General features: G+C 45.1%; 7 protein-coding genes, 1 long non-coding RNA gene, 1 other non-coding gene and 1 pseudogene across 30 annotated transcripts; 6 read left to right on the top strand and 4 right to left on the bottom strand.

Annotated features, from left to right (window-relative positions):
• The first annotated feature begins 17,475 nt into the window (after positions 1–17,475).
• On the top strand, positions 17,476–28,505 carry PRDX1 (peroxiredoxin 1). The gene is made up of 6 exons (XM_002715138.5): positions 17,476–17,966; positions 19,461–19,570; positions 22,971–23,124; positions 23,416–23,538; positions 23,647–23,777; positions 28,122–28,505. The coding sequence occupies exons 2-6, from the start codon at positions 19,465–19,467 to the stop codon at positions 28,205–28,207; spliced, it is 600 nt and encodes a 199-aa protein (XP_002715184.1). The 5' UTR covers positions 17,476–17,966; positions 19,461–19,464; the 3' UTR covers positions 28,208–28,505.
• Positions 28,506–29,384: 879 nt separating this feature from the next.
• On the bottom strand, positions 29,385–34,554 carry MMACHC (metabolism of cobalamin associated C). Its single transcript, XM_002715139.5, has 4 exons — positions 34,358–34,554; positions 32,046–32,240; positions 30,872–31,024; positions 29,385–30,186 (listed from the first exon to the last, which is right to left on the bottom strand). Exons 1-4 carry the CDS (start codon positions 34,436–34,438, stop codon positions 29,770–29,772), a joined length of 846 nt encoding a protein of 281 aa, XP_002715185.1. The 5' UTR covers positions 34,439–34,554; the 3' UTR covers positions 29,385–29,769.
• Positions 34,555–34,588: 34 nt separating this feature from the next.
• CCDC163 (CCDC163 homolog) lies at positions 34,589–38,644 on the top strand. 15 transcript variants are annotated; one of them, XM_051856543.2, is made up of 11 exons: positions 34,589–35,034; positions 35,686–35,810; positions 35,902–35,932; positions 36,049–36,242; positions 36,352–36,433; positions 36,581–36,681; positions 36,824–36,948; positions 37,171–37,273; positions 37,605–37,699; positions 38,005–38,027; positions 38,368–38,644. In XM_051856543.2, the coding sequence occupies exons 2-11, from the start codon at positions 35,733–35,735 to the stop codon at positions 38,484–38,486; spliced, it is 951 nt and encodes a 316-aa protein (XP_051712503.1). In that variant the 5' UTR covers positions 34,589–35,034; positions 35,686–35,732; the 3' UTR covers positions 38,487–38,644. The 15 variants fall into 15 exon arrangements, 13 of the variants coding, with proteins under 13 accessions (XP_051712503.1, XP_051712501.1, XP_051712499.1 ...); XM_051856541.2 differs by having other exon boundaries at positions 34,592–35,034; positions 37,171–37,312; XM_051856539.2 differs by having other exon boundaries at positions 34,597–35,034; positions 38,005–38,105.
• Positions 38,645–42,398: 3,754 nt separating this feature from the next.
• Positions 42,399–205,468, top strand: TESK2 (testis associated actin remodelling kinase 2). Of its 5 annotated transcripts, none has more exons than XM_070078581.1 (12): positions 42,521–42,743; positions 70,645–70,742; positions 73,846–74,157; positions 106,309–106,430; positions 147,085–147,133; positions 188,722–188,868; positions 201,348–201,430; positions 201,653–201,737; positions 201,966–202,049; positions 202,261–202,347; positions 203,050–203,164; positions 203,798–205,468. In XM_070078581.1, the coding sequence occupies exons 3-12, from the start codon at positions 73,936–73,938 to the stop codon at positions 204,523–204,525; spliced, it is 1,722 nt and encodes a 573-aa protein (XP_069934682.1). In that variant the 5' UTR covers positions 42,521–42,743; positions 70,645–70,742; positions 73,846–73,935; the 3' UTR covers positions 204,526–205,468. The 5 variants fall into 5 exon arrangements, with proteins under 5 accessions (XP_051713814.1, XP_051713812.1, XP_051713816.1 ...); XM_051857853.2 differs by having other exon boundaries at positions 42,614–42,743; positions 188,701–188,868; XM_051857854.2 differs by lacking the exon at positions 70,645–70,742 and having other exon boundaries at positions 42,399–42,743.
• On the bottom strand, positions 57,360–57,718 carry LOC103350285 (histone H2A.V-like; annotated as a pseudogene).
• TOE1 (target of EGR1, exonuclease) lies at positions 205,380–208,817 on the bottom strand. The gene is made up of 8 exons (XM_002715140.5): positions 208,688–208,817; positions 207,828–207,970; positions 207,701–207,741; positions 207,444–207,540; positions 207,156–207,314; positions 206,663–206,922; positions 206,329–206,488; positions 205,380–206,251 (listed from the first exon to the last, which is right to left on the bottom strand). The coding sequence occupies exons 1-8, from the start codon at positions 208,737–208,739 to the stop codon at positions 205,631–205,633; spliced, it is 1,533 nt and encodes a 510-aa protein (XP_002715186.2). The 5' UTR covers positions 208,740–208,817; the 3' UTR covers positions 205,380–205,630.
• Positions 208,818–208,876: 59 nt separating this feature from the next.
• MUTYH (mutY DNA glycosylase) lies at positions 208,877–217,675 on the top strand. Of its 4 annotated transcripts, none has more exons than XM_070078582.1 (17): positions 208,894–209,016; positions 211,127–211,266; positions 213,104–213,224; positions 214,068–214,258; positions 214,350–214,389; positions 214,500–214,573; positions 214,711–214,752; positions 214,836–214,907; positions 214,984–215,097; positions 215,183–215,280; positions 215,363–215,507; positions 215,588–215,651; positions 215,834–216,025; positions 216,130–216,266; positions 216,351–216,500; positions 216,719–216,760; positions 217,479–217,675. In XM_070078582.1, exons 3-17 carry the CDS (start codon positions 213,110–213,112, stop codon positions 217,608–217,610), a joined length of 1,608 nt encoding a protein of 535 aa, XP_069934683.1. In that variant the 5' UTR covers positions 208,894–209,016; positions 211,127–211,266; positions 213,104–213,109; the 3' UTR covers positions 217,611–217,675. The 4 variants fall into 4 exon arrangements, with proteins under 4 accessions (XP_051713817.2, XP_069934683.1, XP_069934684.1 ...); XM_070078583.1 differs by lacking the exon at positions 211,127–211,266 and adding an exon at positions 209,749–209,784 and having other exon boundaries at positions 208,943–209,016; XM_051857857.2 differs by lacking the exon at positions 211,127–211,266 and having other exon boundaries at positions 208,877–209,016.
• A 569-nt stretch (positions 217,676–218,244) lies between these two features.
• Positions 218,245–220,137, bottom strand: HPDL (4-hydroxyphenylpyruvate dioxygenase like). Its single transcript, XM_008265349.4, has one exon. The coding sequence runs from the start codon at positions 219,871–219,873 to the stop codon at positions 218,758–218,760; it is 1,116 nt and encodes a 371-aa protein (XP_008263571.2). The 5' UTR covers positions 219,874–220,137; the 3' UTR covers positions 218,245–218,757.
• A 3,051-nt stretch (positions 220,138–223,188) lies between these two features.
• On the top strand, positions 223,189–230,368 carry LOC127493622 (uncharacterized). The gene is made up of 2 exons (XR_007924084.2): positions 223,189–223,322; positions 229,707–230,368. It is a non-coding gene; the product is annotated as an uncharacterized lncRNA (long non-coding RNA).
• Positions 230,358–230,487, top strand: LOC127493841 (small nucleolar RNA SNORA20). The gene has a single exon (XR_007924379.1). It is a non-coding gene; the product is annotated as a small nucleolar RNA SNORA20 (small nucleolar RNA).
• Positions 230,488–285,195: the final 54,708 nt, after the last annotated feature.

Consider the following 285,195-nt stretch of genomic DNA (forward strand, 5'->3'; position numbering starts at 1 on the left):
GTAGATGATGGCTAAAGTGCTTGGGTTCCCATCACTCACATAAGAAATCTGGATGAATTTCCAGGCTCCTGGTTTTGGCCTGGCCCAGCCCTGGCCATTGCTGGTATTTGGGAAGTGAAAGAGTAGATGGATTAAGGCCGGCGCCGCGGCTCACTAGGCTAATCCTCCGCCTTGCGGCGCCGGCACACCGGGTTCTAGTCCCAGTCGGGGCGCCGGATTCTGTCCCGGTTGCACCTCTTCCAGGCCAGCTCTCTGCTGTGGCCAGGGAGTGCAGTGGAGGATGGCCCAAGTGCTTGGGCCCTGCACCCACATGGGAGACCAGGAGGAAGTACCTGGCTCCTGCCTTCGGATCAGTGCGGTGCGCTGGCCGCAGTGCACCAGCCACGGTGGCCATTGGAGGGTGAACCAACGGCAAAGGAAGACCTTTCTCTTTCTGTCTCTCTCTCTCACTGTCCACTCTGCCTGTCAAAAAAGAAAAAAAAAAGAGTAGATGGATGAAAGAAAGAAAGAAAGAGTAGATGGAAGATTCTCTGCCTTTCAAATACATAAAACTTTAAAGAATATGAAGAGTTAAAAATTGTATATGTGTGGGTGTCAAAAGTTAAGCTTAAGCTTACAGGTTTAAACCTTCCTGGTACAGCTGTGAAAATAAGACAGAGTAAAATAGCACCTTGACAGTAGGGACTCCATTTTGGAGCACTTGAGACTGCATTCTGGGAAAGCACCCCCCCCCCCCCCCCCCGTGAGACTCTGGTCTGAAACTATGATCTCAAATAGTCGGACAATAGCAGTGCACTACATCACCCTTGGCAACGCACAAAACCCCCCTAGCATAATTGCTCAAGCTTAAAAGTAGAAAGGTTGCACCTGGGTTACCTGGGCTAATAATGAAGATGTGATTTGTCTATGTCTTAAAATCATAATTGCTGATTGTAAGATTTTAGCAACCACTTAGCAACCGTGTATTCTCTCCCCCCTCCCGATTTTGCGGTTTTTGCCTTTATAAACCCTATGCTGTAGTTCCTCACTGCTCCTCTGTCCTTGTCAGAGGGCCCCAACATGTTGGATCAATAAATTTAACCCTTTGCTGGTTGCATGAGAGAAAAAGTCTCTTGGAGTCGTTCCTCGGGCGGTGGGCTTTTTTTTAGACCCTAACAAATAAATAAAATCACCAAATGTGTGGCTAGGTACCTGAGAGCAACCTCCTCTGCCTGAAGCATTCATGCATTAATCCCACATTCACTGAGCAAGAACTGTTTACAAGCCATGGGCTGCAGAGACTAAGATATGGCCCTGCCCTCAAGGAATGGACAGTTCAATAGATGGATTCTCAATATGCTTTTCCTCTGTGTGCTGAGTTACTCATAACTGAGGTAACAACTCAACTAACATCATGATCTGTTGGGGGAAGAGATAAAGAATCAACAATTGCATATACATTCTATCTATAAGAATATGAACAAAAGTGTCATTGTTCTGATGCAGCAGGTTAAGCCACCACTTGTGACATCAGCATCCCATATTGGAGTGCTGATTTGATTCTGGCTGCTCTACTTCCAATCCAGCTTCCTACCAATGTACCCGGGGAAGGCAATGAATCCAAGTGCTTGGATCCCTGCCATCCACGTTGGAGACCTCTAGGGAGTTTCTGGCTCCTGGCTTCAGCCTGGCCCCAGTCTGGCCCAGCTCTAACTATTGCAGTTGGTGGGGACAGCAAGGAAACGCAGCTACAGCCGAGAGCATGTCATTTCCGCTTCTGCAGTGACATATAACATTTCAGGTCTCCAAGCTTTATGCCCTCTTATCTGTGCCTCCGTGGCAACTAGAATGCTGGTAACCGGGCAGGTCTGCTGGTCAGAGGCCCCAGAAACTGATTAACTTCTGCTGTGTAACTCCTTGGCTTCTTGCCATCATTATCTGTTAAACACATAAAAGAAACTGCAGACAGAGCTGGGTGCCAACCTCTTTGCTGTGGTTCATCTGCCTCTGTGAGCTAGCGGATGCTTCCTGTGTGCTCTCATTGTTGCAGTGAGAAGGAGAAACAAACCCCCAAAAGGCTCAGAAGCTGTTCTTCAGCCTGTCCAAGGCACCGCATGGGCCGTCGAGGTGCTGGCTGAGTAAAGCATCTCCCATTACGTATAGTCTCACGAGTGTTCTTCCAGCTTCCTGCCCTGCGTGCCCTCCAGCATGAGAGCTGAGTTAGGACCCAACAGCAGCCATCTGGGGAATAAACCAGTGGATGGAAGATTTCAGTCTCTCCCTCTCTCTCTCTGCTGCTCTGCCTGATAGATGGATAGATAGATAGATTTTTTTTTTTTAACAGGCAAAGTGGACAGTGAGAGAGAGAGACAGAGAGAAAGGTCTTCCTTTGCTGTTAGTTCACCCTCCAATGGCCGCCGCCACCGGCGCACCGCGCTGATCCGATGGCAGGAGCCAGGTGCTTCTCCTGGTCTCCCATGGGGCGCAGGGCCCAAGCACTTGGGCCATCCTCCACTGCCCTCCCGGGCCACAGCAGAGAGCTGGCCTGGAAGAGGGGCAACCAGGACAGAATCCGGCACCCCAACCGGGACTAGAACCCGGTGTGCCGGCGCCGCAAGGTGGAGGATTAGCCTAGTGAGCCGCGGCGCCGGCCTGATAGATATTTTTAAAAGAAAAATATAGGTCAGAGTACAGTGGAAATACAGAGGAAAAGACACTGAAAGCCAGATGGGCTGTCAGGGAAAGTGTCCCGAAAGTGCTAACATTTAATCCCAGTTGTGAGAGCCGAGCAAAGGTTAGGCAGTCAGCTGACAGACGTGGGGGAGCACAGAGACTGCAACACTGGGATGTGCTCAGGAGATGGCAAACAGTGCTTTGCAGCTTGAGCTGAGGAGGTGTACAGGAGGAGGAGAGACAAGGGGCCACATGGCAGAGGGCCTTGTGTGTCAGGCTAAGGACTGTGCTGAACTTCACGCTCCACTAATTGATATGGGGTGGTATCAGCAGGGGTTTGGAAACCTTGTCTCATTAAGGAGCAGTTGGGAAATGAGAATGTTTACGTGGAAGAGAAGAGTTAGGAGGCATTAGACAAATATTCCAGTGGAAGAGAATTAAAGATGAGATGAATCTTCCGGTGTCAACCACAACCAGAGTTCTTTATTCGGTTTTAGTTCAGAATTAGCGCTAGCTTTCCTCCTAGCTCGGCACAGCGTACCTGATGAGCACATTAGGGCCAGGTTACCAGGCCTCCCACTGCCCTCTTGTCAAATGCCCGAACTGTTCAAGCGTAAGCATGGCCCTGCTTCCGCTCACTCTCCAGGCTAAGAGGCCTCAGATCAGGTCCTGTCTGTCAGCCCTGATGATGCGGTGGGGAAGGTGGAAGCGGAGGATGTAGAGAGGCTTCTTGTTGTGGAGTCGTGGCCTGCAGTGGACCAATGGAGCATGACTGAGGGGCTCCTGACAGATGAGAGCCCAGAGGTGTGGTTGGGCTAAGGTGAAGCCGGGTGAAGTATTCTTGCCCAGAGGCAAGACTCTCCTTTTCCATCTGTATGCTTTCTCAGAGACTTTTTGTTTTTAAATATTTATTTAATTTATTTTAAAGGTAGCATGAGAGAGAGAGAGAAAGAGAGCGCGCACAAGCGCAGTCTTCCATCCATGGGTTCACTCCCCAAATGGCCACAACAGCCAGGACTGGACCAGGCTGAACTCAGGGGTCAAGAACTCCATCCGGGTCTCCCACATGGGTAGCAGGAGACCAAGTACTTGGGCCATCTGCTGCTTCTTTCCCAGGTGCGTTAGCAGAGAGCTGAACTACAATGGAGCATCTGTAACCTGAACTAGCACTCTAATATAGGATGCTGGCATTGCAGGCAGTGGCTTAACCCGCTGTGCCACAATACCAGCCATTCTGGTCCCTTAAATAAACTTTTAGTTCTATTTTCCATGAACTTTTAGTAATCATATTTATTTGTTTGATGGGCAGAGAGAGAAAGAGAGAGTTCTAATCTACTTGTTCATCCCTTAAATGGCCAGGGATCTGTCTGGGTCACAGCCAAAGCTTGGAGCCAGGAATGAAATCCAAGTCTCCCTGTTAGTGGCAGGAGCCAAATTTTTGAGCTATCACTGCTGCCTCCCAGCGTCTGCATTGGCAGGAAACTGGAGCTGAGGCAGGAGGATTTGGAGGTGAGAATCAAACCCAGCTATTCTGATAGAGGATGCAAGCATCTTAACACTAGGCTAAATAGCCTACTTCTTACATTGATTTTTTTGTGGACTTAAATGGTGGGTTGAAGCCAAACCAATAATTTTTTTAAAGATTTATTTATTTACCTGAAAGAGTTACATAGAGAGAGAAGGAGAGGCAGAGAGAGAGAGAGAGAGGTCTTCCATCTGCTGGTTCACTCCCCAACTGGCTGTAATGGCTGGAGCTGTGCCAATCCAAAGCCAAGAGCCAGGAGCTTCTTCTGGAACTCCCACACTGGTGCAGGGGCCCAAGGACTTGGCCATCTTCCACTACTTTCTCAGGCCATTGCAGAGAGCTGGATCAGAAGTGGAGCAGCCGGGACTTGAACCGGTGCCCATATGGGATGCCGGCACTGCGGGCAGCAGCTTTATCTGCTATGCCACAGCGCCAGCCCACCAATACATTTTTTAAAAAAGATTATTTATTTATTTGAAAGGCAGAATTACAGAAAGAGAGGGAGAGACACAGAGAGAGAGATCTTCCACTCACTGATTCACTCCCCAAATGACCACAATGGCCAGGGCTGGGCCATATGGGATGCTGGCATGGCAGGCAGCAGCTTTACTGCTACACCACAATAGTGCCCCAAATCAACAAATTTTAATACAGATAATGGATGCCGGTTGGCATCCCAGCTGCTCCACTTCTAATACAGCTCCCTGCTAATGTGCCTTCAAAAATAGTGGAAGATGGCCCAAGTCCCAGGGCCCCTGCCACCCAAGTGGGAGACCCAGATAAAGTTCCTGGCTCCTGTATTTGGACTGGCCCAGCCCTAGTTGTTGCAACCATTTGGGGAGTGAGCTAGTGGATGAAAAATCTCTCTCTCTCTCTCTCTCTCTCTCTCTCTCTGTAAATCTTTCAAATAAATAAAATAAACTTTAAAAATTATAATGATGATGATAGCATCATCAGAGTACGTACTGTGTGCCAGAGATAACTGTCACACTATTTTTTAAAGATTTATGTATTTGTTAAATGGAAAAACTAATTACATATTTGTCATTTGAGTTTGTTACTTTCAACTATATTCAATTCTAATGTCTATATGAGGGTTATTCTCTTTCTCTGCCTTTCAAATAAAATGAAATTTTTTAAAAATTTAAGTGTTGCTGTAGTAATAAGAGATAATAATAAGTTTTATAGCTTGGATTTTTCTTTTCTTTTTTTTTAACAGCCAGACCAAATTTATTCAGAGAAAATAAATCCACAGAGGTGAGTGACCAACTGCCTGTACGTATATGATGGAGCATGTGGCAGAAGGCTAAAGGTTTACTTGCTTTTTTTTTTTTTTAATTTGAGAGGCAGAGTGACAGAGAGGGAGAGAGAAAGACAAATGGAGGGAGAGAGAGAAAGAGAGAGAGAGAGAGACCTCCTATCTGCTGGGTCACTCCCCAAATGTCCCCAACAGCCAGGGCTGGGTTAGGCTGAAGCCAGAAGCCAGGACCCGTCCAGGTCTCCCATGCGGGTGCAGGGGCCCAAGCACTTGGGCCATATTCCACTGCTTTCCCAGGGCATAGCAGAGAGCTGGATTGGAAGTGGAGCAGCCAGGACTCAAACCTGTACCCATATGGGATGCCGGCACTGCAGGCCAGGGCATTAGCCCGCTATGCCACATTGCCGGCCCTTATAGCTTAGATTTTTCAACAAAGTAACTTTGAGTGTGATCATATTTTTTTAAAGATTTATTTAATTATTTGAAAGGCAGAGTTACAGAGAGAGAAGGAGAAATACACAGAGAAAGATAGTCTATTTTCTGGTTTACTCCTCAAATGGATGCAATGGCCAGGGCTGGGCAAGGCTGAAGCCAGGAGCTAGGAGCTTTATCTGGATCTCCCACAGGGATGCAGGGGCCCAGCGATTTGGGCCATCTTCCACTGCTTTCTCAGGTGCATTAGCAGGGAGCTGGATCAGAAGCAGAGCAATCGGGATTTGAACCCATCCATATGGGATGTTGGTGCTGCAGGTCATGGCTTAACATACTGTGCCACAGTGCTGTCCCCAGTGTGATTCTATTTTATGGCGTCTTTTTCTCACGTAGGCAAGATTTCAACCTATATCACACTGTCATACATACCAGCCTTTGTTGTTGTTGTTGTTAAAGGACATGAGGATCGAATCAGGGAGCTAAAGTACACATCAGTTCATGGGAAGAGGCAGCCTACAAAAACACACCTGGCCTAATTTTAAAACTCATTGATAGGATTCCACGCTTTGTCCAGCCAGCCAACAGATTTGTCAGTTTCGTCTCGACTTGAAGAACTGCCTTGTACATACCTCTTAAGAAGTAATTACCAGGGTCCAGAGTTGACGCAGCAGACTAAGCTGCTGCATATATAGTGGAGCACTGGTTTGAATCCCCACTCCTCTGTTCCTGTCCAACTTGCAGCTAATGTGCTTCACAAGGAAGCAGTTCCCTCTCTCTGTCACTTTGCTTTTCAAATAAATGAACAAATAAATCTTTTTTAAAAAGAACTTGTAGTGCATTCATCCATTTCCCTACATTTTGGAATTCATATTCTAGCTTTTAAATCTATCGATTCTGTTCTCTTATTTAGCCTCCCTCATTAAGTACATTTCTCCAGGTTTAAATACTTGGAGAAGGCTTTCATCTGTGGGCCAGCAGCCACCAGCATAACAATCTATCACAGTAGGATTCACTTGTCCGTGATGGCACTGTGCTTGGTACTGGCAATAGTGGTGAACAAGAGACTGGACCTTACGTTAGCTGAATCTACTGGTGAATACAGTTCACTGATAACCAGGAAAAGTGCTCAAAAGGAGCATCTGGCTGGATTAGCATGATACTGAGGGCAGAGAAGCGGGACAAGAGTCTTGTCCATGGCTTGAGATGAAGGCCAGGCCGCTGACTTTGGATGGGCCATGTCTCTGTACAGTTTTTAGCTCATCTCCTTGGTGACCAGGATGGATCAAGTGAAGACATCAGGATTTTTAATCTGTAACCTTGGGCAAGCCACTTCTCTCCCTTGAGTCTCGCCCTGAAAATGGAGATCACAGAAATAGCACAGGGGACTGGCACTATGGCATAGTGGGCTAAGCCACCGCCTGCGGTGCTGGCATCCCATATGGGTGCCCATTCGTTTCCCAGCTGCTCCGCTTCCGATCCAGTTCTCTCCTATGGCTTGAGAAAGCAGTGGAAGATGGCCCAAGGCCTTGAGCCCCTGCGTCTACATGGGTGACCCAGATGAAGCTGCTGGCTCCTGGCTTTGGATCAGCCCTGCTCTGGCTGATGCGGCCATTTGCGGAGTGAACCAAATGGATGGAAGAACTTTCTGTCTCTCCCTCTCTCTGTCTATAACTATCTCTCAAAATAAATAAAATCTTGAAGGAAGGAGGGAGGGAGGGAAGGAAGGAAGGAAGGAAGGAGGGAGGGAGGGAGGGAAGGAAGGAGGGAGGAAGGGAGGGAGGGAGGAACAGCACAGAGAGCTACAGCAAGGATTAAGACAGTAGACGTTAGAGGACCAAGCACAGTGCTGGGAGAGCCTTATAGCTGCTTCTTTTCCTCTGATGTAGCCTACCTTTCCACTTACTCTAATTATTTGTACAAATTTATGCAGATTAAAAAATAAAAATAGGAAATAAGAAAAAGTGTGCTTATTCTTTTAAAATGCATATTCCATAGTTTTCTCATGGATATTATTTTCTAGATATTATATAATACCCCAATAAAGTAATATTGAAAATTTAAACTAAAGCAAATAAAAAAAAACTGCATTGATATCTGTAGGCCTCTGTGTATTCAAATATAATTTTATAAATTGAATCCTTATAAACTTAGTAATCTGATTGTTCTCGCTCTCTTTTTAAAAGATTTACTTCATTTATTTGAGTTATAGAGAGAGAGGGAAGGACAAAGAGATCTTTTTGCTACTTCACTCCCCAAGTGGCCACAGCAGCTGGACCTGGGCCAGACTGAAGCCAAGAGCCTAGAACTCCACCTGGGTCTCCCATGTGGGTGGCAGGGGCCCAAGATTTGAGCCATCTTCCACTGCTTTCCCAGGTGCAGGGAGCTGGATGGGAAGTAGAGCAGCCAGGATTGGAATCAGTGTTCAAATGGAATGCCAATGATATTGTAGGCACCAGCTTAACCTGATTTGCTGCAATACTGGCCCTATCCAGCTGTTCTCTAAGAACTGTTAAATGTAATGTTTTTCTTTCAGTGATGTTATTAAAAAAAAAGTAACATGAACATTCTGAATCATCTGGATGACCTCATAAATGAGTGCTGTTCTGATTTTGATTTCCATGATTTTATTGTGCATTTCTTATCATTATAGGACAACATTTAGTTTAGTTTTCTTTTTTATTTGTTTTTAGATTTATTTATTTGTTTGAAAGGCAGAGAGAGAAGGAGAGAGAGAACTGTTCCATCTGCTGCTTCGGGCCCAGCTGAAGCCAGGAGCTTCTTATGGGTCTCCCATGTGAGTGCAGAGGCCCAAACATTTAGGCCATTCTGCACTGCTTTCCCAGGTACATTAGCAGGGAGCTGCATTGGAAGTAGAGCGTCGGGGACTTGAACTGGCGCCCATATGGGATGCTGTCATCAGAGGTGGTGGTTTTACCTGATACACCACAAAGCTGGTCCCAACATTTAGTTTAATGGTTTACAGGTTTAACCTTAATGGCTTATAAGCTTATGATAAGGTGCCATTAGGTTAGGAAGTCCTAATGTTGAAACGATTATCGCTGTCCTAGGACATCTGCTTTATACTTCTTTGTTGAATTGCCTTACCTCTTCATTTCAGTTTAGGAAGAAGCGCTTAACCTGCTATGCTACAGCTCTAGCCCCAAGAAAAACATTTTAATGGAACACTATTTAAGATTATTTTCAGAGGCTGGTGTTGTGGCACAGCAGGTTAAGCTCCCACCTGCGACACCTGCATCCCACATGAGTGCTCCTTTGAGTCCCTGCTGCTCCACTTCCGACCTAGCTCCCTGCTAAAGCACCTGGGTAAGCAGCAGAAGATGGCCCAAGTGCTTGGGGCTGTACACCCAGTGGAAAACCTGCATGGAATTCTAGGCTCCCAGCTTTGATCTGGCCTAGCCCTGAACTTGTGGCCATTTGGGGAGTGAACCAACAGATGGAAGATCTCTTTCTCCCTCTCCTGCTCTGAAACACTGCCTTTCAGAAAAATAAATAAATCTTTAAAAATATTGTTTTTAATATTGCATTCTGAAGTAACTGATCAGCATTAATTTTAATAAAGAGTATAACTAATAAAGTAGAAATAATTAAATTTTAATAAAGCAACACTGAGGAATCATCAAAGAATGTTCTTCCTGTCATAAAGGAACACAGGTTACTCATGTTTGAAAATATTAAAGATAATAGCTAACGGGAGCTGAGCCCTCTGAAGTCCTGCACTGGGAACCAGTGCTTTGCCCAGCAAAGAAGTGCCATATTTACTCAAATTGTGCAGAAAAAAAAATTTAAGGCCCTCACTTCTAAGAAACAGAGCAAAATTTGATTCATGAAATCATTTTCTCAGTGACTGCCCTAATCCCAAGAAATTCTTCCTGACAAAGCCCCACTGAAGCCCTCAGCAACTAAAAAATTTAGTAACAGACTTTTTTTTTTAATTTAAAGGATTTTAGAGATAACTTACTAAAGTGGCAGCAGGTATATCTATTTCATGTCTTTTTAAAAAAATTTATTTGACAGGTAGAGTTATAGACAGAGAGAGAGAGACAGAGAAAGGTCCTCCATCTGATGGTTCACCCCACAAATGGCCGCTACGGCCGGAGCTACACCGATTTGAAGCCAGGAGCCAGATGCTTTTTCCTGGTCTTCCATGCGGGTGCAGGGCCCAAGCACTTGGACCATCCTCCACTGCCTTCCTGGGCCACAGCAGAGAGCTGGATTGGAAGAAGAGCAGCTGGGACTCGAACCAGCACCCATACATCAAGCTGGCTCCACAGGCAGGAGGCTTAGCCTACTACGCCACAGCGCTGACCCAATAAATCTTTTTTTAAAAAATTATTTTATTTAAAAGGCAATATCTTCCATTCTCTGATTCACTCTCCAAATGCTCACAAAAGCCAGGGCTGGGCTAGGTCAAAGCCAAGAGTCAGGAACTCAATCATAGTCTCCCATATGGGTGGCAGGGACCAAATTACTTGAATCATTACCTGTTGCCCTCCAAGGTCTGCATTAGCAGGAAGTTGCATTCAGGAACCTGAGCCCAAGTCTGGCATCAAATCCAGTCCTTCTAAGTGGGATACGCAGGTATCTTATCCAGGCTAAATGCCTGGCCTTAGGCTGTTTTTTTTTTTTTTTTTTTCAGATTTATTTATTTATTTGAAGGTCAGAGTTACACAGAGAGAGGAGAAGAGAGAGAGAGAGACAGAGAGAGAGACAGAGAGAGAGAGACAGAGACAGAGACAAAGAGGTCTTCCATTCGCTGGTTCACTCCCCAATTGGCCGCAATAGTCAGAGCTGGGCCGACCTGAAGCCAGGAGCCAGGAGCTTCTTCCGTGTCTCCCATGTGGGTGCAGGGACCCAAGGACTTGAGCCATCTTCCACTGCTTTCCCAAGCCATAGCAGAGAGCTGGATTGGAAGTAGAGCAGCCAGGACTTTAACCAGTGTCCAAATGGGATGCCTACACTGCAGGCGGCAGCTTTACCTGCTATGCCACAGCACTGGCCCTGGCTGGTTTTTTAAGTATATCATAATTCATCTTCATCTACATTGTTCCTCTTAACATTCTAGTTTTTAGCACTTACATTCTAGCAATATTCATCTGTTTGTCGTTTCCCAAATTACTGTTTCCTGTGTTTGCTGTTTTCTCTGCTTGGAACTCTTCCCCACTCTCTTAGAGATCTTTCAGAACACTCAGGAAATGGAGTCTTACTCATCTTTGCAGGCCTGGTACCTAGCAAAGGGTCAGCCTAATATAAATAGAAGCACAATAAATATGTAACTGAACTCCTGTGCTGATAATTCTCAAATCTACAACTCTAAAGGTGACCTTCTTGGATATCTTCATATGCATGTGAGCAGTGTTCCTGTAACACTATGTAACCCAGAGTTACACAGCCTGGTCAGACTACCCTGAGGCACAACTCCAGGGGGCACCATTCACATTAAATGATCATTTTTGCATATTGTACGACTCCCTGGTGCTGCTGCCTGGGATGGAATCTGTCTTTAACATCTATAACCTTGGGTGACTTGCTTAAATTCTCTGAGCATTAGGTACTTCATCTATAAAACAAACTCAATAATCATTTGTCATTATTATTAACTGTTACTTTTAAAAATCTATTGAAGGGCCGCCCTGCTTTGGTTTAGTGAGTTAAACCACTGCCTGCATCACAGGCATCCCATTTGGGCCCTGGTTTGAGTCCCGGCTGCTTCTCTTCCCATCCAGTTCCCTGCTAATGCACCTGGGAAAGCAGTAGAAAATGGCCCAAGTGCTTGGGCTCTTGTACCCACATGGGAGACCTGGATGAAGCTCCTAGCTCCTTGCTTCAATGTGGCCCAGTCCTAGCCGTTGTGCCTTTGAGGAGTGAAACAGCAGATAGAAGGCTTCTATCTCTTTGCCTCTGCCTTTCTCTCTCTCTATCTCCATCTTTCAAATTGAAAACAAACAAACAAACAACAACAACAAAAAAAACAAAACAAACAAAAAAAAACTTAAAATTATTGAGGTTGGCCAGTGCTGTGGCACAGCAGGTTAAGCCACTGCTTGCAGTTTCAGTGTGCCACATGGGCACCGGTTCAATGCTCTACTTCTGATCCAGCTGCCTGCTGGTAGGCCTGGGAAAGCAAGGAAGATGGCCCAAGTGTTTGGACCCTTGTCACTCATGTGGGAGACCCAAATGAGGCTCTTGGCTTCTGGATTCAGACTGGCTCAGCTTTGGTGGTTGTGTCCATCTGGGGAGTAAATCAGCATGTGGAAGATCTCCTTCTCTCTTTTTATGTGACTCTTTCAGGTGAATGAATAAATATTTTTTTAAAAAAAAATTTGTTGAGAGGCAGGAACACACACACCCAACCCACACCCACACCCACAGTGAAAGAGTGCAAGAGCAAGCTTCCATCTGCTGGTTTACTTCCAGATGCTTTCAATAGTCATAGCTGTTGGGGTAGGCATAGCTGGGAGCTGGGAACTCCGTCCATTTCCCATGTGAGTGGCAGGAGGCTAGAACCTGGAGTGCAGCCAGGACTCAAACCCAGGCACTCTCATATGGGACGAGGATATCTCAAGAGTTTATCTTTCCAAGCCATGATTCACATAACTTACTTCTACATCTTTTTTTTGAATAAAGGATTTTATTTATGTTTTTGTTTCTTTCTTTCTTTTTTTTCTTTTCTTTTTTTTTTTTTTTTTTTTTGACAGGCAGAGTGGACAGTGAGAGAGAGAGAGACAGACAGAAAGGTCTTCCTTTGCCGTTGGTTCACCCTCCAATGGCCGCCGCGGCCGGCGCGCTGCATCCGGCGCACCACACTGATCCGATGGCAGGAGCCAGGAGCCAGGTACTTTTCCTGGTCTCCCATGGGGTGCAGGGCCCAAGCACCTGGGCCATCCTCCACTGCACTCCCTGGCCACAGCAGAAGGCTGGCCTGGAAGAGGGGCAACCGGGACAGAATCCGGCGCCCCGACCGGGACTAGAACCCGGTGTGCCGGCGCCGCTAGGCGGAGGATTAGCCTAGTGAGCCGCGGCGCCGGCCTTATTTATGTTTTTGAAAGGCAGAGTTATAGAGAGAAAAGCACAGAGAGAGAGAGAGAGAGAAATTCCATCCTCTGATTTACTCCCCAAAAGGCCAAAATGTCCAGGGATGCATCAGGCTGAAGCCAGAAGCCGGGAGCTTCTTCACCAAGTGGGTGACAGGGACTTGGCCCATCTTCCACTGCTTTCCTAGGCACATTAGCAGGGAACTGGATCAAGTAGAGTAGCTGGGATTTGAACATAGCGCCGTCCCCATACTTGTATATCTTAAAAAGTCTTCAGTACATCCTAATATTATTAAGCACCCAAATTCCAGTTTCTGTGTTAGATTTTGTACTCCAAAGATAAACAAAATAGGAAAAATTCTTTCCAGAGTACTGGTGAATGAGGAGAATGTGTGTATATGCATAGAAAAAATAGAACTAGAGGCATATACCAGGCCCTTTGAGAAAGCCTCCTCCACAATTCGAAAATCTTTTCTCTGGGGACATTCCACTTATGCAAGTGTTCGACAGACTTCTTCCTTTTTCAGAACTCTGTCTTGCTAGCTCAGTTTTTATATTCCCAAAGGTTTCCTGAAAAACTTTTGGTTTTTAAATGAGACAAATAAGCTCATATCTATATGCCAAAGCTGGCATATAGTAGATACAACAGATAGTAATCTTTTGGTTGAAGTGTCACTGTGTGTTGTTGGCTTAGCCTGACTACAGCAATAACCACCTGTTATTAAGTTCTGATATTTTTCTTCCAGCCCCCTTAAGAAATGAATAATGCCAAATGATGGTTCAGTCTCTGACAAAGAGGGAAAAAGCACATAAAAATCACTACTGTTGCCAAGTGGCATGATAAATACCAAAAAATTGACATGCTTAGCCAGCATGACACAGCACTTCCTCATTCCTTATCCTTTTTTTTTTTTTTACATTTTTAAAAAGATTTATTTTATTTATTTGAAAAACAGAGATAGAGAGAGAGAGAGAGAGAGAGAGAGGTCCTCCATCTTCTGGTTCACTCCCTAAATGGCTGCAATGGCTGGAGCTGAACTGATCCAAAGCCAGGAGCCAGGAGCCAGGAGCATCCTCCACTGCTTTCCCAGGCACATTAGCAGGGAGCTGGATTGGAAGTGGAGCAGCCAGGACTCAAACCAGCATCCATATGAGATGCTAGTGTCATAGACCAGGGCTTTAACCCGCTGTGCCACAGCGCCTTCCTTATCCTTTTATAAGGGCCAAGAGAATTACTGGGGGCAGAGAGAGGGATATAATTTATTGAATGCTTACTAATTGAGCTACTTTATATTAGATGCTGGGATACAGAGATAGACATGGTCCAACCATCCTACCCTCCAGAAAGTCAGTCTTGAAGGGAGTGGCTGATGTGTAACAAAAGTATTCTGAAAAGGTCTTTTTTCCCCTTTGCTATATGGACTATTGTTTGTATATATAGGAGGGCTGAGCAAAGGTTAGGAACAACTTCAGAGGAATTCTGGGATAAGCCACGGTCATGAACAGCTTTAAAGGAAGTAACTTCACTTTATTACTCAAAATGTTTTCCCCAGCCAACGAGGAAGGAATGGGTAGGTTCCTGGTCTTGAGACAGTTAGGCTCTATTCCAGGTGTTTAAAATAAAGAGGATGGAAATGTTAATAGTGATCATAGCTAACATGTCTAATGTATACTAAGAACTGGGTACTGTGCTGAATGAACCAACCATAGATGAACTCAATTGTGCTTTTTAAAAATTTTTATTTGCATTTACTTTTTGCTGAATTTATTCCTGAATCTTAACTTTTTTATTTGTTTAAGATTTATATATTTGACAGAGTTATGGTGGTGGTGGGGGGAGAATCTTCCATCTACTGGCTGTCTCCCCCAGATGGCTGCAACAGTCAGCACCAGAGAGGGGGAGACAGAGGTCACTCCTCAGAAGGCTGCAATGACCAGGCCTGGGCTAGGCTGAAGTCAGGAGCCAAGAGCTTCTTCTGGGTCTCCTGTGTGGGGCCCAAACACTTGGGCCATCTTCTGCTGCTTTTCCCAGGCCATTAGCAGGGAGCTGGAGTGGAAATGGAGTAGCCGGGACATGAACCCTGTGCCCATATGGGATGCTGGCATTGCTGGTGGCAACTTTACCTGCTACACCACAATGCTGGCCCCATTAAATTTTTGTTTCTTCTGGGATTTTTTTTTTTTTTTTTGACAGGCAGAGTGGACAGTGAGAGAGAGAGACAGAGAGAAAGGTCTTCCTTTGCCGCTGGTTCACCCTCCAATGGCTGCCGCTGCCGGCACGCTGCAGCCGACGCACCGCGCTGATCCGATGGCAGGAGCCAGGTGCTTCTCCTGGTCTCCCATGGGGTGCAGGGCCCAAGCACTTGGGCCTTCCTCCACTGCACTCCCTGGCCACAGCAGAGAGCTGGCCTGGAAGAGGGACAACCAGGACAGAATCCGGCACCCTGACCGGGACTAGAACCCGGTGTGCTGGCGCCGCAAGGCGGAGGTCTTCCGGGATATTAATTTTTTTTCTTCTGTGCCACCTCCTACTTTGGTTTAATATCAATCTGTTCCTTTTCAGTGAGGATCATCTCAGTGTGGCAGGGGGAATTCATGTATGAGTTAATTAGATCATGATCATAATCAGATATATGTACAGTGGTCCATCTTGGGTACTTTCTTCTGCTAGATAGGTTTTCTTTCTTTGTAGTAATTATTTTATTATTATTTTTTGCCAGGCAGAGTTAGTGAGAGAGAGAGAGACGAGAGAAAGGTCTTCCTTCCGTTGGTTCACTCCCCTAATGGCCGCCACAGCCGGCAATGTGCCAATCCAAAGCCAGGAGCCGGTACTTCCACCCGGTCTCCCATGTGGGTGCAGGGAACCAAGCACCTGGGCCATCCTCCACTGCCCTCCCGGGCCACAGCAGAGAGCTGGACTGGAAGAGGAGCAACCAGGACTAGTACCTGGCGCCCCAACCGGCACTAGAACCTGGGGTGCCGGTGCCGCAGGCAGAGGATTAGCCAAGTGAGCCGGCCTATTTTATTGTTTATTTGAAAGAGTAATGGAGAAAAAGAGATAATTTAGAAAGAAATGTTCCATCTGCTGGTTCATTTCTCAAATGGCCACAATGCTCTGGACTGGTCCAGGCTAGAGCCAGAAGCTTGGAACTCCATCTGGGTCTCCCCATCTTCCACTGATTTCCCAGTTGCAATAGCAGGGATCTGGATCAACAGCAAAGCAGCTGGGATTCAAACTGGGGCTCTGATACAGGATGCAGGCATTGCAGGTGGCAGCTTATCTACTGTGCCACAATGCTGGCCCCTCACCTGGATATGTTCAATGACGAATCTACATCTAAACCCTTAAGTTCAGCAGTATTCTGAATTTTTAAGCATGTGCAACAAAAATTCAGCAATTCAGCACCTTTTTGGCTACTGATCCTGTGTCAAACCCCACTGTTTGGCCTGGGCACTCCTACCCATTCCACCATTGTAAGTACACAATGGCACACCCTACTTTTTAATGTGGTATTGTTTAGATACCTGCTGACTTTTCAGATATGCACATAGCCTTGATGACCTGGGTAGTTTTGTTAGCAGAGATAGCTGCTCAGGGGTTCTTGTCTTTATGCAAGACAAGAGTTTCAGACTTGAGATAGTAGCAGTAAGCAAGGTAGCAAGGTTGAATGAGGTAGGGCATCCGTCAGAGCGGTGGGCACCTCTCCAGTGGATCTGAGTGTGCCGTCACTGACTGGGGCGAGCCAGGTAACAAGGCAAATGAAGAGAAAACCTGACAGACCAGGCGGGCATCTCAGCAAAGAACTGAGAGCTGAGTGTCCTGCGCATTTAGACGTGGGCGTGTAAGGGTCTGGGGTCTGGGTCCCCCCCCCCCTTCCCCTGGACAGAGGGTTTGCTGGGTGTGAAGTAGGTAAAATTTCTCTCTAGGTCTTATTACCCAATGATGTTAGCAGACTGAATTCTCCTGGGTGTGCTTTCCTTGGGGAGAAGGCTGGGACCACCTATAAAGTAATGGGGTGCGGGAAGGACTTTGTAGTGGAAAACTATGGGCTACTTCCAGGCTGACGGGGCTGCTACATTCCTTTCCACATTCCTCCTGCAGGTGCTTTGTTTTCCTTAGGCCCCTTCCGCACCCAGAGGCTAATTTCTGTCTTCCGAGCAGTTTTACAGATGTTCTTAAAATGAACAAAGACAGTTCAAACCTCTTGATTTGCATGAGTTTGCGAGGTTTTCCTGGTCTAAAGAATAGCAACCATTTTCCCAAAACACCCGAGGCTGCTTATAGGGAGAGCTCAATTAAGTGTTAATGTTCCCATTTTACAGGTGAAGAAAATTAAGGCTCAACAGCGTTGACACCGCCTAAGGTTACATATAAAACGATAGCGAGGCATTTTACCCCAAGACATTGTCTACAGAGCTCCAGCTTTTAATCTACAAATTTGAGGAATCACATCATCTGCTTTCAGAAATATTCCCTTCAGCAGCTGTGGGAGGGACCACCGGAACAAGGAACCCTTAAGAGAACAATTTAAGGGTCTAAGGGCCGAGGGCAAAGGCTGTGGGGACCTAGGCAGACTTGAGAACTGCTTGGAAAGACAGCTCTTAGGGCTGGCTGTAGTTAGACGGGTCCTCCGCGCGCAGCAGCGAGGGTCCTCAACCCGGTTTGGAACTTGAGGGTACAGAGCACAGGGGTCCTGGAAGTGGGGCATCTCGGTCTCTTTCATAAAGGAAGCGTTGAGTTTGGGGACGGTCAAGAGGAACCCTCGCTCTCCGACCGCAGCCACGGAGGCAGGGCGGTGGGCTCCACCTTTTGAGCCTTTGCCCACCGCAACTCGGGAAAACGCTGAGTCATTCCCGCGGAGCGCGATGGGCGGGGCGGGCTCGGCCCGGATCCCCCTCCTCTCCGCTCCTCCCACACCCCCCGGCCCGCTCCGACTCTCGCGAGAACGCTACAAGTTATAAAAGCAGCGCCCCGCGCGGACTGCGGGCTTCGTCTTCCTGGCTCTCGACGATTCTCTGTGTCTCTCAGACTTCTGTGTTGGAACTGGTGAGTGCGTGGGCCTCGCGGTCTGGAGGAGCTAGGTGCAGCGCCCCGTAACACACCTGCTGGACTTTACCAACTCTTGGGCCCTGCCCGTGCTCGCGTGGGGGTGCTGTGAGGCTCCCGGGCCGTGCGCCCGCCCACGTGAGGCCCTCGTGGGCGCGGGACGTGGCTGAGCCCCGGGTTAGCGTAGATACCCTGCACCTCCTCCCACACCCCAGGCGGAGGGCGTTCGTGGGGGTGGGGGGTCTCCGACAGCTGTCCTTCAGGCGGGGCGGTTCGGGAAGCTTCGGTCAAGTACGTGCATCCTGACCTGTGGCTGTAGGAGACAGCGTGTGCCTAGGCCACTGTGCGATGGGGTGAGGGCTGTGCCCGGCCCTGCTAGGAAGGTCTCCTCTCCGGCATTTTCTCGTTTGCGGAATGGAGTTCGTGCTGATTCCGGTGCCCTCGCTGAAGACTGCGCACTCTGTCCGCGGGGATGGGGCGGAGCTGATGGCGGGAGTGGCCGCCGAGCACCTGAAGTGGCAGTGCTGAGCCTGGGCGTCGCCGCGATCTCGGGCACATCAGATCCTTTAAGTCCAGCAGCCTGTTGTGCAGGTTACTTGGGCTTTGAACGTGGGGGGCGTCCGAAAAAGCAGGTTTGGGCAAGAAGGCCCATTTTAGGATCACACCCTATAGTTGATCACCAAGTTTCAGCATGCTATTTTTTTTCTGGTGAAAGATGTTAAAAGATATCTTTAAAAAAAAAAAAAAGCGTACAGTGTTTTCCAGGTGCAATACTTAACGTTTCCTTTGGTTTTGGTAACAAACTCCAGAAACTGTGGGACTTGGAAAATTAGCTGCTTGAGTTTTCAGGCGGATGACTTAGTTAAATCTCAACTCCTTGTCTTGGTGTGAATCCAGGGCAGTGTTTGTTGCTTTTTAGCAGTAAATTGCCTCTTGTTCTTGCTTTTACCCCCAGGATCTTGGCTGGGAAGTGAGAAACTTATTTTGAAAGGACTTGTAGGGCAACACCTAAAGTTGGGTTGGCTTTTCATTTGTGTGCTGTCTTGGACAGACTTAACCTGGAAAAAGGTCAGTGTGCTTCCCACATTGTAAAGGCAGCTGGAGGCACAAAGCCGACTGTTTTTGGGAGACAGGCGTTCAGTCCTTGTGCCACTTTACATTTGGGTTCTAGTTTGAAACTCCATCTCCCTCCCTCTCTGTAAAGTGAATATACAGAGCAAAATGCACTTGCACAAATAGTTCTGAAACAGAGTTGACCTTGGTGTGGTAAAATAACTGCCATGCTGTTTTCAGATTAAACAAAGGTTCAGATTGACACTTGTTTTTTGTTCTAAAAGTTGGAAATTTCAGTTTTTCACCCTTGATTGCTGGCCTGTGCATCTTAGTAGTGTAAAATTTACTCAGGGCTATTGGACAGTTCCTTGATTGATGTACAACTAAGTCTCTTAAGTAGGTGAAGGCTTGCTTATAACTTTCTGTTATTCAAATTGATAGCAAAATGTCTTCAGGAAATGCTAAAATTGGGCACCCAGCCCCCAACTTCAAAGCCACAGCTGTTATGCCAGATGGTCAGTTCAAAGACATCAGCCTATCTGACTACAAAGGTAAGAGTAATGAGTAATTACATTGGGTTTAATAAAATGCAATTATCTTATAATGCAGGGATGGCTTGTTAGATTTGTGCCTCTGTTAAGTTTGACCTTAGGATGTTTTACATAACCTCGGACAAGGTCTATTTTTTTTTTTAAAGATTTTATTTATTTGAGAGGTAGAGTTACAGACAGAAAAAGACACAGAGAGAGGTCTTCCTTCCATTGGTTCACTCCCCAAATGGCTGCAACGGTCAGAGCTGCCCCGATCCAAAGCCAGGAGCTCCTTCCCAGTCTCCAACACGGGTGCAGGGGCCTAAGCAGTTGGTCCACCTTCCACTGCTTTCGGACAAGGTTTTTTGGAAGCTGTTGCCATCATGTTGCAGTAAAGTGATTATCAGTGATCACAGGGTAGCTATCCTAGGTTCAGACTACTTACGCAGAAAGCACATGCTTTATTAATGCCTGGACATAGTAGCTCAATTATCTTTCCAGTATTTCTCCTTAGTTGTATTATTGGCGAAATTCTCATTATTAGACTTTAGTTTAAGAAGCCTCTTCTACTTAAGACCTCTCAGAGCTCAAATTTTTGAGCTGAAACATTGCTTGTTCTTGTTCAGTTTGTGGAATGTGTGTGTCACAGCAGTTAAAATATTGTGGCTGGCACTGTGGCATAATGGATAAAGCTACCACTGGTTTGAGTCCAAGCTGCTCCACTTCCAATCCAGCTTCCTGTTATGGCCTGGGAAACCAGCAGAAGATGACCCAAATCATTGGGCCCCTGCATCTATGTGGGAGACCTGGAAGAAACTCCTGGCTTTTGATTGGCCCAGCTTCGGCTGTTGCTGCCAATTGGGGAGCAAACTAGTGTGTGGAAGATCTCTGTCTCTCTCTGCCCTCAACTCTGCCTTTCAAATAAATAAGTATTTAAAAAAAATAACATATTGTTAGGCAGAGGACATCTTCCCTTGCTTATTTTGCCCTAGAGAAGAATTAAGTTGGAACAACTCCTCCTTCTGTCAGTTTCTTGCAGACTCTTGGCAAGTTCTCTGGAGGATTGCCTTGCCTTGAATTCCCAGAGTAGCTGGGTCTCCTGGGGCGATTGAGGATGTATGTAGATACCTTAGAACAGAATCCTGAAATGCACATGTCAGGAGTGCCCTTCTTAGTAGGGTAGTGTCATCAGTTCCTAGAGTTGGATTTTGGGTAGAACATTTGATGAGGTCCCTTGAACATCATACTTGGTTGTTGGGGTGAGAGCACGTAATGGGGTTTTCTGTGCAGGGGTCAGCAGCTTCTGACCCAGGTGAATAGCACCATAGGGAGGGGACCTTGCTAAGGGTGCAGACAAGTAGCAGGAGCTGCTCTCCAGTTCCCTAGGGCTTGACCTGCTGAGGCGTCAAAGTGCTTGTTAATACAAAGCCCTAGAGAAGGTGTTTAGCTGAGTCAGTTTCTACTCTTTTTCCAGAGTGAATGTCAAGGGCTGCTTGTTAAGACTTTTCAGACTTTGCTGCCACCTGGAAATAACTGAATATTTGAAATTGTTCCAGTAGCTCAGCCCATTAGGCAGTGAGAGGCTGCCTGGCCAGTTGGAATATCTGCTTAAATTGTAATCTGAGTGACTTTCAGTAAAATTGGAGCTAGAAGCCCTGTTCCCTATCAGTGCTCTTGGAACATTTTTTTTTTTTTTTTAAGATTGATTTATTTAGAAGGCAGAATGACAGAAATCAAGAGAGACGAATCTGGGCCTAGTGCTGTGGTGTAGTGAGTTAAGCCTGTGGAACTCTTAACCCATCTGGGTGCTGGTTTGATTCCCAACTGCTTTAGTTTCCATCCAGCTCCCTGCTAATGGGCCTGGGAAAGCAGTGGAAGATGGCCCAAATAGTTGGGCCCTTGCACCCACTTGGGAGACCTGGAAAAAGCTGTTGGCTTTGGTCTGGCCCAGCTTCAGCTGTTGGGACCATTTGGAGAGTGAACCAGTGGATGGAAGATACCTCTTCTCTCTGTAACTCTGCCTTTCAAATAAAAGAGAGATATATCTCTGGTTCACTCCCCAAATAACCACAACAGCAAAGGCTGGGCCAGACTGAAGCCAGGAGCCAGGAGCTTCATCTGCATCTCCTGGGTGTAGCAGGAACTCAAGTATCTGAGCTGGCATCTGCCTCGCAGTCTTCAGTCCTCTGATAGGATTTATGAATTTCTCAAGTGAGAGGGCAAGTGATCCACTGTACCACTCCACTTTTGGAACTTCCTTCTTAGGAAATATTTTTTAAGATTGATTTATTTGAAAGGCAGAATTAGAGGGAGAATTTTGGGGAGTGCTGGCTCACTCCCCAAATGGCTGCAATGGCCAGGGGTGGGCCAGGCTGAAGCCAGGAGCCAGTAGTCTCTCCTGGGTCTCCCACTTGGGTGCAGGGGCCCAAGTACCCTGGGCCACCCTCTGCTGTCCTCTCCAGCGCACCAGCAGAGAGCAGGACCAGAAGCAGAGCAGCTAGGACCTGAACTGGCACACATACAGGATGCCAGTGCTGCAGGCTGTAGCTCAACCCAGTGTGCCACAACATTGGCCCCTCTATTAGGTTTTTTAAGAAGACATTTCTTGTGATTCGTGTAATCATTTAAAGTTAACCATCCCATTACTGTAGTTTATCCATTGCAGAGAAGTGTAGAGGGCCTGGGTTCTTATAACCACCTTGCAGTAGAGGAGACACCAGCAATTCGCTTGGCACTGTTTGTCAGCACTGGAGTTAGGCCACCCAGTGCTGATAATTGTATCCTTGATTTTCTTTGGAAAATTTGGTGTTAATTTTAACCACTCAGAGAAGATCAAAATTAGTGTTTATATTGTAGTTGGTAGCTGTGAGAACATGGAGGAGACAGAATAAGGTGTGGAACTGGAAGGAGCATTTTTTACTTGGGTCCTCCTGCTGCAGCAGTTCTAGAAGAGCTGCTGAGAGACATCTGTATTGAGCATCTTGTTTTATTTTTTCATATTTTAAAAAGTATTTATTTGAAAGAGTTACATACAGAGAGGGAGAAACAGAAATCTTCCATCTGCTGGTTCACTCCCCAGTGGCTAGAGCTGGGCCAGGAGCTTCTTCTGGGTCTCTCACATGGGTGACAGGAGCCCAGGGACTACCATCTTCTGCTGATTCCCCAGGCACATTAGCAGGGAGCTGGATTGGAAGTGGAGCAGCTGAGACTTGAAACAGCAGCTATGTGGGGTGTTGGCATTGGAGGTGGAAGCTTTACCTGCTGTGCCACGACACCTACCCCAAGCATCTTAGTGTTTTAACAATTATTGTCTTTCATCAACTTAAAAAGCCTTTTTCCATAGGAAAATGTCTGCTTTATTCTCTCTGAATCAAGGAAGAGTGCTTAAAAGGCTAATCTAGGACTTCCTTTCCTTCCCCAGGAAAATATATTGTGTTCTTCTTTTACCCTCTTGATTTCACCTTTGTGTGCCCTACGGAGATCATTGCTTTCAGTGATAGGGCAGAAGAATTCAAGAAACTCAACTGCCAAGTGATTGGTGCTTCCGTGGATTCTCACTTCTGTCACCTGGCTTGGTATGTATATTGGCATGTAGAGTTCACTGACTTCCAGCTCTTCATGGAAGGACTGCAATGGTTCTGCCTTCCTTTGTTGCTCTTTTATTACCTGGCAGCAGAGGAGAAGCAGCTGAGTACACCCGGTGACTAACCTTAAATGTTCTCAGCCATTCACTTTACTGCTACAAAATATTTGAAGTTTTTTAGGAAGTTAGATTAGGAATATGGGAAAGAGGAAGAAATAAGTAGAGTTAATCTTACTATGCAAAAGTTTGCATGAATGGTCATACCTTACGTGTGCCTTTGTAGGATCAACACACCCAAGAAACAAGGAGGACTGGGACCCATGAACATTCCCTTGATATCAGACCCTAAGCGCACCATTGCCCAGGATTATGGGGTCTTAAAGGCTGATGAAGGCATCTCATTCAGGTTTGTGTACCTTCCTGGGGGGCGGGTGATCAGCATTATCCAGTTGGCTGAAAGCCATTTATTCTCTTATTTATTGTAAACCTTTTGTTGCGTCTCTCATTCTTCCAGGGGCCTCTTTATCATCGACGATAAGGGTATCCTTCGACAGATCACTGTAAACGACCTCCCTGTTGGCCGCTCTGTGGATGAGACTCTGAGACTAGTTCAGGCCTTCCAGTTTACTGACAAACATGGGGAAGGTAAGCACAGAGTGGTAATAGGGTGGGAAAGATGATAGGAGCAAAGACTACTAAACACTGTAAGAAGGAAAGGGTGATTATGCCTCTAACAAATTGAAATATCTGGATTACAGTGGATTATGGGGATGGGGAGCAATGGAAAAGCTTGGGGAAGATAAAGGCTTTTTTGTTCAAACTGCTTATTCTCCATTTCTGTCCTCATTTTGAATCACTGAGTGCTACAGATATGACTAGAGTGTAGGAGGATCTCAGAGATGTGATTCTCAACCTTTTGTTTTGCCCTAATGTTTAAAGTATGCCAGCTTTATTGGGAGAACTTAATCCCTGTTTTCCATATCTGTTTTTATTGGGGTTTTAAAAAATAAAGGAGATTTCTTTAAAAATTTTATTTATTTGCAAGATGGAGTGAAGGAGAGACACAGGGAGGGAGGGAGATCTTCCATCTTGCTCACTCCTTCCCCAGACAGCTGCAGCGGCTGGGGCTGAGCCAGGCTGGAGCTCTCACGTTGGTTCTGCTTTTTCAGGTGCAGTAGTAGGAATTGGACTGGAAGTGGAGCAGCTGGCACTTGAATTGGCACTCACTTGGGATGCATGCTGTGCCCAGTGCTGGCTGCAGTGATACAGTTTTGAAATCTGTAAAATAGAAACAAGACTGGTTGTTTATTAAAGACAGATGCAAAAGCTAATAGAAAATATATTTCTGACATCTAAAACTATTCTCTTATGCAGGGACAGTTATATTTAAGAATTATAATTATCAAGTGGATTATAACAAATGTTTAATGAAAAAACCTTAAAGCATGGGAGGAGGATTGAACTATAGGATTTCAGTATAGATATCAAGGTTCTTCAGTGGAAGTCTCAGATAACTGATTCTGATCAGAGATCCGGGTTTTGTCCTTATGATAGCTACACATGAATTGGCAGGCACATTCAACTTTCGGTTTTTATCCAGTACTCACTAGCGTGTAGGCCCTTTACTTATCACTGCAGCATTGGTAGCTCTCTCCTTGTGTGTGCTTGCAGTGTTGTAATAGAAGAGCACTAAAATGTTGATTCTACCACTTCAGTTGTAAGACCATAGCTTTTTGGTTTTTTTTTTTCAACAGTGGTTGTTAAGAGTTAGAAGTTAGAATTTTGCATGTGTGTGTGTGTTTTACATTTACTGGTTTATTCAAAGGATACTAAGAGATTGCACAGTGCAAGGCATATGAGAAAAGGGGTATGGCACCTTCCACAAAACCCCACGTGTCCACCTGTCTGGAAGCTGAGCTTGATTTTTAAGGACTCAGGTCCTGGAGCAAGCAAGTGCTGGTTATATGGAAGAATAGGAATCTTTACCTCAGTGTAATTGAGGGGAAGATAAATTTTGATCAGGTGCTGTGGCATCAGATCAGGAATATAGATGTAGTTTGACAAAGTTCTAACTACATCTCATTTTCTTTCTCTGGAAGCTACGTAGTTTAACTAGCTTCCTAATGACTGGTGTGTGTTTGGGGAACCCAAAAGTGCCGTCCATCTTAGGTAGAATGGAAGAGACTGATTCTAGGGATCAGTGAGCACCATCTGCAGGAAGGCCTATGGACATTATCCTTAAGTAGCTGACAGTTGCTGAGACTGCCCTCTGGTGGACGATGAGGTTTGGCACCAGGATAGAGCACGGAATGACAAAGTAGGACTTTTCCTTGGGCACTGCATATAGGCTACACTCTTGAGTCCAGGCTTTCACAATTCTGAAGCTTCTGTCTTTAGACTATTGGTATTGCTGCTTCCAGTCCCACTAGAACAGATACAGCTCTCTCCCTGGCACTTTGGAAATAGTCTCAATATTTGAGAGCTGTGAATGCTGAACTATCTTGGGTATTTTATGTGGTGTTTTGTTTGGCAAATAATCCTACATTTTTAAAAGAACCAATAAACTAGTACTTTAAATTCAAAGACTACCTTTTTTTCCCCTAAAGGTAATTAAAATGCTGTAAATGACATTGTGTCGGGCCTTCTTTAGTTATTTGAAAGAGGGAGAGAGAAGTCTTGGCTCATTCACTCCCAAGATGGCCACATTGGCCAGTGCTGGGCCAGGTCAGCCAGGAGCTGCTTCTAGGTCTCCCTGATGTGGGTGGCGGGGGCCCAAACACTTGGCCCATCCTCTGCTGGTTTTCCCAGGCCATTATCAGGGAGCTGAATGAGAAGTGGAGCAGCTGAGACACAGCCGGCACTTATGGGGTTGCCAGCATTGCAGGCACCAGTTTTAGCTGCTTTACCTTCTGTGCCTCTCATGCTGAGGTTATGGTGATTGTTGCCATTTTCCCCTTGGAGAGTTGTGGCACGTTAGCTGTGCTGGAAGGCTAGTTTATTTGTGACTCAGCCAGTTTGGCTGGGATCCATATTGATACTGGGAAACACTATTGGGTTTAAACCAAACATCTAAGTGTGTGGGGGGGTGTCTTTTCTATCACCAATATATGAGTGTGGTTAAAAAAACTATGAGGCCTTAGTGCCAAAGAGACTGTTGGCAAGGTCCTTATGGCTGGTTTATTCTTTAGCTGTGTGTCATCCTAGTCAGAGGAATCTTTTGGTCCCATGTTAACCTGCTGGCAAACTCTGGCTGTGGCCTGGTCTTTTGATTTCATGCTGCTGTTTGTTTTTTTTTGCAACTTGTTTATGACCTGTCTTTTAACCCTTTGGTGCCACTAAAGCCAGTAGCTATGTAACCATCAGATGGAGATTCCCTGTTTAGATGGGTTTCCTATTTATCTGTTAATCTATCCCTTGTGTCCAGAGTGCTGGTTGCAGAGTCGGACATCTGAGGTTGTGATGCCCTTGGACCGGAAGGGGCTTTGCTATCTCTCACTTTAGCAAATGACTCTGCTGTGGCAGATGACGACTGCTTGTCTCTGAGAACACAATGGCAAATGCAAGGGGGAAAATCCGAGTTTGGTCTCCTGATTTTACTCAGGCCAGTTAAGGTACATTGCTAACTCGATGTTTTAGGAGGAGGTTGAATGCTATGCAAAAGATCCAAAATTAACTTACCCAAGGGGTAGAATATAATGAAACAAGCAGTGCCTTCTGTAGAGGTCCTGAATCCTTTGTGGTTTCAGCTTTTTGTTTTGTCAGAGATAAAGAACACTGATGAGGCTGCTGAGCTCTGCTGGGCTGCCAGAGGAAGCAGCAGCCTAGTGTTACTGGTTTATACCGTCCTAGCTTTCTTATTATTTAGCTCATCTCATCTTTGGGAAGAGGGAATAATAGCAAATATTTTACCTCCTTTGTGTGTGTGTGTGTATGTGTGTGTGTGTGTTTTGAACAGGTGTAGTTAGCCAGTGAGAGAGAGAGACACAGAAAGGTCTTCCTTCCGCTGGTTCACCCCCCAAATGGCTGCTATGGCTAGCATGCTGCGCCAGTCCGAAGCCAGGAGCCAGGTGCCTCCTCTTGGTCTCCCATGCAGTTGCAGGGGCCCAAGCACTTGGGCCATCCTCCACTGCACTCCCGGGCCACAGCAGAGAGCTGGACTAGAAGAGGAGCAACCAGGACTAGAACCTGGCGCCCATATGGGATGCTGGCGCTGCAGGCGGAGGATTAACCAACATCACCATTATGTTTAGTATTTTCTCATCCCAAAGAGTATAATCATTAAATAGTAACTTTTCTTTCCATGCACTGGGAACCTATTTTAGTTTGGCTCCATCTGTTTGCCTATTCTAGTTAGTTTATAAAGATTGAAACCATACAGTATTCTTGTATGTTTAGGTTCTCATGATCAGTGTTTAAAGGTTTGTCCGTATTGTAGCCTGTATCACAACTTCATTTCTCCTTATGACAGATCATTGTATGTACTGTGCTTTGTTCATCTCTGTGGACACTGGGTTGTTTCTAGTTTTGGCTGTGCCAGCATCAATTGTTGAAGACCATTTAGACTTGCTATTTGAAGCATACACAAAATTATGAAAGTGTGAATACCCATTTACCTGCCACCCACTGTTAACAAATCTTAATATTTTGCTGTATGTACTTGAGATTTACTAAAACAAAGCCATGCTGAAGAAATAGAAAAAAGGGGCCATACTATAGAAGCTGTTTTTTAATTTCTGGAAATTTCAGGAGCTACATGATTAAATTCGGTGTGATGGTGTATTAGTGCTGTGATGAGATTTCAGTTATTTAAGCTTTATAAAGTAGTCTTAACTAAAGGGCTGAATGACAGATTGCAGTGTGGATTTCCTAGCGCCTGAGTGTTGGATCTCTTCATAGCCCATGTCTGCTTTTGAGGCAGCCCTTTGTCTGTGGGAGAGGGAGGTGCAAACCACTGGACAGCTTCTTAATTAGTAATTCCTTTTCTTGCAGTGTGCCCAGCTGGCTGGAAGCCTGGCAGTGATACCATCAAGCCTGATGTCCAGAAGAGCAAAGAATATTTCTCCAAGCAGAAGTGAGCGCTGAGCCAGTTAGTGATAGGCTGCAGCGTGCAACCATGAGAACAAAATCTTTTTGTACTTTTATTTCCCTGGTTAAAGTAGAAGACTATAGATTCAGCCAAGATATGGTGTGCTATAAAGGAAAGGCCTATCCTACAGGGTTGGGGAGTCCAGCCTTTTTTTCCCTTTGTTTGGAATGGCCTGAGCTGTGTTGGGGCACAAGGCCATTTGATGTGTATGATGTACCAGTAGTGGGGCATCAGTCCACTGACCTTTTGTAGTATCTATTAAACTTTAACAGACTTTCTTCATTTTAGGAGGTGTTTGCCTTTTTTTTTTTTTTTTAAGGAGGAAATTATGCTTTGCTTTCCCTCTTGAGGGCAAAATAGAGCTGCTTAGAATAAATAATTGTATTGAAGCAAAATATAGGAATTGGAACTAGGTGTAAAGTTTTACTATATTTGGAGAAAAGCAAGCCCTATTATAGTGTAGGCTAGGATATTACAACTTATGCAATAGGTCAAGTTGCAAGTTATGGTCCCAATACAATTATTTGAACCAGCTATAAAGCTTAGCCTGTAAGAGAACAGAGTTGGATGCTTCTGTCCCTTTGGAACTGAACAAGGAGGGGAAATACAGGGCTAGTGTCATAGTTTAAAGATTTAGTTGAGTTACTGAGGTAGAGACCACATAAGGTCTTCCATCCACTGGTTCACTCCCCAGATGGCTGCAATGGCTTGAGCTGATTTGAAGCCAGGGGCTTCTTCTAGGTCTTCCATGTGGGTGCAGGGGCCATAGCAGAGAGCTGGATTGGAAATGGAGCAAATGGAGCAATGGGGGACTTGAACTGGAGCCTATACAGCAGTGTAGGTGGTGGCTGTACCTGCTATGCGATGGCAGTGGCCCATTTTCCTTCCTTTTTTTTTTTTTTTTTTGTTTGTTTTTTAAAGTACTTTGAAGAACCACAGAAAGAACAGATACTCCATTTTCTGGCTCACTCCAGAAATGGCTGCAATGGCCAGGGTTGGGGCAGGCCAGAGCCAGGAACTCCATTCTGGTCTCTCGCAAGTAGCAGGGGCCTGGAAGCTGGATCTGAAGTGGAGGAACCGGGACACAAACTGGCACTGAGCTAAGAGATGCCAGGGTCAAAAAGCAGCAGTTCAACCTACTCCATCACATCAACCACTTGATAAGCTTTTCTTTTAAAGATTTATTTGAAAGGGAGTTACAGAGAGTGCTTCCATCTGTTTGCTCCCCAAATGGCCACAATGGCCAAGGCTGGGCCAGGAGCTTCAACTGGGTCTCCCACGTGGGTGACAGGGGCCCAAATACTTGTACCATCCTCTGCTGTACCACAAGCATTAGGGAGCTGGATTGGAATTGGTGCAACTGGGACACAACTGGCACCCATTTGGAATGTGGTAGTTTAACCTGCTTGCTGCACCACAATGTCAGCCCTGATCAAGCCTTGGTGACCACATTGAAGACTTAGTACCAGAAGTGGTCATCTCGTACCCAGAATAAACTCTTAAGTCTTGGTAAGTGCCAGTATAAATAAGGATTCTGCAGAGAGTAAGCTGTCAAGGGCCAGGGGATTCAGGTGGTGAGACTCTCGGGCTGAGCCAGCTCCGGGCTCTGCCAGGATTCTGAGGCTTCTTGCAGTTGACTGTAGTAAAGGAAAGCCCAGGGGATGAGGGCCTAGGTTCTGAGGGCTGGGCCAAGCCCAACAGGGCCAAGCGTTGGGCTGGTGGGGTGGAGAAGTAGGCCTTCTGCTCCTCTGAGTAGCGCTCCTGTGGGGTCACAGCATCCCGGTAAGTCCAGTCACGCCAACGGAAATTGAAGCCTTCAAGCAGGGCAATGCGGTCAGCTCTTGTAGGCACACAGTCGGGGGGCTTTCTGGGTGGCAGGTCCGGCACCTCTATCCCTGGCAGCAGCACCACCGCTCGGATAGCAAACCAGCCCCCAAACTGGGGGTGTATGCATACACCCGATATGTGCTGGGAAGAGGATACAGGAAAGGTCAGGGGAGTCACCGTGGCAACACCATCACTTCTACTCAATGGACTGATTCCACACATTAGCCTCTCTCAGGACAACCTCTTCGAAAGGCAGGGAGAGGGATCTCCCATCTGCTAGTTCACTCCCTTAAGTGCCTACAACAGCTGTGGCTGGCTCAGGATGAAGCCAGGAGTTAGAAACTCAATCCAGGTTTCCCACATGGGTATCAGGGACACAAGTAATACTGAGTCATTACTTGCTATCTCCCAGGGAAGCTAACTGGAAGCAAAGCCAGGACTTGAACCCAGGCACTCTGGTATGGGATGTGAGTATCCCAAACAGCATTTTAACCCCTGCACCAGATGCCCACTCTTGAACACTCCTTCTAAGCATGAGGAAAGGTCCCTTAGGCTGAGCCTCAACTTCCAGTCTCATCACAGGTCTCCTGATCACTGCTTTACTCTCTCCAGCCCGAGCCCTGTAAGACAGAATAGACCAGGTTTTCTGACCTGATGTATCCCCAGGAAAATTCCAGAAAGCATATGATGGGGCCAGTCCCCTACCTAGGACATAGCCGTCTGGGTTGTCACCCAGGGAAGCCAAAGGAATGTGAGCCCTAATAGGGACATGTTGGAGGATTTTACCATTTCCCCGCAGCCCCCTCATTCACACTTGCCCTCTGACCTGGTTTCCCCAGGGGTCATCCTCCACATCTTGTCGTTGGTAGTAGTAGGCAGCCCCTGCCACGTGGGCCGCTGTCTGGGCCAGAATCTTGGGACGCCGGTTGGGGTGTACCTCATAGTCAGCAATGACTTCTATCTGCAGCTCTGGGAGGCTCTGGGACAGAGAGAAAGAGGCTCCTGTCAGCATGAGGGGAGTCATGAATTTGTTAAGGTCCTGCCGTCAGAAGTCCTGTTTGAAGGGAAAGCATAACCTGGGTCATTTCTTTCATTGTGAAAGTTACAAGTTCTTTCCAAGAGGGCCTCTGCTTGAAGGGAAATAGGCAGTCTTGCTCAGAAACCTCCAGTATGAGGGGTGGTTTGGCTCTTTCCTCCAGTGTTCTAGTGTGGAGGAAGACAAGGCCTAACTCTCGGGAGACACAACGTGTGGTGCACTTATTTATGTGTATCTGAGTTTGCTGGAGGGAAACACTTCCGTCCGTCCTAAAAGGCTTCCATGGATAGCAGAAAACTAGCAGGTGAGTAATGCCTGGAAGATGTTGGACTCATTCAGCCAGAAGACCAAGAGAAGAATGGTTTGGGTTTCGTAAGTTTGCTCATCTGTGTAGGGTAAGACTGATTTCAGGCCGGCGCCGCGGCTCACTAGGCTAATCCTCCGCCTAGCGGCGCCGGCACACCGGGTTCTAGTCCCGGTCGGGGTGTCGGATTCTGTCCCGGTTGCCCCTCTTCCAGGCCAGCCCTCTGCTGTGGCCAGGGAGTACAGTGGAGGATGGCCCAGGTGCTTGGGCCCTGCACCCCATGGGAGACCAGGAAAAGCACCTGGCTCCTGGCTCCTGCCATCAGATGAGCGCGGTGCGCCGGCCACAGCGCGCCGGCCGCGGAGGCCATTGGAGGGAGAACCAACGGCAAAGGAAGACCTTTCTGTCTCTCACTGTCCACTCTGCCTGTCAAAAAAAAAAAAAAAAAAAAAAAAAAAAAAAAAAAAAGACTGATTTCAGACTGGGGGTCTGCAAAGGAAGCAGAGTTGGGGTAGAGTTCAGAATATCAAGGCTGACATTAGGGTATCTTTTCACCTATGAAGGAGCGGCTCTTAGCTCTAGTTCTAGACCCTGCATTGAGCTTTGATGAACTGAAAGCAACTGGAGATCTGGAAGCTGGGGAAAAGTTGTTTTGCTCACCTGTTTAACACGACTCAGGTGGTAGGCCACACACTGGTCCACGGGGTCTGTCAGTGGTTGGAGGTGGCAGCTCTGCAAAAAGGGCTTGAGGGCCTGGTCAAACATGGCAGGCGTGCTGAGTACTAGGAAGGCCAGAGTAGGTCCTGGCAGGGGCAAGTGGAAGGCTGGAGGCAGTAGTTCATTGTACCACGCCACCTGGAATAGATAGAAAGTTCAGGCCAGGCTGGAGGGTTAGCTTAGGCCTAAGCCAGGCTCATACCTTAGCCTGGTATTCAGGCCACATGTATCTTATCTCAGTTTCCATCTCACTGTTCAATAAATTTTCACTGATGCTTTGTGATGCATGTTTACGGGGAACTCATCTGAATTTGACAGTTTTAGAATAGAGAGGCAGAGTTCCTGCACAACTCATAACAGAAATTGTACTGTGATCAGTGCAGTACACTGCTGGATGAGGGTCTTCTGAAAAGGCTTTCTTGGGAGTTGAGTCCCAAAGGCTGGTAAGGAAAACTGAAGGTTGATGTGGAAAGGGAGAATCTGGTGGGTGTGTTGTAATTTCCATTTTTTTTTTTTTTCTTGAAAGGCTGAGAGAGAGAGAGGGAGAGAGAGAGAGATCCTCCATCCATTGGTTCATTCCCCAAGTGCCTACAACAGTCTGGGTTGGGCGAGGCTGAAGGCAGGAGCCTAGAACTTCATCCAGGTCCCCAACATAGGTGGCACTGGCCCAAGTACTTGAAATGCCTCCAGGGAGCATATTAGAAGAGCTGGGATTTTTTAACCAGGCATTCCAATATGGGATGTAGGCATCCCAAGAGGTGCCTTAACTGCTGCACCAAACGCCCACTCCTGTTATGTGTCTTAAATAGAGGTCATAGCATAAGCAAAGGCATAGGCAGAAAAGCACTGTGCACATTTAGGGAAGGGCAAATTGTCTAGTTTGGTGGGAGTGAAGGTTCTGCATATGGGAGAAGGGAGAAGGCTGGAGAAATAGTAGGAGTGAGACTGTGACTGGCCTTCAGTGCTAGTGGATCTAATTTGGTGACAATGAGGAGCCACTGAAGATTTAACTATCTGGCTGCAGTGTGATGCATGGATTGGAGGTGAGGTAACAGCAAAGTTTATTGGAGTAATCCAAATGAGAAATGGTGGTCTGGACCAGGGCATAGATGAATCAGTGAGATGGAAGGAAGCAGATTTGGGAGATTCAGGCCTTAGCAGGGTTGCAGCGGGCTCCGTTCAGTACAACAGTTCCCATTACCCAGGTCTGCCTGACTTGTCAGTCATTTCCTTCACACCTGTCATGCACCACTTCTTCTTCTTCTTCTTCTTTTTTTTTTTTTTTTTGCTCAGAGGAAAGCTTTATTGACTGACTGTGTGATAAGGGTAGGTGCTGTGGAGGGGTATCCAGGAGAAGCAAGGTGGTGGTCGGGGGATGCGGGGAGGTGGGGGTGGGGGTGCCACCACTTCTCCTAAACATTTTTTCAAGTTGTTCTTGATATTTCAGATGTACATAATCCTCCTTCCTTCCAATCTATCTTTTCATTCATAGCTCAATTTTTTTTTTTTTTTCTGGCAAGTCCTCTCTCAAGGTAGACCCAACCTATTTTTCCCTCTCTACTTCCCAGCACTGCTGTGAGCTACTCAATGGAAAAAGTGGGAAGTGGGCTCTCAGCATCAGACAAACAGTCTCAAGCCCAGTTAATTTAATTTGTGTCTTAAGTACACTTCTCAGTGCAGGGGGCACTGATGTGGGGCAGACGGTCCTAAGTAAAGGCACGGGAGTGGGGAGTGAGGGGGGAGGGAAGCGCGGAGACTTCTGTGCCAGGCGGGTGCAGTTTCTGCAACCAGTCAGCACTGATGATTAGCAACATTGTGAATTATCCTTCTGTTGGTAGATGGAACAAACCAGCCAATTGTTTTCTTGTTTTCTTGCCCTTCCCTTCCCAGCTGAAATAAATCATAGCCACGCAAACCTTCTAAGCCTTGCCCTCTCCTAACTCCTTGGGGAAGCTTCCAAGGTGATTCTCCCCAACGGGTCCCTTTTCCCTGTAAACTATGTAGGTGATAACGTCGCACAGGTTACAGGATTATAAAGCGCCTCTATTCATCAATCTGGCATTCAATGGGGTAAAAGGACAAACATGCGACCGTTTCTCTACATTTTTAACCCAAATACCCATTGACACCCCGTCCCAGCAGCCAGATGGACAGCGGGCCGGAGGATCTCGGTGAGGCTCCCGGGCTCTCACGCCGTTTGCACCAAGCCCAATCATATACACCTCACCCTCTAACTGCAGGAGGGATAAACCAACCTGGAAGGGATAAACCTCGAAGCCAAAAGGACACAACGTGTCCTCAACCTTCTGCTGCAGTTCTGCGACATGCGGCTCCATAACACACGCTGCACGCTGAGATTGCTGGGGAATGGAGTCTCAAGGATAAAGGGGCCGTTGTGTTTCAAGACGGCTTGGACTCCATTTCCCAGGAACCACCAGGCCCAGCAGCGGAAGCCTGTTGGTTCTTCGCAATGCATCTTGGGATACGTAGTTTGTTAGGTCCTTGGAGTCAACCCCTACAGAATCACGAAGACTCGATTTCCCGGCAAGCTTCACGGTGGGGGTGTGCGTGCCATGGTAGCTTCCAGGGAGACGTAGTTCTGCCGCCTCCGTCGCCAGTTGTCACCGCAAGAGACGAACTCAGTTTCCCAGGTGGCTGTGCGGTAGCCAGTCTGAAGTCGAACTTCTGGAGAGTTTGAACCCAGCCGCCGGCAATAGTAGCAGGCATTGATTTGGCACGGTGGGGCGCGTATCCTGGATCAGGGACGGTCTCCACCAAGATTCGGCGCATTCAGATCCCACCTTGCCCCGGCCGGCCGCGGGGTAATCAACTAGGACACGAGGAGGGCAGGCCTGAATGGAGAGACAAACCAGACACAGAAGGGAGACCAAGACAATATTCTGATCAAGGTCTCACTTTATTGGAGAAGGAGGTAGCTTATATAGTATAAGACAAGGATTGTAACAGTCGAGGGTAAGCAGGGGTCATCTTACAACATAGTTCAAAGGAATAATTTCACAGGAATCAGCATCAATTTGACAAAGGGAGTTACAGAGAGGTCTTACAGCTACCAGACGTGCTTATCAAGGTACAAGAAAGAGAGCACTGAAGCCAGATGGCCAAGCGCTAACCATGTCAGTGAGCTGTACAAATGGAATTTTCTAATGAATCCTCCTTATGGGAACACAGTTGAAGATTAATCTAAACAAAGGCCTGCAGGGAGTGCAGTGGAGGATGGCCTAAGTCCTTGGGCCCTGCACCCCATGAGAGACCAGGATAAGTACCTGGCTCCTGCCATCGGATCAGCACGGTGCGCCGGCCGCGGCGGCCATTGGAGGGTGAACCAACGGCAAAGGAAGACCTTTCTCTCTGTCTCTCTCTCTCACTGTCCACTCTGCCTGTAAAAAAAAAAAAATTATATATCAGAGTATCTCACTTTCCTCCAGTTCCTCAGGAGCGCCCCGCCCTTGCTTAGTCCCAGAGACGTAGTTTGGTCTGATATTGCACCCCTACTCCAATACTGCATCCCCACTCCCCTCTTTCGATCTAACGTGGTGGCCTTTCCTGGGTTGTACCTTGGTAGAGCAACGGCACAAGACGCCAAGGGAGCCAGACTCCCGCCACCAGGATATGAGCCAGAGCTTGAGTTGGTCTGAGCAGCTTGATGTGCTTCTCAATGCAACTGATAGAAATGTGGCCCGGATTAAGGTGAGGGGTGCTCTAGGCCCCAGGCTGTGTGTGGCGGGGTGGGGCAGGATACTGCACTCTCAGACTTGGCCGGTGTAACTTTCTTTTGTAGCAGCGGCTGTATCCCCTTGAAGTCACCACTGCAGGGAAGTATTCTCCCAGCCTTTCCAAAATCTGCCTTCTTCCAACTGTTTCCTTTCCTGAACTCTCTCTCCCCGACCCCCCACTGGACTCTGCATTTGTCCCTTTCTTATTCCCCCAGCAGGGGACCTGGCTGGGACCTGGATTTCCCCTCTTCACTTGCCTCCCCAGTCAGAAGTGCTAGCTCGACACCCTTGGGCTCTGGAGACTCCCAGTGTCTCAGAGAGGAGGAGCTGCACTGGGACCTACCGTCCACCCTCTCTCTGGGATGAAATTACTCTTCTTCGATCCCAGCTGCAGTCTCAGGCTCAGGTGAGGCTTGAACTCCTGTGTGCTATATGGTGTTTGTGTGAGACAAGAATAGTAGGGGTTGGGAAGGCCTCTTATACAGGAGCTCGTGTGTTTTTTTCTACCTTTGTAGGTGACCGAAGCACTAAGGCAGTCTGTACAGGGTCTGCTGCAAGAGCGAGAACAGCAGAAATACAAGATCAGTGCCCTGGAAGGTATCTGACAAGCTGTTCACATCATTCACCCAGTTTTGTATGTGTCCACACACTTTTGCTGTGTGTACGCGTGTTTCTTGATTTGTAACTAAAGTGGGCTCATGTGTGAAACTCAGACGGGCTGACCCCCAACTTGTCCCGCTGTAGCATCACTGAAGTTGCTGCAGGGGGGGCCAGAAGACAGGACTCTTTCCCTGGACCAACGCTTGGAGATACTGAGAAGGGACCTGCAGGGCCTTCGGAGCCAGGTACAAGAGCAGGCCCAAGCCCAAGGCCAAGCAGGACCAGGAAAGGGCAGTCAGATCAGAGGGCTTCACCAGGAGCTGCAGTCTGAGTAAGTGATGAGTAAGGTCTCGCTTTCTCCAGGCTTCTGAACTCTTGGCATTCTAGGAGGGCATTTTCTTCCTCACTCTGGGCTTGCTGACCGACTCTACGCTAACACTGCAGGCGGCAACTGTTGTGGGAGGAGTCAGAGATTCTGCGGGAGGAACTGAAGTTACTGCGGGACCAGCTGAGTAAGTAACAGACTGGGGGTGAGTATGTGCTCCCTGTCCTGTTTTCTGGAAAGTCTTCTTGCTCTCCCAGGAAGTTGCCATAGCACTGACTGCTTGAGCTACTGAGAAGTCTGGCCAAGTATTTCGTCTTGCTCTTTGCCTCTCATAGTGTGAATTTAGTCTCTCCAGTCAGCCTGGAAGCTTCCCGCAGCTGGACCAGAATGCTTCTGTCTTTGTCTTCAGCATAAGGTCCTCAGGCAGGAAGGAAGAAGAAAAGAAGTCAGGGAGCAGCCACTTAAGTTTGCTCTCATCTGTAGGCCAGCACCAGGAGCTGCTCCTGAAACAGGTAGCTGAGGGGCGGCAGGCTCAGGCCCGTAGCTGGAAGGTAGGACCAGGACCAGATCTTCTCTATGTACTTCCCCACTGAGGCCCCTTCCCTTCTCTATCTACCCCTTTCTGCGAGCAGGCCAGAACACTCTCTCCCCATCTTTATTTCCCTCTTCCTTGTGTGTACTCTGCTTTTCTTCATATCTCTTTCTAATTACTCCACTTCAGGCCATAAGAAGCTGTCCTTGCCCACTTGAGGGTTCTAGGTGTCCTGGGAGGCCAATCATGGGGAGGGGGTTTCCTCCTGCAGAGGGAGAGGTTTGGTTCAACATGGGCCCATGATCTGGCAGATGTTGGAGCAGCTGCAAAGTGGCCACAAGGGTCACGCCCTGGAGGTTGCCATGACAGAGGTCCAGGATGCCCGGCGGGAGCACAACTTCCTCAGGTCAGGGGATGCGGGTGCTGTGCCAGTGGAGGGGTTTTGACTGACAGAGATGAGGCACTGGCTACCAAAGTTCAGTTAATGCTAAATTTGACCTGGGCTTCCAGGGGTGGGATGAGTGTGTAGATTATAGCTCATAATGGCAGCACTGGGCATTGTTCAGAGTCACTGAGGTATCTTTATAGTTTTAAAGGATTAAAGGAGAAGAGACTGGAGTCCTAGCCTCAGGAAGGAGGACAGTACTGTGCTGGGAGGGCCTCTTGTACCGTCAGCACCACCTGTGACTCTGATTGTGTTCCCTTTTCCAGGACCTCTGATGATGTCCTTCAGTGTAAGCTGCCCTTTGCCACCACCTTCGCCATGTCTCTTTCTTCATATAGCTCTGAAGTCAATCTTCCAGGTGGTAATGGTAGCTGGAAACTTTTAAAGAAGCTAGTTACGGGTAAAGGCAGGGATCCCAGTTCTGGGGGAGGCTGACTCTGAATGGGTGGATGACAACTGGGTAGAATGGAGTCTCTGCCTCCTTCTTTGTGAATCTATCAACCTCTGCTGCTGCTTCTTCCAAGTCAAGGTTTGTGTGTCCTTCCCTACCAGAAAGGCCCAAGGCCTAGCTCTGTACATTTCACAGTGCTCGCTGATGCTTGGTTTTCTTTTCTCTTTCCCTTCTTTAGTTCTCCCAGGGAGCACCCTTCCTAACCTGGAGCCCAGCTGCTTTCAGCACCATGGCCTGAGTCTTGAGCAAGAGGACCCATTCCTTCAGGACCCTAAGATGCTCCTGAGTGACCTGTAAGGATTTAGAAGAGTAGTGGAATGAAGCCTTCCATGTCCACCCTCCCCTCCAAGACCCTGTTTCTGGGCCACCTCTAGCAGGTGCCTGCCTTTTCTATTGGGGCTTTGCACTGTACTGCCTGTCTACTCCCCAGCTGCAATAAAATGGCTTACCCCTCCCTCATGTGTTTTCTGTGACTCAGCCCCCACATGGCATAGACTCAGTTCTGCCTCCTGTTACTTGACTGTTTCCTGTGACATCTACCTCTGAAATTCAAGTTCATGGACATTATAGCTATACTTTCTGAGTACAAGCTCAGTTGTAGTTGGAAAGAGGTGGGAGCTCCTGTTCTGATGAGTAGGTAGGATACTGCTCTCAGGCAGTGGTGCTGTGGGGATGTAGGTGAGGGTGAGACATTCTGGTGGGCTCTGGACCTGACGGTAGGGGGCTTCCTTTCCTCATCTCTAGCTCACATCAGCCTCTCCACAGCTCATCCCTGTCACCCCAGCCTGCTTTTCTGCAACAGCCTTCTCCTTGGTCTCTGCTTTCAGTCTCCACCTCTATTTCTTTTTAAGATTTATTTATTTATTTGAAAGTAAGAGTTACACAGAGAGAGGAGAGGCAGAGAGAGAGAGAGAGAGAGAGAGAGAGAGTCTTCCGTTTAATGGTTCACTCCCCAAATGGCTGCAATGGCCGGAGCTGCACTGATCTGAAGCCAGGAGCCAGGAGCCTCTTCCTGGTCTTATACGCGGGTGCGGGGGCCCAAGGACCTGGGCCATCCTCCACTGCTTTCCCAGCAGAGAGCTGGATGGGAAGTGGAGCAGCCAGGACTTGGACCAGCACTCATATGGGATGCCGGTGCTTCAGGCCAGGGCGTTAACCCACTGTGCCACAGTGCCGGCCCCTCAGTCTCTACCTCTAATCTAGTGTCTATCAGAAGTTTTTGCAACCTAATAACTATATGTATGTATTTTATTAACTGAAACAAAAATTTTATGTCTCAGTACTTATTCTTTCTTGGAATGATACATTCTGATATTTTCTATTGTATTTAATTAAAAAAAAAAAAAACAACCTTGTGGCTAATGGTTCCAATCCTTCCACCACTTGATTTCTCTCCGGAGAGTTTATCTTCCTAGGTGATTAAGGGGAGCTTTACTTTCTCCTTACCCAGGCATATGTTCTAGATAGTCCATCCAGGGTTTTCTTGGAAACATCAGCATCTCATTGAGCCCTCATAGGCCTCTTTTACTGCTGAATACAGTTATAAGATAGCCAAGTGGATGCTTATTAAAAGCAGTTCTGGGGCTATGATGTAGCAGGTAAAGCCGCCGCCTGCAGTGCTGGCATCCAATATGGGTGCTGGTTCAAGTCCTGACTGCTCCACTTCCAATCCAGCTCTCTGCTATGGTCTGGGAAAGCAGTGGAAGATGGCCCAAGGCCTTGGGCCCCTGCACCCACATGGGAAACCCTGAAGAAGCTCCTGACTCCTGGCATCAGATTGGCTATACTCCAGCTGTTGTGGCCATTTGGGGAGTGAACCTGTGGATGGAAGATTCTCTTTCTCTGCCTCTGCCTCTCTGTAACTCTGCCTTTCAAATAAATAAATTAAAAAAAAAAAAAAAAAAAGCAGTCCAAGTATGCATTTGCCCAGCACTAACGCTTGCATTGGGCTCAGGTAAAGGTACCAAATCTGAACTCAGTCTAGCTGGAGAGAGGAGACAGTTATCTGATATAAAAGTGTAGTAAAAGGTTGAGTTGAATGGGCAGTAACTACCTTTAGTTGTGGAGGAGGCCCTGAATTCATTAGTAGAAAGCACATGGGGTGGGGTGGGGGGGCTTTGACACCTGAATAGCTGTATGAAAATCCTCCTGTTCCCTCAGCTTTGGGAAACTGCTGAGAGTAGAGATCAGAAGGCACTTTTTTTTTTTTTTTTAAGTTACTTGGGACCGGCGCTGTGGTGTAGTGGGTAAAGCCAGTGCCTGCAGTGCTGGCATCCCATATGGGCGCCAGTTTGAGTCCTGGCTGCTCCACTTCTGATCCAGCTCTCTGCTGTGGCCTTGGAAAGCAGTAGAAGATGGCCTAAGTTCTTGGGCCCCTGCACCTGTGTGGGAGACCCGGAAGAAGCTCCTGGCTTTGGATCAGCACAGCTCCAGCTGTTGTGGCCAACTGGGGAGTGAACCAGTGGATGGAAGACCTCTCTCTCTCTCTCTCTCTCTCTCTCTCTGCCTCTCCTTCTCTCTCTGTGTAACTCTGCCTTTCACATAAATAAACAAATCTTAAAGAAGATTTACTTGTTATTTATTTGAAAGGGAGAGAGAGAAAGAGATCTTCCATCTGCTGGTCCACTCCACAGATTGCTGCAACAAATGACTAGGGCTGTGCTATACCGAAGCCAGGAGCCTGGAGCTTTTTTTGGGTCTATGTGTGGGTGCAGGGAACCAAGCACTTGGGCCATCCTATGCTGCTCTCCTAGGTGCATTAACAGGGAGCTGGATTGGAAGTGGGGCAGCTGGGGCTCAAACTGGCACTGATATGGGATGATGGTGTCCCAGACAGTGGCTTAACCTGCTGTGTCACAGTGCCGGCCCCTGGCACTCCTGTTTTTATATCTTTCGCTGGACATCTGATACCACTGGCATGGTGGCATCGTCCAATTCTGGTTGCTACCAGTGCTGTATTTATTTATCACCCACTTTATAAGGATTGCCAGGGTTTTCATAACAGCAATATTAAATAGTAATGTGGAACAGTGGTATTTAAACTGTCACCAGGTGGCAGCACATGATTTGTTGCTAGAAAAATGATACCAAAAGGGCTTTGGGTCAGGGGACAGGACTGGGGTGATCTTTTCTCCCTTCAGAAATCCTGTGAACTACTGATTAATCTTCCTGAACCAGTACACTGTTTAGGTTATGCTCCCACTCGAGAATAGCTATCGCAGCATGAAAAAAAAGGGACATGTCTGGCATTTGAGCCCAACCCATGTTTAGCCTCTTCTCTCTGCCTTATCTCCTAACACATATATCTTTCATGCACTTTATTGCCATCAGAAATGTATACCACCTATACTCCGATTGTTTAGATCTCACTCATCTATCGAGACTCCCCTCTTCCAGGAGAAGGGAAGCCTGAAGATGTCTAAAAGGAGGTCTCTAATCTGAGGGAGTGTTGATGCAGTAAGGTGCACAATCCGCCGACCCTGGCTGCTCTTGCCTTCTTGATACTGCAGTCTGCTAAGTGAGGAGATTATGAACGCCCAGACATATGGAAAGCATGAGGAGACATGTGTCTGTCCAACAGTTGGATAGAATTCTATTCCCCCCCCCCCCCAGCTCTTTCAAAATCCTGTTTTCAAGTCAGCTCAAGTGTTCCTTCCTCTGCGTCTTCACCGAATCGAATCTCTTAATCTAGATGAATTGTTCCGCCAGCGTCTTTACTCATCGCTCTTGGTTTTTAAGTCTCACTGAGATCCTGGCGGACGGCGCATAGGACTTTTCCTTAACTTATCAACTCAAGAGCCGCGAAGGGTCTAATCCATTTTCAATCGGCTTTATCAATTACCTATCGCTTCTGTGTTTGACATTTTGATTGATCCACCTTGTGTTTACTGTCCCTCCCTCAGAGAGACTTCAGAACTTGGGTTTCCCCAGGTGTATTCTCTCCTCTGTTCCGCCTTTCCAAGCACACACTGCCTCTTCTGTTTTTACCTCCACTTCCTTCCTATTGGTTCCCTTCGTCCCCCCCCCAGAGTTGGCGCCTAGGGCTGTTGATTGGCTTCTCTGGACGCCCATTGTGCCCACCCTCGTACCACGTGGTATGCCTTACGCTGATTGGGCAACACCAGGAGCCCCTTTATCAAGAATCGACGACTGATTGGCTACTCTGAGCGAGGGCTCGAGGGGGGCGTGCCTCAAGGAGGCCCCGCCCCCAGAACTGCTGCTCCGCGGGGAGGTGTTTCAGTCGTCCCGCGGCCCGGGAGCCTAGCGGAGGTTCCAGCTGCCTCCTTGGGGCTGGCTGGTGGGATCTTCCTCCGGGACCCGCCAGGGAGGCGGGGGAGCGGCCCCGACTGCGGGGCCATGGCAGTTGCCTCCTCCTTCTCTGCCGCTGCTAGTGCCCCCGAGTCGCCGGCTTCTGCGCGAGGTGCCCCGACCGCCTCTGCTGGCTAAGGAGCCGCTGCCGCCACCGAGCTGTGAGGGCTACTATGCGCCCTCCTTGCCGCCGCCTTCCCGTCCCGCCCGCGCCGGCACCCCTCTGGCTGCTCAGTCCCGCCTCAGGTAACGTCCAGAGAGTGCGTGGGGGCACAAACCTGGGGCATCCTGGCCCGCGTGCGCTTGCTGCTACATCCCCTCGGCCCGGAGCTCTGGCGCTCGGGGTCCTTGGCACCCTACCCGAACCTTTGGCTCTTCTCAGCGGCTTGGGGACACTTCCCTTCTCGGCCCCTTTCCCCGGCCCTTCTGGTTTCCCCCAGGGTCCCGGGACAGGGGCCCGGCGTCTGCACCCCTCAGAGGCCGGCGGCCCATCAGAAGTTACCGCGCGCGTGTCGGGGATCTGGTGCTTGACTCCTCGCAGGCACCTTCCTCGCTTCACGAGATTCCGCGGAAAACGCGGGCTGCAAAGCGCTCCACCTCGCCCCCCGGGCGTCTGCCCGCGGCTCAGTGCCGCGCCTCCCTCGGAGACCCGGACCCCTCCCGGGACTTCCCTCCGACCCACTGCCCCTTCGCAGACACTCACTGTGCCCTCCCAGAATCCGTCCTCAGGTACTGCCCCCCGCCCCCAACCCCAACTTCTCTGCCGTTTGCCCTTCACAGTGCTCAGAGTTAGTTGGAAATGAAACTCAGGTTTGTCTAATTCAAAAGCCATGTATACCTCTGAGAAAACCTTGCGAAAGAATGCGGACTTTATTCTGTAGGCCCCAGGAGCGTTGAGAGGTTTGTAAGATGCCCAGGGAGAGTTGAAAGTGGGGACAGTGAGAGGCAGAAGGCCCACGGAGGGAAGTCGGGGGCTGATGAGAGGGAGGAGAGTGAACTGGGATGGTGATCGGTTTGAAAAGGAAGAGAATGAATGGCCTGCGCTTCCAGGAGGTTTCAGAATACACCTGAGAGATTAGTGAGGGGTTTCTGACTCAGCTGAATTTGTGGGGTTAGTGGAATAGAGAACATGAAGAAGGAATGTTGAGGGAAAATAATTAATTTAGTTTTGAATAAGTCAGTTTGAGGTGTTTTCCAGATACCACTGTGGTGGCTCGAAATTGGGGTCTGAAAATTGGGAGAAAAGTTGGAACTGAACCCTAAGTTTGAAGTTCAAGAGAACATAATGGCGCATGTTTGAAGTCTTTGAAGGTAATACTGAAAGAAGAGAAGGGCTATGGACCAGAAGGAGTGCCATTGTTTGAGGGGTAATAGACACTGAAAAAGGGAGGTTAAAGGAATGGGATGAGAACTAGAACAGAATGGCATTGTGACAGAGTCAAAGGAAGACAGTTTCAAGAAGGGAGGGGGGATGACTGTTAGTGTCAGGTGCTCTAGAGGTCAAGCAAAATTAGAGTCAGGAAGAAACCACTGAATTTGGCAATTGGGAGGTCACTTGTTGCTTTTGAAAGGCAGTTTGATACTGTGATGATGGCAGTGGTAGCAGTAGTCAAATCATGATGGATTGAGGAGTAAGTGGGAGGCAGTAAAATTATTTTTTTCAACAGTGTGGTTGTAAAAACCTGGTAGTAGTGAAACTTATTGTATATTGGGAATATACTATATACTAGGTACCCATAAAGATTTTTTTGTAAAAACGGCTGTTTTATTTTCCATTATATTTATATGAAAAAGAGATATGGGGGAGAGAGAGGAGAGAGAGAGAGAGAGAGAGAGAGAGAGAGAGAGAGAGAGGCAGAGAGGCAGAGACAGAGATCTTCAAGCTGCTGGTTTACTCCTAAATACTCGCAGCAGCCAGGCCTGGGCAAGGCTGAAAGTAGGAGCTGGGAACTCAGTCTGAATCTCCCATGTGAGTGTAAGGGACCCGAGTACTTGATCTATCACCTGCTGCCTCCTAAAGTGTGTTCCAGCAGGAAGCTGGAATTGGAAGCAGAGCTGGGACTCAAACCCAGGCACTCTGATTTGGGATATGTTGTCCCAGCCACTGCACCAAATGTACGTCCCCACATGATGCTTTATAGACCACAAAAATCTTATAGCTTATGTGTCAGCATTTCTGTTTTACGGTTGGAGCGACTGTTGGCAGATGGACTGTTTACTTGTGAAACTGTATTCTTTCCACTGTAGCACACATGTATGTTTCTTTTTAGTATGAGTTTTCCAGGTTGAGGGGAAATACGTTGGGCATTTCATTCTTTGACACCAAAAAGATAGAATTCAAGGTGGATAATGACATGATAGAAGGGAAAAAAGGCCAAGTTAGGAAGAGAAAGAGAGAGAGGTCTTCTAATTGCTGGTTCACTTCCCAGAGAGCTGCAACAGCTTGGCTGGGCCAAGCTGAATCTAGGAGACATGAGTTTCTTCTGAGTCTCTACATGGTTGCAGGGGCCCAAGCACTCGGGCCATCCTCTACTACTTTCCCAGGTGCTTTAGCAGGGAGCTGAATCAAAGCGGAGCAGCCTGGAGTCCATCCAATGCCCATATGGGATGCTGGCACTGCAGGTAGTGGTTTAACTTTAAACCCAAGTTTAAAACTTTTTAAAAAATGTATTTGAGAGAGAGAGAGAGAGAGAAGAGGAGAGGAGAGGAGAGGAGAGAACCCATCTGCTGGATTACTCTCTGCTCTCTGCATGTCTGACTGAGACCCAAATTGGAGCTAGAAACTCAATCCAGGTCTTCCATGTGGGTGGTGGGAGTCCAAATAATTGAGCCATCATGGCTGCCTCTGAGGGTCTGCATTAGTAGGAAGTTGGAATCAGTAGCCAGAGCCAGGTATGGAATCCATGTACTGTGATATGGGATATGAGCATCTTAACTGCTGGGCTAAATGCTTGCCCTATACATGGTGAGTTTCTGTCTTGAGTGTTATGACCATGGGAATTTTTAATGTAAAATAAAAGGAATAAATTAAGGATTGAAAAGAAAAATAGATGACCATATGTGGAGCCAGTTATTTAGATACATTTGTGAACGTGGCCCAATAGCATGGATTTTATACTTTCCAACAATCTAAGTGTAGAAAGGCAAAGAAGATGGTTGGGGGAAGGGGGTTGATCCTGAATTAGAATTTACAAGACAGAAGGGTAAAATAGGGAGCAACTGTATACTGCTAGGAATAGTGTGGGAAATGTGCTTGGAGAAGTTCAAGTTGGGGATTATAAGAAGTAAAACCTGTAAGAAGGCTGGGTAATTGGAGAAGGAGACAATCAGAAATGTGATTAAAGACCAGATTTTGTAAAACATATATAATTGAAAAGTTCAGAGTTCAATATTTCAAGGTAAAGACAGAAAAATGGTGTAACTATTTCAAAGTTATTGAAGAGGAATGGAAAAGTATGTTACTGAAGTGGTGGGAGGTTAAGGGACTATGTTGACTTTACCATCAGTGTAGATGTCATAGTTGCTTAGTGTGACAGAAGGAGATGGAGCCACAGTAGATGTTAGGAACTGAGGTGGAGCTGATCACTAAGGAGGGGTCCAGTGTTGGACTGGAGCTTCTTGTCACTTGTTAAAATTTAGTACTAGGTTAAGCCGGCGCCGTGGCTCAATAGGCTAATCCTCCACCTTGCGGCGCCGGCACACCGGGTTCTAGTCCCGGTTGGGGCGCCGGATTCTGTCCCGGTTGCCCCTCTTCCAGGCCAGCTCTCTGCTATGGCCAGGGAGTGCAGTGGAGGATGGCCCAGGTGCTTGGGCCCTGCACCCCATGGGAGACCAGGAAAAGCACCTGGCTCCTGGCTCCTGCCAGGATCAGCGCGGTGCGCCGGCTGCAGCGGCGGCCATTGGAGGGTGAACCAGCGGCAAAGGAAGACCTTTCTCTCTCTGTCTCTCTCTCTGTCCACTCTGCCTGTCAAAAAAAAAAAAAAAAAAAAAAGAATTTAGTACTAGGTAGTACAGATGTTTGTGTGTGTGAATTGACAGTGAGATTTTCACATAGCTGATGCCCTGGATGTATGATAAGTTATTCTGTAATGTTTGGGATGGTGTATCAAATACAAATACTTTGTGATTTGGTAAATTATGGGTCTTCATTTAAAAAATAAACATATTTGAAAGAGGGAGGGAGAAAGAGAGAGATATCTTCTGCTGGTTCACTCATCAGATGTCTGCAGCAGCTGGTGCTGAGCCAGCCAGAAGCCAGGAGGCAGGGACTCCATCCAGATCTCCCACATGGGTGGCAGAAATCTAAGTCCTTCAGCCATCATCTACTGTCTCCCAGCAGGAAGCTGAATGGGGAGTGGGGGTGGGGCTTGATTCTAGGCACTCCGATATAGGATGTAGGTTTCCCAAGTGGTGGCTTAATCCACTGAGCCACACTACTCACCACTACATTTATATTTTTTAATTTACATAGAGTAATTGTACATGTTTTTGTGACATTTCAGTACATCCATACAATGTGTAATGATCAGATCAGAGTAATTGGCATATTTGTCATCTCAGACATTTTTCTTTTTTTTTTTTAAATTTATTTATTTGAAAGTCAAAGTTACATAGAGAGAAGAAGACACACACACACACACACACACACACAGAGAAATCTTCCATCCGCTGGTTCATTCCCTAAATGACCACAACCACCAGGGCTGCTGGATTGGAATTGGAGCAGCTGGGTCTTGAACAGGCTCTCACATAGAATGCTGGCATCACAGGCCGTGGCTTTACCTGCTATGCTACAATGCTGGCCCCTCATTTTACATTTTTGAAAGAGGATTTGTGGGATAAAATTGCAGAAGTAAAGTTTCTAAGTTATTGGATATAAGCATTTATCAATATGAAATATATTGCTAAATTGCTTTATTTGGAGTTTTTTTTCTATTTTTTAAAAAGATTTATTTTATTTATTTGAAAGAGTTACAGAAAGAGGTAAAGACAGAGAGAGAGGTCTTCCATCCGCTGGTTGACCCCCTAGATGGCTGCAATGGCTGGAGCTGCGCCAATCCGAAGCTGGGAGCCAGGAGCCTCCTCCGGGTTTCCCACATGAGTGCAGGGGCCCAAGGACTTGGGCCGTCTTCCACTGCTTTCCCAGGCCACAGCAGAGAGCTGGATTGGAAGAGGATCAGCCAGGACTAGAACTGGTGCCCATATGGGATGCCGGTGCCTCAGGCCAGAGCTTTATCCCGCTGTGCCACAGTGCCGGCCCCTGGAGTTTTATTTCAATGTGTTGCCTGTTTACTCAGTAATACTGGCTGTTTCATAGCTCATACTTACACAGTACTTGCTTTATGCCATGGGTACTTTTTTTTTTTTTTTTTTTAAAGTTTTATTTATTTGAAAGTCAGTTACAAAGAGAGAGAAGGAGAGACAGAGAGAGAGGTCTTCCATTTGCTGGTTCACTCCCCAATTGGCCGTAGCAGCTGGAGCTGCGCCAATCTGAAGCCACGAGCTTCCTCCAGGTCTCCCATGTGCGTGCAGGGGCCCAAGGGCCTAGGCCATCTTCCACTGCTTTCGCAGGCCATAGCAGAGAGCTGGATTGGAAGAGGAGCAGCTGGGACTTAAAACAGTGCCTATATGGGATACTGGCACTGCAGGCTGGGGCTTTAACCCTCTGTGCTACAACATCAGCCCATGGGTACTGTTGTAGATTTTTTATTTATTTTGAAAGTTGGAGTTACAGAGTGTCAGAGAGAGAGATCATTCTACTGTTTCACTCCCCAGATGGCTGCAGTGGCCAGCGCTGGGCTGAAACCAGGAGCTTGGAGCTTCTTCCAGGTCTCCCACATGAGTGGCAGAGGCCCAAACACCTGGGCCATCTTCCACTGCTTTTCCCAAGCCATTAGCAGAGCTGGATCAGAAACGGAGCAGCCAAGACATGAACTGGCACCCATAAATGTTGCTGGTGCTGCAGGTGGCAGCTTTACCTGCTGCACCACAATGCTGACCAACTCTTTTACTCTTAGTAATATTCCTTTGAAATAGGTACTAATATTATCTCTTTTTTTCAGGGATAGAGAATTTAAGTGAGTTACCCAAACCACGCAGCTACTAAGTAGCAGAAATTCAAACCAAGCACTCTGGTTCCAGGATCAGTGTTCATATTAAACCTTGCTGTTATCAAACTTGACTTTCTGCCAATCTGATAGAAATGATGCCTCAGAGTAATTTTAATTTTTTAAATTATGCTAAGGTTAAACATCGTTTCATGTGTTTGAGTCACTCATGTTCTCTGTAAACTACCTAGTTAAATCCTTCATTTGTTTTTCTATTGAGTCATAGATTTCTTTCCTATTGATTTCTAGGACTTTCTAAATATGAAAAAATGTTTTGTGAATATTTGTTTTGCAGGTGTTTGTCCCATTTTAATATTTGTCTTATGAATTTTTATTTTATTACTATCAGAAGTTTTGGATTTTTATGTAGACAAACTTCTCAGTCCTCTTGTTTGGCTTTTGGGTTTTGAGTCGTTCTGCATTTCATTCCTTAGTTTTTTAATGTATCCAAAGGAACAAGAAAACAGAAATATTGTCAAGGTCAGAGTGCTCTGCAAACTATAAACTGTAAATCATTATGCAGATGAAATGTGATATTTATTAATTTGTCTTTTAAACACGTTATATAGAGATTGTTATTATTTCTCCAGCAAGAAACAGAGTAGAATGATATAATTTTCCTTCTGCAATGTGGAAAACTAGAGTGGTATAGATCTTGTGGTCAGTGTTTTCCTTGGACAGTTTCCTGGGATCTTTTTCACAATGATTTCACTGTGGAAATCCTGAAATATTTTTGTATATGTTAGGCTTGTTTTTCCTTGTATTAGGTATAAGAGTTCTCAAAAATGGTTTTGCTCTCATATTAGTGATGCTTTGCAAATTGGCATACTATTTGCTTTGGATATTGTATTCCTACTAATTAGTAGAAATTTGTATGATTTGAAAGGGTTTAACATTTTTTGTGATTATAAAGGTAATGCATATTCATTAAGGAAGAATTGGATAATAGAGAATATTTTAAAGGGGAAGATATAAATTATTCATAGTCTGCCTGAGTCGAAGAATTAATGAACAGTGCTAATATTTTGGACTGTATTTTCTCAGAATACTTTTTCTGTGTTTGTTTACGTTGTCATCATTAACTCTCCAGGGCTTGGCGTAGTGCCTGACCCCTGAGAGGTGCTAAGTAAATATTTGTTGACTATGTGAGTGAAAGAATGAATTTATTTTTTATGTAAAAAGTAGGAAATCTCGATGTCATCTTTCCTTTTTTTTGCTTTATATTGTGACTCATCATAATGTTAAAATTTGTATGCTTGGGGCAGGCGTTTGGTGCAGCAGTTAAACTGCTACTTGGGATGCTTAGATCCTGCATTGGCTCCCTTGGTTTCAGTTCCAGATCCTCTGCTTCTGGTCCAGCTTCCTGCTAATGCACATCCTGGGAGGCAGCAGGTGATGCCTCAAAGGCTTGTGTCTCTGCCACCCATGTGGGAGACCCAGATGAGTTTTGGGCTCCTGGCCCAGCCCTGGCTGTTGCAGGCATTTGGGGAGTGAACCAGTGAGTGGAAGATCTCTTGCCCTTTCTGCCTCTGCCTTTCAAATAAATGAAAAGAACATAAATTATGAAATAAAATTTGAATTTGAAGGTCAGCAAGTTTGAGTCCACGCCTTCATAGAGCTCATAGTCCAGTGAAAGAGACAGATAAACAATAATTAAAATATTGCCTGATAACTCTAATAACAGAGATTTATGCAGGGCATAATCAAAGTGCAGAAAAAGGAGATTGAGGGGTCAGAGAACACTTGCTACATGAGATGATTACTGAGAGAGCCAATTGGAAGAGGTTAGGAAGAACACGTGAGAGAGATGTATTGCATGTATAAGCATTGAAGTGTGAGTGGGGCTCTACAAATCTGAGAGTACATAAAAAATGGAATTAAAAAATAAGTTGATTTTGGAGCAAAAGTTTTTTTTGAAATCCATGCTTAATTTTTTTTTTTGACAGGCAGAGTTAGAGAGAGAGAGAGACAGAGAGAAAGGTCTTCCTTTCTCCGTTGGCTCACCCCCCAAGTGGCTGCTGCGGCCGGCGCGCTGATCTGATCCGAAGCCAGGAGCCAGGTGCTTCTCCTGGTCTCCCATGCGGGTGCAGGTCCCTAAGACTTGGGCCATCCTCCACTGCCCTCCCGGGCCACAGCAGAGAGCTGGACTGGAAGAGGAGCAACCAGAACAGAATCCAGCGTGCACCCGGGACTAGAACCTGGGTGCCGCAGGCGGAGGAGTAGCCTAGTTAATGGCTGCATAATTTTTTTATAACATATATTTTCCATGACATTTTTGAAGACTCCTCATAGTTCTCTGTGTTTAAAATAGATTGTGTCGGCTGGCGCCGCGGCTCACTAGGCTAATCGTCCACCTTGCGGCACCGGCACACTGGGTTCTAGTCCCGGTCGGGGCGCCGGATTCTGTCCCGGTTGCCCCTCTTCCAGGCCAGCTCTCTGCTGTGGCCAAGGAGTGCAGTGGAGAATGGCCCAAGTGCTTGGGCCCTGCACCCCATGGGAGACCAGGATAAGTACCTGGCTCTTGCCATTGGATCAGCACGGTGTGCTGGCCGCAGCGCGCTGGCCGCAGCGGCCATTGGAGGGTGAACCAATGGCAAAGGAAGACCTTTCTCTCTGTCTCTCTCTCTCACTGTCGACTCTGCTTGTCAAACAAAAAAAAAAAAAAAAAAAAAAAGTTGTGATACTTTGTTATTTAAAAAAAAAAATAGATTGTGTCTATAGGTAGAGGAGTAGAGATACATGAGACTGAAGAGATGGGTAGGGGCCAAATGAGGAAAAACCTTTGTATAAGGTATAAAACCTTACTATTTAAATCCTTTATTTAGTTTTGTTTGTATAAAACCTTTATATAACTCTTCTTTGTAAGAAGAGTTCTCAAAAGTTTACTTAGAGTATGTGTGAGGGAAAAAGAAAGAAAGAAAAGTTTATTTAGCTTGGATAATAGATTGGAAGAGATAGGAGAGTGGAGCTAGGAAATCAAAATGACATTAGTTTACAAAGTAAGTAGTGTAGTCAGACCATACTACCAGAGCTGCAAATAGGTGAACATCACTCAAGCTGAGGTAGGAAGGGAGCATGACATTGGAATGATGAGTGGAGTCTAGGAGATAATGATTACACCAATTTTAGTGGAGCCAAGTGTGTGACTGTTAGGCTAGGGAATTTTAGACAAGAGATATCATTGAAGATATTTTTTTTTAAAGATTTATTTATTATTTATTTGAAAGTCAGATTTACACAGAGAGAGAAGGAGAGGCAGAGAGAGAGAGAGAGAGAGAGGTCTTCCATCTGCTGGTTCACTCCTCAATTGGCCGCAATGGCAGGAGCTGCGCCAATCCAAAGCCAGGAGCCAGGAGCTTCTTCGAGGTCTTCCATGCAGGTGCAGGGGCCCAAGGACTTGGGCCATCATCTACTGCTTTCCCAGGCCATAGCAGAGAGCTGGATCAGAAGTAGGGCAGCTGGGACTCAAACTGGCACTCATACATATGGGATGCTGGCACTGCAGGTGGCAGCTTTACCTATTAAGCCACAGTGCCAACCCCTGAAGGTTTTTAACTATGTATATTGCAGGAACTGTTACAAGTTGCAGTTTATTTCCTTCTGGCTAGTTTGAAATGCTATTGAAATCTTTCATGAAATCATAGATTATTACAGATAATTGTATTTAAAAAGGAATGAAATTTTAGACTCAAAAACAGCTATTTGAAAAATATGTATGTATAAAGACCTGTGAAAGTGGGCATTGTGTGAAATACTTTTTGTAATAAAAATGTGTGTTTTATTCCTTTTATTTATTTGAAAGACAGAGTGATGGGCAGGGGGAGAGAGAAAGAGAGAAAAAGTGAACTGTCTGCTGGTTCACTTCCCAAATGCCTGCAACAGCCAAGGCTGAGCCAGGCTGAAGCCAAGAGCCAGGAATTGCATCTGTTTCTCCTCCATGGGTATAGGGGTTCCAAATACTTTAGTCATCACCTGTTGCCTTAGTTTTTAGCTGCTCTATTTTTTCCCTCTATTTTAAAAATATTTATTTTATTTATTTGGAAAAGAGAGAGATGGAGGGAGGGAGGGAAAGAGGTCTTCCATCCACTGGTTCACGCCTCAAATGTCCTGGCTGGAGTTTAGCAGATCCGAAGCCAGGAGCCAGGTGCCAGGAGCTTCTTCCAGGTCTCCCACGCGGGTTCAGGGACCCAAGGACTTGGGCGATCCTCTGTTGCTTTCCCAGGTGCATTAACAGGGAGCTGGGTCAGAAGTGGAGTAGCTGGGACTCGAACCAGTGCCCATGTGGGATGCTGGCACTGTAGGCTGGTGCTTTAACCCTCTGTGCCACAGCACTGGCCCCTCTCTTCATTTTTTAAAAAAGGAAAGTAATATATGGTTATTGTCAAAAGACAACAACACCAGCATCTCATATTGGTGTGCCTGGGTTTGAGTCCTGGCTTTGTTCCTAATTCTAACCTCCTGTTAATGTACACATTTCAAGCACTTGGGTCCTTGTCATCCATGTAGAAGAGTTGGATTGGGTTTCTGGTTTCTGGCTTCAGCCTAGCCCAGCCCTGAATATTGTGAACATTTGGGGAAGAGACCAGTGGATGGGTGCTCTCTCTCTTTCAAATAAATAAAATACTGGGGTCGGCGCTGTGGTGTAGCAGATAAAACTGCTTACTGCAGTGCTGGCATCCCATATGGACGCTGGTTCGAGTCCTGGCTGCTCTACGTCCAATCCAGCTCTCTGCTATGGCCTGGGAAAGCAGTAGAAGATGACTCAAGTCCTTGGGCCCCTGCCCCCACATGGGAGACCCAGAAGCTGCTCCTGGCTTTGGATCAGCTCAGCTCCAGCCATTGAGGTCTTCTGGGGAGTGAACGAGAAGATGGAAGACCTCTCTCTCTCTCTCTAGCTCTGCCTCTGCCTCTTCGTAACTCTGTCTTTCAAATAAATAATCTTTTAAAAAATAAATACAATAGTGATAAAATAACCATAACTAACTTTATAGAAATGCATTGTTTTTGTAAAAGTTTGTTATAATCACCAACTCTATAAGATAACAGTTTAGTACATATGTATTACTCTCAATTGTTTTCTTTTTCTTTCTTTTTTTTTTTTTTAAAGATTTATTTGAGGGCTGGTGCTGTGGTGCAGTGGGCTAAGCCATGGCCTGTGATGCTGGTATCCCATATGGGCTCCAGTTCGAGTCCCAGCTGCTTCATTTCTCATCCAACTTCCTGCTAATGTGCCTGTGAAAGCAACGGAAGATGGCCCAAGTACTTGGGCCCCTGCACCCACCTGGGAGACCCAGAAGAAGCTCCAGGCTCCTGGCTTTGGCCTGGCACAGCCTTGGCCTGGTACAGCCCTGGCTGCTGCAGCCATCTGGGGAGTGAACCAATGGATGGAAGATCTCTCTCTCTCTCTCTCTCTCTCTCTCTCTCTTTCTCTTTCTCTTTCTCTTTCTCTTTCTCTTTCTCTTTCTCTTTCTCTTTCTCTCTGTAACTCTGCCTTTCAAATAAATAGATCTTGAAAAAATGAACAAAGATTTATTTGAAAGGCAGAGTTACAGAGAGGAAATATATTCCATGTACTCATTCACTTCCCAAATGCCTGCAATGGCCAGGGCTGAGCCATGCTGAAACCAGGAGCCTGGAACTCCATCCAGGTCTCCCATGTGGGTAACAGGGGCCAGGTATTTAGGCCATCTGCTGCTGCTTTTCCAGGTGATGTAGCAGGGAGCTGGATGGAAAGTGGAGCAGCAAGGACTCTAATCTGTGCTCATATGTGCTGCTGGCATTGCAGGCAGTAGCTTAACCCACTGTGTCTCAACATGGGCCCATCTAAATTGTTTTCTAAGCATATGCTAATATTTACTAGTATATTAAAAATTAAAATTAGATTGCAGTATCATTTTGTTTTGTAACTTGCTATTGTCACTTAGCTGTGAATCTTGGGCATCCTTCTTTGTTAGTTTATATAGAATTTATTATTTCAATGACTACATAATATCATATGGATGTAATATAATTTATTTAACCTATTCCTGTTGATGGTCATTTGGATTGGTTCATTTTTCTCTGTTAACAACAATAGATAAATTAATATTCTTGTATATATATCTTTATATGCTTATAATGATTGTCATTTTAATGACTATAAAATATTCCCTTTAAGAAAAACAAAATATTCGAGAAAAAAGTTTGAATAAAATTATCAATGGGTGAATTTCAAATAATCCTCTTGTTATTAATTTTGTTTTCCATCTTTTCAGATTCCTTGTTTCCTCTTTATTGCTTTCTTTCCCATAATCCCTGTAACAATCTTATAAAATAAGAAGTGAGTTGCTTAGCTGCCCAAAGTGGTCACATTCAGGTTTTTTTTTTTTTTTTTTAAAGATTTGTTTATAAGGCCAGTGCTGTGGTGTAGTGGGTTAAGCCTCTGTCCATAGTGCCAGCATCCCATATGGGCGCTGGTTTGCATCCCAGCTGCTCCACTTCGGCTCTCTGCTAATGTGCCTGGGAAAGCAATGGAAGATGGTTCAGCTGCTTGGGCTTCTGCACCCATGTGGGAGACCCAGAAGAAGCTTTGGGCTCCTGGCTTCAGATCAGCCCCGCTCCAGCCCTTGTGGCCATTTGGGGAATGAACTTGTGGATGGAAGATCTTTTTCTCTCTGTACCTCTGTCTTTCAAAGAAAATTAAAAAATCCTTAAAAAAAAAGTCAAAGGAAAGCTGATCACAAGGGATATTATCCTGGAAATTCATATATTCCATAGTGCCTTAGCATCTAACGTCATTTGATTGAGGTCCAATATTAGTATAATTTGTATAATTTCATGTTCTAGCATATAAAGTTATAGAAACATTTAGTATACACAGAAGATCTAAAACTGTATTCTTTATCTCTAGACTGTGGAAAACAATAGTCCTATTGAATTCTGTGCTAGTTAGATCGGACATGTAACATTATATACATTGTTTTTGCTATCGTGTTTTAGAGAGAGTTTCCACAAATGGAAGGGTAGTTAAAGCTAAATTTTAATTCATTTGAAAGGCTGAGTGACACACAGAAACAGAGAGATAGACATGGAGATATCTTCTGTCTGCAGGTTCACTCCCCAAAGGCCTGAATCAGGAACTCCCACATGAGTGGTAAGGACCCAAGCATCTGGGCTGGCACCCACTGCCTTTCCAGGTGCATTAGTAGGAAGCTGACTGGAAGTGGAAGTGGCCCTCAGTTATGAGATGTGGACATCTCAAGTAGTGGCTTAATCCGCTGTGCCACAGTATCCATCCCAAGGGTAAATTTTTATTTTATTTAATTTTTTTATTTGACAAAGTTAGACAGTGAGAGAGACAGAGAGAAAGGTCTTCCTTCCGTTGGTTCACCCCCCAAAATGGCCTCTACGGCTGGAACTATACCGATTGGAAGCCAGAAGCCAGGTGCCTCCCCCTGATCTCCCATGCGGGTGCAGGGACCCAAGCACCTGGGCCATCCTCCACTGCACTCCCGGGCCACAGCAGAGAGCTGTACTAGAAGAGAAGCAGCCGGGACTAGAACCCGGCGCCCACATGGGATGCCGGTGTTGCAGGCGAAGGATTAGCCAACTGAGCCATGGCGCCGGCCCCACAAGGCTAAATTTTAAAGTAAGTGATCAGAGAGATCTTGATGCTGTGGTTCTATGAGAAATCTGAAAGACTTGACCATTGAAAAGCTACCCTAAAAAAGACAAGATGGGCCTGTGTTGTGGCATGAAATGTTGGGTCACTGCCTGTGTTGCTGACATCCCATATGAGTGCCAGTTGGAACCTTGACTGCTGCTCTTCTGATCCAGCTCCCTGCTAATGTGCCTGGGAAAGCAGTGGAAGATGACCAAGTGGTTGGGCCCCTGCCACCCATATGGAAGACCTGGATGGAATTCTAGGGTCCCAGCTTCCATACCTGGCTATTGCAGCCATTTGGGGAGTGGACCAATGAATGGCGATCAATTCTCTCTGAGGCTCTGCTTTTGAAATAAATAAATAAATAAATCTTAAATGAAAAAGAAGAAAAGAGTTGGTGTTGTAGTGCAGCAGGTTAAACTACCACTTTCAATGCCAGCATCCCGTATGGGAGCATTGATTTGAGTTCTGGCTACTCCACTGCTGATCCACCTTCCTGCTAATTTGCCTGGGAAAGCAATGGATGATGGCTCAAGTATTTGGGTTCCTGTCACACATGTGGGAGACCCAGATAGCATTCCTGGCTCCTGACTTCAGCCTGGTCTATCCCTGGCTGTGTGTGGGTGGCAGGGACCCACTTGGGACATCTTCCTGTGCTTTCCCAGACCCATTAGCTGGATTGAAAGTGGAGCAGCTGGGACTTGAACTGACATCCATATGGGATGCCAGCATCACAGATGGTGTGTTAACTCACTGTGCTACAATCTGGTTCCAATATTTTATTTTTAAATATTGCTTTTTTATATTATTTGTAAACTTTTTATGTTTACATGTTTTTTAGTCTCTTTTTCCTTTTTTAAAAAATGGTTTATCAGTTCCATTTTTGTATAAAACATGGAGAAACCTAGCCAATCAACATGACTATCACCACATGAAAAGATACTTTTATCAAGCTTCCAAGTCTGAGAATGTACAAATAATGCTTCTTTCATATCTACAGTAATTATGGTTTTACATTTAACTATTTTTAAAAATCCCACATATCCTCATCATTTCTTCTGTCTCAGTAATAGTACAATGATGGGGAGGAAGATGGTTGGGTTAAACAACCCTCTAAGTGGTTTTCTGCTGACACTTCTTTCCAGTCAGAGATTTGTGGATGAGAGGGATCAAACCACCCCCAACTATGGTAGCCTTGATAAGAGAATCCAAGTCTTCATCACCATGAATTGCAAGCTGCAAGTGACATGGAATGATATACTTCGCTTTGAGATTCTTGGAAGCAGTGAGGTGTTCCAGAATTGCAGCACTGTACATGGCAGCAGCAGCACCCACCCTTCCATGGCTTGTGGTGCAAGTCTTCAAGTGCTTGTGGATATGGCCCCAGGAAACTGTAGCCCAGCTCTCTGTGAGCAAGACACTGCCTTAGCCTTGGCCTTCCCACTGTCCTCTCCAGCTTCGCCTCCAATCATGGTCCCTGCCAACTCTGCCTCTGATCAGCCGCACATCCTCCGCTGCTGCCCAGGCTGCTACCACTGCTCTCTCAGCATCCAGTCTCCGTATCTTTGCCATTATTAGATTTTTTTTTTAATTTTCTAGAACAGTTTGCCATGGTATGTTACCTGCTTTTCCATCTAAGTTGTTTAAGATGCAACATTTTAAAATATATGTATACTGCTTCACTAGAATTTTTCCAACTAACCAGTACTCATTCATACAGCATAAAACCAGTTGGGTATTGATTTCTAGCATTGGTATTTGTGATCTCTATGCTGTATTTATTTGCTGTCTTTTATAAATGACACAAAGTTTGTAATCTTTTGTTTCCTCAGCCATTTCCATTTTCATTGTGAAAAAATGTAATAAGCATACATTTATCCATCACCAGACTGAGCAGTTAGAGGGCGGGGGGAGAGGGGGAGAGAGAGAGAGGGGGAGAGAGAGATCCCACATTTACAGATTCACTCTCCAAATGATTGCAACAGCTGCGGCTGGGCCAGGCAAAGCCAGGAGCTGGGAACTCACTGCAGGTTTCCCACGTGAGTGGCGGTAACTGAAACCATTCACCTGTTGCCTCCCAGGGTATACATTAGCAGGAAGCTGGAATCAGAAGTGGAGCTGGAACTTGAACCTAGACATTCTGATGTAGGTTGTGGCCAACTTACTAATGAACCCCAATTATCTTTTAAAGGTGGTTTGTGCAAATCAGGATCTAGGCAAGTATTATTGTATTTTGTTGTTTTGACTCTTAATTCTCTCAGAGTCAGAATTTGAACAAGCCTATGGTTTACTTTCATTGGAAAGAAAAAAAAACTTTTTAACATTCAGTTTTCCAATAATGAAGCAGGGTGCTTGAGGAAATAATGAGCTCTTTGGTACTGGTGTTGTTTCAGAAGGGTAAACTGACTCTGGCTTCTGTAGTGTCCAAACCAGTGGGCACTTTTCATAGCATGTACTGATTTGTGGTATTTGTGATTTCCATCTTTGGTCTGTGTGACATACTTTCTGTTTGCTTTACTTTTATCTCTGCTGTTCCTTTTCAGTCTCATTTGTATACTCTTCGTTTTTTTGTTCTGTATATGTTGATGTTCCTCCTTGGCCTCTTACCTGTTCTCACTTATAGACACAGAGAAGGAGCCTGGGCTCTGTCACATGAGAGGACTTCAAAAAGTTCATTGAAAATGTTTATCATGAAAAAAACTATACGTTTAAAATTTTTTTTCTTTTTAAGATTATTTATTTGAAAGGCAGAGTTACAAAGAGGCAGAGGCAGACAGAGAGAGAAGTCTTTCATCCACTGGTTCCCTCTCCACATGGCCACAATAGTTGGAGCTGGGCTGATCTGAAGCCAGGAACCAGGAGCTTCTTCTGGGTCTGCCACGTGGATGCAGGGGCCCAAGGACTTGGGCCATCTTCTGCTGCTTTCCCAGGCCATAGCAGAGAGCTGGATCAGAAGTGGAGCAGCCAGGATTTGAACCGACGTCCATATGGGATGCCAGAACTTAGGTGACATCTTTACCTGCTATGCCACAGTGCCAGCTCCTCAAATTGTTTTTCCGCCAAAATAAATGTATCTTTTAAAAATATTCGTTTTTATCTGAAAGGTAGAGAAAGAGAAACAGAGAATTTTTCTATCTGCTGTTTCACTCCCCAAATGCCTACAAAAGCTAGGGCAGGGCCAAGCTGAAGCCTGAGGCCGGGAGCCTGGAACTCAAATGGAGTCTACTACATAGGTGGCAAGGACTTAGGTATCTGGGCCATCATCTGCTGCCTCCCAGGGTGCATGTTACCAGAAAACTGGAATCAGAAGCAAAGTGGGACTTGAACCCAGGAACTCTGGTATGGGATGCAGGTGTCCCAAGTGGCATCCTAACCACTGTTCCAAATGTGCTCCTAAACTTATCTATTTTTTAAAGATTTATTTATTCATTTTGAAAGAGTTACACAGAGGGGCCGGCACTGTGGCACAGTGGGTTAAAGCCCCAGCCTGCAGTGACAGCATCCCTTATGGGGGCCGATTCGAGTCCTGGCTGCTCCTCTTCCAATACAGCTCTCTGCGATGGCCTGGGAAAGCAGTAGAAGATGGCCCAAGTCCTTGGGCCCTTGCACCCATGTGGGAGACCTGGAAGAAGCTCTGGCTTTGGATCAGCTCAGCTCTGGACCATTGTGGCCATTTGGGGAGTGAACCAGTGGATGGAAGACCTTTCTCTCTCTCTCTGCCTCTGTCTCTGTAACTCCACCTTTTGAATAACTAAATAAACCCTAAAAAAAAGAAAACAAATAATTTCTTTTTGGTAATTGCCTAGTCATTCTCCCAATCACCCAAACCAGATACACGTGAGGGAATCTAGTTACGCAATACTTGTTCTTCCTACATCAACCTGATCACCTTTGAAGTTACTTTTCTTCTTTTCCATTTCTCTGTCTTCACTGCCAATACCTTATTTTAAAAAAATATTTATTTATTAATTTGAAAGTCAGAGTTAGACAGAGAGAGGAGAGGCAGAGAGAGAGAGGGAGAGAGAGAGAGAGGTCTTCCATCCGATGGTTCACTCCCCAGATGGCTGCAATGGCTAGAGCTGCGCCATTCTGAAGCCAGGAGCCAGGAGCTTCTTCCAGGTCTCCCACGTGGGTGCAGGGGCCCAAGGACTTGGGCCATCTTCCACTGCTTTCCCAGGCCATAGCAGAGAGCTGGATCAGAAGTGGAGCAGCTGGATCTTGAACTGGTGCCCATATGAGATGCTGGCACTTCAGGCCAGGGCATTAACCCGCTGTGCCATAGCACCGGCCCCTACCAATACCTTATGTTTAAAATTAAACAAAAAAATTTTACTTGATTCATACAAATTTCATGTACTTCATATATGTATAGATTTAGGAACATAGTGAAACTTCCCACCCTACCCTTCCTTCCTCCCACGTGCCAACCCTTTTTTCTCCTCTCTTCCATTCATACTCTTAATTTTTAAAAAATATTTATTTATTTATTTGAAAGTCAGAGTTACACAGAGGAGAGGCAGAGGCAGAGAGAGAGAGAGGTCTTCCATCTGCTGGTTCACTCCCCAGTTGGCTGAGCAGTTGGAGCTGCGCTGATCCTAAGCCAAGAGCAAGGAGCCAGGAGCTAGGAGCTTCTTCCATGTCTCTCATGTGGGTATAGGGGCCCAAGGCTTTGGGCCATCCTCTACTGCTTTCCCAGGCCATAGCAGAGAGCTGGATCAGAAGAGGAGCAGCCAGGACTCGAACCAGCGCCCATAAGGGATGCTAGCACTGCATAGCTTTACCTGCTATGCCACAGCTCTGGGCCCTCCCACTCCTATTTTTTACAAAGATCTATTTTCAGTTTATTTAATGATCGTAAAGTTAACCCTACATTAAGTAATAGCGTATGAAGAAAAAAACCAACTATTCCTCAATGGAAGAGACAAGGGCTATAAACAATCATTGAATCTCATAATGTCCATTTCACTCCAATACATTACATTTTAGACATACCTTTTTTTTTTAGAGTTTTATTTATTTATTTGAAAGAGTTACAGAGAGAATGAGGGAGAGAGAGAGATCTTCCATCTGCTGGTTCACTCCCCACAAGGCCACAATGGCCAGGGCTGGGCTTGGCTGAAGCCAGGAACTTTGAGCTCCATCCTGGTCTCCCACATGGATGTTAAGGGCCCAAGCATTTGGACCATCTTCTGTTGCTTTCCCATGTGTATTAGCAGGGGCTGGATCAGTAGTGGACCAGTTGGGACTCCAATATGGGATGATTGGGTTGTACGTTAACAGCTTAACCCACTATGCTGCAATGCAAGCCCCCCTGCCAAGACATTAATTAAGCTCTATGTACTTTTAAAAAACATGTATTTACATAAGTAGCAGAAAGAGAAAGAGAGAGAGAGAGAGAGAGAGAGCTTCCACCTACTAATTCACTCCCCAAATGCATGCAATGGCTGGGGCTGATCCAAATGGTGTCCCATGTGGGTGGTGGGAACCCAATTACTTGAGCCATCACCTGTTGCCTCCTAGGGTGTTAAAGCATTAGTGGAAACCTGGAATGGAGATGGAGAAGCAGAGTCAGAAATGGAACCCAGAAACCTTATGCCAAATACCCATCCCATATCTAATCTGTCTTTAGCAATTGTACCATATTATATTAATTGATTTATGTGTCTCTCCAGGAGACTGAGCTCCTGGAGTTGTGAAGTCATGTTTTATTCCTTTTTGTATGTCTTCCTCCCAGAGAGGCACTATTAAGTGTAGTGATTAAAAGTATAGGTTCTAAGTTTGAATTCTGGTTTGTTGCTTCTTGGGTATGAGATCAAGCAGTTAATTCCTTCATTGTTTCTACATTTGTAAAATGGAAATAATAGTAGTATGTTTTATTTGGGCTGTTAGGAGTATTAAATATGAAGTACTTGAAAAGTATCTGAGTTTTAGTAAATGCCCACCATTATTTAAGCATTATAGCATCTATCATAATGTCTCACATCTATCAGGAATTAACGTTTGAATCAGATAATAGAGGAGATTCCTGAATTGATCAAAATATTGTACTACATCTACAGCTTTGAACCTCAGTTTCTGTCTTACGTCATGCAGCAGAGCCTGGTGAATTCTCGTTACACAGCAAATATGATGCTTATTCAAAAGAGCTAATACACTTTTAGGAACTGGCTTTTGAACTGTCTGGCACTAATGTATGCTATTGTATATATTCGTGGCTAATTAAATAGGGATGCCAGTTTTTAAGCTAGATTGCTTTTGGTTTGAATGGAAACTGCAACTCATTATTTCACAGTGGGATGGCAAGCTCAGCAGTATTGCTTTTATATTTAATTAGGCAATCATCCTGAAATGTGTCTGTATTTGCTGTGTCGTCCACAGAAAGGATAACAGCTGAACAGACCTGTCATGCAGATTTGACATGTGTTTGGTTTCAACACACAGCTAATGTACTCATATTTGTCAGCGTTCTCATTCTGAAAACTGAGTGGCCAGTTTTCTGGGCTACCTATCACATCAAATCCTTGTTTTATTTTGGGTTACTTAGGGGCTTCTTAGGATTGTAGAAAAAAACCAAAAATGTTTTTTATGCTTTATAAAAAGTATAAAAGTCCACGGAAATATCAGAAATCCTTTTTATTCACTTTGTGGGATCTCATGATGATCTTTGTGCATACGTGTTTCCATATTTGGATGAATGAGGAGATTTGGTTACTTGCTGACAATTTGCCATGTCCTGCTATTTGTTGGTTGACAGTTTTTCCATGTACTGCAGGATTTTATTGTATCTATATATCATAAAGTTTCATTTACTTCAGTTTCATGAAATGAAGGGTGAGCAACAAGTACTGTACTTTAAGAGTGGAAAAGAGGGAAGGATTAAGAGTTGATATATTTTTATTGTCAGGCTGGCATCTATTCTTTAGAAAATCTGTTTAAATCAGAACTTTTATGCCTGTAGAATGAGTGTTTTGCATTATAGGATGATAGAGTTATGATCTGTATACTTTTTAGTCTCCCTGTTGAAGGGTGGTGGGGAATAGTAGTAGTTTTCTATGACTAATTCACAAATAATTTTTCCACAGAAATTTAGTTGTGTTTCTGGAGGAAATATATCATACTGGGATGTGTTTATATTAGGAACTACGGATTTGAATACTGAATATGTGACTAATTGTTGGCGTTTGGGCAAGTCATAATCCCTCATGTTCTTAATTGATTTCTCTTTACATTGGAGGTGATAATAACTATTTTGCAGATTAGAGATAACATGCATAAAACACTTGGTAGAATGCATGGCAAATAGTAAATGGTGGCTGCAGTTATGATTATTTTTAAAGATTTATTTTATTTATTTGAAAGAGTTACAGAGAGAGGTGGAGACAGACAGAGAGAGAGAGAGAAAGAGAGAGAGAGGGAGGTCTTCCAACTGCTGGCTCATTCCCCAAATGGCTGCAATGGCCAGAGCTGAGCTGATCAGTAGCCAGGAGCTTCTTCTGGGTCTCCCACGTGGGTGCAGGGGTCCAAGGACTTGGGCTGTCCTCTACTGCTTTCCCAGGCCACAGCAGAGAGCTGGAAAGCAAGTGGAGCATCCAGGACTCAGACTGGTGCCCATATGCGATTCTGGCATCATAGGTGGTGGCTTTACCCACCGTACCACAATGCCAGCCTCGTCACTGTACCTTCTTTGTGGAAAACAAATCAGCCCAAATATAGATGAAAATTAAACTTTGAAAGACAAACCTCTGTAGGAAAGAAAGAAAAAGTTTTGAACTTCTAAGTCTATAAAAAGTGAACGTGAGAACACAGTTACTAAAAATTATTTATGACCTTGTATGTCACATAATTTTGGCATTTCTGAATGGCTGTCAACACACTGCTTCCCAGTTTAAGAACAAAAGTGAGTAAGCTTTTCTGACACAGAGTTTCTCAGCTGGGCACTATTAACATTTAGGGCAGGACAATTCTTTGTTCTGCAAGACTGTTCTGTGCATTATAGGACATTTAGCTTCTCTGGTCCCCGCCCACAAAAATAGTGCCACCTGACACCCTTGCCATTGTGATGATAACTCCAGCCGTCAAGACATTTCCCTCTTGGGGTGGGGATTGTGATGAAGAGGATAAGCCACTGTTTGGGACACCCACCATTCCATATTGGTGTGCCAGTTTGAGTTTAGTCTACTCCACCTTGTGATCCAGCTTCCTGCTAACCAGAGTTAGCAGATGATGGCATAGTGTATGGACCTCCCCCCCTCCCCCTTTTGAAAGATTTATTTATTTGAAAAGCAGAGTTACAGAGAGGTGGGTGGGGGGAGAGATATCTTCCATCCACTGGTTCACTTTCCAAATGGCCACAATGGCTAGAGCCAGTCCTATCCGAAGCCAGGAGCCAGGAGCTTCCTCTGGGTCTTCCCACATGGGTGCAGGAGCCCAAGGACTTGGCCATCTTCTGCTTTCCCAGGCCATAGCAGAGAGCTGGATTGGAAGTGGAGCAGCCAGGACTTGAACCTGTGCCCATATGGGATGCTAGCACTGCAAGCAGTGGCTTTACCTGCTATGCCACAGTGCCAGCCCCACGTGGACCCTTTAAAAAAGTCATTAAAATATGTATTTCTGGTATAGTATAGTAGTTCTCAACTAGTGGTTTGTGAAAATTTAGGAAGGGAGTTTCATTTTATTTTTTTTTAAAGATTTATTTATTTGAAAAAGTTGCAGAGAGAGAAATTTTCCATCCACTATTTCACTGTCCAAGTGGCCACAATGGCTGGGGCTGGGCCAGGCTAAAGCCAGGATCTCAGAACTCCATCTGGGTCTCTCACATGAGTGGCAGGGACTTGGGCCATCTTCTTCTGCCTTCTCAGATGCATTAGCTGGAAGCTGGATTGAAAATAAAGGCGCTGGGACTCAATCTGGCACTCTGATATGGGATGCTGTCCCACAACTGGCAGCTGAAATCTCTGGGAGACATACTGTAAAAACCTATCTCAAAAGAGGCTGGTGCTGTGCTGTAATATGGTTAAACCTCTGCCTGTGTCACCGGCATCCCATACGGTCGCCAGGTTGAGTCCTGGTTGCTTCACTTCCTATCCAGCTCCCTGATAATGACTTGGGAAAGCAGTGGAATATGGCTCAAGTGCTTGGGCTCCTGACTTACCTGAGAGACCTGGAAGAAGCTTCTAGTTCCTGGCTTCAGATGGGCCCAGCTCCAGCCATTATGGCCATTTGGGGAGTGAACCAGCAGATGGAAGACCCCTTTCTCTCTTTCCCTCTCTCTGTAATTCTGCCTCTCAAATAAATAATCTTTTAAAAATGTACCTTTAATAATTATGGGCAGGTGTTTAACATAATGGGTTAAGATACAGCTTGGGACACATGTGTCCTGTATTAGAGTATCTGGGTTTCAGTCTCAGCTTTGCCTCCAGTTCCAGGTTTCTGCTAACGTGCACCTTGGGAGGCAGCAGATGATGGCTCAAGTACTCAGGTCCCTCCCACCCGTGTGAGAAACATAGATTGAGTCCTGGGCTCCTGGCTTTGGCCTGGCCCAGCCCTAGATGTTGCAGTTAATTTAGGAAGGAAGATTTCTTTTCTTTTTTTTTTTTTTTAATTTTTTAAAGATTTATTTATTTATTTGAGAGGCAGAGGCAGAGAGAGAGAGAGAGAGAGAGAGAGAGATAAAGAGAAAGAGAAGTCTTCCATCTGCTGGTTCAGTTCCCAGATGGCTGCAATGGCCAGAGCTGGGCCTATCTGAAGCCAGGAGCCAAGAGCTTCTTACAGGTCTCCCATGTGAGTGTAGGGGACCCAAGGACTTGGGTTATCTTTTGCTTTCCCAGGCCTTAGTAGAGAACTGGATCAGAAGTAGAGCAGGCCGGCGCCGCAGCTCACTAGGCTAATCCTCCACCTTGCGGCGCCGGCACACCGGGTTCTAGTCCCAGTCAGGGCGCTGGATTCTGTCCCGGTTGCCCCTCTTCCAGGCCAGCTCTCTGCTGTGGCCTGGGAAGGCAGTGGAGGATGGCCCAAGTGCTTGGGCCCTGCACCCCATGGGAGACCAGGAGAAGCACCTGGCTCCTGCCATCGGATCAGCGTGGTGGTGTGCCGGCCGCAGCGCGTCGGCTGCGGCGGCCATTGGAGGGTGAACCAATGGCTAAAGGAAGACCTTTCTCTCTGTCTCTCTCTCTCACTGTCCACTCTGCCTGTCAAAAAAAAAAAAAAAAAAAAAAAAAAAAAAAAAAAAAAAGTAGAGCAGGAGCTGGCGCTGTGGTACAGTAGGTTAAAAAAAAACCCAGCCTGCACTGCCAGCATCCCATATGGGTGCTGGTTCCAGTCCTGGCTGCTCCACTTCCTATCCAGCTCTCTGCTATGGCCTGGGAAAGCGGCAGAAGATGGCCCAGGTCCTTGGGCCCCTGTACGCATGTGGGAGACCCAGAAGAAGCTCCTGGCTCCTGGCTTTGGATTGGCCCAGCTCTGGCTGTTGCGGCCATTTGGGGAGTGAGCCAGAAGAAGGAAGACCTCTTTTTCTCAGTCTCCATCTCTCTCTGTAACTCTTTCAAAAAAAAAAAAAAAAAGTGGACTCGAACTGGTGCCCATATGGGATGCTGGCACTGCAGGCAGTGGTTTTACCTGCTATGCCACAGCACTGGCCCCAGATTTCTTTCTGTCATTATCTTTCTTCTTTAAAAAAAAAAAAAAAGAAACAAATAAAACTTTAAAAAAGAAGATGGCAGTTGTTTCAAAAAAATAATAACAGGAGTTGAAAATGCTTATTTTTTCTTAAAGATTTATTTATTTATTTGAAAGTCAGAGTTACGGCCGGCGCCGTGGCTCACTAGGCTAATCCTCCGCCTAGTGGCGCCGGCATACCGGGTTCTAGTCCCGGTTGGGGCACCGGATTCTGTCCTGGTTGCCCCTCTTCCAGGCCAGCTCTCTGCTGTGGCCAGGGAGTGCAGTGGAGGATGGCCCAGGTGCTTGGGCCCTGCACCCCATGGGAGACCAGGAAAAGCACCTGGCTCCTGGCTCCTGCCATCAGATCAGCGCGGTGCGCCGGCCGCAGCGCACTGGCCGCGGCGGCCATTGGAGGGTGAACCAACGGCAAAGGAAGACCTTTCTCTCTGTCTCTCTCTCTCACTGTCCACTCTGCCTGCCAAAAAAAAAAAAAAAAAAAAAAGAAAGTCAGAGTTACGTAGAGAGACAAGGAGATGCAGAGAGGGAGAGAAGTCTTCTATCTGCTAGTTCACTCCCCAGTTGGCCACAACAGCAGGAGCTGCACCAATCCGAAGCCAGGAGCCAGGAGCTTCCTATGGATCTTCCCACATGAGTGCAGGGGATCTAAGGACTTGGGCCATCTTCCACTGCTTTCCCAGGCCATGGCGTAGAGCTAGATCGGAAATGGAGCAGCCAGGACTTGAACCGGTACCCATATGGGATGCTGGCACTGCAGGCTGCGGTTTTACCTGCTATGGCCACAGCTCCGTCCCTGAAATGCTTATTGTTTCTCAGGTACTATTCATTTAATCAATAGCCTATCATTATTATAAGGATGGATTGAGCTACTGTGTATGGGATACTATAATGTAGTTACTTTTTTATTCTATTTTACAGATGGGGAAATAAATTGTAGAGAGGTTAAATAAGATCCCAGGTTTTGCACAGTGGTTAAGATGCTGCTTGGACCAGCCCTCTGCTGTGGCCAGGGAGTGCAGTGGAGGATGGCCCAGGTGCTTGGGCCCTGCACCCCATGGGAGACCAGGATAAGCACCTGGCTCCTGCCATCGGATCAGCGCGGTGCGCCGGCCGCAGCATGCTGGCTGCAGCGGCCATTGGAGGGTGAACCAACGGCAAAGGAAGACCTTTCTCTCTGTCTCTCTCTCTCACTGTCCACTCTGCCTGTCAAAAAAAAAAAAAAAAGATTTACTTATTTATTTGAAATGCAGAATTAAGGCAGGGGGAGAGGTAGAGAGACAGAGGTTTTCCACCTGCTGGCTTATTCCCCAAATGGCCATGATGGAGGGGCTGGGCCAGACTGAAGCCAGGAGCCTAGAAATCTATCTAAGTTTCCCTCATGGGTAGCAGGGGCCGAAGCACTTGGGTCATTTTCCAGTGCTTTCTCAGGTGCATTAGTAGCGAGCTGGATTGGAAGTGGAGCAGCTGGGACTCAAATCAGTGCTCTTATGGGATTCTGGTGTCTCCGGTGGCCTAACCTGTTATGCCATAATGCTGGCCCTTTGTAGTAACAATTAAAAAGTTCTTTATAGGGGCTGATGCTGTGGCATGTTGAACTAAGCCTCCGCCTCTTGCGCTGGAATCCTATATCGGTGCCGGTTCAAGTTTTGCTGCTCCTCTTCTGATCCAGCTCTTTGCCATGCCCTGGGAAAGTGGTGGATGATGGCCCCAGTGCTTGGGCCTCTATATCTGTGTGGGAGGCCCAGAAGAAACTCCTCCTTGCTCCTGGCCTCATTGGCCTAGTTCTGGCTGTTATGGCCATCTGGGGAGTGAACCAGAGGATGGAAGACCTTTCTCTCTGTCTTTCTCTCTCTCTCTGTAATTCTGCCTCTCAAACAAATAAATAAGATCTTTAAAAAAATTCTTTTAAATTTAATTTTGATAACATTAAAACTTGCTTCCCCCCCATTCAACATTGTTTTTTTTTTTTAATATTTATTTTATTTATTTGAAAGATGGAGTTACAGAGAGAGGTAGAGACACAGAGAGAGGTCTTCCATCTGATGGTTCACTCCCCAGATGGCCACAACAGCTGGAGCTGTGCCAATCCGAAGCCAGGAGCCAGGAGCTTCTTCTGGGTCTCTCACTTGAGTGCAGGCACCTAAGGACCTGGGCCATCTTCCACTGCACTCCAAGGCCATAGCAGAGAGCTGGATTGGAAGTGGAGCAACCACGACTAGAACCGGCGCCCACATGGGATGCCGGCGCTTCATGCCAGGGCGTTAACCCGCTGCGCCATAGCACCGGCCCCAACATTGTTTTCGAAATACAATCACAGGGGCTGGCATTGTGGCTCAGGTAAACCTACTGCATGCAGTACTGGCATACCATATGGGCACCAGTTCAAGTCCTGGCTGCTCCACTTCCAGTCTAGCTCTCTGCTATTGCCTGGGAAAGCAGTAGAGGATGGCCCAAGACCTTGGGCCCCTGAACCGGTGTGGGAGACCAGGAAGCAGCTCCTGGCTTCGGATCTGCACAGCTCCATCCGTTGAAGCCATCTGGGGAGTGAACCATCAGATGGAAGATTGCTCTCTTTCTTCCTCTGCTTCTCTAACTCTGCCTTTCAAACAATAAATAAATAAATATTTAAAAAAGAATAAGCACATTGGTAGATATAATTCATTCTGGTAACTGCTGAAGGTTTGCTAAAATTTATCTCTTACTCCTACAGATGAAATTTGGTTTCCTTTTTCTCTTTTACCACATGTTGGTTTAAATGGAATAAACTCGCTGGCGCCGCGGCTCACTAGGCTAATCCTCCGCCTTGCGGCACCGGCACACCGGGTTCTAGTCCCGGTCGGGGTGCCGGATTCTGTCCCAGTTACCCCTCTTCCAGGCCAGCTCTCTGCTGTGGCCAGGGAGTGCAGTGGAGGATGGCCCAAGTACTTGGGCCCTGCACCCCATGGGAGACCAGGAAAAGCACCTGGCTCCTGCCTTCGGATCAGCGCAGTGCGCCGGCCGCAGCGCGCCAGCCGTGGCGGCCATTGGAGGTGAACCAACGGCAAAGGAAGACCTTTCTCTCTGTCTCTCTCTCTCACTGTCCACTCTGCCTGTCAAAAAAAAAAAAAAAAAAAAAGGAATAAACTTGTTCAGGTCTGCTGTACTTGTGTACTTTGGAGTTTGTCTAAGTATATACCCTTAATGTTTGAAGAATACTTTCTCTAGAAAAGAGCTGTGAGCTAAGATGTTATTTATTTTTCAAAATGAAAATATCAAAATTGTCAGTCTTTTCTGCTATTGTAAACTCTGTAATAGGCTCCTACCAAACCAGCTCAGTTACAGTTAGTGATTCCCTACCTCCTCCTACTTAGCTGAGAACGTAAAACAAGACCTGTTGAGCTGCAATGAGCAATTTTGTCTTCCTGTGCTTTAGTATAGAGAACGGAGTTTTGCCACCCCCAGGAAACCCTGAGGGCATGGAGGAGGTTAACATTTCATTTCATTAAAAATTAAATATATCTCAAAAAAAGAAAAAAACAGTACATGGCAAACCTGTTAAATAGTTCAGTTAATTTAGCAGGCAACCATGTTTTATATAATTCAGTTTCACTTTTATATATTTTATTTCTCTAAAGTTAAGTTTCTTTTTTTCTGTCCAAATTACAATCAGCTTAGATTTCTGCTGAAACTCTTTGTTCTAACTTAACTTACCTCTGGCTAACTTAACGCCTTATATCTCTCACAGTGGAAAAACACTGAATTAAGAAATAACAAAACGGAAAAAACTTGAGCTTTTCTGCTGGATTGAACTTGATTCCGATTCTTCCTGCTGTGTGTGCTCAGGCAGGTTACTTAACCTTCCAAGTCTATGGTTTTTTTTTTTGGTTTTTTTTTTTTTTTGACAGGCAGAGTTAGACAATGAGAAAGAGACAGAGAAAGGTCTTCCTTCCATTGGTTCACCCCGCAAATGGCCACTGCGACCAGCATGCTGCCCGATCCGAAGGCAGGAGCCAGGTGCTTCCTCCTGGTCTCCCATACAGGTGGCAGGGGCCCAAGCACTTGGGCCATCCTCCACTGCCTTCCCGGGCCGGGCCACAGCAGAGAGCTGGACAGGAAGAGGAGCAACCGGAACAGAACCAGAGCCCCAACTGGGACTAGAACCTGGAGTGCCGGCGCTGTAGGCAGAGGATTAGCCTAGTGAGCCGCAGTGCCGGCCCACTTTTTCTGTTAAATGGAGATTATACCTACCTTGGTGCTATGTTTTGAGGATTAAATTGGAAAATGCATAACAATCAATGAGGAGCTTGGTTAAATTTCCAGACCTCTGTCCAAGAGATTCTGATTTAGTAGATTAAGGGTGAGAGCCAGAGCCATGTTTTGCAAGGTGATTTTGAAGCAGACATACTTTGAGAAATTCAGTACTCTTGGTTCCTTTTTTCCAAGTCTAGCTTTTCTAGTAAATACTTCACAGCACTTAAACAGCACTTCTCCTTTCTGGGCCTTAGGTTTCTTCAGATATAAAATAAATGAATGAACTTGATGATTTTTACAGGCTATAAAACTCAAAATTTTTAGTCTTATAAACCCTAAATTTTTGTTCTTGTGACCTTAAAATTTTGGTTTGTTAATCCCAATATCACTGTTATGCATAGATTCAATAAAGGTACTTAAATAATTTATTCTTTGGGAATATAATTTTTTCTGTGAAGATTCTGTAGAACTCAATGAAACAACAATAATTTATTCTAAAGATAAAAGGATGTCTCATGGAGCCTAAGCCAGGGAGGGTTAAGTTAGGACTTAGGAATAAGGAACTAGAGTCCAGTAGGGAAATCTAGATGTTCTCTGTCTCTCTCTTTTTTTTTTTCTTTGAAAGTTGGCCTCGAACTCTTGACATTTTCTGCCTTTAAGGCTGTGTGGTAAAATGGCGTAGCCAGCAGCTCTTGAGTTTACATGGCTGCCATTATAGAAAGCAGCTACATTGAGGCTGGAGTATCTTATTTCCAATTCCAAATTTCTAAGAAAAGAACTGTCTGTGATTGGTTCATACTGGGTGGAGTGCTGACTTCTGGCTATGGCTATGGAGGGGTTTGGAGGTAAGCAGGGTAGAAATTCACATTTATCAAAGCCTTTTACTATTTGAATAGTCCACAATGTTATATTTTGTGTAGAATTCTTAGAATATTCTCTTGGGAAAAAAAGTAGGAGTAGAGAAAGAGAGAGCGATGAGCTAAAATAATATGTGGACTTGTATTTTTTTTCTCTTTAATTTGAAAGGCAGAGACAAGAGAGACAGAGATTTCCCATCTGCTGGTTCTCTCCCAAATGCCTGCAACAGCCAGGGATGGGCCAGGCCAAAGTCAGGAGTTGGGAATTCAATCTAGGTTTCCTACATAGGTAGGCACTTTAGCCATCACCCACTGCCTTCCAGGATGCACATTATTGGGAAACTGAAAGAGAGAATGAAGCCAGGACTCAAACCCAGGGATGCACTCATCTCAAGCAGCAACTTAACCATTGTACAACTGCCCATCCAGGCTTGTCCTTTTTTTCTCAATTATATCAGAAGAGGTAGAACCTTCTATAGTTACTTCTAATGGACTGTGCTGTTTAATAAAAGGTGAATATTTAGATTGCTTTTAGATATAATTTTTTAAAAAAATTACATCATGTAATTTTGTAGTCTCTGTCATTTTTATATGTTTAGGCTTAGTTTTTCAAGTTAAGAAAAAATTATGTGAGACCATGAAGGGCACTGGTAGAAGTGTAGGCTTTTGTTTTTTGTTGTTGTTATTATAATTCTAGTTCTACTTATAAAATTTATTATAGTCAAGTATCTACAAATAATTTGTGATATCTAAATCTGATTTTTAATGCTCATTTAGAAATTTATTAAATACATAAGGAATATTACATTCATCATGGAATTTAGTTTTTTCAATTTTTTGAAAAGTTTAATTTTTAATTAGTTTTTATCAGATTCAATGTGATTTGTGGATACGATTTTTAAATAAATTCTCATCTTCTCATCTTTAAAAAGAATTCTCATTTTCTCAGAAGCCTCTTTGTACAATATATTCTTTTTTTTTTTAACAAAATGACAATTTTGGTACTAGCACTGTGGCATAGCAGGTAAAGCCATCGGTTGCAGTGCTGACATCCCATATGGGTCATGGTTCGAGTCCCGGCTGCTTCACTTCCAGTTCAGCTCTCTGCTATGGCCTGAGAAAGCAGTAGAAGATGGCCCAAGGCCTTGGGTCCCTGCACCCACGTGGGAGACCTGGAAGAAGCTCCTAGCTTCTGGCTTTGGATCGGCACAGCTCCAGCCGTTGCAGCCAATTGGGGAGTGAACCAATGGATGGAAGACCTCTCTTTCTTTCACTCTCTCCGCCTCTGTCTCTCTTTAACTCTGCCTTTCAAATAAATAAATCTTTAAAAAATGACAATTTAAAAAGATATTATTTATATTCAGAGGAAGAGAGAAACACAGAGAGAGAGATCTTCCATTCAGCAGCAGTTCACCTCCACAAATGGATGCAACAGCTAGGACTGGGCCAGGAGTCAGGAACTTCTTTCAGGTCTCCCATGTGGGTGCAGGGGCCCAAGCACTTCGCCATCTTCTGCTGCTTTCCCAAATGTGTTAGTAGGTATCTAGACTAGCTTCTGTCTTCTAGCTTTGGCTTGGCCCGTCTCTAGCTATTGTGTCCTTTTGTGGGGGTGAACCAGCGGATAGAAAATCTGTTTCTTCTGTCTTAACTCTGCCTTTTAAATAAATCTTTAAAAAACTGTATCAGTGCTTTTTGAAGGTGAAAGCATAAAAGTTTTTTAGATATAAAAATCAGGAGCTAAAATGTGAAAGGGAATATTTTTGTATCAAGACCTTATTGATTTGCATGTGCTTAGTAACTAGTGGTGTTAATTAAATGCTTTTTCATCTTTCGTTTAGTGTCAAATCAGAAGAGAAGCAAAATTCAACACAAATTTATTATGTCTGGAGTTTCTTTTTAAAAGAAGAAAGAAAGTGATTATTGAGACTATGGATCGGAGCAAACGGAATTCAATTGCAGGATTTCCTCCACGTGTGGAACGTCTTGAAGAGTTTGAAGGAGGTGGAGGAGGGGATGGAAACATGACCCAGGTGGGAAGAGTTTGGCCATCTTCATACCGAGCTCTTATAGGTGCCTTCTCCAGACTGACGCGTTTGGATGATTTTACCTGTGAAAAAATAGGATCTGGCTTCTTCTCTGAAGTTTTCAAGGTAAATGATACTTCAGCTTTTCTCATATTGTCTTGCTGATGGTCAGGTTCACTGCAAAGAACTGATAGTTTTGTTTAACTAGGACATAGGCTTTTCTTAATCAGGTTTTTGTGGATCTTGATCATGATTGTAAACTTTCAAACTATTTAGTTTATAAACTGATAATGTAAATCAAAAATTCAAATAATATAGGATCTCCTCTATTCCCTTCTGCCTCAGTGAGTGTTTATGTGTATGTATTTGTGTGCATGCCTCTGTGTGTGTGTGTTACAATAACAATCATTAATAGTTTGGTATGTTTACTAATGGACCTTCTGTGCTCATATATTATACACACATCTTATATACATATATAAAAACTATATGGAAGGGGCTGGCGCCGTGGCTTACTTGGTTATTCCTCCGCTTGCAGTGCTGGCATCCCATATGGGCGCCGGGTTCTAGTCCCGGTTGCTCCTCTTCCAGTCCAGCTCTCTGTTGTGGCCTGGGAGGGCAGTGGAGGATGGCCCAGGCGCTTGGGCCTCTGCACCTGCATGGTTAGACCAGGAAGAAGCACCTGGCTCCTGGCTTCGGATCAGTGTAGCGCTGGCCATAGTGGCCATTTGGGGAGTGAACCAATGGAAGGAAGACCTTTCTCTGTCTCTCTCTCTCATTGTCTATAACTCTGTCGAATAATAATAATTAAAAAAAACCTATATGGAGACATATATGAGGTACTTCAGAAACTTTATGGAAAATGGAATTAAAATATTTATTTTTGTGGAAAATTGTTGGGTTTAGGAGCCAATTCTGGCGTAGTGGGTAGTGCTAACATCTGCAGTGTTGGCAACCCATATGGGCACTGGTTTGAGTCCCGGCTGCTCCACTTCTGATCCAGCTCTCTGCTACAGCCTGGGAAAGCAATAGAGGATGGCCCAGGTCCTTGGACCCCTGCACCCTCCTGGGAGATCTAGAGGAAGCTCCTGGCTCCTGGCTTCAGATTAGCCCAGCTCCAGCTGTTATGGCCATTTGGGGAGAGTGGATGGAGGATTTCTCTCTCTCTCTCTCTTCCTCTGCCTTTGCCTCTCTGTAACTCTGCCTTTCAAAAAAATAAATAAATCTTTAAAAAAATTTAGGGGGCTGGCATTGTGGCATAGCAGGCTAAGCTGCTGCCTGTGATGCATTCTGTATGGCTGTCCTGGCTACTCCACTTCTGATCCAGCTCCCAGCTAATGCACCTGGGAAAGCAGCAGATGATGGCCCCAAGTACTTGGGTCTCTGCCACCCATGTAGGAGACCAAGATGGAGTTTCTGGATCCTGGCTTTGGCCGGTCCAGCCCAAAGATCTCTTTCTGTCTTTGTCTCTATCTTTCCTTCTCTCTGTAACTCTGCCTTTCAAATAAATAAATAAACTCCTTTTTAAAGATTTATTTATTTATTTGAAAGGCAGAGTTATACAAAGAGAGAAGGAGAGGCAGAGAGAGAGAGGGGGAGAGAGAGAGGTCTTCCATCTGCTGGTTCACTCCTCAATTGGCCGCAATGCCTGGAGCTGCACCAATCCGAAGCCAGGAGCCAAGAGCTTCTTCCTGGTCTCCCACATAGGCACAGGGGCCCAAAGACTTGGGCCATCTTCTACTGCTTTCCCAGGCCATAGCAGGGAGCTGGATTGGAAGTGGAGCAGCCGGGACTCGAACTGATGCCCATATGGGATGCCGGCACTGGAGGTGGCGGCTCTACTGTCTACACCACAGTGCTGGCCCCAATAAATAAACTCTTAAAACAATTTTTTTAAAGGTAGACAGAGAACTGCCATCTGCTGATTCACTAATCAAATGTGTGCAGTGACCTAGCAGTTTAATCCAGGTTTCCTATGTGGGTGGCAGGGACCCAACACTTGGGTCATCACCTGTTGCCTTCTAGAATCTGCATTGTTGGGAAGTTGGAATTGAGAACTGGAGCTAGAAATTGTCTCTGATATGGGACACCTGCCCCTCAAAATGTTTTTGCACCAAAATAAGCTTACTTATTTTTTAAAATCTACTTGAGAGGCAAGACAGACACACACAGAGATAGACAAAGACAGAAAGAACTCCCATTTGATGATTCACTCCCCAGATGTCCACAACACATCTGGAGCCTGAGCAAGAAGCCAAGAACTTAATTCAGATGTCCCACATGAGTGGCAGGACTGAATTACTTGAACCATCTAATGCTGCCCTCCAGGTTCTACATTTAGCAGTAAGTTGGTATCAGGAGCTGGAATGGGGTATCAAACCCATGTACTTCAGTATGGCACATGGGCATCTTAACCACTAGGCCAAATGCACATTCCTTTTATCTTTTATTTATTTATTTATTTATTTATTTTTATTTTTGACAGGCAGAGTGGACAGTGAGAGAGAGAGACAGAGAGAGAAAGGTCTTCCTTTGCCGGTGGTTCACCCTCCAATGGCCGCCGCGGCCGGCGCGCTGCAGCCGGCGCACCGCGCCGATCCGATGGCAGGAGTCAGGAGCCAGGTGCTTTTCCTGGTCTCCCATGGGGTGCAGGGCCCAAGCACCTGGGCCATCCTCCACTGCACTCCCTGGCCATAGCAGAGAGCTGGCCTGGAAGAGGGGCAACCGGGACAGAATCCGGCGCCCCAACCGGGACTAGAACCATTTTCCACAAATGGTTTATAGTGTCCTCTTATATATGTATGTATATATACATGCAGACAGATTTTAATTGTGTGTATCCAGTAGTCATCTTTTTTTTAACAGGCAGAGTGGACAGTGACAGAGAGAGACAGACAGAAAGGTCTTCCTTTGCTGTTGGTTCACCCTCCAATTGCCGCCGCGGCCGGCCTGTTGTGGCCGGCGCACCGCACTGATCCAAAGCCAGGAGCCAGGTGCCTCCCCTGGTCTCCCATGGGGTGCAGGGCCCAAGCACCTGGGCCATCCTCCACTGCACTCCCTGGCCACAGCAGAGAGCTGGCCTGGAAGAGGGGCAACCGGGACAGAATCCGGTGCCCCGACCGGGACTAGAACCTGGTGTGCCAGCGCCACTAGGCGGAGGATTAGCCTATTGAGCCGCAGTGCCGGCCCAGATATGCTTTTTTAAAATTTATCTATTTTACTTGGAAAGTCAGAGTTACATAGAGAAAGAAGGAGAGGCAGAGAGAGAGGTCTTCCATCCGCTGGTTCACTCCCCAAATGGCCACAATGGCCCAGAGCTCAGCTGATCCAAAGTCAGGAGCTTCTTCTGGGTCCCCCACATGGGTGGAGGGGCCCAAGGGTTTGGGCCATCTTCTACTGCTTTCCCAGGCCATAGCAGAGAGCTGGATCAGAAGAGGAGCAGCAGGACTAGAAGCAGCGCCCATATGGGATGTTGGTGTTGCAGGCAGAGAATTAACCTAGTGCGCCATAGCGCTGGCCCCTAGTTATACTAATTAAAAGAATTTTTTTTAGTGGTTACTCTTGAATTTGCAACATACAGATGGCCCCAATTTGTGCTGATTTAACCAACTATTTTTCTACTTTAGAATGGTATAAAGTTGTATGCATTCATTAGAAACTGTACTTTTGATAATCATCAATAATCTTTTCTGACAAAGGCATTCATTAAGGAATAGAAAGAAATCTTTGTTTTTTCTTTCAAATTTATTTGAAAGGCAAAGTTACAGAGAGAGGGAGAAAGAGAGTTCTTCCATCTGGTGGTTTATTCCCCAAATGTCCACAATTCTGGGTCTGGGCCAGGAGTCTGGAACTCCATTGAGGGCTCCCTCCTGGGTAGCAGGGGCCAAGTATTTGGGATATCTTCTGCTGCTTTCCCCAGGTGACTTTTCAGGGAGCTGGATCAGAAGTGGGTAGCCAGGACTCAAACCTGTGATCATATAGGATGCTGGCATTGCAGGTGGCAGCTTGATGTGCAACAGTGATGGCCCCAAAGGAACCTTCTAAAAGAGAAAGTATTTTCTTTTTTTTTAAATTTTTTATTTGACAGAGAGAGTTATAGACAGTGAGAGAGAGAGACAGAGAGAAAGGTCTTCCTTCCGTTGGTTCACTCCCCAAATGGCCACTGCAGCTGGCGTGCTGCCCCGATCCGAAGCCAGGAGCCAGGTGCTTCCTCCTGGTCTCCCATGCGGGTACAGGGCCCAAGCACTTGGGCCACCCTCCACTGCCCTCCCAGGCCACAGCAGAGAGCTGGACTGGAAGAGGAGCAACCAGGACTGGAACCAGTGCCCATATGGGATGCCGGTGCCGCAGGTGGAGGATTAACCAAGTGAGCCACGGTGCCGGCTCCGAGAGAGGTATTTTCCATGTCCCTTTTAGTAAATATGAAGTAAAAGGAGCATTGAAATAAGATGCTTCAAGTTAAACTTGCCTTCAAAACTACTTGTTCATATCCAATATCATATATTAATGCAGTGCCTCAAAGGGGGACAAAAGGTTGTTTTTTTTTATTTTAAAGTTTTTATTTAATGAATAATATTTTATACGTACGACTTTAGGAATATAGTGGTTTTTCCTCCCATACCTACCCTCCCACCCCCATTCCTGTCCCACCACTTACTCCCTCTTCCATCCCATTCTTCATTAAGATTCATTTTTAATTAACTTTATATACAGAAGGCCAACTCTTTACTAAGTAAAGATTTCAACAGTTTGCACACACATACACACACAATGTAAAAACTACTGTTTGGGAACAAGTTTTGCAGTTAATTCTCATAGTACAACTCATTAAGGACAGAGGTCCTATATGGGGATTAAGTGCACAGTGATTTCTGTTGTTAATTTAACAACTAACACTCTTATTATGACATCAGTGATCACCTGAGGCTCTTGTCATGAGCTGCCAAGGCTGTGGAAGTCTTTTTTTTTTTTTTTTAAAGATTTATTTGAAAGTCAGTTACACACACACACATACACACAGAGAGAGAGAGAGAGAGAGAGGGAGAGAGAGAGAGAGAAAGAGAGGTGCTTTCCATCCACTGGTTCACTCCCCAATTGGCCGCAATGGCTGGAGCTGCGCTGATCCGAAGCCAGGAGCCAGGAGCTTCTTCTAGGTCTCCCACACAGGTGCAGGGGCCCAAGGACTTGAGCCATCTTCTACTGTTTTCCCAGGCCATAGCAGAGAGCAGGATTGGAAATGGAGCACCCAGGACTCGAACCGGTGCTCATATGGGATGCCGGCACTGCAGGCAGAGACTTTACCCGCTACACCACAGTGCTGGCCCAATGGAATTGTTTTGTGACCACAAACTCTATCAGTGTTTAGACAAGGTCATAAGCAAAGTAGAAGTTCTCTGCACCCTTCAGAGAACAATACATCCTTCTTTGATGGCCAAAAGGTTTTTTTTTTTTTTTTTTTAAAGGAAGAAAGAGCTGGCATTGTGGCATAGTAGGCTAAGCCTCTGCCTGCCATGCTGGCATTCCGTATGGGTACCAGTTCAAGTCCCAGCTGCTCCTCTTCCAATCCAACTCTCTATCATGGCCTAGGAAATCAGTAGAAGATGGCCCAAGGCCTTGGGCCCCTGCACTCACATGGGAAACCTGGAAGAAGCTCCTGGCTCCTGGCTTTGGCCTGGCCCAGCTCCAGCTGTTGCAGCCATTTGGCGAGTGAACCAAAGAATGGAAGATCTTTCTCTCTGTCTCTCCCTCTTTATGTCTGTAAATAATAAATAAATCCTCTCTGTCAAATAAATAATTATAAAAAACTTTACAAAAAAAGGAAGGCTCAGAGAACTATTGTTGTTTGTAAATGATATCACTGTCTACTGAGAAAATCTTTGGATATCAACTCATCAACCATTGACCAAGTATTAGAATTACAACAAAACTTTGGCAAGGGGGATAGATAGAACAGTAATATATATATACGAATCAGTAACTTTCCTATAAACCATTAATAACCAATTAGAAAAGAATACAGAACATGGCCGGCGCCGCGGCTCACTAGGCTAATCCTCCGCCTAGCGGTGCCGGCACACCGGGTTCTAGTCCCGGTCGGGGCGCCGGATCCTGTCCCGGTTGCCCCTCTTCCAGGCCAGCCCTCTGCTGTGGCCAGGGAGTGCAGTGGAGGATGGCCCAGGTGCTTGGGCCCTGCACCCCATGGGAGACCAGGAAAAGCACCTGGCTCCTGACTCCTGCCATCAGATCGGCGCGGTGCGCCGGCTGCAGCGCGCCGGCCGCGGCGGCCATTGGAGGGTGAACCAACGGCAAAGGAAGATCTTTCTCTCTGTCTCTCTCTCTCACTGTCCACTCTGCCTGTCAAAAAAAAAAAAAAAAAGAATACAGAACACAAGAATCTGTTGTTTATAATAGCAAAAAACAATTCAAACATTTGGGACTAAACATAGGGAGAAAAGTAACTTGACTGAAGTCTACTTGATTAGTTAGGAATGTGTTCAGGAATGTGTTAGGAGACTATCTGACTGGGTAAAGGTTAAATAAAAGTGAGTCATTTTTCTCATAAAATAAAAAGCCTAGAGGTAGACAGTTGCTAGCTTGGTTCAGCTGCTCCATGATGCTGGGATCGGCTTCTTGGCAATCCTTAGACCTTTCTTCGTGCGTGGCAACTTCACAGTCACCTGACAACGGTTTCAGTTCCAAGGTGAAAAGAATGGGAAAGAGAATCACCAATTGCATTTTTCCTTTTGTTTGGAACAGCAAAAATTTTCCCAGAATTCCTACAGATTTCATTTTATATTTCAATAACTAGATCTATGCTCACCTGGCCACTTCTAGCTCAAAGAATCTGCATAAGTAACTTGTCTGTTAGTGGTTATTGCCAAGAACAAAATGAACAGTTTTGAAGGAAGAATGCTTATTGCCAATATCTAGAAGCTATTGATAACATCTACCACAGGCTTAAAAGATCTAAATAAGAAAACATGTTACTGGAAAGTATGTTAAAAATCTCAATTTTTAAAAAAGATTTATCTATTTATTTGAAAGTCAGAGTTACACAGAGAGAAGGAGAGGCAGAGAGAGAGAGAGAGAGAAAGAAGTCTTCCATCTGCTGGTTAACTCTCCAGGTGGCTGCAACAGCAGGAGCTGTGCCAGTCCAAAGCCAGGAGCCAGGAGCTTCCTCCAGGTCTTCCATATGGGTACAGGGGCCCAAGGCCTTGGGCCATCTACTGCTTTCCCAGGCCATAGCAGAGAGCTGGATCATAAGTGGAGCAGCTGGGACCTGAACCAGCACCCATATGGGATGCCAGCACTGCAGGTGTCAGCTTTACGTTCTATGCCATAGCACCAGCCCCAAGATCTCAATTCTTTGCAGATTAAGATTTTTAAAAGATTTATTTATTTGTTCATGTACATATTTGAAAGGCAGAGAGAAAGGGAGAGACACAGAGAGAGATCTTCCATCCAAAAGATCATAGTAACTTTGGATTGGCCATGCCAAAGCCAGAAGCTAGAACTCCATCTGGGTGTCTCATGTGGGTGGCAGGGATTCAAGTAATTGAGCCACCATCTGCTGGCTCCCAGGTACATCAGCAGAGAGTTATATCAGAAGCAGAGTAGCCAAGAATTGTACTGACACTCAAATATGGAATAGGAGAGTCTGAAGCAGTGGTTTAACCTGTTGTGCCATGATGCTTGCCCTGATTAATCTTTTATTACAAGGAAAATCATTTTTGTTTTTTGAGACAGAGACATATAGAGGGAGAGGTCTTCCATACACTGGTTCATTTTCCAAATGCCCACAGAAACCAGGGATGGACAAGGCCAAAGTCAGGAGCTCAAACTGCAATCTGAGTATCCCATGTTGGGATGGTAGGAACTCAATCACTTAAACTATCACTACTGTCTCCCAAAGTCTTAACTGGCAGGAAGCTAGGAAGCTAGAATCAGGAGCTGGAGCTAGGAATAGAATTTAGGCACTCTAATATGATATATTGATGTCTTTTTTTTTTTTTTTTTTTTTTTTTTTTTTTTTTTTTTTTTTTTTGAGAGAGGGAGAGAGAGATGGAGAGAGAGAGAGTATCTTCCATCCTCTAGTTCACTCCCCAGATGCCTCAATGGCCAGGGCTGGGCCAGGCCAAAGCCAGGAGCTTTATCCAGGTCTCCCATGTGAATAGCAGGGGCCCAAACATATGGGCCATTTTTGGCTGCTTTCTTCAGGGCTATAGCAGGGAATTGGATTGGAAGTGGAGTAGCTGGGACACAAACCAGTGCCCATATGGGATGCTGGCATTGCAGGCAGCAGTGGCTTTACTTGCTGTGCCTTAACATTGGCCCTGATCCTACCATCTTAACTGTTAGATCATATGCCCACCCTTATCTCTCTTTTATTTTTTTTTATTTATTTTTTTTTTTTTTGAAAAAGTAAAATGTATCATACACAATACTTTGGTCCTTCCTTTTTCAACTTGTTTTTGGGAGACTTTCCCATACAATACTTAAACTTTTTTATAAACTTTTAAAAACTTTTATAAACTTTATTATTATTATTTTTTTGACAGGCAGAGTGGACAGTGAGAGAGACAGAGAGAAAGGTCTTCCTTTGCCGTTGGTTCACCCTCCAATGGCCACCGCGGCTGGCACGCTGCGGCCGGCGCACCTCGCTGATCCGATGGCAGGAGCCAGGTACTTATCCTGGTCTCCCACACGCATGCAGGGCCCAAGGACTTGGGCCATCCTCCACTGCACTCCCTGGCCACAGCAGAGAGCTGGCCTGGAAGAGGGGCAACCGGGACAGAATCCGGCGCACCGACAGGGACTAGAACCCGGTGTGCCGGCGCCTCAAGGCGGAGGATTAGCCTGCTGAGCCGCGGCGCCGGCCAGACTTTATAAACTTTTATAAACTTTTTTCTTAACCTTTTCTATACTTGAAAAGTACCACATTATATGGGTATTTAATTATTTATCTAACCAGTTCTCCATGAGTATTTGTGCTGTTTCCAAACATATGCCATTATAAACAATGAATAATCTTATAAACATGCCTTTTGGCATGCATGCAGGTAAATCAGGAGGATAAGGTTGGGTTGCTAGCTAGATCAAAGGGAATATATATTTGTAATTTTGATAGCTATCTCCCAGTTATGACCTCCATAGAGATTGGACTAATTTATTTTCCTATCAGCAATATGTAAGAATGTCTATTTTTCCAGAACCTGACCAACAAAATGGATTTTTGACACGTGATGATTAAAATGATATATATTATATTTTGCATCACTATTTGGGAGATTGAACTTTTTTTCATATACTTGACAGTTGTTTGTGTTTCCTGAAAACTTTCTGTGCATAATTGAGCTTAACTTTCTATTGAATTGTTGGTCTTTTGAAAAAAATGTCTTTGTGTTTTCATCTACTTGAAAGGCAGAGCAACAGAGGCTGGCATTGTGGAACAGCAGGTTAAGCCATTGCTTGCCACACTGGCATCCCATATTGGAGTGTCAGTTAGAGTCCTGACTACTTCACTTCCTATCTAGCTTCCTGCTAATGTGCCTGGGAAGGCAGCAGAGGATGGCTCAACTATTTGGGTTCCTGCTACCCTTGTGGGAGACCCGAGAGTTCCTGGCTCTTAGCTTCAGTCTGGCCCAGACCTGGCTGTTGCCAAGTCTCTGTCATTCTGGTTTTCAAGTAAATAAATAAATCTTAAAAAATAAAGAAGACGACAGAGTGATAAAAAGAGGTAGAGACAGAGACTTTCCATCTGCTGGTTCACTCTCCATGTGCTTGCAGTAGCAAGGGCTGGGCCAGGCCAAAACTTGAAGTGACCTTGGAAATAGAACCCACCTGTGGCAGAGCTATAGGATAGAGGGAGTCTGAATCTCCAAGTCTTCATGGAACACAGCTCCTGGTCCTATAGTGCCTCCTCTAGAGATTTGTGAAGGAAAAATATTGTTGAACTATTTTTTTCTTTTTTTTTGACAGGCAGAGTGGACAGTGAGAGAGACAGAGAGAAAGGTCTTCCTTTTCTGTTGGTTCACCCTGCAATGGCCGGTGCGCTGCGGCGGGGGCACCGTGCCAATCCGAAGGCAGGAGCCAGGTGCTTCTCCTGGTCTTCCATGCAGGTGCAGGGCCCAAGGACCTGGGCTATCACCCACTGCACCCCTGGGCCACAGCAGAGAGCTGAACTGCAAGAGGAGCAACCGGGACAGAATCTGGCGCCCCAATTGGGACTAGAACCCGGTGTGCTGGCGCTGCAGGTGGAGGATTAGCCTAGTGAGCCATGGCGCTGGCCTGAACACTTTCAAAAATTTGACCTCAGTTATTTGCTGCCAAACCTGATTGCAACTAATGTAATTACCTATGATTTTATCTGTATGTATGTCTTCTTTCTTTAATGTGTCTTCAGTTTTAAATTCATTCACTTAACAGAAATTTATTTTATTTTTCCTTTCAAAGGATTTACTCTTGTTTCCACCTACATTAAGAGCTTTTTGTTGTTATTGTTTTTTTTTGTTTTGTTTTTTTTTGACAGGCAGTGTGGATAGTGAGAGAGACAGAGAGAAAGGTCTTCCTTTTGCCGTTGGTTCACCTCCAATGGCCGCCACAGCTGGCGTGCTGCGGCCGGCGCACCTCGCTGATCCGAAGGCAGGAGCCAGGTGCTTCTCCTGGTCTCCTTTGGGGTGCAGGGCCTAAGCACCTGGGCCATCCTCCACTGCACTACCGGGCCACAGCAGAGAGCTGGCCTGGAAGAGGGGCAACTGGGACAGAATCCGGCGCCCCAACCAGGACTAGAACCCGGTGTGCTAGGTGGAGGATTAGCCTATTGAGCCGCGGCGCCGGCCTTTTGTTTGTTTTTGATAAAAAAAAATAAAAGCTTAAGAAAGATTCTGTGGACTAGGCAGTATTCTAGGGACTTGGATTTTGGCTATGGAGGTTCATTAGTCCTGCCCACGTACCTGCTCTAAGGAAATTTGACTCTGAATGTTTACCAGACCTGCTGATAACTCCACCCTGGGCAGAACCTGACAGTCAAATAATTACCTTTTGATTCTACTGATTATCTTCTGTTTGTGTGTGCTTTATGGTTCACTGTTTTCTAGCTCTATCTTCATTGCTGATGCCTACTTCCTTAGGTCTATGTTTTTTGTTTGTTTTCTCTAGCTGCTGGAATTTTATTATTTCAGTTAGTTGTGATATTTATGTTTTAATATATGCATTTATGCTTTAAAGTTTCCTCTTGATTTGGCCATATTACATGTTTTTATATGTTGTCATCATTTCTAAATGTAATTTGATTTGACTTCCGTTTTAATCTAACAATTATATAGAATGAAGTTTTAACATTTCTACATGGGGGGGAAGATGTTGTAGTGCTTGAGACACCTATATCTCATATTTGAGGGCCTGTTTTAGTCTTGGCTAATCTGCTTCCAATCCAGCTTCCTGCTAGTGCACTTAGGACACAGGAAATAATGACTCAAATAGTTGCGTCTCTGCTACCCACATGCAAGATCTGGATGGAGTTCTCAACTCCTGGCTTCAGCCTGGCCCAGCCTCTGTGATTGTAGCCATTTGGGGAGTGAGCCAGCAAATGGAAGATATTTTTCTTACTCTCTCTGTTGTTCTGCATTTCAAATAAATAAATAAACATTAAAAAAATTTTAGGGGCCAGCATTGTGGCTTATGCAGTTGCTTATAATGGTGGCATTCTATATCAAAGTACTGGTTCAAGTCTTGGCTACCCGACTTCCGATCCAGGTTCCTGCTGATGCTCCTGGGATGGCCCATGTACTTGGGCCCCTGCCACTTAGTCAGAGACTAGGATGGAGTTCCTGGTCCCTGGCTTTGCCTGGCCCAGAACTGGCTGTTGTAGACATTTAGGGAGTGAACCAGTGAATGAAAGATCTATCTTTCTCTCTGTCTCTCCCTCTGTCACTCTGCCTTTTCAATAATTAAGTATTTAAAATATTTTTCTACATGGTGAATTTTTTGGGAGGAGTTTTTTTTTATATTTAATTTCTAATTTTATTTAATAATGATCAGAGGAATGACCTGCTTGGTATCTTTTTTTAAAAAATATATTTAGGCTGGCGCCGCAGCTCAGTAGGCTAATCCTCCGCCTGCGGCGCCAGTACTCTGGGTTCTAGTCCTGGTTGGGGTGCAGGATTCTGTCCTGGTTGCTCCTCTTCCAGTCCAGCTCTCTGCTGTGGCCCGGGAAGGCAGTGGAGGATGGCCCAAGTGCTTGGGCCCTGCACCCCATGGGAGACCAGGAGGAAGCACCTGGCTCCTGGCTTTGGATCAGCGCAGCACACCGGCTGTAGCAGCCATTTGGGGGGTGAACCAGCAGAAGGAAGACCTTTCCCTCTGTCTCTCTCTCTCTCACTGTCTAATTCTGCCTGTCAAAAAAAAAATTTAGATTTTTTTTTGCATTATGGTCAGATTTGTTGACCACTGCAAATGAGTTTGGAACAAATTCTCTGTTTTTGTTGTATAAGTAGTTTTTTTTATTATTACTCAAATGTTTTGTGTGGCCTTATTTATTTTGATCCAAATGATAATTTCTTAAAAAAAACTTGTATTAAAATTTTCCAGTGTGATTATGGGTTTCTTCTTTTCTCTCAGTATTTTATGTGTTGCTAGGGCATCTTGTGAGATATGTATTAATAGAAGTTCATTATTAGTATTGGGTTGTACACTACAGATAGATTATGTACTTAACACGAGTTGTACACTTTTTGTGTTATTTTATGCTTTTAGCTTTTTATTCCATTTTATCTGCTACTAGTATTTCGTATCTTCTTTATTGTAAGTATTTTCCTATTTTTTTGGTTGTATGTTTTTTCATTACTATTTTTATTCTATATGTGATAATATATTTTATAGTTTCTTATATTTAGAATGTTTAGTCTAAAATTAAATGTTCCCTTAAAGGGACAGAGGTTATCATCTGCTTATGTTTATTGTGGTTACCTCTATCTTTATACTGAATAAACTCTTAAATGTTGATTTAATGAGTATACGATTTGAGACAGCAATTATTTTCCTTGGCATTTTGAATGTACAAAGGTACTTCAGAAAGTCTGTGGAGGGGCTGGCGCTGTGGCACAGTGGGTTAACACCCTAGTCTGGAGCGCTGGCAGCCCATATGGGCACCGGTTCAAGACCTGGTTGCTCCACTTCCGATCCAGCTCTCTGCTATGGCCTGGGAAAACAGTAGAAGATGGCCCAAGTTTTTGGGCCCCTGCACCTGTGTGGGAATCCCAGAGGAAGCTCCTGGCTCCTGGCTTCAGATTGGCACAGCTCTGGCCGTTGTGGCCATCTGGGGAGTGAACCAGAGGATGGAAGACCTCTCTTTCTCTCACTCTCTCTGCTTCTCCTCTCTCTGTGTAACTCTGACTTTCAAAAAATAAATATTTTAAAAAAGTCTGTGGAAAATGAAATGAAAAGATATTTATTTTGGTACAAAAATTTTGAATTCTGGAGCTAACATTTGGCTTAACAGTTAACAATGCTTGTCTAGGATGCCTGCATCCTATATCAGAGTGCCTGGGTTCAAGTCCTGGCTATGATCTTGATTCTAGCTTCCTGCTAAAGGTCATTCTGGGAGGTGGTGAGTGATGGCTTAAGCAGTTGGATCCCTTTACCTGCATGAGAGACTTGGACTGAATTCTCAGTTCCTGCCCTTTGCCTGACTCAAGCTTGGCCATTATGCACATTTGGGGAGTGGGCCAGTAGATGGGAGCTTGCTCTCTTTCTGTCTTTCTCTGTGTGTCTCTGCCTCTCAAAAATAAGTAATTTAAAAAATTTAGCAATTTTTAAAATAACTTATGATTTCCCTTAAAATAACTTATGATTTAAAAATATTTAAATATTTTCTCTATCTAGAATTCATTTTTCTAGATGGTTACTCTGTTATGCCAGCAACATTTATGATCTATGAGGGTACTTCAGAAAGTTTACAGAGGGACAGGTGTTTGCTATAGCAATTAAGACACTGCTTGGAAGGCACACATGCTATAATGGAGTGCATGGGTTCAAGTCCTGGGACTGTTTCCAATTACAACTTATTGTTAGTACACATCCTGAGAGGCAGCAGATGACTCAAGTATTTGGCTCCCTGCCACCCATGAGGGAGACCTAGATTGAGTTTTGGGCTTCTGGCTTCAGCCTAGCCCAGCCCTGGTTGTTACAGTCATTTAGGAAATTAACTAGTAGATGGAACAACGCTATTTGTTTCTCTATTTCTCTCTATCTCTCAAGCACACCCCCCCCCCCCCACTGTGTGTTTGCTTTCTTCCTTTCAAATACATTTTTAAAAATCTAAAGTATTAAAAAATGCATGGAAAATGGAATTAAAAGACAAGTTTATTTTGATGCAAAAATATTTTGAAATCTGCTTTCTGTACTATCCAACAAGGGATCCATATGGCATTGTTACTGATCCCTGATGTAACTTAAAGGGAAGCTGTCACAATGTCTGGAGCCCTTGAGTTCCTGCAAATGAAGGAAGAGGATGTCCTCAAGTTCCTTCTAGCGAGAACTCAGATAGATGGCACTAACCTTGACTTCCAAATGGAACAGGACATCTACAAAAGGAAAAATGTTGGCATCTACATCATAAATTTTAAGAGGACCCTGGAAGTTTCTTTCTTTCTTTCTTTCTTTTTTTTTTTTTTTTTTGACAGGCAGAGTGGACAGTGAGAGAGAGAGACAGAGAGAAAGGTCTTCCTTTGCCGTTGGTTCACCCTCCAATGGTCGCCGTGGCCGGCGCGCTGCAGCTGGTGCACCGCGCTGATCCGATGGCAGGAGCCAGGAGCCAGGTGCTTTTCCTGGTCTCCCATGGGGTGCAGGGCCCAAGCACCTGGGCCATCCTCCACTGCACTCCCTGGCCACAGCAGAGGGCTGGCCTGGAAGAGGGGCAACTGGGACAGAATCCGGCGCCCCGACCAGGACTAGAACCCGGTGTGCCGGCGCCGCTAGGCGGAGGATTAGCCTAGTGAGCCGCGGCGCCGACCTGGAAGTTTCTTTTTTAAAGATTTAAGATTTATTTATTTTATTTGAAAGTCAGAGTTACACAGAGAGAGAAGGAGAGGCAGAGAGAGAGAGAGAGAGAGAGAAAGAGGTCTTCCATCTGATGGTTCACTCCCCAATCGGCCGCAATGGCTGGAGCTGCGCCGATCCAAAGCCAGGAGCCAGGAGCTGCTTCTGGGTCTCCCACATGGGTTCAGGGACCCAAGGACTTGGGCCATCTTCTTCTGTTTTCCCAGGCCATAGCAGAGAGCTGGACAGGAAGTGGAGCAGCTGGGTCTTGAACCGGCGCCCATATGGTAGGTGGTAGCTTAACCCACTAAGCCACAGCGCTGGCCCCTGGAAGTTTCTTTTGATGGCCTGTGCCATTGCTGCTATTGAAGCCCCAGCTGATGCCAGTGTTGCATCCTCCAGGAGCACTGCCAGAGTGCTGTACTGAAGTTTGCTGCTGCCACTGGAGACACAGAAAGAGCCCTTCCTTCATCTGGTTTACTCCGCTAATGGCTGCAACAGCTAGAGGTGGGCCAGGACAAAGCCAGGAGCAAGAAAGTCCACCCTGGTCTGCCACATGGGTGTCAGGGGCCCAAGCACTTGGGCCACATTTCTGCTACTTTCTCAGATGCTAGCAGGGAGTGGCATGGGAAATGGAGTAGCCGGGACTTGAATCAGTGCTTTGATATAGAATGTCAGCATCACAAGTGGGAGGTTAACAGGCTGAGCCATGATGGTGCCCACAGCTGCTCCTGTTGCTGGCCACCTCATGGCTGAGACTTTCACCAGCTGGATGCAGGCACCCTTCTGGGAGCCATGTCTTCTGCTAGTTACTAATTGTAGTGCTGACCACCAGCCTCTCACAGAGGCATCTTATTGAACTGGTCTACCAGTGCTCTATGTGACAAAGACTCTTCTCTGCACTCTGTGGACATTGCCATCCCATGTAACAACAAGGGAGCTTACTCTGTGGGTCTGATGTGGTAGATGCTGGCCCAGAATGTTCTGCGCATGTATGGTACTGTCTCCCAGCAACACCCATGGGAGTGGGTCATGCCTGACCTCTACCTCTACAGAGATCCTGAAGACATTGAAAAGGAACAGGCCACCACTGAAAAAACTGTGGACAAGGAGAACTTTCAGGGTGAATGGGCTGCCCCAGCTCCTGAGCTTACTGCTACTTATCCTGAGGTCACAGATTGCTCTAAAGGCATGCAGATATCCTCTGTGCCTATTCAGCAACCCACCACTGAAGATGGTCTGCTCAGTCTATCTAACGGGTAGGAACGACCATTGAGTGGTCTTTTTTTTTCCTTAAAGATTTATTTTATTTTATTTTATTTTATTTTGACAGGCAGAGTTAGACAATGAGAGAAAGAGAGACAGAGAGAAAGGTCCTCCCTCCGCTGGTTCACTCCCCAAATGGCCGCCACGGCTGGTGCACTGTGGCTGGCGCGCTGTGTCAATTTGAAGCCAGGAGCCAGGTGCCTCCTCCTGGTCTCCCATGGGGTGCAGGGCCCAGGCACTTGGGCCATCCTCCACTGCCTTCCCAGGCCACAGCAGAGAGCTGGACTGGAAGAGGAGCAACCAGGACAGAATCCAGAGCCCCAGCCGGGACTAAAACCCAGGGTACTAGCGCTACAGGCGTAGAACCAGCCAAGTGAGCCACAGCGCCGGCCTAGATTTATTTTATTTATTTGAAAGAGAGTTACAGAGAGAAGTAGAGCCAGAGAGGGAGATCTTCCATCTGCTGGTTCACTCCCCAAATGACTGCAATGGTCAGAACGGAGCTGATCCGACTGATCCAAAGCCAAGAGCCAGGAGCTTCTTCTGGGTCTCCCACGGGGGTGCAAGGGCCCAAGATTTGGACCATCTTCTACTTTCCCAGGCCATAGCAGAGAGCTGGATAGGAAGTGGTGCAGCCGGGACTTGAATTGATACCCATATGGGATGCCGGTGCCACAGACTGGGGCTTTAACCTGCTGCACTACAGCGCTGGCCCCATTGAGTGGTCTTAAGCTGCTCTTCACAGTCTGTAAAGTAAAATAGAAATGAGATTTATGGAAAATAAACATTAGTTTCTAAAAAAAATTTAATCTATTAAAAAATTTATGCACATTATCCATGTGATTTTTGAAGAAATCCTCATATTCCCTTATTTCAAAATTTTTTTTATCAAAATAAACATTTTTCAAGTCCATTTTCTGCAAACCTTTTGAAGTACACTTACATTGATATGTTTTTCACACTGATCTGAAATACCATTTTTATTCTATACTAAATTTCATTATTTTTTAAAAAATATTTATTTATTTGAAAGGCAAAGTTTCAAAGAAGGAGGAAGAGAAAGAGAGAGAGAAAGATCTAACGTCCTCTGGTTCACTCACCAAACGGCTGCCGAGGCTGGGCCAGGCTGAAGCCAGGAATCTGGAACTCCCCATCTGGATCTCTTACCTGGTTGGCAGGGGACCAGGCACTTGGGGCACCTTGCACTGTTTTCCCCGCACATTAGCATGGAGATGGATTGGAAGTGGAGCATCCAGGAGTCAAATCAGTACATTGATAGGAGATGCTGGCATTGTAGGTGGTGATTTAACTTGCTGGGCCACAGTGCCAGCCATTTCCAATGTATTTTTGACCACTTTTGGACTTTATTTCATCCATTGACTTGTCTATTTATATCCCCGTACACACTGCTATTATAATTGAATCATTGCAGCTTCATTTTATTCTTCCTCTTAAGAATTTTGTTGGGTTATTGCTTATTTTTAAAAAATTATTGAGAGCTAGAGAGAAAGGGAGAGAGATAAAAGAGAGAGAATGCGCTCCTATCTGCTAGTTCACATCCCAAATTTCTACAATGGGTCTATTTTAAAATTTTATTTATTTATTTATTTATTTTGACAGGCAGAGTGGACAGTGAGAGAGAGAGACAGAGAGAAAGGTCTTCCTTTTGCCGTTGGTTCACCCTCCAATGGCTGCCGTGGCCGGCGCGCTGCGGCCACCACACTGTGCTGATCCGATGGCAGGAGCCAGGTACTTATCCTGGTCTCCCATGGGGTGCAGGGCCTAAGTACTTGGGCCATCCTCCACTGCACTCCCTGGCCACAGCAGAGAGCTGGCCTGGAAGAGGGGCAACCGGGACAGAATCTGGCACCCCGACCAGGACTAGAAACCGGGGTGCCGGCGCTGCAAGGCGGAGGATTAGCCTAGTGAGCCGCGGCACCAGCCTACAATGGGTCTAGAATTCAATCCAGGTCTCCTACATGGGTGGCAGGGATCCAACTACACGAGCCCATCACCTGCTGCCTCCTAGGGTTCATGTTAACAGGAAACTGGAACTGGGAGGCAGAGCCAGAGCTCAAACCCAGGCACTGTGATGTTGGATGCAGGATGCACTGAGCTAAACACCTGCCCCTGTTAATGTGTTATGGTTGCTTTTGTTCTACAGTGGCAAATTGGTAAATTGAGTAGTTGGAACAGGGAACATATGATCCTTAATGCTGGAGATATATACCACTTGCCTCTTTACAGACAAGGTTTGCCAACCCCTGATCTAATAGCGATAGTGCACAACTAGTTGATGATTAGTTTCTATCTTTGATTACAAAGTACAGATGATTACAGAGCTTTAAAGGTCAGGTTAAATAAAAAGTGTATCAGTGGCAATAAAAGGAAGTATTTGACTTCTGGTGTGGAGGATACAAATTATGTAGGTAACTTAAGGACTTTTAGTTGCCCTGTATAGCAAAAGAAAGTTGATTGATGGATGACTTTACACTGAGTGAGGATTTATGTACCTTGTTTTCATTCCTTTAGAATAATTGAGAGCCAAGTGTTTGGTGCAGTGAATAAGACACTGCTTGGGGCACCTAAATCCTGTAGTGGAGTACCTGGGTTTGAGCTGCAGGTCTGCTCCTGATTGCAGCTTCCTGTTATTGTGCATCGTGGGAGGCAGCAGGTAGCTCAAGTAGTTGGATCCCTGCCACCCACAAGGGAGACCCAGGGTGAGTTCTTGGCTCATGGCTTTGGTCTAGCCCACCATAATAAAGATTATGAGGACCTTCACTCGGTGGGAGTGAACCAGCAGACAAAAGATCTCTCTCTGTCTCTTAAATAAAATACATTTCACCTAGTAACTAATATTTTGGCCCTAAAGGATTTTTAATCTATAAAGTTAATCCAAACTTAGTCAAATAAAATTGTTAAGAAAAATGCTTTCCCTCTTTACAGTTACAATATATTCCTCTTTTTCATTATTTAAAAAAACTATTTATTTATTTATTTATTTATTTGAAAGGCAGGATATGAGAGAGATCTTCTACCCAATGGTTCACTCCCCAAGTAGCACAAACATCTAGGTCTAAGCCAGTTTGAAGCCAGGAGCCAGGAACTCCTTCAGGGTCTCCCATGTGAATGGCAGGGACCCAAGTGCTTGAGCCATCATCAGTTGCTTCTCAGTTGCATTAGCAGGGAGAGGGATCAGAAAAACTATAACTATCTATAACTATAGAGCTAAATACAGTTGTTTAAAATGATAATTTAAGCAATAATTTTGGTAATTAAATGACAGATTATTCTAATTATAACTCATGGACTACTAATTCACATGCTGTTACAATAAAGATCATTAGGACCTTGCTAAAGATGGTTTTTCATTCTTCAAATAGAAAATCTGGGATGGCATTGTGGCACAACAAGCTAAGCCTCCACCTATGATGCCAGCATCCTATATCTTGTCAGAATTCAAGTAATTTTAATAACCAATGACAAGCCAGCGCCGCGGCTCACTAGGCTAATCCTCCGCCTTGCGGCGCCGGCACACCGGGTTCTAGTCCCGGTTGGGGCGCCGGATTCTGTCCCGGTTGCCCCTCTTCCAGGCCAGCTCTCTGCTGTGGCCAGGGAGTGCAGTGGAGGATGGCCCAGGTGCTTGGGCTCTGCACCCGCATGGGAGACCAGGAGAAGCACCTGGCTCCTGCCATCAGATCAGCGCGGCGCGCTGGCCGCAGCGCGCCGGCCGCGGCGGCCATTGGAGGGTGAACCAACGGCAAGGGAAGACCTTTCTCTCTGTCTCTCTCTCTCACTGTCCACTCTGCCTGTCAAAAAATAATAAAAACAAACAAACAAACAAAAATAACCAATGAGATAAATTGTAATATATTGTAATATTGTAATATATATTTTGTAATATATATTGTAATATATATTTTGAAAACTATATTGTAATATATATTTTGTAATATTGTAATATTGTAATATATATTTTGAAAACTATAATACCTGGAGTTATAAAATAAAATATCAATGTAAAATTTTTTTTTGACAGGCAGAGTTAGACAGTGAGAGAGAGAGAGAAAGGTCTTCCTTCTGTTGGTTCACCCCCCAAATGGCCACTATGGCCAACGCGCTGTGCTGATCCGAAACCAGGAGCCAAGTGCTTCCTCCTGGTCTCCCATGTGGGTGCAGGGCCCAAGCACTTAGGCCATCCTCCACTGTCCTCCCAGGCCACAGCAGAGAGCTGGCCTGGAAAAGGGGCGACTGGGACAGAATCCAGCGCCCCGACAGGGACTAGAACCCGGGGTGCTGGTGCCGCAGGCGGAGGATTAGCTAAGTGAGCCATGGCGCCAGCCTCAATGTAAAATTTTTAAATAATGGTTTAACTGTGAAATAATTCACATACTGTAAAATTCTCCTTTTTAATATAAATAATTTGGTGGTTTTTTGTACATTCATAAAGTTATATATATCACCACAATCTAATTTACGAATACTTTTATTATGCTGAAAAATATTCTGTACTCATAGTCACTCTCTATCCTTCCTATCCCCCAGCTCTTGGCAGTCATTAAACTACTTCCTGTTGTAAGGGTTTGCTTATTCTGGGTATTTTATATAAATGGAATCATACTGTATAAGACATTTTGTGGCTGGCTTCTTTTATTTAGCATAATATTTTCTTTCTTTTTTTTAAAGATTTATTTATTTTTACTTGAAAGAGAGAAAGTTAAACAGGGAGAGGAGAGACAGAGAGAGAGAAAGAGAGAAAGAGGTCTTCCATTCGTTGGTTCACTCCCCAATTGGCTGCAATGGCTGGAGCTTCGTTGATCCAAAGCTGGGAGCCAGGATCTTCCTCCCGGTCTTCCCATGTGGGGGCAGGGGACCAAAGACTTGGGCCATCTTCTGCTTTCCCAGGCCATAGCAGAGAGCTGGATTGGAAGTGGAGCAGCGGGGACCTGAACCGGCACCCATATGGAATGCTGGCACTGCAGGCAGCGGCTTTACCTGCTACACCACAGTGCCGGCCCCAAGCATAATATTTTCAGCATTCATCTACTTCATAGCATGTATTAGTACTTCATGCTTTTCTATGGCCCAATAATATTCAAAAGTGTAAGTAATACCACATTTTATTTATATATTTGTCTATCGATGTACATCTGATTATTTCTTTTTTAAAAAATATTTATTTATTTGAAAGGCAGAGTTACAGAGAGGCAGAGGCAGAGAGAGAGAGAGAGAGAGGGGTCTTCTGTCTGCTGTCTCACTTCCAAGATGGCTGCAACAGCCAGAGCTGCGCTGATCCAAAGGCAGGGGCCAGGATTTTCTTCTAGGTCTCCCACGTGGTTACAGGGTCCCAAGGACTTGGGCTATCTTCTACTGCTTTACCAAGTCATAGCAAAGAGTTGGATGAGAAGTGGAGTTGGACATGAACTGGTGCCCATAGGAGATACTGGCACTGGCACTGCAGGCCACAGCTTTACCCGCTATGCCACTGTGCCGGCCCCACATCTAATTTTTTCTACCTTTTGGCTATCATGAATGATACTACTGTGTACATTCATGTGCAAATATTTGTTTGAATATCTGTTCTCATTAATTTTTGTTATATACCTAGGAATGAAATAGCTGGGTCCCCTACAGTCATTTCTCTATCCATGGGCTTTAAAAATATTTGGAAACAAATTGTATCTGTAATGAACTTGTCCGGACTTTTATTTAGTCATTATTTCCCAAAGAAAGCAGCAACTTTTTGTGTAGCATATGCATTGTACTGTGTTGTAAGTAATCCAGAGATGATTTAAAGTATATGAGAGGATTGTTAGTAGATTATGTGTAAATACTGCACCATTTTATATAAAGGACTTGAGTATCAGTGGGGTTTGGTTTATCATGGATGTCATGGAGTCAATCCCTTGAGGACTGATTGTCTTGTTTTCTTACCATTGTCATATTTTTCATAGAATGATCAGTCATTTCCTCCTTCATGCTTCCTGTATATTTTATACAGAGTTTTTATCAGAACAATAATATATTTTATGGCATATGTTTACATTTGTCTTTCTCTGTTAAATGAAAAACTGGTTTCATCTTTGTATCTTCAGTACATATCATAGACTTACACAGAGAACAATCACTAAATATTTATCTCAGGATGGGGGAAGAAGTGTTTCTGTGTGTGTTGTAATAGTAGTAATGGTAGTAGTACAAGAATACCTTGAGAGGCAGTGTAAAGACTCTAGAGCTAGATGGTCTTAGTTTGAATCTTGAAGCATAAACCTTCTGACCTTATAGAAGTTGTTAATTTTTATGCCTCCATTTTCTCATGCAGAAAATGGGAATTATAATAGTACCCACTTTATCAAGTTGTTGAGAACATACAATGAGCAAGTACATATAAAGCACTTAGAATAATGTCTATACATAATACACCCTATTTAAGGGCTACTTGTTATTTCTTTTATATAGGCGGCTAAGATCTATTGTTCTTTTCTTTGTGCTAGGTACCATGTTAAGGACTTATGCACATTGTTTTATTCAATGTCTATAATACTTCAGTGTTATAAACAAGATGAAATTCAAAGATATTTGTTATCTTTTTCTTAATATAAGATTTGCTGATTTTGTTTTAGAGACAGAGAGAGGGAAAGACACGGAGAGAGAATCTTCTATCTCCCCAAAAGGCCACAAGGGCCAGAGCTGGGCCGATCCGAAGCCAGGAGCCAGGAGCTTCTTCTGGGTCTCCCACATGGATGCAGGGCCCCAAGCACTTGGGCCATCTTTTGTTACTTTCCAAGGTGCATCAGCAGGGAGCTGGATCAGAAGTAGGGCATCTAGGACTCAAACTGGCACCCAAATGGGATGCTGGCACTGCAGGTGGGTGGCATTACCTGCTACACCGCAGCACTGGCCCTGATATTTGATTCTTTGCTAAATACACAATACGTAAATCACTCAGCTAAGGTTTGAATTCTTTTCTACCTAACCGAAGAATGGAAGATTATATCTGATTTTGATTCATTATATAAGAAACAAAGAAATGGTTTCTAAACCTTTTATGAGTTGCTATTACTATTGGTAGAATGAAATTTGGATATATTTTGACTTTCTTACACAATTCAACCTGATTCAGTTTGTGTGACAAGTATATAATTAGTTATACACATATAAGATAGACTGAAGTTCTCAATTTCTCTGTCTGGCGTAGAATCCTAAATTGGCAGTACCACGTCTGGAAATGCCAAGCTGCAAGAAACAGTAAACATATAAACTAAAACAGCCAGATATCTACCATCTGCTTGGTACTGAAAAATTGATTTATTTGCTTTCATGGTTGTTCATTTATTATTTAACAAACATGCAGTTTGTCATGCAAGTTCTAAATCTGTAGCAGAGTTAACAGTTTGTGGCTTGAGGGAAGTAAGGGGAACATTTTAGTAAGTGAATGTTATTTATTTCGTTCTTGGATTTTTTAAAAAAAGATTTATTTGTTTATTTGGAAGGCAGAGTTACAGAGAGAGATGAGACAGAAAGAGATCTTCCAACTGCTGGTTCATTCCCCAAATGGCTGCAACAGACAAGGCTGGGCTGGGCCAAAGCCAGGAGCCTCATGTGGGTCTTCCACATGGGTGCAAGTGCCCTAGCACTTGGGCCATCTTCTGCTGCTTTCCCAGGTGCATTAATAGGCAGCTGTCTCTGAAATGGAGCAGCTGGAATTCAAACCAGCACCCATATGAGATACTAGTGTTGCAGAAGGTGGCTTAACCTGCTATGCTACACCACCGGCCTCTGAAATGTTTTATGTTAATGTTTGATCACTTTGTCCAAGAACTTAAATGCTGTGTCTCAAAATGCTAGTGCTGCTACACTGGCATCAATGTCCTAACTGTACTCAAAACTTGACTATAATTTTTTTAAGGTTTATTCATTATTTATTTGAAAGGTAGAGTGTGAGGGTGAGGGTGGGGTAGAGAGAAATGGAGGAAGGGAAAGAGAGAGAGAGAGAGAGAGAGAGGGAGAGAGAATTCCATTTGCTGGTTCACTCCCCAAATGGCCACAACAGCCAGGGCTGAGCCAGGCTGAAGTCAGGAGCCAGGAATTCCATCCAGGTTTCCCACATGGGTGGCAGGGATCCAAGCCTTTGGACCATTTTCTGCTGCCTTCCCAGGCACATTAACAGGGAGTTGGTTCAGAAGCAAATTAGTCAGGACTCCAACTGGTGCTCATATGGGACACTGGTATTGTAAGTAGGAATTTAACCACTACACAATGCTGTCCTCCTGACTATACTTTTTTCAACTCACCAAATTGTAATTTGTGAAATATGTAAGAGTGCATCTATTCTCTTTAAATGTGGTTGTTTTTGCAGCCTAATTCTATAAACACTAAGGGATTCTTCTCGAATTGCGTTTTATTTCTTAGTTGTGTTTGTGTTTCTTCATACGCCTCTCTGAGACCTCACTGTCGAGAGCATTTCCATTGGGAGTGGGTGTTTGACTTAGTGATTGAGATGGCTATGCCCCACTTTGGAGTGAGTGGGTTCAGTTCCAAGCTGTGGTTTCTCACTCTGACTACTCTAACTTCTTGGCAATGCAGACCCTTGGAGGCAGTAAAGATGGCTCAAATAATTGGTTTCCTACCACTCATGCAGAAGACTTGGATTAATTTCTTTGGCTTTGGCCTTTTCCAGCTCCAGTCATTGTGGGCATTTGGAGAGTGAACCAGCAAATGGGAATGCTCTCTGTCTCTCTCTTTCTCTGCTTATCAAATTTCTTTGAAAAAAAATTTTCATCAACATATAATATATGATACTGTTTTAACAAAATACAGTACTTATATATGTTGATATCTATTATGTTAGAAAACAGTTAAGCTCTATGTACCTGATGGTATAGTTTAGGAGAAAGTTTGCTAGGCATTTCTGAGATAGCAGTTTTCAGAGGCATTGCTTTGATTGAAATGTCAGTTTAATACTAACACTAGTTGGGAGTTCAAAGTGTAGTGAGTTCTGAGAGTGATCAGAACCATCCCCAACCTCACAAAAATCCATTAGCAATACATGTGCACGTTCATGTGTCTCCTTATCAAACCATCTATTTTACAATTAAACTGCTCCAGATGGATAAGACAGTCTTCAAAATCAATAAGGTTAAGGAAGATCAAATGTATAGATTCTTAATTGTATAATATTACTCTTACATAAAAAAGTGTAATTTAGAAATTGAGCACATGTTTAACCATCAAAACTGAAGATATTTTGAATGCCAGAAACAGTCAAGGAAAAGAGTATGGACAGAAAAGACTAGAGTAGTAAAGATTGAACCTTGAGAGCCGGCGCCGTGGCTCAATAGGCTAATCCTCCACCTTGCGGCGCCGGCACACCGGGTTCTAGTCCCGGTTGGGGCGCCGGATTCTGTCCCGGTTGCCCCTCTTCCAGGCCAGCTCTCTGCTATGGCCAGGGAGTGCAGTGGAGGATGGCCCAGGTGCTTGGGCCCTGCACCCCATGGGAGACCAGGAAAAGCACCTGGCTCCTGGCTCCTGCCATCGGATCAGTGCGGTGCGCCGGCTGTAGTGGCGGCCATTGGAGGGTGAACCAACGGCAAAGGAAGACCTTTCTCTCTCTGTCTCTCTCTCTCACTGTCCACTCTGCCTGTCAAAAAAAAAAAAAAAAAAAAAAAAAAGATTGAACCTTGAGAAATACTTTTCTTTGGAGGAAGGTATGGAGAGGAAGGAAAACAAATAGCAGTAGTCAAAGGTAGGTTCCTAAAACAAGAAAGTTGCTAAATCTACCAAATATAAATTCCAAGGAGCTGAACCTGTATTGCAGGCATTTACAAAAGAAAGAAAAGGAGGAGAGAACTTACCTACTTTGAACCACTCTTTAGAGAAGACTTATTTATTCATTTGAAAGGCAGAGTGACAGAGAGAGAGAGATGGAGGGAGAGAGATTAGGAGATCTTCCCTTTTCTGATTCACTCCTGAAAAGCCCTCAACAGCTGGGGTTAGACCAGTCTGAAGTCAGGAGCCAGGAACTCCATCTGGGTCTCCTACATAGGTTCAGGGACCCAAGGACTTGGGCCATCTTCTGCTGCGTTCCCAGGCACATTTGCAGAGAGCTGGATTTGAAATGGAGCACCTTGGGGCCGGCGCCGTGGCACAGTAGGTTAATCCTCTGCCTGTGGTGCCAGCATCCCATATGGGTGCTGGTTCTGGTCCCAGCTGCTCCTCTTCTGATCCAGCTCTTTGCTGTGGCCTGGGAAAGCAGTAGAAGATGGCCCAAGTGCTTGGGCCCCTGGAAGACCCAAGCTTGGGCCCCAAGTGGGAGCTCCTGGCTCCTGGCTTCGGATTGGCGTGGCCCTTGCAGCTTTTAGGGGGTGAATGAACGGAAGGAAGACCTTTCTTCTGTCTCTTCCTCTCACTATCTGTAACTCTACCTCTCAAATAAATAAATAAAATCTTAAAAAAAATGAAGTGGAGCACTTGAACTGGTACCCATATGGGATGTCAGTGTTGTAGGCACTGGTCTAACCTGCTGTACACAGTGCCATCCCCTATCCTTCAACTCTTTTAAAGATGTCTAGCATTGAAAAGTCTGTGAGGGAGAGGATAACAGTGCAGTGCTTCTTAGGGCTGTGTACTTTGGAAATGATTTTTGTTACATATTGTATAGCTTCTCAAAACGTGTCTTACCAAATCATTATTTTCCCTATTATATTTATCTGGTTTTACAACCTTTTTGAAGTTTCAGGGGTTTCACAGAGGGAGCTTTCTTGGGGAATTTCCGTGTTTTGGGTTGTGTGAATTGATGTATTTTAAAATGAAACTCAGGCACGCATTGTGGTACAGAGGGTTAAACTGCCACTTGGGATTCTCACACCCCACATTGGGGTGCTGATTCAAGTCTGCCTGCTCAGCTTTCAATTCAATGTTCCCGCTAATGCATCTTAGGAGGCAGCAGAAGATGGCTTAGGTGGTTGGGCCTCTGCCACCCGTGTGGGAGACCTAAGCACTGGGGGAGGGAATCAGTAAATGGAAGATCTCTCTTTCTGTCTCTCACTCTGCCTTTTGAGTAGATGAAAACAAACAAACATAAAAAATGCAATGAAACTTTAAATATTGTATCACATGTATACTTGTGGCTTATATACAACAGTCGTGATTGTAGCTTTTGCTTATATTTAGTACATTTTTTAAGCCGGCGCCGCGGCTCACTAGGCTAATCCTCCGCCTTGCGGCGCCAGCACACTGGGTTCTAGTCCCGGTCGGGGCACTGGATTCTGTCCCGGTTGCCCCTCTTCCAGGCCAGCTCTCTGCTGTGGCCAGGGAGTGCAGTGGAGGATGGCCCAAGTCCTTAGGCCCTGCACCCCATGGGAGACCAGGATGAGTACCTGGCTCCTGCCATCAGATCAGCGTGAACCAATGGCAAAAGAAGACCTTTCTCTCTGTCTCTCTCTCTCACTATCCACTCTGCTTGTCAAAATAAATAAATAAATAAATAAAAAATTTAGTACTTTTTTTTTTTTTTGGACAGGCAGAGTTAGACAGTGAGAGAGAGACAGAGAGAAAGGTCTTCCTTCCGCTGGTTCACCCCCTAAATGGCTGCTATGGCCAGCGTGTTGCGCTGATCCGAAGCCAGGAGCCAGGTGCTTCCTCCTGGTCTCCAATGCAGGTACAAGGCCCAAGCACTTGGGCCATCCTCCACTGCCAGCGCCCCAACCGGGACTAGAACCCAGGGTGCCAGCACTGCAGGCAGAAGATTAGCCTAGTGAGCCACGGTGCCGGGCTGGAGAGAGAGATCTGTCCTCTGGCTCACTCCCCAAATGGCCACAAGGGCCAGAGCTGGGCTGAACTGAAGCCAGGAGTCAGGAGCTTCTGGGTCTCCCATGTGGGTGCAGGGGCCCAAGGACTTGGGGACATCTTCTGCTGCCTTCCCAGGCACATTAGCAGAAAGCTGGATCAGAAGTGCAGCAGCCAGGACTTGAACCAGTGCCCATATGGGATGCTGGTATCGCAGGCAGTGGCTTTACCCACTATGCCACAACTCTGACCCCCCAGTCAGAAATCTTCAATCTGCTGTTTCACTCCCTAAATTCTTGCAACAATTGGGACTGGGCCACGCTGAAGCCAGGAGGCTGTAACTTAATCTGGTCTCCTATGTGCGTGACAGGGACTCAAGTACTTGAGCCATTGCCTGCTATTTCCCAGAGTGTGCAGTAGCAAGAAACTGGATCAAAAGCAGAGTAGCTGAGGACTCACACCGGGCACTTCAATATGGGATGCAGGCAACCCAAATGACAGCTTAAGCTGCTGGGCCAAATGCCTGCTCCCATCTTTCTTCTGATCATCCTTTATGTAATTCTCTTTCTTTTATCTTCCCCTTATTCAGATTTTGTCCAGAGGAATTGTGAGATAGTAGGGTATGATCATTAGAAAACTATCTTGCTGGCAGAGAAACTCTTTGTTCTCCAAACTTTTCTAGTGACTAGGTAATCTTATTTAACGCTATTTGTAGTTTTCATTTGTTTTGGTGTACTCCTGAAACTTCCTTGGAACCCATGGGGTACCTGGAATTCCGAGTATGTTGAACAGCTCTGTTCTACAGCACTTTTCTTTTTAAGATTGGATGCCATGCTCTATCATTTTTTTTTTTTAAAGAAACTGCTTATCTAGATTTTTGGTTTCTTATCACATATTGCACTATTGAATAAAATATTGCTTAAAAGAAATTAAGTTGAAGCATTTTCAGTCATTAACGCTGAGTGGGATTTTACTTTTTGTGTGGAAAGGAATTTTGTAAAAAACAAGTTTATTGAGACAATTCATACCCCATACAATTCACCCACTTAAAGTGTGAAAGTCAATTTTTTTTATATTTACAAGGTTGTGCAGCTGTCAGCACAAACTAATTTTAAATGAGATTAAGTAGGCAATCTCCATTCTTCCTATACTTTGCTATTTCTCAGTTCCTAAGCAATCACTAATCTGCTTAAAGTATAAATGAATAGATCTTTAGCTGCTACCTTGGAAGGATCACCAAAATGTCTTTCAATAAAAAGAGCACAGAGGATATATACTGATATTTATATTTTTAAAATCATGATATAATGTGACACATATCCTTGGATCCATATATATGTCAGTGTTTCTGTGTCAGAGGATTTTTTTTTGTCAGCATTTTTTAAAAGGTCTGGAAAAGAGAAATTATCATTTTTGGAGGGAATGGGCACAGAAGATTGAGATTAATTTATCTGGTAGTTAAAAGCAACTTTAGCTTATTTATATGATATTAATGTGCTTCAAAGAAGTTATATGTTGGGCTGGCATTGTGGCATAGCGGGTTAAGCTGCCACCTGTGAAGCTGGCACCCCATAGTCTTGGGAAGTCAAGGAAGCTACTTGAATTAAGCCTGGGAAAAGAAGCAGAACATGGCCCAAGTGTTTGGGCTCCTGCTTCCAGTGGGAAATTTGGAAGAAGATCCTGGCTCCTGGCTTCTATTTGGCCCAGCCCTAGTCATTGTGGCCATTTGGGGAGTAGACCAGCGGATAGAAGATCTCTCTCTGTCTCTCCCTCTCTCTCTTTCTGTAACACTGCTTTTCAAAGAAATAAAACAAAATAAAGAAAATTTATGCATAAACTCTTTAATTAAAGTAAATGTAAATTAAAATTTTAAGAAGCGTTTTTTTTTTTAGTGGAAAAGTAAAACAAGTACATTATAAAGAACTGGAAAATGAAGAAAAATAAAAGAAAAAAGATTGTTAGTCCTATATACAAAGATAACTCCTGTTAAATAAATTTCCTTCTACTTTTTGCTATTTTAAAATGGTCTTGGACATATGCCACATGCAAAATTTTTTTCCATCATTAAAAAACTATAATCGGAATGCTGATTCAAATCCTGGCTGCTGTGCTTCTGATCCAGCTACCTGCTAAATGTGCCTGGAAAGGCAGCTAAAAATGGCTCCAATACTTGAATCCCTGCGCACATATGGGAGCCCAGGATGATGTCCTGGCTCCTGGCTCTGCCTGTATCTGTCTCTCCCTGCTCTCTAACCCTTGTCTTTCATGGCTGAGTGATAGAGATGAATGTAATATAGACCCTGGTCTTAAGATGCTTTATGGCCTGGTGACAAGATATTTTTGTATACAACTATGTGATGAGTATTATACTAATCATATCTGGTGTTATAAATGTTAAGAGGCACTATAAAAAAAGATTAAATAGTTACTAAAGATATAAGAGAGGAGGGACTATTTGGGTGTGGCCTTGAAAGATAAGAAGAATTTGGGGGTGGAGCTAGAGGACAGGACAGAAAGAATGTACAGCAGAAAGACAAACTAAGCTGTCAACATCAGCATCTTGTTCATTTATTTAAGTGGACTTTTTTTCTGATTAGTTTGAGATGCAAATTGCTTAGCCCTGAATTGTACATATTTTCTAATAGCAAGCTTTCCTAAAAGTAACATTTTGTTAAAAAGTCAGAGTGACAATTTTCAGGTAATGAAAAAAAAAATAACAGTAGAATGACTTTCAGATGGAGAGTCTTTATTAAAACAGAAATGTCTTGTAAATAGAGTTGGAAAAATACTGTCAGTGAGTTCTTTGTATATAAATGTTTCTATTAACTTACCCATGCAGGATCTGAAAAGGAAAGCTAACTTTCTTTCATCCATCAGGAGGAGCACGACAGCAGAATCACTGCTGCATTGAGAAGGGAGTTGGGTTCCAAATCACACTGTGTGATCGAGAAGAGGGAGAGGCACCTATGCTCTGCCTCAGTTTTTCGGATGAGAGCGCCTATGGCTCTGAGTGTCCTCTTTCCATTCTGCCTACCCTACTCCTGTCTTCTGTCTGGCTACTTTGAAAAATTGTTTCCTTAAATTCAAAGATAAGCTGGGATGTGTGTCATGTATTCAAAGATATGTTGAATGTCTGGGGCTATTATAATTTCAAGGAGTTTTTTGAAGTTGACATATTTTCTATTGAAAATCTCAGTTGGTCAAGTATAACATACTGAAGCAATACCCCCTAAAGTCCCTAGGATGATGACATTTTCACATAGCAAATCCCTGTTGTGCAAGATCTGAAATGAATTGTTTTAACCAGAAAGTAATGATGCATTTGGGACTTTATAATTTTTCCACTGTCTGATTCATAATTCCTCAGCAGGAAACACACACATCTCAGTGAATAATTGAGCTTTGGGTAAGACAAAAATATTTCCCTTGGTAGTCTCATTTTGCTGTTACTAAGACCACGTTTAGAGGGTGGAAATAGTTCATTTTCTTGCAAGTAAAGTTTATGGTTTTTAAAACCTGTGGAGTGTGCACTGAAATGAGAAAATAATATTTACACATGTAAAATAGATTCAATTCTATAGAGGGTGAATATTTTAAGTATAGAGTTTCCTCAGTGTGTGCAGATAACAGTGTAAGTGGTATGACTCATGTTTTTGTTGTATCTAACTTAAGTATGTGAATGATTATAAGGTGCTTTGGGTTGAGTTACTACAATTTTAACTCTAAAAGGTTTACTGACTTCTTTCTATATTTAACATACAATGCTTTTTTTCTTATAGATATACTTTCATGGTGGAGATTTTGAGTATGTGAGTTTAAGTTTCTTATAAACACAGTACTCTTAAAATTCCACAAAACACACTTTTATCTGTTGGTATCCTAACACTCACCAATGTAAGTTAAAAGGAATTAGTCTAAAAAATTTCCCTCGTTTTTTTCTAGGGTAATAAAAAATACATGATTTCTCGAGTTGTTATTAATGTTTCCTGACCAGGTCAATGTGAAACAGTTTTGGTTTTGTGTGGTGTTGATTTATCTTCATTAAGAGAAGTGAGACTCTGATGTAATTAAATGTCTGTTTTATCTTAACTGTACAGAAACATCTTGGGGATATTTCACATGTGGAGACTTTGACCTAATATAGCAGCTGCCCTTGACCCTCTTTTGCTATCCGGTTGTATTTTCCAGGTGTGCCACCGAGCTTCGGGTCAGGTGATGGCTCTTAAGATGAATACCTTGAGCAGTAACCGAGCAAATATGCTGAAAGAAGTACAGCTCATGAATAGACTCTCTCATCCCAACATCCTTAGGTAATGGCTTTTCCTTCCTTCTCGGGATCAGTGAGGCAGCTGTTAGGGTATTGGAAGCTTGCTAGATTACCACTGAGAGCCAAAAAGAGATTCAGGGATTATCATGCTGAATCTATCTTAACTGTGGTTTAGCTATGCTCTGAGTTTTTTTCTACTTACTCAGACTTAATTTCCTGGTAATTAACTGCATTTAATAAAGCAACTTCCTCTGTCTCTCAAGTTGCTTTACTCATTAGAACATTAGTAGCAGTTCATTAGAACAATTGTTTCCAGTCGATTTGAAAAGAGTGGTCTTTAAGTGGTTATTTAATTTTCCTAATTGCTTTATGAGAAATCATAATTAAATTAGTGAGTGAAAATAAAAGTGAAATTTTGTCCTCAAGTTGTCTGCCCTTAACTTTTAGCACTTAATTGGAAATTACATATATATATATATGAATGTTTTATATATACATATATAAAATAAGATTATATAATAACTTTCTAGTAATCAGTATCCAATTTTTTTCCACGTTAATTGATATTATAGTGAGGCAACTATATTTCCAAATGAAACCAAATAGGACAATTTAATTCAATGTGTGTGAGGGCTTGGGAGTACAGAAGGTTAAGCTGCCACTTGTGATGCTGGCATCCCATATTGTAGTGCTTGTTCGAGTCCCAGCTACTCCTCTTCTGATCTAGCTCCCTGCTAATGCACCTGGGAAAGCAGCAGAGGTAGCCTGAGTACTTGGGCTGCTTCTTCCCATATGGGAGACTGCTGGGTTCAGTCTGGCCCAACTCTGGCTGTTGTGGTCATTTGAAGACTGAACCAATATATGGAAGATCTGTTTCTCTCTCTGTCTCTCCCCCTATCACTCTGTATTTCAAAGAAAGAAAATAAATCTTTTAAAAGTTATAATGGCTTTTGTGTAAGATACTTTGCATATTTATATTTATTTATTTTATTTATTTATTTGAAAGGCAAAGAGACAGACACAGAGGTATCACATCTGCTGGTTCATTTCTCAAATGCCTACAACAACCAGGGCTGGGCCAGGCCAAAGCCAGGAGGCTGTATCTTTTTTTTTTTTTTTTTTTTTTTTTTTGACAGGCAGAGTGGACAGTGAGAGAGAGAGACAGAGAGAAAGGTCTTCCTTTGCCGTTGGTTCACCCTCCAATGGCCGCCGCGGCTGGCGCGCTGCGGCCGGCGCACCGCGCTGATCCGATGGCAGGAGCCAGGAGCCAGGTGCTTTTCCTGGTCTCCCATGGGGTGCAGGGCCCAAGCACCTGGGCCATCCTCCACTGCACTCCCTGGCCACAGCAGAGAGCTGGCCTGGAAGAGGAGCAACCGGGACAGAATCCGGCGCCCCGACCGGGACTAGAACCCGGTGTGCCGGCGCCGCTAGGCGGAGGATTAGCCTAGTGAGCCGCGGCGCCGGCTAGGAGGCTGTATCTTAATCCAGGTCCTATACATGCGTGGCAGGGACCCAAGTACTTGAGCCATCTGCTGCCTTCAAGGGTGTGTACTAGCAAGAAGCTGAAATTGGGCACCCAGGCACTCTGATATGGGATTTGAGTGTCCAAAGCAGCATCCTAACTTCTGCATCAAATGCTTGAAAATTTTAAAATGCTATTCACTTAGAGACATTTATTGCCAATAATTTGTATGTTTATATTGATCTAGAGAGAAATCATATTTTTTTAAGATTTATTTTTATTTATTTGAAAAATAGAGTTACAAAGAGAGGTAGAGACAGAAAGAGAGGTCTTCCATCTGCTGCTTTACTCCCCAAATGGCCACAATGGTTGGAGCTGAGCTGATCCAAAGTCAGGAGAGCCTGAAGCTTTAGTTGGGTCTCCCACGCAGGTGCAGGTGCCCAAAGACTTGGGCCATCTTCTACTGCTTTCCCAGGCCATAACAGAGAGCTGGATCGGAAGAGGAGCATCTGGGACTAGAACTGGTGCCCATATGGGATGCTGGTGTTTCAGGATGGGGCTTTAACCCACTGTGCCACAGTGCTGGCCCCCATATTGATTTAAATATGACTTATGTGTTCAGTCAGTGGTACTAAATTACAGAATTAAATAATATGGTTTATTTATTTATTTACTAAAGATTTATTTATTTATCTGAAAGTCAGAGTTACATAGAGAGAAGGAGAGACAGAAATCTTCCATCCACTGGTTCATTCCTCAGATGACCACAATGGCCAGTGCTGGACCAGGCCGAAGCCAGTATCCAGGAGCTTCTTCCAGGTCTCCCATGTGGGTGGCAGGGACCCAAGCCCTTGGGCCTCTTCCGCTGCTTTCCCAGGCACGTTAGCAGGGAACTAGATCAGAAGTGGAGCTGCCAGTACACGAACTAGAGCCCCTATGAGATGCTGGCATCACAGGCTGCGGCTTTACCTACTACGCCACAACACTGGCTCTATGGTGCTTATTGAACAAATCTACCTTTATACAGGATTGGCTTCCTAGTCCACTACAAAAATATTCAACCAGTATTTTTATTGAGATGTCTTTCTTTTATAAATCACACCAACACATTTTTTATAGAAAGCTTTTATTTAATAAATATAAATTTCATAAGTACAACTTTTGGATTATAGCGGTTCTTACCCCCATACCCACCCAACCCCCTCCCCCCAAACCATCGCACATCCTACTCCCTCTACTATCCCATTCTTCATTAAAATTCATTTTTAATTATATATTTTTTAAGATTTATTTTTGTATTTTTTAAAATTTATTTAACAGGTAGAGTTATAGACAGAGAGAGAGAGACAGAAAGAAAGGTCTTCCTTGCATTGGTTCACCCCCAAATGGCCGCTATGGCCAGAACTGTGCTGATCCGAAGCCAGGAGCCAGATGCTTCCTCCTGGTCTCCCATGTGGGTGCAGGGGCCCAAGGACCTGGGCCATCTTCCACTGCCTTCCCGGGCCACAGCAGAGAGCTGGACTGAAAGAGGAGCAATTGGGACTAGAACTGGTGCCCATATGGAATGCCGGCGCCACAGGTGGAGGATTAACCAAGTGAGCCACAGCGCCGGCCTCTATTTTATTTATTTGAAAGACAATTACAGAGAGAGGTCTTCATTCCTCTGGTTCACTCCCCAAATGACCGCAATGGCCAGAGCTGAGCTGATCTGAAGCCAGGAGCCAGAAGCTTCCTCAGGGTCCCCTACATGGGTGCAGGGGCCCAAGGAATTGGGCCATCTTCTACTGCTTTCCCAGACCATAGCAGAAAGCTGGATCAGAAGTGGAGCAGCCAGGACTCGAACCGGCACCCATATGGGATGCTGGCGCAATAGGCTGGGGCTTTAACCTGCTGTGCCACAGCACTGGCCCTAATTATCTTTATATACAGAAGATCACCTCTATACTAAGTAAAGATTTCAACAGTTTGCACCCACACAGACACACAAAGTATAAAGTACTGTTTTGAAGACTAGTTTTACTGTTAATTCTCATAGTACAACACATTAAGGACAGAGGTCCTGTGTGGGAAGTAAGTGCACAGTGATTCCTGTTATTGATTTAACAATTGACACTCTTATTTATGATGTCAGTGATCACCTGAGGCCCTTGTCATAAGCTGCCAAGGCTAGGAAGCTTCTTGAATCCACAGACTCCAACATTATTTAGACAAGGCCATAATCAAAGTGGAACTTCTTTCCTCCCTTCAGAGAAGGGTACCTCCTTCTCTGATGGCCCCTTCTTTCCACTGGGTTCTCACTCACAGAGATCTTTCACGTAGGTCATTTTTTGCCACAGTGTCTTGGCTTTCCATGCCTGAAATGCTCTCATGGGCTTTTTAGCCAGATCCGATTACCTTAAGGGCTGATTTTGAGGCCAGAGTGCTGTTTAGAGCATTTGTCATTCTTTGAGTCTGCTGTGTGGCCTTTGTCCCATGTTGAATCGTTCCTTCCCTTTTAATTCTATCAATTATTATTAGCAGACACTTAGTCTTATTTATGTGATCCCTTTGACACTTAATCCTTCTGTATGATCAGTTATGAACTTAAACTGATCACTTTAACTAGTAAGATGGCATTGGTACCTGTCAACTTAATGGGATTTGGAGTCCCATGGCAAGTTTTTAGCTTTACCCTTTGGGGTAAGTCTGAGGGAATGTGACACCAACATATTTTTGAGCATCTAATATATGCCTGGTGATATGTCAGACATCAGCAAGGTCTAAGAGTATATTCTTATGTAAAATGGAGTATCTGCTAGCAAGGAATCTACACCCTATTGGGGGATCTAGGACTTACATCTGTGGAAAGAACACTAATAAACTAGAATACCACCATTTGGGTAGAATAATCTCTAAGTGCTATAGAAGTAGATCATACTAACTTGACAGTCAGGGAAGACTTAGAGGAGGGGGCTTGAACTGGAGCTTGAATTTTAACAGGATTGTAAAAGAGAACAAATTCAGAGAGGCGTAAAATAGTGCCTATATAAAACATAGATGTAAAAGTGCAAAGCTTTTTAAGGAGTCAGTGAAAAAAACTCATTAGGCTTTTCCATATGACCACTGAGTAAAGGGAAAAAAAAAACACCAGCTAATATTGACAATAATGAGAACCTCATTTATTATTTATTTTTTTATTTTCCTGTTTAGAAACTTGTATTGAGAATTATTGCTATATTACACTTAAAAATAAGAAAACTGATTTTTTTCTGATACCCTTTAATTTATTGTGAGCTATATCCTAATGTTTTTATATTATAAATATGATTAAATATTAAATTAATGAAATGCAGCAAATGAAACTAAGTGCTGAGCAAAAACAAGTCCAAGAAAGTTAAGCATTTATTTATAGGATAGTTTGCAGAGTACATGTTTAATATGTAAATCATTTTTGAAAGTAATTTTTAAATATTATTTTTAATACTTTTTACAATTTGTTAATTGAAGATATTTTTCTTCCACCACATTTTAATTTCTTTGGATAGGTTGACCATGTTGCTAGTATTCACAAATTGCATCCAGCCAGAAAATGGTGATTATTTCTCAAGGTTTGAAATATCTAGTTCACCCTTAGTATAGTCAGTTCCCTGAGATTTTTGGCTCCACTAAAGTAAAACCTAGGTGTTTCTTTCTGCAGTCTTTAATGTATGTTTTCTCTGCATTTGGTCTTGCACTCAAGGATCAGCTGTAGTATGGAGGTTCCTAAAAAATCTAAAAATAGAACATATGTATGATCCAGCAGTTCTACTTCAGGCATTATATCCAAAGGAATTGAAATCAGTATGTGAAAGAGATATCTGCAATTCCATGTTCTTTGTAATATTATTTCCAAAAACTAGGATATTAAATTAATCTAAGGGTCTATCAACAGATAAGTATAGTATATATACACAATAGCACTCAATATAGTCTTCAAAAAAGAAGGAAATCATGTCATTTATGACAACTTAGATGGACCTAGAGGACATTATGCTGAGGGAAATAAGCCAGCCACTATATATATATTTTTTTCAATAAAAGTTTAATTTGGGGTGGGCCTTAAGCCTTGCTGTTAAGATGTTGGATTCCTGTTTCCCATATTGAGTTTGCTACCTGATTCTGGCTCCTGACCAGTTTCCTGCTAGTGTAGACCTTGGAGGCAGTGGTGATGACTCATGTGGTTGGGTTCCTACTGCCCATGTGAGAGACCTGAGTTGAGTTCTCAGCTTCAGCCAGGCCCAATCCTTGCCATTGCAGGCATCTGGGGGATGAACCAGTAGGTGGGAGCTATCTCTTTCTGACTCTCAGTCTCTCTTGATAAAAACAAAAAATGTTGAAGTCATAAAAGTAGAGTAGAATGGTGGTTAAAAGATACAGAAGTTGGGAGTGAATGGAGAGATGTAGGAAGAGTATATAAATTTCAGATAGGAATGATAAGTTTTTAAGACCTATTGCACAATATGGCAATTCGAGTTAATTATAATTTATTATATATTTCAAAATTGCTAAGAGAATAAATTCCAAATGTCTAATCACAAAAAATGATGTGAGATGACAAATATGTTAATTAGTTTGCTTTAATCATGTTTTATATGCTTATATCAATACATCACACTATCCCCCGTTAATATGTACGATTATTATTTGTCTGCTTTTAATGTAATGTAGTAGAATGATCAAAAATGAAGGGTTGGGGCCGGCGCCACGGCTCAATAGGCTAATCCTCTGCCTGTGGTGCCGGCACACCGGGTTCTAGACCTGGTCTGGGTGCCGGATTCTGTCCCGGTTGCCCCTCTTCCAGGCCAGCTCTCTGCTGTGGCCTGGGAGGGCAAGGGAGGATGGCCCAAGTCCTTGGGCCCTGCATGCGTGTGGGAGACCAGGAGAAGCACCTGGCTCCTGGCTTCAGATCAGCACGGTGTGCTGGCCGCAGTGTGCCGGCCGCGGCAGCCATTGGAGGGTGAGCCAACAGCAAAAGGAAGACTTTTCTCTCTGTCTCTGTCTCTCTCTCTGTCCACTCTGCCTGTCAAAAAAAAAAAAAAAAAAAAAAAAAAAAGAAGAAGGGTTGGGATCAGTTTTGTGGTGCAGTGAGCCAAGCTGCTGCCTGCTATATTGGCATCCCATATCAGAGCACTAGTTTGAGTCCTGGTACTCTGCTTCTGATTCAGCTCCCTGCTAATGCCCTTGGGAAAGCAGTGGAAGATGGCCCAAGTACTTGGGCCCCTGACACCCATGTGGGAGATGGTGAAGCTCTGGCTCTTAGCTTTGGCCTGGACCAGTCCTGGCTGTTGCAGCCATTTGGGGACTGAACTAGCAGATGGAAGATCTCTCTCTCCCTCTCTATCTCTAACTCTGCCTTTCAAATAAATAATTTTTTTAATGAACAATTTAGCTTCTAGATCAAACTACCTAGATTAAAATTCTGGATTTTGGAAAAGTTACTCTATCTCTTTGAGCTCTAGTTTTCCTGTTTACAAAATGAGAATAATGATTGTAAATACCTCATAGAGTTGTTAATAAGGATTGATTAAGCCAGCACATGTTAATGAGGTTGATTAAGTTAGTCTCCGACATGGGTTGCTGGGGCTCAAGTACTTGGGCCATCCTCTGTTTCCTTCCTAGCTGCATTTGCAGGAAGCTGGATCAGAAACAGAGCAGTTAGGACTCAGCACTTCTCCTTCTCTTTCTCCTTCTCCTTTCCTTTCCCTCTCTTTCTCCCCCTTCCCCCTCACCCTCTCTCCCTCCTCATCATTGTCCTTCTCCTCCTCCTTATTCTTCTAAAGCATTTATTTATTTATTTATTTATTTTAAAGGCAGAGTTACAGAGAGGAGAGAGAGAGAGAGAGATTCCATCTGCTGACTCACTCCCTAAAGCCTCAATAGCCAGAGCTGGACTAGATAGAAGCCAGGAGCCAGGAGCTTCTTCCTGGTCTCCCACATGGGTACAGGGACCCAAGCACTAGGGCCATCCTCTGCTGCTTTCCCAGGCACTTTAACAGAGAACTGGATTGAAAGTGGAGCAGCCTGGACTAAAACTGGTGCCCAAATGGGATGCTGGTTCCAGGATTCAGTTCTTCAATATGGGATATTAGCATTGCAAGCAGTGGCTTAACCTGCTGTGCCACAACACTAGATCCTCTTTGATATGCTTTCTTTTTTAAAAAAGATTTATTTATTTATTTGAAAGTCAGAGTTATACAGAGAGAGGCAGAGAGGCAGAGGGAGAGAGAGTGAGAACGAGAGAGAGAGAGAGAGAGAGGTCTTCCACCTGCTGGTTCACTCCCCAAATGGCTGCAACGGCCAGAGCTATGCTGATCAGGAGCCAGGAACTTCTCTGGTTCTCCCACACAGGTTCAGGGACCAAAGACTTGGGCCATCTTCCACTGCTTTCCTAGGCCATAGCAGAGAGCTGGATTGGAAGTGGAGCAGCCAAGACTCCAACTGGCACCCATATGGGATGCCGGCACTGCAGGCGGTAGCTTTACCTGCTATACCACAGTGTCGGCCCCTGGTATGCTTTCTCAGCTTGGGATGACTCATATTCCCCACTCTCTTTAACTTAAAAGAAATAATTTTTGCTCTCAGCTAAATTTTCTAATGTATAAAAGGTAGCATTAATTTTATCTTGATCTTCACAATAAGCCAACTAATTAGATAACATATATAAAGCCTCTGGCATAGTAACTGTCACACTGTAAGTATAACATATGAAAATTATAATCATTGTTAAACACAGTGAGTTTGTACTCTGATAATGAGACTGTTTTTGTTCTGCATAAACCATCTGTCTCAAATATTCCATGGTTTAAAAGCCTGGAAATTGATTACTTTTTAAAAGAAGGTTCTAATTGCTTATGTCTTTCATGTTTTTGTATCTTCACTTTCATTGTATATTTTGAATACAACAAAAGGAAATTATCTTAAGCAGTGGCCTGGGGCAAAGTCCTTTTGACTTTTGTTACCCAGAGACCACTATAGTAACATGATCACTTAATTATGTTTTCTTATAACTCCTTAAATATCAAACTAAGCATGGCTAAATTCCATCCTCAAAGTTCTTAAAGTTCATATTTCCTAAATGCTTTCTAGTTATTGTAGCAATTTATTTACTATTTGTTGGTACAGAAACTGAAGCAGAAGTGCAAGGCAGACTTTAACCCCAAATTGAGATTATTAAATTGGAATTGGGAAGAACCAATCTCTTGGGACTCTAGAATTATTAGAGGTGTGCCTGCTTAGAAGCTGGCTCCAGGAGCACATACGGCTGTCTTGTCCTGTCAGCTTCATCTCTCCAGGGCTGCTTCACTTTTTATCTATTTTATATTTAAATTCTGTATAAGAATTCTGTATAAGAAAAGAAAATCACTGCACTAGTGATTTGGAAGGTCTGCTTGGGAAAGAAGGCTATCTGTGTGAACTGCCAGATGGTAGGCTTGTCATTCTTGGGCATGCCTTGGTCCTCAGCTGCCAAAACTATTGTGTGCCCAGCAGGCATAAGTGAGCTGGACTTTTGTAGTTTTCTCCCTTTTTCTCGACCTCAACCTCACTACTTCCTTTTTTTCTTTTATCTCCTTCCCTCCTAAGATTTCTATTTGAAAGGAAAAGTGGGTTTTGTAAGTCATAGAGGCAGTAGATGTAAAAATTTTCTTTGTATGTATTTTTCTTTTAATCCTTGTACATGGATACAGTTAAGACCAATTGTTTCTTCACCAGTTGCTCTAAGTTATCAGTTTAAAAAAGGAACAATAAAGTACTTTGTTGAGTGCAGGGACTGATTGTCTGGGCCTCTTGTGAATCAGGTTGTTTATGCCAGAAGTCTTGTGCTCAAGATCAGCAACCCAGTTCTGTGCGCTGCTCCTTTCCAGTACCCAGTGGGCTTTCTGAGGACCAGCACCCGGATTTTTTTCTCATACCTCTTTGTTATCCTTTATTCCATGGGAAATTTAATATTTCTTTTAAATTCCTCATTCATATTCTCGTGCTCACTTTTTTTTAAGGTCATATTCTGACCTACAGATTTTTGTTCAAACTTGTTTTAAAATTGCTTTTAGTTTCCTTTTTTTGTTTTGTTTAAAATGCCCATGCACTTTTTTTTGCTTTTTTTTGGTTTCCTTTCAAAATCTATTTACCACAATGTGATTAATGTTTTGCTGAAATTGAGAATATATCTTTGATTCACAAAATATTTACCTGGAAGTATTCATTGCAGCCCTTCGCTAGGTAGTGTCGTGATGAACACAAGAGAAGTAGAGGCCTGTGTCCTTCCAGACAGTCTCTTCAGGAAGCCAGCTATACGTTTAGGAAATAGACTAGCAGCAACCAATGCTGTGAGAATGTGGCGGGATGTTTTCCTAGTCTAGTTCAGATGACCATCTTTCTAGTTACCTGTCCTGAGAAATACCAAGTCACCTTTAGTCATCTTTATTTCCTTTTATTCCTTGTTTTTAGTTAGAAGCTAAGCCTCAATCCTAAATCTTCAGAGATTTATGCATCTGTTCCTTCTCTTATATATCTACTGTAATTCAGGCTTCTTTACTTTTACCTGGGGTGGGGTGAATGATTTTCCCTCTTTTTGCCCCCTTTTTAATATCCTGATATGTAGCTCTGATTGTATAATTTCTTAAAAATTTTTTATGGTTCACATTGATTTCAGAATTAAGTAAAAAATTCTGTAGACTGAAAGTTAAGGTATGATCTGTTTTTTTTTCCTGCCTTCCATTTTTTTAAAAAAAGATTTTATTTATTTATTTGAAAGGTAGAGTTACAGACAGAGGGAGAGACAGAGAGAGAGAGAGGTCTTCCTTCTATTGGTTCACACCCCAAATGGCCACAACGGCTGGAGCTGCACCGATCTGAAGCCAGGAGCTGCTAGGAGCTTTTTCCCAGTCTCCTGATCCGAAGCCAGGAGCCAGGAGCTTCTTCTGGGTGCATTTAACATCCTTCTACCACTTCTGAATTGTGATCTCTTAGACAAGTTATTTAACTTCTGGGCTTTACTGACTTTTAGAAGTGGAATGATGAAACCCTTCTCTGAGCAATTCATGGTGTTAGATTTGTGCTGGTTCAGAGATGAAAGGAAGAAAATAAAGTCCAAAGGGCTTTTCATCAGTGTGTTTCTGGTGAGGCAAGATTAACCATTGTCCACCATGTTTGTACATTTTGTTTTACTATGTTAAGTGCCACTATGTAGGTAGTGGGAAGTTGAAGTCCTTACTGGAAACATCTAGTGTCTAATGTTAAAGTAACACCTATTTACGTAATTTGTATTATCTCATAGGAGTGGTTGTATTTTAGGGTGGAGTTGTTAAACTTGATGCTTTGGAGAGAGTGCTGACTTGTCCTGGGTAGTGGGCAGGGGAAGGAAGAATGCACAGAAGACTTAGTTCCTGTAGATTACTCAGATCATCTAACCATTGTTCTATGTGTACATTTTGTATTAAAGATGAATAAGTCCTAATGGCCAAATATGTTAAAAGTATAGGTAGTAAGATAATCCATATGCAAATGCCCCTTTTGGTAGTTTTTAGGCAGGGCTATCTTCTGGGAGTGACCCGTGTTAAGCTACCTCTTGGAGTAGATGTTGTAGTCCTGTACTTAGTCACTGGATTGGTGGATGAGGAGGAGGGTGAAGGGAAAGGCTCTTTTCTAGTATCTCCATATCTAGAAGATTGTTTTAGAACAAACCAGATATGTATGTGCATTTTTGGTAAAGTACCTGGGTATATTGTGGACAAAGTTCATTCTTTACAACATCTAAACCTTATAGATGTTCTGGGTGGCAATGTATGATTAAAAAAAAAAAGTAGAGCTTATGAATTAGCCAGTTTGTTTGTATAGTTATCATTTATTATTATTATTTTGTTACTATTGGTATTTGTTATTATTGATAGAAAACATTCATCTTGGACCTAGAATTGTTAAACCACCTCTGAGCAGTGTATATCTGAACCTAGTCACTGGGTTGGCAGCAGAGAGGCAGAAAGAAGTTTAAAAGGATAGATGACAGATTTGTTCATATTTAAATTTTTTTTAAATAAACTTATCTTGGGGCTGGCGCCATGGCTTACTTGGTTAATCCTCCGCCTGTGGTGCCAGCATCCCACATGGGCACCGAGTTCTAGTCCTGGTTGGTCCTCTTCCAGTCCAGCTCTCTGCTGTGGCCCGGGAGGTCAGTGGAGGATGGCCCAAGTGCTTGGGCCCCTGCACCCGCATGGGAGACCAGGAAGAAGAACCTGGCTCCTGGCTTCGGATCGGCGCAGCACCGGACATAGCGGCTATTTGGGGAGTGAACCAATGGAAAGAAGATCTTTCTCTCTGTCTCTCTCTCTCACTGACTATAACTCTACCTGTCAAATAAAAAAATAAACATCTTTTAGTTTAATTTTTCACAAATCTTTTTTTAAAGATTTATTTTACTTATTTGAAAGAGTTACATACATCAGTAGAGCTAGAGAGGGAGGTCTTCCATCTGCTGGTTCACTCCCCAAATGGCTGCAATGGCCAGAGCTGAGCTGATCCAAAGCTGGGAGCCAGGAGCTTCTTCCAGGTCTCCCATGTGGGTTCAGGGGCCCAAGCACTTGGGCCATCTTCTACTACTTTCCCAGGCCATAGCAGAGAGCTGGATGGGAATTGGAGCAGCCAAGACTAGGACTGGAGCCCATATGGAATGCTGGTGCTGCAGGCCAGGGCTTTAACCCACTGCACCACAGCACTGGCCCCACAAACTTTTAAAGATTTATTTATTTATTTGAAAGGCAGAGGTACAGAGACAGAGACAGAGACAGAGGGAGAGGGAGAGAGAGAGAGAGAGAGAGAGAAGGCGGCTTTACCCATTACGCCATAGCGCCGGCCCCAAAAATGCATCATCTTAGGAGGTAGTGAATGTGAAAGTGAAAGTGAATGTGAATGTGAATGTGAATGTGTGTGTGTGTATGTGTGTGTATTCCAGAATAAATGGACAGTGTTTAAAAAATGATGATTTAAAGATCTTTCTAGGGCCAGTGCTGTGGTGCAGCAGATTAATGCCCTGGCCTGAAGCGCCGGCATCCCATATGGGCACTGGTTTGAGACCCAGCTGCTCCACTTCTGATCCAGCTCTCTGCTGTGGCCTGGGAAAGCAGTAGAGGATGGCCCAAGTCCTTAGGCCCCGCACCTGTGTGGGAGACCCGAAAGAAGCTCTTGGCTCCTGGCTTTGGATCAGCGCAGCTCTGGCCATTGGGGCCAATTGGGGAGTTAACCAGCAGATGGAAGACTCTCTCTCTCTGCCTCTCCTCTCTCTGTGTAACTCTGCCTTTCAAATAAATAAATAATTTTTTTTTTCAAAAAAGATCTTTCTGATTTTATCATTGTAATCAAAGTGAATAAGTGAAAAAGTCTCAAGATAGGGACCTCTCAAAGCACCTTTTGTAACACTAGCATACTGATAAGGAGGTAGTTTTATTTTTTTAATTAATTAATTAATTTGAAAAGCAGGGTCACAGAGAGGGATCTTCCATCCTCTGGTTTATTCCCCAGATGACTGCAACAGCTGAGGCTAGGCCAGGCCAAAGCTGGCATCCAGGAGCAGCATCTGGTTCTTCCACTGTGTGCAGGGACCCAAGCACTTGGGCCATCCTCCACTGCTTTCCCAGATGTATTAGTAGGGAGCTGGATTGGAAGTAGAGCAGTGAGGACTCGAATTGGCACCCATTTGGGATGCCAGCATGGTAGCTTAATCCACTGCACCACAATACTAGCCTAAAGGAGGAGATCTTAACTTTTTTCCTTCTTCATTGTGCCAAGATAGAAGGAAAATGACTTATGATTTAGTCTAATTTCATATAACCAGAAAAATTTTATAAAACAAAGTAAACTTTAGTGATATTTATGTGATTGTGAGTGGAGAAGTAGTATAATCTAGAAAGGTGATTTTTAATATAAAGAAACAATGGCTACCATTTATTAAGTGCCCGTTATAGGCCGTTACTGATCAGTTTTCTGTCCTACCCCCATTTCTTTCCATAGACTTCTGGTATCTCAATAAATGTAACTATCATTTATCTATTACTTAGGCCAAAAACCTAGGAGTAATAATTAATATCTCTCCCTTGCACCCTATTTCATTCTATTAAGTGGTTCAATATTATCCTCAAAGTATGTTCTGAATCTGACTACTTCTTACCACTTCTACATCTACTACTATACTCTCAACTCTCCTAATTGATCTCCTGGCTTCCCCTCTTGCCCCATATTAGCCAAACTGAATTTTGAAAAAGTAAGTAAGATCATTCCACCTCCTGCTGAATCTGCTTCTATGGTTTTAAAATTATTTTGGCCTACCTGCCTCTGACCATAGTTCTTTTTTTTTTTTTTTTTTTTTTTTGACAGGCAGAGTGGACAGTGAGAGAGAGAGACAGAGAGAAAGGTCTTCCTTTGCCGTTGGTTCACCCTCCAATGGCCGCCGTGGCCGGCGCGCTGCAGCCGGCGCACTGCGCTGATCCGATGGCAGGAGCCAGCCTACTTATCCTGGTCTCCCATGGGGTGCAGGGCCCAAACACTTGGGCCATCCTCCACTGCACTCCCTGGCCACAGCAGAGAGCTGGCCTGGAAGAGGGGCAACCGGGACAGAATCTGGCACCCCAAACAGGACTAGAACCCAGTGTGCCGGCGCTGCAAGGCAGAGGATTAGCCTAGTGAGCCACGGCGCCAGCCTCTGACCATAGTTCTTAACACTCTTCCTTTTTCTTTCTCCATGGTAACTACCCTGACAAGCCTTCTTGTTTCTCAGACATATCAAGCTTTTCCCACTTCAGGATCTTTGTACTTACTTTCCCCTTTTCCTAGAATGTCTTAACCCCAGAATTATATGATGTGCTGCTGAGATAGCCCTTCCTCAAGGAAACTTTTTTGACTAACCTGTAAATAGTCATCTATATTGCTTCTCTTCTTATCCAGCTTTGCTTCGTAGCTCTTACCACTTCTGAAAAATCTTGTTCATTTATTTATTTACTTGTTGTTAGTAGCTTCCAATACAGGGTGGGCTCCCTGAGGATATAACTATATTTTGTTAGGGGTGGTGTTGTGGCTCAGTGTGTTATGCTGGCATCCCATATGAGCACTGGTTCAAGTCCTGTCTGCTCCACTTCTGTTCCGGCTCCCCTCTAATGTGCTTGGGAAAACAATGGAAGATGGCCCAAGGATTTGGGCCCTGCCACCCATGTGGGAGACTAGGATGGAGTTCCAGGCTCCTGGCCTCAACCTGACCCAGTTCCTGCCATTGTGGCCATTTACGTAGTGAACCAGCGGATGGAAGATCTTTTCTCTCTCTCTCTCTCTCTCTCTGGAACTCTGCCTTTGAAATAAATAAAATAAATCTTGATTTTAAAAAAAGAACTGTTTTGTTCTCCATTGTATTGACACTGGCCTATGGTGTAGTGTCTACAGAAGCTGATGCCCATTAGGAGCAAGCCAGCTTGCATCACAGAAACTTACAAAAGCTTAGGAACTGAAAGTCGAGCTTAGATATGGCCTGAAAATATGGTGATTGAAAGTATTTTAAGGGGTAACTGGGCCTGGTTCCCTTATCTTGCAGCTAATCAGTTAATTCTTACCCACTCAACAAGAGATGACGTTTACCTTGGGGGTAAAATTGGACCAGAAATACTTCATACTAGTGAAGATCTGGCATGATGGTATGATAGAAGATAAAGGAAGAATGCCATACTAAGAGGAGGGCGATGGGGCCAGCACCATGGCGCAGTAGGTTAATCCTCCGCTTGTGGCACTGGCATCCCATATGGGCACTGGTTCTAATCCTGGCCGCTCCACTTCCAATCCAGCTCTCTGCTGTGGCCTGGGAAAGCAGTGGAAGATGGTTCAAGTGCTTGGGCCCCTGCACCCTCATGGAGACAAGGAGGAAGCACCTGGCTTCTGGTTTCGGATCAGCACAGCTCTGGCCGTTGTGGCCATTAGGGGAGTGAACCAACGGAAGGAAGACTTTTCTCTCTGTCTCTCTCTCTCTCTGTAACTCTACCTCTCAAATAAATAAATACAATCTTGGAAAAAAAAAAAAAAAAGAGGAGGGCAGTGACGTGATACTAATGGTGAGGGTTGTGAGACCTGTAATCCCCTTCCATCACTAGGTTCTCAGGCAGGCAGGAATCTCCCTATCCCACTTTCACCCCCACCAGCTACCAGGAAATTTGTGAATTTTTTTCTGGTGAAAATGAATTTCCCCAAATAAGAATTTTTTTTTTAAAGTAACCAACATATTTTACAATTTAATTATTCTTTTCTAGAAGGTTAGAGAATATGCTGCAGCTATGAAATAAGAATAGAACATGATAAACTAGGAATAGAAGACCAGAAATGTTATCATTCTTAGAAATTAAAAAATATGATAGCCGGCGCCACAGCTCAATAGGCTAATCCTCCACCTAGCGGCGCCGGCACACCAGGTTCTAGTCCCGGTCGGGGCGCCGGATTCTTTTCCGGTTGCTCCTCTTCCAGGCCAGCTCTCTGCTGTGGCCCGGGAAGGCAGTGGAGGATGGCCCAAGTGTTTGGGCCCTGCACCCCATGGGAGACAAGGAGAAGCACCTGGCTCCTGCCATCGGATCAGCGCGGTGCACCAGCCACAGTGCGCCGGCCGTGGCGGCCATTGGAGGGTGAACCAACGGCAAAAAGGAAGACCTTTTTCTCTGTCTCTCTCACTATCCACTCTGCCTGTCAAAAAAAAAAAAAAAAAAAAAAAAAAGATAGACCATTTCAATAGAAGGTCAAGGAGATAAAGTTGAAGAAATCCTCCATTATTAGGGAAAAATTAAAAAAAATAGAGAAAAAGGAAAATTAAAAGAATTGGGGGGATATAATTAAATATTATTATTAAAAAGCAATTAAAATTTAAAAGATTAATGAAATCTGTTCTAATAAGACAACATCTTTGAGAACTGAAGGACATGAGTTTCCAGATTGGAAGGACTGGCTAAAAGGCTAATGCAATGAGTGAAATAATACCCACCTCAAAGCATTATCATTGTGAAATTTTAGAATATTAGTAAAAAACAACTGACAACAAAAAGTTCCTGCTCTCACTCAAAGTGTTGAGAGTCAGAACGGTGTTAGACCATAATACCAGCTCTGAAAGCTAGGCCACTGGAACAGCACTTTCTTACAGAACATGATTTCCTATGAGAATTTTATATTCAACCTAAGAGCCAATCAAGCATGACATAAAAATACATTTTTCAAACAGATGATATATAAAAACGTTTGTGTTTCCTATGCCCTTTCTCATGAAGCTACTGGAGGATGTGTCCCATCAAACAAAGGAATAAACAAAAAAGAAAGCACAAGATCTAGAAAGAATGGGTAGAAAGATAACTGGAAGTCTCAGCAAGATTGTTGTGTAGAAAATAAGCAATTCAAATTGGAGCAGAAAGATTATGCGCTCCAGGAGAGATGTGAGGAGGAGAGTTTGAGGAAAGAATTTTTAGATTTTTTGATGTGTTTGCAGGACAGAAATCCATACACAGAAGAATTTTACAATCCCTTCAGAGACTTTGTTAAGAATTAGTGGCAAGCCTATAATAATTAAACAAATGAAAAAGAAAGCAATACACCAGAAATTGTAGAAGAAATAAAATGTAATAATAATATAGTACACACTTATCTTAGTAGTGATTATAATCAATTGTAAAAATATAAATGCCAAATTTTTTTTTCTCCTGAATATTGACTTTACCCAAAATTTCCTTTAACAAAATTGGAAGGGAAGCAGTTTTTTTTTTTTTTTTTTTTTTTGACAGGCAGAGTGGACAGTGAGAGAGAGAGACAGAGAGAAAGGTCTTCCTTTGCCGTTGGTTCACCCTCCAATGGCCGCCGCGGCCGGCGCACCGCGCTGATCCGATGGCAGGAGCCAGGTACTTATTCTGGTCTCCCATGGGGTGCAGGGCCCAAGGACTTGGGCCATCCTCCACTGCACTCCCTGGCCACAGCAGAGAGCTGGCCTGGAAGAGGGGCAACCGGGACAGAACCCGGCGCCCCGACCGGGTCTAGAACCCGGTGTGCCGGCGCTGCAAGGCAGAGGATTAGCCTAGTGAGCCTCGGTGCCGGCCAGGAAGCAGTTTAAAAGTGGTGAATCCGGATGGTGCTGCGGCTCACTTAGCTAATCCTCCGCCTGAGGCACTCGGGTTCTAGTTCTGGGTGGGGCGCTGGATTCTGTCCCGGTTGCTCCTCTTCCAGTCCAGCTCTCTGCTGTGGCCAGGGAGTGCAGTGGAGGATGGCCCAGGTGCTTGGGCCCTGCACCCGCATGGGAGACCAGGAGGAAGCACCTAGCTCCTGGCTTCGGATCCACGCACCACGCGGGCCTCAACACACCAGCCATAACGGCCACTTCAGGGGTGAACCAACAGAAAAAGGAAAACCTTTCTGTCTCTCTCTCTCTCTCACTGTCTAACTCTGCCTGTCAAAAATAAAATAAAATAAAATAAAATAAAATAAAATAAAATAAAATAAAATAGTGGAGAATCTTCAGTCTCCACACTGTAAAGTCATAGATAAGGTCACAAATAGCAGTGTAATGGTGGGCATTTGGACTAGCAGTTAAGATTCCACTTGAGATGCCTGTATTCCATATCAGAGTGCCTGGGTTTAAGTCCTGGCTCTGCCCTGGCTCTCTGCTAATACAGAACCTGGAAGAACCTGGATGGCTGAAATAGCTGGGTCCCTGCCACCTGTGTGGTAGACCTGGATTGCTTTCCCAACTCCCAGCTTCTGCTTGACCCAAATTTAGCTGTTATAGGCATTTTGGGGGTGACCCAGTGGTTGAGAACTCTCTGCTTCCAAATAAATAAGTTAAGGATACAATCCTAACTCCACTTCTGATCCAGCTCTCTGCTATGGCCTGGGAGAGTGGTAGGAGATGGCCCAAGTCCTTGGGCCCCTGCACCCACATTTGCTAGTTGTGTGCCCTGATCAATCTCTCTTCAGTTTCTCTTACGTGTAAAATGGAATGAAATCATACCTATCACATGTTATTTATTTATTTGAGAGGCAGGGTCACAGAGAGAGAGAGACAGAGAGATCTTCCATCCACTGTTTCAACTCTAGAAATGGCCATAACAGCTGGAGCTGTTACTAACACTCACATGTTTGGTGTTGAAATCCTTTTCTCAATGAATCTTTAAATGGAGTTCTAGGTCTCAGGTTCACACACCACTGCCTTTGCTTTTGTTGACGTCCATCCTAACAATCAATTATGCTCTGTATGATGGCAGTTTGCTCTTATTCACACCTCTGACTTTCTTAGGCTACGATCCAAAGCCAGGAGCTTCTTCCAGCTCTCCCACACAGGGGCAGGGGCCCAAGCACTTGGGCCATCTTCTACTGTTTTCCCAGGCCATCATCAGGGAGCTGGATCAGAGGTGGAGCAGCCAGGACTCAAACCGGCACCCACATGGGATGTCTTTCAGGAGGCAAAACTTAATACCAGCTAGACCTTAGCAGAAAGATGAAGTCAGGAGTGGGAGCCAGAGTGTGTCTGAAATAGCGTCTTTTTTTTTTTTTTTTTAAGATTTATTTATTTATTTGAAAGAGTTCCACAGAGAGAGAAGGAGAGGCAGAGAGAGAGAGAGAGGTCTTCCATCCACTGGTTCACTCCCCAGTTGGCCACAAGGGCTGGAGCTGCGCTGATCCAAAGCCAGGAGCCAGGAGCTTCTTCCAGGTCTTCCCATGTGGGTGCAGGGGCCCAAGGACTTGGGCCATCTCCTACCACTCTCCCAGGCCATAGCAGAGAGCTGGATCAGAAGTGGAGCAGCCAGGACTCGAACAAGTGCCTATATGGGATGCTGGCACTGCAGGCGGTGACTTTACCCGTCATGCCACAGTGCCAGCCCTGAAACAGCATTTTAACTGCTGGGCCAGATATCCACTCCAGGAAGAAGTCTTTTCAGGGCTTGGGCATACAACTTAGATACTTGGGTTTGTGGATATTAGTTTTCTTCCAAAATTCTTGGATTAATAAAAAGCCATTTTCAGGGCCAGTGCTGTGGTGCACCAGGTTAAAGCCCTGGCATATAGCACTAGCATCCCACATGGGCACCAGTTTGAGTCCTGGCTCTGCTTGTGATCCCGCTCCCTGCTAATGCACCTGGGAGGGCAGCAGAGGATGGCCCAGGTCCTTGGGCCCCTGTGCCTGTGTAGGAGACCCAGAAGAAGCTCCTGGCTTTGGATCAGCTCATCTCCAGCTGTTGTGGCCATTTGGAAGAGTGAAGCAGCAGATGGAAGACTTCTGTCTCTCTCTACCTCTCTCTGTAACCATTTTTCAGGTAAATAAAATAAATCTTTTAAAAAAATAAAAATAAATAAAAAACCATTTTTGGCAATATGTATTTAAAGCCATTGCATGTACATGTATTATTATTATTTCAAAATATTTATTTTTGTTTATTCGAAAGGCAGAGTAGCAGAGAGGCAGAGGTACAGAGAGAGAGAGAGAGAGAGAGAGAGAGAAAGGTCTTCCATCCGCTGGTTCACTCCCCAGATGGCCACAACTGCCAGAGCTATCCTGATCTGAAGTCAGGAGCCAGGAGCCTCTTCCAGGTCTCCCACACGGGTAAGTGGCCCAGGAACTTGGGCCATCTTCTACTGCTTTCCCAGGCCATAGCAGAGAGCTAGATCAGAAATGGAACAGCTGGGACTTGAACTGGTGCCCATATGGGATGTTGGTACTGCAGGCAGCGGCTTTACCTGCTATGCCACAGTGCCGGCCCCTGTATTATTATTAATAGTTCTGCTTTTGTCATGAGACTTGTTATTTTGCTGCTTGTATGGCTGTTTTGGATAATGTGGCTTAACATTTTTTGTTAAAGATAATACAGGATGAATTAATTCTTGATGTCAGTTTAATAATTTCAATTGTTATTCAAAATTGAGGATATTTGTTTATATTTATTAAACTAACATAAGCAAGCTGGTCTAATTTTAACTTTTCATAAAAAAAGATTTATTTATGTATTTGAAAGGCAGAGTTACAGAGGGAGAGAAAGAGATAGAGAGAAATATTCCATCTTCTGGTTCATTCCCCAAATGACTGCAACAGCCAGAGCTGGGCCAGGCTGAATCCCGGAGCCAAGAACTTCATTTGGGTCTCCTGCATTGGGGCCCAAGCACTGGGGTCATCCTCTGCAGCTTTCCGAGGAGCGTTAGTAGAGAGCTGGATCAGAGGTGGAGCAGCCGGGACTCGGAACCTGTGCTCATGTGGGATACCGGCATTTCAGGAAGTGACTTAACCTGCTGTGCCACAATGCCGGTTCCTAATTTTAGCTTTTTATATCTTTGTATTGCTTCACTTAAAAAAGTAGAATTAGACTGTGAACCTGATTCGTCCTCTTGTTATGTGTAGTACTATCAGCATGATCTGATTGCTGAGCAATATTTATTCTGCCTTTGACTATCCTAAAATTGCACAATAAAACCAAGTATAGAAAAGCGAAAGCTAGACTAAGCCAGCATTGTTTAGTGTCTCTTGATATGAAACCCCGGTGGTTAATATCTGAGTTTTCCTTATGAATTTTCATATGTAGGACCTAGCCCAACCAGTTTTCTATGATGTGATACCTCTAAAACATGTTCAGACTATAGCAAGCCTTACCTAAGATTATTACTACCTTTTTATGGATCTAGATTCATAGTCCTTTTGAGACTTAAGATCTAAGCCATTGTGCTCTCTTGCTCACTCGCTCTCTCTTTCTTTCTCTCATCTCTCTTTTTTTCTTGTTATTGGCCATTTTTTTCTAGTCCAAGCGAGTGATGACATCCTTGCTTTATTTGGGAGTAAAATACAGAGCAGATCCTTTTAGTGCCACATTAAAGTTTAAAGTCTAGTGCAAAATTATGGGAGGAAATCAAAGAAAAATATATTAAAACTTCTGAAAATTTAGTTTCTTAGAGGAAAATTAAGTCAATCTGACTAGGTTTCAGTGTTTTAGATATAGACCTTTTAGGCTGCATATCTGTATCAAAATGAAGCCCACATTTTACTATTCTAGTGCAGGTTATTTCAAGCCTCTTACTTGTTACTACCATAATCTGTGGACTCAGATGTTTTTCTGGAAAGACCAGTACAGGTCAAAAGAACTCCTGCAATATGGATGTGATTATTGCTCAAAGTTGGCAGCAGTAAAGCTCATAAAGCAAACCAGCTTGATTTCCATTGGTAAGGACAGTTCTTTTCTATACAGTGAAAATGAAGTTATCATTGAACTGGCCTTTTTCCTTCCTTACCCATTGTCACAGGGCAGAACATGAGGAGCCAAATTGTCAGATTCCCATTCCACCACCAAGCTTTGTTAAGTCACTTAAATATTTAAACTTCATTTTTCTAAGATGGTAAAACAAGAGTGATTTAATCTCAGGTAATATATATGAAACATCTAGCACAGTGTCTAGGTTTATTGTAGGTGACCAGTAAGTAGTAGTTCTCTTCCCTTCCCCCTTCCCCCTTCTCCCTTCTCCCTTCTCCCTTCTCCCTTCTCCCTTCTCCCTTCTCCCTTCTCCCTTCTCCCTTCTCCCTTCTCCCTTCTCCCTTCTCCCTTCTCCCTTCTCCCTTCTCCCTTCTCCCTTCTCCCTTCTCCCTTCCCTTCCCTTCCCTTCCCTTCCCTTCCCTTCCCTTCCCTTCCCTTCCCTTCCCTTCCTTCCTTCCTTCCTTCCTTCCTTCCTTTCTTTCTTTCTTTCTTTTATTTTTTAAATATTTATTTATTTTATTTGAAAGAGTTACAGAGAGGTGGAGGCAGAGAGAAAGAGAGGTCTTCCATCTGCTGCTTCACTCCTCAGATGGCTACAATGGCTGGAGCTGTGCCGACCTTTTATAAAAATTTATTTATTGGGGCCAGCACTATGGCAGAGATTAAGTCCCCAGCCTGCAGTGCCAGCATCCCATATGGGCACCGGCTGGAGTTCTGGCTGCTCCACTTCTGATCCAGCTCCCTGCTAAAGTGCCTGGGAAAGCAGCAGAGGATAGCCCAAGTACCTGGGCACCTGCACCCAAGTGGGAGAACTAGAGGAAGCTCCTGGCTCCTGGCTTTGGATCAGCTCAGCTCTGACCATTGCAGCCATTTGGGGAGCAAACCAGCAGATAGAAGATCTCTCTCTCTCTCTGTCTCTTTCTCTGTCTCTCTTTGTCTCTCTCTCTCTAGCTCTGTCTTTCAAATTCATAAAATAAATCTTAAAAAGGGCTTTATTTATTATTTGAAAGGCAGAGTTACAGAGAGAGGGAGAGAGATCTTTCATCCTCTAATTCATTTCCCAAATGGCTGCAATGGCCAGGGCTGGGCCAGGCTGAAGCCAGAAGCCAGGAGCTTCTTCTCTTTTTCCCATAAGGGTGGCAGGGACCCAATTACTTGGACCATCTTCCACTGATTTTCCCAGGCCATTAGCAGGGAACTGAATTGGAAGTGGAACAGCTAGGACTCAAACCGGTACCCCATCCACTGGTTCACTCCCTAGGTGGAGTGAACTCCATCAACGGCTGGAGCTGTGCCAATCTGAAGGCAGGAGCCAGGAGCCTCTTCCAAGGATTTAGGCCATCTTCCACTGCTTTCCCAGGCCACAGCAGAGAGTTGGATCAGAACTGGAATAGTTGGAGCTTGAACTGGTGCCCATATGGGATGATGGCATTGCAGGCTGTAGCTTTACCTGCTATGGCACAGCACCTGCCCCAGTGTTATAGTCTTAACCAACTGTAATGAATACTGGGAAGTATAATCTACTTCAGGAGGAAAAGGCAAGCAATTTGATTATTAAAAAGCCATTCTCTTCCACACACAGGATCCCTACCATTAAGAACATGCTAATTTAGTGAAAGATATAGACATAGAAAAAACTTGCTGTAGGAGGCAGGACTTGATAAGTACTACTATAAAGGTTTAAATAGACTGATATAAATGTATAGGGATTAGAAAATTAATTTTGATTACAAAGACCAGAGAAAATTTTAAAAAACATTTAAAAATCATGTCTGATTAGAGATTATTATAACCTACCTCAAAGGACAATCTTAAGAATTTAATAATCTTATATGTGGCCATGCCTGGCACACTAAATTCTATATAAATTCTTGTTGTTGTTGTCTGGAGATATTCTTGAGCGGAGTTTTAATGTAAACAGAGCCTTTAACAAAGGATTTCAGACAGACTAATTCTAGCAACAACATGAAAGTAGAATTCAACACATTTAGGAGTGTCAGGTTACAGAACTAAAACATAAAACATGTAGGTGGATGTAACAAGAGATAAAGCAAGAGATTCAGATCAGCAGCGCGTGCGCCGGCCGCGGCACCATTGGAGGATGAACCAACGGCAAAAGGAAGACCTTTCTCTCTCTCTCTCTCTCACTGTCCACTCTGCCTGTCCAAAAAAAAAAAGAGAGCGAGAGATTCAGATCAGATCATTCAGACCTTCAGATAACATGCTGAAGAATTTGACCTTTAATCAGGAGCTATGAACTGCTACTAAAGCTTTTTGAGTAGCCAACTTCTTAAGAAATGGTGTCTTGGGACTGGTGTTGTGGCGTAGCAGGTAAACCTCCGGCTGCAGGGCCAGCATCTCAAATGGGTGCTGGTTTGAGTCCTGGCTGCTCTACTTCTGATCCAGCTCTTTGCTGTAGCCTGGGAAAGCAATAGAGGATGGCCCAAGTCCAGGGCCCCTGCACCTGTGTAGGAGACCTGGAAGAGGCTCCTGGCTCCTGGCTTCAGATCAGCTCAGCTCTGGCTGTTGTGGCCATTTGGGTAGTGAACCAGTGGATGGAAGACTTCTTTCTCTCCCTCTGCCTCTCTGTAACTCTGCCTTTCAAATAAAATAAAAAACAAATCTTTAAAAAAAATGGTATCTTGTTGATTTTTATGTGCTCTTTATACCTATAGAAAGAGATAATAGAAACATTGTGTGTGGTTTTTTTTTTTTTTTTTTTTTTTTTTTGACAGGCAGAGTTAAGACTGAGAGAGAGAGAGAGAGACAGAGAGAAAGGTCTTCCTTTTTCCATTGGTTCACCCCCCAAGTGCTGCTACAGCCAGGCACATTGCGGCCAGCGCGCTGTGCCAATCCGAAGCCAGCAGAGAGCTGGACTGGAATAGGAGCAACTGGGACAGAATCTGGCGCCCCAACCGGGTCTAGAACCTGGTGTGCCGGCACCGCAGGCAGAGGATTAGCCTAGTGAGCCGTGGTGCCGGCCCAACATTGTGGTTTAAGAGCATAGAGTCTGGGCTGGCGCTGTGGCTCACTTGGCTAATACTCCGCCTGCGGCTCCAGAATCCCATATGGGTGCCGGGTTCTAGTCCCGGTTGCTCCTCTTCCAGTTCAGCTCTCTGCTGTGGCCTGGGAAGGCAGTGGAGGATGGCCCAAGTGCTTCGTCCTTGCACCTGCATGGGAGACCAGGAGGAAGCACTTGGCTCCTGGCTTTGGATCGGCGTAGCTCTGGCTGTAGTGGCCATTTGGGAGGTGAACCAATGGAAGGAAGGCCTTTCTCTCTGTCTCTCCCTCTTGCTGTCTGTAACTCTACCTGTTAAATAAATAAATAAATAAATCTCAAAAAAAAAAAAAAGCATAGAGTCTGCGGTTGACTCCTGACTCTCCCATTGATCAGCAGGTTGCTTAATCTTTGCATGCCTCAGTTTCTTTACTAGTATTATTGAGGTAATAAGAGTACTATTTCATTGGGTTATTGTGAAGATTAAATGATTTAGTATAATGGAAAGCACCTAGAACAATATCGGCATAGCAAGTGGTCATTAAGTTAGCTGTTATTATCATAATTCTCGTTACCAGAGCCTGGTACATAGTAAGCACTTGAAATTTTTTGAGTGACTTGAGTTGTGTTGTAAATTTACCCAGCAAATGTTTATATTCTGTCATATGCCAGGCAAAATAACAAGATCTTGCTGATGAGCAGCTTATGGTATAGTAGAGAAAATATAATGCATGTGATAAAACATATTTAAATGTAGGAAATAATGATACCATAGGAGAGTGGTGTAGATAAAGTGCCTTGGTAGCACAGAAACATGCTAATTCAGAAATCATTGTTCCTTGGAGGGAACCAGATTTGTTTTGTGGGAAAGAGGTATTTGAACTGGACTTAGAGTATAGGTAAAAATCTAAGTGGAAATGAGGAGATGGGCGTTCTAGGCAAGGGAACAGCCTGAGAGAAGGCAAAAGTTTGGAGAAGCATGGTAATGATACTTTATGTAGAATTTCAAATCATACTACCAGAAAGATCAAGGCAAATTAAGTCTCTAATTAGTCGATTTTACCAGAGGTATCAGAGTTGAGTTTCCTGTTGTTTTACTAACTTTAGAGCAATGATGGACTGTCTGTTGTCTAAACAGAGCCTTGCTGCTCAAGGTATGGTCCATGAATCAAGTGGCATCAGCAACTCCCAAAAGCTTATTAGAAATTCAAACTCACAGGTTCTTGCAACCTCTGACCTATAGGATCATAGTATGCGGTTTAACTAGATCATTCATTGGTTTGTTTTCACATTAAAATTTGGGAAGCACTGGGCTAAAATACAAAAGCAACCCTCCTTACTTTTCAGCAGGAATGTGTGTCTCATATGAAACTGAAATAGCAAAGTTAAGTAATCACTCACTCTGAAGTATATAAATTAAGAAAACACTCCTTTCCAGAGCTAGGTAATTCTAGCTGGAGTGATCTAGGGGGTGATAGAGGAAGAGAATAAGGATCATCCACAGTGTACTCTTTTAAGGTCCTGTCTTATACTAAAAAAGGTTTTTAAAAAAGGATTTTTACTTACTTATTTTATTTGAAAGGTAGAGAGAGATCTTCCATCTGCTGGTTCACTCCCCAGATGGCTGTAACAGCAGGGCTGAGCCAGGCCAAAGCCAGTAGTTAGGAGTTTCTTCTGGGTCTCTCACATGGGGCAGGTGCTTAAGCACTTGGGCCACCTTCTGCTGCTTTCCCAGGTCATCAGCAGAGAGCTGGACTGGAAGTAGAGCAGCTGGAACACGAACTGGCGCCCATATGGGATGCTAGAGTTGCAGGTGGTGGCTTTACCTACTACACCCCAATGTCAGCCCCTTGAAGTGATATCTTAACTGCTATGCCAAATACCCACCCCTAAAAAAGACTTGAGGCTTCATCTAAATCTTGCATTTTGATAAAATTAACAATACAAATTTCACAGAAGACTTACTATTGATAGTACATGTTTTATAGTCATAACACTTCTCTGTCAAGGATGAATAATATTTCCTTATTAAAGTATATTCTGGGAGACTGGTGCTGTGGTGGTAAAGCTGCCGCCTGCAGTGCCCATATCCCATATGGGCGCCGGTTCAAGTCTGGGCTGCTCCACCTGGGAAGGCAGTGGAGGAAGACCCAGGTGCTTGGACCCCTGCACTCATGTGGGAGACCTGGAGGAAGCTCCTGGCTCCTGGATTTGGATCAGCCCAGCTCTGGCCATTGAAACCATTTGAGGCGTGAAACAGCAGATGGACCCCTCTCTCTGTCTCTCTCTCTCTCTCTCTCTCTCTCTCTCTGACTCTGCCTCTCTGTAACTCTACCTTTCAAAAAGATAACTAAATAAGTAAATAAATATTCTTTTTTTTTTTTTTGACAGGCAGAGTGGACAGTGAGAGAGAGAGACAGAGAGAAAGGTCTTCCTTTGCCATTGGTTCACCCTCCAATGGTCGCTGCGGCCGGTGCACGCGCTGATCCGATGGCAGGAGCCAGGTACTTATCCTGGTCTCCCATGGGGTGCAGGGCCCAAGGACTTGGGCCATCCTCCACTGCACTCCCTGGCCACAGCAGAGAGCTGGCCTGGAAGAGGGACAACCGGGACAGAATCCGGCGCCCAACTGGGACTAGAACCCAGTGTGCCAGCGCCGCAAGGTGGAGAATTAGCCTAGTGAGCTGCGGCGCCGGCCAGTAAGTAAATATTAACAAAGAAAAAAATAAAGTATATTCTAGAAGCGAGCATTTGCTGCAATGGGTAAGATGCTACCTGGGATGTCCATATCCCATATTGGACTGCCTGATTTGAGTCCCAGCTCCTCCATTCCAACCCAACTTGCTGCTAAAATACGCCCTGGGAAGCAACAGATGATGGCTCGAGTACCTGGGTTCCTGCCACCCACATGGGTGGTCCAGTTTGAGCTCTGGGTGCCTAGCTTTAGCTTGGCTATTATAGGCATTTGGGGAGAGAGAGGCAAATAAAGTGAAAATAAATTTTAAAATTTAAAATAAATTATATTCCATTTATACCAATTAGAGTGTTTCACTCTGCTCAAGCTTTTCCAGTATACATTTAACACCTGTCTTAACTTTCCAGCTTTGTGATACCATTCTGGAGGTGGTGGTGATGGTTTCCAGGATAAGGAATGAGGTGGGAGAGGTCAGGCAAAGTTGCTCACAGAAGTAGAGTTGTGTGACACAACCATGATGTGTGGTGATGTGAGTGAGGAGTGGAGAAGAAGGCAGACAGAAAACTGTCATATGAGGCTGGAGCCTGCCTGACTCTGCCTGAATGTGCTATCGATGTTACCTCTGTGGATGATATGGTCATAATGATAGTGGCCTGGGGAGAAGAGAAATACGGTGTATCACACACAAAGGTCTTTTCAGCTTCTAGAAGACTCATGATTTTAGAAAATGTAGTCATTGTTTTTCTAGTAGAATCCTATTGCCTGACTTGTTTGTAAATATTTTTTAAAGATTTATTTATTTATTTGAAAGGCAGAGTTACACAGAGAAAGGAGAGGCAGAGAAAGAAAGAGAGAGAGAGAGAGAGAGAGAGAGAGAGGTCTTCCATCTGCTGGTTCACTCTCCAATTGGCTGCAATGGCTGGAGCTGAGCCAATCCGAAGCCAGGAGCCAGGAGCTAGCAGAGAGCTGGATCAGAAGTGGAGCAGCTGGGTCTGGAACGGGAGCCCATATGGGATGCTGGTGGCGCCTCAGGCCAGGGCATTAACCCGCTGCACCACAGCGCCTGCCCCGTTTGCAAAATTTAATTAAAGAAAATCAGAAAACTTTAGGCTTCCCAGCCTGTCCCTGCCTATAAATATTCTTTTTTAAGAAAGATTTATTTGCTTATTTATTTATTTAAAAGGAAGAGTTACAGAGAGGCAGAGGCAGAAAGAAAGAGAGAGAGGGACCGGCACTGTGGCATAGTGGGAAAAGCTACCACCTGCAGTGCTGGCATCCCATATGGGTGCTGGTTTGAATACAGGCTACTTCCAATCTAGCTCTCTAATAGGGCCTGGGAAAGCAGTGGAAGATGGTCCAAATCCTTGGGTCCCTGCACCCATGTGGGAGACCTGGAAGAAGCTGCTGGCTTCTGGATTTGGATTGGCACAGCTCTAGCCATTGCAACCAATTGGGGAGTGAAACAGTGGGTGCAAGATCTCTCTCTCTCTCACTCTCACTCTCACTCTCACTCTCACTCTCTCTGCCTCTGCACTCTGTAACTCTGCCTTTCAAATAAAGAAATCTAGAAATAAAAGAGTGAGAAGGATCTTCCATCCATTAATTCACTCCCCACATGGCTGCAATGGCTAGAGCTGGGCCGATCCAAAGCCAGGAGCCAGGAGTTTCTTCCAGATCCCCCATGCGGGTACAGGGGTCCAAGGACTGGGGCCATCTTCTACTGCTTTCCAGGGTGCATTAGCAGAGAGCTGGATCAGAGGTGGAGCAGCCAGTACTGAAACCGGCACCCATAAAAGATGCTGGCACTGTAGATGGTGGCTTTACCTGGTAGCCAAAGTGCTGACTCCTGTAAATATTCCTATAAAATGAGTTTACACTGTGAAGTTAATTGGTGATTATTACTTCTTCATTCAATAAGCATTTGCTTAGCATTTTATATATAAACTACTGTGTATCAGACACTGTATATAGAAATAAAAGAGAAAAAAATCTTATTTAAAAAAATTTATTTATTTATTTGAAAGTCAGAGTTATCATAGTAGAGGAAGGAAGAGAGAGAGAGAGAGAAGTTCTATCCACTGGTTCACTGGCTGCAATGGCTGGGGCTCCAGGAGCCAGGAACTTTTTCGAAGTCTTCCACACTTGGGACATCTTCTTTTTTTAATTTAATTATTATTTTTTATTTTTTGACAGGCAGAGTGGACAGTGAGAGAGAGAGAGAGAGAGGGGTCTTCCTTTTGCCGTTGGTTCACCCTCCAATGGCCCCCGTGGCCGGCGCGCTGCAGCCAGCGCACCGCGCTGATCCGAAGGCAGGAGCCAGGTACTTATCCTGGTCTCCCATGGGGTGCAGGGCCCAAGGACTTGGGCCATCCTCCACTGCACTCCTGGGCCACAGCAGAGAGCTGGCCTGGAAGAGGGGCAACCGGGACAGAATCCGGTGCCCAGACCGGGACCAGAACCTGGTGTGCCGGCGCCACAAGGAGGAGGATTAGCCTAGTGAGCCGCGGCACCGGCCGGGCCATCTTCTGCTGCCTTTCCAGGCCATTAGCAGGGAGCTGGATTGGAAGTGGAACAGCCTGGATTCGAACCAGTGCCCATATGGGATGCCACTGCTGCAGGCAGAGGCTTTACCCACTGTACCACAGCGCTTGCCCCAGATCTGTGTTCTTAGAAGCTTATATTCCAAGTCTGCTAGAGTCGGGAATGTTAAAAGAACAATGGCTATAGTATCCTTACCTATGTCAATGATTCCTCTGGAGGAGGTGTGGCAGGAACCAAGAAAAAAAAAAAAAAAAAAAAGAACAATGGCTGGGTCGGTGCTGTGGCGCAGCAGGTTAAAGCCCTGGCCAGAAGTGCTGGCATCCCATATGGGCGCTGCTGCTACTCTTCTGAACCAGCTCTCTGCTATGGCCTGAGATAGCAGTGGAAAATGGCCCAAGTCGTAGGGCCCCTGCACCCACATGGGAGACCTGAAAGAAGCTCCTAGTGCCTGGCTTTGGATTAGTGCAGCTCCGTCCATTGCAGCCATCTGGGGAGTGAACCAGCGGATGGAAGATCTCTCTTTCTGCCTTTACCTCTCTGTAACTCTGTCTTTCAAACAAATAAAATAAATCTTAAAAAAAAAAAAAAACAATGGCTAACATTTTATGGTGTTTATTACATTCCAGGAGCCCAACTTGTGTCATTCTATCTTCACAACAACTATATGTGTTAGGTAATATGAATACTCATTTTAGACAGGCCTTTAGCTCAACTGTTAATATACTGGTAAAGAGGCCTGTGTCCCATATCAAGCCTGCTTGGGATCGATATCTGGCTCTGTTTCTGATTCCAGTTTACTATTTTTTTTTTAACTTTTATTTAATGAATATAAATTTCCAAAGTACGATTTATGGATTACAATGGCTTCCCCCCCATACCGTCCCTCCCACCCGCAACCCTCCCCTTTCCCACTCCCTCTCCCCTTCCATTCACATCAAGATTCATTTTCGATTATCTTAATATACAGAAGATCAGCTTAGTATACATTAAGTAAGGATTTCAACAGTTTGCTCCCACACAGAAACATAAAGTGAAAAATAATAGATGATTTTTTTAAATGATGATGAAATCAGATCAGACCTATTGTCATGTTAAATCCCAGTGAGAGTCAAGTTGGGAATTGATAATTTCTTTCTTTCTTTTTTTTTTTTTTTTTAACAGAAGATCAGTTTAGTAGTTAGTTTAGTAGTGATCTCCAGTTTACTATTAATGCAGACTCTGGAAGTCAAGATGGCTCAAGTGATTGGTTTTCTGCCATCCGGGTGGGAGACCTGGATTTGGTTGTCCCAGCCCAGGCATTAGGGGACTGATCTAGTAAATGGAAACTCTCTCTCTTGGCTTCATTCTCTTTCTATTTCTGTCTCTCTGCCTCTGAAATAAGCAACCATTTTTTTTTTTTTTTTAAATAAAGGGGTGGGTGTTGTAGTAGTTAGTTAAGCTGCTGCTTGGGAGCCCCAGATCCCATATCAGAGTGCTGGTCCTGTTCTGGCTACTCTACCTCCTATCCAGCTCCCTGCTAATACACCTGGGAAACAGTGGATGACGGCTCAAGTACTTGAGATCCTGCTACTCATGTGAGAGGCCAAGAGTTTCTGGCTCCTGCCTTCTGCTTAGGCCAGTCCTGGCTGTTGTAGCCATTTGGGGAATGGACCAGCAGGTGGAAGATATCTTTCTCCCTCTTTCTGTCTCATTCTCTGTCACTCTGCCTTTCCAATCAATCAATCAATCCTATTTTAGAAGGGGAGGGGGATGTTCAGGCATTTGGCCTAGTGGTTAGGATACTGCTTGGGCTGCCTGCATCTCATATCAGAGCACCTGGTGAGTCTAGATCTGCTTCCAATCCAGCTTTGATAATGTGCACCCTGGAAAAGCAATACATGATGAGGGCTGAAGTCCTTGGATTCCTGCCAGCCATGTGGGAGACATGGATGTAGTTCCTGGCTCCTTGGTTTCAGTCTGGCATAGCCCTAGCTTTGTGGGCATTTGGGGCATGAACCAGTAGATGTAAGATCTCCCTCCTCCTTCCCTCCCTCTCCCTCTCCCTCTCACTCTCTTTCTCTCTGTCTCCCTGCCTTTCAGATAAAATGAAAATAAATTGGAAAAAATTCCCATTTTATCTGTGAAGAAATCGAAATACAGAAAGGTCATTAGTAAGTAGTAGAGTCACGATTCAAATCCAGATCCAGACCACTTTATTTAATGCTATTTAGCAATAATTCAAAGCAGGGCCAAAAAGTTCTAGCAGGACAGTGGGAGGGGGAGTGAGACGGGGAGGAGACTGAGAGAAGGGATTAACACTAACTGAGGGCATTCAGGAGAACACTTATAGAAAATATGAGACTTGGGCCGGCGCTGCAGCTCACTAGGCTAATCCTCCACCTTGCGGCGCCGGCACACTGGGTTCTAGTCCCGGTCAGGGCACCGGATTCTGTCCCGGTTGCCCCTCTTCCAGGCCAGCTCTCTGCTGTGGCCAGGGAGTGCAGTGGAGGATGGCCCAGGTGCTTGGGCCCTGCACCCCATGGGAGACTAGGAGAAGCACCTGGCTCCTGCCTTCGGATCAGCATGGTGCGCCGGCCGCAGCGCACCGGCTGTGGCGGCCATTGGAGGGTGAACCAAGGGCAAAGGAAGACGTTTCTCTCTGTCTCTCTCTCTCACTGTCCACTCTGCCTGTCAAAAAAAAAAAAAAAAAAAAGATTAAAAAAAGAAAATATGAGACTTTAGCTAATCTTGGAAGAATGATTTCCAGTAAGTATGGTATTCCAACTCAAGGGAAGAGCTTTAACTACATTTCCAGGCCAGAAGAATCATTCAAGCCATGCAGTAAATCTTTACTGAGAGCGTGCATCAGACACTATGCTGAGTACAGAAATGCAGAGATAAATAGAAAGATTTTCCACAGTGAGGAAAGTTACTGAAGAGTGATGTGGGCAAAAAGCATATTATAATGAGTTTAGGAATGAATGAAGGTTACAAAATGTAAACAGAGAATGCATGCTTAAAGTTTTGCAACAAATGAAAAGATCAAGTAACATGATGTCTTAGGGAAGGGGTAGGGGAAGAATTTTTCAAGATGTGTGAAATCTAGGTGTATTTGTGAGCTGGAATGATAGAGCCAGAGGAGAGGGAGAGATGGGTGAAGAATAAAGCTCATGGGAAAATGAGAGTTTCTAAAGGTAAACTGGAGCAGATCATGGAATTTTAAATGCAGAGGAAAGGGGGCCACCATGTTCAAGCCCTCAATTTCCAGCTCCCTGCTAATGTACCTAGGAAGACCAAGAAAGATGACCCAAGACCTCTGCCATCCATGTGAGAGACAAGATGGAATTCCAGGTCCTGGATTCTGTGGCCCAGCTCTCACTGTTGTGAGCATTTGGGAAGTAAACCAGCAGATGGAATCTCTCTCTCTGATTCTCTCTCTCTCTCTGTAACTGTCTTTCAAATAAGTAAATCTTTAAAAAAAATGTTGAGGAAAGGAATTTTGATGATACTCTATTAGGTAGAAGGAAGCCACCGCAGAATTATGAAGAAGGTAATGACATATTTTGTTTTCCAAAGGTAATTCTGATAGCTGTGTAAAGGATGGCGTAATTTGGGATTGTTAATAGTGATAAGTAAAAACCACTAACCATTATTTGAGCATGTACTAGACACTGCTAAACATTGTACCTGAAATTTCCCATTTAATCCCCATAACAACTTTAAAAAAAAAATATTTATTTATTTGAAAGGCAGAGTTACAGAGGCAGAGGCAAAGACAGAGAGAGAGAGGTCTTCCATCCACTGGTTCACTCCCCAAATGGCCACAGTGGCCAGAGCTGGGCCAATCAGAATCCAGGGGCCAGGAGCTTCTTCCAGGTCTCACACATGGGTGCAGGAGCCCAAGGATTGGGTCATCTTCCACTGCTTTCCCAGGTCATAACAGAGAGCTGGATTGGAAGTGGAGCAGCCAGGATTCAAACCAGTACCCATATGGGATGCTGGCTACAGCACCAGCCCCCCTCATAACAACTTTTGAAGGTAGTATTATTTTCATGTTCATTTTTACATATGAGGAAATTGATATTTATAAAGATTAGGGGGGGCCAGCGCTATGGCACAGCAAGTTAACACCCTGGCCTGAAGTGCCAGCATCCCATATGGGTGCCAGTTTGAGACCTGGCTGCCCCACTTCTGATCCAGCTCTCTGCTATGGCCTGAGAAAGCAGTGGAAGATGGCCCAAGTCCTTGGGTCCCTGCATCTGCGTGGGAGACCCGGAAGAAGTTCCTGGCTCCTGGCTTCGGATCCGCACAGCTCCAGCCGTTGCGGCCAACTGGGGTGTGAACCATCGGATGGAACACCTCTCTCTACCTCTCCTCTCTGTGTAACTCTTTCACATAAATAAATAAATCTTTAAAAAAAGAAAAAGATTAGGTAACTTGCTTAATGTCTCCTAGGTGGAAATGGATATATCCCTATGCATTAGGGCAAAGGTCTGCAAGTTTTTCTGCAAAGGGCCAAATAGTAAATATTTTAGTCTTTGTAAGCCACACTGTCTCTGTCACAACTATTTAGTTCTTCAGTTTTAACACCAAAGCAGCCATAGACAATACCATGGCTATGTTCCAGTAAAGCTTAATTTATACAAACAAGTAACAGGCCATAGGTGCCAACCTCTGCTAGTGCCCATCATAGTTTGGAGAGCCTTTGTGGAGGAGGAAATGTAGCTTTATCATATTTTACTTTGTTGCTCATTGCTAGGGTGGGATAATGGGAAAAGAATTATTCCTAAGCAGGGATACCATTTTTTATCTCTGGGGAACAGTCTTTTTGTAAGAGGCTGACCAGAAACAGAAATTATGCATAGTTTAACCACATTGTGCATAAAAATGCTTTATCTTTTTATTATAGTTGCTTTCCAATAGAATGATCTCTAGAATAAAAGTTCTGTGAGAGCAGGAACTTTGTTTTATTTGCCATCCTGTTCTTAAGCAGCACCAAATGAATAATTTTTAATAACTTAGTTCATAACTATTCATTATTCCAAGAATTGGTGTATTATATGAACATTTAAAGAAGATATGTCTACCTATTTTTAAAAATTTATTTTATTTATTTGAAAGTGAGAGTTACACAGAGAGAGGAGGAGGGGCAGAGAGAGAGAGGTCTTCCGTCCCCTGGTTCACTCCCCGGTTGGCCATAACAACCAGAGCTGCACCAATCCAAAGCCAGGAGCTTCCGCTGGATCTCCCACACAGGTGCAGGGGCCCAAGCACTTGGGCCATCTTCCACTTCTTTCCCAGTCCATAGCAGAGAGCTGGATCAAAAGTGGAGCAGCTGGGACTTGAGCTGGCACCCATAAGGGATGCTGGCACTGCAGGCGGTGGCTTTATTCACTACGCCACAGTGCCGGCCCCATACCTATTTTATTTTAAAAATTTATTTGAGAGAGAAACACTTCCATTCACTGGTTCATTCTCAAATGTTCACAATTGCCTGAGCTGGGCTGAGCCAAAGCCAGGAGCTGGGAACTTAATCCAGCCCCCAAATGGGTAGCAGGGACCCAACTACTTGAACCATCACCGTACATTAGCAGGAAACTGGATTGGAAACAGAGCCAGTCCAATCCAGGGATTTTTATATGGGGTACAGGTGTCTTAACCAGTGACTTAACTACTGTGCCAAACATGTTCCCCTGCCCAACTAGTTTCTGATGGTGACTGAAATTCTTAGATATTCTGTCACTTAGCTTATAGACAATGTGCCCTGCTGACAAGAAACACGTTCAGTTCTCACCACTCTGTGTAGCTTTTTATTCATTGTTTGATAGACTTTAACCTACCCCACCTTCCTCTGACTCACTCTCTTCCATATTAGGTGGTGAGTTTTATGGTGAAGAAGCAGATAAATGAAGTCAAAACGTCCCACTTTTAAAAACAAGGAATTGGGAATAGGAAGAAGTGTTCAGAAATGAAGAGGAGAGTGGGAATTTAGAAGCCAGCTTCTTCCTAGCCACCTATGACCAATTTAATTTCTTTATTTTTTATTTTTATTTTTTGCCAGGCAGAGTGAGACAGTGAGACAGAGAGAGAATTATAGACAGTGAGAGAGAGAGAGAGAGAGAAAGGTCTTCTTCCTTTGGTTCACTCCCCTAATGGCTGCTACGGCCAGTGCTGCACTGATCCGAAGCCAGGAACCAGGTGCTTTCTCCTAGTCTCCCATGTGGGAGAAGGGCCCAAGGACCTGGGCCACCCTCCACGGCCTTCCCGGGCCACAGCAGAGAGCAGGCCTGGAAGAGGAGCAACCGGGACAGAACCGGCGCCCCAACCGGGACTAGAACCCGGAGTGCCAGTGCTCCAGGCGGAGGATTAGGCTAGTGAGCCACGGCACCGTCCATGGCCAATTTAATTTCTACATGGTCCACTTCTAGGTTTTAGTTGTGATAATTGCTTTTTTTTTTTTAACTCTTAATATGCACCAGTCACTGTGCTGTGCACTTTACCTTGATTATTTTATTCAGTCTTTCCAAGAACCTTATGTTGTTATCACTATTATATCCATTTTACAAAAAGTGAAACTAATGCTTGCCTGGTAAAGAGTGGCAGTAGGATTTGAACTCATGCCCTCTAATTTCAGAGTCTTTTCAACTACTTTGCTATTTTGATTGCCATCTTTTCCTATGTCATAGATAAGTTTCAAGTAGTCATTGAAGCATACACCTTGTTTTTTTTTTTTTAAAGATTTATTTATTTACTTGAAAGTCAGAGTTACACAGAGAAGGAGACACACACACATACAGAGAGAGAGAGAGAGAGGGAGGGAGGGAGAGAGAGAGAGGCAGAGAGAAAGAGAGGTCTTCCATCTGCTGGTTCACTCCCTAGATGGCCGCAACTGCTGGAGCTGTGCCAATCCAAAGCCAGGAGCCAGGAGCTTCTTCTGGGTCTCCCACGCGGATGCAGGGGCCCAAGGACTTGGGCCATCTTCTGCTGCTTTCCCAGGCCATAAAGGAGAGCCAGATCAGAAGTGGAGCAGCCGGGACTCGAACCAGCGCCCATATGGGATGCTGGCACTGCGGGCAGCAGCTTTACTCACTATGCCACAGCGCTGGCCCCCATACACCTTGTTTTTAATACCTCCTAGATCCTTTCTCAGTTTCTTTCCTATCTCAAATGTGTGGATAAACTTACAGAAAACTAGGAGTCTAGAAATGCCCCTTGAAGAAACTCTGATATTCCCAAATTATTTGAAATATGGAAGCAGCATGCCTTAAACACTGCTGTGATATCACAACCAACCAGTCATTCTTCCCACTCAGTTCCTTTTCGCTAACTGATCACTTGCTGAGTTTGTGTACTGTTTCCTAGGCAGTGTTAGGTGTTGTGAACACATGGAATAATATAGCATGGACTCTGCCTTCGTGGAATTTATGGTCCTTTCTAGTACAGTCACGGCTGTGCCTTGCACCTTCCCTTGTACTCAGTTTCTTCCTTTTCTTTGTACATCTAACCTAGAACTTATTTGGGAATTTATTGTCAATGAGACTTTGTCCTTCTTGGTAACCCAAGCCCCTATTGTTGTTTTTATGATAATTATCCTCTCCTACTTTATCGTCACCATCAATCATAATCACTGATTTATGGTTCTTATTTAAAATTTATTTTTATATAAGAGGGAACATCAAAAAGTTTGTAGAAAATGGAATCCAAGAACAAGTGTTTGGCCTAGTGGTTAAGATGTCTGTGTCTTGGCTGGTGCCGCGGCTCAATAGGCTAATCCTCTGCCCGCAGCACCGGCACTCCGGGTTCTAGTCCCAGTTGGGGCACTGGGTACTAGTCCCGGTTGCTCCTCTTCCAGTCTAGCTCTCTGCTGTGGCCCGGGAGTGCAGTGGAGGATGGCCCAGGTCCTTGGGCCCTGCACCCGCATGGGAGACCAGGAAGAAGCACCTGGCTCCTGGCTTCAGATCAGCATGGTGTGCTGGCCGCAGCGGCCATTGGGGGGTGAACCAAGGCAAAAGGAAGACCTTTCTCTCTGTCTCTCTCTCTCACTGTCCACTCTGCCTGAGGGAAAAAAAAAAAAAGATGTCTGTGTCTCATATCAGACTGCCAGAGTTCAAGTCCCAGCTCTGCTCCTGCTTCCTGCTTCCAAGTAATGCACACCCTGGGAGGCAGCAGGTGATGGCTCAAATACTTGGGTCCATGCCACTCATGTGTGAGATTTGGGTTAAGTTCTTTGATGTGGGCATTTAGGGAGTAAACCAGTGAATAGGAGCTCTTTCTGCCTCTCTCTCTGGCTCTCAAATAAATAAAAGACAGAAGGAAAGGAGAGGAGAGGGGAGGGGAGAGGAGTGGAGGGGTGGGGAAGGGAAGGGAAGGGGCAGGAAAGGAGGGGAAGGGAGGAGAAGGGAGAGGAGGAGAGGGAGGGGAGGACAGGGAAGGGAAGGGAGGGAGGAAGGAAGGATTAGAATATAAAACTAAGCTTATTTGATAAAAATTATGATATCCAGGTATATAAAGCATCTTATATACGGAAAATAAGTAATATGAAAAAGCTATGCCAGGATCTCAATTTTTTTATTTTGCACCAAAGTAAACTTTTTTTTAAAGAAAAGATTTATTTATTTATTTGACAGAGAGAGAGAGAGATCTTCCTTCAGCTGTTTCACACACTTACCCTCTAAATGGCTGCAATGGCAGGAGTTGGGCCAGGCTGAAACCTGATGCCAGGAGGTTCATTCAGGTCTCCCACATGGGTGGCAGGAGCCCAAGCACTTGGGCCACCTTCCACTGTTTTTCCCAGGCCGTTAACAGGGAGCTGGATTGGAAGTGGGGCAGCCAGAACATGAACTGGTGCCCATTTTGAATGCCAGTGTCACAGGCAGCAGCTTTGCTCACTGTATCACAACACTGGCCCTGACAACTTATCTTTTTGTTTTTCTACAGTCTTTTTGAAATATTTCATATAAATATAACAGTCGGTTGAAAAAAACTTTGTAAAATAATAGAAATGAATAAACAAAAAGTAAAACTACCCTTTACTTTCTCAGTACAATTCCATTTGTTAAGGCTTATAGACATTTTCTTTACTATATAAACATTTTTTACATAAGTAGAATCATGCTATATTGTGTTGTAGCTCTATGTTTTCTTTTTTAAAGATATTTTAGGGCCTGGAGTTGTAGTATAGAACTCAGGTAAAAACTGCTGCCTGTGATGCCAGTATCCCATATGGACCCTGGTTTGTGTTCTGGCTGTTCCACTTCCCATCCAGCTCCTTGATAATTGCCTGGGAAAAGCAGCAGAAGATGGCCCAAGTGCTTGGGCCACTGCCACCTATGTGGGAGACCCAGAAGAAGTTCCTGGATTGGAGTTGGTTCTGCCCTGGCCATGGTGGTCACTTGGGGAATGAACCACTGGATGGAAGGACCTCCCTGCCTCTCAAGTAAATAAGCAATTCTTTTTTTTTTTTTTTTTAAGATTTATTTATTTATTTGAAAGGCAGATTGACAGAGGGTAGGGGAGAGACAGAGGGAGAGAGATCTTCCATCTGCGCTTCACTCCCTGAATGGTTGCCATGGCTGGGACTGAGCCAGGCTGAAGCCAGGAACCTGGAACTCCATCCTGGTCTCCCACATGGGTAGTAGGGGCCCAAGTACTTGGGACATCTTTCACTGCCTTCCTAGGTACATTAGCAGGGAGCTGGATGGGGAGTGGAACAGTTGGGACTTGAACTAACATTCAGATACGAGATGCCAGCAGTGGCTTAATCTGCTGTACCACAACATCAAACCTTTTCTTTTAACATTACATGTTGGATATTCTCCCGTATTAGTGGATAATATGTATTTCTTTTTTTTGTAATGGCTCTATAACATTCCAATCTGTGAGTATACCATAAATATTTTAAACAGTCCTGTAATGATAGGTATTTAGATTCATATACATTATTGAAGTAGTTATCCTTTGTCTTAGCCATTTGGGGTGCTTGAACACAGTGCTTTAGATTGGGCAAATTATAAATAGAAATTTGCTGCTCACAGTTTTGGGGGCTGGGAAGTCCAAGATCAAGGTACCAACAGATGTGGTATCTGGTGAGGGCTTTCTGCTTCATACATGGTGTGTCTTCACATAGTGGAGGGAACAACTTCCTTGAGCTTCTATTATGAGGACCTTAATCCCACTCAAATCACCTCCCAACGTCCCCACCCCTTAATACTATCACATTGGGGAATAAGTTTCAACATATGAGTTTTGAGAAAAACATTGACATTCAGACCATAGCATCTTTTTACAAGTAGTTTCACTCACTGAATTGAGTATATTTGTAAGATAATTCTGGAAAGGGAGTTGTTGGAGCAAGTAAACTTTTAGTAGATATGGTCAATTATCAGTTGAAAAAAAGTTGTGCCAAGATCTCAATGGTGTAAAAATTATTATTTCCTCACTTTCTGGACAACACTGAACATAATCAGACGTCACTGAACATTATCAGTGGGAGACCTGGAAGAAGCTCCTGGCTCCTGGCTTCGGATTGGTGTAGCTATGGCCATTGCAACCATCTGGGGAGTGAACCAGCAGATGGAAGACTTCTCTGTCTCTACCTCTCTCTGTAACTCTCTTTCAAATAAATAAAATAAATCTTTAAAAAAAAATTAGGAGGCTCTAGGTTATACAAGAATTCAGGGGACTTCACAAATATTGGATAATTTCTAATGCTTGGGAAACTAAAGTAGTTACTCTATATGGTATTTATGTTCATGTTCTTTTCACTTGTTAAAACATTTTTTTCTTTAGGTTCATGGGTGTATGTGTTCATCAAGGACAGTTGCATGCACTTACAGAGGTAAGATTTCAACATTTATGGTCCCAAAGTATTACTCATTTATGTAAGTAAAATGTATGTGTATTTATGTCTGTGTGAAAATGAAAGTGTTAATAACGCATTCTTCTGTTGCCTGGGGACAGTAGTCATCTCTCTTAATGCTCTTGTGTTCCCTCATGATACTTGGTGAGTACTCTGAGAATATGAGTGCTCAAGTGTTAAATTGGTTCTTGTTCCCTGGATAGCTCCCTCCTATGCCAAGGGATAGCATCATTTGACTGCAGACTCTCTCATGGTAAGAAATTCCCAGAATGCCTGGAAATATTTTATGTCCTGATCTAGAATTCCAGTCACTGTTCTAGTTTCCTGATTGGTCTTACTAATCATTGGAATCAATTTTCCATCTGTATTCTCATTTCATTTCCAGCCTCTGCTAGGCAGATAAAAATGTGTGATAGTCATCATTCATTCTCTGGAGACCAGTGAATTCTCTCTAGAAGAAAGATTTCCAGTATTTAGGTGCCAGATTATCAGCTTCAGAATTTGCTACAGTGCTTCTTAAAAACAGATTTCTGGAGTCTTCTAGATTTAACAGGTCCAAATAGGGCCCATCTGTATCCTTGTAAGTTTCTCAAATTAGTCTCATGAGCAACTAGAACGTTCTAGAATGTTTTCACATTCTTCATTGAGAAGTAAGTACCAAAGAATATAGTGAAGAAATGTAGGAAGGAAAGTTGTTTAACAGAATTTGCAAGAGTGTTGGTTTCCTGCTGGCTTGGTTCCTAGTATCAATCCTTGACATCTTATGAAGAAAGGTTTCTTGTGCCTCACCCTATGCCTCTTTTCTCAATTATCGAAAACACTGGAAGGTACCATGTCTGTGGCTATATCCTGTCTCTTATGTGGACAGCAAAAGAAGGTAGAATGGTGAGGAATTTAAGAGCATGGCCTCTGAAATATTTGTTTGTTTACTTTTTTATTTATTTGGGCCAGTACTGTGGCGTAGTAAGTTAAGCTTCTGCCTGTGGTGCTGGTATCCCATGTGGGCACTGGTTCAAGTCTCAGTTGTTCCACTTCTGATCCAGCTCCCTGCTAATGGCCTGGGAAAGCAGCAGAAGGTGACCCAAGTGTTTGGGTCCCTATAACCACGTGGGAGACCTAGAAGAAGCTTTGGACTCCTGGCTGCAGATCAGCCCAGCTCTGGCCATTACTGACATTTGGAGAGTGAACCAGTTGATGGAAGACCTTTTTCTGTGTCTCTCCCTCTGTCTGTAACTCTGCCTCTCAAATATATAAATAAATCTTCAAAAGATTTATTTGAAAGGCAGAGTATCAGAGAATGAGTGAGTGAGTGAGTGAGAGAGAGAAACTTCCATCTGCTGGTTCACTTCCTAAATGGCTGCAACAGCTAGGGCTGAGCCAGGCCAAAACTAGAAGCAAGAACTCCATATGGGTGGCAGAGGCCAAAGCACTTGGGCCATGATCCATTGCATATTCATAAGAATGCTGGATCAGAAACAGAGCAGCTGGGTCTTGAACTGGCATTCCAATATGGGACACTGATGTCCCAAGCAGCTCCTTCAATCCTGGCCCAGGTCCTTGATATCTGGATTGCCTAGGTTTAAATCTCTCTGTGACTAGATGTTTTCCTTAGTAATATAGGAATAAAAACAATAGCACTTGATCCAGGGTGTGTAGATAGAGAAGAGGACCAGAAGCTGAGTCCTAAAGTATTTCTTTATTAGCATTATTGTTGGGCCAGTTGGGCCATCTTCCACTGCTTTCCCAGGCCATATCAGAGAGCTGGATTGGAAGTGGAGCAGCCAGAACTAGAACCGGCGCCCATGTGGGATACTGGCACTTCAGGCCAGGACATTAACCTGCTGCGCTACACTGCCAGCCCCAACTCTTGTCAAAAGGAATCAATAAATGCTTTGATGGTATAGGTCTCTGGAGAATTCTAGGTTTAATTTTCTCATAATTTGTGTTGACAGTATAGCTATTGGTTTTAGTAATGATCATAAAAATAAATTATTAATAACATCTCATACAACCCTTGAAAGTTGGATGACATTCAGTTAATATTTTTTGAAACATTGAATGCTTGCCCTCCAGAGTAATGTGATTATCATTCCTCATTTCTCTTTGAATTTATTGGTCTATAATTACAGTAGACAAGCATAGCTCTCGTTAATGCCTATAAAGTATTGACAGTATTAGGAAGAATATTTCTCATATACCATTACAGTGGCAATCTGGACTTTCCTGGGCTTGAAACATTTCCATGAGACTTCATTTTAGTTGTACACATTAATTGAATTTGTAATAGTCAGACACAGGTTTTAATTTTGCTTTTAAACTACTTATGTAAAGGTAGACTTCTAAGTTTTTAAGCAAACTAGTATTTGCTTTTGTTTTTAAAGATTTATTTATTTATTTAAAAGATAGAGTTGGGAGCTGGCACTGTGGTGTAGCTGGTAAAGCCACTGCCTGCTGTGCCAGTGTACCATATGGGCAACAGTTAGAGTCCCAGATGCATTGCTTCCAGTCCAGCTTTCTGCTAATGTACCTGGGAAAGCAGTGAAGCATGGCCCAAGTGCTTGGGCCCCTGCACCCACTTAGGAGATCCGGAGGAAACTCCTGGCTCCTGGCTTCAGACTAGCCCAGCTCTGGCTGTTGCAGTCATTTGAAGAGTAGGCCAGCGGATGGAAGATCTCTCCCTCCCTCCTCTTTCTGTAACTCTGCCTTTCAAATAAAATTTTTAAATCTTTAAAAGAAAAAAAGAGTAACAGAGAGAGAGAGAGAGAAAGAGAGAGATCCTCCATCTGCTGATGACAGCATCACAGGTAGTGGCCCAACCTGCTATGTCACAACGCTGTCCCCCAACTAGTATTTGTTAAAGTGAACAGAATTTAGTAAAAAGATCACCTGGAAACTTTTGAGTTTAATGAGTTGAATTAAGAATCTATATTGTGGGCCGGCGCCACTGCTCAATAGGGTAATCCTCCGCCTGCCGCACCGGCACACCGTGTTCTAGTCCCGGTCGGGGCGCTGGATTCTGTCCCGGTTGCCCCTCTTCCAGGCCAGCTCTCTGCTATGGCCCGGGAGTGCAGTGGAGGATGGCCCAGGTCCTTGGGTCCTGCACCTGCATGGGAGACCAGGAGAAACACCTGGCTCCTGGCTTCGGATCAGCGCAATGTGCCGGCCGCAGTGCGCCAGCCACCGCAGCCATTAGAGGGTGAACCAACAGCAAAGGAAGACCTTTCTCTCTGTCTCTCTCTCTAACTGTCCACTCTGGCTGTTAAAAAAAAAAAAAAATCTATATTGTAGGGCTGGTGCTGTGGCTTAGCAGGTAAAGCTGCCACCTGCAGTACCAGCATCTCATATGGGCACCGATTCAAGACCCAGGCACTCCACTTCTGATCCAGCTCTCTGCTATGTCCTGGGAAAGCAGTAGAAGATGGCCCAAGGCCTTGGGCCCCTGTACCCACGTGGGAGACCTGAAGAAGCTCCTAGCTCCTGGCTTCAGACTGGCACAGCTCCTGCTGTTGCAGCCACCTGGGGAGTGAACCAGCAGATGGAAGGCCTCTCTCTCTAACTCTGCCTTTCAAATAAATAAATAAATCTTTTAAAAATAAGAATCCATATTGTATTTATTGTATTGAGTAGAAATGTCTACTAAGTACATCTTTGACTCAGAAGACCTGTCTTTGATTTAGTCACAAGTATTAGGGAAGTTGAAGTCTTTAATTTTAAGACAGAAAATAAGACCCTATGTATTAGCTATTGCCATATTTCATGCAACCACAAAACCCAAAAGCATGTAACAATAAACATTTGTTTCTTATACATCTCCAGAGTTAGCTAAATTGAGCTGGGCTAGATTGGGCAGTTCTGCTGGTTTTACTTAGGTTCCCTCATACAGATCAGCTGGTGGTCTGCTCCAGGCTGAGATTTGCAGAGCTTAGCTTTGCTCCAGCTGTTTCTCATCTTTCTTCTGAAACCAATTGGCTAGACTGGACTTGTCCTTTTAAAGATGATACCAGGGAAGGGCATTTGGCCTAGCAGTTAAGACACCACATCCCGTATCAGTCTGCCTGGGTTTGACTCTAGCTTCCTGCTGGGAGATCTGTTGGATTTCTAGTTCCTGGTTTAGGGAGTGAACCAGCAGATGAGAGCTCAACCACTCTCTCTCTCTCCTTTTTTTTTTTTTTAATATAGATTTATTTTATTTATTTGCAAGAGTTACAGAGTGAGGTAGAGCCAGAGAGAGAGAGAGAGAGGTCTTCCATCCACTGGTTCACTTCCAGAGCTAGGCTGATCCAAAGCCAGTAGCCAGGTACTTCTTCCAGGTCTCTCATGTGGGTGCAGGGGCCCAAGGACTTGGGCCATCTTCCACTGCTTTCCCAGGCCATAGCAGAGAGCTGGATTGGAAGTGGAGCAGCCGGGACTTGAACCAGCGCCCATATAGGATGCTGACACTGCAGGCAGCAGCTTTACCCGCTGCATCACAGTGCCAGCCCCACTCTCTCTCCTTTTTAAATAATTTTTTAAAAGATGATACCAGGGCCATTTGCAGGGTGAACCAGTGGATGGAAGACCTTTCTCTCTGTTCTCTCTCTCTCTGTCTGTAACTCTACCTCTCAAACAAATAAAATCTTGAGAAAAACCAAGATGATACCAGAACAGCAAGAATATGCCAGCGGCCGACGCTGTGGCATAGCAAGTAAAGCCACTGCCTGCAGTGCTGGCATCCCATATGGGTACCTGTTTGAGTCCTGGAATCTCCACATCTGATCCAGCTCTCTGCTATGGCCTGGGAAAGCAGTAGAAGATGGCCCAAGTCCTTGGGCCCCTGCACCCATGTGGGATACCTGGAAGAAGCTCCTGGCTCCTGGCTTCAGAACAGCACAGCGCTGGCCATTGTGGCCATCTGGGGAGTGAACCAGTGGATGGAAGACCTCTCTCTCTCTCTCTCTTTCTGCCTCTGCCTCTCTGTAACTCTGCCTTTCAAATAAATAAATATATTTTTTAAAAGAATATGTCAGTCCATTTGCACAAGTGCTTCTAAGTGACTGTTTTCAAGTTTGCATGGCTAACACTCTATTGGACAAAGCAGGTCAATGCCTGAGCTTAGGGATGGGAATTATGATCTGTCCACATCAGGAATACATTGCAAAGTTACTTCTTAAAGGGTACATATTTAGTAAGATGTGAAGAATTGAAACTCTGCTTGGCAGTCTCCCTTACTTTATACATACTGTTATTTATCTTTTCTTCTCTGCTTGAGGGTAATGACTTTCTCCTAGTTTAAAAACTACAGTCACTACTGGTTACTCTATGGGCTGAGTGCTGTGCTTGGTACTTTGTATTAACTATAATTATCACAGTTCTGTAGTCTTATTTCCTGCATTTTATAGATGGTAAAACTAAGGCTTAGAGAGATTAAGTGAATTTCCCAAAGAAGAATTGGGTCCAGGTTAATCTGACTTCAAGTTCTATACCCTTTCCATTACAACATGCTCTCCTTAGTTAACTGTCATATTCTCCACAGTGCTAAATACAGGATTTTCCATGCGTAACACATGCATTTGTAGAATTCAATTCTTACTTTTTTTTTTTTTTATTTGACAGGTAGAGTTATAGACAGTGAGAGAGAGAGAGACAGAGAGAAAGGTCTTCCCTCCATTGGTTCACTCCCCAAATGGTTGCCACGGCTGGCGCTGCACCTATCCGAAGCCAGGAGCCAGGAGCCTCTTCCTGGTCTCCCACGCGGGTGCAGCAGCATAAGCACTTGAGTCATCCTCCACTGCCCTCCCAGGCCACAGCAGAGAGCTGGACTGGAAGAGGAGCAACCGGGACTAGAACCCGGCACCCATATGGGATGTTGGCGCCGCAAGGTGGAGAATTAACCAAGTGAGCCACAGTGCTGGACCCAGTTCTTAATTTTTTTTGAAGATTTTTTATTTATTTATTTGAGAGGTAAAATTATAGACAATGAGAGGGAGAGACAGAGAGAAAGGTTTTCCCTCCATTGGTTCACTCCCCAGATGGCCGCAATGGCCAGAGCTGTGCCCATCTCAAGTCAGGAGCCAGGCGCTTCTTCCCAGTCCCCCATGCAGGTGCAGGGGCTCAAGCACTTGGGCCATCTTCTACTTCTTTCTCAGACCATAGCAGAAAGCTGGATCAGAAGAGGGGCAGCGGGACTAGAACCGGTGCCCATATGGGATACCAGTGCTGCAGGTGGAGGATTAACCTACTGCACCATGGAGCTGGCCCCTCTTACAAACTTTTGATGTCTTCTATGTTATTTAGAAAAGGTATTTCTTGGTTATTGGAGGATATTATAATATCTTGGTTGCAAAAAAAACATAGTTAAGTGGCCTTAAACAGCAAAAGGATTCATACAGATGGAATTCATGCAGTGTTTTAGGTTAAGGATTGATTTAGTTCAACAGCACACAGATGCTAATTAGAGACCCTGTTCTTTCCATCTCTTTGTTCTGTCTTTAGAGTATCAACTTTATCCTAAAGTTGGCTGTCATTCATAATCAAAAGGTAGCTGCTGCCAACTTACATGTTGTATAGTTTCCATATCCAAGATGGTTGAGGGGTAGAGTAGTATTTAGAAGAGAGAGAAAAGAAGAAAGAGAGATGTTTTGGGACAAATTGTGTGCTATCTCATCACGTTTTTCCTTTTAAGCTTGTTACAAAAGGCGCAAAGAACATGTTCTCACAATCAAGCAATTTGGGAACCTGTTAGTGCAGAATCTCTCGGTGGCTAGAATATTAGAGATAAGAGGAATGTGTTGGATATGGTCGTGGGGCAGGGGTCTCAAGTGATTGTAATCTCTGTTTAAAGGAGTCAGCCAATGAGTTGGCTTGATGGATGGAATTATTGGGGGTCTCTCTTGCCCTTTATGCAACGTGATAATGAGAGCTACTCAGCTAATTCTATAATTGAAGAATATTCTTTGGCCTGGTGAGATAATTTTCTTTTTTTAAAAAAGATCTTATTTATTTATTTTTAATATTTATTTATTTGAAAGGAAGAGTTACAAAGAGACAGAGGCAGAGAGAGAGGTCTTCCATCCACTGGTTCATTCCCCAAATGGCAGCAACAGCTGGAGCTGGGGTGATCTGAAGCCAGGAGCCAGGAGCTTCTTCTGAGTCTTCCATACAGATGTAGGGGCCTAAGCACTTGGGCCATCTTCCACTGCTTTCCCACATGCATTAGCAAGGAACAGGATCAGAAGTGGAGCAACTGGGACTCAAACCGGTGCCCATATGGGATGTTGGCACTGCAGGCAGTGGCTTTACTCACTATACCACAGCGCCAGCCCCAGCCCCAGCCCCAGATTTTATCTATCTATTTGAGAGATAGAATTACAGTCAGAGAGAGGGAGAGATAGAAAGATCTTCCATCCAGTAGTTCACTCCTCAAATGGCTAAAACAGCCAGAACTGGACCGATCCAAAGCCAGGAGCCAGGAGCTTTTTCTGGATCTTCCATGTGGGTATAGGGGCCCAAGCACTTAGGCCATCTTCCACTGCTTTCCCAGGTAATAGCAGAGAGGTGGATCGGAAGAGGAGCAGCTGGGACTTGAACTGGCACCCATATGAGCTGCCGGTGCCACAGGCAGAAGCTTAGCCTGTAATACCACAGTGCTGGGCCAGAGATAATTTTTACAGAAAGAACACCCAATCAAGCAGGTATTGGTACTGGAAAAAGAATGCTTTTAGCTCATGAGAGAATGGAATGGGTCGGCCCTACATGTTGTTTCAGAGAGGTGGCTTTTTGGTTTTTGTTTGTTTAATTTATATGGCCTCATTGTCCTTACTCCCCATTCCTGTGCTGCCATATGCCTTTGAGAGTATTTTAAAATATTTGTAGAAATATTGAATTGAGATAAATTTATTTTGATGTAGAAAGTTTTGAAATTCATGCATATTATTTTTAAAAAGTTCATAGAAAATGCATATCATGGAAAAAACTGCATTATTTCGATTTTTTAGGCACCAGATTAACATATCTTTTAATTCCATTTCTGTGAACTTCTTGAATTACCTTTGTATTTCTTTATTAAAGAGTAAATATTTTGGGAACTTCTTATTTATATGAGTTGATATGTGTGCCTTCTGAGTAGGTTTTGTCAGGCTTATTAGAAGACTTATATAATCAGACAGCTTACAATGAAAGGAAACTCTGTGGATTCAATGACCAAATTAATGCATTATTTATAAAAATGGGCAGCCAGACCCTGATTCCTGTTTCTTGATGTGCTGCGATAATGTTTGCTTCTTTCTTGTTTTTGTGTGGACCAGTACAGATATTCTTCTGGCCTTATTTACCTTGAGTGAGAGGCAAAGTTGCCTGGTTCCCTGCCTGGGTTACTTTTGGCAGCAGAATCATACCCATTTTCAAGTGTGGGGCAGCTTTGGGGAGGCTGTTATTACCACATGGTAGTTGAAGACATACCACAGGTACCAACAATGACTGCTTCAGGATTTTCTAAAGTACTAGAGAGGTTGAGAGGAAATGATAAAGATGTGAATTAGCAACTATGAAGAAAGAGATTCAATTGACACATACCACTCACCACTTTTAGTGAATCTGCTGTGACCTAAGTACTTCGCTAGGCTCTGGGCTTAGGGTAAAAAAGACTTGTTCACGTTATCTATTGTTGCTTATCAAACTACCCCAAAACCTAGTGGCTTAAAGCAATTTATTTTGCTTGTGGTTTTGTAGGTCAGGTAGTGAGAGAGGCTTCATTGGGTCTCCGATCCACATTTGTCAGCTGGGATGGTTGAGCTGGAGGACCCAATTCCAAGCCACCTTCTTCATTCCACGTTTGGTACTATGGTGTACCCTGGCCTCTTTCTTTTTTTCATAGGCTGTCTCATTCTCTAGATAATTTTTTTTAAGATTTATTTTTATTATTTGAAAGAAAAAGAGGTAGAGCCAGAGAGAGAGAGATCGATCTTCCATCTGTTGGTTCACTCTACAGATGACTGCAACGGCCAGAGCTAAGCTGATCCGAAGCCAGGAGCCAGGAGCCAGGAGCTTCTTCTGGGTCCTCCCACACAGGTGCAGGGGCCCAAGGACTTGGACCATCTTCCATTGCTTTCCCAGGCCATAGCAGGAAGCTGGATGGGAAGTGGAGCAAAGGGACTTGAACTGGCGCCCATATGGAATGCTGGTGCCCCAGGCTGAGGCTTTAACCTGCTGCACCACAGTGCTGGCCCTCTCCAAATCATTTTTTTTTTTTTTTTTTTTGCAGGGGGTGGTGAAAACACATGTATTTAGAATTAGCCAGCTGGACTCAGTTCAGATGATCCCAATTTTGTTGGCAACATCCAAAGCATCATAATTAGGAGCCATTCAAACATATGCCTTCTTCTCTCCATTAGGTCTGATCAGGGTGTTGACTTGGGCCACATCCATGTCATAGAGTTTCTTCACAGTTTGTTTGATCTGGTGCTTGTTGGCCTTGACATTCACAATGAACACCAGTGCGGTGTTGTCTTCTATCTTCTTCATGGCCGACTCTGTGGTCAGGGGGAACTTGATGATGCCATAGTGGTCAAGCTTGTTTCTCCTGGGGGTGCTCTTCCGAGGATATTTGGGCTGCTGTCGGAGGCGTAGTGTCTTGGGCCGCCAGAACGTGGGTGATGTGCAGATCTTCTTCTTGTGGCTGTGGACAACTTTTCAGCACTGCCTTCTTGGCTTTCAAGGCCTTTGCTTTGGCTTCGACTTTAGGAGGGGTAGGAGCTTCCTTCTTCTCCTTTGGCGCCATCTTGGTGAAAAGCTCTAAATAATTTCTAAGTGGCTTACATTTCCATGGTGATCTCAAGAAAGACTTTCCACACAAGACTATTGAGTGCTTCAAGCTCCCCAATTGGAAGCTGCATGATAATGTGATGCTTCTGTCTAAACACTTTCTAGCATTCTAGACCCCCTCTAAATCTGAAGCTCTGCCTTTCAGTTAGGTGAGTCTTTGCTGTTCTCTGCACATCCTGCCTTTAGGTGTGTCTTCCAGAACTTGAAATGCCCTTATCTCTCTTCTACCTCCCGTTCTCCAAGCTGGGTCAAATTCCAAGTATGCTGAGACTCTATCTTGTTGATAGGGCCTGTAATAATGCTCTGTATGACTGGGCCCATATATTTATTTAGATATATTTGTAGTTGATTGTCTAGTGCAGATCCAGCTCTAGGAAAACTGGATTAGTCCCAGTGGAAAAAGCCAGAAATTAAAAATAGTGTGAAATGTCACATCTCACATCCTTTCACAATTATAAGTTTGTTTATTTCACTGAAACTTCTACTTGCAAAAATAGCTGAAAGTGTTTCTACAAATATATTTTGGCATGTACTTTACTTTTGGAAAAGGTGACTTTAATTTTTAACTTTGGTCATTTGGTAATAAAAATCTAAGTATATTCTGGTACATAGTTTTTGCTGTTATTTTTAGTAACACTCTATGATGCTTGAGAAACAAAAATTTGAAGTTGGCAGTCTAATCCACAAATAATAAAAAGTTCATTTAGTTTATCCTTAATGCAGTTTTTCCTGACATGCTTGCTTGTTTCTGATTTGTTTATTAGTTCAAAAATATTTATTTGGATCTAACTATGTGTCTAGCACTATTCTAGGTTTTGGGAATACAATAATGAGGAAAAACAACAGCAAAACTCTGTTATAGAATTTACAATGTAATCAGCAAGGGATGATCAGAGGAATTAGACTAAACAACAAATAGTTGTTTATATGGTGTTAAAAGATAGGCAATTTTTAGATTTAAAAAAAGTTTATTTACTTATTTGAAAGGCAGAGCAACAGAGAGGGAGAGACAGAAAGAGATCTTCCATCACTGATTTACTCTCCAAATGCCTGCCAACAGCCAAGGTTGGACCAGACTGAAGCCAGGAGCCTGGAATTCCATCCATCCAGGTCTCCAACATAGGTGAGGCCCATCTTCTACTGCTTTCCTAGGTGTATTAGCAGGGAGCTGGATTGGAAGTGGAGGAGCTGGGACTTGAACCGGCACTCAAATGGGATGCCAAAGTTACAGGCACCAGCTTAATATGCTGTGCCACAATTGCCTGCACAAAGTTGTTTTTTTTTCTAAAGATTTATTTATTTAATTGAAAGGAAGAGTTACAGAGAGACAGAGCCAAAGAGAGAGAGAGTCTCCCATCTGCTGGTTCACTCCTCAAATGGCTGCAATGGCTGGAGCTGGGCCGATCCAAAACTAGGAGTCAGGAGCTTCTTCTAGGTCTCCCACCCTGGTGCAGGGGCCCAAAGACTTGGGCCATCTTCTACTGCTTTCCCAGGCCATAGCAGAGAGCTGGATCGGAAGTAAAGCAGCTGGGACTCGAACTGGCGCCCATATGGCTCTTCAATATGGAATGTTAACATTTCAAGCAGTGGCTTAACCTGCTGTGCCATAACGCTAGCTCTTCTTTGATATGCTTTCTTTTTTTAAAGATTTATTTATTTATTTATTTGAAAGTCAGAGTTACACAGAGAGAGAAGGAGAGGCAGAGAGAGAGAGGTCTTCCATCCGCTGGTTCACTCCCTAGTTGGCCGATACAAAGCCAGGACCCTGGAGATTCCTCCAGGTCTTCCCACAAGGGCATAGGGGCCCAGAACTTGGGCCATCTTGTATTGCTTTCCCAGGCCATAGGAGAGAGCCAGATCAGAAGTGGAGCAGCTGGGACTCGAACTGGTGTTCATATGGGATGCCAGCATTGCAGGCAGTAGCTTTACCCACTACACCACAATGCTGGCCCCCACATAGAGTTTTATAAGCCATGTAAGAACTTCAACTTTTACTTGGGATGAATTGTGAAGTCCTTGGAGGTTTGTGACTAGAGGTATGCCATGATATGATTTGTAGTAAAGGGCAAGGGAACACCAGGGCTGGCATAGCAGGTAAAGCTGCCACCTGCGACATTGGCATGCAATATGTGTGCCGGTTCAAGTCCTGGATGCTCCACTTCTGATCCAGTTCCTTGCTGATATGCCTGGGAAAGCAGTGGAAGATGGCTCATGTGCTTAGGCCCCTGCACCCATTTTGGGAGACCCAGCTGAAGCTCTTGGCTCCTGGCTTCAGCCTGGCACAGCTCTGACTGTTGTGGCCATTTGGGGAGTTAACCAGCAGATGGAAGTCCTCTCTATATAATTTTGCCTTTCAAATAAATAAAATAAATCTTTAAAAAAGAAAAAAATGTGGGAAGACCAGTTAAGACTGTTACCATAAAGTCTGTGTAATAAATTAGAACTGTGTAGGGGACTGGCATTGTGGTATATTGGGTAAAACATTCACCTGTGATGCTAGCATCCCATATGGGCAGCTGTTCAAGTCCTGGCTGCTCTACTTCAGATCCAGCTCTCTACTAATGTGTCTGGGAAAGCAGTGGAGGATGGCCCAAGTGCTTAGGCCCCTGCACCCACAAGGAAAATCTGAAAGAAGCTCCTGGTTTCTGGCTTTGAGCCTGGCCTAGCCCCGGCCATTCCAGTCCTGGAGAATGAACCAATGGATGGAAGATTCTCTCTCTCTCTCTCTCTAGCTCTGACTTTCAAATAAAAATAAATACATCTTTAAAAAATGTGTAAAAAAAGGTGAGAGATTATGGTAACTTGGACCAGAATAGTTGCAGTAGAGCTGTTGATTGTGGATCTATTTTTAAAGTAGGAAAAAAACAGGCTTTCTTAATGCATTGGAATTGGGATAAGAGTGGATGAAAGAAGTCAAGAATAACAAAGAGGTTTTTGACCTCAGCATCTAGAGTTGCTGTTAATAGAGATGAGGAAGGTAATGGCAGAGAAGATGTGATATGATCAAGAGGAAAGTTTTGGGGCCAGCACTGTAGCCCAGTGAGTTAAGGCTCCGGCCTGCAGTGCCAGTATCCCATATCAGTGCTGGTTTGAGTCCTGGCTGTTCCACTTCCAATATAGCTCCATGCTAATGCACCTGGGAAAGCAACAGAAGATAGCCCAAGTCCTTAGGCCCCTGCATCTATATGGGAGACACATAGGAAGCTCCTGGCTCCTGGCTTCAGATCAACTCAGTTCTGGTCCTGTGACCATTTGGAAAGTGAACCAGTGAATGGAAGACACCCCCCCCCCCTTCAAATAAATAAAACAAGTATTTTTTTAAAAAGAAGTCAGTTTTGAGTAGGTTTCATTTGAGATATTTATTCGAGATCCACATGGAGAGGTTCAGAGGAGTACTCTGTGTGACATCTTCCTTGTTACAATCCTGTTTATCCATTTTTCTATTAAAAATATTTCATTTATTTGGAAGGAGGCATTTTTCAGTTGTTGTATTACCTCCTAAATAATAATAAGAAAAATCATTAAGTGGTTATTCCTTTCATTTGATGAATCTTTTACAGTATTGATAGTGATAAGACAGCAGAAGAATTTAGAGAAGTACTTCGGTTGGTCTTTCTTTTTTGTAAGGTGACAATATTTTTTTAAAGATTTATTTATTTATTTGAGTGGCAGAGTTACCGAGAGACAGAGAGACAGAGAGAGAGAGAGAGAGATCTTCCATCCACTGGTTTACTCCCCAAATGGCCACAATAGCCAGGGCTGAGCCCATCTGAAGCCAGAAGTCAGGAGCTTCTTCTGGGTCTCCCACATGGGTGCAGGGGCCCAAGCACCTGGGCCATCTTCTATTGTTTTCCCAAGCCATAGCAGAGCGCTGGATCGGAAGTGTAGCAACTGGGACTTGAACTGGCACCCATATGGGATGCCAGCACTGCAGGTGGCAGCTTTAACTACTACCCTACAACGCCAGGCCCCATTCTTTTTAGCACACTTCTCTGTCCTAAAGCTATTGTTTATCTCTATTTCCTACTGAGAAAATTATTATTAAGCATATCCTTATATCAAGGGCCAATTTAAGTGAATTTCAGAAAAAGTTCTTATTCTATGAAGGTGGCAGAACAGTTTTCTAAAGCCTTCTGAAGTCCTTGGCATAGGTAGCTACTCAATAAATGTTTGTGGGGCCAGCGCTGTGGTATAGTAGATAAAGCGGCCGCCTGCAGTGCCGGCATCCAATATGGGCACCGGTTTGAGTCCTGGCTGCTCCACTTCCAATCTAGCTCTCTGCTATGGCCTGGGAAAGCAGTACAAGATGGCCCAAGTCCTTGGGCCCCTGCACCCATGTGGGAGACCCAGAAGAAGCTCCTGACTCCTGGATGGGCACAGCTCCAGCCATTGCAGCCACCTAGGGAGTGAACCAGTGGGTGGAAGACCTCTCTCTCCCTCTCTCTTTGCCTCTGCCTTTCAAATAAACAAGTAAACCTTTTAAAAACATAAATCTGTGTTAAATAAATTAATAACATGTTAAATCCATGCAGTTTTTTTCATACTATGCATTTCCCCTAAATGTTTTGAAGGTCCCAGTATGCATGGATTTCAAAAGTTTTTGTATGAAAATAAACTTATCTTTCAGTTATAAAAAATTAATTAATAACATGTAAAAGTATGAATATAGTACCTAGTTCTTCTACAAACAATAGTTTCCTTTTCCTTTATCTCTGACCACTCCCTTTTTCTATATCTTATCAATCACCATGTCCTGTTCATTTTATTGTGTTACTATCTTTAATCTATTTGTCTTACCCCAATCCTTCTCTCATCATCATCATCTCTTGTCACAACTTTCTATCTAGTCTTTCTATTAGTCTTCTTCCATACCTTAAATCTGTAGTTTCTTTTTTTTAAAAAAATATTTATTTATTTATTTATTTTTACTTGAAAGAGTTACAGAGAGAAAGAGAGGCAGAGAGAAAGAGAGAGAGGTCTTCCATCCGCTGGTTCACTCCCCAGTTGGCCGCAACAGCCCAAGCTGAGTCAATCCAAAACCAGGAGCCAGGAGCTTCTTCTGGGTCTCTGACGTGGGTGCAGGGGCCCAAGGACTTGGACCATCTTCTGCTGCTTTCCCAGGCCATAGCAGAGAGCTGCATGGGAAGTGGAGCAGCCAGGAGTCAAACCATCACCTGTATGGGATGCCAGCACTCAGTTAGTGTCTTTACAAACTGTGCCAGAGTGCCAGCTCCAAATCTGTAGTTTCTGTAGCCAGTCAGAATGGTCGTTCTAAAATATATGTCTTTTTTCCACTATATTGGGCATTTTTAAGTGTACAATTCAGTAGTTAGTATTAAGTATATTCTGTTGTCACGTAACAGATTTTCAGGTCTTTTTCATCTTATACAACTGAAACTCTAAATCCACTAAATAACTCCTATTTCCCTCTACCCCAGACCTTGATAACTACTCTTCTCTCTTTTTCTATAAATTTGATTACTTTTGATTCCCCATATAAGTAGAATCATACAATATTTATCTTTCTGTGACTGATTATTTCACTTAGCATAATGCCCTTGATATTCATCCGTGTTGTAGCATGAAACAGATTTCCATCCTTTTTAGGACTGAATAATATTCCATTGTATGTATGAGTATATACTATTTTTTATTCATTCATGTGTTGAATGATGGAGTTATTTCTACATCTTTGCTATTACAAATAATATTGCTATGAACATGTATATGTAGATATGTTTTTGAAACTCTGCTTTCAGTTTTTTGGATATATACCCAGAAATGAGATTGCCGGACCATGTGGTAGTTCTATTTTTAATCTTTTGAAGAATCTCTGTATTGTTTTCTGTAGCAATTACAGCAGTACACAAGATAGTTTTTTTTTTAAAGATTTATTTATTTATTTGAAAGTCAGAGTTACACAGGAAGTGAAGGAGAGGCAGAGAGAGTGAGAGAGCGAGAGGTCTTCCATCCTCTGGTTCACTCCCCAATTGGCTGTAATCAGAGCTGCACTGATCTGAAGCCAGGAGCCAGGAGCTTCTTCTGGGTCTCCCACGTGGATGCAGGGACCCGAGGACTTGGGCCATCTTCCACTGCTTTCCCAGGCCATAGCAGAGAGCTGGACTGGAAGTGGAGCAGCCGGGAGTTGACCTGGAGCCCATTTGGGATGCTGGCATTGCAGGCAGCGGCTTTACCCACTATGCCACAGTGCTAGCCCCAAGATGTTTTTTTTTTTAAAAGATTTATTTCCTTTATTTGAAAGAGAGAGGGAGAGGGAGAGGGAGAGGGAGAGGGAGAGGGAGAGGGGGAGAGAGAGAGAGAGAGAGAGAGCATCCATTCATTGGTTCACTCCCCAAATGGTCACTCCAGCTAGAGCTGAGCCGGGAACTCTATCCAGGTCTCCTATGGCAAGGCCCCAAGTACTTGGTCCCTCTGCTACTTTCTCAGGTGCTTTTTCTTTAGCATGGAGCTTGATTAGAAGTGGAGCAGGGGCTGGCATTATGGCATAGTGGGTAAAGCTGCTGTCTGCGATCCCGGCATCCCATATGGGTGTCAGTTTGAGTCCTGGCTGTTCCACTTCCAATCTAGCTCCCTGCAAGTGTGCCAGGGAAAGCAATGGAGGATGGCCCAGGTGTTTGGCTCCCTGCACCCATGTGGGAGATCTGGAAGAAGCTCCTGTTTCCCAGCTTTAACCTGGCCCAGCCCTGGCCGTTGTGACCATTTGCGGAGTGAACCAGTGGATGAAAGATTGATCTCTCTCTCTCTCTGTCTCTTCCTCTCTCTGTGTAACTCTTTCAAATAAATATTTTAAAAATTTTACTTATTTATTTTTAAAAAGATTTGTTCATTGATTTGAAAGGTAGTTACAGAGAAGGGAGAGAGTGAGATCTTTCATTCCACTGGTTCACCCCCCAAATGGCTTCAATGGCTAGGGATGTGCCAGGCAGAAGTCAGGAGCCAGGAGCTCCCTCTGGGTCTGCCATGTGATTGCAGGGGTACAGAATCTTGGACCATCTTCCACTGCTTTCCCAGGTGCATTATCAGGGAGCTGGTTTGAAAGTGGAGCACCTGGGACTTGACCCAACGCCTGTATAGGATGCCAGCACTGCAGGCTCAGGGTTAACCCACTGCACCACAGCATTGGCCCCTGAAAATAAATAAATCTTTAAAAAAAGAAAAAAAAGAATCAGAGCAACCATGACTTGAAACAGCGCTCCGATATGGGATACCAGTGTCACAGGTGGTGCCTAAAGCTGCTGAGCCATAATGCTAGCCCCAGTATTTTCTTTTTTATAGCAGCCATCCTAATGAGTATGAGGTAATACCTCATTATGGTTTTCATTTGCTTTTCTCATTTTTTTTTTTTTTTTTACAGAGACTATCCTTTCCTCATTAAAATGTGAGTTTTTATTTCTGGGATCTCCATTCTGTTCTATTGGTTTATATGTCTGTCTTTAAGCCAATACCACAGTGTTTAATACACACCTAATTTTATTTCTCTGCATTAACTATTGCTCCTCTTTGCCCTCAAGTAGTCAAAACATCTGATGTTACTATTGCTCTCTGGGCTCACTGCTCACATTTCTGGCTTCTTTGGTCCTGTTTGAACTGTTTGCTATGGCTATAATGAACCTCTTTTAGTTCCACAAATGGGACATGGCTGGTTCCACCTCTGGATCTCTGCATCAGCCCTTCTCTGCCTACAGTGCACTTCTCCTTCTCCTCTTGGTCCAGCCAGTTCCTGAGGATCCAATTTAGATATCACTTTCTGCCTTTTCTGATCTCCCATGATTAGTTTGGCATAACTCCTGTATGTTCCCATAATATTTATCATTGATTGTAGTAGACTGCTTATATGTACAGATTATAAATTTCTTGAGGCCAAGGACTATTTTTATTTACATTGACATCCTAGCACAGTGCCTGACAAATGATAGTTGTGTATCATATTTCTTAATTGAATAAATGAATAACCTGTGTAGCAAAGGAAGCAACCAATAAAGTGAAGAGATAACCTACAGAATGAGGGAAATATTTACAAACTATTCATCTGACAAGGGGTTAATATAAGAATATAAGAGGGTCTTGAGTGATTCATTAGCAAAAGCAAAAAATATTCTGGTTAAAAATTGGGCAAAGTACTTGAACGGACATTTCTCTAAAGAAGATATATAAATCGCCAACAAGTATATGTGAAATGCTCACTAATCAGCAGGGTAATGCAAACCAAAATCAGAGTGAAATATTATCTCAGCCCAATTAGAGTGGCTATTGCTAAAAGATGGAAAGTAACAAAGAATGGCCACTATATGGAGAAAGGGAGATTGTCAAAAATTTCTGGTGAGAATATAAACTAGTGCAGCCATTTGGAAAATAGTCTGAAAGTTTCTCAAGAAACTAGAAATAGAACTACCATATGACCCAATTCCACTACTGCTAGATATATATCCAAAGGAAAGGAAAGCAGTTTATTAAAGAGATGTCTGTACTCCCATATTTATTGCAGCACTGGTCTCAATAATTAAGAAATGGAATCAATCTATGTATTCATCTTTATGAATGCATAAAGAAAATATAGTATAAATACAGAATGCAATATATTCAGCCATAAAAGAAAGAATGAAATACTGTCTTGAGACCATATGGATGGAACTGGACGATGGTATATTAAGTGAAATAAGTCAGGCACAGGAAAACAAATACCACATGTTCTCACTTACACATGGAAGCTTACAGGGTTGATCTCATAGAATTAGAGACTAGAATAGTGGCTACCACAGGCTAGGAAGGGTGGAGGTGGGGAATGGAGAGATAGTTAATGGGTACAGCAGTGCAGTTGGATTGGAAGAATATCTTCTAATAGCACAGTAGAGTAACTATTGTTGACAAGATTGAATTGTGTATTTCAAAAGAGATAGTAGAGAGGATTTTGAATGTTCCCAGCATGAAGAAATTATGAATGTTTGAGGTGACGGACTTCCCAGTTACCCTGATTTGATCATTACAATTTGTAAACAGATGCTGAATGTCACACTATACCCTATCAATAGGTACAATTATTGACAATTAAAAATTAAAATAACTTTGGAATAACTAAATCTCCACATTATTTTAATGCACAACTAGGATTAAAAAAGGAATTCAGGATAAACTTTCAGCTTGGTATCCTAGTTCTTTATGCTCTGGCACAATCCTTTTTTCTCCTGGTTGTCTTCTTTAACAAATACTCTAAAATGCAGGCAAACTGAATTTCTTGTTTACTGAACATCATCTATGTTTCCCTTCCTCTTTATCATATTGTTCTTCAGCCTGGAATGCATGCTTTCCTTCTGTTATAGGGATATTTCTCCTTCCAAGACCTGGCTCAAAGGTTTCCTGATTCTTTTCTTTCTCTGCTACTGTTGTGCCTTCCCTCTCCCAGTCTACCCCACACTTGTTTGGTCATCTTTCACTTCATTTATTGTCTCTCCTATGTAGTATTTTTCTATCTATCTCCTTAAAAAAAAAAAAAGGTTTATTTGGCACTCAAATATGGGATGACAGTGTCTCAAAAAACAGTGTAACCCTGTACCTCTCTTACTACATAGCCTTCCATGTATCAAAGTTGTTTTTGCTTCAACTTCACTATACAAGTATTAGCTTCTAGAATAGAAGGAACCCAGACTTTGAATCCAAATATATGCTCCACTGTTTAGTAGTTGAATAATTATTTGCAAGTTATTTAAATTCCCTGAGCTTGATTTCTATTTTTTTTTAAAATCAGGAATGTTTCAAGATATTACAAGGTTCAAATGAGGTAACTGTGAAAGTGTCCTATAAAGCCAGTTAATTGCTAGTTATTACATATGAGGGTAGGGATGGTATTTTACTGATCTGTATACTCCTATTTAGTAGACATTTCATGTGTCATGGCTGAATGGTTGAATAAGGAAAAATAAAGAAACATTTTATACTATCTAGAAAGTAAAATAGAGATAAGATTTCTAGTGCATTTTAGTATATAATTAGTTGGAACTCTGCCTCAAGAATGGAATAATTTCTAAATAGTCTTTTGCACTGTTCAACTCTGATACCTCTGGCATAGTCATCCGTTAACTCTGTAACTAACTTGTCTAACAACTTATTTTCTGTCCAGATGAGCTAGTCAGTCAAACATATTTCTGGTACATCCAGAAAGAATAAAACTAAGCATTGGAATTTTGATAGTACAAAGAAAAGTCATGTTACTTGATAAATCTTTAAGCCAACTAAGGCATTTGGATAAGAAAGTATTTATATTTTAGCCAGCTATTTATTGTACATGGCAGTATTAGAGATACTTTTATTAAAAGAAAAGATTTATTATTTATTTGAGAGGCAGAGTTACAGACAGAGAGAGGGAGAGACAGAGACAGAGAGAGAGATCTTCCATCTGCTGGCTCACTCCCTGAATGGCCACAATGACTGGAACTGAGCCGATCTGAAGCTGGGAGCCAAGAACTTCTTCCAGTTCTCCTGAGTGGGTGCAGGGGCCTAAGCGTTTGGGCTATCTTCTGCTGCTTTCCCAGGCCATTAGCAGAGAGCTGGATTGGAAGAGGAGCGGCTGGGACATGAACTGGTGCCCATATGGACAAGAGACACTTTTTAAAAAATGACTTTAAACAAAAGTATTTATTTGAATGGCAGGGTGACAGGGAGGGAGAGACAGAAATAGAGATCTTCCATTCTCTGGTTTACTTCCCAAATGGCTGCAACAACTGGAACTGAGGTCAGACCAAAGACAGGAGCCAGGAACTCCACCCGAATCTCTTCTTGGAGGTAACAGGGACTCAAGTACTTGAACCATCATTTGCTGCCTTTTCAGGCACATTACGGGAAGCTGGATTAGAAACGGAGTGCTTGGGACTTTCAGTGGCACTCCAATATGTGATGCTAATATCTCAAGTGGTGACTTAACCCACTGTATCACAACGCCTGCCAAAAAATGACTTATTTTTCTGATTATAAAATCACAGGTACTCTTTGAGGAAATAAGTAATTAATTCTTGGAATGTTAAATGTTTTACATGTGTTTTCTTTTTTGAACCTATGACAATCCTCTGAGATATAACCATTATAATTACTATTTTATATAAGAGGAAACTGAGAATTAGAGAGATTAAATAACACCAGAAAAATTGTCTCACTTTTGCCTACTTAATTCTTACTTGCAAGCCTTGGCTTAAATTTTTACTTCATTGTAATTTTTTCTAATGACTTTCCCTCATCTAAATCATTATTTATTATTCTCTTACATAGTGCACTTTCCTTTTTCATTATAATTCTTTTGTAAAAGATTTTATTTATTTGGAAGACAGAGTTTGAGAGAGAGAGAGAGAGAGAGAGAGACAGAGAGTTCTTCCATCTGCTAGTTCACTCCCCAAATGGCCTAAATGGCTGGGGCTCAGCTGGACAAAAGCCAGGAGCCAAGAGTTTCATCCAGGTTTCCCCTGTGAATGGCACCATCTCTTGGACCATCTCTGCTGCTTTCTCTGGTGCATCAGCAGGGAGCTGGATGGGAAGTGGAGCAGCAGGGACTTGAACTGGTGCCCATTTGTGATGCTGGCATTGCAGGCTGTGTCTTAACTTACTGTGCCACAATGCTGGCCCCTCACTATAATTCTTGATTTGTTTGAATGTTTGTTTTTTGTCCTTTTGTCAGTTCCATGAGGCTGAAACTATTTTGGTTTGTTACTAGCAGCAAATTGAAGAGGTAGAGGTTGAGTAGAGGAAGTAGTTAGGCTTTGTCAGGCACTGCCTTCCCACCAAGGTAGGGAAGCTGAGGTATAAAATGCTTGGTTTTTGAGAGGCTAGAGACAGCTATCACTAACCACAATTAAGGAGAACAGCAGTTGTGTTTAAAGTGGTTCTTTTCTTCACCAACTTGTTTCTTGAAAAAGCTAACATGGACAACTTTGGCCACTTGGCAAAGACTTTATAGAAGGAAATCGAATGTGTGATGTAGTGCTTAGAATGAACTGCCTTTCAAGTCTATTTCATCATATCATACTATTATTCCATACCCTTGAAACAGTAGCTAAGAACAAGACTAAACTTTTGAGAGAGTGGTAAAGGCTAGATCATGTAGAGCCTTGTAAACCATGATAAGGATTTTGTATTTTATTTTCAACATGGTAGGGAGCCATCAAAGGATTTCAGATAGCAGATTATCATGAAAGAATTTGGATTATAATTTTAATTTATAAAAATTTTATTTGAGAGGCAGAAAGAGAGCGAGGGAGCAAGTGAGAGGGTGCTCCCATCTGCTGGTTCTCTTATCAAGTGCCTATTATGGCCTTGGCAATGGCAGTGGGAAGCCAGGAACTTCATCCAGATCTCCCATGTGGGTGGCAGGAACCCAATTATTTGAACTATCAGTGAGAGATGCAGTAGCTTGAGATGGAGCCTATGAAGATGTTTAGAAATCTCTTTTGGGAAATAGAAATGCAAGGTCTTGGTAGTGACTTTGAGAAGGAGAGTAAAGAATCAAATATTGCCCAGTTTCTAGGTCAGTTGTGGTACTATTTATTGAAATGTGGAAAACTTGAAGAGTTCAATTGGATGTGACTTTCCTTTAGGCTGTGTGTTTATTATTTGGGATTTTTTTTAGCATAACACTGTAATTGGCATAGTTCCTCTAATATAGAAGGCCAGACTTAGTCTTTGTTTATGCCTTTCAAGAATAGCATACCATGGCATCTTAAGGTCCTTCCTTAGACAAGACCTTCCTATCTAAACTCTGAAGACTGAAGTAGGTGATGCCAGCTGATTTATGGAGAGTGGAGAAGGGATCCCTATTTGCAGGTAGTCAGGGACACTTAGTTCATTTATTCTTTTTTTTTTTTTTTTTGACAGGCAGAGTGGGCAGTGAGAGAGAGACAGAGAGAAAGGTCTTCCTTTGCCGTTGGTTCACCCTCCAATGGCCACCGCAGCTGGTGTGCTGCGGCCGGCACACCGCATTGATCCGATGGCAGGAGCCAGGTACTTATCCTGGTCTCCCATGGGGTGCAGGGCCCAAGTACTTGGGCCATCCTCCACTGCACTCCCTGGCCACAGCAGAGAGCTGGCCTGGAAGAGGGGTAACCAGGACAGAATCCGGCGCCCCAACCGGGACTAGAACCCGGTGTCCCGGCACCGCAAGGTGGAGGATTAGCCTAGTGAGCCGTGGCGCCGGCCTTCATTTATTGTTTAATTCTAGTATTTGTTTTAATGCACTGATCCAGACATTGCATTGAACCTAATTGCAATGAACTCATGAAGTAAAGATAATTGTGTGTCAGGACCTTCTGAATGTATTTGGACAGGGTTTTAGAATTCAGTGGTTATGGGGCCAGCGCTGTGGCGCAGTGGGTTAATGCCCTGTCCTGAAGCTTCAGCATCCCACATGGGCGCTAGTTCTAGTCCCGACTGCTCCTCTTCCAATCCAGCCCTCTGCTATGGCCTGGGAAAGCAGTAGAGTATGGTCCAAGTGTTTGGGCCCCTGCACCCATGTAGGAGACCCAGAAGAAGCTCCTGGCTCCTGGCTTCGAATGGGTGCAGTTCCAGCCGCTGCGGCCATCTGAGGAGTGAACCATCGGACGGAAGACCTCTCTCTCTGCCTCTCCTCTCTCTGTGTAACTCTGACTTTCAAATAAATAAATCTTTAAAAAAAAGAATTTAGTGGTTATGATCATTCCCTGTTTATAAATCTGCTAAACTCTTCTGAGTAACATTATTTATGCTGCTTTGAATTAAGAATTGGCATTAGTGTCCCACTTGCTGACACAGGAAAGATAAAGATTAGATACATGATCAATTTTGAACAAATTGATATGATAAATTTAAGACTTACTTTGTTCAGAAGTAACTGAGTTTTACACAGTTACTCCATCATTAAATAGGACTCATCATTCTGACATTTGAGAAAATAAGTGAAAAGAGAAAGCTCTTTCTTTTCCCTTGAGGATATAGATGGCCCTTCCTGATATTTATGTGACTCAGACCTGAAATCTCTTTTCTCTGAAGCAAAACTGGAACTGTCCAGTTCCTTTTTCCACACTCCTTCATTTGAGTAGGTAACTCCAAGTAGTCATTTTGAATATCTGTGATTTTGAGAGCATTTGTTTCCCTACCATCAGCCTTCAGAGATTTCTACCTATACTTGGGAGTTTGTATTGGCAGGGAAACTTAGTTGGAAATCTTCTCTTTCATTTTATCATTTACCATTAGAAAATGCTCTTTAAGTCTGGAGTTTGCTTTCTTCCTTTAATTTCTTTATTTTTTAAAAGATGTATTTATTTGAAAGTCAGTGTAACAGAAAGGAAGAGGCAGAGAGAGAGAAAGAGAGATATCTTTCATCCTCTGGTTCATTCCCCAAATGGCTACAATGGCCAGAGCTGAGAAGATCTGAAGTGGGAACCAAGAACTTTTTCCTTGGTCTCTTGGTCTCCCCATGGGTGCAGAGGCCAAGGACTTGGACCATTTTCCTCTGCTTTCCCAGGTGCATTAGCAGGGAACTGGATTGAAAGTGGAGCAGCCGGGACTTGAACTGGTACCCATATGGGATGCTGGCACTGCAGGTGGTGACTTTACCCACTATGCCACAGGGCCGGCCCCCTACTTCTTCCTTATCCAGAGCCCAAGTAATTGATTGACGTAGGAGGATGAGATGAAAGAAATAATTAGTTCTTTGAAGACAGGGGCTCCTTTGATATAAATCACCTTAATTAGAAATTTAATCTCTTTTGGTTTCCTTTTTCATTTTGTACACTGTCAAGACTACTCTGATCTGGTGGGAGGTACCAGAGTACTTCACTTTCTTTAATGGATTGCTTTGTTTGTTTGAGTCCAATGGCAAGTTAAATCAAAGGTTCTTCTCTAGATCTAGAGAGTAGAGAGTTGTGGGAGAGCCGCGGCTCAATAGGCTAATCCTCCGCCTAGCGGCGCCGGCACACCAGGTTCTAGTGCCGGTCGGGGTGCCGGATTCTGTCCCAGTTGCCCCCCTTCCAGGCCAGCTCTCTGCTATGGCCAGGGAGTGCAGTGGAGGATGGCCCAAGTGCTTGGGCCCTGCACCCCATGGGAGACCAGGAGAAGCACCTGGCTCCTGCCTTTGGATCAGCGTGGTGCGCCAGCTGCAGCACGCCAGCCATGGCTGCCATTGGAGGGTGAACCAACGGCAAAAGGAAGACCTTTCTCTCTGTCTCTCTCTCACTGTCCACTCTGCCTGTCAAAAAAAAAAAAAAAAAAAAAAAAAAGAGAGAGAGAGAGAGAGAAGGTACAGAGTTGTAGTAGACCTGGGGTAGCAAGTGGAGGGAAGAATGCTTTTGAACATAGTTCTAGTAGCCATATCACTAGTAGAGTAGTTAAAGATTTTTGGCATAGGAAGACAGGCTAGATGGAATGGTCTGGAGATCTGACATGATTTAAGTCCTGTTTGAGCTCATTAACTACTGGTTTATTTCTTGGAGAAAGTTTGCAACTGATTTGTCTTTTTTGTTTAAGGTCCATCCATTTATTTGAAAGGCAGAATTAGAGTGAGAAGGAGAGACTGATATCTTCAGTCTGCAAGTGCACTCCACTAATGGCCACAATAACCAGAGCAGGGCCAAGCCAAAGCCAGGAGCCTCAAGGTCTCCCACTTGGGTGCAGGGACCCAAGCATTTGGACCATCTTCTGCTGCCTTCCCAGGTGCATCAGCAGGGAGTTGAATCAGAAGTGGAGCAATTGGGAATCATACTGGCACCCACATAGGATGCCAGCACTACAGGCAGCAGTTTTACCCACCATGCCACAGAACCAGCCCCAGATTTGTCTTTTTTAAAAGTTTTTTAAAAAATGAAAGGCGAGAGAAAGAGAGAGATAGAGACAGAGAGATCTCTCATTCACTGGTTCACTCCTCAAATTCCCACAAGTTAATGCCAAAGCAAAAAGTCAGGAATTCAATGCATGACAGACACTCAATTACTTGAACAATCACCTGCTGCCTCCCAGAGTGCATACTAGCAAGAAGCTGGATGTGGAAGTAGAACTAAGATTCAAACCCTGGTTTGAATATGGGATGTGGGTGTCTCAGTTGGTGTCCTAATTGCTATGGCTAATGCCTGCCCTAGATTTATCTGTTTTTGTTTTTTAAGAAATATTTGTTTTATTTATTTGAAAGGCAGAGTGAGAGAGAGAGAGAGAGAGAGAGATCTTCCATCCACTGGTTCACTCTCCAGATGGCTACAACGGCCAAGGCTAGACTGAAGCTAAGAACCAAGAGCTTCTTCCAGGTCTCCCATGTGGGTGCAGGGGCCCAAGCACTGGGACCATCTTCCACTGCTTTTCCCAGGCCACTAGCAGGGAGCTAGATCAGAAGTGGAGCAGCAGAACCCATTGAACCATGGGATGCCAGTGTTGCAGGTAGCAGCTTAACCTGCTGTGCCACAATGTTGCCCCCCCCAGATTTATTTTTTAATGTTTACTTTGAACAAATTTGATTTTGACTATGAGATGTTTGATGTAAGAGTTTAAAAAATTCTGTGGGTGGGGCTGGCACTGTGGCACAGCGGGTTGGCGCCCTGGCCTGAAGCGCTGGCATCCCATATGGGCGCTGATTCTAGTCCCGGCTGCTCCTCTTCCGATCCAGCTCTCTGCTAAGGCCTGGGAAAGCAGTAGAAAATGGCCCACGTCCTTGAGCCCCTGCACCCATGTGGGAGACCTGGAAGAAGCTCCTAGCTCCTGGCTTTGGATCGGCGCAGCTCCAGCCATTGTGGCCAATTGGGGAGTGAACCATCGGATGGAAGACCTCTCTCTCTCTCTCTCTCTCTCTCTCTCTCTCTGCCTTTCCTCTCTCTGTGTAACTCTGACTTTCGAAAAATAAATAAAATCTTAAAATAAATGTGCCTCTGTCCTCAAAGAGTTGTATTATAATTATGTCTAAGTACTCCAAAAGATGTATCATTCTTGGGTGCTTCTTTAAAGTTAGTTAAGTTTCTTTAAAAAAGTGAAATTAAAAAATCTATGAGGAATGTGTAATCATATATATATATATATTTTAAAGATTTACTTTTTTTTTTTTTACTTGAAATGCAGAGGTACAGAGAGGCAGAGGCAGAGAGAGGGAAAGAGAGAGAGGGAGAGAGAGAGAGGTCTTCCATCTGCTGGTTTACTCCCCAGATGGCTGCAATCACTGGAGCTGCACTGATCTGAAGCCAGGGGCCAGGAGCTTCTTTTGGGTCTCCCACATGGGTGCAGGGGCCGAAGCACTTGGGCCATACTCTACTGCTTTCCCAGGCCATAGCAGAGAGCTGGATCAGAATTGGAGCAACTGGGACTTGAACTGGCGCCCATATGGGATCCCGGTACTGCAGGTGTCAGCTTTACCTAATATGCCAGAGTGCCAGCCCTGAAAAACAAATTTTTTTTTTAAATGCCTGAATCCCTTATCAGAGTGCCTGGGTTTGATGCTAGATTCTGGTTCCAGCTCCAGCTTCCTGCTAATGCAGACCATGGGAAGCAGTGGTGATGGTTCAAGTAAATGGATTCCTGTAATCCAGGTGGGAGACCTCAACTGGGATCCTGGCTCTCGGCTTTGGCTGTGTCTCAGTCTCAGCCATTGTGGGCATTTGGTGAGTGAACCTGGCTTCAGATTGACACAGCTCTGATTTTGCAGTCTTCTGGGGACTGAACCAGCAGATGGAAGATCTCTCTCTCTCTCTCTGCTTTTCCTTCTCTCTGTGTGTAACTCTGACTTTCAAATAAATAAATCTTTAAAAAAAAATTTGTTTTATTTATTTGAAAGGCAGAGTATTAGGAAAAAAGGAGGGACAGAGATCTTCCATCTGCTGGTTTACTCTCCAAATGGCCACAACAGCATGAGAGTGGGCCAGGCTGAACCAGAAGTCTGGAACTCCATCTGGGTCTCCCATTTGTGGCAGGTGCCCAAACACTTGGGCTGTCTTCTGCTGCTTTCCCAGATGCATTAGCAGGGAGTTGGAACGGAAGCAGAGCTGATGGGACTCAAACTGGCATTCTGGCCGGTGCTGCAGCTCACTAGGTTAATCCTCCACCTGCGGCGCCGACAGGCAGAGTGGACAGTGAGTGAGAGAGAGAGACAGAGAGACAGAGAGAAAGGTCCTCCTTTTTTCCGTTGGTTCACCCCACAATGGTCACTACGGCCGACGCACCGTGCCAATTCGAAGCCAGGAGCCAGGTGCTTCTCCTGGTCTCCCATGCAGGTGCAGGGCCCAAGCACTTGGGCCAGCCTCCACTGCACTCCCGGGCCACAGCAGAGAGCTGGCCTGGAAGAGGATCAACCAGGACTAGAACTCGGTGCCCATGTGGGATGCTGGCACCACTCTGCCTGTCAAAACAAAACAAAACAAAACAAAAAACTGGCATTCTGCTATGGGATGCTGGCATTGGAGGTAGCAGCTTAACCTGCTGTGCTACAATACTAGCCCTAGATACATGCATCTTAACCACTAGGCCAAAAGTCCACTCTGGTAAAGGGTCTTTTTGATGTTTGTAGTAGCTTAAACTTGAATGCATAGAAAAACACTCATAGCGCTTCAGCCATGCTAAACCAACATAATGTTGTGACTGTGACTTCCTTTATCTACTTCAATTTTCAGTTGCTGATAAAAGAAGCATCTCATAATTTCCAAAGAGAGAGCTCAGTTATATTTTCTTTTTTAAAGAATAATTTCTTTCATTTGAAAGTAAGAGTTACACAGAGAGAGAAGGAGAGGCAGAGAGAGAGAGAGAGAGAGAGAGAAAGTCTTCCATCTGCTGGTTCACTTCCCAATTGGCTGCAACAGCCGGAGCTGTGCCGATCTGAAGCCAGGAGCCAGGAGCTTCTTCCAGGTCTCCCACATGAGTGCAGGGACCCAAGGACTTGGGCCATCTTTTACTGCTTTCCCAGGCCATAGCAGAAAGCTGGATCAGAAGTGGAGCAGCTGGGACTTGAACTGCCTCACATATGGGATGTCAGCACTGCAGGCGGCGGCTTTACCTGCTACGCCACAGCGCTAGCCCCCCAGTTATATTTTCTAAGTCATGTGATTCTTATCATTTTGAGGAGTCTATTCACAGAGTGTAGTAAGAGTATCCCCTGAACTTCGTATCACTGAATGGCCAAATGTGCTGTTTTGTGTATCACTTTATATTTACCATATTTCCTATCAAACAGTAAGCATTACTAAATATTTGTTTTTGCCTGTTATCTATCAGAAAGTTCCTCTAAAAGCACACATTTCTTTTTTTTTTATTAGTTCATTGGATCTTGGGTTTACAGAATTGAGAAAGACCTGGTCCCTACCATCAAAGTTATACTACAATATGATAAACAAGAGTAGAAATATGTAATATTGTTAAAGTGGCAGAGTATGGGATAGAGATTCAGTGAGTGTTTCCCAAAGTAAGAGACTCCAGCTGGATTTAGAGGGATGAACAAGAATGAGCAAAACTAGGAGAGAGAAGAAGGATATTCTGGGCAGTAAAATGTCTTCCAGAATGAATGAAATATTTAAATATTCTGAAACATATTTTGGGTTAATAAAAGCCTTTTACTTTGTAGCTGGAATTTCACTTTTTTGACTCAGCTCATTACTACTGACTCTTTCAACCAGACAGGCTTTGGTGAGCCTCCTGGAGTGGAGGCTGAACCGTGGCAGACTTGGCCCTTGGCAGATTACAGTGACTGTGGATCCTCGAGCTGAGAACAGGAGGCTCCTTTGGAGCACAAGCCTCCCACAGGGCGCTCTTGGGATGCCTGTCCTGGAATTACCCAGGGCAGTAACAAAGCTTTCTTTTCTTCTTTAAACCAAGCCAGCAAGATGGGATGTCTGCTAGCCTTTGTGTTTGGAGCCAACCAACAAACACAGTGGCCAACACAAAGGCATTGTTGGGCTATGCTGAAAACTAGGCCAGGGCCCAGGTTCTCCTCTGTAGAAGGTCCATCCAGAAAGCAGGGGGCTGACAAGCCACTGATTTAGCTATTCGACATTGGTGCAATTTCTGACAGTTTCTGCCTTATTGATGGCACAGTTAAGTCAGAGAAGATTTTTGGATCTCTTTGCATTGCTGATCTGAACATCTTGATTTAGAATCTCTGAGTTGCCTTTACTCTTCCTTAGTTGTCATATCTAATCCTTTAGATTCTACCTTTGCATGTTCTGACTCTAGCCTACTTGTTCATGTCCAAAACAGCATTGTAAGTCAGATATTTAGTTGCCTCTCATCTGGCTGTTGCAATACCCTCCAAACCTACCTCCATTGTGCTACCAGAATGGTCTTTCTGAAATGCAATTTGGGCCATGGATTTCTTTCTTAGAATGATCAAAATGAAGCACTATAGTTTGGGTGACTTGTAACAGTGGAAATTTATTCTTTCACAATTTTGAAGATTAGAAACCCAAAATTAAAGTGTTGGCAGAGCTGTGTTCTCTCTGAAGTCCCTAGAGGAAGATCCTTCCATGCCTCTTCTAGTTTCTAGTAGTTGTGGGCAATCCTCAGTATTCCTTGGCATGTAGATATGTTACATCAACTTCTGCCTCCATCATCACATGATATTTTCCTGCGTATTATGTGTGTCTCTTCTCCTCCTTTTTATAAAGATAATAGTCATATTGAATTAAGGGTCCACCTTACTCTAGTATGATACCATATTTTTTTAGGATTTATTTACTTATTTATTTATTTGAAAGGCAAAGTTACAGACAGGCAGAGGCAGAGAGAGAGAGAGAGGTGTCTTCCATCTGCTGGTTCACTCCCCAAATGCCTGTAATGGCCGGAGCTGCTCAGATCTGAAGCCAGGAGCCTGAAGCTTCTTCCAGGTCTCCCACATGGGTGCAGGTATCCAAGGACCTGGGCCATCTTCTACTGCTTTCCCAGGTCATACCAGAGCTGGATAGGAAGTGGAGCAGCCAGGACTTGAACTGGCGCCCATATGGGATGCTGGCACTGCAGATGGTGGCTTTAACCTTCATCACACAGCATGAGCCCATATGATATCATCTTTTTATTTTATTTATTTATTTTTTTTGACAGGGAGAGTGGACAGTCAGAGAGAGAGAGAGAGACAGAGAGAAAGGTCTTCCTTTACTATTGGTTCACCCTCCAATGGCTGCCGTGGCTGGCGCGCTGTGGCCGATGCACTGCGCTGATCCGAAGCCAGGAGCCAGGTGCTTCTCCTGGTCTCCCATGGGGTGCAGGGCCCAAGCACTTGGGCCATCCTCCACTGCACTCCCGGGCCACAGCAGAGAACTGGCCTGGAAGAGGGCAACCGGGACAGAATCCGGCGCCCGGACCAGGACTAGAACCCGGTGTGCCAGTGCCACAGGCGGAGGATTAGCCTAGTGAGCTGCAGCGCCGGCCTATGATATTATCTTAACTTACAACATCTACGAAGATCCTGATTCCAAATAAGGTCATATTTACAGGTACCAGAGTTTACAACTTGAACATATTTTTTAGGAGACATAATTCAACCCCCATCAGATCATATATTTTTCCCTGTAAACATTCAGTGATGCTCATGGTCTTCCAAATTAACTATAGGTACTTCATCTTGGTATTCGAGAACTTCAACACTTATAATAAGCATAAAAATAATGAACTAACATTGAGAACTTTATTTGACATTATACATTGTTGAATATTCACATCTGTATGGGTTAGGTACTATTATTCTTACCATTTTATAAATGTGTATTAAAGAAACTGAGTAACCAGCCCAGGGTTATACAACTAATTGTAGTCAAAGATGAGATTCAATCCAAGGCAGTCTAACTCTGCAGTCTTTGCACTTCCCCACTATACTATCTTGTGTATTTTAGCTGAAAAAGAATAATTGTTAATCTCTGTACTTTCTTCTCTTCGTGTTCTTTTTTCATAGAATGTCTTTCTTACCTCCAGCTCTAACATAAAATAGTAGTGAATCCTCAAAATGAGTGAATGCTAGCCAGGTGTGTGTATATCTGTGTGTGTCTGTGGTGAGAAGGTATTCCAGGTAAAGGGACCAGCACTGTGTACAGATGTGCAGACAAGCAGGGGTCTGAGCTTTATGAGCAGGAGTGAAAGGCTTTATATGCTATGTCAAGGACTGTGGGATTTCTCCTAAGAAATTAAGCATCATTAAATAATTTTAATGGGGGAGTAGTTTCAGATTAGCATTTCAGAAAGATTATCTTGGCTCTGTTGTGGAAAATGAATTGGAATGAGGGCTAAATTTTTTTAAGATGCAAAAAGGGACAAGAAGAGTTAGAAAGCTAATAGAGTAAGCCAGGAAGGGATGTTGATGGTATTGCTAGTGGGGAAAATGAGCTAAGAATTATGCTGGAATTACTATGTATACTTTATCTTTTAAAATTACTTCCTGCCTTTGATCAAATACTAAATTGTATTGGTTCTCTCTCTGAGGTATTGCTTAGATAATAACCTCCTTTCCTTTCCTTTTTTTTTTTTTTTTTAAGATTTTTATGTATTTATTTGAGAGTCAGAGTTATACAGAGAGAGGAGAGGCAGAGAGAGAGAGGTCTTCCATCCGCTGGTTCACTCCCCAATTGGCTGCAACGGCCGGAGTTGCGCTGATCTGAAGCCGGGAGCCAGCAGCTGCTTCCGGGTCTCCCATGCAGGTGCAAGGGTCCGAGCACTTGGGCCATCTTCTTACTGCTTTCCCAGGCCATAGCAGAGAGCTGGATCAGAAGTGGAGCAGCTGGGTTTCGAACCGGCACCCATATGGGATGCTAGCGCTTCAGGCCAGGGCGTTAACCTGCTGCGCCACAGTGCTGGCCCCCTCCTTTCCTTTCTTGCTGCCATTGCATTATTTTTTTTTTTTTTCAACCCCCTAACTAGATAATTCCAGAAGTGTCCTAACTGTTCTCCAAGCTTCAACTCCTGGCTTTCCCATTCAGTTTTAGCGTTGTCATTAGAATGATATATTAATGTGACATATATGGCATATATGTTACATATGTGTAACATACATATAACATATACATTATTCTCCTGTGTGATGAAAATTGTTAGTTGATTTTATGTCATTTCCACTAGACTATGATCTAGACTAGATTGTGAACTAAGAGTAGAGACTGGCTTCATTTACATTTGTCTTCACCTAGTAGATTTTCAGTGTTTGTACAGATATATGAGTAGAGGGAATAATGGGTCTTCCACAACACTACTCTGCTAATTAGTTGGCAGCAAATGATCTCTGCTAGATGGCTGCAGTACAATTGTCCACCTTTGGTAAAGTACCTAGCTCCAGACCAGTTGAGTAGTTTTCCAAAAAGGAATAATCATTCTTATAGTTGTCTTTTTATTTTTTAAGATTTATTTATTTATTTGAAAGGCAAAGTTACAGATCGGCAGAGGCAGAGAGAAAGAGAGAGAGAGAGAGAGAGGGAGGTCTTCCATCTGCTGGTTCACTCCCCAAATGGCTGCAATAGCCAGAGCTGGGCTGATCCAAAGCCAGGAGCCAGGAGCTTCTTCTGGGTCTTCCACATGGGTACAGGGACTCAAGCACTTGGGCCATCTTCTACTGTCTTCCCAGGCACATTAGCAGGGAGCTGGATCAGAAGTGGAGCAGCTGGGACTTGAATGGGCACCCATATGGGATGCCAGTACAGTATGTGGCAGCTTTACCTGCCACGCCACAGTGCTGGACCTGGCATTTTCTTCAGACTCTCTGTGAGTGCCTTTGAACCAGTGTTCAGAAGTAAGATTGTTTGAAGTATTAGCATATTGATTATTTAATGTTTTAAAAATATGCTATTATTTTGCCTTATTATTCTGAATGGTTATGATTTAGGGCAAAGCTACTAGTCTTGATAACTAGAAATAGCAAGAATTGGGAATAGGACTCCTGGAGATAGTAAATATTACCTCAGGGAAAGGTAAATAGTGCACAGATATCCACCAAAATATTTTGTGTGGGCATGTTTGTGTGTGTCTGTTCCTAAGTTGGCACACAACAGAGGATATGTGAGAAGAACCTACACTCTTCAGCCTCAACAATTTTTTATTTGTCTTATACACAACAGAAATGTATTTTTCACGGTTCTAGATGCTGGGAAGTCCAAGATCAAGGCAGTGACAAATTTCTCTGATGGGACCCATTTTCTGGCTCATAGATAACTATCTTTTCACTATGTTCTTACACAGTGGAAGGGACTAAAGGAACTCCTGGGGTCTTTGTCTCTAGCTTTCTCTCTAACTCATGGCAAAACGCATATAAATTTTACCATCTTAATCATTTAAAATTTATATTCATAATGTTGCACAACCATCACCACCACCTAGCTCCATAACTTTTTGTCCTATAAAACTGAAACTCTATACCCATTAAATGAGATTTCCCTAATCCCTTCTTCCCCAAAACCCTGGAAACCATTGTTCTACTTTCTGTGTCTATGATTTTGACTAAGTTCCCATATAAGTGCAGTCGTACAATATTTGACCTTTTTGTGATTGTCTCATTTGACTTAGCATGGTGTCCTTTAAGGTTGTTTTATACTGTAGCAGATTACAGACTTTCCTTTCAAGACTGAATGATAGGGGCCAACACTGTGTCTCAGTGGGTTAAAGCCATGGCCTGCAATGCCAGTTTGAGTCCCAGTTTGAGTCCCAGCTGCTCCACTTCTGAGCCAGCTCCCTGCTAATGCACCTGGGAAAGCAGCAGAGGATGGCCAAGTGCTTGGACCCCTGCACCCATGTAGGAGACCTAGGTGAAGCTCCTGACTCCTGGCTTTGGCCTGGCTCAGTCCTATCTGTTGTAACCATTTGAGGAGTAAACCAGTGGATGGAAGATTTCTGTCTTTCCTCTTTCTCTGTAATACTGCTTTTAAAATAAATAAATAAATCTTTTAAAAATGACTGAGTAATATTCCATAGTATGTATAAAATATCTTTGCTTATCCATTCATCTGTTGATAAACACTTGCGTTAGTTACATATTTTAGCTATTGAGAATAATGCTGCTGTGAACATGAGTGTATGAAAGCCCTTTGGGATCCTGCTTTTAGTTATTTTGGATATATACTCAGAAGTAGAATTGCTGGACCATACAGTAATTCTATTTTTAATTTTTCAAGGAACTGTCATACTGTTGTCTTATAGAGAGCTCTTTGTAAGCACACTAATCCCATTCAAGAGGAGCCCTTGGGAGGTGCTTAGGTCTTGAGAGCCAAAGGCCCCCACCCACTAACACCATTACCCTGGGCATTAGGCTTCAAAATTTGAATTTTGGGAAGACAAAAACATTTAGTCCATAGCAACAACTCCCAACTATTCTTTAGGATCATCTTTAAAACCTTCCAAACGCCCCAGGCAGTTACTCTTGATTTTTCATAGCTCCACTGTCTACCTCTGCTGAAGGGTTACTGGTATCTTTTGCTTACCCATGTGTCTTTTGCTGAACTACTTTTTAAGGTATCAAGTTTATTTATCTTTGCATACCCACATTTACTATATGCCTGGCTGTCTAAACACTGTTGGATAGAGTGTTGATGTAAACAGAGATGTACTTAACTCTCACTGGAGGTGGCGGTAAGGGGAAGAGTATACATTAAATGTTTGTAGAAACTGTCCACTTATCTGTCTTTTGGTGGATTTTTTTTTTGGATGTTGGTATAGGTTTGTTCCATTTTAGTAATAAAGGTTTATTTACATAATTCACTTATAAAAGAATACCTTCTAGGGAAAAAGTCTGTATCTTTAATGAAATCAAGCATCAAGTACAAATGAAATGGAAGAACATTTGTTATACTATTTTATTAGACCATGAGGAGAGGAGGCAGGCTTTAATATGATATAGATAAAGATGTAGTTGATGTAGGTATAAGTAATATTTGCTGAGAGGTATTGAGGTTTCCTATAATGTATTTGGTTGACAGATACATGTTTCTGAACCTGAAAGTTTAAAATAGAAACAATAAAAATGCTAAAACTTCTCTACTGTTATTTAAATATATTGCCAATACCTTAGGTTGTTTTATAGAGGAGCCTAAGGGAGCCTAGTCTGGAAAAAAACAAAGCAGCTGTTACTCCCGCTGGGGAAAGCTGACTGTGCTAGGGCAGTTGCTCTCGCTCCTGTTTCCTGCAGAGGGATTTGTTCAGAGGCCACACAGCTGGGTCCGCACTGGGAGTTGCTTATGAGGAAGTGAATGTTCCAACTAATGTGCACATAGAGTGTGTAGCAACTTAGAAACCTTCCTTGTTGGCAGGTCTCAAAACTTCCTTTCTTCATACATGCAAAAGTCTTGAGACATTGAGAAGTTGTGGTTTCTGAGGGCTCAGAGTTTTATCAGCCCCACAAATGCATTCACAAAATGCGAGCAAGAGAAGTGGGTTGTAAAAATAAACTCCATTTGGTTTCCTTCTGTGGTCCTGGCTTGTGCCTTTTCCCTCTTGTGTTGAAAAGCCAGACTCTGTTAGCCAGTATGATTCCTCATCTATCTCACCTTGTCCCTGTGCTGTCCACCCTCTGACTCTGTGGATGGATTCCTCAGGCCTTCAGAGACACCACTGAACAGAGTAAACATGTAGGGGCAGGTGTTGTGGCGCAGCCTGCTGCTTGGGACACCTATATCCCATATTGGAGCCCTGGCTACTTCACTCTGATCCAGAGTCTTGCTAATGCATCCCCGGGGGCAGCAAATGATGGGTCAAGTATTGGACCCTTGCCACCCATGTGGGAAACCTAGATGGAATTCTAGGCTCCTGGCTTTAGCTTGGCCCAGCCCTTGCTGTTGCATTTGGGGATTGACCAATGGTAGGAAAAGCTCTCTCTCCCTCCCCCACTCCCCTGTTCTCTCTCTCTCTCTCTCTCTCTTGCTCGCTCTCCCTCTCTCTTTCTCTCTTTCCCCACCTTTCAAGTAGATGAAAAGTAAGCATTAAAAAAAAAAATTAAAATGCTATAAAAAACTGTTTAAAGAAGGAAACATAGTAAACTTTTTTCTCTGAACCCTGCACCAAGAGTCCTGGCCTGCAGAGTATACATATAATCTTTTCATCGTTGTCTCTTTGCCTGGTACTCAGTTGGGAAACTTGAGTGAATTATGAAGCCAGGCTCTGCATGTTACAGTGTTGCTGTGCCAAATAAGTGGGCCAGCACCTCTTTGATACCTTTTTTACTTTCAGAGCTAAAGAAATTTACCTGCATGTTTAGATGTCAGCTTCATTGCCTCCATGTACCTTAGAGTTTGCAAGGTCACTTTCTTTTAAGCAAATGAACATGTTGGGTAGATTTAACCAGTGTAAAGAGAAGGCACTGTGCTCATGCTGTTGTAACATCTTATTTTGAAATTTCCAGAGATGGATTATCAAGCAGGATGAAGCAGATCGACAGGTTTCCTTTTTGAGAAGGTAGAAGGTGTATTTTTAATCATTCTGTCAGCCTTGCCAAACCTGATCTACTTTATCCAGGGATCTGAAGTGCTGTAGAGTGCTGCCCCCAACTGGTTCTTTTTGGTGTTTATATTACCACATCAGAAGTTCAGATCATCAGAGCATTTAACTTTTTTCTAAGCACTTTCATATATTTTATTAGACTCTCATAATAACATTATAAATTAAGTGGATTACAGATTATCATCCCCCTTTATAAATGAGGAAACTGAAGAATATATAGCCATGTTAGTTGATTTTTCTAAAATTAAAGTAGTAGATGGCAAAATTGGACTAGTAATCAGCTCTCTTGCCTCTTTTTTTTTTTTTAAAGATTTATTTATTTATTCAAAGTCAGAGTTACACAGAGAGAGGAGAGGCAGAGAGAGAGAGAGAAAAGTCTTCCATCCGATGGTTCACTCCCCAATCGGCCACAACGGCCTAACTGCGCCAATCCAAAGCCAGGAGCCAGGAGCTTCTTCCAGGTCTCCCACCCGGGTGCAGGGTTCCAATGACTTGGGCCATCTTCTACTGCTTTCCCAGGCCATAGCAGCGAGCTGGATCGGAAGTGGAGCAGCCGGGCCTCAAACCAGCACCTATATGGGATGCCGGCGCTGCAGGCCAGGGTGTTAACCCACTGCGCCACAGCGCCGGCCCCTCTTTTTTTAAATGGAGTGGAGTCTTAAAAAAAAAAAAAAAAAAGATTTATTTATTTATTTGAAAGGCAGAGTTACAGAGAGGCAGAGGCAGAGGCAGAGGCAGAGAGAGAGAGAGAGAGAGAGAGAGAGAGATCTTCCATCTGGTTCACTCCCCAGATTGCCACCACGACCAGAGCTATGCCCATCTGGTGCCAGGAGCCAGGAGCTTCTTCCAGGTCTCCCATGTGGGTGCAGGTGCCCAAGGACCTGGGCCATCTTCTACTGCTTTCCCAGGCCATAGCAGAAGGCTGGATCAGAAGAGGAGCAGCCGGGTCTTGAACCAGCGCTCATATGGGATGCTGGCACTGCAGGCAGCAACTTTACCCTCTACTGCCACAGAGCCAGCCTCCTCTCTTGCCTCTTAATTGTTAGGTTCCCTAGTCTTTTGTAATCCTATATCGCCACAAAGACTAAGCATTAAGAAACAAATTTTAGGCTTAGAGGAATTTATTCCTTTTTCCCCATTGAAAGAAGGATTATAATATATCATGTAAGTTTTGAATTCATTTTTTAAAGGTTTATTTATTTATTTGAAAGGCAAAGAGAGAGAGAGAGAGAAAGGTCTTCTATCCACTGGTTTACTCCCAAAATGGCTGCAATGGCTGAAGCTAGCTGATCCAAAACCAGGAGCCAGGAGCTTCTTTGTGGTATCCCACATGGATGCAGGGGCCTGAGGACTTGGGCCGTCTTCTACTGCTTTTCCAGGCCATAGCAGAGAACTGAATCAAAACTGGAAGCAACTGGAACTCGAACTGGTGCCCATATGGGATGCTGGCACTGCAGGCAGCATCTTTACCAGCTACGCCATAGTGCTGGCCTGAATAATTTAATTTTTGAGCTCCTGTTCTGTGTGAGACTTTCTGAATCAAGAATGTGGTCTCTCATTCTCCAATACAATGTAATGGTAAAGAACATGGACTCTATAGCCAGACTGCATTGTCTGCCTGTGTTTACCACTTCATAATTGGGTAACCTTGAGCAAGTTGGTTAAGCTCTAAGTGCTTCTGTAAACTGAGAGTAATGGCCCAGTTAGCTTCATAGGGCTAATTATTATGCAAATTATTAAACAGTGTGTGTGTACACACACACACACACACACACACACACATATATATATATGTATAACAGTGTATAAGTTATAAAACATATGTAGAGAGAGCCTGGCACAATGTAAGCACTAAATATATAACATCAATATTAGCTGCTAGGATGCATGTTGGCTGATACTAAGTCCCCACTTGGCATGCCTGCATCCCATCTTAGAAAACCTGGTTCAGAATGCCTCCACTTGCTATCTAGCTTCCTGTTAATGCACACCGTGGGAGGCACCAGATGATGGCTCAATTACTTGGGTTCCTGCCACCCACTAGGGGACACAGATGGAGTTCTGAGCTCTTGGCTTTGACCTGGCTCAGCTATGGCTGTTGTAACATTTCAGGAGTAAACCAGCAAATGAAATTCTATCAAATAAAATGAAAATAAGTTTTCAAAAATTAGCTGCTATTATTTTCTGTATATAAATATGCTTATTCACTGGGGAAAAAAAAGCGAAGCCACTCTTCTTGGGTACAAAGGAATAAAGAGAAGTCAAATTTCTTGAAAGAGTGCATCTTCACATAGTGCCTCCCCCGCCTTATTTTCTGCCCACTCCTTAGTTCACTTCAGTCTAAATCTGGTCTTAATCACTTTACTGAAACTACTTTGGTCATAGTTGCCAGTCACTTCCTAGTTGAAAATTCAGTGATCCCTTTTCAGACTCCTCTTTTTTTTTTTTTTTTTTGACAGAGTTAGTGAGAGAGACAAAGAGAAAGTTTTTTGTTTTTTGTTTTTTGTTTTTTTTTTTTTTTTTCTTTTTTAAGACTTATTTTGTTATTTGAAAGGCAAGGTTACAGAGAGGCAGAGCCAGAGAGAGAGAAAGGTCTTCCATCCACTGGTTCACTCTTCAGATGGCCGCAATTACCAGAGCTGCTTTGAACTGAAGCCAGGAGCCAGGAGCTTCTTCCGGGTCTCCCATGTGGGTGTAGGGGTCCAAGGACTTGGGCCATCCTCTACTGCTTTCCCAGGCCATAGCAGAGAGCTGGATTCTAAGTGGACTAGCCGGGACTCGAACTGGCGCCCATATGGGATACTGTGCTACAGACTAGGGCTGTAACCTGTTATGCCACAGTGCTGGCCCCCAGACTCCTCTTATCCATAGCATTTGATAGTGTTGTTCATTTTCTTTATGGTAATATTATTATTCTTTAGCTTCTACGATGACTTTTTTTTTTTAAGATTCATCTTTATTTATTTGAAAGACAGAGTTACAGAGAGAGGCAGAGGCAACGAGAGAGGTTTTCCATCGCTGGTTCACTCCCAAAATGGCTGCAATGGCCAGAGCTGATCCAAAGCTAGCAGCCAGGATTTCTGGGTCTCCCACATGGGTGCAGGGCCCAAGGACTTGGGCCATCCTCCACTGCTTTCCCAGGCCACAGCAGAGAGCTGGACAGGAAGAGGAGCAGCTAGGAGTGGAACAGGCAACCATATGGGATGCTGACGCTGCATGCCAGGGCTTTAACCTGCTGCTCCACGGTGCCAGCCCCTATGATGACATTCTTACTTCATTCTTCTAATGCCCATTCCATTAAATTTTATTATTCCTTGGGATTCTGTTAATTCATCTTTTGCATCAACCCCTGGGCAATTTCATACATTCCCTGATGTCTGAGACTGACTGTGTCAGCTCAATTTGTTGCCTCCTAAATGTTAGTCTCACCCAGAATGTCTCTCAAAACTTTAAAATGACTCCTTGTAAGACATCTCTGCCTTGGTTATCCCACAATCACTTTAAATTCAGTGTGTCCCTTTGGAATCTTTTAACATTGCCTCTTTTTCTACAAACCTGTTCCTTTCACTATATTCTGAGTATTTAATGACATCCAGGGACAAGTAGCCCCAGATCATTCTAGAGCTTTTCATTGCGCTCATCTTCCAACTTGGTCAATCATCAAGGTTTTTTGACTCTACCATTGAATGCATTTTGAACCGTGCCTTGTTTCAGTGCCTCTACTTGTGCCTTCACTCAGATGCCATTCTCACGCTAGGATTATTGCAATACTCTCCTAACCTATTTCTGTTTCCTCCACTCTAACCCATTTATCATACCACTGCCAAAAATACTCTTTTCTTTCCAAAGCAAATATGACTATGTTGCTCCCCTATTTAAAATACTTCATTTGATTCCTACAGGCAAAATAAAGTCCATAAATGTTAGCAAAACCTATTAGTCTCACTTCCTGATTCTCCTATACATGCAATGTGATCATATTGAGTAGATTCTCTGAATGCATTTAACCTGTTACTTTGTATATGCTGTTCCCTCTGTGTGGCTGTCATACTATACCACTCCTTGTTTGCTCTTCACAGCTTTCTTTGATGTGTCCAGACTGAGTTAGTAACTTTATCCTCCGTGTGGCACAGTGCTGCCATACCTGTACATTTCAGTCTTTACCACATGATATTGTTTCTGTATCTCTTGATAAATTATGATCTCGTCAAAAAAAAGTATCTTCTGCAGCACCTACCATAGAGCTTGGATGCAGAATAAGCCCTCGGTAACTTAAAAAAAATTCATATACACTCTCTTCTAGGTGTTTACTCTCTAGTGGTTTTACCACCAACCTCAACATTTCTGATAAATGGTAGCAGGGTTTTCCTTCTGTTTTTCAGTATATCAACTCCGGGAACCTGGAACAGTTGCTAGACAGTAACCTGCATTTGCCCTGGACTGTGAGGGTGAAACTAGCCTATGACATAGCAGTGGGTCTCAGCTACCTTCACCTCAAAGGCATTTTTCATCGGGACCTCACATCCAAGGTATGAAGGCTTTATTTTCACAACTCTTTGAGAGAGATAACTCTCTTTACCAAGAAGGCTGCATTAAAAACCAATCAACAAGTTTAGAAATACGGGGATTTCTTGCAGATTTAACATTTAGTCACAGAGAATATAACTCGTTAGTCTTTATAGCTTGTCCCTAGAAAACCTATAGCGTCTCAGAGCAGGTACCTTTCTGTGCTGAGCCAGGCAACATGTGTGTCTTGAGCACCTTCATGTTTAATTTCAGTCTCCTCAATGTTTGTTGCAGTTGCAGATGGCGTGAAGGCAGTTAAGAGATTTGTCAAGACCAAGAGTTCAGTGAGTTTTTAGTTACTTGAGTGCAGGTCTTGAGGGCCATAATGTACTGACCCATTTTCTGTCTGTGTGATTGAGCTTCTGTCACCCTGCCAGTTCCCTTTTGGCATCAGCTGGTCTCTGTAGTATTCTCTTACTGTCCAAATTGCTATGTGACCAGGTTAGAAAACAGTTGCTTTCAGAGGAAGTTGGCCATGCTACAAAGCAGACACCTCAGGCCAATTGGCCTAGGACACTACTGTGACAAGGCTTATATAAATAGTACTGTTTGATCATTGATGAGAGAACCATATGGCCATCTAACATATCTTATATGACTTCTGCCCAAGAGCTGAATTGAAATCTTATAGGGAAATGTACAGAGGTTTTGCATCTGTCCCCAAAAAGCTGTCATTTTATTCCCACCCTCCACACATTTGCATGCATAACTCACACTCCTACACCCTTTTGTCTTAGATGAAGGGGAGGAGAGCCAATTCTAAGAAGTTAGCAAAGCTGGGCTGGCGTGGCATAGCAAGTTAAGCTGCAGTCTATGAAGCCAGTTTCCCATGGCAGAGCACGGGTTTGAGTCCCAGCTGTTCTACTTCTGATCCAGTTCCCTGCTAATGCACATGGAAAGGCATCTGAAGATGGTCCTAGTACTTGAACCTCTGCCATCCATGTGGGAGACTGGATAGAGTGGAATTCCAGACTCCTGGTTTTGGGCTTACCCAGCCCTGACCATTGTGACCATTTGGAGAGTGAACCAACAGATGGAAGATTTCTCTGTCTTTCCTTCTTCTCTGTTAACTTTACCTTTCAAATAAATAAAATTAATCTTTTTTTTTTTAAAGGAGTGAGTAGAGAGAAAGAAGTAGCTATATTCTCAGCATTGATAAGGTCTTAAGTAGTAAGTCCTTGGTTATCTTATATTGGAGTAATTAGAAAACTATAGTACTGCCCCGGGGGACCCTGCTATTAGTTTATAAATTAAAGGAAAGAGCTTTGGGGAGGTGATTGTAGTCGCAAAGCCATTTGTAGTCAGCTACACTGTTCCTGAAGAACAAGACTGGCAAGTAGGAACTGGGAACAAGCTATGGTCTAGTTGTGAAAAGCCCTGAAAGAATGGATCAGTTGGTCAATTGGGCCCTAGAGGGTGGTATCTTATCCTTTCATTAGCTATTTCTCCTCCCTCAGAATATTTTAGAAAATCAAGTCAATGAAAACTGTACTGGTTCCAAGCAAATGGGTGTGGTTTTATCAACTTAGACACTGCCTTAAGTTGAGGCATCCAGTCAAAATCAAATCCTGGGCTTGATAGCACAGAGGCCAAAACACTTGCTCAAGAGCTGAGACTCTGGATTACAGACCCAGTATTTTCCCTTCTGCACAGATTTTGGTGTCCTTAGAACCTCAGTGTTCCTAGTCCAGACAAGAGATTCTGTCCTTGACCACCTAGCAGCGGTCTGTTCCGGCTTCTCAGATGCGAGCTAATAGGAGGGATTTGAAGTAGTAGCAATGTGTCCCAGGTGGGTAAGCCAGGGCAGAGACAAGCAGAGGCCTTTTCCCAAATGACCCTGAGCCTGAGGTGGAGTGAAAGGATCCCCACTTTCCTATCAGGACGCCTCCTGGAGGTAAAAGTATTGTCTTTGTAGGAGCCGCCTGTCATGCTTACTGGAATACTACTCTGAGTGAGTCTGTATGAGACAGCTGTTCAATCTAATTTTGTAATTACTTCTAAGAAACAGCCTGAAATGGATTTGTGCAGTGGCAATGTGAAGAATTTACTTAGAAGGAAGTGGGAGGTAGTGTGGTTTTAAAACTACTCAGATCATAAGCTCCATCAAGAAGCAACAATAACCACATTCAGGCTTCTACCAGTAGTTCCAGTAATAACTAGTATAACTATGTATGAGTTTTGAATCTTCAGAATAGATGAGAGGGCCCGGCGCTGTGGCTCACTTGGTTAATCTTCTGCCTGCGGTGTCGGCATCCCATATGGGCACCGGGTTCTAGTCCCAGTTGCTCCTCTTCCAGTCCAGCTCTCTGCTGTGGCCCAGGAGTGCAGTGGAGGATGGCCTAAGTGCTTGGGCCCTGCACCCACATGGGAGACCAGGAGAAGCACCTGGCTTCTGGCTTCGGATCAGCGCAGCGCCAGCTGTAGCGGCCACTTGGGGGGTGAACCAATGGAAGGAAGACCTTTCTCTCTGTCTCTCTCTCTGTGTCTGTAACTCTACCTGTCAAATAAATAAAAAAAAAAATCAGAATAGATGAGAGAGCACTACTACTATTTAGCATCAGAAAAGCACCACTGGGGCCAGCACTGTGGTGCAGCGGGTAAAGCTGCCACCTGCTGTACTGGCATCCTATATGGGTGCCAGTTTGGGTCCCAGCTACTCTACTTCTGATCCTGTTCCCTGTTAATGAGCCTGAGAGAGCAGCAGAGGATGGCCCAAGTACTTGAGCCCCTGCACCCATGTGGGAGACTTGGAAGAAACTCCTGCTCCTGGCTTTGGATCAGCCCAGCTCTGGCCATTGTTGCCATTTGGGGAGTGACCCAGTGGATGGAAGGTCTATTTCTGTCTCTGTCTCTCTGTCTCTCTCTCTGTAATTCTACCTTTCGAATAAAATAAACCCTAAAAAAAAAAAAAAAAAAAAGGCAAAGTATTGCTGATCTTCTGTAGTAACCATGGAAGTATGAGTACACACTGTGATCTGTCTAGTTGTTGGTTGTTGTTCTTGACCCTAGAGAAGCCGCCCTGGTGATTCCACCAGAGTGAAAAGCCTAACTAGCTTTGGTCTTTTTTTTTTTTTTTTTTTTAAGATTTATTTATTTATGTGAAAGGCAGAGTTACAAAGAGGCAGATGCAAAGAGAAAGGTCTTCCATCTGCTGGTTCACTCTCCAGATAGCTGCAATGGCTGGAGCTGGGCCAATCTGAAGCCAGAACTGGTGCCTTTATGGGATGCTGGCACTGTAGGCGGTGGCTTTACCCACTACGTCGCAGTACCAGCCCCTAGCTTTGGTCTTAGGCTGTACTACACAACTAGGAACAGCAAATGCCAATTTTATGAGTGAAGAGAGCATGAATTACAAAGTTGAATGCTGGAGGGATATGCAGAATGATTATTAGGGCTTCCTGGAGTTGTTTTTTTTTTTTTAATCATGGGAATCCTCAATAGTTTCTGGGAGCCATTTGTACTGTGCCATTTGAGGGAACATAAAAATAATTGGAGCCCAATTTGTACCCTCCATGGCTCTTAGTCTTACTGAGGAGACAGATATTTGAATAGTTCGTTACGCAAGAGCTAAGACAAAAGTAGGAGATCACAGGTGGGACTGAGGGCAAGGGTTGGGTTTCAACACAGCAAAACAGATAATCTTCTGAGAGACTTGGACTGTAGCAGTCCATAAGGCATTTAATGGGGCAGTTCAGTCTCTGGTCTCCTTATGCTGTGAAAAGCACCTCTTGGGCGCATGTTGTGGCTCAGTGGTTAAGGTGCCCATATCTCATATCACATACCTGAGTTTGAGTCCCTGCTCTGTTGCTGATCTAGCTTCATGCTAATACATTCCCTGGGAGGCAGCAGATGATGGCTCAAATACTTGAGTCCCTGATACCCATGTAGGAGACCCAGATAGAGTACTAGGCTCCCAGTTGTTGTGGGCCTTTGGGGAGTGAACTGGTGATGGAATATGTTTCTCTCTCTGCATCTGCCTGCCTACCTGCCTATCTATCTATCTATCTATCTATCTATCTATCTATCTATCTATCTATCTATCTACCTACCTACCTACCTACCTACCTACCTATCATCTCTGTCATTGCCTTTCAAATAAAATAAACACTTAAAAAAAGTGCCTCTTACCTGTCTTGAGGTGAAGAATCACCTGACTGATCCTATCTGGGTTCATGGAGAGAGTTTGTTGGGCTTAAGAGAAAACAGGTGATGATGGCACATTGAAAGTCTTTTTTGTTGTTGAAGAAACAGCTTTAGCTTAGAATAACATCACCAAATAGACTTGCATTTCTCCACTCAGGTGGTTTTATTCAGTGTCAATACTGACTGTGTGATTGTTCCAGGACACCTGAGGAACTTCTCTCAGGCACAGTTCTGACGGATTTGTTTAGGTTTCCAGGAAATATACCCATGGCTACCCTTTTGAGTCTCTTCTCAGCTCAGTCACCCATGTTTGATGAATGTGTGTATTTGACACATGCTTTTGAAAGAAGCCCAGAAGCCCAGTTGCTTAGTCATCTAATAAAACTTTAGTTTAACAAACTTTATTCAGTCTCTTTCTGTGTCCTTGTGTGAGTTTAGAGACACGGAGATAAATGGGATCGTCCCCTGCCCTTGAAGAGGCAGACATGCCTGTCACTGTGCTACAATGTGATGTATAATGGGGGTGAGGACACAGAGGAGCTGAGGCATGGCAGCAGTGGTGCCTGGGGGGCTTTGTGAACCTTAAAGGGTCACCTCTCGCCTCAGGGAAGTCTGACTGGGCCTCTCTTATGTCTACTGCTTACTCTAGGGAAGGCTATCTCATTAAAAATCACATTCATCTTCTCTGTAATAGATCTTGCATTCTACACAGCCTAAAAATTTGGCTCCTTCAGAATGCCTCAGTAGTCTAAGCTTCATATTTTGTACTCTGTAGCCACAAAATCTATTCTGGAGCTACATCCAAGTGGGATGAGAAATGCCAATGTTATACTAGATGCCCTGGGATTAGCCAACATTGGATATAGGGGAGAGGGTCCCAAATGAAGGGTCTTATATTGCCTGTGCAAACAATGTTGCCTTCTCCACAGGCCCTGGCCCCTGCTGCTTCTGTGAGACTATGTTGCTCGTGCCATGGTCTTGCAGTCCCCAATGGGAAGTTTGTCAACCTGTTCCTCTACAGAAGTCAAAATCATGAAGTAGATTCCATAAGAGTCAGGAGACTGAGGCTTTACCACTTACAGTACACTTTCCTCATCTTAAACCTAAGTTTCAGATCTGCCCACCTGACGTTGTTTGGAAGAACTGGTGCGATTATGTTTGGGCGGAATGTCATAATTTCTAAGGAACCAGATGGACGAAATAGGCAATCTTTCACTTACCTGAACGAACCCCGGCTCAGAGTTAGGAAGTATTTTCAAGGTCATCCCCCTCTTAAGACATGCCTGCTTTCCTAAGACTTAAACTGGAGAAGTGACAGCAGATGCTGAGATAAGAGAAAGGAGAATGTACAGGATGCTTTGGGAAAAGATATTTAATGCAACTCTGAAGGTTGCAGAGAAAGCTTTTTGGAGAGATGATGCCTGAGCTGAATTTTGAAAACTGAATTTTACTTAATAAGCGTATGGTGGCCGGCGCTGCGGCTCAATAGGCTAATCCTCCGCCTTGCGGCGCTGGCACACCAAGTTCTAGTCCTGGTCTGGGCACCGGAGTCTGTCCCAGTTGCCCCTCTTCCAGGCCAGCTCTCTGCTGTGGCCTGGGAGTGCAGTGGAGGATGGCACTTGGGCCCTGCACCCCACGGGAGACCAGGAGAAGTACCTGGCTCCTGCCATAGGATCAGCGCGGTGCGCCGGCCGCAGCGTGCCGGCCACGGCGGCCATTGGAGGGTGAACCAACGGCAAAGGAAGACCTTTCTCTCTGTCTCTCTCTCTCACTGTCCACTCTGCCTGTCAAAAAAAAAAATTAAAAAAATTAAAAAAAAATAAGCATATGGTGGGAAGGGGATAATATTCCACATTGGACCAAAGGAATGGTGTAAATGAAGCCAGAGGCATAAAAAGTGTGGTGTGCAGACTACAGTTGGAGTGGTAGGGGATAAGTTTGACAGGAGTCTGATAGTATCATATCATATCTAACTTGGATTTTATATAGAAGAAATGAAGGACTACTGTCAGCTTTTAACAAAATGACAGCTATTTAAATTTTTAAAATATTTATTCATTTATTTGAAAGGCAGAGTTACAGAGAGAGGTGGGGGTAGAGAGAGGGAGAGGGAGAGAAATCTTTCATCTGCTGATTCACTTCTCTTTGGCCTGGGCTAGGCCAAAGCAGAAGCCTGGAACTCCATCTGGATTTCCCATGTGGTTGGCAGAGGCCCAAGTACTTGGGCCATCTTCCACTGCCTTCCAGGCAAATTAGCAGGGGACTGGATCAGAAGTGGGGAAGTTGGGACTTGAACCGGTGCCCTTCAGGAGGAGTCTTAACCTGCTGTGCCATACACTGGCCCCTAACATTTTTTTTTATCTATTGGTTTTTATTTTATTAGAAAGGCAGAAAGAAAGAAACATTCCATCTACTGGTTCACTCCTCAAAATGCTGCAGTACCTGGGGCAGGGCCGGTGGCAGCCAGGAGCCTGGAATTCCATCCAGGTCTCCCTCATGGGTGGCAGGGACCCAATACTTGAGCAATAATCTGCAGCCTTGCAGGATGTGCATTACCAGGAAGCTGGATTGGAAGCATGGGAACCGGGACTCAAACCAAGCTCATGATATGGGATGTGGGCAACACTTAAGTGCTGTGCCAAACACCCACCCAAACAGCTTTTTAAAGTATAACTTGTGGGTCTGGTGCTGTGGTATAGTGGGTAAAGCCACACTGGCATCCCATATGGGAACTGGTTAAAGTCCTGGTTGCTCCACTTGTAATCCAGTTCCCTGCTAATGCACCTGGGAAAGCAGCAGAAGATGGGCCAAGTCCTTGGACCCCTGCAACCACGTGGGAGACCTGGAAGAAGCTCCTAGTTCCTGGTTTTGGATTGGCCTAGCTCCAGCCGTTGTAGCCATTTGGGGATTGGACCAGTGGATAGAAGATTTCTCTCTCTGAACTCTCTATTTCTGTCTCTCTCTCTTTCTCTCTCTGTGTCTCTCTTTCTCCTCTACACTTGTAAGTCTTTTAAGTAAATAAATAACTTTAAAAATAATAGTAATGGCCGGCACCGTGGCTCACTAGGCTAATCCTCCACCTTGCGGCGCCAGCACACTGGGTTCTAGTCCCAGTCGGGGCACCGGATTCTGTCTTGGTTGCCCCTCTTCCAGGCCAGCTCTCTGCTGTGGCCAGGGAGTGCAGTGGAGGATGGCCCAAGTACTTGGGCCCTGCACCCCATGGGAGACCAGGATAAGTACCTGGCTCCTGCCATCGGATCTGCGCCGTGCACCGGCCACAGCGCGCCGGCCGCGGCAGCCATTGGAGGGTGAACCAACGGCAAAGGAAGACCTTTCTCTCTGTCTCTCTCACTGTCCACTCTGCCTGTCAAAAAAAAAAAATAATAATAATTAAAAAAAATTTACACTTCCCTAATAAAATACAATTATAAAATAATAATAGTAAAGTATAATTAAGTATAATATGTATACTAACAAATTCACCCTTTTTATAAAATGGACTCACATTTATTTATTATTTTTTGTCTGCTTGAAAGGCAGAGTAATGTGGGGTGGGAGGGTGAGATCTTAAATCCACTGGTTCAATTCCCAAATGCCCACAACAACTAGGGCTAGACCAGGCTGAAACCAGTAGCTCGGAACTCTAGCTGGATCTCCCATATAGATGGCAGGTGTCTAAGCACTTGAGCCATCATCTCCTGCCTTCCAAGATGCCTTAGCAGAAAGCTGCACTGGAAACAGAATAGCTGGAACTTGAACTGGCACTCCTATGGGGGGTGCAGTCCTCCCAAGTGGCAGCTTAACCTGCTGTGCTCCAATATCTGTCCCTACCCTTTTTTGCTTATTTAATTCTCAAGATATCCAGGAGGTAGCTTTTTAATTTTATTTTCAAAGATTTGTTTACTTATTTAAAAGGCAGAGTGATATAGGAAAAGATATCTCTCATCTACTGGTTCATTCCCAAAATGGCTGCAACAGGCAGGGTTGGTTCAAGCCAAAGCCAGGAGCCTGGAAATCCATCCAGGTCTCCCGTATGGATGGACAAGACCCAAGTACTCGAGCCATCCTCCTTTGCCTTCCCAGACACACCAGCAGGGAACTGGATTGGAAGCAGGGCAGCTGGGACTCATCGAACCTGTGCTCCCATATGGGATTCTGGCATTGCAGGTGGCACCTTAGCTCACTGCAACACCATGCCAAGCCACACCCCTACCTTTTTAAGTATACATTTCAACAGTTTTAGTGTATTCAACCATTGCTACTACCTGATTTCAGAATGTTTTCATCACTCTAAAAAGAAACCCTATGTCCTATTTCCTTCTTCTTTCGGCCCTTGGCAATCACTAATATATATTCTTTTCTTTTTTTTAAAGATTTTATTTTATTTTATTTGAGAGTTACAGGCAATGACAGGGAGAGACAGAAAAATCTTCCTTCCGTTGGTTCACTCTCCAAATGGCCGCAACAGCTGGAGCTGAGCTGATCCAAAGCCAGGAGCCAGGAGCTTCTTCCGGGTCTCCCACTTGGGTGCAGGAGCCCAAGGACTTGGGTCACCTTCTGCTGCTTTCCCAGGCCATAGCAGAGAGCTGGACTGGAAGTGGAGCAGCCGGGACTAGAACCAGCACCCATATGGGATGCTGGCACAGCAGGCAGAGGATTAACCTACTGCACCATGGTGCTGGCCCCACTAATACATTTTCAATTTTCTATGGATTTGTACATTTCATATAAGTCAAATTATATAATTTGTGATTTTTGGCTTTTAAATAGAGGAGAAAACAAATTTGCATTTTAGGCAGATGATGCTGGCAGAAATGAGGAAGATGGATCATGGACACCGAGTCTGGAGACACAGAGACCACTTAGAAGAGTATTGCAAGACTAAGGGGAGAAATGATCAGCTCTTGAATTAGGGCAATAGTAGTGAGGATGAAGAGAGGGGGACTGATCTGAAAAGTATTTGGAGGCTAAAATTGGTAAATAAGAGAAAAGGTCTAGGATGAATCTCAGGTTTCTAGCTAAGCAAACTGGATAGAAAGTAGCAATACCAGCTGGCATAAAAATATAGAGTCTTAGATTTTGAGGGAAAATTTGGTTTTAATTTGCATTTATGGAATTCAGTATGAGTGATCCAAGAGTTCAAATCTGAACTTTGAAGAAAACAATCAATACTGACAATTTACATTTGAGAATCACCAGCACAGAGATGGTAATTAGAAAAGAAATGTGTATTAGTTTCCACAGTAGAGCCCAGGAAGAGATTTAAAGCCAAGAGAGAAAGAACCCTGAGGGCATGATCCATAGGAGGTGGGAAGAAGAGGCTGCACTGGAGTCTGCAGAGTAGCCAAATACAAAGAAGGAAATCCCAAACTTTAATGGCTTAGAGAGGGATGGGGGGGGGGCAGGGGTGTTTGGCATAACAGTTAAGATACTCATGTCCCATAGTGGAATATCTGGGTTTGAGCTCAGGCTCTGGCTCCAAATTCCGGCTTCCTGCTAGTGCGTACCCCAGGAGGCAGTGATAATGGCTCACATAGTTGAGTCCCTACCCTTCACATAGGAGACCCAGATTGAATTTCTGACTCCCAGCTTCAGCCTGACTCAGCCTAGGCATTTGGGAAGTGAATCAGTAGATAGTTCTGTCTATCTCCCTCTTTTTGTCTTTCTGCCTCTCAAATAGTTTAAATAAATAAATAAAGTAGGAATAACTTTCACTTAGCCTCTGCTGGCTAGTTGGTTAGCTCCATGACCATGACTGCCTTATTTTCTGTATACCCCATACTAACATGATTCCCGAATCTTAGGTAAAAACACCAAAGGAAGTAGTTAGCCATGTCAGGAACAGAAAGATAAAGTAACCTAACTACTAGTTTTGTCTGTTGAGTTTAGTGCCTTGAAGTTCATTGAGATATTCGAGAATATCTTCCAGCAGAAACCATTGAGGACTGAGTGAGAGACAAGGAAATAAAACCAGAAAATTTGCCAGTCAAATCTCATCAGCCTAGATCCCTTAAGGGTAGGCTCGGGAGTTTGTTGACAAATCCCATGGGAGCTAATCCTATGGTCTCCTCACCTTTTTCCTTGTCATCTCGGATGCCTAAGGATTTGTTTGTTTGTTTGCTTGTTTTCAGTATTTCATTTTCCTTTTTGGTTCCAATGCCTAGCTATTGACCATAGAGAAAACTTAAGAGACAGGATGGTCCCATTCTAGGCACACTAGGCTAGGTAGTCTTGCCCACAATGCATGAGAGAGAGAGATGCAGAGAGACAGAAGTCTCCCATCTCTGGTTTATTCCCTAAATAGCTGCAATGGCCAGGCCTGGAATTCTATCTGGGTCTCTCACATGGGTAGCTATAGCAACAGGGAGCTGGATCTAGAAGTGAAGCAGCCAGGACTCAAACTGGCACTCATATAGGATGCTGGCACTGCAGGCAGTGGCTTAACCTGCAGTGCCACAACACTGGCCCCTGCCTTAGTCATTTCTTAGTTGCTCCTAGACACACTACTGTGAAGTCACTTTCTCCTGGCTGGGTGGTTTGTAGTGAGTAAACAGTAGGCTTCCGCAAATGTGAAGATGGGGCAGAAACTAACAACTTTGACAAGGGTAGTGCCTTGTGGTCATGATAGGTTCTTTACCTGCTGCTTGCAGGTGATTTTAACTGGGCTGTTTCTGAGTTCTGTCACACAGACAATAAATAGGACTTAGATTGGGCCTTGGAAACAGCTGCCTGAGTTGTTGGTACAAAAGGAGGGGAGGGCTAAGAAAGAGGTAACCAAAGATGAGCGACCACTGCCTCACAGGCTTGTGCCCTGTAGCTGGAGCTTTGGCTTTCTAGTAGCCAGGCTGGCCTAGGGCCCATCCTCTCACAGTCAAAGTCATGGAAGAAGTGAGATGGTGAGCCAGCAGGACTGATGAGACGGCCAAAGCCAGGACAAGTACAAGGACAGTACTGCTAGAAAGCCAGAGGCTGTCTACCTGGGATCTGGGGTAGACAATGTGATGAAATCATAGGTTCCTTTCTGCTGGGGGAAGACTAGTGTGTGGTCTCACCAAGGCAAGAGTAAGATATTAATTTGCACCTGATGTGAAGTAACCATGAGGCTACTTGGCTAGGTGTTGGTAACTAGATACCAAGGCTGGCAAGGCGGAGGAAGGGCTGGTTTGGATCAGATAGGGCTTTGCTTGCCCCAGAAATGTTTCTGAGTCAAGGATCCCTGCTTCCTGCTGCCTGAAGGAAGGGGATGGGATGAGGTGCTTCCTGAGCCAGGGTAGTGTAAGGCTATTTGAATGCTGCTCTATGGGAAGAGCTGGTTGCTGTTTTGTGTTTATTTACCAGTCATTTGGGTTCATCCTTTCTCTGGAGACAGCATTTGTTTAGTGAGCTTACCCTCAGCTTCTCTTACGAATTGAATACTATGAGGAAGGAAGGGCCAAACCAGAACATGCTCCTGAGAAGCTCAGAGCCTTTCTGCTGGATTTGTAAGAGGAAGTGGCACAGAGGAGGAGCTGAAAGAGCTAAGATGAGAGAGATGAAGATGAGGACTGGAGAGGGCAGGTCTGAAAAGGTAGCTTGCCTTAAGATACAACATTTTCTTAGGTGGAAAGGAGAAATGGGAGAATATCCCAATTTTAAGGGAACAGTATAAGCAAAGGCTTGATGGCCTGTCCAGACTTGATAAGTCAAACTATTCTGTAAGAAGTTTGGATGAAAATGTGTGCCCAGGGGCACCAGGGACAGAGAGATGTGGGGTTAAGCCACTTGGATGGAACCACATGGAGTCATAGACTCTAATACTAGAGAGGAAGTTGATTGTGATCCTGTGGACAGTGCAAGTGTTCAGCTTGGGTACTTGTCCTATACTTCTATTACTGGCCAAGCTCAGGCCTGAAGTTTGGATATCTGCATGCTGGGGAAGAAGGGAGGGAGGGAGGCCAGGTGCCTGATAGTCTTTTTCTCCTAGATTATAAATGCCAGGAACGGTTTTCGTTTGCCTTTTTTTACCCTGTTGAGAGATCACTAGCACTTAAAACCATGCCTACCACTTAGAAAGCAAAGATAAACACTCATTTATATTTGGAGCCTGAAGGTAACCCTAGGGCAGCCACCTAAGATACGGGACTAATTCATCTCACATGACTGACAGCTCCAGGTCTGACCATTAGGGTCAGCCTAAGAATGGGGTTCTCCAAGAAGCAGAGGACAAGGTACTGTGTGGTAGAAAGGGGTAGGTGATAACTATGGGTGGCTGATCCCCACTTCTAAGCTACATTTTTTTTTTCTTTTGGGGAAACCCTAGAACTGCTTGATAAAAAGAGATGAGAATGGTTACTCTGCAGTGGTGGCTGACTTTGGCCTGGCTGAGAAGATCCCTGATGTCAGGTGGGTAGCCCTAATGGGTGGTTGGGTCACTGAAGAGGGGGCTAAAACTAAGGGGAAACTTCTTCTCCAGAGGCCAGGATGTGGTCACAGCTCAACCTGAACTCCCTAATTCAGTCAGTCCTAGTTTGGACCCATCCTTAGAAGAGAGGAATTCCTAATGGTCAGATATGCCATTGTACCAGGTAGTGGCAAGCTCATTTTCCTTATCATCTCACTCCACAGCATGGGGAGTGAGAAGCTGGCTGTGGTGGGATCTCCTTTCTGGATGGCACCGGAGGTTCTGAGAGATGAGCCCTATAACGAAAAGGTAAGTTGGAGGCTCGCAAGGCCCAGTTCTCCTTAGAATCCACTGTTGGCACTTTTATGTTCAGGGTGAGAATCTACACTGTTCCTGCCAAGAGCAGGACTACCTGGCAGCTGCCTAGTGAATGGACTGGATGAAATAATAATAGGGCCTTGGGCCTTGGCTGTTAGAATGGGGCAGATACCTCCTCCCCCCACTGAGAGGGAAACCGAGGTCTGACTACCCTACCAGGCGGACGTGTTCTCTTATGGTATCATCCTCTGCGAGATCATCGCCCGCATCCAGGCTGATCCGGACTATCTTCCCCGCACAGAGGTGAGCGGTAGGTGTAGGAATCATGACACTGGGATGGGGCTGGTTTGAGGTTATGGAACGGTTTCGTCCTTGGGGTGGAGTTTCTGGAACTGTCTGTGGCTACTTTTCAGGGGCAGCTCCCAGCCTCTTCTGAGCAGGCCAGGATGGGTGGGGGGATTAATGATCTGTCTGCCTACATCCCCTGTACCCTCCCCACCATACCCATCCACAGAATTTCGGGCTGGACTATGACGCTTTCCAGCACATGGTGGGAGACTGTCCCCCAGACTTTCTGCAGCTCACCTTCAACTGCTGTAATGTGAGTGTCTTTCTCCCCCTGGTTTTTGTCGGGAGATGGCGGGGCCCTTTTCACCTGGTTAGGACTGCAGGGAGAGGCTGCTGACTAGTCTTATGAGGGGCTTCATTTTCACTGGATGCATGACAACGCCTCCTTCAGGCCTAGCCAGGCTCTCCAGAGCTCTGGACCAAGGAAAGAAAAAACTGCTTTGTATTAGTCAGTTATCATCCGCCGGGTAGACCCATCACCCCTTGCCTTGGCTGTTGTTGGAGCTCTGGTCAGGTTTTATTATTGGACTATGGATCCAGCTGGACCTGAGATATATGGAACAGGCTCTTGTCAGTTTCATTTTACAAAGCTCTGGGACTAGACTTACCCATTATGACCAAAAGATAGTTGGGCTTTGTAAAGGTGCCTCCCAGAAACACATTAGCAACAGAACTCAAGGAAGAATAGAATAAATCAATATGAGCATACGCTTTTGGAAGGATCTGGCCAAAGTACAGGATAAGACACACACATCAAGGGGCCTGAAATAGAGGAGGGTAATAAACAATAGTATCTTCCCTAATCTTAGTCTTGGGAATCACCATTACGATCTGGGACCTTCAGAAAAGGTCTTAACTGCATTATCTGAATCCTAAAGGGTGCGAGAAGTATATTCAAATGCTATCCTTGGGTGGGAGAGGTGGGCAGGCTAATGGCTAGTGTGGATGCCTACAGATGGACCCCAAACTGCGGCCATCCTTTGTGGAGATTGGGAAGACCCTCGAGGAAATTCTGAGGCACCTACAGGAGGAAGAACCAGAGGACAGAAAGCTGCAGCCCACAGCCAAGGGTAAGAGTTGAGACTAGACAGCCCAATCTGACCCAAGAGAGGAAAAGCTGTGGGGCCTGCCTTTCTAGGGCTGTGACTGAGAGGTCTCAGGTCCAGAACCAAGGGGAAGGGGCGGATGATGGAAAAAGTAACTGACCCTCTTAACTTGTGACTTGGCATATTGCTTCCCTTTTCTGTTTCCTCATTAATTAACTGGGACATCTACTTATTTTACTTTCCTGAGTGAAAACACTTTGTGATAAAATGCTGCTTCTAGGCCGGCGCCGCGGCTCACTAGGCTAATCCTCCGCCTTGCGGCGCTGACCCACCAGGTTCTAGTCCCGGTCAGGGCACCAGATTCTGTCCCAGTTGCCCCTCTTCCAGGCCAGCTCTCTGCTGTGGCCTGGGAGTGCAGTGGAGGATGGCACTTGGGCCCTGCACCCCATGGGAGACCAGGAGAAGCACCTGGCTCCTGGCTTCAGATCAGCGCAGTGCGCCGGCCGCAGCGGCCATTGGAGGGTGAACCAATGGCAAAGGAAGACCTTTCTCTCTGTCTCTCTCTCACTGTCCACTCTGCCTGTCAAAAAAAAAAAAAAAAAAAAAAAAAATACTGCTTCTATTTGAGAGTAACTGACTTGATTCACTGTTCTTTAGGACTCCTAGAGAAAGTACCTGGGGTAAAGCGACTAAGCTCACTGGATGACAAGATCCCTCACAAGTCACCACGCCCAAGCCCAAGACGTACTGTCTGTCTATCTCGAAGCCGTTCAGACATCTTCTCTCATAAACCCCCACATACAGTGAGCGTCTTGGACCCTTATTACCAGCCACAACGAGATGGTGCTTCCCGCATCCCCAAAGTCAACCCCTTCAGTGCACGCCAGGACCTCAAGGGTGGCAAGATCAAGTTATTTGACCTGCCAAGCAAGTCTGTCATCTCCCTGGTATTTGACCTGGATGCACCAGGGCCTGGAACCATGCCCCTGGCTGACTGGCAGGAACCTTTGGCTCTACCAGCTCGTCGGTCATGTTCTTTGCCTGGTTCGCCTGAGTTCTTGCATCGCGAGGCCTGTCCATTTGTGGGCCGAGAAGAATCGCTATCTGATGGGCCCCCACCACGCCTCAGTAGTCTGAAGTACAGAGTAAGAGAGATCCCACCATTCCAGGCATCTGCTCTACCAGCTGCTCTGGCCCATGAAGCCATGGACTGCTCCGATCCCCAGGAAGAAAATGGTTTTGGGCCCAGGCCCCAAGGGACCAGACCATGCCATGGAGGTGCCTCTGAAGAGATGGAGGTAGAACAACGGCCAAGAGGCTTGGCTCCAGGCCCCCTCTCTGTCTCAAGCATGGGCCTGAAAAGCCAGGGAGAGCAGGATGCATGAGGGGGCTTAGTCCCTGTCTCACCTTGGGGATGAACCTTCAGCTAAAGCTGTAGGGCCTCCTTGGTGCCCAGCCTCTACCCTTCCCCACAGCCCATAAAGCACCAGGCTAGGCTAAGCCACACTCAGCTACTGAACTCCCAAAACCCAAAGGCTGTGTAGGAAGGGAGACAGCAGTGAGAGGTGTTCCTAGTTAGGGCCAACAGCTGATACCAAGCCTCTGAAATCCAGCAAGGAGCTCTGGTTCCCACCTGACCTTCCAGTGCACTTCCCCACATAGGACCAGGACTCCTAATTCTAGGCTGAGCTGGCAGGCAGTTATTACCCCAGTTCATCCATCCCAGGTCTTGCTCCTCCTTGGGGCACATAAGCTACTGGATGGAACCTGGAACTAACCAGATGGCCATAAAGGCCATGACTGTTTCTCAGACCTGAACACTGGGGTGCTTCTTGCCAGTACGTCTAAGACACTTGAATAATTGCTGTTTGCACTTACTGCATGATCAGACCACATCACTACATTTCTATGCAAGGGGAGGGCAAGACAGCGTGGTGGTCATGGCTCTTAGCTAACCTATTCAAAGATCTTTTTCCAATTGATTAGTCTATTTCTGTATTTATAACGGAGTCTTAATGTTCTGCCTCATAAGACTTTCAACCTTTTGGTTGGGAGTGGGGCTGGCTATGTAGGCCCCAGGGCCTGCTCTATGTATTTGTCAATATGTGATACAGCCAGTTGGTTAAATGGTTTATACATAGACTGATTTTCTTCCCTTCCTGCTATGGCTGGAGCTTTGGGAACAGTCTGTCTTCAGAGCTGCAATAAGAAATAACCAAAGAATGAAGTTGGTCAAATATTTTCATAACTTGTTTCTGTTGATTTTTTTGTAAAACTTTCCCAAGACATTTTCAGATTTAAAAATAAATAAAGTTGGTGTTACAGGTGCTGGTCAGCCTTCTTACTTGTACTCTTGTGCTTCAGCCTCTGGGGCAAAGGAGAAAGTCCAGAAGCAATGCAGCGTATGGCATTCACAGGCCAGAGGCACTCAAACGCTTCTGTTTTACCCTCAGCTTCTCTTTCTAGGCTCTGAGTTAGGCAGAAGTCAGGTCAGCTGCTGCCCCAAGCCAGCTTCATCTTCAGGTTGTGGGCTTTGGAGGAATGGGAGAACTGGCTCTTGGCCACTGTGAGAGGTACAGCTTTGCCACTCAGATATACTTTGTTGTGACATTCAGGTAGCCAAGGTCCAGAGCTGCAGGGCTGGGGTCCCTGGCTCACACCCACATAGGCCATCACATAACCTGTCATAAAGGCATCGAAACCAGCCCGATGCAATCCATCTCCAGGCACTGGATTAGGACCAGCTTGATTCTCTGACACTTCCGAGGTAGGCACATCAGCTGTTTCAGGCCTTGATGCCTTTAGGTCCATCTCCAAGTCAGTTTTGTGGCCTTGCTCAGAGCCAGGCTGGCACCCAGTTTCATCCTCAGCCACTTTCTGCTCACTTTCCTCAGTCTTGAGGCTGTCCCCACAGACCTGCTTCGTGGGAGGATCATCTTCGGCTTCCCCTGAGGTCTGTGTTCCAGACAGGCTCAATAAAGCCCTCTTCCGCTTTTCCCTTCGTCGTCGCCGTCGCTGCTTGTCCTCCATCACCGCCTCATCAGTGTCAATGATATGGTCAATATCATGGGACCGAGGACACTGTGGTCCCAGGGGGCACCAGCCATAGGCCTAGAGATAAAAAAGGGGGAGGCTTAGGAAGGGAATCCATGCATCGGAACCTCCCTAGCCCAGCCAAGTGCTCTCACCGAGAAGTTGTCACAGATGCTGGTAGGATGGGGTTGGTGGGTTGCAGGGGGCATGCAGCAACGGTAGTCAATATGGGCCCTCATGCTAGAAGGATAGTTGCAGAACTCCAGGGTAAGGTGTGGGCCACCAGCTGTCCGCTGCTTCCCATTTTCCCGCTCACTGCAACAGCACAACCATTAACATAAGCGCCACTAGAGCAGTATTTGTTCTGTTCACTGCTGAATCCTCAGCACCTAAGACAACGCCTGACACATGGTAGGCACTCGATAAATATCGTGAGTGGATGAAATAGGCTTGGACCAAGTCCCACCCTTCCCTCAACCATTCTCTCACCATTTCCGGAAGGCATATTCTAAGTAGGAGGCCATGAAGCGGGTATGAAACTCAGCAGCATATTTGGTGTCATAAATGCCTGCTGGGAACATCTCACACAGGTCAGCCGTGAAGGTTCCCAGGCTCTCGGGCAGGTGTGCGTAGAAATTCTGGTATAGGAATACCAAGTCTATAAGGCCATTGTGTAGTACCAGAGGCCGGCGGGCCCGAATTAGCTCCAGGAACAGTGTCCGTACTGACTGGCTCTGGCTCTCATCACCCTAGGTGGGAGAAAAGAGGTCATAGGGAAGGAAACATTCCCCTACCTGGAAAACTCTCCCTCTCTCTAAGCCAGGGCTACCAACCTTTGTTATCAGTCACCTTTCCCCAGCCCTGAAACTAGTGATTCCCCATATTCCCTAAGAAGCAGATTCTCCCCAGGCATCTAGCTAGCGTCTGAGGAAGAGAAGTCCCAGAAGACATAGACTCAAGGCTAGAGAAGCTGCAGGCCTACCTTGTCATTTCCTTTATGGTAGGGGATGCCTTGGGCATACTGCCGGTTGAAGTTAAAGCCATGCTGTACCAGGAACTGCACAGACTTTGGTTCTATGACATATTCTTCCATGCACAGCAGGGTGAGATTGAACACTTGGGCCAAATAGGTGTGTTTTCCCTAGAAGAAAAAGAGGGTCTACTATATCAAAATTTGGGAGGAAAAAACATTACACTCAATGTTCCTCAGGATCTCACTCCCTCCTCCCCTTAGCCATAGACCTGAGAGGGGGGTGCCATTAGCCCATACCTTTTCTGGCTGCTGCTTAAAGCAGGCGAGGCCCAGGGAGAGGATAGAACGGGTTCTGGCAGCATGACACACGGCCTTGTAACGTTCCTCGATGCACCTTAGGTTGGGTTTGGGGGTGGCTATGGCTAGGAGGTAGCTTCATGAAAGACCCAAACTATCCAGGACTGTGACAGTACCCCCTTCCCCCACCAACTCCAGGGTTGAGGTCTGCCCTTCTTGCCAGGGTTGGGACTAAAAAGAACAGGGATTATACTTACTGGTTCAGCAAACTCTTTCTGTCCCCAAGTCCACTCAGTTCCTATGCGTGCATAAAGGGAGGGTTGTGACAGGTCCCTAACACCAACCCATTCAGAACCACCCACCCCCCTATTTCCCAATTCTCACTGTGTCCACAGCCACAAAGCTAGATGTCTTAATGGCCAGCAGGAGGGATGGCCACATCTCCTTGAAGTTGTCACTTTGCACATCCAACACAGGAACCTGGACTACCAGCTCCTCTCCTGATTTTGTGCTGTTGCTAACACAACCTAGGGGGGAGAGTGGTGAATATTTATGCTCTGGCAAAGGCCTATGGGAACAGATACCAAGCAAGGCCATGGGGTGGGGAAGGAGGGGCAGTTTCCAATGGTGGCTTTTCTCCAGGGTCTTTGTATCCCTCTTGTTCCATACACAGGCCTTCCAGTGGTCAGTGCCCTGAATTTGAACAGAGGAAGCCTGAGTCTGCCAGGGGATTAATGTGACACTTTGGGGACATTTCTTCCCCTCAGTGTCACAATCATCAAGGGGGAGGTTGGGCTACACGACCTTTGCGGTTCCTTTTCCCATACTCTGCGGGAAGTTTGTGCAGAGCTCTCTAATATCCCACAAGGCTGCACACTATTGTTCCCACAATGCCCCCAAAGCCACAGGCAACAGCTCCCAATATTCCCCATGGCCTGATAACACCCCACTTCCTCCGGACCACAACGCCCAGCGTGCCCCACTCTCCGAATCACAACTATCAACAGCTCTGAGCTCCAGACTACATCTCCCGGCACGCCCCACCACCGCTGACTACCTCCCAACACGCCAGGATAGTGCCGCCGAGCCGCGATGCACACTGGGACTTGTAGTCTTCCCGTGGCTGGCTCGGGCAAGAGCTAGTGCTCTTGAAGCCTGAAGTCTGTCTCCAGGACTAAGAGCACGAGGCCTTCCCCGTCCCGGCGCTCATAGGCGTTTAAAGCGGTCCCCGGGAAGCCGCTCACCGCCAGAGGCCGCTGGAGCCGAAGCTGCGCCATCGTGATTGCTGGCGGCCATGACGCCGCGCTTCCCTCGCTGGAGTTGTAGCAGGGTTCGCGGGACTTCCGCTTCGTCTCCTGGCGCGACTCGGGCTGTCGGCTATGGGGCGGGGTCTCGCCCTCCGGGTTCTCAATGGGTCGGACTTCCGTTCAGACCTCCCGGGTCTGGGTTGGGGGCGTGGGCCTAGCGCGCGCTGAGAGCCTATTGGCTGGTCCGGCCGGCTCGCTGCCAGATTGGCAGGAGCCACGCCCTCTGGCGTGCCCCCGCGAGCTGGGCGCGGGAGAACAAGCAGGAGGTAATGTCTTAAACAGCGCGCGCGAGAATGGGGCTACGGCATCGGGCTGTCTTCATCAGGGCGGCGCGAGGGATGAGGCTGGCGGAGGCGGGCTTCCCAGAGGGAGCGTCGCTGCCAAGCGCTGAGCGTGGAGCATGCCCCGGAGTTAGGCCAAGGGAGGGCTGTCTTCTGCTCGGCAGATTTCGAGAGGAGGGTTCGCGGGACTTCCGCATGAGCTTCCGGGAAGTGAAAGTGGCGGGCAGCCGGGCACAGGATGAGGCTGCAGAGTGGGTAGAGCGACCGGACTAGCCGGGAAGCTAGGTCGATGGTTATGTGGGCTTGAATTACAGGTGCAGTAGTAGGGATGGTGATAAAGGGGCAGATTGTAAAGCGCTTGGGGAGCACAGTTGGCCCAGAAGGTGACCGAAAGGGACTGCTAGTTAGAGAGGTGGCCTGTCGGAGACCAGTCTCTCGTGCTCTGGTTCTCATCCCCTTGGCCCGTCAACACTTTCTTCCTTGGCTATTCACTTGTTTCTCGTTCATCTTCAACTTTCTCTCTCTACGGAGTCCTTATCAGTATTCACAATTGCATGAATTTTTTCCATCCTGACAAAGGGAAAGCCCCTTCAACGATCTCACGTGTCACTAATTCGTTTAACAAGTTATGTATTGCGTCCAGTTTACCTGGCATTATCAGGACACAACAGCCAACAGAAGAGACCCTGACCTTGCCTTTATGTTGTTTTTTTATAGCCGTGGTAGAAACAGACACTGACCAAAAGAATCACTGTAAGTGTGAGATCGCACCTGATGTGGGAGCTACCGTGGAGAGCTGCGAGGATATGACTGGGGGTCTGATCTGAAAAACGATTAGGTGTTAGGTAAAGCGTGCAAGAGTTGTCCAGGCGGAGGAAATGGATTGCATGAGGCCTCAAAGTGGGCCAACACGGGAGCATGGAAGCAACCAAATTCTGGCCGACGTGGCTGGAGCATGGTCAGAGAGATGAGGCGGATGAGGTCCTGATCAGTGGAGCCGCAAGGCTTTGGGAAGAGGCGGGGCTCCTAACAGCAAGGGGGCCGGGTGATGCCAAAGCCTTCCCAGTGGCCTCCAAGGCAGTTTGTCATCCGGCTCTACCTGCCCTCTACCTCTCAAGCCTCATGTAGCGTGTACCCTCTCCTCACTTCATTGTAGCCACAGTAGCCCCCGTTTATACCATAAACATGCCCGACGTCCTCCTTGGAGCCCTTGCACTAGCTTCCTGATACACCGTTCCCACAGGTGTCCATGTGCTAATTCCAACCGCTTCAAGTCATTGGCCAAGCATCACTTTAGTAAGGTCCCTGACCATGGTCTTGACATTTGCAGCACTCTGCCCTCCACCCCAGCACTGTACATCCTCTGTACTTGCTCTACTTGTTCTCTCTATGCTAATATTTATCACCTTCTAACCATACTAGATAAACTGACTTCTTATGCATGTTATTCATGGTGTTCCATTAGATTTTTTTTTTATTTGACAGTGAGAGAAAGAGAGACAGAGAGAAAGGTCTTCCTTCTATTGGTTCATCCCCCCAATGGCTGCCATGGCCCGCGCTGCGCCAATCCGAAGCCAGGAGCCAGGTGCTTCTTCCTAGTCTCCCATGTGGGTGCAGGGGCTCAAGCACTTGGGCCATCCTCCACTGTGCTCCCGGGCCACAGCAGAGAGCTGGACTGGAAGAGGAGCAACTGGGACTAGAACCCGGCACCCATATGGGATGCCGGTGCTACAGGTGGAGGATTGACCAAGTGAGCTATGGCACCGGCCCCCATGGTGTTCCATTAGAGAATATCAACTTTGTGAGGGCAGAAACCTTTGCTGTTTTGGTTACTGCAGTTTTCCAGGTAACTAAAACTGCTTGGCACATAGTAGGCACCCTATTAATATTTGTTCAAGGATTTAGTGGGAAGGCTTTATATAAGGAAGTGGCATGATCATGTCTTGAAAAGATCATTTTGCTCTTTGGAGAAGGGTTGTAGAATAAGTTCTTTTTGGGGCTGGCACTGTAGCATAGTGGGTAAAGCTGCCACGTGCAACACAGGCATCCCATATGGGTGCCGGTTCAAATCCTGACTGCTCCACTTCTGATCCAGCTCCCTGCTAATGTGCCTGGGAAGGCAGCGGAAGATGGCCGAAGTGCTTGGGCCCATGCACGCACGTGGGAGACCCAGAAGAAGCTCCTGGCTCCTGGCTTTGGCCTGGCTCAACCTTGATCCTTGCAGCCATTTGGGAGGTGAATCAGCGGATGGAAGATCTGTTTTTCTACCTCTCTCTGTCTCTGTAACTCTGCCTTTCAAATACATAAATAAATCTTTTTTAAAAAAGAATAAATTATTGAAAGTGAAGGAAGTTTGGCTCTGAAGGGGAGGAGAGTGGGTCTTGACTGGAGGAGCAGGACCCTGAGAGGAAGGTTTCATTTCTCCCTTAAAAAGGGGAAAGGAGATAAATTTACACATTCATTTATTCATTTTTTTCTCTGAAGGAGGAAGCAAGCTTTTTTGATAAAAATGAGGTGGTAAAGAGTTTGAAACAGGCTTAGCAGGGGAGCGATAGAGCAGAGTATAAAAGTGCAGGTTCTGGGCCTGGTGGCTGAGTGGGTTCAGGACCACTTGGGACAGCTGCCTCCCATAACAGTGCCAGTTCAAGTCCTTGCTACTCTGCTTCCAGTCCAACTTCCTGGTGATGCGCCCGGGGAGGCTGTGCATTATGGCCCAAGTACTGGGATGCCTACCTCCACATGGGAGACCTGGGTGGAGATTTGGACTCTTGCCCTGGCCCAACTCTGGCTGTTGCACGTGTTTAGGAAATGAACCAGCAGATGAAAGACATCTCTCTCTCTCTCTCTCTGCCTTTCAGATAGATAGATAAATAAATAAATACATCTTTTTTTTTTTTTTTTTTTTTAAGTGCAGAGCAGGTTCTGGGTTTGAAAGAAAAAGTTGCTTCCTCTGTACAAGGCTCGCTCTCCCCTAACCACTGAGAGGTGATAGTCCATGCGATGGAGTTATCAAGAGGTTGAATGGCAGATCCAGTGAAGCACTTGACAGGGTCTGGCATAGAGTGGGTGCTCACTGAGTTTAGGTACTTACAGCCACTAAGACAAGGCAACCAGAGAATGGAGCAGTGAAGATCGCCTGGATGCATTTTCTCATTACTAGTGGTCAGCCAGCTATGACTTACTAGATCAGGAAGAGATTAGGTATAAAAATAGCTCATCTGTATCCCCTACTGATTTGCCATCTGCTCATAGGCAAATCTTTTCTCTCTGATCCTTGGTTTCTAATGCCTGTAAAATGAAGATTTGGACTAAATGACTATGAAAGTTTGTTTTAGCATAGCCATGCTACATCTCTAAGCAGAGAATTCTCCCACCCACCCCACATGCTCCCAGACACATCTAAACAACCCCTCTCCCCACATGCGGTCACAGTAAGCATCAGTGAGACACAAATGCTCCAAAACAGGAGGTCTTGGTCCTTGACCCATCCCAGCCATGGCCCCTTAAAGCTTGCATGTCTCTAGGGCTGTACTCATGCTGGTTCCTGTGAGACCATTTGGTTAGCCTCACGGGTTGCCACAATGCCACAGCCAGTCAAGAGCAAACCCATGGGCTTCCTGAGTGCATGAGAAAAGCGAGACATGTGAATGGTGTTGGCAGGAAGGTAGCTATCGCCCCTGCATGACCCTGAAATAGCCTTTTGACGACTTTGGCTGGGTCTTTTTTTTTTTTTTTTTAACATTTATTTATTTATTTGAAAGGCAGCGTTACAGAGAGGGAAAGAGAGATCTGCCATCTGCTGGTTCATTCCCCAAATAGCTGTATCTGCTGGGACTGGGACAGGCCAAAGCCAGGAGCCTGGAACTCCATCCAGGTCTCCCATGTGGGTGGCAGGGACCCAAGCACCTGGGGCATCTTCCACTGCTTTCCCAGGTGCATTAGCAAGGATGCTGAATCAGAAGTGGAGCAGCTGGGACTTGAACTGGTGCTCATATGGGATGCCAAGGTTGCAGGCAGTGTATTAACCCACTGTGCCACAAGGCTGGCCCCTAATTGGGTCTTTCTCATCTAGGCCATCATGAGGAAGCCACGAGGAGCTGTGGGAAGTGGTCACAGGAAGCAGGCAGCCAGCAAGAAGCGAAGAAAACAACATGCCCTTGGTAGCAGCCAAATTGCACCTTCTGACCCTGATGGTGAGGAATTTGGCCCTAGCCAGAGGCTCGGGGCTGGTTTCATCAGCCGTGAAAGGGGGGAGCCTTGGGCTAGGAAGGGAGCATGGAATGTGTCAAGGCATTGAGACTGGGGATGGCACTGTGGCACTGTGAGTTAAGCCACTGCTTGTAACGCCAGCATTCCATATCCGAGTGCTGGTGCGAGTTTTCAGCTACTCCACTCCTGATCCAGCTCCCTGCTAATGCACCTGGGGAAGCAGTGGATGATGGCCCAAATACCTGGGCCCCTGCCACCTATGTGGGAGTCCTGAATGGAGTTCCAGGCTACTGGTTTTGGCCTGGCCCATTCCTGGCTATTGTAGCCATTTAGGGAGTGAACTGGAAGATGGATTCTTTCTCTCCCTTGCCCTCTCTCTCTCTCTTACTCTCCCTCTCTGTGTGTCACTCTGCCTTTCATGGCATTGAGGGACTAATTGAGGACCTAGTTCTGACTACGCTGCTTTGTGACTTTGCGATAATTGCTGTGAATGGCTGCTTTCTTACCAGTGAAGTGGAGCAGTGATCTGCATTTCTTTTCTCCCACGGCTTTTGTGGGAGCACATGTTTGTGAGACTGGGAGTGTTTTATAAACAGGAAAACTCTGTGCAAGTGTACATTCTACATGGCTGACACTCTTGGGTTTCCATTATGGCCCAGAAACAAATGAGCCGGTCATACCACTGGAAATTAAGGCCAGAACCTTGGCCAAGGCTGCATAGAGCACGAGAACTGTGACTGCAGCTCCGAGGCTTAAGCAGAGGTCGGGAAGCCCTCGGTGGGAGCATATTGCCACAGGCTGCTGTGTCCTGTGTCCCTGGTTCACAGCCTGCACAGGGAGAATCCCTGAGTGTCCTGAGGCCCCAGCAGGCCCGGCCAGACAGCAGGAAGAGGTGGTGTCGCAGGCCTCCGTCTCCCCGTACCATCTGTTCAGAGATTCAGCTGAAGTCACAGCCTTCCGTGAGGGCCTGCTGAACTGGTATGACCGTGAGAAGCGGGACCTACCCTGGAGGAGACGGGTAGGCAGGGAAGGGAAAGGGATGGAGGGGTGGGGAGAGACTGGCACCCAACCCTCTCCATGCTAACTGCGTATCTGGGTTGCATTGACAGGCAGAGGATGAGGTGGACCCAGACAGGCGGGCGTATGCTGGTCAGTACATCTCCTGAAAGTAGGGCTGCTTTGCCTGCATGGTCTCAGCTTTGGGGGCTTCAGGCAGCGAGCAGGTCAGCAGTGCCCTCATGCCAGCCCCTCTTCCCCAGTGTGGGTCTCAGAGGTCATGCTGCAGCAGACTCAGGTTGCCACGGTGATCAACTACTACACCCGATGGATGCAGGTGACTCATGGGAGGAAGGGGAGGGTCAGGAGTCAGACCCCAGATGAGAGCCTATACTTTGGGGTGTGTGTAAGGAAGGCTTCCTCTACCGTTCTCATCCGTGACCTCATCTCTTTTTGCCTGCCTTGGGGCTGTAGAAGTGGCCAACACTGCAGGACCTGGCCAGTGCTTCCCTGGAGGTGAGAGCCACACTAGGGTAGGGGAAAGGGAAACAGCTGAGGGATTGACCAGTGATCTTGTGGACCTGTGGCCCCACCCACAGGAGGTGAACCAGCTCTGGGCTGGCCTGGGCTACTATTCTCGAGGCAGGAGGCTGCAGGAGGGAGCTCGGAAGGTGAGGAAATCGTGGGGAGTTGGGAGTCCAGGGACCTTGAGTCTGTAGTAACCTTGAGCTTTCCTACCCCTATCAGGTGGTAGAGGAACTTGGGGGCCATGTGCCACGAACCGCAGAGACCCTGCAGCGGCTCCTGCCTGGTGTGGGGCGCTACACAGCTGGGGCCATAGCTTCCATCGCCTTTGGCCAGGTGAGCCCATAGCCCACCCCTACTTTGTGCATGCTCACCCTCTTTCTTCCCAGTCCAGGCTGACTCCTAGGCTCCTCTGTGCTAGGCAACCGGCGTGGTAGATGGGAATGTGGTGCGGGTGCTGTGCCGTGTTCGAGCCATTGGTGCTGATCCCAGCAGCGCTCCTGTCTTCCAGCAGCTCTGGTAGGATATCGGAGTGGCAGGGGAGCTTGGGAGGGATATCTCCAAAAAGCGTTTGGCTCAGAGTGACATTCCCTTCTTGTAGGAGCTTCGCCCAGCAGTTGGTGGACCCAGTACGGCCAGGGGACTTCAACCAAGCAGCCATGGAGCTGGGGGCCACAGTGTGCACCCCGCAGCGCCCACTCTGCAAACGATGCCCTGTGCAGCGCTTGTGCCGGGCCCGCCAGAGGGTTAGCCTCCTGAGTAAGGGGAAGTTAGGGGTCCTTGGGAATGACCCTTGTCCCATGACCCCGTACCATTTGCCTTTTAGGTGGAGCAAGAACAGCTGTCTGCTTCACGGAGCCTGCCAGGCAATCCTGATGTAGAGGAGTGTGGTGAGTGCCAGCCCCAGCCCCAGCCCCAGCTTTTCCCAGTGCTCAGGCAGCTGCCTGTGGGGGTCTCATTCCGGTGCTTCCTAAAGGCTGAGTGAGATTCCGCAGAGCAGGCCAAAGCCTGCCCTCTGAGCCTGGCACTTAAGCCCGCCTAACCTGAGTGGGGCTCGGGGCTTTATTTCCAGCTCTTGGTACTGGACAGTGCCAGCTGTGCCCACCTCCTTCAGAACCCTGGGACCAGACCCTGGGAGTGGCCAACTTTCCCCGAAAGGCCAGCCGCAGGCCCCCCAGGGAGGAGTGCTCTGCCACCTGTGTCCTGGAGCAGCCCAAGGCCCTTGGAGGTGCCCGCATTCTGCTGGTCCAGAGGCCCAGCTCAGGTACCTGGATCATGGATGTGGAGGGCTGTGGCATGAGCACCAAGGGAGGAATGGAGGCGGCAGCAGCTAAAACCTAACCCGCACCGGGCTGCCCTCCCTCTCAGGTCTGCTGGCAGGGCTGTGGGAGTTCCCGTCCGTGACCTTGGAGTCCCCAGTGCAGCATCAGCACAAGGCACTGCTTCAGGAACTGCAGAGTTGGGCTGGGCCCCTCCCTGCTGCTCAGCTCCGGCACCTCGGGGAGGTGAGTGGGCAGGGCGGGGCCGGGGATGATGGCTCTCCTAGCCGCATCCACAGGCCTGTTGCAGCCCTTTGGCACTCCACACAGGTGGTCCACACATTCTCTCACATCAAGGTGACGTATCAAGTGTATGGTCTGGCCCTGGAAGGCCAGACCTTGGCAAGCACACCACCTGGCGCTCGCTGGCTGACCCGGGAGGAATTTCACACTGCGGCAGTCTCCACGGCCATGAAAAAGGCACTACTTTTATTGTCTTTGTTGTACTTTTTTTTTTTTTTTTTTTTTTTGGCTACCCACATGTTATACAAGAAACTGTTACTGTGGAAACAGAAAAAAAAAAAAAAAAAGGAATGTTTTAAATGAAAGTGCGGGGGCATGAAGTGGAGGGCAGAACACGGGTCTGGCTCTTTCAGAGACGTTGCCAGCCCTTCCTCTCCCGCCCTCTTCTTGGCTAGGTTTTCCGTGTGTATGAGGGCCAAAAGCCAGGGACCTGCAAGGTAAGTCTCTTGGCCTCCACCCAGCTGTCTCTTCCCAGGCCCACATCCATGGGCACTTAGCCGGTCAGCTGACACGTTTGGGTGAATCTTCTCCGCTCCAGGTTTCACTAGATGGGGAGGAAAAGTTCCTGATCTGGGGACTTGACAATGTCAGGTGCAGGGTCTGGGGACAAAAGCACCTTGATGAGGACAGTCCAGTTCACAGTGTGTGGAATGTTCGTGCTAGGTTTTATGGGAAATGAGATGGGGAGCCATTCATTCTGTCTGGGAGCCCAGGATCTCGAAAGGTTGCTTGGGAGTGGGTGGTAACCTGGGTCCTTAAAATGAGTGGTTTCCTCAGGTTTGGGAGGGGTCTCTGCAGTAAGGATGCTCTTTCCAGATCCCAAAGTAAGGTGAGGACAGGTGGGGCACAGTGCAATCTGCAGTGCTCAGAGAGCAGTGGGTGTTGGCTTAGCTGCAGAGGTCAGTCGGGTGTGGACAGCAGGCCACTGCGGCATTTTAGGTGGGAGAGACACGGGCTCAGGGTTGCGTCTTTGAAAGGTTTTCATGAGTTACCTTTTGGAAAGTTGGCTGAAGGGGCAGATAGTGGAGGCAGCCCGAAAGCCCTCCAGGATTTCCGGCTAGAAGATGAGCTGGATCTATAGAGTGGGAGGAGGGGAGGAAGGAGAGGATTCTGCTGCCCTTACCTCAGTGCCTCCCTCATCTGGATTCCGTACAGGGTTCCAAAAGGTCCCCCATGTCCGTTCCACTTGGTCGGAAAAGGCCCAGCAAGGGCCAGCAGGTCCTGGATAGTTTCCTTAGGCCCTGCATCCCCGTGGATGTGCCCAGCCTCAGCAGTGCCACCCACTGATGCCTCTGGAAGACCCTCACCCACAATCCTGTTGTTTATTAAATAAAGTGCTAGTTTTTTAGAAATGTTTGAGAGCTTTGCACCCTCTCCCTAATTCTCTCCCTCACCTCTGAGGGACCAGAAAATGGTGATGTCCTGGTTCTGACTTCCACTGGCCATGCTCCCAGCCAGCCCTTGCAGATGGAGGAGGAGTTTTCTGTCCAAAGTGGTCTGTCCTCCTGTAGCCCTCAGCAGAGAGGGTGAACACCTGCCAGCGGCTGACACCCAACACCCTCAGCCTGGGTCTCAGGTCGGCTTTGATTGGAGCAGTGGCATCACCCTAGAGCAGGTGCTTGGGTTTAACCCTGATCCAGGCCCTTCCCACCCCAGTGGTTGCTCCCTAGGGAGAGGGGGAACACAGGGGAGGGTTTGTTCTGTCCTACATTCCTCCCTCAAATACTGAATTCTTTATTTATGGATGTAGTACATATACAGTGATACAAAAAAGCAAAGGGTTAATAACCACAACGTAATAATCACAACATGTGAGAGGGAAGTGGGATCAGAGAGATATAGGCTGCTTCAAAAGTATGTGCTATTTCCTAATCATACTTCTTTATATCTTGCATATGTATTAGACTGTGTAAGAAAAGTCTTTTTTTTTTTTTTTTTTAAAGATTATTTATTTGAGAGGCAGAGCTACAGAGAGGGAGAGATATAGGTCTTCCATCCACTAGTTGACTCCCAACGGCTGCAACAGCTGGAGCTGGGCAAATCTGAAACCAGGTGCCCGGAGCTTCTAGGTCTCCCATGTAGGTACAGGGGGCCCAAGGCTTGGGCCATCGTCTACTGCTTTCCCAGGCAATTAGGGAGCTGGATCGGAAGTGGAGCAGCCGAGACTCGAACTGGTGTCCATATGGGATGCTGGCACTGCGGGTGGAGGGTTAACCAACTGTGCCACAGCACCAGCCCCAAGAAAAGTCTTATATTTAAAAAAAAAAAATTGCACCTCTTTGGAGCCCAGTCTGAGTCTCAGCTTCTGGCACATCCTGACGAGATGGAAGCCACACCTGGCCCCCACGGGCAGTGTTTTTCACTCTCCTGGCCTTGTGTGTGCGCGGGTGTATTCCTGAGTTCCAGGGCAGGTGGCTGCACCCAGCTCTGGCCCTCAGTCTTCCAGGCCCCTAGCAGCTTGTTCCTGCACTGACTGCCACAGGGCCCTGATGTTGCCCTGGCCAAAGCCTGTGGCCCCCTGCCTCTGAATCAGCTCCAGGAAGAAGGTGTCTTCAGCAAAGAGAGACTTGGTGAAGACCTGAAGTAGAAACTTGCCTGCATGGCCATCTAGCAGGATTCCTTGTTGGGCCAGAAGGCTAGGCTTGTGCCCTGAGGCTAAGATCTGTTCCTCTTTGCCTGGCTGCTGGTAGTAGGCCTTAGGAGGAGTCAGGAGCTGGCCCTTGGCCCGTGCCACCTGCTCAGTGGCCTCCATGATGTTTGGTGTGTAGAGCCCTACATGTTGCAGCCCAGGCCCCCTATGGCGGGCCAGGAACTGCTCCACCTGGTCCCGCTTGTTTGTGGCCCCCGGCAGGGACTCAGCCAGCACAAGGGTAGGGACGGCGCTGCCCACTGGGGACTGCAGGGCGGTGAGCCGCAGTCCCCCACACCCGGACTCTGCTGCCACCTCGAGGCCCAGCTCTGGATCCTCACCTGGGCTCAGTGGCAAGTGGCGAAAACCCAAGCAGTCCTCGAACCAGCGCGAAAGTGTGGGGGAACTGCCACGGTTGCAGGCCAAGGTCAAGTGGTCCACGTGGCTGACCCAGCCGGGGCCCGGCGCAGAGGTCAGCGGCCGGAAGCCGGGCAGGAAGGGTCCGCGATAGCCGGCACGCTCCAGCAAGGTCAGGCTGAGATTGCCGGCAGGTGAGCTGACCACGGCGTAGGTGGCGGTTCCCTGCGCATCTTGCACGCTCACAGCGGGCACTGGCAAGCTGCAGCCCCTAGCGGCCAGCGCCCGGGAGGCGGCGCCGGCATCCTCCACGTCGAAGCACAGGTTCGTGGCGCTGGGCACAGCGTGATTCGGGTTCAGCCCGTACAGGGGTTCCCCCGGCCCCGCGCCCTGGTTAACCAAAAAGACGGCATCACCGCTGCGCAGAGCCAGCTGCCGCCAGCCGTTTGCCTCCCGCACCGCAAGGGGCTGGAAGCCGAAGAGGCGCTGCAGGTCGCGGGCGAGGGGCTGTCCGGCGGGCACGTGGAAGGCAATGTGGCACAGTCTGCGGGCGGGCGCCGCCATGGCGGGCTGGGAGGCGACTGGTCCTTTCCTTCTGGAGCGGCTCGCTTGTCGCTTGGCACTTTGGGATTCTCAGTCCCAGGCTAGTCGTCGGAAGCCGGTCGTAAACCGGGGCAGGCCAGTTCTGTCTCCCGGGAGCGTTCCTTGCTCTTTTCCAGGTTGAAGTCTTTCGGGGCTTTTCTCCCTGCAGCAGCACCCCGGCGTGGAGCCGCCTGGGGACACCGCAGATCCCGGACCTGTGAGAACCACGCGGAGCCAGCACTGAGGCGGAGTAGGGGGAGGGGGCGGGGCCTGTGACTCCGCCTTTACCCCCAGACCCGCAGCCGCGGGTAGCACAAGGACGCCGCGCCGCTCCTCCCCAGGGTCACACCCTTAGGGAGATCACAATTGCTGCCTTCACTCGGCTCTCCCTCATCCCCCAGCTCAGCAGACTCAGCCCGGGGTGAGAGGAGCCTGAATTCTCCCTCAAGCACAGACTTTCTTAGCAGTTTCATGTTTTTCTTTACAATTCAGGAATTTGCTTTATTTTTTCTCTTTTTTTTTGAGGATTTTATTTATTTAAAAGGCAGAGTTATGGGGAGTGGGGAATAGAGAGAGTTAGCTTTGCCATCCACCGGTTCACTCCCCAAATGGTTGCAAAGGTCCGAGCTGGGCCAGGTGGAAGCCAGAGCCAGGAGCTTCTTCCTGGTCTCCCACATGAGTGCAGGGGCCCAAGCTCTTGGGCCATCTTCCGCTGTTTTCCGTGATGCATTGACAGAGAGCTGGATGGGAGCAGGATGTTGGTGTTGCAGGTGGCAGCTTAACCTGCTACACCACAATGCCCGGCCCCTAGTGCTCCTTTAATATTAAAACATCAACAACATTAGGGGGCAGGCATGATGGCATAGAAGGTAAAGCACCATCCGTGACGCTGGCAAACCACACGGGTGCTGGTTTGTGTCCCCACTGCTCCGCTTCCGATCCAGCTCCCTGCTAATGGCCTAGGAAAGTATCTGGGGCCCTGCTACCTAGGTGGGACACCGAGATGAAGCGCCTGGTCCAGCCTGGTCCAGCTCTGTTGCAGCCATCTGGGAAGCGAACCAGCAGACGGACGATCTCTGTTTCTCCCCCCTCTCTCCATTACTCTTTTGAATACATACATCTTTTTAAAAATATATGCTAAAATATTTCAAGTTACATATTTTGGCTCCCTCTCTGAAATGGTCCAAAGAAGTGGTATTATGGGAAGATGGGCCATTGAGTTGCTTCTACATATCTCTCCTTCCATTTGTGCCATCTCTCAGCCGCATCTGTCTTGTCAATCTCACATCTCAACACTTTTAACTCCCTTGTCCCAAGCAAAATTTGGAGAAAATCCTGGTAGTTCAGGCCCTGAAAGAACGGCTGCACTGGTGTTCTTCACCCTCCCCACCCTGTTAGGACTAGAACTCAGGAGTCCTTACACTTTGAAGTTTCCTAGCTGGGCACTGAGCCAGAGATTTCTGGGCACCCTGCTACTCTTGGAACCTGGGACTGCATGAGATCACTGGATTGAGTGAATTAGTTTTCTGACTTCAGCTGGGTGGCCTTTCAGGGGTTAGCCAAGGGCATCCAAGATGGGCAAACTGCATAAGCAAAGCTCTGTGAGAATGTGAGCCCCACTCCCAGAGGAGCAATGAAACATGCTGCTGGGGAGACCGCTGGGATGGGAGCCAGACAGCCTGATCAGCTTCACAGGCAGGAGGGAGAAGGATGTCATGGGCTAGGGCTTAGACAGAGGCCTGGGGACCGGCACTGTGGCATAGCAGGTAAAGCCGCCGCCTGCAATGCCGGCATCCCATATGGGCACCAGTTTGAGTCCCAGCTGCTCCACTTCCTATCCAGCTCTCTGCTATGGCCTGGGAAAGCAGTAGAAGATGGCCCAAGTCTTTGGGCCCCTGCACCCATGTGGGAGACCTGGAAGAAGCTCCTGGCTTCAGATTGGTGCAGCTCTGGCTGTTGCAGCCATTTGGAGAGTGAATCTAGAAGACCTCTCTCTCTCTGCCTCTGCCTGCCTGTAACTCTGCCTTTCAAATAAATAAATCTTTAAAAGAAAGAAAGAGGCCTGGCTGGGTGTTTAGGCCTGTAGCCTGGAGAACAGTACCCAGAAAGGGCCAGGACTGGTAGTGAGGAGCTCTGCCCTGGCCAGCTGTGGGGCAAGCGCAGACAAAGTAGCAAAGGTCATAGTCACGAAGAGGAACTGCAGCAGGATCAGGAGTAACAGGCACAGGGAGGGGTTACTCCTCCCTAGGCCTGAACACTGAGAATGTTTTGTGGATTCCTGGGCAAAGAGCTCTGCCTACAGGGCTCTAAAGGGCTGGGGTGGACCGGGTCCGAGGCCCCACGAGGAAGCAGTTCTAGTTTCCAGGTCTTGGGTCCAGCTGCAGGAATTTCCAATCATGAGCCACAGGTACAAAAGAGCAGAAATAAGACTTCTGGTCCCTCATTTGCCATCTGCTCCGGATAAGGGTTCTAGAAGCTAAGTGGGGGCTATCTTAAAGATGAGGATGATTATGGTTGGGTCATGGTGTCCTACACGGGACTGTTCTTGACTTTGGTCTAGGGCTCAGACTGGGCTCTGAAGAGTTGAAATGGGGACAGAGGGAATCGTGGATGCGGGGTCTCCCCCTGGCCAGACTCCACTTCCCGCAGTCCTGACGGCATGCAGGCAGTGATCTACGTAGGGCATTTGTTCCCTTACAGCAGGACCCTGGGGGACGGTCCCAAGGTCGATCCTCCGACCTGGCCGCCATGCCCTCTGGGACTATCGGTGGCACAGGGTAGAAGGGCAGGTCGAGACCGAGGTGAACCGGAGTCCAACAGTGAGTGGTGCGGAGCCGAGTGGTGGCACCGCTGGAGGCTTTCTGCCATTTCGGCCTTCTACGGTGCCTAGGTCGCCAGGGGGAGCAGGGAGCTGTGGGGGCTGAGGAGCCCAAGTCGTGGATCCGCGTCCCTCCTCCAGCTCTCAGCCCTGGCGGCGAGCAGAGGAACTCTGCTTCCTCGGAAATCCTAACCTCCGTCCCCTTCCTGCAGCTACGCGCAGATCAACGGGAAGTCCAGCTCGCTACCTTCTGGCTTCATGACCCTCACCTTAGCTCTCACTTAGCCGAGCCGACCCCGGAAGCTCTCACCTTCTAGCCCCGCCCCCCGGGCTTCCCACCCTGGCCTTCCCGCGGCGGTGGCCCCGGAAGTTCGCCGTTCCCTGGCCCCGCCCCGCCTGAGCTCCCTCCTCTTTGCCGTTCCGCGGAGGCGGCCCCGGAAGTTCCCGCCTTTCTGGCCCCGCCCCTCCCGATGGCCCTCCTCTTTGGTTTCCGGCGGAGGCGGTCCCGGAAGCCCCCACCTTCTAGACCCGCCCCTGCCCCGCCCCTGGCTGGACTCCTCGTTTGTGGAGGACTTGACATTTTCTGAGTGACTCAGAATACCTCACAGAGAAGGTGATATTTAAAATGTGTGTGTGTGCGTAACATAGTCCATGTTCTTGTGCGAACTATTTCTGTATTCTCCATCCATGAAGCAGCAGTTCTCGATTTCCCTCTACCTCCAGCCCTGGCACCCACTACTCTACTTTGTATGATTTTTGAATGTTCGAGGACTGTCTTAAGCGGACGCACACAGTATTTGTGTATGTGTTTTTTTAAAGTGACTGGCTTATTTCATTTAGCATAAGTAATGTCCTCAAAGTTGTTATAGCATGTGTCAGAATTTTGAGATTTTTTTTTTTAGTGAGGGAGCAAGCCAGGTGGCTTTCCAGGGAAGGTGGTTCTTTCTCAGGAGACTTAGAACAAGTCCACTAACAAGTCCTGGCAAAGGAATGGGGTTGGTGTGTTACAGCTGGGGAAGAGTAGGAGTGGCGAGTCAGGTGCGTTAGGACTGTGACTTTCTCTGCTGAGACAGGAAGCCACTGGAGACTTCTGAGCAGGATAACTTGAACGGACGCAGCGTTTCTATTGACCCTCCCTGGCTGCTGTGTGTCAGGGGAGGATGTCGCTTCTGACAGTTTCCGGAGGACTAGGGAAGGACCTTTAAGTTGAGACCAGAGGTTGAGTAGGCATTGACAAGCTGAGTCTGTGTTTATTGTTGGAAGGCGTCAGAAGGGCATGGAGATAAGTGTTCCAGGTGAAGAGCACAACTTAGCCAAAGGCCTGCAGACTTGGTCAGCAGTTGTCAGCCACTAAATTGTTTCATCTCTGTAAACTGCACCCTTCCTGCCCCTCACAGGGCCCTCTTCAGGGGACCCTTGCTAGATATAGAACAGCAGGAACCATCAGTCAGTATTGCTTCCATTTATTGTCACCAGATCTTTTTTTTTTTTTCTTTTGACAGGCAGAGTTAGACAATGAGAGAGAGAGAGAAAGAGAGAGAGAGAGACAGAAAGGTCTTCCTTCCGTTGGTTCACCCCCAAAGTGGCTGCTATGGCTGGCACACTGCGCCGATCAGAAGCCAGGAGCCAGGAGCTTCCTCCTGGTCTCCCATGGGGTGCAGGGCCCAAGCACTTGGGCCATCCTCCACTGCCTTCCCGGGCCACAGCAGAGAGCTGGCCTGGAAGAGGAGCAACCGAGACAGAATCGGCGCCCCAGCCAGAACTAGAACCCGGGATGGATGTGGGCACCGCAGGTGGAGGATTAGCCTAGTGAGCCCCGGCACTGGCCAGTCACCAGATCTTGAAAGCAGTCTCTTCTGTTACTGGGAAGGGAGAATCCCACTTGCGTAAGATCACACCAGGGCTCTGAATCCTTTGGATCTCACCTAAGCTCACATTGCCTGCTTTACTGATTTTCTTCTTTTTCCTATGTCTTTACTCTCACATTATATATATATATATATATATATATATATATATATATATATATATATATAAAAGGCAAAGTTACACAGAGAGAGGGAGAGACAGTGAGGGAGATCTTTCATCTGCTGGTTTACTCCTCTGGCTTCAGCAGCCAAAGCTGGGCCGATCCGAAGCCAGGAGCCAGGAGCCAGGAGCTTCCTCCAGGTCTCCCACGTGGGTGCAGGGGCCAAGGGCTTGGGCCATCTTCTGCTTTCCCAGGCCATAGCATGGAGCTGGATCGGAAGTGGAGCAGTTGGGACTTGAACCAGTATCCCTATGGGATGCAGGAAGGTGGCAGCTTTACCAGCTATGTCACCGTACCGGCCCCTATCCTTTTTCTTAATGCATCCAGTATTTGATTGGAGTTCCACTTCATTACATGTAAACTACTGCTATGGGTTGGATATTAGTTTGAGGGTCCCCAAAGGCATGTGTGTGCAAAGCTTGGTCCCTAATGTATGTCACTGGTACTAGGAGGGTGGACACTTAATCTAATTATTGTGTTTAGAGGTAGGGCCTTTGGGAAATGGTTAGATTGGACTAGGTTGTTAGGGTGGAGCCCCTGTGACAGATGCCATGTGGTGCTCCATGTCACCTCAGGACCTCTGCCAGCAGAAAAGCCTTTACCAGAGGCCAAACCAAGGGAGTTCTCCCAGCGTTGGCCTGTGAACCAAAGTAAGCTTCTTCCCTTTATAAGTAGCCCGTGCCAGATATTTCATTGTAGTAATGAAAAACTCACCAGTATACCTACTGTGATCTTTTTAATGGCTACATAAAATCCTATTATGTGGATATGTTATAGTTAATTTAACCAGCCCCACTGAACATGCAAGTAGTATCCTATTTTAGTTGTTTATAAAATGCCACACTAAACATCCTCCTCATAAGTCTTTGTGCATATATAAAGCACATTTATAGGCTGATTTCTGGGAAGTAGAGTTGTTGGGCTGAAGGCTGTGTGTGTGTGTTTTAATCTGAGAGACAGAGAGAAAGAGACTAAGCAAGCTTTCATCTTCTGGTTTGCGCTGCTAATGCCCCTAACTGTTGGGACTGGTCCAGGCCAAAGCCAGGAGCTAGAAGCTTAGTCCAGGTCTCTCACACGGGTGACAGGTACCCCGTGACGTGAGCCATCATTGCTGCTCCCCAGGATCTGCATTAGCAGGAAGCTGGAGGCAGGAGCTGGAGTGGATATGGAACACAGCTACTCTGAGGATGGGTTGTGGACATCTTAACTGGTGGTGTTTTTTTTTTTTTTTTAAGATTTATTTATTTGGAAGACAGAGCAACAGACACATGCACACACACACACACACACACACGTGTACTAGTTCACTTCCCCAGTGGTCACAACAGTCAGATCTGGGTCAGGCTGAAGCTAGGAGCCAAGAACTCCATCTGGGTCTCCCACATTTGTGGCAGGTACTTATGTACTTGGGCCATCTTCCACTGCCTTCTCAGACATATTAGCAGGGAGCTGGATCATAAGTGGCGCAGCTGGGACTGGAACTGGCTCTCCAGTATAGGGTGCCTGCATCAGAAGTGTCAGCTTAGCCTGCTGCACCACAACACTAGCCCCAGTTTAACTAGTGGCTTCACGTGGTAGGCCAGACGCTTACCTCTGCCCATTTTTAAATGTTGATGCCACCTAGGGCTATGGGTGCCAGCCCTATGTGCAGATGATTCCCACAGTTATAGCCTTCTTCCCAACCTTTATTCAATATTTATTTGCTGTCTTTACTTGGATGCCCCATAGCCACCCCCAAATCCATCATGCCCAGCATTGTCCTCTCTCTCCTTCACAGCTGTCCCACTACTTTCCAGGGAACCTAACCAAAAACCTTCAACCCTTACCTCTAGTCAGTCACGCTACTCCTGTCCATCCGATTTCCACAATATCTCTGGAAACATTACATCTTTCTTCCTCTCTCTGCCACCACCCAAGTCCTGGTCACCACCGTCTTGGTATTATATGGGTACTAAAATAACTGTATGATTGCTTCACTGGGTTTAGACTTGCTATACTCCAAACCATTCTCCACCCTGTAGCCAAAGCTGGCTTTGAGAAATGCATATTTATTATATGACTGTCCTTAAAACCAAGTGGTAAATTCTGATTGCTCTTAGGGTCAAGGCAATGGTTAGTAGGCCCTGACAAACTTCCAGATTTTCTTCTCACCACTATCCTGCTTCACCGTACTGTCACTAGTTTCCTGCTGCTTCCTACTTAACTGTTTTTGTCTTTGTTCTTCTCTCCTAATCCACCCCCAACCTTGACCTGGCCCGCATTTTATCAGTCAGTAGGTCTCAGAATAAATTTCCCTTGCCTTTAGGATACCTTCCAAGACTCCTGAAACTTAGACTCCCAAGGGTTGGCACATGTTGGAAGCTTTAAAAATATTTAGGAACTGAGGGCCCAAAAAACCCAGGCTGCAATTTCTCATATGACCACTAGGTGTCACCCTTGGCCTCGGCTTGATTAGGAGAAACTCCACTGCTTCTTCCAGATCTAACACCTCCATCTTCCTTGGCCAGTGCCCTTAACAGGATGACTAATCATCCCAGTTTTTTCAAGACTGAACTTTCAGTGCTAAAACTGGGATGGTCCTGGATAATTGGGAGGATTAATTTCACAACTACAGGGAGAGGAATCAAAATCTTCCTGTCTTTGCCAGATGAAAGTCTAGGTCCAGCAAGAGAACTTAGCCCCACTCAAAGCAGTGCTGTGGTATAGTGGGTAAAGCTGCTGCCTGCAGTGCTGGCCTCCTATAAGGGTGCTAGTTCGAGTCCCAGAAGTTCCACTTCTGATCCAGCTCTCTGCTATGGCCTGGAAAAGTAGTAGAAGATGGCCCAAATCCTTGGGCCCCTGCACCCACGTGGGAGATCTAGAAAAAGGTCTTGGCTCCTCCTGCTCTGACCATTAAGGCCATTTGGGGAGTGAACCAGTGGATGTATGATCTCTCTGCCTCTGCCTCTCTGTAACTCTGCCTTTCAAATAAATCTTAAAAAAAAAAAAAAAGTCAACTGTTAATACAATTGTTGTTTTTGTTTTTTTTTTTAAAGGAACTTAGCTCCACTCCAGCCCGTCCTCTCACAGCAACATCCCTGGTGCATGAAGATTACATGCCGCCTGGTGATTATAAGAATTTAGGCAGAGAAAGTGAATGTACTTCAGTGAACAGAAAGATGTCTGCCTGTGTCTGACAATAGTTATTAAGTGCCACTGGGTATAACAGAGTTATACATATTATTTCCAATCTTTACGGAAACCCTAAGCGTAAAGATTATTTTTCTTTCAGAAATGAGAAAACAGACTCAGAGGGGTTAAGTAACCAGCCCAAGTCACACATCTGCTGTGTGACATGAAGAGATTCAAACCCTTATTTGTCCAACTACGGAGCTCCTCCTATTTTCACTGAAGTTCAGCCTGACCATTTTTCTCCTGCTCTGATCTTCATTTGGAAACCCAGGGATGTGAGTGGGAGGCAACAGACAAGTGCAGGTGGAAGGGTGGAGAAGCCCTGCAATGAGGCATTAGGTGGGGGGCAGGGGGAACACATAGCACCGACATCTTGCCTGTTTGCACACGAGTGGCTATGCCACATTAGGTAGATGTGAACGTAGCCTGGGGATCTCCAGGAATGTCCATTCACAGCCATTTTGCTGACACCAGGCCTTGTCCTCACTGAGGAGTCAGGACGGTATTTCCCAGAGTCCTGGGTAGACCCAGTTGGCTTTTATCTGATTGCAGATGGACTTGTGGACAGGGGAGGAGTCATGAGGAGCTGGCATCAACTGGAGGGACAAGTGAGTAGTTGGAGGCTGGGTGGGGACTGTGATGAGGCCTGACTAGAATGGGCACATGTCCACTCCACATGAGGTATAACAAGCCAGACTCTGAAATTCCTTCACATCAAAAAACAAAATTCAGACATCCCTCAAGAATCTGAAGTTCTCTGGCACAAAGTTGCTCTACAAATGCTGTGGGCCTTGAGCTATGCAGGTCCATTCACTGCATTTTCTTGGTGCTGTCCGAAGTCTCTTAGGATGTAAAGTCTATACTGTGCCACCTTGGCCCCAGATCTGTCTGTCCCCTGGACCTGTATCATTCATTGCCCAGTGGCCAGTTTCTGGTAAGTGGCTCAACTCTTGGTGGGCAAGTAGTTAACACAAGTCATTAGTAGAGCTAGGCCATGTCTCAGTTCTTCCCTGGCTGGCCTTCCACCTTCTCCAGAGAACTGGACCTTGCACGTTCTAGGGCAGGCTGGAGGCCTGTATGTAACGGAAGGCCGGAGGGGATGGAAGCCATTGATCGAGCTGCCTCTGTCCTTCACTCTGAAAAGACCTGGTGTGTTCCACTGTGATAACAGGAGACGGCCGTGACAGTCAGACAGAATTGGGTTCTACCTCTTTCTTGGTGTGTAACCTTTGGGAAGTTATTCAACCTCTCTGAGTCTTGATTTCCTCAAGGATATTATTAGGATAGCAAGGATTATGAGGATACTATCTATCCATATCCTGGTAAATATGGATAATAATAAGAACATCCACATCACAAGTTTGTTTTGAGGTCTAAGTTTATAATCAATGTATGTAAAACCCAAAATCTGGTATATAAAAATATATTTCTTGTGTGGCAGGTCATGTTTGGGTGCTTTATAGGAATAGTCTGAACTCACATAATTTATGAACTGTGTTCTTTCATTGTCTGTGCTTCACAGATACAAGGACTGAGACGGAAAGATTGAGTAGCTCGCTCGAGGTCACAGAGCTAATAGATGGTAGAACCAGGATTTGGGACCTGGGCAGTTAGGCTCTGGCTTATATGTACTTAGCTACCAAGCCATGGTGCCATACGGAGGAGGGCTGAATAAAGAATAGCTATTATGATCCTTGTAATTTAGCATTAAGTGCTTTTTATATCCATGGTGCTACATGTTAATTATTAGCGCATTTGGATGCAACATTTATCCTTTTTGTTCCTATTTTTTCACAGCTATGGAAACAAAGGGCCTCCTGCTCACTGTAGCAGAGCATCCTGCCTTTGTCCGATCCAGCTCAGTGCGTCAGTCTCTGCAAACAACAAAAGATGTGGCCACCCAGCCGCCTGTCCCTGCCCCCACAGAAGCACTAATGTAGGCAGAGGCCTCTGATTGGAACTGAGCTAGGAGAGGAGCAGACAGGTACAGACAGCAGCCTGGGAGCAGGCTCCTAAGAGAGGTCATGCTTAATAAACTTGATTAATTTCTTTGAGCAGCAACAATGCAAGTGGACAGGGGTGAAATGAGGGGCAGTAATTCATCCTGATTCCAAAGCGTAGAAGCCTTGCTAAAACCAACAGAGATTTTACAGGGATGCTGCTGGGGCCTGGAGGAGTCTGGTGGGGCTCGTTGTGGGGATAGCTAGAAGTGAACTCAGCTGGGGAGATACATGCTCACGCTGATCTGGTGAAGAGGAAGCCGAGAGCAGAGTCAGAACAAACTACCCAAGCCATGCAGCCAAGACACAGATCTCACCAGTGCACCTTCCTGCTTGAATCCCTTCCAACGGCCTCCCACCACCCGAATATGAAAATAATGAAAATAATAATTGTTGCATTTACTCGATATTTACTCTGTGTAGGGTGCTTTATGGAAGAGTAAAATGACTTTCCGTTTATTTGCTGCTATGGGCTCTCAGTGCTATCAGCAGTTGTACAAATGGGATAAACTAATATTGGGCCATTGTAAATGCAGATGAAGTAACAGTGTCATCTCTCCTGCGTGGTCTAGATGTTGTGTGAAGAAAAAAAAAAAAAAAAAAAAGGGCTGGCGCCACGGCTCACTAGGCTAATCCTCCGCCTGCAGTGCCGGCACACCTGGTTCTAGTCCCGGTCGGGGCGCCGGATTCTGTCCCGGTTGCCCCTCTTCCAGGCCAGCTCTCTGCTGTGGCCTGGGAGTGCAGTGGAGGATGGCACTTGGGCCCTGCACCCCATGGGAGACCAGGATAAGTACCTGGCTCCTGCCATAGGATCAGCACGATGCGCCGGCTGCCGCGGCCATTGGAAGGTGAACCAACGGCAAAGGAAGACCTTTCTCTCTGTCTCTCTCTCTGTCACTGTCCACTCTGCCTGTCCAAAAAAAGAAAGAGAAAGAGAAGGAGAAGGAGAAATCGAAACAGAGAGTGCTTTGGTAACCTGCCGAGTCATATAATTGTTAATATAGAACTGGCACTTCATATCCCAGTCTGCTCTTACCAGCAGACCAAACTACAGCCCAGGTCCATGTAGCTTTTTATGATGTGTCTCTTCCATCAGACAGGAAGCCCCGCTGTAACGGAAACCACGGCTGACTCCATTTCTGCTCTTCTGCAGATGTGGAAGCTCCTGAGTGCTCTCTGCTTGTTTCTGAACACCTTCTCCAGGTGCGCTCACCCACCCTTCCCGGAGGGACACTCCTGGAGAAAGCAGATGGAGGAGTCCCCTTTCCACCCCGGTGGTTACTTTGAGAATGTTCTGTTTATTCCATCCTTCTTGCCAGTCATTGATTTAGGAGTGAGGGTGTATCCTGGTCCTGTCCAGTGAGACAAAGGAGACTCTCTTGTCAGTTTGGGCTATTAGGACAGAATGCTATAAACTGGCTGGAGTACGCATTTGTCTCAGAGTTCTGGAGGTTTGGAAGTCCAGTATTGGAGCACTGGTGAGGGGCTGTCCTGGTTCATAGATGTCTGCCTTCTTACTGAAGGGCCTCATTTATAAGGGAATTAATCCTATCCATGGGGGCTCCACCCTCTTGATTTAATTACTGCCAAAAACCCAATCTCTTAGGACCAACACCTTGGGAATATAGGATTTCAATGTATAAATTTTGGAAACACAAACATTCAGTCCATAGCAAGGACATCTGTGAGAGGAGGGGAGAGGGTGCTTCTGAGAAAGGTTGTCTCACTGCTAGGAGACAGTCCCTGGAAGTGACAGTATCTCTTCTCCCTGGGAATGTTGTCAAGTCTGGAGGTGCCTGGAACTGCTGTAGCTGTTTTACTCACAGCTGAGAGTGGAGCCAGCAGCAAGGATGGCAGCGTGCAGAGCTGAGAGGAGTCTTTGTCTGCAGACCCTGGAGGCGCCACTAATGCTGAACTTCCTAGGTAGGGAAATTAGCAGTCTCTGCTGGAGTCATTGAGAGTGTAGTTTCTGTTATTTGTAGCAAAAGTCATCTTTACTGATAGAGCTAGGACAGCAGTATGACTTCTGTGGAATGAAACTTCCTACATAAAAATTTTCAGAATTTATATCTTATGACTATATTAGCTTTAAGATTGAAATATTAATATTATATATTAAAGCATTCTGTGACTTAAAAATTTGATTTTTATTCTTACTTTATAGCAAATTAATGCATTTTAAAAGTGTTGGGTCACTAGGGTGTCTACTGTTCTGGTAGGCTAGCCTGGGTACAACTTCCAAAGATCTATATTGAGCCCACACCTCTTTTGGTCTTCAGACTCTTACATACAAGGGGTTTTCAGTTTGTGGAAAGAAGTATATTACTGAAAAAACTATGCATGGCTTTCAGAACAATTATGCTAACTGAATCTGATGAGTAAAGAGTAGAAGTTAATTTGGAAGTCTTTTCTTTTTCTTTTTCTTTTTCTTTCTTTTTTTTTTTTTTTTACAGGCAGAGTGGACAGTGAGAGAGAGAGAGACAGAGAGAAAGGTCTTCCTTTGCTGTTGGTTCACCCTCCAATGGCCGGCGTGCTGCGGCCGGCGTGCTGCGGCCGGCGCACCGTGCTGATCCGAAGGCAGGAGCCAGGTACTTATCCTGGTCTCCCATGGGGTGCAGGACCCAAGCACTTGGGCCATCCTCCACTGCACTCCCGGGCCACAGCAGAGAGCTGGCCTGGAAGAGGGGCAACCGGGACAGAATCCGGTGCCCCGACCGGGACTAGAACCCGGTGTGCCGAAGGCAGGAGCCAGGTACTTATCCTGGTCTCCCATGGGGTGCAGGGCACAACCACTTGGGCCATCCTCCACTGCACTCCCGGACCTCAGCAGAGAGCTGGCCTGGAAGAGGGGCAACCGGGACAGAATCCGGCGCCCCGACAGGGACTAGAACCCGGTGTGCCGGCACTGCAAGGTGGAGGATTAGCCTAGTGAGCCGCGGCACCGGCTCCTCATGTGATATTCATGTTTCTGCCATCACACTAAGAATTATCGCACTAAGATGCTGTCACACCCAGATGTCCTAGTCACCTGAACATTTTTCTTCAAAGATGACATGTGAATGGCCAATAAATTTACAAAAACATAAGCTTAACATTACTGACATCATGAAAATGTGAATCAAAGCCACAATGAGATGTCATCTTATACCTGTTAGGATGGCTGTTATCAAAAATACAAGAAATGACAAATGTTGGAAAGAAGTGAGAATAAAAGGGACCCTTGTAGGTTGTTAGTGAGAATGTAAACTGGTATAGTCGTTATGGAAGACAGTAGGGAAGTTCCCCTCAAAATTAAAAGTAGAACTTCCTGTATGCATGCGTAGCCTAGTGATTAAGATACCCCCATCTCACTTTGAAGTACCTGGATCCTGTCTTCAGCTTTCTGCTAATGCAGGTCCCGAGAGGCAGTGGTGATGGCTCATGTAATTGAGTTCCTATCACTCATGTGGGAGACCTGGATGGCATTCTTAGCTCCTGACTTTGACTGGCCAGTGTGGGCATTTAGGAGAGTAAACCAGCAGATGGAAGCTCTCTGTTTCTCATTCTGTCTCTGTCTCTCTGCCTCTCAAATATAAATTTTTAAAAATTTGGGTATATATCCAAAGGAAATGAATAATAATATAATAATAATTTCTGTTTAGACACTTGCTGTGTTTCATATTCTGTGCTCCCTGTGTTACATATTTAATCTGATTTAATTCTTACAGCCATTAGTTGAAATAATTATGCAGCCCCACCTCCCATTTTACAAAATAGCAGCTTAGAGTTCAGAGTTAAAATGACTTTTTCAAGGTCATGTAGCCTGTACACAGAGGCATTTGCTGACTTCAAAACCCAGGTACTAATAAAAACTACTTTGTATGCTCTCCTATTTGCTCCATTATTAAATTTTAGCAAAGGTCTTTGTAGCCAGATTATGACCAGATAAAATCTGTTTGAAGTATGAATTTTTGTGTCTAATTATACTGATAGATGAAATGGTTTTGGGGATAAGAAATAATAAACTTGTGGCCGGCGCCGTGGCTCGCTTGGCTAATCCTCCGCCTGTGGCGCCGGCACTCCGGGTTCTAGTCCTGGTTGGGGCGCCGGATTCTGTCCCGGTTGCTCCTCTTCCAGTCCAGCTTTCTGCTGTGGCCCGGGAGTGCAGTGGAGGATGGCCCAAGTGCTTGTGCCCTGCACCCCATGGGAGACCAGGATAAGCACTTGGCTCCTGGTTTCGGATTGGCGCAGTGCACCGGCCGCTGTGGCCATTTGGGGGGTGAACCAACGGCAAAGGAAGACCCTTCTTTCTGCCTCTCGGGACCTGCATTAGCAGGAAGCTGAAGTCAGGATCCAGGTACTTCAAAGTGAGATGTGGGTATCTTAATCACTAGGCTACGCATGCATACAAGAAGTTCTACTTTTAATTTTGAGGGGAACTTCCCTACTTTCTCTCTGTGTCTCTCTCTCTCTCTCACTGTCTAAATCTGCCTGTCAAAAAAAAAAAAAAAAAAAAAAAAAAGAAAGAAATAAACTTGTGAAAGCACGATGACCAATCTATTAGAGGTTAATGAAGTCAAAGGACAAAATTACACCAATTTTTTATTTATTTATTTATTTTTGACAGGCAGAGTGGACAGTGAGAGAGAGAGAGAGAGAAAGGTCTTCCTTTTGCCGTTGGTTCACCCTCCAATGGCCGCCGCGGCCGGCGTGCTGTGGCCGGCGCACCGCGCTGATCCAAAGCCAGGAGCCAGGTGCTTTTCCTGGTCTCCCATGTGGGTGCAGAGCCCAAGCACTTGGGCCATCCTCCACTGCACTCCCTGGCCACAGCAGAGAGCTGGCCTGGAAGAGGGGCAACCGACAACAATTATTTTAAAGATCTTAATTGGCTTTATTTGCAGTTCTAGAATTGGGTAACACTTCATTTGTAAAATAGAATAAATGTTCCAATGAACTGAGCAAAAGGAGTTTGGTTTTAAAATAGACAAAAAAGGGCTAAATAATATAGAAATGCAGAACAAAAAATGGATGGTCATTTCAAATTACTTTCCTTTTAAGGGAGGGACAGAGAAACAGAAAAATTGAAAAAAGACTGATTTGTATGTATCAGGTTACTTTTTTTTTGTAGGAATTAAAGCAAAAGGAAAATTACCATGGTGACTGAAATTACCTTTTGGGACATTTGGTTATTATCTTTCTCTCCTGATTTCTCAGAAGGTCAAATAAAGCTTAGTTTCAGCTTGGTATGAGTGAATCCATTTTGGTTTTTAGCCTAGTCAGTTGGGGCCTAGTCCAAAACCATACTATTTTATAATAATTTCTATTTTTAAAAGATTTATTTTATTTATTTGAACATTATTTATTTATTTATTTATTTGAAAGAGTTACAGAGAGAGGTAGAGACAGAGAGAGAGAGGTCTTCCATCCACTGGTTCACTCCCCAGATGGCCGCAATGGCCGGAGCTGAGCCGATCTGAAGCCAGGAGCCAGGAGCTTCCTCCAGGTCTCCCACATGAGTACAAGGGCCCAAACACTTGGACCATCCTCTACTGCCTTCCCAGGCCATATCAGAGAGCTGGATCAGAAGAGGAGCAGCTGGGACTAGAATTGGTGGCATATGGGATGTCGGCGCTTCAGGACAGGGCTTTAATGCTGCCTTGTAATAATTTATATTTAACAATGTTAGATACTTTGCAAAAGACTGGGACTGATAAAATCTTCATTTTGCTAACAATACACACAGGCATGTTACAGAAAAACAGCATTAAAACAGTAACACAAGTAATTATCAAAATAGTTTTGTCATAATGCGTAGTTATTTATCTCTACTTTAAGACCAAATCTAAATGAACACGTGCATTCCTTTTTAAACATTTTCTTCTTTATTACATTGTGAAAACAGCTCTTTTCCAGATTATACAGAGGAGAATTTTTAAAAGTCAAAATACTGTCTCCTTCTCTCTGTGTAACTCTTCCTTTCAAATAAATAAATTTTTAAAATATAAAAAAGGGGCCGGCGCCGCGGCTCACTAGGCTAATCCTCCGCCTAGCGGCGCCGGCACACCGGGTTCTAGTCCCGGTCGGGGCGCCGGATTCTGTCCCGGTTGCCCCTCTTCCAGGCCAGCTCTCTGCTGTGGCCCGGGAGTGCAGTGGAGGATGGCCCAAGTGCTTGGGCCCTGCACCCCATGGGAGACCAGGAAAAGCACCTGGCTCCTGGCTCCTGCCATCGGATCAGCGCGGTGCGCCAGCGGAAGCGCGCTGGCCGCGGCGGCCATTGGAGAGTGAACCAACGGCAAAGGAAGACCTTTCTCTCTGTCTCTCTCTCTCTCCCACTGTCCACTCTGCCTGTCAAAAAAAAATATATATATATATATAAAAAAGGGAGGGGGGCTGGCATTTTGGTGTAGCAGGTAAAGCTGCTGCTTGGCATACTGGCAACAGTGGCAAGCAGCCATTCAAGTCCCGGCTGTTTCACTTCCAATCTAGCTCCCTGGCAATGTGCCTGGGAAAAACAGCGGAAGATGGCCCAAGTAGTTGGGCCCCTATACCCATGTGGGAGATCTGACCCCTGCCTCCTGGCTTTGGCCTGGCCCAGCCCTCACCGTTGCAGCCATTTGGGGAGTGAATCAGCAGATGGAAGATCTCTCCCTCTGTCCCTCCCTCTCAGTAACTCTGCCTTTCAAATAAATGCATAAATCTTTTTAAAAAGGGGAAAAAAATCAAAAGAATTGTTGCTATTTCACTGGGAGAGAAAGAAATGCAAACCCATAAATACTCACCAGATGACAAAACACCAGAAAGGTCTGGAAAAATGATAGAGACCACAGAGAAGCAGCTAAGGGTCTGATAAGCAGCATGCTCTGTGCTGTAAATGCATTCATTGAGAAAGTAAGTAAACATAAAGAGGGAAAGGGAGACATGTTCCAGTCTGGGCTAACCGTCAGCCAATCAGAATTCTAGCAATAAAGTCACAGAAGCAGAAACTGATAGCAATGGTAGCTCAGAATACGAGGCTTATTAAATTAATTCAGAATCAATTTTCCTTTAATTTTCTGAAGGATCTTTTCCAGAAATGAATGCTGCTTTTATTTGAGAGTTGAGAAGACATTATTTGGTCAGTCAGCAAACCTGCACCAGATACTGGGGATAGTGATGTTGAGTGAGACTTGAACTTGTGTGCAAATTGAATGAGTCACAGAGCAACAGAGGGAACTGATGAGTGTGTAGGGTGTTCCAGGCTGAGGGAACAGTATGCATAGAGGAGAGGCAGATGCCCCTGTGTCAGAAATGCTTATTTTTCTGAGTGGGAAGAGGAAAAAATTGCTCTTCAGAAAATAATTCATGAGCTATTTTCACTCTCAAGGGAGGAACAGATAGGTGCTTCTTTTTGTCAAGCAAAAAGCCCATGATTATGGGGAGGAATGAGCAATACATGGGGGAGGAGAGGGCGTAAGATAAAGAGAGCAGAGTTGCTCTGCTGAAGAAAGTAGGGGATCAGAAGAGTTTGGCGCAGCTCGGGGGAATAGCCTGAGGGGCTGGAGAGTGTCAGCCAATGAGGATAAATGAGAAGATGGGAGCACCCTGTCCAAGGAAGAACCTTGAGCCAGAGAAGCCACTGTAATCTGGAACACAGGAGAATCAGTGATATGGGGACTTCTACGTTATGTGTGACAGTGATTTGTAATTTTTTCTGGATATTAAATAGTAACCCCCCAGAAGAATGACAGTTGAATTACAACTGTTTGCCAAGTTGACATCTTCTGTTTGCTGATTTTGTCTGCTTTTACTATCCAACAGATAATACCTTGTTCTTTTTTTTTTTTTTTTTTTTTTTTTTTTTTTTTGACAGAGTTATAGAGAGAGAGACAGAGAGAAAGGTCTTCCATCCGCTGGTTCACTCCCCAAATGGCCACTACAGCTGGCACTGCGCCTATCCAAAGCCAGGAGCCAGGTGCTTTCTCCTGGTCTCCCATGCAGGCGCAGGGGCCCAAGCACTTGGGCCATCCTCCACTGCCCTCCCGGGCCACAGCAGAGAGCTGGCCTGGAAGAGGAGCAACCGGGACTAGAAGCCGGTGCCCATATGGGATGCCAGTGCCGCAGGCGGAGGATTAACCTAGTGCACCATGGCGCTGGCCCCCTTTTTATTTTTCCAAAGATTTATTTATTTGATTCGAAAGTCAGAGTTACACAGAGAGAGGAGAAGCGGGGCGGGGGTGGGGGGGAGAGGTCTTCTATCTGATGGTCCACTCCCCAATTGGCTGCAACGGCCAGAGGATCCAAAGCCAGGAGCCAGGAGCTTCCTCCAGGTCTCCCACATGGGTGCAAGGGACCAAAGACTTGAGCCATCTTCTACTGCTTTCCCAGGCCATAGCAGAGAGCTGAATCAGAAGTGGAGCAGCCTGGCTGATGCGGCCAACTGGGAGTAAACCAGCAGATGGAAGACCTCTCTCTGTGTGTGTGTGTGTGTGTGTGTGTGTGTAACTCTGACTTTCAAATAAATGAATAAATCTTAAAAAAAAAAAAAGTGGAGTGTCCAGGTCTTGAACCGGCACCCATATGGGATACTGGCACTTCAGGCCATGGCGTTAACCTGCTGTACCACAGTGCCGGCCCCATACCTTGTTCTTACAGTTCAGCAACATGTGGGCTCCATTTTTTATATTTAAAAATGTAAAATTTAAATTAATAGTTTTATAAATAACACTGAATAAAAGTATTAAAATGTGATATACAAAATATAATAACCATGAACAAATAAAGATATATAAAAGTTTATGTTCTTAACAAAAAAGAATTTTATATACTTATAAATTTCCCCATATCTGTTAAAAACTACATTTCTAGTTATTGAAGTATTTCTTGGAAATTTGCAAGCCCAATGCACAGATTGAGTCAGTTCTCTGACCTTTTTCATCCTTCAGGTCTTGACTAAAATATCAGTTCTTTGGTTCCCCCCTCCGCTCTGCCCCAGGACTCTGTCATTATCTCACATCACACTGTATACCTGTCTTTCAAAGAGCTTATTATAGTTGTAATTTGACATTTGTCTCTGTGTTTATTTAACCAGAGCCTATCTCTTCCTCCTTTTTGTAAGTTCCATGAGGACCATACCTGTTTTTCTTTTTTTGTTTGCTTTTTTTTTGTTTTAAAGGTTTATTTCTTTATTTGGGGAGAGAGAGAGAGAGAGAAAGAAAGAATGAGCAAGAGCGAGTGAGCTCAATCTTCCATCTGGTGGTTCACTCCCCAGATGGCTGCAACAATCAGGTCTGGACCAGGCACTCTTTCCTTGTCTCCCACATGGGCAACAGGCCTAAGTACCTGGGCCGTCTTCTACTGCCTTCTAAGGCACATTGGCAGGAAGCTGAATTGCAAGCAGAATAGCCAGAGCTCAAACCAGTACTCTGAAATAGGATGTTGGAATTGCAAGGAGTAGCTTAACCCACTGCATTACAATGTCGCTCCTACATGCCTGTTTTATATGCATGGTATCCTGGCAATTATCCCAGTTCCATTTTAGAACCCCCTGTGGATACCAAGATCCATGGATATTTAAGTCCCTTATACAAAATGACATAGTATTTACATGTAACTCACACAATACTCCTGTATACTTCAAATCATCTCTAGATTACTTATAGTACCTAATAAAATGTAAAAGTTGTACTAATAACTTATACTGTTATGTTTAGAGAATAATGACAAGAAAAATTATGTACATGTTTGGCACATATATAATTATTTATTTATATAGAGATATAAATAACTTAATCCATGATTAAATCCACACATGCAGAGCCAGTAGAGGGCCAACTGTACTTGCACATGATAGGTGTGGTGTTTTAAAAATATGTCCACATGGGGATGGTGCTGTGGCATAGTGGGTAAAGCCAGTGCCTGCAGTGCTGGCATCCCATGTGGGCACCTGTTCAAGTCCCAGCTGCTCTACTTCCGATCCAGCTCTCTGCTATGGCCTGGGAAAGCAGTAGAAGATGGCTCAAGAATTTGGGCTCCCGTACCTGCGTTGGAGACCTGAAAGAAGCTCCTGGCTCCTGGCTTTGGATCGTTCGAGCTCCAGCCATTGCAGCCATCTGGGGAGTGAACCAGTGGAAGGAAGACCTCTTTCTCTCTCTCTGCCTCTGCCTCTCTGTGACTCTGCCTTTCAAACAAATAAATAAATCTTAAAAGAAGTCCACAGGGGCTGGCATTATGGCAAAGCAGGTAAAGCTGCCACCTGTGGTACCAGCAACTCATATAGATGCTGGTTTGAATCCCAACTGCTCCACTTTTTTTTTTTTTTTTTTTTTTTTTTTTACGATTTATGTGTTTATTTGAAAGGCATAGTTACAGAGAGGCAGAGGCAGACAGAGAGAGAGAGAGATATCTTCCATCTGCTGGTTTACTCCCCAGATGGCTGCCAACTACTGGAGCTGTACCAATCCAAAATCAAGAGCCAGGAGCTTCCTCTGGGTCTCCCATGTGGGTACAGAGGCCTAAGGACTTCTTGGGCCATCTTGTACTGCTTTCCCAGGCCATAGCGGAGAGCTGGATGGAAAGTGGAGCAGCCAGGACTAGAACTGGCGCCCATATGGGATGCCGGCACTTCAGGCCGGTGTTTTAACCTGCTGCACCACAGCGCTGGCCCCAACACTTGGGCCATCTTATACTGCTTTCCCAGGCCATAGCAGAGAGCTGTGTTGGAAGAGGAGCAGCCAGGGATATGTTCCAGTGCTCTTATGGGATGCTGGCACTGCAGGTGTTGGCTTAGCCCACTATGCCACAGCACCAGCTCCAAATAAAATCTTTAAAAATAAATAAAAGTATTTCCCCAGCTCTCTGCTGTGGCCCAGGAGTGCAGTGGAGGATGGCCCAAGTGCTTGGGCCCTGCACCCCATGGGAGACCAGGATAAGTACCTGGCTCCTGCCATCGGATCAGCGCACCGGCCGCGGCGGCCATTGGAGGGTGAACCAACGGCAAAGGAAGACCTTTCTCTCTGTCTCTCTCTCTCTCACTGTCCACTCTGCCTGTCAAAAAAATAAAAATAAAAAATAAAAATAAATAAATAAAAGTATTTCCACAAATGTGGTGGAATGAGGTGAGAAGGTCATGCCAAGATGGCCGCTGACAACAGAAACTGCCTGGCAACAGGCTGTGATTGGATGGCTTCAGAAACCACATGACAACAGAGCCTGGCTGACAACAGGCCTTGATTGATGGCTTTGGAAACTGCCTGGAAACAGGCTGTGATTGGTTAGGGCATAGACCACCCCTTGACCAGATTGGCTGCCTTGGCTATGTAAGCTGTTGTAGCAACTGAAATAAATGAGTCTGCAGGCTGCTTGCCTCAGGCCTGCTTTCACCTGCTTCCCAGGGTCTGTGTGGTTGTAGGACCCCAAAAGCGGTGTCCTCTTGTGACGACCCCAGAAACACAGACTCCGGACCAGACGATGCAATAGAACAGGAGGTAATTTATTTCATTTGTACAAATGGGCCCTCTACTGCTGCAAGCAGCAAGCAAGCGAGAGGAGCCCCGAACAATCATTTTACACAGTTTTTAAAGGGCAAAACCACAAAATTAACATACTATAGGGTGGCGTAAGTTTATTGGGCAACTACAAGGGGAGGAGGTCGTCGAGGAGGAGGAGAAACAGGGGGCTACGTGCCCTACGTGTCTAAGCTTGGACAAGGGGAGGTTGTCCTTGAAGAGCAGAAAGGGGTGGCTACGTGCCCTACGTGCCTCGCGGTTTCTTTGTTAAGCTTGAACAAGCACAGGGGAGGGGGCTTAGGTGCATACCAGGATGTTCTGTCGCCCTTATCTCTGGGTAGTAGCCCTTATCTCTGGGTAGTAGCCCTTATCTCTGGCTAGTAGCTATCTGCTTTCTCTGTGAACTTAGTTTACTCCCCATTTCCCAGGACTGTTTTATTAAGGCCATTTTATGGCGGCTCTCGGCTGCTCCTTTCATTCCCCCATTTTCTCTTTGAACTAATTTTAATCCTAAAATTGTGTGCCCGTTAATGAGGGGTTTCAATATGGTCACTGGTGGACAGGGCTTGATACTGTTGCGTGAGGACTAATGCCAATGATCAGCAAGCCAGGCCTTAGCATGTGGGCCCATGGCCAGCCATGGGTCCCCACATCTCCTCCTTTTTTTTTTTTTTTTTTGAGAATGGCCTCTGTCTTAGGTTGCCCTCAGTCATCTCTGTCCTTACCCGTCATCGGTAACTCTGGCAGCTTGGCCTAGAGCCCTGTCTTAGGTTGGTACAGGATGCTGAGCGTCTTACCCGTCTTTGAGTACCATTCCAGCCCAACATTAGGTGAGAGATGAAACATACAGCCAAATATCAATTATTTTGATTACAAAGGAGGCTTGGTACGAAGTTTTAAATGATGAATCTCAGTCCATTCATACTATAGGGAAGTCAGCATAAAATGCAGAACACACGGAAGACATCCCATACAAAGTGGGAAAAGCAGTAGCAGTCCAGCCAACATTAATAACCAATGAATCCATTGAAACCCTTCAAATGAATAGTGGGTTAGTAATAAACATATGTTGCATTTTACTCTTAAGTTTATCAATAACAGACTCTATATATGGCACATTGTTAGTAATGTTAAAATAACATCCCCCAGGTACAGATTTACAACTTATATGATTTTTTTTTTTAACAGCAAGTAATTGTTAGCTGCATGGCTTAAAAGCACTCCTGAGTGAACTTGATCCAATTCTTTGGCTATATTGGATAGCACAGTAGCAGTAAGATTGATTGCTTTGGTCACCAAACATGTAAGCCTTCATAGTCCACGATTATTTCCAAAAGCCAGTCCAGGAACACTTACTACTGATGCAGCCATGGCAAGGGCAGTGTCCTCTCCTATTAGGATGATTGTTATAGTAGTCTTCAGGTAAAGCACACCACTGACGTACTCTATCCGCTGCTGTAAATACAGATGTTAGCATCAGGGCCACACGGCCCAGGGAGCAATTGCAGAAAGGCATGTTGGTTACATGGAAAAACCCATCCCTTAGGAGCCCTTGTCCCATACCAGTACTGGATCAGGTCCATTCCATTGATTGGTGATAGGATCCCTCCATTTCACCATTGCTCTTTTTACAGCTGTTTTTAAGCAGTTAGAATTCAACAGAGACATCAAGAGAACATAATAGATTACTTTAACTCATTGCTTTAACAGAGGATCAGATTTTGATTTTATGTCAAAGAAAATAACCAAAGATTTCTTCTTCCCATAACATTTTGCGACTTTCTCACACCTTCTGTAACTTGCTCAAACCTTTCTCTTCTCCCACCCTCTTTTTTTTATTCCAGTATAAACCAGCCATTAAGATAAACAATTTTTACAAATCATATCCTTTTAAAAGTATCTCTTTCTTTTAACTTTCCTTATCAAGAACACGCTTTTATGTTTGTGACCTTTTACATCAAAATGATGGTATCTGGGACTGTAGCAGTCAATGGGAGAGTAACTTTGTTTAATTCCCTGTAATCCACAGTCATTTTTCAGGTTTCATCTGATTTCTTAACATGCCAAATTAGATAATTCCTTTTAGTGATTATGGGAATCATCACTCAGCACTAAGATAATTTTTTTACTGTTTTAGATTTTTTTTTTTTATGTCCACCTGGAATTTTGTATTGTTTACACTGAATAACCTTAGTTGGCCCTGGCAGCAGTACAGGAGCTTGATATAATTTTTTTACCACTACCTAGCAGTTTGACTCTAAAGGGCAGTATTTTTTTTTTTAATTTATATTTATTCTGTACTTATTTTTTAATTGCTTATACATGCATCAGTATGCAGATAACAAAATCCATTCTCACCTCCCCAAAGCCTATAGTTCATCCCCCTTTTCCACCGGCACTGATAGCAAAACCTCAATAACTTGTGGAGGCTGTGCACTCTGTAACTTGCCATCCCAATTCTCACTCGATTCTGAGCAGAGAGCCCATTCCTTCACCAAAGAGGCGATCTGAAGGTCTTTCCAGCCAGGAACATCACAGGTTACACATGCAACTTCAGTTTTTCTTTTAAAGAAAGGCATTGCTTTGCATACTTGCGGATCCTGCCAACTATGCCAATTTGTGACAGTAAATTACTTTTTAGCTGTCTGCTGTGCACAGACTTAGTTACTTTTAATCTGCAAGAAATACGCTGCAAGCCTTGTAGTGCACACTAAAATTATTTAGAGGAAAGATGGTAAAGGAGCATAGATTAACAGAATGTTGCAATAAACATGGCTCCATTGCTTTAATGATACTATAGCAAGATGGTCCACTGACCCCTGTAGGGAGGGCCTGAGGCTGGCCCCGCTTCCAGTTTCCTGAACTCTGTTTTTTAATGAATTACCTTCTTTATCAGTTTTGGAGTGACATTATTGGCCCAATGCCTTTCCCTTTAGCACTGGAAGCAAATCCCAGGAAGAGCCTTATTTTGATTTTTGACTTCTGGACAATTTTTGTACATGTCCCTGTTGCCCACATTTATAGCACCCTCATTTATCAGGCATAGCCCTCCTTGATGATTTTTGTAATGACATACCAAGCAGAGCGTCAGGTCCTGAATGTCCTGTTATTAATCCATTTTGTTAATTTCTCATTAAAGGGACTGTCACAGAACACCTCAATCACAGTAGCCAATTGATCATGTTCACGTTGTACTTAAGTTTTGTAGAATTTACAGTACTGTGGGCATCACTAGGCAATCTTCACACAGCTCCGGAGAAGGATCCATACTGAGAATTAAACATTATTAGTAATCATCACGGGCACATTTAACATTCAGCTTGACTGCATGTTCCCCCCGAAATGAAACAGCAGCAGCAGAGGCTTGCTCTGGCTCCCCCTTAAAGCCCCCAAGGACAAGGGTGGCTCATTGCCAAGATTTTAGGCAAGCAGTGCGTCCCATCTCGGGTCTTGGCCAGAGAGCCGAGACATGAAGCATGCCCACCTGTTTATCAGAAAACATTCCTTTATCCTCCTCCCTGGGAACTGGCCAGGCTCCCAAGGAGCAGGAGAAGGTCATTCGGCAGCAAAGTTTCTTGGTTACCAGAGCCAAATCTAGGTACAAGCCTCTCCATTCCAAAAATTTGTCCTTACATTTGGCCCTAGAGTTGCATTGAGAAGTAGACATAATTAACACATCATAAGAATACAATACACATTTTTCATACAAGTATACATCTAGCAATCAAACACAACAATAAAAACAGATGGGGGAGACAGTAAGAGATAAAGGACAACAAAAACAGTGACACACAGAACACAAATCACAAGCCGCGCGGCAACAGACCGAGACAAAACCGAAACTATCAGAAGGGAGCGGCAGTCTAGCCAGGCTCTCCCCTGGAAGAAAGGAAATTCCCTCTTTCCCTCCTTCCCAGACCACCACTGGAGCGTTCTCCAGGGTTGAACCAGGGGTCTCAGGACACGTCTGAAATCACAAGCCGCGCAGCAACAGACCGAGACAAAACCAAAACCAGAATTTCAGAAGGGAGCGGCCGTTTGGCCAGGCTCTCCCTTTGAAGAAGGGAAACACTCTCTTTCCCTCCTTCCCAGACCACCACTGGAGCGTCCTCCAGGGTTGGACCAGGGGCCTCACGACACGTCTGTCTCCCCTTTGGTCCAGTCAGTACTGAGCCTGTACAGGCGCCCCAGGACGGATTCCACGTCGCCCTGGCAGACAAGGACAAACAGTACAAACCACAGTTACAATAATACACAAGTAAGCAAACTTACCTCCGTCTGGCCGATGGAGTGTGGGAGTCTGGGGTCCCCCAAATCCCGGACGAGCCCCCAGATGTAGGACCCCAAAAGCGGTGTCCTCTTGTGACGACCCCAGAAACACAGACTCCGGACCAGACGATGCAATAGAACAGGAGGTAATTTATTTCATTTGTACAAATGGGCCCTCTACTGCTGCAAGCAGCAAGCAAGCGAGAGGAGCCCCGAACAATCATTTTACACAGTTTTTAAAGGGCAAAACCACAAAATTAACATACTATAGGGTGGCGTAAGTTTATTGGGCAACTACAAGGGGAGGAGGTCGTCGAGGAGGAGGAGAAACAGGGGGCTACGTGCCCTACGTGTCTAAGCTTGGACAAGGGGAGGTTGTCCTTGAAGAGCAGAAAGGGGTGGCTACGTGCCCTACGTGCCTCGCGGTTTCTTTGTTAAGCTTGAACAAGCACAGGGGAGGGGGCTTAGGTGCATACCAGGATGTTCTGTCGCCCTTATCTCTGGGTAGTAGCCCTTATCTCTGGGTAGTAGCCCTTATCTCTGGCTAGTAGCTATCTGCTTTCTCTGTGAACTTAGTTTACTCCCCATTTCCCAGGACTGTTTTATTAAGGCCATTTTATGGCGGCTCTCGGCTGCTCCTTTCATGGTGACTCTGCGCCTCTTGCCCACCCCCCCACCCATGCGCCTCCTCTCAGAAACATATCCACCGCAACACACAAATTCTTTGATACTCCCTTTCAAAGGCAGGAGTGTAAATCTCCTTTTCTTGATAGGTCAGACTTAGTGACTACTTTTTTTTTTTTTTTTTGACAGGCAGAGTGGACAGTGAGAGAGAGAGACAGAGAGAAAGGTCTTCCTTTGCCGTTGGTTGACCCTCCAATGGCCGCCGTGGCCGGCGCGCTGCGGCTGGCGCACAGCGATGATCCGATGGCAGGAGCCAGGAGCCAGGTGCTTTTCCTGGTCTCCCATGGGGTGCAGGGCCCAAGCACCTGGGCCATCCTCCACTGCACTCCCTGGCCACAGAAGAGAGCTGGCCTGGAAGAGGGGCAACCGGGACAGAATCCGGCGCCCCAACTGGGACTAGAACCTGGTGTGCCGGCGCCGCAAGGCGGAGGATTAACCTAGTGAGTCGCGGCGCCGGCCTAGTGACTACTTTTTTAACAAATAGAATATGGTATAAATGACTGTGTATGATTTCTGAAGCCAGGTTATAGAAAGAGTGCAGCTTCCTTTACTCTTTGGTCATTTATTCAGAGGAAATCATGCCCTCATGCAAGAGCAGTGAAGTAAACCCATGATAGGGAGCGTATGGAGAGGAACTGAGGACTTTAACAACTTACTGCCCAAGGAAGGAAGCCCCCATGAAAGTAGATCCTTCACTCCAGTCAAGCCTCAGATAACTACAGCTCTGGCTGACATCTGACTGAAACCTCGAGAGAGATACTAAGCTAGAACTATTCTGTCACATTGCTCCCTGTGAGAGAGCATAAATGGTTATTGTTGCTTTAAGCCTCTAAGGTCTGGGGTAATTTGTTATGCAACAATATAGAACTAATATAATAGGTTTTCAATGAATACCAAATGAATAAAAAAGCAAATTCATGAACAGTTTTCTGTTTGTCTTCTTTTGGTTTGGCATGAACTAGTAATTACATCAGTGATGATTCTGACAGGTGCCTGAAATTTCCTTGTGCATCTCCTCTGCATTTTACCGTATGGGCTTTTATCCATATGAATTGGAACAAAAGATACAAACTAGTCAGCACAAATATTTAACTCCTGAAAGACCGTGCTTAGCTTAGTGATTTCAGCACAAGGAAAATGTAATTTTTTTTTTTTTTGACAGGCTGAGTGGACAGTGAGAGAGAGAGACAGAGAGAAAGGTCTTCCTTTGCCGTTGGTTCACCCTCCAATGGCCGCCACAGCTGGCACACTGCACTGATCCGAAGGCAGGAGCCAGGTGCTTCTCCTGGTCTCCCATGCGGGTGCAGGGCCCAAGTACTTGGGCCATCCTCCACTGCACTCCCGGACCACAGCAGAGAGCTGGCCTGGAAGAGGGGCAACCGGGACAGAATCCGGCGCCCCGACCGGGACTAGAACCCGGTGTGCCGGCACTCCAAGGCGGAGGATTAGCCTATTGAGCCGTGGCGCTGAATTTCTTTTTTTTTTTAAAGATTTATTTATTTGAAAGTCAAAATTACACATAGAGGAGAGGCAGAGAGAGAGAGAGAGAGAGAGAGAGATCTTCCATCCACTGGTTCACTCCCCAGATGGCCGCAATGGCCGGAGCTGCGCCAGTCCAAAGCCAGGAGTCAGGTTCTTCTTCCAGGTCTCCCACGTGGGTGCATGGGCCCAAGCACATGGGCCATCCTCCACTGCTTTCCCAGGTCACAGTAGAGAGCTGGATCAGAAGAGGAGCAGCCAAGACTAGACTCGGTGCCCGTACGGGATGCCGGCACTTCAGGCCAGGGCTTTAACTCACTGCGCCACAGCGCTGGCCCTGAACATGTAATTTCATTTACTCTTCCACTACACACTGCCAAAGATTAGTTGGCATGCAAGGCAAAACTGTTAAGGATCATCAGATGGTGAAGTTTTGGTCAAGAGAGATTTGTTTTTGTTTGTTTGTTTGTTTGTTTTTGATAGGCAGAGTTACACAGTGAGAGAGAGAGAGAGAGAAAGGTCTTCCTTTTTTCATTGGTTCACCCCACAAATGGCTGCTACGGCCGGAGTGTTGCGGCTGGCACGCTGCGCCGATCCAAAGCCAGGAGCCAGGTGCTTTCTCCTGGTCTCCCATGCGGGTGCAGGGCCCAAGCACTTGGGCCATCCTCCACTGCACTCCCTGGCCACAGCAGAGAGCTGGACTGGAAGAGGGGCAACCGGGACAGAATTCAACACCCCAACCGGGACTAGAACCTGGGGTGCCGGCGTTGCAGGCGGAGGATTAGCCTAGTGAGCCGCAGCGTTGGCCTGTTTTTTTGAAAACATAAATCTTAAATGTAGATTTTTACCTAATCTTTAAGGCAATAAAGTTGACATATTTTATTAAAAGCTTTGACAAAGCAATTGCACCTTTTGGGTTTAAAAAGCCAAATATTAAGGGTCATCGACTACTGAAACTGCTTTGTCTGCTTATGCCAACAGAACCCCCTGAATCCATTAAGCCTTCCAGGAGACAAAGAATTTTCTTTCTTTCTTTCTTTTTTAAAGATTTATTTATTTATTTGAAAATCAAAGTTACACACAGAGAGAAGGAGAGGCAGAGAGAGAGAGGTCTTCCATCCGCTGGCTCACTCCCCAACTGGTTGCAATGGCTGGAGCTACTCTGATTGGAAGCCAGGAGCCAGGAGCTTCTTCTGGGTCTCCCACATGGGTTCAGGGGCCCAGGCACTTGGGCCACTTTCTTCTGCTTTCCCAGCCATAGCAGAGAGCTGGATGGGAAATGGAACAGCTGGGACTCAAACCAGTGCCCATATCGGATGCTGGCACTGCAGGTGGCAGCTTTACCCGCTACACCACAGTGCTGGCCCTGACAAAGAATGTTCATAGAGAATCTTGACCTGGTAAGATGTAACATCTGTTATTCTCTGTTGTAACCCAGCATAGAAATAATGCCTGGCACACACAGAGCAGGTGTCCAAAGAGTATGTTGGCTAAATGAATGAGTGAATAAATTTCTTTATTCATCATAATCATTCAGATTTTAAATGCTACTCCAGTTGCATAAGTAGGAATACTTTATAGCCAACACTATCTGGCAGAAACAGGGAAATTCTGAATTATGTAGTATCAATCTGACAAGTATAATGCTATTATTTGTTTCCTAATATTTACATTTTACTCCCCAAAATATAATTTTTGTTTCACAACTGTGTGGTAAGTTAGGGGTGTGACTTACTTCGTGAACTGGTTCACTCAACATCTGTTCCAGTCTCATTATAGAGTGGCTTCCTGGAATGCAGAGGCAGAAAAACTTAAAACTGCAATTCCCAGACTCCTTTGTGTTGGGGTTCTGTAAATGACCTGAGTTAAGGTGGGGAGAGAGAGGTTTTGGCATTTATGTTGTTGGTCTTGATTGTAGAGCAGTTTGGTCTGGACCCAGAAGTGCAGGTGATGGCTCCCTAATTTGGTAGGCAGCTTCCTGATGTGGAGGAAGTGGCATGATTCCCGAGCTTCTGCCTACTGTTGGTGATCACTCCTTGGTTCAGTTGGTGATTTCCTTTGCTTGGCAAGAGCAGCAACTTCCGTCATAGTCCAAAGCTGTGGTGTGGCTTGGAGAATTGTTCCTGAAAGATCAGCCTAGAGTGTGTGTGTGTGTGTGTGTGTGTGTGTGTGTGTTTGCCCATTTATCATATTATAAAGCATTTAATACCTTGCAGTAAATTTCTTTCTATCCAAAGGAGTAGGTTTTTTCCCCCTCTGCCACTGAATCCTAACCAAAGCAAAGGGCTAGGAGTTACTATACAACTGACAAAATGATTTATTACTATGTAGATAATTAGAATACAGATATAATTTAATATGTATTAAACTATATATACTCTATTGTCAGGTAGATACATATTTAAACAAAAATATATGCTGCTGAAAGTCTATAAACTGATTTTTAAAAATCCCATTGAGTTGAAATTTTTAATTTTTAAAAAAGATGTATTTGTTCAAAAGGCATAGTTACACAGAGAGAGAGAGAGAGAGAGAGAGACGTCCTCCATCCGTTCACTCCCTAAAAGGTCACCAACAGCCAGTGCTGGGCTAATCCAAAGCCAGGAGCCCGGAGCTTCCTCCGAGTCTCCCAAGTGGGTGCAGGACACCCAAGCACTTGGGCCATCTTCCACTGCCCTCCCAGGCACATTAGCAAGGAACTGGATTGAAAGTGGAGCAGCTGGGACTTGAACCAGTGCCCTTAAGGGATGCAGATGCCACAGTGGCAGCTTTACTTGCTACACCAAAGCACCGACCTCTGAGTTCAAATTTGATTGAAACACTCCCTTTTCTGCTAACGCAAGTAGGACTGTAGTTTGCATGCAACAGAATTCTGCTGATTTAAACAAAAGAAGAATGGAATTATACAAGGATACAAGGTATCTCATAGAACCGAAGGGCTAGGATGTGGCTAGACCTCAGAAGTGGCCTGGAGTCATGATTGCAATGCTATGGAGAGCCCAGGAAGCCCTCTTGACAATTCTCACCCTTTTTATTTCTGCATTTCCCCTTTATTTTTCTCATCACTAACTTTCTCAGCATTCAGATATACAGGGTTTAAAAAAAACTTTCATCTTCACATTTATATATTCTTTTTTTTTAAAATTTTTTTGACAGGCAGAGTGGACAGTGAGAGAGAGAGAGACAGAGAGAAAGGTCTTCCTTTGCTGTTGGTTCACCCTCCAATGGCCACTGCGGCCGGCGTGCTGTGGCCGGCACACCGTGCTGATCCGAAGCTGGGAACCAGGTGCCTCTCCTGGTCTCCCATGCAGGTGCAGGGCCCAAGCACTTGGGTCATCCTCCACTGCACTCCCGGGCCACAGCAGAAAGTTGGCTTGGAAGAGGGGCAACCGGGACAGAATCTGGCGCCCCAACCGGGACTAGAACCCGGTGTGCCGGCACTGCAAGGCGGAGGATTAGCCTATTGAGCTGCGGCGCCGGCCCACATTTATATATTCTTATATAAATGTAAATATAAATATATATTTAAGAGGACAGACAGACTGAGGCAGAAATATTCTAGAGTCAATTCTGGAATCTGAAAGGAAGAAACAGAGAGGGAGAGAGGGAATCAGTTTTCCATCCTCTGGTTCACTTCCCAAATGGCTACAACAGCCAGGGCTGGACCTCCCCTATAGGTGGCATGGCCCAAGCACCTGACCAGTCTGCCACTGCTTTCCCAGGTGCATTAGCAGGGAGCTGGATCAGAAGTGGAGCAGCCAGACTTGAGCTGTTGCTCATATGGGATGCTGGCATTGCAGGTGGTAGCTTAACTTGCTGTGCCACAGTGCTGGCCCCTCAACTTCAGAATCTTGTGGAAAATCTATAAGTAACCTATAGAATGCATTCACCTTGTTTTCTATGCAAAGGGCATGTTTTAGGCATCCCCTGGAGCAGAGGTGGGAACATCCGGCCTGCAGCCTTATAAGGCCCATGAAATCATTTGGTCTGGCCCTGCCAAGGCAACTGCAGGTAGGACTTAGTTGACAATTTTGTCTGGCCCACAAATGATATTATAAACATACAAGTGACTCTTGGCAGAAAAAAAATTCACCCCTGTCCTAGAACGTGACATTTTGTAGAGTAGAATGTGAATAATTCCTCTTGGGTACCACCACCCTGAACCAATCATTGGAATCTGGGATCTAAATCCATTGTGGGAAACTAGCAGTGGGTGCTGAGCTCCTGGAACCATATAGATTGTGGGTAGGGAGAGACAGATCTGCAGGAAGGGGAGATAACTATATATGTGAGAAAGTCTTTGAGAGCTAAGGAAGTGCACTTCTGCATATCCATTATGAGAATCATACACTGATTTTAACTGTATTAGGTCACGGCCAGGCAGACTATGACTCACAGGCCAAATTCGGTTTGCCTTCTTTTTATAAATAGGGTTTTATTAAAACACAACCATGCTCGTTTGTGTATTGTTCATGGCTGCTTTTGTTCTAGAATGGCAAAGTTGAGCAGCATACTGTACAGTTTACAAAGCCTACAATATTTGCTGTCTGGCTCTTTACAGAAAAGCAAGCTGACTCCTTGCTTTGGCCCTTGCTACTCAAAAGGAGGTCTACAAACCAGAACTTTCAGCATCACCTGGGAGTTTATGATGTTTCCACCTGGAACTACCGAGCACTTGCGTTTTAAAAGGATCCCCAGGTGATTTCAGGCACATTAAAGTTTGAGAATCACAGTATTAAACTCTTCAGTGGGCACAATCAATACTATTGAAACTTTAATTCCATACGAGCCCCTTTAAACCTGTGGTGCATGAACACAATACATCAGTCACGTTAGATTGATGTGCCACTCTCCTTGGATTTGATGTAATGACTTTTTTCTGACTGTGTCAGGGCAGTGTCATTACCATCAACCAGAATCCTTATCAAACTATAACCTGCACAGAGGGATTCCCAGTTATAATTTGTTAGGTACCTACTCACTCATTCAATTATCACAAATATTGTTGGGGGTACACTCCATGCCAGGAAGTGGATGATAATGAAAAATAAATTGGTACAGTCCAGCCCTCACATATTATGGGGATTTCACATTTCATCTTATCTAGTACTCCCTAAAACCTGGTAGGTGGATACTTTAATCTGCAAGAGGAGTCCAAGTCTCAGAGAGGTTCAATGACTTGCTCAAAGTCATATAGCTGGTGAGTGGCAAAGCTGAAAATTGAATTTATATCTCTGACATTATAGTTGATGCTTTCTTCCATGCAGCACTGCTAGACATGATTCCAGGAGATTGTAATCTAAATTAGATCTATAGCCAGGGAGCCAGTGTTTTATAGATAAGAAACTGAGTATTTGTATCTCCCACTTCTCAGATAAAGCCAAGTTGATCTTGCAAGATTGGGGCAGGCTAGAAACTAGAAGAGCCAAGTTCCTCTCCTAATACCTGCTCTTCAGAAGTGACGACAGTGCCACCTTTATCTGTCGGAGAGACAGATGACTCTGGTTCAGCTATTCCAGACATCTGGAGTGAGAGCTACATCTGAGGGCCTGGGTAGGTCCAGAAAAACACTGCCTTACAGGGAAAAATAGCCAGGGTTAGTGCTGCTTCCTGCAAGGGACTCTCAGGATGAATGCTATTCACCTGTGTCACCTTACGTTGCTAACTCTCCTTCCCACCTGTTCTTTACATCACCTTTAATGAACCTGCCCTCCTTTCTTGCCTCACTTCTCAATCATTCCATTGTACCTTCTTGAACTTCCATTCTAAGGCCTACAAATATGCATATACCTCTCTGTTTACCTGTCCTCAGACTGGAGGAGAGCGATGAGGCAGGCAGGGGAGGTGGTAATGTGAAGGAGAGACCAAAGCACAAGCAAACAATGAAGAGCGATGTTGGCTGGATCCGGGTAGTGAGGGAAGAGAATGAGGTTGAGGAAGTGGCTGGATAGGGGAAGGAGAGAAGCGAAGGAATGACAGGCCTAGAGAAAGATTCTGATGGGGCATGAAGAAGAAGAAGGCAATGAAGCCAGCAGGGGTGAGCCAAGCGCAACAGAAATGTCATCATCCCCACCTCCATCTCAATAACAGCAATCTTGAGCCGGCGCCGTGGCTCAATAGGCTAATCCTCCACCTTGCGGCGCCGGCAAACCGGGTTCTAGTCCCGGTTGGGGCGCCGGATTCTGTCCCGGTTGCCCCTCTTCCAGGCCAGCTCTCTGCTATGGCCAGGGAGTGCAGTGGAGGATGGCCCAGGTGCTTGGGCCCTGCACCCCATGGGAGACCAGGAAAAGCTCCTGGCTCCTGGCTCCTGCCAGGATCAGCGCGGTGCGCCGGCTGCAGCGGCGGCCATTGGAGGGTGAACCAGCGGCAAAGGAAGACCTTTCTCTCTCTGTCTCTCTCTCTCACTGTCCACTCTGCCTGTCAAAAAAAAAAAAAAATAACAGCAATCTTATTATTATCTCTGTATTACAGTTAAGGCAGCTAAGAAACAGCGGGATTGAGTAAAATGTTTTGCATCACACGAACCAAGAAGAAGACAGAGACAGGCTGTCTTCTGCATCCATGCTCTTAGCTACTACTCTCTGCTGTTTCATAAAGGCGCCTTGCTAAAACCACACACACCTTTCTCTTTAGATATCTCTGGTCCTGGACCAGCCTGCTTGTGTTCATTTCAAGCAACATGTTTGCATTTTATTTATAATAAATTATCAGTTTCTTCAGTTCATCTACACACTAACTCAAAGCAACATGAGCAGCCTTTATTACTTTTTACCTTATTATGTATTATTTTTATTTTCATTTTGTTTGAAAGGCAGAGAAACAGAGACAGAGAGAGAAAGCAATATCTTCCATGTACTGGTTCACATCCCAAATGCCAGTAACAGCCAGGGCTGGGCCAGGCCAGAGCAGAAGCCCAGAATTCAGTCCAAGATGGTAGAGTGTTGCCCGCAAAGGAACGACGTTGCTCGGAGCTTATCGGTCTTCAGTAGACTTTTATTTAAACAGGATAGAAAAAGAAACCCTTGAGCAAGGGGAGCTCCGAAAGAAAGGGGAAGCTCCCGTTACTACATCACGAATGGCTTATATAGTATATCATTGCAGAAGCATGTAATGCAAGCTTAGTCCATGCTACAGTCCATGCAGCGGCGCTCCAATCGGGTGCCTGATCACGCACAGTCCATGCGCTCCTTGTCCAACCATAAAGGTGATCACGTATCTTCATCCAGTCAAGCTCCTGGTCACGTAGCAGGCGGCTCGGACGCCAGCAGAAAGCTTATCGTTGCTCCACCTGGTGTTTTCTCAACTCTTGGTCAGTGGGAAAAGAAGTATGGGAAGCCCCAAGGCCATAGTTGTAGACTCAACCCTGGGGTTATGGAAAGGTCCGGATATTGCAGCTCAACAGAAACCATAAACATCCACACAGCAGTAACTAATGCCAATGGTCAGCAAGCCAAGCCTTAGCATGTGGGCCCATGGCCGGCTCATGGGTCCCCACAGCAGAGACCCAAGTACTTGAGCTAACACTGCTGTGCCCCAGGATGTGCATCAGCAGGTAGCGGTAGCTGGAATCAGAAGCAGAACCATGGCTAAACACCAGCCACTCTAATATGGGTTGTAGGCATCCCAAGCAGTGTCTATACCAAACACCTGCCCCATCAGTTTTTTTTAAACAAGGAAAATGTAAAAATTTATATATAAAACTCAGGGCTGGTGTTGTGGTGCAGCAGGTTAAGTCACTGCCTGTAGTGCCAGCATCCCATATGGGTGCCAGTTGAATTCCTGGAGGGTCCACTTCCAATCCAGCTCCTTGCTAATGTGCCTGGGAAAGCAGCAGAGGATGGCCCAAGTCCTTGGGCCCCTGCACATACATGGGAGACCTGGATAAAGGTTCTGGCTTTTGGCTTTAGCCTGGCCCAACCCTGATTGTTGTGGCCATTTGGGGAATGAACCAGTGGATAGAGATCTCTGTCTTTGTCTCTGTCTCTCCCTCTCCCTCTCTCTCTGTAACTCTGCCTTTCAAATAAATCAAGTAAATCTTTATATAAAACTATGGGGCCAGCACTGTGGCGTAGCGGGTGAAAGCCCCGGCCTGCAGCGCCGGCATCCCATATGGGCAGCGGTTCACGTCCTGACTGCTCCACTTCCGATCCAGCTCTCTGCCTTGGCCTGGGAAAGCAGTGGAAGATGGCCCAAGTCCTTGGGCCCCTGCACCCGTGTGGGAGACCCAGAAGAAGCTCCTGGGTCCTGGCTTCGGATCAGCTCAGCTGTGGCCGTTGCTGTCATCTGGAGAGTGTACCAACAGAATGGAAGACCTCTCTTTCTGGCTTTACTTCTCTCTGTAACTCTTTCAAATAAATAAAATAATTCTTAAAAAAAAAGAATATGTAAAATTAATAAAGTGTTTTTTTTCCATAGCTGATTTCTGATTCAAACCAGGGGAGAATTTATTCCTTTTTTAAAAATTTGTTTATTTATTTGAAAGGCAGAATTACAAAGAGAGAAGGGGAGAAGAAGAGATACAGAAAGAGAAATCTTACATCTGCTGGTTTACTCTCTGTATGGACACAATAGCCTGGAGTGGGCCATGTCAAAGCCAGGTGCCTGGAACTCCATCCTGGTTCCAAGTACTATGGCCATCTGCTGCTTTCCCAAATGCAGTAGCAGGGAGCTGGATCAGCTAGAACTCAAACTGGCACCCATATGGGATGCTGGCATTGCAGATTGGTGGCTTAACTCACTGTGCCACAAAGCCAGCCTCAAGAATTTATTCTTGTCACAACTTCCTGTGTCTTGATTTTAGCACCTGTAAATAGTTCCTAGCCCAAGGGGATCAGAGAATTTCCAGGAGGGTAAGGATCTATCAGTTAAAACATAAAAAGGACTGTCAGCAATTCAGCCTATTCAGCACAAACTCAGTAAGTGGTTGGGCTGTGTTGGGAGCCAGAAGGACAAAAAACAGGGTATCCAGCTTTGAACTGTTCAAAGTGTGCCAGTCAGACCTACCATTGGAAGTCTCTAGGATTGTGTGACAAAGGCTGGCAAGGAGCTAGAGCAAAGGGAGTGGAGAGGATGGAGCAAAACCTGTGCCTGGGGCTTCAGAGAGGGCTTCCTGAAGCTGTGTCTGTTAGGGCTCCCTAAGCACACTCTGAACACAGCACAGGGAGCTTATAGGAAAGTGAGACAGAAAATGGAAGAAAGCCAATAATAGTGTATTAATGAGAGGGTTACAGCTGGGGACAACTGGGGCCTCCATCCAGCGGGGTACCTTCTGAAGGAATGTGTAGAACTGTCCCACCAAGGGCTGAGGAACCTGGGAAATTTTCCACTAACTCCTCCACATTGGTTGCAGATTTTTCCTCATAGTGCTAATCCCCCAGTATCTCAGCCTCCTTGCTCATGGGCTGAATCCCCCTGCAGCCAGAGAAATCCCTCAGGCTGAGATGCAGGTGTTTGATGCATAAGCTATCCGTTGTCCTCAGAACTATTGCCACATGCAAAAGAAAACAAAGGCTCGACAATGAGTCTTCAGGTACTCACTATCCAGATAAAGAAATCAATCATTACATGAAGCCTCGTATCCCTTTCTTTCCCTAATCTTCTTACTCATTTTCCACAGGTAACCACAGAGTAAATTTAGTATTTAACACTTTCATTCATATTTTATAATCTTACTACACAAATGCATCAAAATAATATATAATGTTTATGATATGTGATTTTAATTATCAATTTGATTGGACTAAGGGATGCCCAGATAGCTAGTAATAGAAAACACATTATATGTGTGTGTATGTGTATTCTATATTATATAATATATAACACAATATACACTATGTAATATATAGCATTGTATACATTATAAAATATGTATTATATATGAAAATAGTATCTATATAATAGTAGACAGATGACTCATGTGTGTGTCTGTGAGGGTGTTTCTGGGAGAGATTAGCATTTGAGACAATAGATTGAGTAAAGAAGATCCACCTGCAATTGGGAGTTAGTGTCATGCAATCTATTGTGCGCCTGAATAAAACAAAAAGGCAAAGAAAGGGTGAATTTGCTTCCTGTCTGAGCATCTTTTCCTGCCCTTGGACTTCAGTGCTCCAGCTCTTGGGCCTTTGGACTCAGCCTGAATTACACCACCACTTCCCTTGTTCTCCATCTAGTAGCAGCAGATTATGAGACTCATCAGCCTCCAAAATCGTGTGAGTCAATTCCCATAATAAATAAGTGAATTCTCTTTCTCTGCAGAACCCTAATATAGTGGTATTTTACATATACACAAACTTTATGTAAGTTATAACTTGCTGTATATATCTTTCTGTAATTTTTTTCATTCAACATTCTAGTTTTGAAAATGTATATGTTGGGGGCTGGCGCCATGGCTCATTTGGTTAATCCTCTGCCTGTGGCCCCAGCATCCCATATGGACACTGATTCGAGTCCTGTCTGCTCCACTTCTAATCCAGCTCTCTGCTATGGCCTGGGGAAGCAGTGGGAGGTGGCCCAGGTCCTTGGGTCCCTGCACCCACGTCAGAGACCCAGAAGAAGCTCCTGGCTCCTGGCTTCAGATCGGCACAGCTCTGGCCGTTGCAGCCAATTGGGGGGTGAACCAGCGGATGGAAGACCTCTCTCTCTCTCTCTGCCTCTCCTTCTCTCTGTGTAACTCTCAAATAAATGAATAAATCTTAAAAAAAAAAAAAAGAAAATGTGTATGTTGATGTATTATTCCTCAGAGTTGGCAGTTTTACCCCCTGTATAGCATTCCAAATGTAATCAATACTTTAAACACATCATTTGGGAGTTGTTTTTTTTTTTTCAACAGGCAGAGCTAGACAGAGAGAGAGAGACGGAGAGAAAGGTCTTCCTTTTTCCGTTGGTTCACCCCTCAAATGGCCGCTACGGTCGGCTCACTGCGGCCGGCGCACTGTGGCTGGCAAGCTGCGCCAATCTGAAGCCAGGAGCCAGGTGCTTCCTCCTGGTCTCCCATGTGGGTGCAAGGCCTAAGCACTTGGGCCATCCTCCACTGCACTCCCTGGCCACAGCAGAGAGCTGGCCTGGAAGAGGGGCAACCGGGACAGAATCCGGCACCCCGGCCGGGACTAGAACCCGGTGTGCCGGCGCCGCAAGGCGGAGGATTAGCCTAGTGAGCCGCTGGCCTAGATTTATTTATTTTTGAAAGGCAGAGTGAGTTCTCTGGAGACACCCCTCCCCTGCCCCAACCTTCTCGCCATCATAGAGGTTTCTCAGCAGCATTTTTCTGATATCGATGAAAACACATTTTCCAGGTGGTCTCTAACGGCGCCTCCTTCTTCAGCTCCTAGGCGTCTGGAGGCTAAGGTTTCTTTTTTCTACCAGAGGTCCTTCCTGAATGGGATCTGCCATGACCCCGCAGCAACCGGCTCTCATGCATGTGACTTACTGCTGAGTCTTTTGCCCTAAGTGTTGAGAGCACTGGCCCGCCCGCCCTCCCTCCCTCCCTTCCTTCCTTCCTTCCTTTCTTCCTTTTTAGATTTACTTATTTATTTGAAAGAGTTACGCAGAGGCAGAGAGAGAAGGAGAGAGAGAGGTCTTCATCTGCTGGTTCACTTCCCGGATGGCCACAAGGTCCGGAGCTGTGCTGATCTGAAGCCAGGAGCCAGGAGCTTCTTCTGGGTCTCCCACGCAGTTGCAGGGGCCCAAGGACTTGGACCATCCTCCACTGCAGAGAGCTGGATTGGAAGTGGAGCAGCTGGGACTGGAACCGGTTCCCATATGGGATGCTGGCACTACAGGCGGCAGCTTTACCAGCTAAGCCACAGCGCTGGTCCCAGTGGCCAGTTCTGATCTGATATGACCTCTGTACCTCTTCTCTTTCCATCTCCGCTTCTGACTGAGACTTTTTTTACCCTTACTGTGGTGAGAAGTCCAAAATTGGCAGTTGGTTTTAAAAATCTCATTTGCAGGTCCTGCATGCTGATTCAGCACCTCACTAAATAGTTTGATTTTAACATCTATTACACATTGAATAAAAGTACATAATTTATTTATCCAGTCTCCTGCTGATGGACATTTAGATTATTTCCACTTTCTTACTGTCTTGAGTAATGCTTCAAGGAATAGTCTTCTTTTATTCATATCTCCTAATACACACATACGTATATGTGTAATTTATTTTGCATTTATATTTAAGAGTATGGGCACTTAACTAGAGCACATATAAATCTTCATCTTTACCAGATATTATACAATTGTCCTCCTAATTGATTTTATGTCTTTAGAGCAATGGATGAGGGTTCCAATTTCTCCACAGTTGCTCCAAAACTTGCTATTGCTAAATGTTTAAATTTTAGCCAGTTTTATGGTATGATAGTGTATTTTCCTGTAGAAATAATTTGTATTATAATTTTAATACTTATTCAATTATAATATTTATAAGAAGTTATAATATTTATAAGAAGTTATAATATTTATACCTATTTATAGTGATAATGTTTAATTATTTAATATTTAATTATAATTTGTATTATAATTTTAATACTTATTTTAAAATTTTGTGACTAGAGCTTATAGCATCTTTTTTTTTTTTTTTTTTTTTTTTTTTTTTTTTTTTTTTTTTGACAGGCAGAGTGGATAGTGAGAGAGAGAGAGACAGAGAGAAAGGTCTTCCTTTTGCCGTTGGTTCACCCTCCAATGGCCGCCGCGGCTGGCGCGCTGCGGCCGGCGCACCGCGCTGATCCGATGGCAGGAGCCAGGAGCCAGGTGCTTTTCCTGGTCTCCCCATGGGGTGCAGGGCCCAAGCACCTGGGCCATCCTCCACTGCACTCCCTGGCCACAGCAGAGGGCTGGCCTGGAAGAGGGGCAACCGGGACAGAATCCGGCGCCCCGACCGGGACTAGAACCCGGTGTGCCGGCGCCGCAAGGCGGAGGATTAGCCTAGTGAGCCACGGCGCCGGCCAGAGCTTATAGCATCTTGTTTAAGAACTCTCACCCTATCTTGAGGTAAAGAATATTCTCATATGTTTTCTTTTTAAAAAATTATTTATTTTACTTTTCTGAAAAAGAGAAAAAGAAACAGAAAGACATCTGCCCCCTGGCTTGCAACAGCCAGTTCTGGGTCAGGCGAAGCCAGGGGTCTGAAACTCAATCCTGGCTTCATACTTAGGTGTTAGGAACCCAAATACTTGAGCCACAGACTGCTGCCTCCCAGAGTGGTTACAGTCAGGAAGCTGAATGGGAAGTTGAGGCGCTGGAACCTGAACCAGGCCACTCTGATGTGGGATGTGAGTCCCCCAAGTGGCACCTTAACCACAGCATTGCTTCCATCTCTCCTCCATATTTTTTTCTTAAAAACTTAAGTACTTTTTTCATATTCAAATCTTTGACATAGAGTTGATTTTTTAAAAGGCTTTATTTATTTGAGAGATTAAGTTACAGACAGTGAGAGGGAGAGAGAGAGAGAGAGAGGTCTTCCATCTGCTGGTTTACTCCCCAAATGGCCACATTAGCCAGAGCTGGGCTGATCTGAAGCCAGGAGCCAGGAGCCAGGAGCTTCTTCCGGGTCTCCCATGCAGGTGCAGGGGTCCAAGGAATTGGGCCATCTTCTACTGTTATCCCAGGCCATAGCAGAGAGCTGGATCGGAAGTGGGGCAGCCAGGACTTGAACTGGCACCCATATGGGATGCTGGCACTGAAGGCGGAGGATTAACCTTCTGCATCGCAGCGCCAGCCCCTAGAGTTGATTTTTTAATAAATGGTGTGATACAGGGGTCCGTTTTATCTCCCATATGAGTAACTAATTGTCCAAAAATAATTCACTAATTCATCATTTCCCTCATTGATTCTTAAGCCTACCTTGTGACATATTAAGTTTTCAGTTAGGCGAAGGACTGTTTCTGGGCTTTTTATGCTATTTCATGTGGACTTTTAGGTCTTTATCTTACTCGATTTCTTGGCACTAGATCCTGGGGGTGCTCTTTTAAACATTATACTCTTGGGTTGGTGCTGTGGCGTAGTGGGCTAAGCCTCTGCCTGTGGAGCCAACATCCCATTTGAGCGCCAGTTTGAGTCCCGGCTGCTTCTCTTCCGATGCAGCTTCCTTCTTATGGCCTGGGAAAGCAGTGGAAGATGGACAAAGTGCTTAGGCCCCCACACCCATGTGGGAGACCTAAAAGAAGCTCCTGGCTCCTGGCCTTGGATCAGTTCAGCTCCAGCTGTTCCAGCCATCTGGGGAGTGAACCAGTGGATGGGAGACATTTCTTTCTGTCTCTCTCTCTGTCTGCAGCCCTGTTTCTCAAATAAATAAATAAAGTCTTTAAAAACAACAACAACAACAACATTATACTCTCTTAACCTCGGTAATGGTTCTTGGCTCATTTCTCTTACTATCTTGTAAATGTTGATTTTTCCCAGGGGCCATTCTTTGTCTACAGCTTGTCTCAGTCTACACTTGGGGAGAAAACAGAAATGTTTACTGGCTGTATTTGTTTAAATATATGTTTTATTTTAGAACAGTACAGTTCTACATTTACAGAAAACTTGCATATAGTACAGACAGTTTTCATATATCCCTCATTCAGTTTCCCCTATTGTTCATATCCTAGATTACCATGGTAACATATATCACAGCTAAGAAACCAACATTAGTACTTTACTTAACATTAACCCTTTCCTTAAGATTTCACTGATTTTCTCTCCCGAAGTCCCTTGTTGTATTCTGGGATCCCATCCAGGGCAAGATATTACATGTGGTCATCAGGTCTCCCCAGCCTCTTCTGGTCTGTGAGATTTTCTTATGCTTTTCTATTTCACGACCTTGACAATTGCTGAGAAGCACAGGCCAGGACGTTTTTACAAAATGTCCCTCAGTCTGGGTTTGTCTGAAGTTTTTCTCTTGGTTGTGCTGGGTTTGGGGAAGGAAGACCACAGAAATAAAATGTCATTGTCATCATATCAAGGGTACGTACTATTATCATGACTTACCACTTCTGATAACAACCTTGATCACCTAGTTGAGTTAGTGATGGACAGTTTCCTTCAATGTAAAGTTGTCCCACCCCCACCCTTTGCCGCCACTACTTCTTTCTTGCTGCATTTATTTAAAAAAAAAGTTTATGTATTTATTTGAGAAGGGTCCCATCCTCTAGTCTACTCCTGAAATGCCCACAATGGCCAGGGCTAGGCTGGAGCTGAAACCAGGAACTGGTAACACAATCTAGGTCTCCCACATGGATGGCAGGAACCCTACTGATGGCTCAGAAACTTGAGCCATTACTGCTGCCTCCTAGGATCTGCATGGACAGGAAGAGAGTTAGGACCTGGATCTGGGAATTGAACCTAGGCACTCTGATGTGGAATGCAGATGTTTAAACCACTAGGCTAAATGCCTGTGCCCTTTCTTGTGGCATTTTAAAAAATTCAAATGGAATGAAAACAAAATGGAAAACTAAGTGAAGTTTCATTAAATACTGTGGGGAAAGTTTCTGTTATTGCATCTTAGGTGACTCACTTTAGTGACCAGAAGATGGTCATGAGGAAATCGCATTACTTTTTGTCCATTAATATCTTATGTCTGAGCATATTTAGTTTTATCACATTCCCTGGTTTTAACTACCACCTATAAACTGATGACTGACAAGTTTTCCTCAGTCCTGACATCTTCCCAGATCTGATGCTTAACATATTCAAGCTCCCGCTAAATATTTCCCTTTTAATGTCTCAGAGACACTTAAATTCAGTGTACCCCAAGCTGAACATTTTGCATCTCCTCTGTCACTCTAAGTGACCTATATTTTTTCCTCCAGTGGTCTCTAGCTCAATAAATGTCACCAAATAGATCCATTTGCCCAAGCTAGAAACCCACCCCTCCACCTCATGACCTGAGTGTTCTTTCTAGTATTCAAACCTGTCTATACGACCACTACCATGACTACACTATTAAGTCCTTATCCAAAACATGCATATGCCTCTGTGTTCTCGCCTCTTACCACACCTAGGCTTGTCCCTTACCCTCTTGCTTGCCAAAATATCTGTGGTTCTTTGCACGTACCCTGTGGTTCTTGTCTGTGTCTCTATTTAGGCTGTTACCCTGCCTGAAACAGTTCCTTCTTTCACTTATGTCTGCACAATAAGTTCTTATCCCTCAAGACTCAACTCAGGCATTTTCTTTTTGTAAACTTAAAGGCATCTTACCCTATTCAAAATTCCTGGCTAGAATGTGAGTTCCTGAGAGTAGGAACCATATAGGTTATTCCAGAAAGTTCATGGAAAAATTGAATTAAAATGTAAATTTATTTGGTGCAACATTTTTGGAAATACATGCATATAAGGGGCTCTTCACAAAGCTCATGTAGGGAGTAGGAATTTAGGCTAGTGCTTAAGATGTCCATGTTCCAGGACCAGTATTGTGGCGCAGATTAATCCACCTCCTGCAGTGCCAGCATTCCATTTGGGCGCCAGTTCTAATCCCAGCTGCTCCTCTTCCAAGCCAGCTCTCTGCTATGGCCTAGGAAAGCAGTGGAAGATGGACTAAGTTCTTGGGCCCCTGCACCTGCATGGGAGACCTAGAGGAAGCTCCTGGCTCTTGGCTTCGGATTGGCTCAGCTCCAGCTGTTGCAGCCATTTGGGTAGTGAACCAGCAGATGGAAGACCTTTCTCTCTGTCTCTCCCCCTCACTGTAACTCTACCTCTCAAGTAAATAAATAACATATTTTTTAAAAAAATAATGCCCGTGTTCCACCTCAGAATTCAATTCCAGGCTTCAGCTCCTGACTCCAGCTTCCTGCCAATGCATTATTTAGAGATGCAACAGTGGTGGGTCAAATAATTGGGTTCCTGCCACCCACATGGGAGACCTGGATTGAGTTTCCAGTTCCTGGCTTTGGGGAGTGAGCCAACATATGGGACCTCTCTGTCTCTCTCTTTCAAAAAAACAAAGTTCATGGAAAATGTGTATTATTAAAAAAAATCTATGCATGGATTTAAATTTTATTTGTACAAAAATACTACCTGTTAATTTCATTTGTATGAACTTTCTGAAGTACCCTGGGATAGTACATTTTTGTAGACCCTGGTCAGCATGTCACATCTCGCAGCCAAACTGGAGTTACTTGGGAAATATTTGTGATCAAGCTAACTTCCACTGTGGTCCTATGACACTTACAGCAGATTTTTTGTTGTTGTTGTTGTTAAAGATTTATTATATTTATTTGAAAGACAAAATCGGGGGGGGGGGAGCGAGTGAATTCTTCTATCCACTGGTTCACTCCCCAAATGACTGCAGTGGCTGGGGCTGGGCCGTGCCAAGACCGGGAGTCTGGATCTCCACCTAGGTCCCCTACATGAATGGTAGGGGCCCAGGTACGTGGGTCACTTTTGGCTGTTCCTCCTGGTGCATCAGCAGGGACCTAGATCAGAAACGGAGTATCCAGGATTCGAATGGGTACTCCTATGGTATGTTGGCATTACAGGTGGTGGCTCAACCCAATGAGACACAATGCAGGCCCCAGTTATTACATTTTATCATAATTATTATCTAGAATGCCTGGCACCCCACTGAGGAGATGAGCTGCTGTCACAGGTCTGCTTACATCCCAGATCAGAGTGCCTGGGTTTGAGAACCTGCTCTGTTTCTGATTCTAGCTTCCTGCTAATATGTACCCTTGGAGACAGTAGGTGATAGCTCAAGTACTTGGGTTCTTGCCATCCATATATGGGTGACCTGGATTGAATTTCTGTTTTCTGGCATCAACTTGGCCCACCCTTGCCATTGTGGGCATCTGGGTAGTGAACCAGCTAGTGGGAGCTCTGTCTGTGTGTCTCTGCCTCTCGAATAAATTAATTGATTAAATTAAAAAGAAATACATAAGGCTGGTGCCGTGGCTCAATAGGCTAATCCTCCACCTGTGGCGCCAGCACACCGGGTTCTAGTCCTGGTCGGGGCGCCGGATTCTGTCCCGGTTGCCCCTCTTCCAGGCCAGCTCTCTGCTGTGGCCCGGGAGTGTAGTGGAGGATGGCCTAAGTCCTTGGGCCCTGCACCTGCGTGAGAGACGAGAGACCAGGAGAAGCACCTGGCTCCTGGCTTCGGATCAGTGCGGTATGCTGGCCGCAGCGCGCCGGCTGCAGCGGCCATTGGGGGGTGAACCAAAAGAAAAGGAAGACCTTTCTCTCTGTCTCTCTCTCACTGTCCACTCTGCCTGTCAAAAAAAAAAAAAAAAAAAAAAAAAAAAAAAAAAAAGAAAGAAATACATAGCTGAAAATGGTGTAAAAGATGGCCAACTAGGTAATGTGGACATTAATAGGTGAAAGTTTTCCAAACTAAATTATTTCTAATAAATGAAACATTATAAAATAGGCATCAGTTTCCCTTAGCCAGGTATGTGTTTAGACAATATTAATCTCATGCCTAAAGCATCTGCTATTTAGAAAAAGTAAGACAGATGATAAAGTTTGAATATAATTTTGCTCCTGCACTCATGTGGATGTTTAAACTCTGAAATCATAAGTTAATGGTACTAAGAGGGCAGGAACTTAATCCATTCTAGTGTTTAGAAGGTGGTCCTAGTAGGAGATTCTTAGATCATTGGGGGTATGCCCTTGTAAGGTAATTTTTGTTTTAAGATTTATCTGAAAAACAGAGTGACAGAAATAAAGGGAGAGACAAAGAAAGAACAAGATCTTCTATCAGTTGGCTCACTTCCCAAATGCCTGCAATGGCCAGGGCTAGGCCAGGTTGAAACTAGGGTCCAGGAATCCTTCAGGGTCTCCACATGGGTGGCAGAACCCAGTCATCTGTTGCTTTCCCAGGTATATTAGCAGAGAGCTGGATCAGAAGTAGAGCAGTAAGAATTCAACCCGGCACTCTCATATGAGATGCTGGCATTGCAGGCAGCAGCTTAACCTGCTGTAACACAAAGTCCTGGAAGGTGAGTCTCCTGAGAGGTTGTTATAGAAGTCTGAGTTGGGCCCAGCCTCTCTCTTCTTCCTGGTTTGAGATGCTCCCACCATTACCTTTCAGCACGCTCACCAAAGGCTAAACCAACAGGGCCATCAGTCTTGAACTTGAACCTCCAAAACTGTGAGCTAAATGAATATTTTTTTCTGTAAAGTTATTTGCCTCAAGTATTTTGTTGTAGTGATGAAAGGCTAATACACTAGGCAACTGGAAAGTTTCAGTCTGGCAGCTGGAATCAGGAGGACTACCAGAATTAAGTCTGGAGGACACTGAGAGCTGAACACACAAAAAGGAAGGGCAGGATGTGAATGGGAGGAGAGGAAGGGGGGAGGGGAGGTAAGACTAAGTAGAAGAAAGTCTGACAATTAGGAGAGAAGGGCAGTAGTCTGACATTGGAAAATACCTGGCATGTAAGACGAGCATGTGGCAAGGGAGGGACAGGTGACAAATCAATTACGACACATTCTGCCTGCTGTTGTCTGGGCTTTGAAAATAAGCTGATGAGGTTTGTATTTAATAAACATTAAAATTCTAAGAACACTTAGGAACTACCGAGGGAGACTGTGGAGCAATCATCATATGAGTAGATTTCTAAGGCTAGACCAGACACACATCTATTATGGATGGTTTGAGACTAACACATCCATCCTGCTACCACAGAGAGAACTTAATGACACTGCAGGTCTTCATTCCAAACTTCTGAAAGGCAGAGAGAGGTTAAATGGTGCTAGCTTTCATTTTGCTGCTTCATCTCAGCTTCCCTGCTGTTAATTCATTTAATTCACAAGTATTTTCTCTAAACAAGAGACTTAATTATTGGTCTTTTCATGAATGTTATATACCTGTATGTAGTTACTGTCCAACATTCATGTACTCTCCATACACAGTAAAATTCTACTTGATAAGTTTATTTGGAATTTGCAGTTATTTGAACATGGCTGGATTAAAATTCAATTTTGCTTATCAAATCTGTTTCAGCACAGATTTAAATTCTTATTTTAAATAACAATTGGAAGTATATAGGATGACAAAGTTTCCTTGAAGATGTTAAAATACAAAGAGATAGCCTCTGCAACAGCATTTTTAGGGGATATTATTCCCACATTTTTCTCTCTGTCCTAGATTCTGAATTCAAAGAGGGCAGAGGTTTTGGTTTATTTACTGGGCATTCTCACCATCCACCCAGGACCTGGCACATAAAAAGTACACAGTGAATTTTTTTAATGAAATTAATCAATTGAAAACTCACTGGGATTTGGGCGCCCTGTCTTAGGACATGGTGATAACTATCTTATATTAGGGGAGAGTTTTATTTGAGTTTTTTAAAAAAGATTTATTTTATTTATTTGAAAGACAGAGTTACAGAGAGAGGTAGAGACAGAGAGAGGTCTTCCATCTGCTGGTTCACTCCTCAGATGGCTGCAAAGGCCGGAGCTGTGCCGATCCGAAGCCAGGAGCCAGGAGTTTCTTCTGGGTCTCCCACACAGGTGTAGGAGCCCAAGGACTTGGACCATCTTCCACTGATTTCCCAGGCCATAGCAGAGAGCTGGATCGGAAGAGGAGCAGCCAGCGCCCTTATGGGATGCTGGCACTTCAGACCAGGGCTTTAACCCACTGTGCCACAGTGTCAGCCTCTTATTTGGGTTTCTATCTAGTTTCACCAATTACTGAGAAATGTGTGATACAAGTCGCACAAACTTATAGAACCTCATTTTTCTCATCTGTAAAGGACAATAGTAATGATACATTTCATGTAGTTTTTGGGAAGATTTAATGAGATGATGCCCTGTCATACCAGATTCCAAGTCTTACTGTAAGAAAGAGTTTCTCAACCTTAGCACCATTGAGATTTTCAGCTGGATAATTTTTTGTTATTCAAGACTATCCTGTGCATTGTTGGATGTTGGGCAGCATCCTGGCTTCTAGCCACAGGTTGCCAACAGTACCCTACTCCCAGGCAAAAATGTCTCCAGATATAGCCAAATGTCCCCAAGGAAGTAAAATCTCCTCTTGTTGAGAACCACTGATATAAAGTTATAGTAATTAAGTGTTACTGATATGAGGGTAGATAAACAGATCCACAGAATAGGGGAGACTAAAAACAAATTCTTTCATATATGGAATGTGATATATGATAGAGGTGGAATTATGTATCAATGGAGAAGGAATAGGCTATTTATTAAATGGTTCTGGAACAATTGTTTGAAAATAATTCCTAACTTTGAGAAGAAAATATGGGAGAATATTACTGTTTCAGGGTAAAAAGGATTTCTTTCTTTTTAAAAAGATTTACTTATTTAATTGGAAAGGCAGAGCAAGAAGGGGAGAAAAAGACAGAGAGAATCTTCCATTTGCTGGTTCATTCCCCAAAATACTTGCAACGCCTAGGCTGGGCAAGGCCAAAGCCATGAGCCAGGAACTCCATTCTGGTCTCCCACATGGGTTGCAGGTGCCCAGTTACTGGGTTCATCTTCTGCTGCCTTCCCAGGGCATGAGCATGCAGCTATATTGGAAGCAGAGCAGCCCAGACTTGAACCTGCACTCCAATATGAGTTGCAGTGTCATAATTGGTGGCTTAATCTGCTGTGCTACAATACCAGTGCCAGGATTTCTTAAATAGGACACAAAAGCACAGAATGTCATATCAGGTGAACAGATAAAGAAAATGCGTATGTTCACAACGGAGTACTATTCAGCCATAAGAAGAATGAAACCCTGTCCTTTGTAGCTAAATGGATAGACCTGGAGGACATCATGTTAAGTGAAATAAGGAAGACACAAGAATAAAACATGTTCTCCCTCATATGTGGGAGCTAAGCAACAGCAACAAAAATGACTTGATCTGAACACAGAATGTTGACTTTTAGAAGCTAGGAGTGGTGGGAGGGATAGAGGGAGTTTAGACAAAAAAAAATTAGAGGAAGCTGAGTGTGGTTCATTGATTGTGACAAATATACTATATGAGATTAGTAATAGCAGAAGCTGGGTGTGGTTTATAGATTGTGACAAATATACTAATGTAAGGTGGATTTGGGGTATATGAGGACTCTGTACTACTTCACAATTTCTGTTTTGTTAATTCAAAAGTATTCTGAAATAAAGTTTTTAAAAAGCACAAAACATGAAGGAAGGAAATGGTTTATACATCTTACACCAAGAATTATGTAAGTTGGGGGTGGGCATTATGGTACAAGGTGAGGTTAGATTGCCGCTTGAGGTGCCTGGCATCCCATGTTGCAGTGCTTAGGATTGGGTCCCACCTCCACTTCCAGTACAACTTCTTGCTAACGCACCTGAGAGACAGCAGATGACTGCTCAAGTACTTGTATATCTGCCATCCGTGTGGGAAACTGGATGGAGTTCCTTACTCCTGGCTTTGGCATGGCCTGGCCTGACTGTTACAGGGATTTGCTTGGAGAGTGAACCAGCAATGGAAGGTCTGTGTGTGTGTGTCTATCTATCTCCTTTTTCCTCTCTGTTATTCTGCCTTTGAAATAGAGAAGCATGTATCAACATTGTTTAAATCCAGAAAAATTACATAAATTAATGGCATTATAAAGTGAAAAGCTAAGTGTCAAACTGGAGGAAATGATGTATGACTCAGATACTCAACAAAAGACATACAATTAGAAAATAATAAACTACAAAACAGTAGCTAAATGCCACCTGTATTGCTTTCCTAGGCCTGCTGTAACAAATTATCGCAAACTGTGTGGTTTAACCCAAGAGAAATTCATTCTGTCACAGTCCTGGAGGACTGGAGGCCAGAGTCCAAAATCAACCTGCAGAACTGATTCCTTCTGGAAATTCTTTAAAAAAAAAAAAAAAAAAAGATGGCAGAGAACAGTTCCCTGCATTTCTTTTCCTTCCTTCCTCCCACCCTCCCTCCCTCTCTCTCTCTCTTTCTCTCTCTCTCTCTCTCTTACTTTCTTTCAAGATTTATTCATTTATTTGAAAGACAGAAGTGCAGAGGAGAGAGAGAGAGAGAGAATCTTCCATCCACTGACTCACTCCCCAAATGGCCACAATGGCCAGAGCTGCACTGACCCTAAACCAGGAGCCTGGAGCTTCTTCTGGGTCTCCCACACGAGTGCAGGGGCCTAAGAACTTGGGCCATCTTTCACTGCTTTCCCAGGCCATAGCAGAGAGCTAGATCAGAATTGAAACAGCTGGGACTTGAACCAGTACCCAAATGGGATACTGGCGCTGCAGGTGGAGGCTTTAGCCCACAAGTCACATTCATTAACAGTCATCATTGAATTAGTGTAAACACATGCCTCTTACTATCTCTCTTTCCAGGAAAAATGAACAACCAGGAGAGAGAGAGAGAGAGAGCTCCCATTTCAATGTCAGCATTACACCTTGTCATTCCTGACTTGCAGAGAATGCCAATACAGGGCCTTTCAAGCAATACAAGCCTCATCGTTGGCTTTCTCAAGGCCTGAGTTAAGGGATCTCCTGCGATTTAGGAGACTATTCTAAGTGATCATTATGCTATCCTCAAACTAGAAGTCCTATCCTTTGCTGTTTTCAAACCACTTAATCTGACTTGCATTCCTATAATTACTATCAATGACCTTATATTGCTAATTCCAAGGGACACTTCAACCTTTAGCAGCTTTTAACAATCTCTATTCTTGGCTTCTGTGTTGCTGTTCTATTTTTTAGTTTATTATGTATGTATGACTGCTTCTTCTCTGTATTATGGCTGCCTCTTCCTCCACTATTCATCTTTTAATGTTATGGTACCTTAGGACTGTTTTCCTTGGCTCTTGTCTTTTTTTTGCCACACTAACCCCTCTCTTTTGGTCATCTCATTTATTCTGATAATTTCAGTTACCACTTATGTACTGATTGTGTGCCACTTTATCTTCAGGCCAGAATTTTCTTTTTACCTGTGGATGTATGAAACTGACAGCATCATCCCTACCCTCCTGCATCTTTTTCTCCATTGTTCTCCATCTTACAAAGTGGTTCCACTATCCAGTGTTTGCTCAGCCAAACAGGTAGGAATTATTCATGAATTCCCACATTTCTTTACTTTGACACCAATTCCAACATGAAATTCTATTGTATTCTCTCTAAATGCATCTACAATACATTAATTTTTTTTTTCTGTCCACTTGTCTACATACTTGTATTTAAATTTTCTTAAAGATTTATTTATTTATATGAAAGGCTAAGGTACAGAGAGGCAGAGGCAGAGGCAGAGGCAGAGGCAGAAAGAGAAGTCTTCCGTCCACAGGTTCACTCCTCAGATGACTGCAATGGCCAGAGCTGTGCTGAATCAAAGCTAGGAGCCAGGAGCTTCTTCCAGGTCTCCCACATGGGTGCAGGGGCCCAAGGACGTGGGCCATCTTCCCCTGCTTTCCCAGGTCATAGCCCAGAGCTGGATTGGAAGTGGAACAGCTGGAACTAGAACCGATGCCCACATGGGATGCCAGCACTATAGGCAGCAGCTTTACCTGCTACGCCACAACACCAGCCCCTAAACATTTTTAAATTTATTTATTTCATTTTATTTAAAAGGCAGAGGGACAGAGAGACATTGGCCATCTGCTGGTTCACTCCCCAAATGCCTACAACAGTTGAGTTGGGCCAGACCGAAGGAGCCTGGAACTCATTCAAGTCTCCCACTTGGGTGGCAGGGACTCTTGTACTTGAACCATCATCTGCTGCCTTCCAAGGTATGCAGAAGCCGAATTGGAAACAGAGGAGCCAGGACTTGAACAAGGCACTCCGATAGGGAATATAGGCATCTCAAGTGTTAACTTAATTGATGTGCCAAACTTCACTCCAACATGCTAGTATTTATAAATACCAGCACTTTCCTGGGTTATGACCACAGCTACCTAGCTCAACTCTTGTTCATTCTTGCCCTTCTCTATTTTCCACACAGAAGGCAGTTATCCCTTGAAAATGCAAATAAGATCATCTCTCCTTTGGAAAAACTGCAGTGGCTTTCCATCATTCTTAGAAAGAAGATCAAAACACTTACTGTGGCCTTCAAGGCTGTGCATGATGGAATCCTGCCTACTTCCCAGCATCATCTTCTGCCTCTCTTTATTGCCGCTGACCCTAGAGCCACACTGGCCTTCTCCCATTTCCTTGTCAGTACCACAGCCACTCTTACCTCAGGCTTTACTTAGATTATTCACCCTTTCGTTATTTGGCTAGTTCCTGTTCTTTACATGTCAGCCTAACTGTCACTTTCTCAGAGAAGACTCCCTTTGATGCCTTAGACTTTTTCAAGCACTTAGTATTTTTCCTTTATAATCATTACATTTCTAATTACTTGCTGCAAGTCTCATTTCTAAGCAGATTGTAAGCACCTTGAAAAAGAAGCAATGATGATACCTAACATATCTGGTATATAATTTGTGCTCAATAAATTATAGATTATGCATAGATGAGTCAATAAAAGTAAAGGTCAAATTGTCTTTCACCTCAATTTGCTGAACAGCTGTGGTTCAACCTTATTTGTTGAATAATATATACATTGACCACAATTATGATATCTTCGCTTTCTTATATATTTTTAAGACATTTATTCATTTGAAAGGCAGAGTTACAGAAAGGCAGAGGCAGAGACAGAGAGAGTGAGAGAGCGAGAGCGAGCTTCCATCTGCTGCTTTACTTGCCAAATGGTTGCAACGGCAGGAGCTCAGTCAATCTGAAGCCAGGAACCAGGAGTTTCTTCTGGGTTTCCCATGTGGGTTCATGGTCCTGAGGACTTGGGCTGTCTTCCACTGCTTTCCCAGGCCATAGCAGAGAGCTAGATCAGAAGTGGAGCAGCCAGATCTGGAACTGGTGCCCAGGGCAGTGGCTTTACCCACTATATCACAGTGCCCTATATATATATATATATATGTATATATATATATGTATATATATATGTGTATATATATATATGATTTATATATTTATTTGAAAGGCAGAGAGAATGTAGAGAGAAGAGAGAGGGACCTACTATCTACTGGTTCACTCCCAAATGGCTACAACAGCTAAGAGTTTTAGCCAAATGTCAAAAACCAGGAGTCAGGAACTTCATCCAAATCTCCCAAGTGGGTAGGAGGGACTCCAGGACTTCAGCCATCATCTACTCTTTTCAAGGCACCTTAACAAAGAGTTGGATCAGAAGCAGAGTAGCTGGGAATTGAACCAGCACTCTGATATGGGATGCAGGCAACCCAAGTTGTGACTTAACCTGCTATATCACAATGCCTGTTCCCTTTTGTTGTATCTTATATTTGTATACTAACAGAGCTTCTTTCTAGACAGCATATTCAATCCTGTTGATCTGTCTATATATAAAGTGCCAGCACAAATCTGTTTTTAAAGGTTTATTTTCATTTATTTGAAAGCCTGATAAAGAGATATTCCCTCTCCTGGTTTACTTTCCAAATGCCTGCCATAGTTTGGTCTGGGTCAGGCTGAAGCCGGGAGCCAGGAAGTCCATCTGGGTTTCCCACATGGGTGACAGGGACCCAAGTACTTGAGCCCTCATCTGCTGCCTCCCAGGATACACATTAGCAGAGAGCCGGATCAGAAGCAGAGGCAGGACTCAAACCCAGGCATCTGGACATGGAATGTGGGCATCCCAAGGGGCAGCTTAACCCACTTGACACCCTGTATTCCCCTGTTTATTTTTAAACAAACTTTATTTTAAAATAATTTTGACTTCACAGAAAAGTTACAAAGAGAGTATAGGGAGTTCTCATATCCTTCTCACCTAGTTTACCCCATAATTAATGACCAACATTACTGTGGTACATTTGTCAAGACTGAGTAACTGGGGCGAACATTCAGCCTGGCAGTTAAGACACTGATTAACATACCCGCATCACATATTGAAGAGCCTGGCTTGATGCTGGGCCCCAGCTTCTGACTGCTAACGTAGACCTTGGGGGGTCTAACGTAGACCTTGGCTCATGTAATTGGGCTCCTGCCACCTACATGGGAGACCTGGATTTGACCTAGTCCTGGCTGTTGTGGGCGTTTGGGGAGTGAGCCAGCATATGGGAACTCTCTGTCTGCCTCTCAAATAAATAATTTTAAGTAACTTTGAGGAAAAACTAAGGAACTAATATTGATATATTATTATGATTATAAGTGGCAGTTATGGTAAATGCCAAACTTTCAGATTTACCAGTATTTCCACTCATGTCTTTTTTTATTCCAACCTAAGCTACCACATTGCATTTAGTTTCCATGTCTTTTCAGTCTCTCCGGTCTGTGATAGTTTCTCAGTCTTCCCTTTTTTTGACCTTGATAGTCTTGACAAGCATTGGCTAGTTATTCTGTAAAATGTCCCCCAATCTGGGTTGGTCAGATGTTTTCTCATGATTAGACTGGGCTTCCTATGGAAGGAATATCACAGAGGTGAAATGCCCTTCTCATTACATCTCATCATTTTTTTAAAAGGATTTATTTATTTATTTGAAAGGCAGAGATACAGAAAGAAAGAAAGAGAGATCTGGTTGACTCCTCAAATAGCTGCAATGGCCAGGCTGGGCCAGGCCAAAGCCAGGAGCCAGGAGCTTCTTCTCGGTCTCCCACATGGGTGCAGGGGCCCATGGACTTGGGCTTCTTCCACGGCTTTCCCAGGCACATTAGTAGGGAGCTGGATCAGAAGTAGAGCAGTTGGGACTCAAACCAGCACCCTTGTGGGATGCCAGCACTACAGGCTTTATCTGCCACACCACAGCACCGACCCTATATCTCATCAACTGATGTGACATCACTGATGATGCTGACTTTGTCACATGACTAAGGTGGTGGTTGCTAGGGTTCTCCACTACAGCATTACCGTTTTGCTCTTTCCCTGTTCTAGCCTTTCATGGAGAGTTGCTAAGTCTAGCCTACCTGCCAAAGGGAAAGGTTAGGAGTAAGATCCACCTCCTAAGTGTGAGAGGTTCTGCATGAATTATTTGGAATTCTTCTGAAAGAAGATACACCACTATTTTAATTATGGTTTTGTAAGCTTCACTCATGTTTTGCTTGATTTTATATTCTCTCATGAAGTATTCAAATTATCGTAAATCATGTTACACAGGTGTTTGGCATATTGATTAAGATGCCAGTTCAAATTCTGGCATCCCATATCAGAGTGTCTGGGGTTCCATAGTTGCCTCTGGCTTTTCACTCCAGTTTCCTACTAATGTATTCCTTGGGAGGCAGCAGTTATTGCTCAAGTCATTGGGTTGCTAACACCCACATGGGAGACCTGGACTGATTTCCTGGCTCCTAGCTTTGGTCCCTAGCCTGGGGCCATGGTGGGCATTTGGGGAATGAACCAGCATTTGGGAGCTCTCTGTGTCTCTGCCTGTCAGACAAATAAATGAAATTTAAAAAATTAATTTGATGACTGATTAGAATTATACTTAGTAATATATTAATTTGTGGAAATTGGCATCTAGGAGGATGGTGTTTGTCTCCATTTGGCCAAGTCTTCCTTTAGATATCTGGGAATTATTATGTGCTGATAACTCATTCTAGAAGCACATAAACAGATATGCAAGGGTTTGTTTTACAATCAGACACCACAGTCCTGTGGCTTAAAAGTCAGTATGAAGAAAATTCAGATGTGTTCAGGCTGCCCTAAGAAACAAATCATGGTGATATAAAGCTCAAGATTGTTACTGAATTTTGCTGCATCCAAGTGAAATACAAACAAGATTATGGAACCCAGAATGAGGTTTGGAGAAAATGCTGACAAAACTTATACCTTCCTTGAAGTCAGAGGCCAGATTTGATTCATTTTTACGTTCTTTGCTGCTCTCACACATTGACATAGAGGAGCCCCCATTAAACATCTATTGAATAAACAAATAAATAAATGAATATAGACTTAAATTCTTGGCCTTAACCTGTTGACCATACCAAAGATGTGTTATGATCATTGTTATTATATATCAGCTTCTATGCATAATTTACTCACTTGCTTAGGTTATCAACTTAAAAGTATCAGCAGTATTTTGCATTCAAGTTTTTTTAATCTTTTAAAAAAAACTTTTATTTAATAAATATAAATTTTGAAAGTACAACTTTTGGATTATAGCGGCTTTTTCCCCCATAACTTCCCTCCCACCCGCAACCATCCCGTCTCCCACTCCCTCTCCCATCCCACTCTTCATCAAGATTCTTTTTTTTTTTTTTTTTTTTGACAGGCAGAGTGGATAGTGAGAGAGACAGAGAGAAAGGTCTTCCTTTTGCCATTGGTTCACCCTCCAATGGCCGCCACGGCTGGCGCGCTGCTGCTGGCGCACCGTGCCAATCCGATGGCAGGAGTCAGGTGCTTCTCCTGGTCTCCCTTGGGGTGCAGGGCCCAAGCACTTGGGCCATCCTCCACTGCCTTCCCGGGCCACACAGAGAGCTGGCCTGGAAGAGGGGCAACCGGGACAGAATCCGGCGCCCCGACCGGGACTAGAACCCGGTGTGCCAGCGCTGCTAGGCGGAAGATGAGCCTAGTGAGCCGCGGTGCCGGCCAAGATTCATTTTCAATTATCTTTATATACAGAAGATCAACTTAGTATATACTAAATAAAGATTTCAACAGTTTGCACCCACACAGAAACACAAGTATAAAGTACTGTTTGAGTATTAGTTTTACCCTTAATTCGCATAGTACAGCACATTAAGGACAGAGATCCTTCATGGGGAGTAAGTGCACAGTGACTCCCGCTGTTGATTTAACAATCGATGCTCTTATTTATGACGTCAGCGATCACCCGAGGTTCTTGTCATGAGCTGCCAAGGCTATGGAAGCCTCTTGAGTTCACAAACTCCGACCTTATTTAGACAAGGCCATAATCAAAGTGGAAGTTTTCTCCTCCCTTCAGAGAAAGGTACCTCCTTCTTTGATGGCCGGTTCTTTCTGCTGGGATCTCACTCACAGAGATCTTTCATTTAGGTCATTTTTTTTAAATTTAAAATTTTTTTTTTTTTGCCACAGTGTACAATGACAGAATGGGGCTGGTGTTGTGGCACAGCAAGTTAAGCTACTGCCTGTGATATTGGCATCTCATGAATGCTGATTCAAGTCCCAACTGCTCCACTTCCAATCAGCTCCCTGTTAATGCACCTGGGAAAGCAGTAGAAGATGACCCAAGTGCTTGGGTCGGGTCCCTGCCACCCGTGTGGTAGATATGAATGGAGTTCCAGATTTCTAGATTCACCCTAGCCCATCCCTGGCCATTGGGACATTTGGCAAGTGAACCAGTGGATGGAAGGTCTCTCACTCGCTCACTCTCTCTTTCTAATTCTGCCTTTCAAATAAATAATGATAAGTAAATCATTTAAAAAATAATGACAGAATCACTGAAAATGACCTACATTAAATAACACTGGAAGTATGCATATTGTTAGTCTGCCACATTGAAATATCATTCTATAGAAAATTACATTTAAAAAGCAGACTATAAAATCACATCTAAATCATTATCACAATGATGTAAAACAAATCAAGTTTGCTTGTGGGAACAAGCAGTACTGTTCACGCTGTTCAGAATCCAGTCTTCCCTTTCTCCCCTAAAAAGTGTTGAAGGAAACTGCTCTTCTCCAACCCTCAGCCATATGAGTGGGTCTCGATCATTCAGGTCAATCTGAATCTCCTCTCCCCGGCTTGTGGCTGGGTAACCCAATCAGAACCTGTTTCTTAGGATTTAGAGGAAGAAAAGCTTGCTACTGGGAGCCACTGCAAAGAACCCTTTTGATGAGGTGCAGATCTGTGGGATCTAGAACTTCAGCAACTGTTTTGCTACCATAGCGGTAAGCCTGTGTGGTAAGAACTATATTTGGTATTTGATTTGTTGCCAGAATGGGTTTGAGAATACATTTTTTCTTTCTTTGATTGTTGCTAATACTGTTTGTGTGACTCATAACTGACAGTTATCTAGATGTTGAAAAAACTTGAAAAAACAGAAGATCTCGGTAGGCATAGTATTGTAAATGCTGTATATTTATAACATAGCATACATTCTAAGTATTGTGACTTCTCTTAATTATCCTCTATATTAAGAATGAACAAATAGGGGGCTCAGAATTAGACAGTGTGGCTAATTAACAAGTATGAATGGTTGAAAAGACATCCTAAAAATGTTAGATTTCCCATCTGCTGATTTACTATCCAAATTTCTAAAACAGCTGGGGCTAGGACAGGGCAAATTCAGGAGTCCTGAACTCAATCCAGGTCTCCCACGTGTGGCAGGTGCCCAGATTTTTTTTTTTTTTTGGGGGGGTTTGGGAAGAGAACTTGCTCTGTCCCCTTGTTTATCACAGCAAAGGATGGAGACAGCAAGGGATGTGCAACAGTCAAACAGCAACGATTTTGTAGCCCAGCTAAGGGTTTGCAGCCTCGTCCGTCGTCTGGCTCCGGGACATGGCTGCGTCCAGGCTGAGGAGTCAGCGCAGGCTCCGTTCCCCAGGTCTAGCTGCAGATGAACTGCCGGATGAACTGTTCCAGCTTGTCTTGATTGTCCCGGCATGCAAATGTATGGGACAGGTGGAGCCTGGGGCCTGTGGGACTGGGCGTCTGCTGCAGCACCCCCAGGTCTCTGAAGGTCCAGATGGGTGCCCAGATACTTTAATCATTACCCAATGCCTACCAAGGTGTGTATTAGGAAGCTGGAATGGAGAGAAGAGCCAGGACTTGAGTATGGGATATGGGTGTACCAAGAGGCAGCTGAACTGCAGCACCAAATACCTGCCCCTGAAGACATTTTACCAGTGGTCTAGTACGTGACGCTTTTCAAATCTTTGTAGAAAAAACGAAGGGTATGAGAATTAAATCTGAGTTGAATAATTTTATCTACAACAAAATGAGACTGTACAACAAACATTTCATAAGTAACCAGGTTCTTCATTTTCTTCTCAGAATCCTACTTTGCTGCCATCTGTGCTGAAAACCAACCTCAGCTCTCCAGAGTCCAGGGCTGAGCCTCACTCTGGTGTCCGCCTTTATAAAGTATGATGTGAGGTGGTCTCTTACCTCCTTCAGCTATCTGAGAGCTGCTCTGAGAAAGGTCCTTTTGATTTCTGATTAGTCAGGGAGAATATGACACAGAAAGGCTCCAGGGACAGAGGGAGGAGTGAAAGGTGTCAAGAGCCTCTTTAAGTGAAAACACTTGAAGTGAAGGGACCCAGAAATTTAAGACGACAGAGTTTATAAAGGCAACACAAACATCTTTGACAATGTTGTTGGGTTTTTAACACTATCCCAACACTACAGTGTAAAATAAATTCAAGTAACATAAGTAATCATAGAAATGAAGAAAAGAGAAACTCTTGTAGTCTCAGTTCCTCATGTTGTACGAGGACATTAGCCAAGGTGCCCTTCGGTGATGCTGCAGAGCAGAACCACTCTGTCCCTCTAAGGGCTGTGTGTCCAATTTATATAACGGCCATCATCCTGGACACTTTGAGGTCACCTCCTTGAGCATGACTCAATCTAGTTTGATTCCAGCACCTAAGCTTTTATGTCTTGTTGAATCTGTATTTCTGTTAATATTTATGTTTGAATTCTTAGGCTCTGGGGCCAGCTTTGTGGCATAGTGAGTGAAGCTACCACTTGCAGTGTCAGCATCCCATACTGGCGTGCTGGTTCAAGTACCAGCTGCTCTGTTTCTGACTCAGCTCCTTGCTACTGCACCTGGAAAAGTAGGCTCAAGTACTTGGGCCCCTGCCACCGACATAAGAGATCAGGATGGTATTACAGGCTTCTAGCTTTGCCTGGCCCAGACCTGGCTGATGCAGCTATTTGAGAGTGAACCAGTGAATGGAAGATGATCTCTCTCTCTCTCTCTCTCTCTCTCTCTCTCTCAAGCTCTGCCTTTCAAATAAATGATTTCTTTTTTTAAATTAGACTCTTTAAGAAAACCACACAGCAAAAACATGTATTTGAACTAGAACATCACTAACATAGTGGATAGCTTTTGTGAGCTGTAAAATCTAGAGGGTCTGAAAAAGTGAGTTTCTTTTTGTCTGTTTACAAAAGATTCCTGGTGTGAACAACATAACCCTATCATTCACCTCATGTTCCTTCCCTATTGTAGCTCCCAGATTTCCCCTTTCATGTTAACACGTAACAACACTCTGACTTTATTCAAGCATTCAACAAGCATTTAAATTTTTATTTATTTATTTGAGAGGGAGAGAGAGAGAGAGAAAGAGAGAGAGCTCTCATCTGTTGATTCATTCCCTTGAACACTCACAATGGCTGGGGCTGGACTGGGTCAAAGGTGGGAGCTAGAGATTTAATCTAGACTGCCCACATGGGAGGCAGATACCCAAGTATCGAGCCATCACCAAGAGACCTAAGTACTTGAGCCATCACTTGCTGCCTCCAAGGTTGTGCATTAGCAGGACTGGCATTGGAGGGAACAGGGACTTGAATCTAGGGACTCTGGTGTAGGGTGCAGATTATTTACCTCTAGGCAAAATGCCTGCCCCCGACAAGCATTTCTGAGCATTCATTTTGTTCAGTCCTTGACTTTTTTTTTTTTTTTTTTTGACAGGCAGAGTGGACAGTGAGAGAGAGAGACAGAGAGAAAGGTCTTCCTTTGCCGTTGGTTCACCCTCCAATGGCCGCCACAGCCAGCGCGCTGTGGCCGGCGCACCGCGCTGATCCGATGGCAGGAGCCAGGTACTTCTCCTGGTCTCCCATGGGGTGCAGGGCCCAAGCACGTGGGCCATCCTCTGCTGCACTCCTGGGCCACAGCAGAGAGCTGGCCTGGAAGAGGGGCAACTGGGACAGAATCCAGCGCCCTGACCGGGACTAGAACCTGGTGTGCCGGTGCCGCAAGGCGGAGGGTTAGCCTACTGAGCCGCGGCACAAGCTTTATTTTTTTTTTTCTTTTTTTTTGACAGGCAGAGCTAGACATTGAGAAAGAGACAGAGAGAAAGGTCTTCCTTCCATTGGTTCACCCCCTAAATGGCTGCTATGGCCAGCACGCTGCGGCCGGTGCACTGCGCCGATCCAAAGCCAGGAGCCAGGTGCTTCCTCCTGGTCTCCCATGTGGGTGCAGGGCCCAAGCACTTGGGCCATCTTCCACTGCCTTCCTGGGTCACAGCAGGGAGCTGGACTGGAAAAGGAGCAACCAGGACAGAACCCAGCGCCCCAACCGGGGCTAGAACCTGGGGTATTGGCGCTGCAGGTGGAGGATTAGTCTAGTGAGCTGCGGCGCCGGCCCTTCTTTTTTTATTTTTTAAGATTTATTTTATTTTATTTGAAAGACAGAGTTACAGAGAGAGGTTTTCCATCTGCTGGTTCACTCCCCAGATGGCCTCAAGGGCCGGAGCTGCACTGATCCGAAGCCAGAAGCCAGTAGCTTCTCCCACACAGGTGCAGGGGCCTAAGGACTTGGGCCATCTTCTACTGCTTTCCCAGGCCATAGCAGAGAGCTGGATCAGAAGAGGAGCAGCCGGGACTTGAATTGGTACCCATATAGGATGCCGGCGCTTCAGGCCAGGGTGTTTACTTGCTGAGCCATAGCGCCGGCCCCTCTTCTTTTTTTGTTTTTAACTTGAAAGTCAGATACAGAGAATCTTCCATCCTTTGGTTTGTTTCCTAAATGACCACAACAGCCAGGGCTGGACCAGGCCAAAGTCAGCACCTGGAATTCCATCTTGGTCTACTACATGGATGTCAGCCTCTACTACCTTCCCAGGTGCATTAGCAGGAAGCTGGATTGGAAACAGATTAGTAGGGACTCAACACCAGCAGCACTCCAATATGGGATACCAGGGTTGCAGCGGTAGCTTGACCAGCTGTGCCACAGTGCTTACCCCAGGTTTCAAGTTTATGTTTATTTTTTTTAATTTAATTTGTTTGAAAGGAAGATTTACAGAGAGAGAGGGAAAGCAGACAGAGAGAGATATTTTCCATCTGATTATCTTTCCAAATGGCTGCAACAGCCAGGGCTGGGCCAGCCTGAAGCCAGGAATCCAGAATTCAGTCTTGGTGCCCCACTTGGTTAGAAGGCAGGGACCTAAGCACTTGAGCTATCACGTGCTGCCTCCCAGGTTGAGCTACACTCTCTCAGGTTCCAAAAAGATACAGTGAAAACTGGAATATGAAAGCTGGCATTGGGAATGGAACAGTGACTTGAACTCAATACTCCAGTGTGGAATGAGGGCATCCCAAGTGGTGTCTTAACAATCGTGCCAAATGCCTGTCCCAAAAGCTGAATTATTTTTCATCTTGTTTTCTTTTTTCAGTTTTGCTTTATTTATTTCAAAGGTAGAGTGACAGAAAGAGATCTTCCATTTGCTGGTTCACTTCCCAAATGGTGGCAATGGCCAAAGCTGGGCCATAGTGAAGCTAGGAGCCAGGAGCTCCATCTGGATCTCCCATTTGAGTCTCATGCGTCCAAGCACTTGAGTCATCTTCTGCTGCTTTCCCAAGCACATTAGCAGGGAGTTAGATCAGAAGAAGAGCGGCTGGAACTCAAACTGGCACTCCCGTGTGAGATGCTGACATCACAAACAGCAGCTTAAACCACTGCAGCACAATAACAGCTCCTTGTCTCGTTTTCTAATTATTTATTCCTGCCCTACAAATGGAGTTGATTGGATTTTCTGAGGACCTGTGGACTCATGCTTTGGAGTCATTCCAGAGTCTCATGGCTGGGTGCCAGTTCCAAAAAAGTAGCCTGGAGACTGGAGACTAGCTAGCTAGCAAGTTTTTACTTCCACTGAAATTGCATGAAACTGGGTTACCAGAATGGTGCTAGAATGCTGATTTTGAGTGAATCAAATTGTTTATATAAATGATGTTTCTGTAAATTTTTTTTTTCTTCACTCTCCTGTACTTCCTAGGGAGGATCCTTGACCAGGCAAGGTGGTTTCATGGAGACAAGAGAAACATTAAATCAAGGGAGTTCTGTTCTCCCCTTTGTGAGAACATCCATTCTGGGTAGAACCACTACTCTCTGAATCCTTCTGAAACCTGGAAGAAAGGTACTTTGCTGTTGTCTCCCTCATCCTTTCGAGGCCTCTAAAATGAGTCATTGTAGGAAAATCATTCACTCAAAGGCCACACTTCATACTTGGCCAAAAATTTCCCCTCATTCCTGTTTAAGTACACATGATAGCATGGCCAAAATACCTTTCAGGAAAGTGATTACTACCTCTGCAGCATGCTGTCTGTTGCATAAGAACTACTTATATATCTGAAATGTGACAGAGCCTCATTGAGTTTTATTCTCACTTTCCATCACATTGAACTTTGGAGTCTTTTCAAGTTTGTGAAGTTGAGATGGGAACCATTATGAAAAGCTAATGTGAACATTGTGTTTACTCATGGTTTTCTTATAATTTATTCATGTTCTTTTAGGCTAGCAAAATTATTCCCATGTTATTTAGTATTTCTAATTAACCAAAGGGAACATCACTGATGAGTGTCAGGGCTTCTCCACCGAAAGATGCCTTCATGCTGAAATCAGCACCACGCTGCCAGCAGAGGGAAGACGCCAAGCCTGATCTGCACTGTTGAGTAAGTTTCTGAAATTTTCTTCCCATTTCTTCTTTTGATATTCTTGCCTTTGTCTCTTGTTGATTTCTCTTTTTTAAAAAATGATTTATTTATTTATTTGAAGGGCAGAGTTACACAGATGCTGAGACAGAGAGAGACAGGAGAGGTCTTCTATCTGCTGGTTCACTCCCCAAATGGCCGCAACGGTTGGAGCCGGGAGCCAGGTGCTTCTCCCTGGTTGCCCACGTAGGTTCAAGGGCCCACGGACTTGGGCCATCTTGTACTGCTTTCCCAAGCCACAGCAGAGAGCTGTATCAGAAGTGGAGCAGCCGGGACTTGAACCAGCGCCCATATGGGATGCCGGCACTGCAGCGCCAGCCCTCAACAATTCTTTATGTTAAATTTTTCCTGTTCTAATTACTGGTGTGATTTCTGTTTTCTTATTGGACCCTGACTAATGCAGGGGAAGTTGAATTCTTGTGCCCAAATTAGCAGCTTGAAGTGGAATTGCTCAGCCTTAGTTCTTTAATGTAGGATTTTAAACTGCTTGCATCTGTTGTTGTAGCTGATGTTTGCTTCTATTTTTGTAACTTGCTTTATATATTTTGTTGTTATGCTTTCTTGACATTTCTTTTATTTACATTTTAGTCCTCTTATTAAACTGAACTTTCAATTCAGAAAGGATAATTGAGGGCAGGCAATGGATTTGCTTTGTTTTTGTTTTTCCTTCAGTGTTTAATTCTTTGTCCTTAGCCCAACAAGAACTGTGGACTAAACTGCTTAAGTTCAAATCATATCTCTACCATTCACCAACCATGGTTACTTTGGGAAAGATTTTTTTAAGTTTTATTTATTTGAAATAGTTACAGAGAGATATCTTCCATCTCTCTGGTTCACTCCCCAGGCAGCAATGGCCAGTGCTTGGTCCAGGCCAAATCCAAGAGCCAGGAGCTTCATCTAGGTCTCCCATGAGGATGGCAGAGACCTA

This window comes from Oryctolagus cuniculus, chromosome 7, assembly GCF_964237555.1.
Source record: "Oryctolagus cuniculus chromosome 7, mOryCun1.1, whole genome shotgun sequence".
NCBI classification, from domain to species: Eukaryota; Metazoa; Chordata; class Mammalia; order Lagomorpha; family Leporidae; genus Oryctolagus; species Oryctolagus cuniculus.

Excerpts from the sequence above, each read along its gene's own strand:
- PRDX1 (XM_002715138.5), top strand. The coding sequence starts at position 19,465 with ATGTCTTCAGGAAATGCTAAAATTGGGCACCCAGCCCCCAACTTCAAA. Across the intron at positions 19,571-22,970 it reads CAGCCTATCTGACTACAAAG|GAAAATATATTGTGTTCTTC; the intron begins GTAAGAGTAATG and ends TTCCTTCCCCAG. Across the intron at positions 23,778-28,121 it reads TACTGACAAACATGGGGAAG|TGTGCCCAGCTGGCTGGAAG; the intron begins GTAAGCACAGAG and ends CTTTTCTTGCAG.
- MMACHC (XM_002715139.5), bottom strand. The coding sequence starts at position 34,438 with ATGGAGCCGCATGTCGCAGAACTGCAGCAGAAGGTTGAGGACACGTTG. Across the intron at positions 32,241-34,357 it reads TCGAGGTTTATCCCTTCCAG|GTGGCGTGGTACAATGAACT; the intron begins GTTGGTTTATCC and ends TATCTATTCCAG. Across the intron at positions 30,187-30,871 it reads ATGACCCCTGGGGAAACCAG|CACATATCGGGTGTATGCAT; the intron begins GTCAGAGGGCAA and ends TCCTCTTCCCAG.
- CCDC163 (XM_051856534.2), top strand. The coding sequence starts at position 35,733 with ATGAGCCAGAGCTTGAGTTGGTCTGAGCAGCTTGATGTGCTTCTCAAT. Across the intron at positions 35,811-35,901 it reads GAAATGTGGCCCGGATTAAG|CAGCGGCTGTATCCCCTTGA; the intron begins GTGAGGGGTGCT and ends TTTCTTTTGTAG. Across the intron at positions 36,243-36,351 it reads AGCTGCAGTCTCAGGCTCAG|GTGACCGAAGCACTAAGGCA; the intron begins GTGAGGCTTGAA and ends CTACCTTTGTAG.
- TESK2 (XM_051857852.2), top strand. The coding sequence starts at position 73,936 with ATGGATCGGAGCAAACGGAATTCAATTGCAGGATTTCCTCCACGTGTG. Across the intron at positions 106,431-147,084 it reads TCTCATCCCAACATCCTTAG|GTTCATGGGTGTATGTGTTC; the intron begins GTAATGGCTTTT and ends TTTTTTCTTTAG. Across the intron at positions 202,050-202,260 it reads ACTATCTTCCCCGCACAGAG|AATTTCGGGCTGGACTATGA; the intron begins GTGAGCGGTAGG and ends ACCCATCCACAG.
- TOE1 (XM_002715140.5), bottom strand. The coding sequence starts at position 208,739 with ATGGCCGCCAGCAATCACGATGGCGCAGCTTCGGCTCCAGCGGCCTCT. Across the intron at positions 206,923-207,155 it reads ACCATAAAGGAAATGACAAG|GGTGATGAGAGCCAGAGCCA; the intron begins GTAGGCCTGCAG and ends TCTCCCACCTAG. Across the intron at positions 206,489-206,662 it reads GAATATGCCTTCCGGAAATG|TGAGCGGGAAAATGGGAAGC; the intron begins GTGAGAGAATGG and ends GTGCTGTTGCAG.
- MUTYH (XM_051857857.2), top strand. The coding sequence starts at position 213,110 with ATGAGGAAGCCACGAGGAGCTGTGGGAAGTGGTCACAGGAAGCAGGCA. Across the intron at positions 215,281-215,362 it reads CCTGTCTTCCAGCAGCTCTG|GAGCTTCGCCCAGCAGTTGG; the intron begins GTAGGATATCGG and ends CCCTTCTTGTAG. Across the intron at positions 215,652-215,833 it reads TCCTGATGTAGAGGAGTGTG|CTCTTGGTACTGGACAGTGC; the intron begins GTGAGTGCCAGC and ends CTTTATTTCCAG.
- HPDL (XM_008265349.4), bottom strand. The coding sequence starts at position 219,873 with ATGGCGGCGCCCGCCCGCAGACTGTGCCACATTGCCTTCCACGTGCCC.